Raw genomic sequence first — 288,358 nt, 5'->3', positions numbered from 1 at the left:
CGACCACCTAGCTAGTCTCTGCCACACCTCCTGATGTATTTCTCAAAGCCCTTGTGAAAGGAATGTCCACGTGGCCAGAGAGTGGGTTTAAATGGGTTATACATGATGAGTTAACTCCAACATTCTTGTTGCCCTAAACATCTGGAGACCAGCTATGTTCACTACGCTATCAACACCACTGGCATTTAGAGATTCCTCCCTCTACACTGCATATCTGGCATCTTAACCTCATGTAACACAGGCTACCGTTGAGTACAGCTTTCAGTCAGTCAATAGAACAAATCGTAGAAATGCTCCCAGCTGCTTCAGCTAACACAGTACATCCAGGATTGCTGGTAAGTGGGCACCCACATTGAAATGTTTGACCTTACCAACCAAAAAAACCCCCCAAAGGTAAAAGTCCAGGGCCAGAGGGCTTCACAGGCAGATTTTACCAAACATTTAAAGAAGAGTTAATACCTATTCTTCTCAAACTGTTCCAAAAAATAGAAGAGGAAAGAAAACTTCCAAATTCATTCTCTGAGGCCAGTATCACCCTGTTACCAAAACCAGATAAAGACACCACAAAAAAGAGAACCACAGACCAATATCTCTCATGAGTATAGTTGCAAAACTCCTCAACAAAATGGTAGCAAACTGAATCCAAAAATACATTTAAAAAAACCATACACCGCGATCAAATGGGGTTTATTCCCAGGAGGCAAGGATTGTTCAATACTCACAAATCAATCAACATGATACAACCACATTAATAAAAGAAAGGATAAGAATCATAGGATCATTTCAATAGATGCAGAAAAAGCATTTGACAAAGTACAACAGACTCTCATGAAGAAAACCCTCGGCAAAGGAGGTCTAGAGGGAACATATCTCAACATAATAAAGGCTTTATTTGAAAAATCCACAGCCAACATCATACTCAATGATGAAAAGCTAAGAGCTCTTCCCCTAAGGTCAGGAACAAGACAGGGATGTCCACTCTCACCACCTTTATTCAACATAGTACTGGAAGTCCTAACCACAGCCATTAGACAACATAAAAAAATAAAAGGCATCCAAATTCCTAAGGAAAAAGTAAAAGTTTCACTATTTGCAGATGACATGATACTATATAGAGAAAACCCTAAAAGACTCCACCAAAAAACTACTAGAACTGATAAATGAATTCACTAAAGTCGTGGGATGAAAAATCAATGTGCAGAAATCTATTGCATTTATATACACTAATAATGAAGCAGTGGAAAGTGAAATTAAGAAAATCCCACTTATAATTGCACCAAAATAATAAAATATCTAGGAATAAACTTAACCAAAGAGGTGAAAGACCTATACTCTGAAAACTATAAAACACTGATGAAAGAAATTCAAGACAATGCAAAGAAATGGAAAGACATCCCATGCTCATGAGTTGGAAGAACAAATATTGTTAAAATGTCTACACTACCCAAAGCAATCTACAGATTTAATGTGATCCCTATCAAAATACCTACAGCATTTTTCACAGAACTAGAACAATCTTAAAATTTGTATGGAACCACAAAAGACCTCGAGTAGGCAAAGCAATCTTGAAAAAGAAAAAGAAAAACCAAAAATGGAGGTATCAACAATTCCAGAGTTCAAGTTATATTACAAAGCAGTAGTAAAGAAAACAGTATGATACTGGCATAAAAATAGACACATAAATCAATGGAATAGGATAGGAAACCCAGAAATAAACCCACAATTATATGGTCAATTAATCTGCAACAAAGGAGGAATGAATATACAGTGGGAAAAAGTCTCTTCAACAAATGGTGTTGGGAAAACTAGACGGTTAGATATAAAAGAATGAAATCACTTTCTTAAACCATACACAAAAATAAACTCAAAATGGATTAAATAACATAATAAAATTTAAAAAATGCAAAAAAATGAATTAAAGACCTAAATGTGGGAAAGGAAACCATAAAATCCTAGAAGAGAGCACAGGGAGTAATTTCTGTAACATCAGTCGGAGCAATATTTTTCTAGGTATGTCTTCTAGGGCAAGGGAAATAATAGCAAAAATAAACTATTGAGACCATATAAAACTAAAATGCTTCTGCACAGCAAAGGAAACAATTGACAAAACTGAAAGGCAACCTACAGAATGGGAGAAGATATTTGCAAATGACATATTGGATAAAGGGTTAGTATCCAAAATATACAAAGAACTTTCACAATTCAACACCACCACCCCTGACATGACATGACATTGACAATGAACATGAACAGACATTTCTCCAAAGAAGACATCCAGATGGCCAACAGACACATGAAAAGATGCTCATCATCACTTATCATCAGGAAAATGCAAATCAAAACCACAATGAGATACTACCTCACACCTATTAAAAGGGCTAAAATCAAAAACACAAGAAACAAGTGTTGGCAAGGATGTCAAGAAAAAGGAACCCTCTTGCACTGTCAGTGGGGATGCAAACTGATGCAGCCACTGTGGAAAACAGTATGGAGGTTCCTCAGAAAGTTAAAAGTAGAACTACCCTATGATCCTGTGATCATACTACTGGATATTTACCCCCAAAATACAAAAACACTAATACAAAGGGATACATGCACCCCTATGTTTATTGCAGCATTATTTACAATAGCCAAATTATGGAAGCAGCCCAAGTGGTGTCCACCAACAGATGAATGGATGAGGAAGAAGTGAGAAGCACACACACACACACACACACACAGGAATATTATTCAGCCATAAAAAAGAATGAAATCTTGCCATTTGCAATAACGTGGATGGAGCCAGGGAGTATAACGCTAAGTGAAATAAGTCAGAGAAAAACAAATGCCATATGGTTTCACTCGTATGTGGAATTTAAGAAACAAAACAAGCAAAGGGAAAAAAAGGGAGAGAGAGAGAGAAGCAAACCAAGAAACAGACTCTTAACTATAGAGAACAAACTTATGGTTACCAGAGGGAGGTGAGTAGGGGAATGGAGAAAAAGAGAAGTTTGACCCTACCAAAACCGGATAAAGACATCACAAGAAATGAAAATTATAGACCAATTTCCCTTCTGAAGATAGACGCAAAACTGCTCCACAAAATATTAGCAAGCGCAACCCAACAGTGTATTAAAAATAGTATACTCTATTATCAGTGGGATTTATCCCAGGAAAGCAAGAGTGGGTCAACATCAGAAAATTGATTAAGGTTATACATTACATAATAGAACAAAGGGGAAAACCTACATGATCACTTCAATTGATGCAGAAAAGGCCAATAAATTCAGCAAAGTCGCAGGGTACAAGATCAACACATAAAAATCAGTTGTGCTTTTATACATTAGCAATGAACAATCCAAAAATGAAATTAAGAAAGCAGTTCCATATACAATAGCATCTAAAAGAAATACCTAAAAATAAATGTAACCAAGGAAGCCAAAGACTTGTATATTGAGAGGCGCCTGGGTGGCTCAGTTGGTTAAGCGACGGCCTTCAGCTCAGGTCATGATCCCAGGCTCCTGGGATCGAGTCCCACATCAGGCTCCCTGCTCAGTGGAGAGCCTGCTTCTCCCTCTCTCTCTGCCTGCCGCTCTGCCTACTTGTGCTCTCTCTCTGTGTCAAATAAATAAATAAATAAATAAATAAATAAATAAATAAATAAAATCTTAAAAAAAAAAAGACTTGTATATTGAAAATTAGAAAACATTGCTGGAAGAGCTTAAAGGAGACATTCTATGTTCACGGATTGGAAGACTGTATATTATTAAGATGTCAAGTAGAGTGCAGATTCAACACGATCTCTATCAAAATTCCAACAGCCTTTTTTGCAGAAACATGGAAATGCCAATCTTAAAATTCATATGGAATTCAAGGGGTCCTGAATAGCCAAAACAATCTTGAAAAAGAAGAGCAAAGTCAAATGGCCGAGTAGTTCTTTTTTTAAATTGAAATGTAATTAACATACAGTGTTGTATTAGCTTCAGGCATACAATACAATGATTCAGCAATTCTTTTTTATTTATTTATTATTTTTTAAATTTTATTTATTTGAGAGAGAGAGAGCATGAGCAGGGCAGGGCAGAGGAAGAGGGAGAAGCAGACTTCCTGTTGAGCAGGGAGCCCAACATGGGGCTTGATCCCAGGACCCTGGGATCATGACCTGAGCCAAAGGCAGACGCTTAACTGACTGAGCCACCAGGCACCCCTGATTCAGCAATTCTATACATTACTCAGTGCAAGAGTGTCAAATCCATTCAATGGGGCAAAGATAGTGTCTTCACTAGATGGTGCTGGTTCAGCTAGACTTCTACATGCAAAAGAATGAAGTTGGACCCATGCCTTATATTTTTTGTAGCTAATATTACCATTTTTCTGTGCTTGAGAGTAGGGGTAGGAGAAGATCCCACAGAGAAGGTGGTGATGAGCTATTTGGAAAGATGAGCAGACGTTTGCCAGATTAGGAGGACAGAGAGGAGAATCAACCTGAGGGTTGAGCAGTAGCTAAGGCCTGGAGACCAGACAGCAGGGTTCAGCTTGTCTTGCTGGGAATGACTAGAACACCAGAAGTAGGGTGGGAGGGACATGAGGTGGGAAACTTCAGGGCAATACTTTACAAGGCTATGGTCATTGAGGCAGGTGGAGAGAGCCCTGACTTGAGAGCCCCGCAGATGGTGAAGAGACTTCCCTCCACTCCATGTTCCAGCTCCATTCCCCTCCCCTTGGGCACCTGCCAGAAGGTCCCTCCTTTCTTTCCTGGGAAGGAAGGTAAATGGAAATGGGGAAGGAGACCTGGGCCCAGCAAAGTCACCTAGAGAACCTGTGATGAGATCTGAATTTCGTGGGATGCTGGGGCAGGGGATGGGGAAAGGGAAGTGGTTCAAATAAGGAGAGCGGAGGAAGGCAGCCATGATAAAGGCAGGAGTCTGTGTGTGAGAGAAAGATGGTAGGGAGACACCAAGAGCCTGCCTTTGAGCAGAAAAGCCTAATCTGAAAGAGTTTGGGAGCTGAGGCTTATGAGGGAGGCGCTGGACCCTGGAGGTACCCCCCAGGGCCGAGACCATCATTTTCCAAAAGCCACTTCGGGTCTTAATTACCCCTCTCCCTCCCTTGGCTGCACCCACTGCCTCCTTCCTAGTGGTTTCCTGACACTCAGGCCCCAGGCTCTTCTGAAGTTCTTCCATCATTCCCACACACCCCTCCCTCCTTGAGGAGAGGGTGTCCCATGTTTTATCCTCATGATCTGCTCTAGATAGGTAGACCAAGGACTTGAGAGGAGTGGAACATCCTGTATGCCCTGTTCTACTGATAGATTCTCCAGTACTTCCTTCCCTTGAAAGGACTCCACACAGCATCTTTTCAGGGGATTTTAGACAGTGGGGTGTCTCTGGGGTTTTCTGACAAAGGGTTAGCTCTGGGGAAGGAAAGAGAGCTTCTGGACACATACAGGGCTGAGTGGAGGTGTGTATAGGAGTTGCATTCTCAGAGTCAGTAGAGAGGTATGAATAATGACTTTACCATGGTCTTGATCCAAAGGGAGACTTTGAAAAGAAATAATATGGTTCTGAGGACCAGAGTCAGGGAAGCTAGTTCAAACAGGTCAAGAAATCAGAGTTTGGAAGGCATCTGCGAGTCCTTCACAGTATAGAATTATAGAAGCCCTGGTTGGGGTCCAGGCTTCCCACAGTACTGGGACCCCCAGTGTAGCCCTCACAGAAGGGAAACCTTCGGCGATACCTTCAGGTGCAAACAGGCCTACAAAGGCTACGACAAGGAAAGCAGGCCATAAGGCTAACAGGCACATGAAGAAATGCTCAAACTAAGTAGCCATCAGATAAATACAAATGTCAAAAAATCGATATTATTTTACGCCTTTTAGACTGGTGAAAAGAATTTTAAAGCAGAATAAGGCCAAGTGTTGGGGTGTGTGTGTGTGTGTGTCTATAGGAATCCTCGTGAACTGCTGATGGGAGTGAAGATGGAGCAGCCCTTTTGGAGAGCTTAGTCAAATTAAGATGGAGCTTAGTCAAATTAAGAAGATACTCTATGACCCAGCAATTCCACTCCTTGACATACATTCAAAAGAAATTCTCCCAAAGGTGCAGAAGGAGACATGTTGGAGGATGCAGATCACAGCAAAACTTGTAGAATGGCAAAGAATTAGAAGCAATCTGGGTGTCCATCCCCGGCGAGTAGACAGGAGAAATAAGGCGTTTGAACACCATGTAGTGCTATGAGGTAGTTGAGGTTGATAGTAAATCTACACACAGCCTCATGAATAAATCTTCCAATATATTGTTTCCATTTTTCATCATAGCCAAAAAAATGGAAACAACCCTAATGTCCATACCCGATGAATGGATAAATAAAATGGGGTTTATCCATACAATGGAATATTATTTGGCGATAAAAATGAGTGAAGTACTGACCCATGCTCTATGAAGGGATGAGCCTTGAAGACATTTTGTTAACTGAGAGAAGCCAGACACAAAAGATATATATTGCACGATTGCATCTCTATGAAATGTCCAGAAGAGGCAAATCGATAGAAACATAACAGAGATTAGTGGTTGCCTAGGGAGGCACTGGGGGAGGTTGGAGGGAAATGGGGAATGACTACTAATGGGTACAGGTTTTCTTTTTGAGGTGATGAAAATATTTTATACTTACATTGTGGTGATGATCAAACAACTCTGTGAATATGCTAAAAGACACTGAATCGTACACTTTAATGGGTGAATTGTATGATATGTGAATTACACTTCAGTAAGGTGCTATATAGATTATGTACATTTTAGAGGTAATTATATCTCATTAAAGCTGCTATATATAAACATATTGCTGATACATAAAATATCTATATCATCTATCATCTATTTATCTATCTAAACATATTACTTGCCCCTTAGGAGAAACTAAGAAGGGCTTAAAAAATGAAAGAAACATCAGAAGCACAAAGAAGCCAACTTGAAGGATCTCCTAATGTCCAAATCTGGGACAATTTGAGCAACAAAATAAATCATGGATGAATGAATTATAATCCATAAAATAAAATAAAACTTCATGAGTCTATATAGAAATAAACACATGGGGGCGCCTGGGTGGCCCAATTGGTTGAGCATCTGACTCTTGATTTCGGCTCAGGTCATGATCTCAGGGTTGTGAGATCCAGCTCTGTGTCAGGCTCTGTCCACGCTGGGGGCGGAGCCTGCTTACGATTCTCTCCCTCTCCTTCTTCCCCTTCCCCTCTCTAAAAAAAGAAACAAACAAATGACCAAATAAATGAGTGAATGAATAAATAAAGAGGGTAGAAGGCAGCATCTTCACCACAGTAAAAGTCTAATAAAGTCTTAATAAATGTAGAAGGAATGAGTGAAATAGGAAATCACTATTTGGTAAATGCCACAGTAACAATTGTATCAGGCACGAATCATGAAAAACAGGATATTTACATAAATACTTTGAATATCTCCTCACAAGTTAGTTACTAGTTACTACTTTACAGTGGCGAACACCACCTTAATCAAGTGATAAATGTTAACATCACCCCAAATAAGACATATGGATATATATACCTCCTGTTCTGATGGACTAAGAAGGGTGCATCACTTCCGTGGTATGCTTTTTCTTCCCCCAAGTTCTTATTTAAATTCCAGTTACTTAACATACAGTGTAATATTAGTTTCAGGTGTAGAATTTAGTGATTCAACACTTACATACAACACCCGGTGCTCATCACAACAAGTGCCCTCCTTAATCCCCATCACCTATTTGACCCATCCCCCTCCCACCTCCCCCCTGGGAGCCATCAGTTTGTTCTCTATAGTTAACAGTCTGTTTCTTGGTTTTCTTCTCCTTTTTCCCTGCTATGTTCATTTGTTTTGTTTCTTAAATTCTGCAGATGAGTAAAATCATATGGTATTTGTCTTTCTCTGACTTATTTTGCTTAGCATAATACTCTCTAGCTCCATCCATGTTGTTGCAAATGGCAAGATTTCATTCTTTTTGATGGCCAAGTAATACACACACACACACACACACACACACCCCACACCACATCTTCTTTATCCATTCATCAGTCGATGGACATTTAGGCTCTTTCCATAATGTGGCTATTGTTGACATCAGGGTGCATAAACATCAGGGTGCATGTATCCCTTCAAATTAGTATTTTTGTATCCTTTGAGCTAAATACCTAGTAGTGCAATTGCTGGATCTAGGGTAGCTCTATTTTTAACTTTTTGAGGAAGCTCCATACTGCTTTCCAGAGTGGCTGCACCAGTTTGCATTCCTACCAACAGTGTTCTCGAAAAAAAAAAAAAAAAGCATAACCTATATGTAATCATGAGAGAACATCAGAAAAACCTAATTGAGGGATAGCTACAAAATAACTGACCAATACTCTTCAAAAGTGTCCAGGTCATGAAAAACAAGGAAAGACTGAGGAACTGTCACAGACAGGAGGAGACTAAGGAGACATGATAAGTAATTGTAATGGAGGAATCCTAGAACAGAAAAAAGACGGGGGGTGGGAGGATGGGTTAGCCTGGTGGTGGGTGTTGAGGAGGGCACATTCTGCATGGAGCACTGGGTGTTGTGCACAAACAATGGATCATGAAACACTTCATCTAAAACTAATGATGTAATGTATGGGGATTAACATAAGAATAAAATTTAAAAAAAAAGAAAAAAGACAATTGGGGAAAAACTGGTAAACTCTGACTAAAGTTCAAGGTAAAATTTGAATAGATTAATTTAATAGTATTGTATCAATATTCATTTCCTGGTTTCAATAATTTTACTGTGATCGTGTAAAATGGTTACATTTGTGGAAGCTGGGTGAAAGATGAGAATTCTTTGTACTTGTTTTATAATTTTTTTAGAGAGAGGGAGTAGAGGCAGAGGGCAAGGAAGAGAGAGAATCTTAAGCAGGCTCCATGCTCAGTGCGGAGCCCAACGCGGGGCTCAATCTTACAATCCTGAGATCATGCATGACCTTAGCTGACTAAGGGCACCCAGGTGCCCCTAGTTTTGTAACTTTTTATTTTGGAAATTATTACAAAAGAAAAAGCTAAAAAATTAAAAGGTACATATCATTATGTAAATAAGTAGGAAACAGAATGAAATATGCAACTTAAGACCCTTAGATACTGTTAACTTAAAACAGCCAGTTTTTTTACCAGCAAGATGGGTTTATTCAGGAAGAGCAGAATTGCAATTTGGGACATGAAAGTTACAGCAAACCATAGGCAAGTCCAACAAACAAAGGAGAGGAGTTATTTTATGGCAAAGAAGGAGGAAGTTGGAAGGGGTTGTTTTTGTTTGTATGTTTGCTCTTGTTTTTTTTTTAATTCTAGTGGAAGGGGTGGTTTTGAATGGAAGTCCATTGGAGAAAAGCAGGAGTTCAAGGTGCTGACTGTTTCGCGTTGGCTGAGCTGTAGGGGTAGTCAGTTTCTTGCAGGAGATGCAATGTACATCTTTTCCTGTTGGGGCCTGTGACTGATGTTTCCTTTCTGTTGACTATTCTTCAGTTGGGGTCCAAAATTGACAGTTCTTCCTATGTATGATGTTGAGTAGAATGGCTCCCCCTTCTGGCTTCCCAATTCCACTTTAGTGAGGTTTCCCTTTATTAATTTTCACAATACATTACAAATACATGCAAACACAACAGTCTACTTTACCAGGACACATACAAACAAAAGGTTGTACATTAAAATATTAGCTTGATTCCCTGAGAATGGCGAATGGGAAAAGGGGGAATCAGTCATTCAGTTTATGAAGAGATGAAACTTAACTTAGACACCAGAAGGTTTTCTAGAGGGTGTGGGATTAGATCTGGACCTCACAGGATGTAGGGACTTGGGAGAGTTAAGGGGTGGTCCGAAGTCATGATAGTGGCAACATGTGGGAAATGGAGCTAGATGGGGCTTGGAGGTGAGGCCAAGAGTCTGCGCTGGCCCTGTCGTCTCCTCAACTACTGCCACGAGGTGCTGCTGGGATTGAACCTTTTCCTGCCCTTTACCTGGTATTCAGGCCTCATTCTCTTCTAAGGACCTCCCTTCTAGCACCTACCTGCACCACCACACACACACCCCCGCCCCCGGCCGGATAATGGGATCCATTGTGTTGTCCTTTGATCAGGTCCAGACAGGGGGATAGACAAAAGGCCAGACCTTTCCCCTAGACCAGGGATTAGGGTCAGGCTGGACTGGGGGCTGGTGTCTCCATTACTCCTTGCTTCCCTTAACTATAGACCTCAGTGTCCCCAGCTCGGCCTGTCCTGCTGTGTGGCTTATGTGGTCATCTGTTCAACCTGTAGCTTGGCCTGGGACAGCCCCAATATAGGCTCCTCTCACAACCAAGCATTGCAGAGGGAAAGCTGAGGCCCAAAGGGAGCATAAAGGGACCCAGAAAGGGCAGGCACAGAAAGTGGTACTCAGAGGAGGAGCCCCCCGACCCCCCAGGGGCTGCTGAACTGACTGACTGCAAATCTTGCCTCCATCGATTATTGGCTATGTAATTTTTTTTGCAAATGACTTAATCTCTTAGGGTCTCAGTTCCCACAGGTTATATTGAAGGGGAATAGTAGAATAATAGTACCTATCACAGAGGGTTATTGTGAGAAGTAAATGAGATTAGGTATTTAGTGTCTGGCATAAATTAAGTCCCCAATAAATGTTAGCTGCCATTATTATTATTATTTGATGTTCTTTCTCAGTCCTGGTCCTTGGGCTCTCATAGCTGGAGTGACACATCATCCTGGCTGTGGCTATGGCTCTACTTTAGAGGAGGTAGGGGGCACTGAGAAAGGGATGGGAAGTGGGCTTGATGAAAACATGTACTACTTTGTATTTATTTTATATAGTTATGACAAGGGGCACCTGGGTGGCGCACTTGGTTGAGCATCTGACTCTTGGTATTGGCTCAGGTCGTGATCTCAGGGTTGCTCAGATAGGAGTCTGCTAAAGTTTCTCTTTCCCTCTCCCTCTGCCCCTCCCTGCCGCATGTTCTCCCTCTCTGTCTCTCTCTCTCTCTGTCTCTCTCTCAAATAAATAAATGACTACAGCTTTGTAATGTAGCTTGAAGTCCGAAATTGTGATGCCACCAGCTTTGGTTTTCTTTTTCAACATTCCTCTGGCCTTTCGGGGTCTTTTCTGGTTCCATACAAATTTTAGGATTGTTTGTTCCAGCTTTGTGAAAAATGTTGGTGGTATTTTGATAGGGATTGCATTGAATGTATAGATTGCTCTGGCATAGACATTTTAACAATGTTTATTCTTCCAATCCATGAACATGGAGCGTTTTTCCATCTCTTTGTGTCTTCCTCAATTTCTTTCGTAAGTGTTCTTTAGTTTTCAGAGTACAGATCCTTTCCCTGTTCGGTTAGGTTTATTTCTAGGTATCTTATGGGTTTTGGTGCAATTGTAAATGGGATCGATTCCTTAATTTCTCTTTCTTCTGTCTCATCAAGACAGTATGGTACTGGCACAAAAACAGACACATAGATCAATGGAACAGAATAGAGCAACTCTATGGTCAACTAATCTTCGACAAAGCAGGAAAGAATGTCCAATGGAAAAAAGACAGTCTCTTCAACAAATGGTGCTGGGAAAATTGGACAGCCACATGCAGGAGAATGAAACTCGACCATTTCCTTACACCACGCACAAAAATAAATTCAAAATGGATGAAAGACCTAAATGTGAGACAGGAATCCATTAAAATCCTAGAGGAGAACACAGGCAGCAACCTCTTCGACATTGGTCACAGTAACTTCTTGCTAGACACGTCTCCAAAGGCAAGGGAAACAAAAGCAAAAATGAACTATTGGGACTTCATCAAGATAAAAAGCTTTTGCATAGCAAAAGGAAACAGTTGACAAAACCAAAAGACAACCTACGGAATGGGAGAAGATATTTGCAAATGTCTTACCAGATACAAGGCTAGTATCCAAAATCTCTAAAGAACTTATGAAACTCAACACCCAAAAAACAAATAATCCAGTCAAGAAATGTGTAGAAAACATGAACAGACATTTCTCCAAAGAAGACATCCAAATGGCCAACAGACACATGAAAAGGTGCTCAACATCGCTCGGCATCAGGGAAATCCAAATTAAAACCTCAATGAGATACCACCTCACAGCAGTCAGAATGGCTAAAATTAACAAGTCAGGAAAGGACAGATGTTGGTGAGGATGTGGAGAAAGGGGAACTCTCCTACACTGTTGGTGGGAATGCAAGCTGGTGCAGCCACTCTGGGAAACAGTATGGAGGTTCCTCAAAAAGTTGAAAATAGAGCTACCCTACGACCCAGCAATTGCACTACTCAGTATTTACCCAAAGGACAGAAACGTTGTGATCCGAAGGGGCACCCGCACCCCAATGTTTATAGCAGCAATGTCCACAATAGCCAAACTATGGAAAGAGCCCAGATGTCCATCGACAGATGAATGGATAAAGAAGAATTGGTGTGTGTGTGTGTGTATAAAATGGAATATTACTCAGCCACCAGAAAGGATGAAATCTTACCATTTACATCGACGTGGATGAAACTGGAGGGTATTATGCTAAGAGAAATAAGTCAATCAGAGAAAGACTATTATCATATGGTTTCACTCACATGTAGAATTTAAGAAACAAAACAGGATCATAGGTGAAGGAAGAGAAAAATAACATAAGATGAAATCAGAGAGGGAGACAAACAATAAGAGACTCTTGACTATAGGAAACAAACTGAGGGTTGCTGGAGGGGAGGTGGGTGGGGGGATGGGGTAACTGGGTGATGGGCATTAAGGAGGGCACGTGATATAATGAGAACTGAGTGTTATATGCAACGGATGAATAACTGAACTCTACCTCTGAAACTAATTATATACTATGTGTTAACTAATTGAATTTAAATAAAGTAAGTTTTAAAAAGGGGAAAAAATAAACCTTTATATATATATATATACACATATATATAAAGTTATGACAAAAAAGAAAATACACACTATTAGAGAAGATAGTAAATCTTTAACTTATACAAATTTCTAAGTATTTTCACATTTTTAATGATGTAATCTAGCCTCTTCTGTGAATATGCATTTCACATAAGGTTTTATGCTGGAATATGTACACAATTCCATATCATGACTTTTTACTAATGATCTCTTCAAAATCTTGATTGTTGCTATTAATGAGAAATGCTTTTTTTTTTTTCTCAAGTAGGTGCAGGTACTTGGAAATGAAAAAGAAGACTTTTCCTCTATTAGCCAGAATTTCTATTTCATTCATGAAATCATTTAAATTCAGTTGAACATTTTAATAGTTTTTAAATAATGGTTCTTTTCTTCAACTTATTCACAGATGTTACTCTACTTCTTTAAATATTTTTCTTTGTGATTTGAATTATAATAGCAACACTACCAGGGAATGATTTTTTTAACCTCACTTTTCCAAAGTTGAATTTTGCTTTGAACCCTCTAATCTTTGTCAGTACACATTAATGTATTTTCACATGGTCCTTCCAAATTTCTATAAAGTATATTCAGGGACCCAAAAAAGTCAGCTAATCTTTTTTTCCACAAATCTACCAGGTGAGAATGGTTCGTGGAAAAAAACTCAATTTCGGTTTTTTGCTTACAAACTTTGGAAAACAGTCTTCCTTTGGATCAGCTCACACATTTATGAAACAGCAAAAAGGGATGTTCTGATCCTTTGTCTTAAAACAAAGATGAAAACAGGTGGGATGTAAGTGCCTTGTATTTTAATTAGACTCATCATACCAATAATACCATTTCCCATGGAAATCAGATCAAAAGGCAAACTCTTACAACAGATGAGGGTTTGTATAAAACAATAAATCAAGCAATGTCTTACTAGAATCTCAGGACTTTCAGAACAAACTCTAGATGCAAAGCCTTTATATCTTCTTATCACTGTGGTCTCACTACACAAATCTCTTTGTTTCAAAATATTCATAAAAAATGCAATGCATGATCCTGGATTGGGTCCTTTTTCTATAAATTATAGGACATTATTAGGAAAATTGGTGAAATTTGAATGAAATATGAGGATTAGGTGGTAGTGAAAAGAAGTTCTCTATACTGTACTTGCAACTTCTCTTTAACTTTGTGACTGTCCCAAAATAAAAGCTAATTCATGAAATATTTGCTTGGATATTTTTAACTTGGAATCATCTGCTTGGCATTATTGCTTCTCTCAATAATTCTCCATAAAAATCAGACATTTAGGCTGAGGAATTAGGCTCTTGTTGGGCACCCAAATCCAAACGTGAGATGATCCTCACAACTAAAACATCATTCATGGACATGGAGTTGGTCTTGAAAATATGATGACACTGTAGCTTTATTCCAAAAGTTGTCCCTTATGATATTGTGCTGGTTAATTTTGTGTGTCAACCTTGCTGGGCCATGGGTTGCCCAGAGATTTGATCAAACATTATTCTTGGGGTCATTTTGCTGAGATTAACATTTAAACCTGTGGACTGAGGAAAGCAGATTGATCTGAATGTGTGTGGGCCTCAACCAGTCAGTTGAAGGCCTGAATAGAACAAAAAGGCTGACTTTCCCCAGAGTAAAGGAGAATTCTTTCTGCCTGGCTGCCTTTGAACTGAGATACCAGCTTTTTCCTGTCTTCAGACTCAAATGAAACAATGACTCTTCCTGGCTCTGTTGGCCTTTGGACTAGAACTACACCATCAACTCTCCTGGGTCTCCCACTTGCCAACTCACCCTGCAGGTCCTTGGGCTTGTCAGCCTTTATAATTGTATAAACCAATTCCTTATAATAAACCTCGTTATCTCTATATTTGCATCCTATTGGTTCTCTTTCCCTGGAGAACCCTGACTAATACAGATTTTGATACTGAAAATGGTTCTAGAGGAACAGAATTTTAAGGATGTGTTTTCTGAATTGGTTCTGGGGTTTCTGGAATTGGATCTCTAATCTGATTATATTTAAAGACACTAATGACTCTATTCCAGGAGTAAAGAGAGAATTGATAGCCCATGGCATGAACTTAAGGAGATACACAAAATATCACCATGTATTACTCCTAATTAACCACTTATAAGAAGCAAGGATCTGGGTGACCGTGTGTTTACTTTTGAACATTTTTTTTTTTGGTCAAATTAACAAATATAATGAGATTGGCTGGCTGCTCTTAACGTTGCTGGACAAAGTTGGGGGGAGGTGCAGAGGATGAGCTCAAGGATTTGAATTCCCAGTGCAAGAGCCATATAAACGACCTGAAAGCTTCTATGTGTGCCCTGGAGACCCTTATCTTCTGCAGCCACAGGGCCGAGATGGCTGAAAATCAAACACAGAACCTCATTCTACAACTGGTTGAATTATAACACAAGTTGAACTCGCAGCTCACAGGGTGTCTACTGTTAAAGTGAAAGCATTGAGGGGGGAAGTAGTATTATCCTAAAAGTTAGAATGGTGAGGCCAGGCCTCCTTGAGGAACACTGAGGAACACACGAATTTATACTGCTAATCTTTCTCTTAGGTTTCCCCCAAAGGGACCTTTCCCCAGGATAACTGCATCGGGTAAAAGGAAATGACCAGATCTTTGAGGGAACTCCTGGACACTAGCTCTGAACTGACACTGACTCCAGGAGATCCAAAACGTGATACTTACCCGGCAGGGGAGATACCATGATCACCACAACCTCACTGTGGCCCTCCAGGCTGAGTAGGGGCTTCTGGAAGTCAGGTGATCAATGGGGTTTTAGCTCAGTTCCATCTCACAATGCGCCTGGTGGGTCCCCAAATCCATCTCGTGGTTATTTCTTTAGTCTGGGATTCATAATTGGAATCTATATACTCAGCCGCTAAACACATAATTGGAATACACATACTCATATTGTTTCCCTGACCTGTGGAGTGAGAGCTATTATGGTGGGAAAGGCCAAATGGAAGCCACTAGAACTGCACCTACCAAGGAATCTAGTAAATAGTAAATCTAAAGCCGTACTGCATCCCTCGAGGGACGGCAGAGATCAAGGCCACCATCAAGGACTGGAAAGATGCAAGGGTGCTGATTCCCACCACGTCCCCGTTCAATTCTCCTATTTGGCTTATACAGAAGACAGATGGGTCTTGGAGAATGACCGTGGTTATAGTAAGCTTAACCAGATGGTGACTCCAAATGCAGCTGCGGTACTAGATGCAGACTCGTTACTTGAGCAAATTAACACATCGCCTGGCTTCCCCTGGTACCTGGTGTGCAACTGGTGATCTGCAAAATTCTTCCCCCCCCACCATACCTGATAATAAGGACCACCCAAAGTGGTTTGCTTTCAGCTCACAAGGCCAGCAACACATCTTCACTGTCCAACATTAGGGGTATATCAACTCTCCAGCCCTATGTCATAATTTAGTTCACATGTATCTTTATTACCTTTCCCTTCCATGAGATATCACACTGGTCCATTACATTGATGATGTTTTGCTGACTGCTCTAGTGAGCAAGAAGTAGCAACCCCTCTAGACTTATTGGTAAGACATATGGTGTCAGAAAGTGGGAAATAAATCTGACAAAAATTCAGGGACTTTCTACCTCAGTGAAATTTTGGGGGATCCGGTGGTATGGGGGTGTGTTGAGATATTCCTTCCAAGGTGAAGGGTGAAGGATAAGTTGTCGCATCCGGCCCCTCCCAGAACTAAAAATGCGGCACAATGCTTTGTGGGCCTCTTTGGATTTTGGAGGCAACATATTCTTTATTTGGGTGTGTTCCTCTGGCTCACTTGCCTAGTGCCCTTAAAAGCTGCTAGTTTGGAGTGGGGCTCAGAACAAGAGAAGGTTCTACAACGGAGCCAGGCTTCTGAGCAATCTGTTCTGTCCCCTGGGCCATATGATCCAGCAGGTCCAGTGGTGTTTGAAGTGTCAGAGGCAGACAGGGCTGCTGTTTGGAGCTTTCGGCAGGCTCCTCTAGATGAACAGCAGTGCGGGCCGTTAGGATTTTGGAACAAAGTCCCACCATCCTCTGTGGACAACTACTCTCCTTTGGAGAAACAGCCCTTGGCCTGCTACTGGGCCTCAGCAGAGACTGAAAGCTTAACCACGGGCCACCAAGTCACCGTGTGACGTGAACTGCCCATCACGAACTGGGTGTTATCTGACCCACTACCCCATAAAGTTGGTGGTGCACAGCATGGTTCCCTCATCACATGGAAATGGTATTTACATATACATGATGGGGCCTGGGCAGGCCCTGACGGCACAAGTAAGTTACATTGAGAAGTAGCCCAAATGGGGCGCCTGGGTGGCTCAGTTGGTTAAGCGACTGCCTTCGGCTCAGGTCATGATCCTGGAGTCCCAGGATCGAGTCCCGCATCGGGCTCCCTGCTCGGCGGGGAGTCTGCTTCTCCCTCTCCCACTCCCCGTTTGTGTTCCCTCTCTCGCTGTGTCTTTCTCTGTCAAATAAATAAATAAAATCTTAAAAAAAAAAAATAGAATAGCTCTTTAAAAAAAAAAAAGAAGAAGAAGAAGTAGCCCAAATGTCCACGGTCCCCATTCCTGCTACACTGCCTTCTCTGTCCCAGCCTGCACCTAGGACGTCAGGGGGAGTTCCCTCTGATCAGGTGGCAGAGGGAGAGAAGACTCGGGCCTGGTTTACAGATGGTTCTGCACAATAGGTTAGGGCAGTGCACCTCGTCATTCACTTTGACTGGAAGGAGAAATGCCCAGATGTGTGCCTAAGTATCAATTCATGGGCTGTGGTCAATCGTTTGGCTGGATGGTCAAGAGACTTTGAAGAAACATGAAAATTGGTGACAAGGATATTTTGGGAAGACATATGTGAATAGACCTCTCCGAATAGGCGAAACATGTGAAGATATTCATGTTTCATGTGAATGCTCACCAAAGGGTGACCTCAGCAGAGGAGAATTTTAATAATCAAGTGGATAAGAGGACCCCTTCTGCAGATATCAGTCTCCTTCACCAAGCGCCCCTGTCACCCAACGGGCTCATGAACAAAATGGCCATAGTGGCAAGGATGGAGGTTGTGCACAGGCTCTCGGGCATGGACTTCGACTCATCAAGGCCAGCCTGGCTCTGGCCACTGCTGAGTGCGCAACCTGCAAGCAGCAGAGACCAACACTGAGTCCCTGATATGGCACCATTCCCCAGCATGATCAGCCAGCAACCTGGCGGCAGGCTGATTACGTTGGCCCCCTTCCATTATGAAAGGGGCAAGATTAGGAGGGGAAGAATGAAGGGGGGAAAATCGGAGGGGGCGACGAACCATGAGAGACGATGGACTCTGAAAAACAAACTGAGGGTTCTGGAGGGGAGGGGGGTGGGGGGATGGGTTAGCCTGGGGACGGGTACTAAAGAGGGCACGTTCTGCATGGAGCACTGGGTGTTATGCACAAACAATGAATCATGGAACACTACATCTAAAACTAATGATGCAATGTATGGGGATAATATAAGAATAAAAAAATTAAAAAAAAAAAGAAAGGGGCAAGATTTTGTTGTTACTGAAAAAGACACTTATTCTGGATACAGGGTTGCCTTCCCTGTACTTAACGCTTCTGCCAAAACCACCATCTGTGGACTTACAGAATGCCTTATCCACTATCACCGTAGTCTACGCCAGCATTGGTTCCGATCAAAGAACTCACAAAAAGTGCAGCAACGGGCCCATGCTCGTGGAATTTACTGTTGGTACCATGCTCCCTGCCATCCGAAAGCAGCTGGCTTCATGGAATAATGGAATGGCCTTTTGAAGGCTCAGTTACAGGGCCAGTTAGGTGGCACTAGCTTGCAGGGCTGGAGCAAGGTTCTCCAGAAGGCTGTCTGTGCTCTGAATCAGCATCAGCCTGTGGTGCTATTTCTCTCATAGCCAAAATTCATGGGTCCAGGAATCAAGGGCTGGAAATAGAGTGGCACTCCTCACTATCACACCTAGTGACCCACTAGCAAAATGTTTGCTTCCTGTTCCCGCGACCTTATTCTCTGCTGAGCTAGAGGCCTTAGTTCCAAAGGCAGGAAAGCTTCCGCCAGGAGACACAACAATGAGTCCATTGGACCGGAAGTTGAGTCTGCCACCCAGACACTTTGGGCTGCCCATGCCTCTGAATCAACAAGTAAAGAAGGGAGGTACTGTGTGACTGATCCTGACAACCCAGGGGAAATTGGACTGCTACCCCACACTCGTAGTAAGGAATCGTCTGTCGGTATACGGATGATCACTTAGGGCATCTCTTAGTGTTACCGTGCCCTGTGACTAAGGTCAGTGGAAAACTGCAACTTGATCCAGGCAGGACTATTAATGGCCCAGACCCTTCAGGAATGAAGGTTTGAGTTACCCCACCAGTAAAGAACCACAACCAGCTGAGGTGCTTGCTAAAGGCAAAGGAAATATAGAGTGGGTAGTGGAAGAAGGGGATTATAAATATAACTATGACCACGTTACTATTTACAGAAAGGAGGACTATAATTGTCATGACTATTTTCTCCTTATTTTGATATGAATATGTGTGTGTGTGTACCGCTATCTATCTATCTATCTATCTATCTATCTATCTATCTATCTATCTATCATCTATCTATGTCTTTGCTTTTGCCCCCTTTTATCCCCTTACCATGTAACATAAGATGTATTGGCCTTATATCAAGGTATTTCAGTATGGTTAATTTTACATCACAACTTAAATAAGTTACAGAATATCAAAGAGAAAGGGTAACATCTCTCAAAGATTTTATCTTCCCTTCTGGGGAAGTGGTTAGTGCATTTTTGGTTGTATGCAAGATAACTGTATCATGTTAGGTGGAAGTTTAACTTCATTATTGTCTTCATTTGATGATCAAGTCTGGTTTCGGGAGATGTGTATGAGTGTCAAGTTGATGGGGGTTAACTTGTGATGGTTAATTCAATGTGTCAACTTTACTGGGCCACAGATTATCAGTTATTTGGCTAAACATTATTCTGAGTGTTTCCGGTAGGGTGCTTTAGGATGGTATGGACATATAAATTAGTAGTCTGAGTAAAGCTGGTTGCTCTCTCTAACGTGGGGGGGACTCATCCAAATCCATGAAGGCCTGAATGGAACAAAAAGGCAGACCTTCCTCAGGGTAAGGGAGGATTCTTTCTGCCTGACTACCTTTGAACTGGGACATCACCTTGTTCCTGCCTTTTGAATCATTTCCGGATTCAAAATGAAATAGCAGCTCTTTGTGGGTCTTGAGCCTACCAGCCTTTGGGCTAGAAATACCCCACCAGTTCTCCTGGGTCTTCTTGTTGACTCACTCCACAGATCTAGGGGCTTGTCAGCCTCCCTGAGTTGCCTGAGCCAGTTCCTTATAATAAATCTATCCGTCCCTTTTTTCTCCCTTTCTCTTTCTCCTTCCCTCTCCATATACATGGATATAGGTTCTGTTTCTTTGGGGAACTCTAATACAGATTTGGAAATAAATATTTGTATAAATTACGTCTATTTACATGTTAGGTTCTCAAAAATGGTTTTTAATATCAGGATGCATTTAGAATGCTTTAAAATGAGTTTCATTGCAAATTTTAAAAATCCACATGTGGTAAATGAAATATTAATTGTTGGTTAATTTCCTAATCGAAAACTCTAAAAATTCTAAATATTCAAAATAAAGGTTACTCATACTCCTGTGTGAACATATTTTGAGTAACAGATTTTTTTTCTGAAGCTACAAGGGCTTGTAACCAGCCCACTCTAATGAATTGACCTAATTAAATAATTCCACTATTAGGTTTTCATATTTTTTCTAAAAGGAAACAATAATTCAGAATGAAATTCCATCAAAAATCAGCATGCAGCTAACATCAAAATCCAATAATGCAGAAAGAAGGGGGAGAAAGAGAAATTGGAGAGAGAGTTACAGAGAGAAAGTAGAGAGAGAGAAAAAAGGATGAAGGCAGGCAGGCAGGCAGGCAGGCAGGCAAGAAGGGAGGGAGAGAAGGAGCAATGGAGGGCGGGAGGGAGGAAGGAAGCAGAAAGAAAATGGGGGAAATAAGAACTGAGAAAATAAACAAAATCAACTGTGTTCCTTTTAGCAGCACCTAACAGTAGATGCCCATGACTCTGATAACAAAGATGTAACTTACGTACCTTCTGGGTTACTAGGAAAAAACTGTAAAAAGAACAGAGGGACTCTAATACACTTTTAAATATCGTACATATGCACACAAGACAGGAGCAAAGTGAAAATCAGACCAAGGGCAACAATTCCCAGAGGTCAGAGGAGCACTACATTGTGTGAGCTGCATAGAGCTGCTGTCTCTCTCTGATGGCAGGAGCCGCACATTAAAGTCTTCCGTATCAGTGTAAGAACCCCTGGGTCTAGAGTTCACAGAGGGAACCACTGAATACTGTCCTGTTCAAATCTAGTTTCAAACTATTTTCTTTATTTATTGTTTTAAAGATTTTATTTATTTATTTGAGAGAGAGTGAGCGAGCGCGCGAGAGAGCACGAGAGAGCTTGTGAGCAGGGCAGGCAGAGGGAGAAGCAGACTCCCCACTGAGCAGGGAGCTCGATGTGGGACTCGATCCCAGGACCCCGGGATCATGACCTGAGCCGAAGGCAGACGCTTAACCGACGGAGCCACCCAGGCGCCTCAGTTTCCAACTATTTTAAAACGAGTAAAAAAAAAAGTTGTAAATGTTTGTTAGAGATATTTTTAAAAACATTTAGCATTATTTTAAAAATTACAGCTATCCGCAACTCCCACCCCCTGGAACCGATTTGCAGCACTGGAGGGTACCTGGGCACGTGGGTTGGAAAACTTCACTTTAATGAGTGAGGGCTTGTATTTTTGCCCTTGGAGCCTTAGTGTTTTGCCTTTTCTTTTTGGGTTTAATGCTGTGATGAACACCCTCACATATGTCCCCTTATGTCTCTGTGCATTTCCCTGGGACTGATTCTCCCCACGGGCAGAACTGCCTCGCCATATAGGACATGCATATTTCACTTGATAAGGTACTGCCAGGCAGCCCTTCAGCATGACTGCCCCAGTCTACACTCCCCCCAGCCACACGGGTGGGTGTGTAGGTCCTCATATCCCCACCATCACTTGTCATCATCCTGCTTTCTAATTTTGTCAGTCTCATAGATACCAAGTCATATCTCACTGTTATTTTAACTTTCCAGATTTTCAGTGATCTTGAATACCTCATCATATGCTGTTGGCTTTTCAAATTTCTTCATCTTCAAATTGCTTATTCTATACTTTGATCAATTTTATATTGGTGGTGGTGTTCTTGTTGATTCATGGGAGGTCTTTGTATATTCTGGATATTAAATCCCTTGTTGGTTTCTTTTTTTAAAAAGATTTTTATTAATTCATTTGAGAGAGAGAGAGAGAGCACAAGCAGGGAAGCAGCAGGCAGAAGGAGAGTGAGAAGCAGACTCCCTGCTGAGCAAGGAGCCCGATGTAGGGCTCGATCCTAGGACCTTGAGATCATGACCTGAGCCGAAGGCAGATGCTCAACAGACTGAGCCACCCAGGCGTCCCCCCTTGTTGGTTTCAACATTGCAAATATCCTCTTCCAATCTGTAGATGCTCTCTTGCCTTTGTCCATAATGTCTCTCATCAAGCATGAATCCTTAACTTTGATGCAATCAAATTAATCAACTTTAGATTAGTAATAATCTTTACTATATAGGTTATAGTCTTGAAGTTTCATCTCAGAAGTTATTCCAAGCCTTTAGGTCACAAAGATATCCTCCTACAATTTCTTCTATTAACATTAGAGTCTTAACTTTCACATTTAGGTTTTCTATCCAGAGTGCAGTTTTGTATGTGGCAGGAGGTAGGTATATGGTTTTATTTTTCTCCATGTCATGAGCCAGAGTTTTCAACATCATCAACTAAACAACTGTCCTTTCTCCATTGATCTGTCATCCACTAGGTTCCTTTATACACACAGGTCTGTATCTATGTTGTTCTATTGGTCTACTTTTCTGTTTTTGTGCCAATGCTACACGGCTTATATTACTAAATTCAAAGAAACAAGAAAGACATCATTATGATAAGGCAGAAACAAATGAAATAGAGAACAAAAGACAATAGCAAAAATTGGCCCAACCAACTCTGGTCTCTGAAAAGAGTAATAAAGGAGAACAGGGGCGCCTGGGTGGCTCAGTCGGTTAAGCGTCTGCCTTTGGCTCAGGTCATGATCCCAGGGTCCTGGGGTCGGGCTCCCTGCTCAGCAGGGAGCCTGCTTCTCCCTCTCCCGCTCCCCCTGCTTGTGCTTCTCTCTCTCTCTCTGTCAAATATATAAATAAAATCTTTAAAAAAAAAAAAAGGAGAACAGCCCTCTGCCTGCCGCTTCCCTGCCTGTGCTCTCTCTCAAAAAAAAAAAAAAGAGAAAATTTAAAAACTCAGATACAGAATAAAAAGGGGGCAGTAACTATGACAAAATAGATTTTTCCAAAAAGAAGTATGAATGACATGCCAATGAATTTTAAAACCTAGATGAAAAGGATACATTCTTAGAAAACTAGAACATGCTAAAATTGGCACAAAAAAAGAGGTCTTGAATAGTCCAGTGAGTATTCAAGAAACAGAAATGGTAGTCAAAGAATTCTCCTCCTTTAAAACCCTAGTTGGTTTTGTAGGTGAGTTGTAGCAAACTTTTGGGTTTCCAATCTTATGCATAACAAAAGAGCGAAACCTATCCATTTCACTTTTTGAGCCTACTGTAACCTAGATTGCAAAACCAGATAAGGAGAACCCAAGAAAAGAAAATCCTAGGGTCATTTCATTGATGAAACAAAAATCCCAAATAAAATGTTAGCTAACAGATATTAACAGTATATTCAAAAGCTGATGACCAGATACAGTTTACCTCAGAAATATAAAGATGTTATGGTTCAACATTGAAAGTCATCATATAAATGGTCTAAAGGATAAAAGTCATAAGATGAGCTCAACTGATGCAGAACTAGCCTTTGAGATATTCCTTTTTTTTTTTTAAGATTTATTTATTTATTTGAGAGAGCGAGAATGAGAGAGAGTACATGAGAAGGGGGAGGGTCAGAGGGAGAAGCAGGCTCCTCGCTGAGCAGGGAGCCCGATGCGGGACTCGATCCTGGGACTCCAGGATCATGACCTGAGCCGAAGGCAGTTGCTTAACCAACTGAGCCACCCAGGCGCCCCGAGATATTCCTTTTATGTTGAAGTTAGTGCATTTGCTTTATTTTTAAGAAGTAGGTGTGGAGGTGGGTTCCAGTACTATTGAATTCCATTTCAGGATAGTAAAAGGTACCCTGAGTCTTATGTGTTGAGACTTACTGCTCTCAGGTGATGCTGAGGTATACTGAGGACCAACAGAATACTGTCTAGTTAGTGGGGCCTGGAAAGGGACAGTCCAAGTTGTCTGTTGCTGATGGTGGGTGAAAGCAGAATTTGGGGGAATTGGGATGTCCTGAGACAGAGAAACAAAGTATCGATCAGATCAACCTCAAAGAAGTCTGAACTAGATTCATGGAGAGGTTGATGGTGGGTTCAGAACTCTGGCGTGAAAGGGGTGACATATTCATTGATATGGTGTGGGTCCTGATCATGGTGGCAGACCTGTCTGCTCTTAGAAATACATCTGCCCAGGGACACCTGGCTGGCTCAGTCGGTTAAGCGTCTGCCTTCCGCTCAGGTCATGATCCCAGAGTCCTGGGATCGAGTCCCACATTGGGCTTTTTTTTTTTTTTTTTAAGATTTTATTTATTTATTTGACAGAGAGAGACACAGCGAGAGAGGGAACACAAGCAGGGGGAGTGGGAGAGGGAGGAGCAGGCTCCCCGCTGAGCAGAGAGCCCGATGCGGGGCTCAATCCCAGGACCCTGGGATCATGACCTGAGCCCAAGGCAGACGCTTAACGACTGAGCCACCCAGGCGCCCCAAATAAAATCTTTTTTTTTTTTTTTTTTTGAGTGAGAGAGAATGAGAGATAGCACGAGAGGTAAGAGGGTCAGAAGGAGAAGCAGACTCCCTGCTGAGCAGGGAGCTTGATGTAGGACTCGATCCCAGGACTCCAGGATCATGACCTGAGCCGAAGGCAGTCGCTTAACCAACTGAGCCACCCAGGCGCCCCAAATAAAATCTTTTTTAAAAAAGGAAATACATCTGCCCAGGGGCGCCTGGCTGGTTTAGTCGGTTGAGTGTCTGCCTTCGGCTCAGGTCATGATCCCAGGGTCCTGGGATCGAGCCTGCTTCTCCCTCTGCCTCTGCCTCTCTCTCTGTCTCTCATGAATAAATAAATAAAATTTAAAAAAAATTTTAAAAGTACATCCGCCTGACTTTCTAGGGCTATTGCAGAGATTCTGAGTTGGCATTAAGATGTCCCGTTTGGGGAGGAGGACATTGATAACAGGATATCTTCCCTCTTCTGCCAGTTTTGAAAGTGGGCACTGGGACAGAAAGGTGGCAACAGGTGCTGGGTAAGTTCAACTTTAATGGGCGTGTCCTAAGCAGCTGCCGTCCCCTGTGAAGGCCAGCTGTCCGCCAGCTGACTGGGACCTCTGCAAGCGCCCACCCCAGAAAGTCAGCTATTGCAGGTCAGACCAAATTGTTACAGATGGCAGGGGGAAGTCCAGTTACCGTCCAACTTGCTTACAGCACAGTACTATGTTTAATTTGCAAGAAATATTTCTACCGGATATGTTAGTAGACCGGGGTTAGCCAGGAAGGCACATACCTCAGTGAGGATCCGTGGTAAGAGGAAGCCATTTCATCAGATAAGGGATAATCAACTTGATCTTTATTTCAATTGCAGCAAACAGGCCACGACAAGGCAGAATAGGTGACTTTAGTATCGAGGGGAAAACGTTCATTTGTCCATCAAAGGAGACAGGGACACTAAGACTGGGGGACAAAAGGAGGCATAGTGTGGCTAAAGGTGACCCGAATGGACTCATTGTAACCCTCATGATTCTTTTCCAGGCTGAGGATGGCTGAGGTTTACTCAAGCACTCATTTGTCCAACAGCCAGGTTTTAGTTTCTTGTTTATAAACTACAGAGGCAATTTCTGGGGCGCCTGGGTGGCTCAGTCCATTGAGCGACCACTGACTCTTGATTTCGGCTCAGGTCATGATCTCAGGGTTGTGAGATCGAGTCCTATGGCGGGCTCTGCACTCAGCATGGAGTCTGCTTGAGATTCTCTCTCTCCCTCTGCCCCTCCCCCTGTTCGCATGCACTCTCTAAATAATAAATAAATAAATGAATATCTTAAAAAAATAAACTACAGAGGCAATTTCCAAGACATGGTCCAACACGGGACTGTACTTCTAAGGTATGAGGGTATGGTCTTTTCCTCTTGTAGGGACAAGTGTCTAGTTCCCTGCTTTCTCTGCTGGTTTTTGAGTTTTACTGTAAAACGGGCTGATGAGCCAAGGGCTGCATTTGGACTTCTTCAGGAACACTGGGGGGCAGTTCCCAGATGAAACCTCAGAGAAATGACCACTCAGAGGGGACTTCAAAATCCTCCACCTTGAAAACTTTTCTGTAGCCACCACTTTCTTGATTATAATAATCTTTTGGATATTCATGTGATTTGACTTTGTACCTATTGGTTTTGGACCAGATTTTTTATTTTTTTATTTTTTTATTCTTATGTTAATCCCCATACATTACATCATTAGTTTTAGATGAAGTGTGGACCAGATTTTTAAAAAAAGATTTTATTTATTTATTTATTTGAGAGGGAGAGAGAGAGCATGAGTAGCGGGAGAGGCAGAGGGAGAGGGAGAAGTGATCTCCCAGCTGAGCAGAGAGCCTGACGTGGGGCTTGATCCCAGGACCCCGGGACAGAAGCTTAACCGACTGAGCCACCAGGCGCCCCTGGACCAGATTTAATAAGGCCCAGCTTTCATCACATTCCATATTGAGGTGCAGAAGGTAGAGAAAACTGCACTCCACTGGTCATATCACATTATTATCTTTGATCAGTAGAATGTATATCTTTTTCTTTCTTGATTCAAGCATTCCATTTTCTCTTCATTCTCCACTCCCATTTCCAACCCCTCCCTCCACAGAAAGACATTCTAACATGTTTATTGTGGTTTTCTTTGATTCTATGTGTTCCATCAGGTGTAAATGTTGCTAAGTTTGAAAACTGTGTTTCTTGGGGCGCCTGGGTGGCTCAGTCGTTAAGCATCTGCCTTTGGCTCAGGTCATGATCCCAGGGTCCTGGGATCGAGTCCTGTGTCGGGCTCCCTGCTCAGTAGAGAGTCTGCTTCTCCCTCTCCCTCTGCCCCTGCTTGTGTTCCCGCTCTTGCTGTCTGTCTGTCTCTCTCTGTCAAATAAATAAATAAAATATTTTTTTTTTAAGATTTTTTTTTTTTTTAATTTGAGAGAGAGAGAGCGAGCACGAGACAGGGGAGGGTCAGAGGGAGAAGCAAACTCCCCGCTGAGCAGGGAGCCTGATGTGGAACTCGATCCCGGGACTCCAGGATCATGACCTGAGCCGAAGGCAGTTGCTTAACCAACTGAGCCACCCAGGCACCCTAAATAAATAAAATCTTTAAAAAAACAAGAAAACTGTGTTTCTTTTAAAACTTTAAATGCATTCAACATACAGAAAATTTTCTGAAACTTATTTTTACAGTTTAAGGAAAAATAATAAAGCACTTACATATCTACCAACCAGGTTAAGAGCTAGAACATTAGAGCATTTTAGAAGCCTCCCATGTTTTCCTTCACATATCCCCTTCCTCTGCCCCAGAGGAAACCATTATCCTGAGCTTTACATTATCATTCTCTTGCTTTTCTTGAAAATTTTACCTCCCATGTATGTGTCCCTAAACAATGTATCATTTTGTTTTGAAAACTTGAGTGGCCAGCACACACCTAGCTGGTCACTGAAGTTACTATTAGGTGAAGATGCCCAGGAGTGCATAAGCTGGACAGTCTCTTGGTCATAGTCTGGCTTCAGCTTTACAAGAGTTTATGAAAGACACTTCTGGGGAAGTCAGTGGGTAAGGTCATGAATGAGTCCAGGGAAACAGACCCATAGCTCAACAGTTAGGGCACCAGTGGGCTGTTGTGTGAACCAGAAATTAGTTGTCTGGTAACAATATGGTTTGATGGGGAGTGGGCCCCTCTGAATTCTCTACCTTTTTTTTTTTTTTTAAGATCTATTTATTTATTTTAGAAAGAGAGGGAGAGAGAGTACGCTAGTGGGGGAAGAGGCAGAGGGAGAAGGAGAGGGGAAGCAGACTCCCCACTGAGTGCAGAGCCCAACGTGGTCATGGGGCTCTATCTCCGGACCCTGAAATCATGACCCGAGCTGAAACCAAGAGTCAGACGCTTAACTGACTGAGCCATCTAGGCTCCTCTGAATTCTCTACTTTAAAAAAATTTTTTTTAAAGATTTTATTTATTTATTTGAGAGAGAGAATGAGATAGAGAGAGCATGAGAGTGGGGAAGGTCAGGGAGAGAAGCAGACTCCCTGCTGAGCAGGGAGCCCGATGTGGGACTCAATCCCAGGACTCCAGGATCATGACCTGAGCCAAAGGCAGTCGCTTAACCAACTGAGCCACCCAGGCGCCCATCTCTACTTTTAAAATTAACATATAATTAACATACAGGGTTATGTTAGTTTCAGGTATACAACATAATGATTCAATAATTCTATATATTGCTCAGTGTTCACCATGATAAGTGTAGTCATCTGTCACCAAACAACATTTTCACAATCTTACTGACTATATTCCCCATGCTGTACTTTGATCATCCCTGTAACTTCTTTCTTTTGTAACCAGAAGTCTGTACTTCTTAATCCCCTTCACCCATTTTGCCCATCCCCCCCACTTACCTCCCCTCTGACAACCACCTGTTCTCTGAATTTAAGTCTGTTTTTTTGTTTGTTTCTTTTTTCTTTGTTGTTTTGTTTCTTAAATTCCATATATGAGGGGCGCCTGGGTGGCTCAGTCATTAAGCGTCTGCCTTCGGCTCAGGTCATGTTCCCGGGGTCCTGGGATCGAGCCCCGCGTCGGGCTCCCTGCTCTGCGGGAAGCCTGCTTCTCCCTCTCCCACTCCCCCTGCTTGTGTTCCCTCTCGCTGTGTCTCTCTCTGTCAAATAAATAAATAAAATCTTTTTTAAAAATTCCATATATGTGTGAAATCATATGATATTTGTCTTTCTGTCCAACTTATTTCACTTAATACTATATCCTCTGGGTCCATCTATGTTGTTACAAATGGCAAGATCTTATTCTTTTACATGGCTGAATAATATTCCATTATATATATATACTACTTCTTTTTTTTTTTTTAAAGATTTTATTTATTTATTTGAGACAGAGAGCATGAGAGGGAGGAGAGTCAGAGGGAGAAGGAGACTCCCCGCCGAGCAGGGAGCCCGATGCGGGACTCGATCCCGGGACTCCAGGATCATGACCTGAGCCGAAGGCAGTCGCTTAACCAACTGAGCCACCCAGGCGCCCCTATATACTACTTCTTCATCCACTCATCTATTAATGGACACTTTGGTCACTTCCATATCTTGACTATTGTAAATAGTGCTACAATAAATATAGAAATGCATATATCTTTTTAATTAGTGTTCTCATTTTCCTTAGGTAAATACCCAGTAGTGGAATTACTGGATCATATGGCACCTCTATTTTTAATTAAAAAAAAAAAGACTTATTTATTTATTTTGGAGAGAGAGAGAGTGAGTGAGTGCAAGAGGGAGAGGGCGAGAGAATCTCAAGCAGACTCCGAGCTGAGCATGGAGCTCACACGGGGCTCGATCTCGTGACCCTGGGATGATGACCTGAGCTGAAATCAAGAGTTGGATGCTCGACCAACTGAGGCACCCAAGCACCCCAATTTTTAATTTTTTGAGGAACCTCCATACTCTTTTCTACAGTGGCTGCAGCAATTTGCATTCCACCAACAGTGCATGGAGGTTCCTTTTTCTCCAAAACCTCATCAGCACTTCTTATTTCTTATCTAAAGAGATAGAATCAAAGGATTCTAGCCATTCCGACAGGTTTAAGGTGATATCTCACTGTTGTTTTGATTTGCATTTCCCTGATCATCAGTGATGTTGAGCATCCTTTCATGTGTCTGTTGGCCATCCATATGCCTTCTTTGGAAAAACATCTATTCAAGTCCTCTGCCCATTTTTTAATCAGATTTCTGTTTGTTTGTTTGCTGAGTTGTATAAGTTCTTCATATATTTTGGATAAAACCCGTTATCAGATATATCATTTGCAAATATCTTTTCCCATTTCGTAGGTTGCCCTGTCATTGTGTTGATGATTTCCTTTGCTGGGCAAAAGCTTTTTATTCTGGTGTAGTCCCAGTAGTTTATTTTTGCTTTTGTTTTCCTTGCCTGAGGAGACATATCTAGAAAAATGTTAAAATGGCTAATGTCAAACAGATTACTGCCTAGGTTATCTTCTAGAAGTTTTATGGTTTGGGGGCTCATTTAGGTCTTTAATCCATTTGAGTATATTTTTGTGTATGAGAAAGTGGTCCAATTTTATTCTTTTGCATGTAGCTGTCCAGTTTACCCTGCACCATTTATTGAAGAGACTGTCTTTTCCCTATTGTATATTCTATATTCTTGCCTCCTTTGTTGTAGATTGTTTTAAAAGATTTTATTTATTTGAGAGAGAGCGAGAGCACAAGCAGGGGGAGCGGCAAGCAGAGGGAGAGGGAGAAGCAGGCTCCCCGCCAAGCAAGGAGCCCGATGCGGGGCTCCATCCCAGGACCCCAGGATCATGACCTGAGCTGAAGGCAGACGCTTAACTGACTGAGCCACCCAGGCGCCACCTTTGTTTTAGATTAATTGGCCATATAAGTGTGGGTTTATTTCTGGGCTCTCCATTTTGTTCCATGAATTTCCTATTTCTAATCTCCCCATGACCTGCCCCCAGCAAGAGTTGGTGACAGCAGATAACTTCTGTGGGGTGGAATGTGGGTCCACACCTGATCAGGCTGATGCAGCGCTTGGAGGGAGGGTGTGTGAGAGCTTTGGCAGCATGTGATCAAATTAGCCAAGTACACATACTCTGAGCCAAGCTCACCTGGACATTCTGTCTTCAGGTTAATAGAGAACAGGTGGGGCTGTCTCCTCCTTACAGGAGGGCAGATACTAAAGGATAAAGGCTATGGGAGTGGGTGACTGAAGACAAAGGAATATACGCAGGAGGAATATACTTCCTCCATTTCAATCTGGGTACCTTTAATTTCTTTTGCTTGCCTCATTGCACTGGTGAGAAGCTGCAGTACAATGTTGGATGGAAGTAGTAAGAATGGACATCCCTGTCTTATTTCTGATCTTGGAGGAAAAACATGCAGCCTTTTCCTGCTACATACAATATTAGCTGTGGGGATTTTTAGATGCCATATATCAGGTGGAGGAAGTTCCTTTCTAGTCCTAGCTTGCCAAGTGGTTCTTTTCTTTTTTAATCAGAAATGGATATTGGATTTTGTCAAATGCTTTTCTGCATTTATTGCAATGATCATATGGGTTTTTCTTTTCTTGGTTTATCGACATGGTGAATTGCACTGATTGATTTTTCTAACGTTAAACCAACCCTGTTTGTTTATCCTGAGATAAACCCCACGTGGTCATGATATCTTATCTTTTTAATATATTGTTCAAATTGATTTGGTAAAATTTTGTTTAAAATTTTTGCATCTCTTGGGGCGCCTGGGTGGCTCAGTTGGTTGAGCATCCGACTCTTGATTTCGGCTCAGGTCATGACCTTGGGGTTGTGGGATCGGGCCCCATGTTGGGCTCTGCATGGGGCATAGGAGCCTTCAAGATTCTCTCTCTCCCTCTCCCTCAGCCCCTCCCCCTGCTCGCTCGCTCTCTCAAAAAAAAATTTTTTTTTTTTGCATCTCTTGAACTTTCACTTTTAACACGGTTTCCTCAAATTTGCCTCGCCACCAAGTTATGACCCCCTCCTCCTGTCCATACCGTCCAGATTGTGTCTGGGATGGTTACTAAGGCTGAGACTTTTCCCAAACTCTGAGAGGGCCCAAGAAACTTTAAAACAGAGATTGAAGGCAGTTGTGAAGCGGTAAGTCCTACCTCTGAGAGCATGAATCCACCCCTGGTAGCAGCATTGCCCCTCAACAGACGCAGGTTCCTGGCCTGAAGAGCTGTCACACCCTTTAAAGCCTCTCAGTACCTGACAGGTTCATTCTGAAGAGAAAAGCATTATTAAATGCTTAGGAAATCCCTTGCCCCGAATTAACCCCCCACTGTCACTGTTCCCCCCATTGGGTATTGCCCTGCACTGAGGAAATAGCCATCACAGGTCACCTCTCAAGAGAGGTCCACCCTTAAACATTACTTCCTGTGTTCCCATTGAAGAATCCTACCCCATTCCACCTAATGAACTGGATATCCCACACCCTAAGGTACCCAAATAACTCCTTCAAATTTCTGACTTTGTGTTTCTTGTGAATGACCTTTGTCTCCAAGATATTGTGAGAACACACACAGGAGGGGGTACACTCTGCTTTTCTCATTATACCACAGAAACTCTTCTCCCTTCAATTCCTCCAAGCACAAAAGTAATACTGGTAATAATAGCAAACACATATAGAGTGCTTACTATGTGCCAGACACTATTCTAAATTAACTCATTTAATGCCTTCAATCACCCTATGAAATAAGTACTGTTGTTATCCCCATTTTTACAGATGAGACAGAAAAATACAGAAGTTAAGTGACTTGCCCACCTATGAAATGACAAATCTGGAAGTGGAGTCTAGGCAGTCAGACTCCAGAATCCACTGCACCACTAATGCTCTCAAGGGACAGAACTGTGGCACTGTTCTGTAAAGGGGCCCCTTCCCGCCTTCCTACCCCCACTATTTTTTTTAAAGATTTTTTTTTTTATTTGCCAGAGAGAGCAAGAGCACAAGCAGGGGGAGTGGGAGGCAGAGGCAGAAGGAGAAGCAGGCTCCCTGCTGAGCAGGGAGCCCGATGCAGGACTTGATCCCAGGACCCTGGGATCATGACCTGAGCCAAAGGCAGATGCTTAACCGACTGAGCCACCCAGGGGTCCCAATCAGCCCCACTATTTATACAAACTCTAAGACTGCACAGTATGTCGTGTCTTTGGTATCTATGGTGCCTCTGGCCAAATCGGACATCAGTGAGAGCTTCCCACTGCTACTGACACCCAGATAGACATATTTGGAAACAAAAAACTAGGACTGAGGACTGAGGGTTTAATGTCTTCAGAGTGACATGAAAAAATAATGCATTCACAAAGCAAGACCAGGAAGCTATAAAAAGGAACATTCATCCCCTAGGTATTCTCAGGCCCTAGAACACGGCCTGACTCTCAGCAAATATTCAATGAATATTTGTCAGATGAGCAAAATCATCAGGAACAAAACAGAACTACCTGCTACTACCATAATACTCAATATTGTCTTGGAAATTATAAAAGAACGGTGGGACCAAAAAAATGAGGTAACTGGTACAACACTGGAAAAGCAGAGATAAAAAACCTATTTGTTACTGATATTATTTTATGCCCAGGAAGCCCAAAAGGTTCTGATGCATTAGAAAAATGCATTAGAAGGAATATATTCATAAGGTGGTTTTTAAGTTCAACGTACAGAAGTCAATAACCATTCTCTATTTTAATAATTTCCTACAAAAAGCAATAGGGGAATTTTTTCCATTCATAAAAAAAGGAACATACAGAGAACAGCAACAAAAAGCTCTTAGAATCAAGCAGTAATCAAAGAAGGATCTTCAAAGCAGCCAGGGAAAAAGGACACCTACCAAAAAAAAAAAAAAATTAGACAACAACGGACCTCTCAACAGCAGTAATGGAAACCAGAAGACAGTGCCATAATATCTTCTAAGTGTTTAGAGGGGGAAAAAAACATAATTTAGAGGGCGCCTGGGTGGCTCAGTCGGTTGAGCGACTGCCTTCGGCTCAGGTCATGATCCCAGGGGTCCTGGGATGGAGTCCCACATCAGGCTCCCTGCTCTGCGGGGAGCCTGCTTCTCCCTCTCCCACTCCCCCTGCTTGTGTTCCCTCTCTCGCTGTGTCTCTCTCTGTCAAATAAATAAATAAAATCTTTAAAAAAAACAACATAATTTAGAATTGAGTGCTCAGCAAATCTATCTTTCAAGAAGAATAAAGTAAAATAAAGGCATTTATACATTTACAGATAAATACAGTTTGAGACCGTCGCCTGTGAAGAGATTTGCACTAAAGGATCTTCTAAAGTATATATTCAAGAAGATGGAAAATCATCTTAAAAAAGGAGGACTGAGGTATAAGAAGGAAGCTGAGCAAATAAAATAGGAAACACGTATTTAAATGTAAACAAGCACTGTCTGCATAAAATAATATTATTAATGTCTATTCTTTGTGTATGTTAATGACTTCCTTAGAAAAGAAAGTACTAAGATAGTGAACAACAATGACATGTAAATTGGGAGACAGTGTTTTATGAAGTCCTTGTCTTGTTTGGGTGGGAGATTATGATAATGTTTAACTTTAGACTTTAAATATGTATGGTAAAATTTTAAGACAAAGCACTAAAAAATCTTTGGAGGGACCAATCAAGGAAAAAAGAGAAAAGGCACAAATAATTAATATGAGCAATGTAAAAGATATAGCAGGAATCAAAAAATAAGAGAATACAATTAATTTTATAACTTAGACGAATTGGACCAATTTTTAGAAAATTCATTTATTTATTGCATGAGCCCACTATAGCCCTAAGCAGACAAATACAGTAAGTGACCAAAGATGCAAAAATTCTAAACAATTGGGCGCCTGGTTGGCTCAGTTGGTTAAGCGACTGCCTTCGGCTCAGGTCATGATCCTGGATTCCCGGGATCGAGTCCCGCATCGGGCTCCCTGCTCAGCAGGGGGTCTGCTCTTCCCTCTGACCCTCTTCCCTCTCGTGCTCTCTGTCTCTCATTCTCTCTCTCTCAAATAAATAAATAAAATCTTTAAAAAAAAATCCTAAGCAATTTATTAGCAAACCAAATCCAGGGTGAGTAAGAAAAGACTTACTATGACATGAAAGGGTTAGGTCTAATTCCAGAAATGCAAGAGCAGTTTATCATTAGAAAGTCCCATAACAAAGTGTCCTTGTGACTCTGAAGGGGAAGCTCAGTCCTCTTTGTCAGCCCTAGAGAGTGGGGGGAACTGAGAAAAGGATATGTCTTCTGGGGATGGGGTCATTGAAGAGGGCAGGCTGGGGAGGGGCCTGGAGCCTGTGGGAGCATATTATACACTGCTATAATATGTACACACAACAACTCTGAAGTAGGTGCATTAACCTCATTTTTTTTTTTAAAGATTTTATTTATTTATTTGAGAGAGAATGAGAGAGAGCACATGAGAGGGGGGAGGGTCAGAGGACGAAGCAGACTCCCCGCCGAGCAGGAAGTCCGATGTGGGACTCGATCCCGGGACTCCAGGATCATGACCTGAGCCGAAGGCAGTCGCTCAACCAACTGAGCCACCCAGGCACCCCCTCATTTTTTTTTTTTTAAGATTTTATTTATTTGCGAGAGAGACGATGGGAGACAGAGAGCATGAGAGGGAGGAGGGTCAGAGGGAGAAGTAGACTCCCTGCTGAGCAGGGAGCCCGATGTGGGACTCGATCCCGGGACTCCAGGATCATGACCTGAGCTGAAGGCAGTCGCTTAACCAACTGAGCCACCCAGGCGCCCGTTAACCTCATTTTGAAAATGTAAAAACAAAGACTGGAGCGCCTGGGTGGCTCAGTCGGTTAGGCATCTGCCTTCGGCTCAGGTCACGATAATCCCAGGGTCCTGGGATCCAGCCCCTGGATCAGGCTCTCTGCTCAGCGGGGAGCCTGCTTCTCCCTCTCCCACTCCCCCTGCTTCTCTTCCCTCTCTTGCTGTGTCTCTCTCTGTCAAATAAATAAAATCTTAAAAAAAAAAAAATTAAAACAGACAAAAAACCGTAAGATTAAAAAATGTTAGAAAACTTGACCAAGGTCACAATGCTAGTAAGTAGTTGAGCAGCAATCCAAATCGAGGTTGGTCTGATCTACAGCTCATGTTCTTAACCACTATGCTGTTTTCCCTTTAATGTTGATTGTAGTAGATGTTCAGTAAATGGTGGCCAGGTGCCAGGTACTTGACATGTATTCTAACATCCACAAAAACTATCCTAGGTAGGGGCACCTGGGTGACTCAGTTGGTTAAGTGTCCGACTCTTGAGCTCAGCTCAGATCTTGATCTCAGGGTCATGAGTTCAAGCCCTGTGTTGGGCTCCACGCCCAGCACCCTACTGTCCAAGGTAGGCATTAGACCCATTTTACTGATGAGAAAACTGATGTTTAGAGAGGATAGGTTGTAAGGTCACACAATCAAGACGTGGGGGTTCCAGGCTTTGAAACTGGGCTTGCCAGACTCCACAGCCCACTTGTCCTAGATTATTACAGGTGTGAATGAAACCCAAGTAGAGATGAATCGCAATATCTAAGGACAAGATGGGGCAGGCCCTCTTTACTCCTTGAGAGAGGTGGTTAGTGTCAGGAGTTAGAAAAATTCCTCTCCACAAGGAGATCTCCTCACATAGGGCTGAGGGAGACTCTAATCTCCAGGAGAGTGAGAATGACCCCAACCCCAGGGAGGCCTAAAGGAAGCAAGTCACATGAACATCATGGTCTAGATAAGGAAACCAGGGACACTGGAAGCTAGTGTGGACAAGCTCATGGACAGTCATGTCTGACCAACTTTTCATGACTTTTCTGAAGAGTTTGAACACCTTAGCATGTCAGAGGGCCACAAACTCCTCATATCTGGGTTTTGGTGTTAAAGTGTCTTAGGATGATCTCATAGAAAGACGGGTGAACAGTAATCGTAGTTAGGCAGGTTAGTGCACATCATGCTGCTTCCTATCTTTGGGCCTTTGCCCATGCTGTTCCCTTTGCCTGGACTGCCCTCCTCTCCCCTTGTTAGTCATCCAGAAGATTCTTATCATCTTTTTAAAGCTCAGTTGATATGCCATCTCTTCTAAGAAATCTTCCCTGGTCCCCTGACCTGGCTTCTACGTTCCTCAGAGGCTCTCACAGTCTATTATTCTGTGTCTGGGGACACGCCTTGTTCATCTCTGGGTCCTCAGGGCAGAGCGGAGGCCTGACACATAGTAGGTGGTCAGTTGATTTTGCTCGACTGAACTTAGAACTAGTTGGATGGTTACACTGGTAATGATGAATGACTTCATGTTGGCCTGGAGAGGGAAATCTCTAGAGGCATGCTATAGGGCCCTGTGTATATTGATGACATTCTGATAAAATCAGTGGGTGACAAATAGCTGAGGGAGTAGGTTACACCTAAGACAAGAGAATTAGCATCCCAACAGTCATGGGCAAGTAGATACACTGGAGCCATGTTGGTCCCCAAGGAGTTTAAGGGGAAAGTCAGGACTAAAACCTCACGACCTACTGCAGTCTTGACAATGGAGAGCTGAAACTTAGCTCCTTGTGTTGTCCACCATTATAATAGTACTTACTACGTGCCAGGCTCTGTATCAGCTTCTGTACCACCATCACCTCCTAACCCAGTAAAAGAAAAAGTCTAAGGGGGGTGATTTGCTTGAGCTGGGACAAGAAACCGTTCTTCAGAGCAGGAGGAAGGGGGATCCTAGCTGGGATCAGAAGGCCCAGTGAGAACTGTGGCTTTGGTTTCACCAGGTACCAGGCAGGCGTGACAATACAGCAGTTTGAGGGCTGTCGGAGAAAGAGGCAGGTCCACCTTCAGGAGCCTCAGGGCATAGAGCCAGTCATAGAGAACGCGGGTCTTTGTCCCCACCCTACCAACCAGGAACTTACTTCTCGAAAGAACCCAGGAGCTATCCTTACTGCTTCATCACAACCCTCACCTTTCTGAACAATGATATCCACACTCCTTAGCATGGCATGAAAGGCCTTCATGACCAGGCTAGTTCTCAATGCATTTCTCTATCACCCACATTAATTAATTAACTTTTTTTTTTAAAAAGATTTTATTTATTTATCTGAGAGAGAGAGAATGAGAGAGAGCACATGAGAGGGGGGAGGGTCAGAGGGAGAAGAAAACTCCCCACCGAGCAGGGAGCCCGATGCGGGACTCGATCCAGGGACTCCAGGATCATGACCTGAGCCGAAGGCAGTCGCTTAACCAACTGAGCCACCCAGGCGCCCCGAATTAACTATTAATCATCCACATTAATGAACATTTCTCTATCATCCACATTATTTAATCAATTAGTAATACCGTTTATTCCATAAATATTTATTGAGTATCTACTAAATATTACTATGCACTGTTCTTCTTGGCACTGGGGATACAATAGTGAACAAAACAAAGTCCCTGCTTTGTGGAGCTTACAGTCTACTGGGAAAAGACAAACACTAATCACAATAAATAAATAGAACATATATCAGGTGGTGATCAGTGTTTGGTACAAAAACATGAGACGTCAAGTAGGATAAGGGGTTAGAAAACACTGGTGAATGGGACTAATTTGGTTAGGGAATGCTTCTCTAGAGAGGTGACATTTCAGCATACTAGAAGTGGGGGGGAAACTCATGAGATTATCTGGAAAGAAGAGTGTTCCAGGCAGTGAGAACAGCAGGCACAAAAGCTCTGAAGGGGGAGGGTTACCTGACATGTTTGAAGAACAGCCAGGGGGCTAGGGTGGCTGGAAATGAGTGAGTAATGGGAAGATTAACAGGATAGGAGGTCAGAAAGGGCATGGGAACCACACTGTGTGGACTTTTGGGCCATGGTGAGGGCTTTGACTTTTCTTCTGAGGGAGCTGGGAGCCATGGGAGAATTTTGAGCAGAGGAGAGACATGATATGATATGGATTTTAAAAGGAATTTCAAAGAATTAGTAATAGGTATGGTAACACTAGGCAAAAGAAACAAAGACGATTACTAGGAAAACAAAAAGGTATACAACAAAGGATATATGATCAGAGAGTACTATATGGTTTAGATGTGAACGATAATGAGTCACACTTATGCAAACAGTGATTACTGGTTGAACAAAAAGTGTATAAAATGTTCTTTTTAAATAAAAGATGCAACCACAAAGATGAGCAAGCAACAAGAGACTATTAGGGATGACTAGGCAGATTCGAAAGCGAAAAATACACAGCTTGTACACATGAAAAATATACTTATTGGAATAAAAAACTCAGTGGACAGATTAAACAGACAGAGCTGACAGAGCTGAAGAGAGTATCAGTAAACTGAAAGATATATCTGAAGAAATTGCCCAGAATGAAATGCAGGAAGACAAGGAAATAGAAAATATCAACAAGACATTATGAGATATGGAAGATGCAATGTGGTCTGAAATATGACTAACTGGATTCTGAGAAAGAAAATATGGAAAGGGTGGAAGAAAGACAATATTTGAAAAGATAATGGCTGAGAATTTTCTAGAAAGTATGAAAAACATGAATTAAAAAGCATGAAGCACATTTCCAAGGAAGAATAAAAAAGAAATACATGCCTAAACATGTTAGAATGAAACTGCATACCCCCCTGCAGATCTCCCTCTGAGAGAGAGAGAGAGAGAGAGAGAATTTCTTAAAAGTAGTTCAAGTATAAGAAAACAAAAATACCTACCCAAAATAGCAATTAGACCGACAGCAGACTTCTAAATACTTATAACAAATTATCTTTTAAGAATGAGGATAAAATAAAGACATTTGCATATAACAACAAAAACTGGGAGAATTTAACACCAAGAGACCTGTACTAAAAGAACATCTAAACATTGTATTTATGATAAAAGAAAATGATCCCAGAATGATGGTCTGAGATGCAAGAATGTATGCATGTAAATCCAAACAAATACTGTCTATGTAAAATAATACTAATGATGATATAGAATTTGTGAGGTTAGGAAAAAAAAGAAACTAACTAACATACTCAAGACAATAGCATGTGGCAAAGAGAGGAATGACCAGAGTTAAAGGTTCCTGTATTCTTCAAGAGGGAGGTTAAAATGCTATTTAACTTTAGACCTTATAAGTTACACATGCATGGTGAAAGTTCAAGGATAACCACAGAAAGAATAATAAAAAAAAAGAATGTGTAAATTTCAAACAGTACAGAGGAAAAAACTGAATAAGAAAGCAAATAAACAAATCTCAGAACTAAAAAACAGGCCAGAAAAGAGAAAAACGAAGCATAGAAAAGGTGGTGGTAGGAAATAGAAATAAAAAAGTACAATGGTAGAAACAAGTCCAAATATATCATAGAAAATGTAAACAGACTAAACTCGCCATTAAAAGAGATCATCAGATTAGATTTTTTTAAGGGTCCAGCTGTATGCCATTCTCAAGAGATATAATTAACGCATAAGGGCATGAAAATGTTGAACAATGAAAGGATGGAAAATTGTATACCACACAAATCCGAACAAGAAGAAAAGCTTGTGTTAAGGTAAGATAAGACAGACTTCAAAAAATGCATTATCGAGAATAGAGAGGGTCATTACATATTTACCAGGAATGTATAACAATTCTTCATTTGAATATTCCTAATAAAATATCCTCAAAATATATAAAATTTTTAAAAAGAACTGTAAGGAGAAACAGACAAATCCACCATCATAGTTGAAAATGAACACACCTCTTAAAATTACTGGCATAGCATGACCAAAATATCAGTGTAGATATAGAAAATTTGAACAATACAATTAACAAACTTGATAATAGACATATGTAGAACTCTGTGTTCAACAATTAGAGAACATACATCTTATAAAGCACATAGGAAACATTCAAAAATATTGATCATGTACTAAGCCATAAAACAAGTCTCAATTAATTTTAGAGTTGTTATTACACAGACCACATCCTCAGACCATAATGCAATTAAGATAGATTTCAATAACAAAGAGATACATTAAAAATTCCCCGCACATTTAGAAATTTATAAACACACTTCTATATCACTCACCAAAGAAGTAACCATGATGGAAATGTTGAAGTACTTGGAACTGAACAATAATGAAGTATGACATGTTTGAATGTGTAGAAAAGTAGTACTTGGAAGGAAATGTATATCTTTAAATGCACACATTATAAAACAAGAAAGGCTGAAAATTAATGAGCTCCATGTCTAACATACGAAATCAGAAAAAGAACAACAGAATAAATCCAAAAAATGTGGACGGAAGGAGATCAAAAAAGATAAGAGCGGAAATTAAAGAAATAGAAAACAAAGACACAATAGAGAGGAGCAACAGAGCCAAAAGTTGGTTCTTGGAAAAGACTAATAAAATAGACAAACCTCTGGTGAGATTGATCAAGAAAAAAAGTGAGAAGGCACAAATAACCAATATCAGCAATGAAAAAGGAGACATAGTTACAGGTTGTATACAGCAGAGGATTTTTTTAAAAAGGGAACTTTATGCCAATAAATTCAAGAATGCAGATAAAATGGACCGATTCCTAGAAATCGATAACTTACCAAATTGACTCAAGAAGCAAAAAGAAATCCCGAGTAGCCCTCTAGTTACTACAGGAATGGAAGAAGCAGTTAAAACTCTTTCTACCAAAAACAAAACAAAACAAAACAAAAAAACAAACAAAAGAACACAAACTCGGAGGCAGAACTTTGCAGCTGATAATGTGGATCACGGGTAGGTGAAAAGGTTTTGATCCCCTCAGCCCTGGAGGGTGTCCACGTAGGCCTTAAGGCAGTGGAGAACCCAGGCAGGCCCCTTCTCTCTATGGGCGGCCTCCTGTGGAGATCCTTACAGGGTGGCCCTTGGTGAAATGGGGCCTGACAAATCCCTCTACAGTCCCCGTGGGTAGTGAGCAGGAATGAGGAACATCCAGCACTCCTGTGTGGTAAGTGTGCTAAGCAGAGCCAAGGAGGAGCTCTATTGCTTGGACAGCCTCTTCAGGAGCCAGCTTCTGTGGTCTTCTGCTCACTGAGGACAAGGGGGCTGTGGAGCCGCTGGAGGAGTCTGCGTTCCAATTGCCAAGAAACACCACACACAGCCCGAGTTGTGGCTGCTTGGTGTGGGGTTGGGTGCAGGGAGGCCAAGCAGGGGCTTCTGGAGGGCGTAGCTCCAGGTGGCAGCCCCAAAACTCTGTCTTCACGAATACCAGATACTTCTATCCGTTTGCAGCTGATGAGCCCTTTTAATGGTGTCCAAGCTAGCTGCAGGGTGATGGTTCTAACAGTGATGCATGTTCTGCAAATAAGAGCTTCATCATTATTTCAAAATAATTAATATGAAAGAGTTCAGTCGGATTTGAAATCTAATCACACTGTCTCAAGAAATTCTAACAATATATTTGTCAGTAAAACAAAAAAGGCTGCTATCATTTCAATCATTAAACATTTCTGAACAAGTTAAAAATCGGTTCTAAATACTTTATCGCTTCCATTGTACAAAGAGAGATTTTTGGTGGCAGTGACTGTTAAGAATTTGAAGAAACATATCATTAAAAAGTCTCGATCAGGATTTGTGTGTAGCCACTTGAAGCATAAAACCTGATATAAAATAAACATGTTATGGGAGCAGATTTCAAGTTTCTCAAATAAATTTTTGAAAAGAATTTACTTAGAAGTTGAATATTAATTCAATGTTAAAAAAGCAAAACACCAGGGCAAGATGGTTTTACAGGAGAATTCTACCAAACAGATCGTTCCAAAGTCATATAGCATCTTCCAGAATATTTTAAAAAAGGGAACACTAACTCATTCTAGGATACCAGCAGAACTTGAGGCCAAAAGCAAATTATGATTGCATGAGAAAGGAAAATTAAAGACCAATTTTACTCATGGACACAGATACAAAAATCCTAAACAAATATTAACAAACTAAATCTAGTACCGTATAAAAAGGAAAAGATCATGACCAAGTAGTGTTTATACCAGAAATGCAAAGGTAGTCTACCATGAGGAAAATCCATACACATCATTTACCACATTATCACATTACTGAGAAAAAAAAAAAACCCATAATGATCCTAATAAACAGAAAAGGTATTTGACAAAAAAAAATTCAACACCCTTTTGTGATTTAAAAACAATAATAAAAACTTCTTAGCATAGTGACAGGTTGGCACTTGCTTTAATCTGGTAACACCTGGAGGAATCTACAGCAAATATCATTCTAAATAGGGAAAAAACTTAGTGGTGTTTCCTTTAAAATAAATACCCAACAAGACAAGGATGCCCACTACTGTCTTTTCTCTTGAACACTGTCCTGGAGGGCCTGTCCATCTCAGTAACACAAGAAGAATAAATGAAAGGCATAAAGATTGGAAAGGGAAAAACCAAGTTGTCATTATTTATAGCTGATATTGTTGTCAACATAGAAAACACAAAAGAATATACAGATAGTAATGATGTACTATACCTTGGCTAATTGAATTTAAATTAAAAAAAGAAAGAAAAAAAAAAGAATATACAGACAACCTAGAAGGAACAAGGGCTCCTTGAGAAATGGCCAATTCTAGGGATGGAGCAGGAAAATAACAATATGAGTAGATAAGGCAGTGCTAAAAAAACAAAAGATGGAGGCATTTGAAAAGGGACACAGGAGCCAACTTGAAAGAGCTCCCAGTGGCCAAAGCTGGAACAATTTGAGCAACAAGACAAATGACAAAGTATTGGATTTATAATTAAAATTATTAAATAAATACACACAAGTGCATACTGATACAAACAGGCAACTGAATAAATAAGTAAAGAGACAGGTAAATAAACAAATAAGAAGAAATTAGTAGTTTTTACAGAAGAATTCCAAATACTACATGCAAATACACCCCCTTCCAGAGGTGGAGCTTAAATCCCCTCCCTCTCCTTGAGGGTTGGCTGGATTCTTCTAAAGAACAGAAAATAAAAAGGGAAAAATAACAACTTTACCATGGAGACACTTGGCAAACACTACCTTAACCAGTGATTAAGGTCAACATCAATGATGTCATGGGGATATCACATACCTCTGATATAATGTGATGAAAAGGGCACTTCAACTCTATGGTATTCTTTCCAAAAACAACCCCAGTCTAATTATGAGGCAAACTTCAGACAAATCCAAACTGAGGGACAGTCTACAGTATGCCTCAAAACTGTTAAGGGCATGAAAAGCATGGAAAGACTAAGAAACTGTCATAGAGCAGAGGGCAATAGAGATGACAACTAAACGCAATGTGGTATTTTGAACTGGATCCTAGAACAGAAAAAAAGACATTAGTGGGAAAACTGATAAATCCATATAAAATCTGAAGTTTGCTTAATAATAATATACCAATATGGCTTTCTTAGTTTTAACAAATATATCACGGTGAGGAGTACACAGGAACACTCTGTACTATCTCTTTACTTACTTTTCCGTAACTGTAAAATTAGTCTAAAATAAAAAGTTTGCTTAAAAAAATAAAAGTTTAACAAGGTGAATGGCTGGAATATTGACACAAAAGTCAACTTCATTTCTCTACACCTGCAAATGAGATAAAACATGTTAAATGACAAGATCTCCCTTATAATAGCAGGAAAACCATAAATACCAAGGAATAAGTCTAACACAAGATATGCAAGACCCTATGCAGGAAATTAGTAAACCGTACCAAGAGACATTCAAGAATTTATTTAAAATGAAAGGGTATATCATGTTCGTAGCTAGGAAGACTCAGCATCATCAATATATCGATTCTCTTCAAACTGATCTATAGATGCATTGCAATTCCAATATTCCTGTAGGACATGACAAGACGATTCTGAAATGTGTTTGAAATAAGAAAGGGCCAGGAATATATCATATTCCTGAAGAAGAGTAAGATGGGAAGATGTTGCTGTACCAAATGTCAAGATTCTTTATGAAACCAAAGTAATTAAGGTAGTCAGGTAGTAAAGTAATTAAAGCCATGTGATACTGGCTCAGGGACAAAATACCGGCCAATAGCAGAGATCCCAGCAATGGACCAATACAGAAATGGAACTTTGGTGTATGACAGAGGTGGTGCTTCAGATCCCGAGGCTATCCGTGTGGAAAATAATGAAACTGGCTCCCTCCCTCATACCTTTATGCCACACAAAAATCAATTCCATTTGGATTAAGGACTTAAATAGGAAAAATAAAACTTTTAAACTTATATTCCAAGAAAATAAAGAATGTCTTTATGATCGTAGGTTAGGAAAAACAACACAAAAAACTGTGCTGGCTATACAGAAAAGATTGAATGGTTCGACTCACCGAAAATCAGGAATTCCTGCTCACGCAAAGACACCATAAAGGAAAAAAGAAGCCACATAATTGGCAAATGATGAGTATCCAAATAATTAAATAACTCCTACAAACCAATAAAAGTGAGAAAAATCCCAATTTTAAAAATGGGCAAAAGATATTAACAGTCATTTCACAGAAGAAGAAACATGAATGGCCAATAAACATGAAAAAAATGCTCAACCACATTAGTGGTTGGAAAATTGCTAATTAAGTCCACAATGAGATACCATTTTACACTCACTATAATGATAAAAATTAAAAAGTGGGACAATATCAAGTACTGATTAAGGTGTGGATCAATGGGATCTCATAAATTGTTGAAAGGTATGTAAATTGGCAACCTACATTTTGGCATAATACTGTCAAGCTGAATGTTTACACATCCTATTAACTAGCAATTCTATTCCTCAGAACATACCTTAGAAAGATGGGTGTATATGTGTACTAGGGGAAACGCACAAGAATATTCATAGTAGCACTGTTCCTAACAGCAAAAAGCTGGAAACAATCAACAGATAAATGGATGCATACTGTGTTTTATGGTCATGCAATGAACTATTATACAGCACTGAGAATGAACAAGCTACAGTTACATGCAAGAACCCAGGTGAATCTTTGAAACATAATAATGAGTGAAAAAAAGTAAGTCACAGAAGACCACATACAGTATGAGGCTATTTTTCACAAAGCTCAAGACCAAGCCAAATAAATAATGTATTGGTTAAACATTTCCACAAATATGCAAAAAATGTATCAAAAAGAGCAAGAGAATGTTAAACATAAGACTTAAGAGAATGGTAATTTCTGGCAGGGGGGATGGCGGGTAATAGGATAGAAAAGGACATAGGGATAGATGTTATCATTAATGTTGCTCTTGGGTGGAGTTGTGACTTCTTCAGTTTTCATTACATTAATTCTTGATAACTCATGTATATAATTTTTTATTGCATATCTAATATATTTTGTATGAACAAACAGAGAATAGAAGAGTAGGAGAAAGTGAGGAATGACAGCTCTTTTGGAGAGTTTTGCTGTTAGGGGAATAAAGAAAGTCACAGTTACATGGGGATGTGTGATAAATCGGGTTTTAAATGTTCTTTAAAGATGGGAGCCATAGGAGATAAATGGGATGACAGAATAAGGGCTTTGGTGAACTGGCTTTCCCTTTAAAACAATGAAAATATGGGCAAACCAACTACAATCAACCATTTCAAAACTTGCAATTAACCAAAGACACAGAATGAAGTGAAAATCATCTGTCTAAGAGAAACTACTGAATCTTGGTGAGACAATGGGTTCTGTGACATTTTAACTTGTAGCTAACTCCCATCCTCTTTCCCTCTCTAGCTCAGTAGTATAGTAGGCAAAGGCTGACGAAATTGCAGACAACAGAGAGGCCTGACTGCTTTGGCCAGGAATTTAAAAGGAAATCCTAGAGAATGAGACAACCATAGGAAACTCTGAAAAGCCCTGATATATTCCCAGGTATCTAAAGGGCTGCGCACATAGTCAAGGCTATGCACATGCACAAAAAAGAGGTGGAAAAGGAGAGGCCCCAAGTCACTCACTTCTGGCTGACCGTAAGCAGAATGTGAAAGCTAAGCCTGCCTTGTAAACTGGCTAAAGTTTGAAGACACGCCTTCTCACACCGATCCCCTTGGCGAAGGGTGGAAGACATATGGACAAGGCATTTAAGGAAATCCAACCAATCACTGGCTGACCACCAACATATACCTACACAGGTGTGATCTCCTAGGAATCCAGGTTTAAAAATAAAAACAAGAAGTTTTTTAAAAATAAGCTAGCAGAGAACTCAGGGGCCACATAGTACAAGGAATATAGAATCCACAGAATTAGTTGAGAAAAGTCACCAAACAAATAAACAGCAATGAGAAAAACAACAACAACTACATATACACACACATACAACAACCACACATACACACAAATACCACACATACACATACATATCCCAGAAAAACAAACCTTGAGGATAGAAGAGGTTGATACCAGAGTTGTTAGAACAGAGTATCTAAAATGCCCACTTTTGGGGGCGCCTGGCTGGCTCAGTCAGAAGAGCATGCGACTCTTGATCTTGGGGTCATGAATTCAAGCCCCATGTTGGGTGTAGAGATTACATAAACAAATAAAAACTTTAAAATAATGCCCAGTTTTTGACAAAAAATTATGAGATATGCAAAGAAATAGCAAAGTATGTTACATGTACAAAAAAAAGCAGCCAAAAAACCTTGTCCCTGAGGGAGTCCATGTTTGGAACTTAATAAACAAAGACTAAATTATTACTATAAATATTTTCAAAGAAATAAAAGAAAGTATATCTATAGAATTAAGGAAAAGTTTGAGAACAATGTCTCACCAAATAAAGAATATCAATGAAGACATAGAAATCATAAAAAGCATTATTAAATCTGGAGTTAAAAAGTATAATAACTGAAATGATAAATTCACTTAGTGGGGCTCAACAACAGATTTGAGCTGGCAGAAGAGAGAAAGGGTAAAGTTGATGATAGGGCAATAGAAATTATACATTCTGAAGAGCAGAAAGAAAAAAGAACCAAGAAAAAGAAATGGAGCTTCACAAACCTATAGGACACCACCAAAAGTACCAACATATGTGTAATGGGAGTACCAAAAGGGCAAGAGGAAGAGAAGGGGCCAAAATATTGCAAAGGTGATGAAAAATATTAATCTGTACACTTAAGAAGTAAATGCAAGTAGAATAAGCTCAAAGAGATCCACACCTAGACACATCATAGTGCAACTGGTGAAAGCAAAGACAAAAAGAAAATCTTGACTGCAGCAAGAGAAAAATGACTTATCACATATATGGGACCTTCAATAAGGTTAACAGCTGACTTCTCATCAGAAACCATGGAGGCTGGAAGATAGTGTGATGGCATCTTCAAAATATTTACAGAAAAAGACTGTCAACTCAGAATTCTGTATCTAGCTAAACTGGTTCTTCAAATATGAAAGAGAAGTTAAGATAAACAAAAACGGAAAGAATTTGTTGCCAGAAGACTTATCCTACAAGAAACACTACTTTCAGGCTTAAATTAAAGGACACTAAGTGGTAACTTGAAATAGGTATTATGAAAAAAAGTATTTTTATTTGTACCTCTTATTCTCCTATCTGTTTTAAAAGACAACTGTATAAAGCAATAATAATAAAACTGTGTTCATGGGCTTATAATGTAAGAAGTAATTCGTATAATAATAACACTACAAAGAAGGAAAGGGGAACAGAGGCATACTGGAACAAAGTTACTATTGAAATTAGAATTAATTTGAAGTAGATTGTTTCCAGTGAAGATGTTAATTGGAATTCCCAGGGCAACCATTAAAAATCTAACTAAAAATATATATAGTTAACAAGGAAATTAAAAAGTTAAAGTAGAAAATATCTACTTAACACAAAAGAAGAGAGGAACTGAAAAACAAAGGAACAGAAAAGACAGATGACATACAAAAAGCATATATTAATCCTTCACAAACACTTCCAAAAATAGAGGAGGAAACACTTCCCAGCTCATTCTATGCAGCCAGTACTACCCTGATACCAAAACCAGACAAAGACATCACAAGAAAACTGTAGACCAATATACTGTTATGAATATAGATGTAAAAATCCTCAACAAAATACTAGCAAACCAAGTCCAGCAACGTATAGAAAGTATTATATAACATGACCAAGAAGGATTTATTTCAGGAATGCAAAGTTGGTTTATCATCTGAAAATTAATCAATGTAATATACTATATTAATAGAATAAAGTACAAATGCCAGATGATCATCTCAATAGGTGCAGAAAAGTATTTGACAAAATCCAACATCCATTCATGGCAAAAAGACTCAGAGAACTAGGAGTAAGAGAGAACTTCCTCAACTTGATAAAGGGTACCTATATAAAACCAACAGCTAACATCACAGTTAATGGAGACTCAATACCTTCCCCTTAAGATCAGGAACAAGACAAGAATGTCTGCTCTCATCACTTCTAGGCAACACTGTACTAGAAGATCTAGTCAGGGCAATTAGTTAAGAAAAAGAAAGAAAAGGCATCCAGATTAGAAAAAGAAAAGTAAAACTACATCTGCAGATAACATAATCTTATATATAGAAAACTCTAAGGAATCCACTAAAAACCTATTTGAGCTAGTAAGCTCAGCAATGTGACAGGATAGAAGATCAAGAAATAAAAACGTATTTCTATGCACTAGCAATGAACACTCTGGAAGTGAAATTAGGAAAATAATTCCATTTATAATAGTAGCAAAAAGAATAAAATACCTAGGAATAAATTTAACAAAAGAAGTATAAGACTCGTACACTGAAAACTACAAAACACTTCTGAAAGAATTAAAGAAGATCTAGGGGCGCCTGGGTGGCTCAGTCGTTAAGCATCTGCCTTCGGCTCAGGTCATGATCTCAGGGTCCTGGGATCGAGCCTCACGTCGGGTTCCCTGCTCCACAGGGAGCCTGCTTCTCCCTCTCCCTTTGCCTCTCCCCCTGCTTGTGCTCTCTCTTGCTATCTCTGTCACTATCTGTCTCTATCAAATAAATGAAATCTTTTAAAAGAAAAAGAATTAAAGAAGATCTAAATGGAAAGACATCTCATGTTCATGGATTGGAAGTCTTAATATTGTTAAAGGCAATACTTCCTAAATGGATATATAGATCCAATATAATCCCTATAAAAGTCCCAGCTGTTTTTCTGCAGAAATTGACAAGCTGATCCTAAAATTCATATGGAAATGCAAGGGACTTAGAATAGTCCAAACAGTCTTGCAAAAGAAAAACAAAGTTGGAGAACTCCCATTTCCTGATGTCAAAACTTACGACATAGCTATAGTAATCAAGACAGTGTGGTCTGGCATAGTGACAGACCTACAGATCAATGAGGCAGAATTGAGAATCCAGAAAATTAACCTCTACATTTAGGATTTATGGTCAGTTGACCTTTGACAAGGGTTGCCAAGACAATTCAAAGGGGTAAAAATACTCTTTTCAACAAAAGGTACTGGAACAACTAGCCATCCACAGGCAGAAGAATGAAATTTGGATGCTTGCCTCACACCATACACAAAAATGAACTCAAAATGGATCAATGGATCACCGACCTAAAGGTAAGAGCTAAAATCCATACAATTCCTAGAAGAAAAAGCAGGAAGAAAGCTTTGAGACCTTGGGTTGGGGAATGTTTTCTTGGCTATGATGCAAAATGCTCGAGTGAGAAAAAAAAATCGATAAATTGGACTTTCCTCAAATTAAAAACTTTGGTGCATCAAAGGACATCATCAAGAAAGTAAAAAGACAACCCACAGAATGGGAGAAAATATATGCAACTCACATATCTGACAAGAGACTTGTGTCCCAAACATATAAAGGACACTTACAACTCAACAATAAGACAATCTAATTTTAAAAGGGCTAAGGATTTGAATAGACATTTCTCCAAAGAAGATACACAAATAGCCAATAAACACATGAAAAGATGCTCAACATTATTAGTTATTAGGGAAATGCAAATCAAAACCACAATGAGGTACCCCTTCATACTCACTAGGATGTCTATAATAAAAAGACAGGCAGTAAAAAGTGTTGGGGAGGATATGGAGAAATTGAAACCCTCATACATTGCTGATGGGAATTTAAAATGGTACAGCCACTTCTGTGAACAGTTCCTCAAAAAGTTAAACATGGATTTTCCACAGGGCCAAGCAATTCTCACTTCCTAGGTGTCTACCAATGGGAAAAGAAAACACACATCCACGCAAAAACTTGTGCACAAATGTTCAGAGCAGTATTATTCATAATATCAAATGTGAAAACAACTGAAATGTCCATCAACTGACAAATGGATAGGATACACAAAATGCTGCATAACCATATAATGGAATATTATTTGGCAGTAAAAAGGAACGCTACATCAACAACATGGATGAACCTCAAAACCATTATGCTAAATGAAAGAAGTCAGTCATAAAGACCAATGTATTATACGATCTTGTTTATATACAATGTCTAGACTAGAGAAATCAATAGATAGAGACAGAAAGTAGAATAGTGGTTACCTATGACTGAGGGGAGGGGAGGTGTGGGGAGGGACTGCTAATGAGTATGAAGCTTCTTTTCTTGGTGGGGATAAAAATGTTCTAAAATTGATTGCAGTGATGGTTGCACAACTCTGTGAATATACAAAAAAACACTGAATAGTACCCTTTAAAAGGCTGAATTTTATGATGTTAAATATACCTCAATAAAGCTGTAACAAAAAGATGGGAACAATAACAGAATGTCTGTGTGCTAATGGGAATGATCTTGTAGAGAGGGGGAAATTGCTGAAGCAATGTCTTCAAGTAGGCAAAAGAGGATGGGGTCTAGTTCCAAAGTAGAGGGACTGGATTTCGATGACAGCAGGGCCAGTTTATCCATAATAACAGAGAAGAAGGCAGAGTATGCGGATACAGATGCTGTTTGGTGGTTAGGTGTGTGGTGATGGGAATCTATGCAGGTTTTCTTCTTCTGGTTTTTTTTTTTTTTTAAAGATTTATTTATTTATTTGAGAGAGAGAGAGCATGAGAGGGGGAGAGTCAGAGGGAGAAGCCGACTCCCCGCCGAGCAGGGAGCCCGATGCGGCACTCCATCCCAGGACTCCAGGATCACGACCCGAGCCGAAGGCAGTCGCTTAACCAACTGAGCCACCCAGGCGCCCATCTTCTGATGGTTTTGATCCTTCAGTCAAGTAGGCAGCTTGAGCATAGGATGGAAGGAGTGGTATCAGGAGATTTGAGGAGAGAGAAGATACAAAACAGTTCAGCTAGGAACGTAGGAGAGTGAATGGCCTAGGGAAGTGCAGTGGGGTGGGCAGAGTTGAATTTAACCAGGGCTAGGGTTTTGCCCTATAAACATGCTCAAGTGTAGAGGGCCAAGGAAGTGAGGATGTATGCAAAGGAATGATTATCATGATGGACCATGGAATCTAAGATGATTAAAGGAAGGACATGGGAACACGGAGGAAGTAAAGGGTAGTGAAAACGTTCAGTCTTGGTGGTGTTGAGGGATTGTTGGGAGTTGGGGAGCTAGAGGGAGTAGACTAGAAGGATAAGAAGCACTGGCTGGATGGCAGGATGCCTGAAACAGAGTATGGAGGTGGTGCAGTCATAGGTACTGATAAGAAGAAGGGTAAGACTGTTGGAGAGGGTGGTTGAGGTGGGGTTGTAAGGCAAGAGCATTATAGGAAAGCAGATCACAGAACTGAGAGACAAGAACATTGGAAAGATCATCTATGAGGATATTAAAATCACCAAGAAGTGGGACTGGGGTAGTGTTAAAGAGTGACAGTGAGCTAGTAGCTAAATTCTAGGAAAGAAGTATGACGGGGGCAGGTATGTGTATACGTCTATACCTGACTATAACACAGATGGGTGGGTAATGGTCTAGTCTGATGGTTTGAAATTTAAAGCAAGGTGGTTGTGGGGCGCCTAGGTGGCTCAGTCGGTTGAGCGTCTGACGCTTGATTTCAGCTCAGGTCATGATCTCAGGGTTGTGAGATCGAGCCCTGTGTTGGGCTCCACTCTGGGCATGGAGCCTGCTTAGAGTTCTCTCTCCCTCTCTCTGCCCCTCCCCAACTCCCTCTCTAAAAAAAAAAAAAACAAAAAAACCCCCCAAAAACAAGGTGGTTGATATGTACATAATCTTAAAGTATCTCCCCACAAATCACTTACTAATTACAAAGGAAAAAAGAGTAACTATACTGGAGAAACCTGGCAGACACCACCTTAAACAAATAGTCAAAGTGAACAAAACCAGTATTGGACCAACTGACATCATGTGCCTTCTGATGTAAAGCACTGAAGACACATCTCTTCTGTGGTCTTCTTGCCAAAATTACATAATGTAACTATAATCACAAGGAAACATCAGACAAACCCAAATTCTATAAAATAGCTGGCCAGGACTCTTCAAAAGTATCAAAGTCATGAAAGACTAAAGAACTGTCCCAGATTGGAAGAGTCTAAGGAGATATGACCACTAAATGCAATATGGGATCCTGAATTAGATCCCAGAAGAGAAAATTTATATTAGTGGAAAAACTGATAAAATCTGAATAAGTTCTGTACTTTCATTAATAGTATTTTACCAATGTTAACTCCCTAATTTTGATAATTGAACTGTAGTTGCATAATTTATTAATACTTAAGGAATCTGAGTGAAGGATATATGAGAATTCTTTGTACTATTTCTAGAGGGTTTTAAATCTGAAATTATTTTAAAATAAAACTTTTTTTAATTCTAAAAAAAAAAGGTGGTTTGAGGAGGAGAGAGAGAAAGTGTCTGGGAAGGTCAATTAGAGTGAGGACACCTACCTTCATGTCTTGGCCTCCTGGCAAGAAGGGTTTGAGGGGGCTCCTGGGGAGCAGCGTGCTCAGGAGAAAGCCAATTTCTATTCAAGCAGTGGTTCTCAGCAGGGGGGTAGACAGTCAAGGGATGTTTTGGGGCATTTTTGATTATCACAATAATTGGAGATCACTAGTGACATTTAGTGGCCATGGACCAGAGGTGATCAGCATCCTGCAGTGCACAAGACAGCTCCACACAGCAAAGAATTGTACTGCATTCCATACAACTTTAGAACATCCCACCAGACAACAATGTAAGTGAAAAACCCGTTCGTTTCATTCACTCATTTCTTCATTCATTCATTCAACAAACATTTATTGAAAGAGCCTATTCTATCCTAAGCACTGTTTTAGGTAATAGGGATACATCAAGGTACAAAAAAGACAAAAATCTCTGCCCTTCTGGAGCTTACAATCCAGCAGGAGAGTCAAACAATAACAAACACAATAAAGGTGTAGATTATATACCATAGAAGAGGGTGAGGAGCACTATGGAAAAAATTGGGGTATATGCTAGGGGAGAGCTGCGATTTTAAACAGGATGGTCAGGGTAGGCCTCACTGAGAAAGTGACATCTGGGTAGAGGCCTGAAGGAAGTGAGGACATGAGCCTTGTATATATTGGGGGGAAACTCCTTCCAGGTCCAGGGGATGGCCCAATTCAAACCCCTGAGGTGGGAGTGTGCCTAATATGTTCAAGTAGCGTAAAGGAGGGCAGTGTGGGTAGAATAGAGGGAACAAGTGGGGAGAATGGTAGGAGAGAAGGTCAGAGAGGTTAAGAGGGCCAGATCATGGATTTTAGTATGTACTGACTTCCCAGAAATTCAAATTAACCATATAAATTGAGGGAGGATTGCACTTGGTTTTGTTTAAAACTTTATGAAGAATTATTCATGACTCGGAAAATCACATCACCCTACCCGTGGTTTCTGAGTCAGCAATCAACACACATGTAAGTGTCACATTCCCAGATACAAGGATCATTACGTGCAAGACCATTCATTATGTCTTCTAGTGAAATTATATCCCAGCCTTTACATATTGAAATACATATTGTTTTATTAGAAATTACTCTTCCTTTACTTCTCCCTTATATTACAATTAGGACATTACATTACATTGGTTTGGGAGGAATTATGTGTGGGGACAGATTCTATTATCTATACACTTCATTTCAGGATAGTGAAAGGGACGTTTCAAAATAGAAATTATAAAAATGGAGCGTTGGGTCCAAGAGGTATGAGAACCACTAAGGCATGGCAAGAAAACGAAGGAACTATTCAAAAGCCAAGGTGAGAATGGAGATTTTGCTGGTGACTGACAGTGAGTTCCAGAAGGCCTGGTTAAAGGATTTCAGGATGGGGACAGAAAAGAGGGCTGTGTGGAGATGTAACTAGGAGAATCCTGGTCTTCTTGCAGTAACCAGCATAATAAAGGATAAAGGGCCTGGTTCACTGTTTCATCTAAGTTGCCCCCCACCCTGGAGGTCTCTGCCTGTTTAACACAGTAGGGTGGGGAACAAATAGGGTTCTTTCCTCAGCCAAAGCCAGGCTCCATTTTGTTTGTTTGTTTGTTTGTTTTTGTTTTTTACCCACAGAACAGTCCAGAGCCCCACGCTAAGCTCACAGATGCTCTCAGGCCAGACTCATTGCTATAAACAATGCACGTCTAACCTGCTTAGAGAGATGGGAAAGAGACAGAAAGATGAAAAAAGTAACAGAAAAAGAAGCATTCAGAAAGAAGAATCAATGGGGGTAGGGTCAGAGACAGGCAGGGAGAAAACAAAGCCAAAGACCAAGAGAGATCATGTATTTTTTTTTCAGTCACGACAGTCATCATTTATTGAAAATTTTCTAGGGGCCAGGCACTGGGCAAAGTGATATACATGTATTGTCTCAGATGGAGATTATTAGACTCCCATTTGACAGATGAAGAAACTGAGGCATAGGTGATGTAGATGGCTCAAGGTCTCATGGCTAGTTTTAAGTGGTAGCGTCAGGGTTCAGCCTTCTGGGTCTGGGCTGTCTAGTATGTCTCAGAGAAGGAGACAGGCAGAAATATCGAGACACACAGAAAGATGGAGAAGGAGAGGGAGAAGAGCGGCAGAGAGATGGAGATTTACAGGCACGTAGACGATCACGTGAGCTGCAGACCTGCACAGAACCGTTTCCCAAAACACAAGGGTGGGCATGGGTGATGGGCTCCGCAGGGTACTCACCTGGTTGTTGCCTGCGGCTGCAGGGGCACTCGCCCTCCCTTTGCTACCCGCACGATCCTCCGCAACCCGCTGACCTAGGGTTAAGAGGCCGCCCAGGTAAAAGCTCGCCCAGGCCCCACCCCTCATGCGCTCCAGCCCGGCCTCTTTCCCTCACACCCCCCACCCCCGTCTTTACAGCGTCTCACCAGACACCTCCTGCCCTCCGCGCCGCCGCTGCCGAGCGCGAGCAGATTCGAGGGGGGCCGGCGGCTGGACGTAGTGAACGCACTGGACGCGTCCCTCCAGCCGGCTGGAGAGCTAGCGGGTTAGCAGGCCTCCGCAGCTACTGACCGCTCTTGGGCTCCCATTGGAGGAGTGCCCTCCTGCCTTTCCTGGGATTGGCTGGAGATGGAAACACTTTAGTTTTACCCCCCCACCCCCCAGGCCGGGATCCAGGCCGAAGAAAACTCCGCCCCCCTGGGGGTCTTTGATTGGTTTATGAGCCAAGCCCACCCTTCCATAAGATTGGCCAGGAGAGGAGGACTTGTCGTTGACATTTACCAGGCCGTTTGACAGGCCTTCGGTAATTAGTTGGCAACACGCAGACGCGAAGCCCAAAGTAGGCTGGGCGGGAGTCACTGAACAATCGTAAATGCCCGGCTTTCTTGACGTCTTACTCTCCGTAAGCCACCTTGCGTAAGCCCACGCTCTAAGAGACATGACTCTACCTCCCACCTGCAGGGATTTCTGAGCCAGGTTTCTTTCGCTCAAAATGAGCGTAGTTCCTAATTTCACCCATGGAGGATGAGGTGGTTATGGGAGTGTAGCCAGTCACCCACCAGCCCCTGCCGCTAAGACATTGGTCAAGTGACAACCTCGCTAGGAGCCTTAGTTTAACCATCTGTGAAATGGGAAGATAATTTTTAAAAATCCTTCCTAACAATGCCTTTGTGAGGATTGAGAGTACACAAACTAATTGCCTGGAGCATATATAGTCTAGGTCTCCCCTTTTAATTTCTTGCCTTTCTCATTGTTTCAGACTGAGGAAACTATGGCCCAGAGAAGCAAACTGATTGGCTTGAGGTCACACAGCAATAAGACCCTGAATAAAACCCAAGTTCTGTCCTCCAAAGGAAAGCTATTTAAGAAGGAAGGAGAGACGGGAAGGACATTTCTATTATCAGGGGTTCTTAATTGGGTCGATGGACCTCCAGTCTGGTCTGGGGACAGGGTTTGGAGGGGCCCCTGCATTTGGATGGGAAAAAGTATACATCTTTAATTGAAATTTAGCATTTTTTCAGTAAAGAATGTAACAGAGTAGTAGTATCTGTGGTTCTGTCACCAATAGAAATCACAGAGATTTTCGTATCACATTATAGATGTTGTAGATCTGTTGAAATATCATGTAATCTCATCTCTATTTTAATATGATAGTCATTAGACCCTCCACTAGATCTTATGATTTAAGGGATTAGTGAGGAACACATATACTACCATAGCACATATCTGCTTTTTCCATATTTTAATAACTATATTTCAATATAATCAGTTTCTTTTGTAACTCTAGGTACTTTATTTTATATATTTAAAAAATATTGTTTTCTGAGGAAGGGTCCATAGGCTTCACCAGATCACCAAACAGGTTTATGGCACAAATTGTCAAACTCTGGGAAGGAAGACAGACCTGGTTTATCATGTTTCTTTATTGTATCCTTATCACCCAGTTTAGTATAAGACACACATTGGTGTTCAATAAATTTTCCTGAATGAATAGGATTCCTCCTCAACCAAGGAAGCCAGTGCTGGCACTCTTGGTCACCTGAGAAGGAGGGATATTCCTGAATCTGGTTTTGTCCCTGACAATCTGCTTTTGTTCACAGAAGTGTGTGGAACTTTGAAAGTTTGGTCCCAGGAGAACCTGGTCCCTGAGAACCTCATCCCCATGTGCAGGGCCCTCTGCTGCAGAGGAGTGGGGTAAGCTGTGAAGGATGCAAAGACAAGTAGCTTCAGCATGGGAACAGACCCTGGGGCACAGCAGGCCCTTGATTCCTCATCCTCCACCTGGTTCTCCTTCTGGTTTCTGTTTAGGGCCCCAGCAAAGGGGGGGGGGGGGCTGTCTTCTTTGGTCTTCAGCAAAGACTATATTTTGTACTTGGTTGTGACCTTAAAGACCTTCAAGAACAGCCCTCGGTTTTGGAGGCCCAGACTGGGCAGGACCTGAAACCACACCACACACTGAGGAGTGAAGACACAGGAAAAAGATGTCACTCTAGGCAAAGAACACCTTCTCCTCCCATGCCTCAATCCAAAACATGAGCACCCTAGCCAAATATATTAGAATCCCAAAATTGGCTCCTAACAGTGTCCCTGAAGCCAGATGCCTTCTCTGACAAGGTGAGTGAAAAGGAGCCTCAAATGCCAGGATGAGGGGTTGGGGATTTGATTAGGGGAGCAGAGAAGAATCAGGGAAGACATGATGAGGGCCAGGCTTCAGAGGTCTGCTTCAAGGCTCATCTCCATCTTGGGATCCTAGGCAGGTTGCTTCTCCAGGGCTGATCCCCCAGGAAGATTAACCTAAGTTTGCAGATGGGAAAACTCAGGCCCTCTAGCGAGGGTGATGGAATCACATTGTGAGGCAGAGCACACTGAAGGAAGGATACCCAAGCTGTCTTTCTTTCAGACTGGCTGGGATCCTTTCGCTAGGCTGACCTCTTCCCCTGGCCCACTCCAGGCCCTTTGCCCCTGCTGTTTTCCCCTCTACTTCACCCGCTGGTCATTGGGACTAGCTCCTGATTGTGCATGTAGGTATCTCTTCCCTCCCCACAAGATGCCTTTGACTCAGGATCCTGAACTCTCAGCTCTGGCCAGGCTAGAGTCTCCTCTACCCACCTCTGACAGTGCAGTCCCAGGTCAGAACCAGAGGAATCAAAGCCTTCATGCTCCCCCCCCCGAAAACATTTATCAGAATCATGGAGTAGGTCAAAGATCTGGTGTTCCAACTATTTCAGAGTTGGCCCAGGGAGGGAAGGGGCCTTGCCAAAGGTCCCACAAGAACCTGGCAGTCATCCTCGACTCCTCTCAGTCCCCTCTTTTCCCATATCTAAAGCCCATTGATTCCAGCATGTAAAAAGCTCTCACAGAACAGACAGGTTTCTTGTGCAGGAGAATTCCAATTAATTTATGTAGATACTTCCCCCTCAAGGAGATGGAGCTGAACTCCCCACTCCCTAAGCATGGGCTACACTTAGTGGCTTCCTTCCAAAGAGTATGGTATGGAAAGGGGGCTGGGGCAGGGAGGCGGAGTAACTTTACTGTGGAGAAGCCTGACATACACTACTACCTCAGCCAGGTGAGCAGAGTTAACATCAACCGTGATAAGACATATTGATAGTATGTACCCTTGATATGATGAGGATGGCATTTTCCTTCTGTGATCTTCCTTCCTCAAACCCATAACCCTAATCTAATCATGAGAAAGCACATCAGACAAATCCCAATTGAGGGACATTCTACAAAATACCTGACCATTATTGCTCAAATGTTGATGACTCTAGGTTATCAAAAACCAGGAAAGTCTGAGAAACAGTCAGTCACAGCCAAGAGGAGCCTGTGAGGACATGACAACTAAATGTAATATGCTATTCTGGATGGCATCCTGTAACAGAAAAATTACCTTAAAAACTAAGGCAATCTGAATAAAGTATGGACTTTAGTTAATAGTATTGATATTGGTTCATTAATTGTGACAAATGTACCATGCTAATGCAAGATGTTAACAATGGAGGAAATTCGCTGTGGGGTATATGGGTACTCTCTGTATTATCTTCGCAATAATTCTATAAATCTTAAACTTTTAAAATAAAAAATGTACTTTAAAAACCTCCCATATCCGCCCATTACACCATTCTCACCTGAGGATAGCGTCAATTGCCTCACTGCTCTCCCTCCCTCCAATCCATTCTCCTGGCATCCAGCAGAGGGCATTCTCCGAAACGGAAATCTGACTGTATCTGACGCTTTCCATTAAAACATGGGCGTTGGATGGAAAATTCTGGAGGTATATTGCAGAAGACCAACCTGTATATTTGTATAAGTTATCATTATGAGCCACAAAGAATCTGGAGGTATTTCTGATGTCCGCCGAAATAAAGTTAATCTATCCAAAATCTAAAACAAGTAAGCCTTTCCAAGCTCTGCCTTTCAGACACCCAACTCCCGACCCCTCCCCCACCCCATCACACAGCTACCTAGTAATTTCCCTCTGCTTTCCCCTTCTCTCTATGCACTCTTTGGCTCGAGCCATCTTTTCTTGCCTTCTCTTCTAGGCCCAGTTCCAGGAATCCTGCACCCTCTAAAACGGGAGAGCATTCCTGCATTATTAGGATGTAATGTCTTGACAGATTATCATTTTTTAAAAACTACATGCAAATGAGAAAAATGGATTCCAATGGCTCCCCGTGCCCAGCTCACACTAGGCCTTAGGAAAGGTTTGACGCACGATAAATAAAAAGATGAATCACTGAACAAATGGATATTCTAGGGCGCAGGGCGTTTCTGTGCGCCTGCGCAAGAGGGGATGGCGTGGGAAGCTGTTTGCTACCTGCCGGGGTCCATTGCTGCCGCTGGTAGGGGGTGGGGCTTTCTCAGCCTCGCCCTGCCATTGGCCAGGATGGTCCGCATTGGTCTGACGCAACACCTCTGCGGCCTGCAGAGCTCTCCCCGAGAAAGCCAAACATCCCCACCCCCCACACACACCACCATCTTGCAGACCAATGCATAGAGGAGACAGCGATTTGAGGGTCTGTGGAAGAGAGAGTGGCTCCTGGGGATGGCTCGCCAAGCGGGACAAAAGACTAGAAGCAGCACTTTGAATTTGCTCAGAATTTTATTAGGATTACCAAGGTTCACAAGGAACAAGGAGGGGCTTCTGGGGGAGGGGGGGTAGGAACACCGCAATGACAAGCGGCCTTGCATAGACACCAAGGCGGGCTAGCGGGCACAGCGTGGGGCGGGGCGCGAGGGATGGAGGGAAAGAGAGGCTTGGGAGAACAGGGTGGCAGCAGAGCCCCCCAAGGCCACAGCGGCCCTCCCCGCTTCGGGATCAAGGGTGTCCACTCCACACAGCACGAGGAGGGGGATAGGGGGGCCCTGACCAAGGCATCACAATAAATACGTTTAGCAGCACACAGAAGCCTGCAGGGGAGGAGGGCCAAAAGGAAGGGGGAATCCCCCTTTCCCTCCCCCCAAAATAAGAACTCTGCAATTACTAAACCATAAAAATAAACTTTTAACCCGTGTACGAAGTCGGTCACCCCCCAGAAGTGCAATGTGGGGCCGCGCGGCCCTAGCTGAGGGGGAGGGCAAATGGGGCAGGGGGAGGGGGATACAGAGAGGCATCCCCTGCAAGGGTAAAATGTTTATCCAGTTTTGCCCCTCTTCCCCGGGTTGGCCCAAGCATTTTGGACCTGAAGCACCTCCTCCATGTCGGAATCTTCAGAGTCTTCTCCTCCTTCTGAGTCTTCTTCAATCCCTTCCTCGTCGCTTCCTTCCTCATTATCGCTTCCATCCTCATTATCGCTCTCCTCCCCTTCTTGTTCACTGTCTGCAAGGAGGGAGAGAGGCAAGGAGGGGAAAACCGGAGGGTGATTAGATGAACAGGTAGATGTCATTCTTTTTTTGTTGTTTGTTTAAACAACAGAAATTTATCTTCTCACAGTTCTGGAAGCTAGAGGATAGATAGCACTCTTAACAGGGAACAGAGCCCATAGCCAGGGTTTTGGGGGCCTGGAACACTTGCTAAGCACCTCTGCTTGGTGTGTGTGTGTGTGTGTGTGTGTCTGTCGTGTGTGTGTGTATGTGTGTACACTCAAGCAAGCCTGGAGTGAGGGAGGAGTGGAAGGGAAGCAGGAAAGCAGGGTGGGCTCCCTGTCTCTGGCCTATCAAAATTGATACATCTCTGAAAGTCGCTTTTTCTCCCCGTGTAATGTGTTACTGTGTGTGTCTTCCTGAGCTCTGACCTCAGCTGAATAAACGTTCTGTTCATTCCAAGGCAGCTCCCCCACTCTTTCTCCACAGTCTGATCCAAACAGGCCCAGTCTGTCTTCTTTAGCCCAATTCCCCACCCCCACTCCTACCCTAGGGCTGGGCAGATAGCGCTTCCTCCCCTTCTCTGAAAGAAGATGCCATCCGGTGGCAACTCCTTGTTTCCCTACTCTAACTGAATATATGTCTACATTGAATTTACTCACTCATTCAATGCCTTCTTCCTTGCCCCTGCCCTCAATGGAAATTTGCCAGAGACCCCATGGCCAAAACCCCCAGGAGTGGTTGGTCTTCCAGCCCCTTCTACCTCCCCCAGGGGCCCGCCTCTCCAAGGTCTGCCTGCCCACAGCCAGGCTCAAACATCTCCCTTGCCCACCCTCTACCAATACCTTCCTAGCTAAGGTTTGACTCTACTGCCTTGCCCCTTGCTCATTCCCTCCTATTTCACTGTGGGTCTGGCTCTGCCCCCACTAATATATTGAAACTACTCTTGCCAAGGTCATAGCCCTAAATCCAATGGACACATCCCAGTCCTCATTTTACCTGACCTTTCAGCAGCACTGGATACTGCTGACAATCCCCACCTTCTGAGAACGTTCCATGACTCAGTTCTCTTCCTAATTCTACCCTCTCAAGAGCCTCAGTTCCCTCATCCATAATAGCACCTACCTCTTAAGAGTTGCTGTAAGGATCAAATGAATTAATAAAATAAGTAAATCATTTAGAATAGTGCCTGGCACATAGTAAACACTTCATTAATGCTAACTGGTCCCAGAATCCAGGGCTAGGATTCTGCTCTGGCTTGTTACCCCCTTTACTTACATCTTCTGACTTCCCAGACATATAACCAATCACCTGCCTGGGCTACCTGTATCTTATGTCCGACAAGCCTTTCCAACCCGATGTTCCTCCCTGCATCTCATCAATCCTGCCACCATGTCATTCCCCATCCTAAGAAATGGCACCTCTGTTTGCCAGTCATCCAGGCCAGACCAAACCTGGAAGTCATCTTAAATACTGCCTTCTCCCTCAAACCCCCACATGCAAACCTTCCTCAGCATTTTCTAAAATGCATGCTTTGGTGAAGAGTAAACAATAGCTTCTGTGGTCAAGAAGTTTGGGAAATGCTGGGTTCCACAATGTTTAAATGGGTTTCTTACAGCAGGACTTTTCAGAGCCTTTAAGGTGCATGTACATGTGACTCTACCTGAGAATATTAATGTATGCAGTATGTCCCCAACATAACTGACTACTGGACGTTTTTGTGAGAAGCAGTTTTCAGGACTAGTGAAGGATCCTCCCAAAAGACAAACAAGCCTGAGAGTTCCCTGAAACCCTTGCCTGCGTACAGAGTATGCTGAATTATGTTTGTCACTTCCCCCCTCTTTCTGTGTGTGAGCCTGTCCTTCTCAGTTTTCTACCCACCTTCTCCTATCTCTTCACTCTTCCTGTGTCTTTTGCTCTGTTACAACCTATCTACCCACCACCTAGAAATGGAATCTATTTCTTTGGTTCTGCTACATTTGTAAGTTAAAGGTTCCCTGGCCTTGCTTTGTTTAAAAAGTTGCACAAAATGCTTGTTTTCTCCACAAGAGCAGACTGTATTCATGCCTTGATGCCTTGACCCTGGCCAGCTTTTCTGAGAAGAGGAGGGAAGACAAAAGGGGCTCTAGGCTCACCTTCCTCACTGCCCTCTTCTTCCTCCTCCACTGATGATTCTTCTTCAGAGATGTTCTCTACCTCATCCTCATAGTCATCCTGGTTGTTGCTGTTATCCTGATCCTTGTCAGGGTCATCAATGTCATTCTTGTAATCTTCGATGTCTCTGTCATCATCATCGCTGCCTTCATTGTCACCTTCATTGCCATCATCATCACTGCCTTCGTTGTCACCTTCATTGCCGTCATTATCTTCATCATCACTGCCCTCATTGTCTCCTTCATTGTCACTGTCGCTGCTGTCCTGGTTGTTGCCATTGCTGCCATGGTTGCCACCTTTGGGGTTCTCATCATCACCATCAGGGTTCTCGTCGCCATCAGGGTTCTCATCATCAGTATTCTCTTCATTGTCATCAGGGTTCTCTTCATTGTCATCAGTGTTGTCCTCAGGGTTCTCGCTGTTTTCATCAGGGTTCTCATTGTTGTCGTCAGGATTTTCGTTGTTGTCATCGGCACTCTCATTGTTGTCGGTGGTCTCGTTGTCATCAGAGCTCTCATTATTATCAGTGGTCTCGTTGTCATCGGGGCTCTCATTGTTGTCGGTGGTCTCATTGTCAGGGCTCTCATTGTGGTCAGGGCTCTCACTGTCACAGAGGCTCTCACTAATGTCAGTTATCTCATTGTCAGTGGTCTCAAAGCAGTCGGTGGTCTCCATGAAGTCAGAGATCTTGACGTCATGAATGGTCTCATTGTCGGTGATACCATCGCTGTCTGAGGTCTCGCTGATAATGTCTTCCATTACATGATAGTCATCAGAGTCTTCCAGGATCACCACCTCACACTTGTCCCTGTTTTTACTGTGGAGAAGGCTGAGGTTGAGTGTAGGGTTGGTGGAAGGCAAGGCAGACACTGAAAGGTAGTAACTGGGGAGCCAGCAGGCTACAAGGGATCCCAGGGATGAGGTTAGGGTGGGGAAAGTCCCATTTCTGCTCCTGACTACATGACCTCAGGCCAATCACACCCCATTTATGGGCACCATTCCCCACTTGTAAAACATATTGGACTGGGGGCGCCTGGGTGGCTCAGTCGTTAAGCGTCTGCCTTCAGCTCAGGTCATGATCTCCAGGTCCTGGGATCAAGCCCTGCATCAGGCTCCCTGCTCAGCGGGGAGTCTGCTTCTCCCTCTCCCCCTGCCTCTCCCCACTGCTCCTACTCTCTCTCTCTATCTGTCTCAAATGAATAAATAAAAAATTCTTTAAAAAAAAAAAAAACCAGGGCGCCTGGGTGGCTCAGTTGGTTAAGCGACTGCCTTCAGCTCAGGTCATGATCCTGGAGTCCCTGGATCGAGTCCCGCATCGGGCTTCCTGCTCGGCAGGGAGTCTGCTTCGTCCTCTGACCCTATCCCCTCTCAGGTGTTCTCTCTCTCTCATTCTCTCTCTCTCAAATAAAAAAAAATAAATCTTTAAAAAAAATAAAAAAATAAAATTTAAAAAAAAAACCATATTGGACTGGATTCTCTCAAAGGTCCCTTTGGCTCTATAAATCCTGTGTGACATTAGCCTAATCTTTGTCCCATCCCTAACAAACCACCTCTCAGCCACCAAACCCCCATCACCTTTCCTCCTTTTCTTGCTTCTTTTTGTTTGCCCTGTAGCCCCCTTCTCCCATCATGTAGTAGCGCAGAGGGTTAACCCACAGGTCGTTTTTGATAATCTGTTGAAAGAGAGGGTGGGTGGGGGGAAGGGGAACAGAGTTATGAGTACAAGCCCCAGAGCCTACTCCCAATTCCCCAAGCATCCAGAGGCAAGCCTAGCAAGGCTTTCTCTGGCAATGCCAGCAGGGGCCCCACCTCAGCAATCCTGTCAGCCTCTGGGAGGCTATGGTTTGAGAACCAGCTGAAGAAGCTGTGGTTGGTGTCCTGGTTCCTGTGCCTGCGGGCCTGGGGTTCCTGGCCCCGGTGCCAGCGGATTGGAGTGGAGTGAGACACCAGCCGGCCTGGGGGGAAAGGAGGCTATGGAGAGGGCAGTGGACAAGGACAGATGGGGTGGGGGTGTGGATTTTCCCTAGGACTGCCTCTTACCAGAGCGGTTGCGCTGGAACTCCTTGACAATCACCATGTTTGTGAAGTAGGGGTTTGTCTGGAAGTACAGCTTCATCTTGTAGCCCATGGAGATATGTCTGAGATCCTGTACCTGCTCAGGGTATAGGTAACGTTGGAATACCCACCACACCAAGGCCCCTCCCACCCCACCCCCCTCACCTCCAAGGGCCAGATCCTTTGCCCAATCCTAGTAAAAATGTATCTTTGGCCTGACCTGCAGATTGGTCAAGTAGCGGAAAATGTCTTCATCACGTCGGTTGATCAAGATTGAAATTTTGGGGTGGTTGAGGAACTGATGGAGGGAGCAGTTTAGGTCAAGGAGTGACTGTTCAATGAGAGAAGGAGGGAGGGAAGGCCAGGCAGGGCAGAGCAAAAGAGAGGCTGGAACAGAATTCCCTCTGTGTTGATGTGATGTGTGTGGAGCAAGTGGACTTTTCTTCCCATGATACTATGTGGTGAGCCTGTGTTTATGTGATGTCAAACCTCTGTATTAGGTTGCCTTGCCTTGGTTCATATTTGCTGTGTGTCTGGGTGCTAAGGGTCTACGTCTCTGTGATGTTGTGTCCCTGGGTGCTGAGAGTTTGTATTCAGAAGACATTGTGTGTCTGGGGGCTAAAGGCCCATGCCCTAGTGATGTTATATCTGGTTGCTGAGGGCCTGGAGTCACATGATGTTATTTGGGTGTTATAGGTCTGGGTCCACATGATATTGTGTATCTGGGTCTGAGGGTTTGTGTCCAAGTGATGCTGTGTGTCTGCAGGCTGAGGACCTGTGGCCACAAAATACTGTGTGTGCCTGAGTGCTGACAGCCTGTGATCATGTGATACTTTGTAGGAGAGTGCCAATGGTCTATATCCATGTAATTCCCCCAGGAAGTTAAGCCCGTGTTCCTAACATGTTGCATGTATGTATGTACGTGCCCCAGAGATAAGCTTTTCACCAATAGTGAATGAGATTCTTCTTACTCTCTTATTTCCTCCATTTAACTCCTTGATCTCCACTTCTAGGTACTCCTTTGCCTGACCCTTTAGGGGCTGGAGCCCCTTTCTACCCCCCATCTCTCCAGCCAGGACTGGGGTCTCCCTAGTACCTAAGACCTAACCTTGCAGAGCCAGGTGTGACTTAGGCACCCTTTCTGGGCAATTTTTCTGCTATGTGACCTTCCCCTCCCTCTTCACCATATCTGAGTCAGTTCATCTTCTGTGTGTCTCTCCCCTCCTCCTTTCACCATCTCTGGTCTAATTTTTCTGCTGTATGCCCTTCTGTTACCCTCCCCATTTCACTGCCTGTGATCCATTTTTTTTATATTATGTTCCTCCTCTCCCCTCTTCCCCATCTGTGGCCCAGGTTTTATGCTGTGTGCCCCTATCCCCCTTCACTATCTCTATCTAGTCCAGCTTCTCTGATGTTTTGCCCCTCTCCTTCCATTCCTCCTCCACCAAACCTAGTCATTTTTCCAATAAGGGTCCACCCCCACACCCTTCACCCCCCCCCCATTTTGTCATGGGCTCCTAGCCCATGAATATAGATGACAAGGATACTGCTTTGACCCAGAAGCCTGGGATATGCTGGATGATGAGGTCTCTGCGCTCCAGGAAGGGTCTTCGCATCTGGATGAACTTGCGCTTCAGACGGAGGAAGGCCTTGCCTGCCTTGATGTTCACCGCTTCCAGGTCCAGTTGAATGTTTTCCAGTGCCTGCAGGATGCACTCTATCTTCTCGGCATTCCTCTCCTTGCTTTCCTTCTTCATCTTCCTCTGCTTCCTCTTCCTCCTCCTCCTCCTCTTCCTCACACTCTCCTTTTCATCCTCGTCGTCATCTTCCACTATGATGATAGCCTCTTCCTTCCCCCTCGGACCGGCTAACCTCTGGTACCCCCACTCCCCTGCGCTACAGGTTTCTAGGGCCTTCTCTCCGGCAAAACTGCTGGGCTCTATAACCTGAAAGTCAATTTCCAGACTTCCCCCAGAAGCCTCCGAAGGAGAGAAGGTTTCTAGGCTCTCCGTGGGAGGGGGCGCCCCCCCATACCCTGACTCCATCGCAGGCTCCCAGCCGGGACTCCCAGCACCCAGGGTGAAGTACGCACGGATCCCTCCCTCCTCCAGAATGACATAGGGCGGCGGTGGGGGCAGAGCGGGGCCCAGGCCCACCCCCCTCATGTCAGCCAGCACCTGTGCCGCCTCGGTTTCCTCCCGGAGCCTCGGGCGCTGCTCGGGTGGAGGTAGGGGCAGTCGCAGGAGCGGCGGCGGAGGCGGCGGAGGCGGCGGCGGCAGCTGGTCGTGCTGAGACGGCTCTGAGCTACTCAGGCGGCGGGCCTTGGCCGGAGGCCCCTCATCCTGGCGGTCCATGGTGACCGCGCTCACAGGTCAGGGGCTCGCACTCGCCCCTTCGCTCTCAGCCAGGCCGCCGCTGCCCCTCACACCTGAAGCTCAGCCGCAGCACCTCACGCGAGCAGCTCTCCTCACAGCCTCGCTCTGGCGTTCCCTCCCACAGCGCCTGCCCTACTCCCTCCGCGCCAAGCGTCCAGGACCCGCCCCCTCCCTGACGCAAAGGGCCCGTTCTGCCTCTCCATTGGCTGCCAGCCTCCGCCGAGACGCTCGCACTCCCTCGACCTCTGCCCGCTCTCACGCAATCTGCTTGCCAACACCACACCTCATCGCTTTCCGATTGGCTCCTCTCGGGCCCGCCAATCATCGGGCTGACTCCCCCAGCGACGAGAGGGACACTGCAGGGCGATTGGCCGCAAGGAAAGCTGAGGGGAAGAAGCCCCTCTCCCTCACCCTTCCAGCGTTTTATCCAATGGGAAAAGTACCAGTGGCTCTGAAGACCAAAAAACAAAACAAAAATCAAACGCAGGCTCCGAGCAGGATGTGCTCAAATAAAATTGGGAGAGCCTCGGTGTCGTTTTCCCCCTTCTCTGCCCTCCCCTCAACAACTACGCACTTCTTAAATCTGCCCCTTCCCCTCTTCCCGGCGTTTGTCCCTGTGGCGAACCGTGATGTGGCCACCGGGGCTAGGGTTGCCCTAAAGGAGCCTGGAATTTAGAAACCTAGGACCTTTGATTTGGGGCCAGAGTTTGACGTGGCGTTCTGCATCTCTGCAAAATGGCTCTAGAAATAATCACACACACGAAAGTAACTTCCTCTGCGTCATTAAAATGATTGTGATTCCTTTCGTCCGCCAGATTTTTCTAGGGTTTTCTATCTCTTCGTCCACTCGATACTTGCCCTCCTTCCAATCCTTTCCTCAGTGTATGCCATTTTTAATTGCATTTTAGATTTTGGGGGGTCAGATTGATGGTCTTTCCTGACGCATGGTGGTGGGGTTCTGGCTTTGGTCTGGGATTCACATCACGGGTGTGCTCCTCACTTTGTAGCCCTAACCAAATCACTGCCTCTCTCTGAGTTTCGGTTTCCTCTCCTCTACATTGGGCATCCTTAAGACACGTAGGAAACTGCCCATTGCAGCCTTTCTGTGGTGGCAGGAAATTGGAGGCAACCTAGAGACCCATCACCAGGGGAATGGATAAGAAAAATGTGGTATATGTAGAAGATGGACCACTAGAATGAATTAGATCTACGTACAGCAACAAGGCTGAATCTCTCAAGAACAGAATGTTGAGTGAAAAAAGAAACAGAACAAGATTTATAGTACAACACTGTTTATGTAAATCAAAACACATAACAATACCATATATTTTTCACAGATACACATATATGTAAATAAACACATGAACGGTGAATTGGAAGGACATACATTAAATACACGAGAGTGGGTGCCTATGTGGGAGGGGGTATTGGATCAGGGATGGGTGATGAAGGGGAAGAAACAAAACAAAACAAAGAATAAAAGGGACTCGCATGGGCCAACGATGATGTAGTGTGCCAAGAACTGAGGAGTATGGTCAACTCAATTCTGTGCACCTGAGAGAATAAGTAAATAAATAGTAAATTGAGTGCCCAGGGAGCAGGCTAGCTGGGTAGACTCCCAGGCTTAGGTTTATCCCCCCTGTAACATCCCTCCTCTGAATTTAGTCAAAGCTTACCAAGGTCCCAGCGGTATACAGTGGACTCTTCAGAAGGGCTCCCATCCCCGACTGAGCAGTCCCTCCAGAAGCCATTACTTTGTAGGGGGCATTTTCGAACCCTGTTAGTTCCCCATTCAGGTTTGATCCCCAATTCCCAGTGCCTATTCTCCAAAGTGGTCCACTTTCAGGAACACCTTGTTTGCATTTTGGAGAGGAGACTGATACAGGAGTTGGAATGGTACCCGGGGGCTCCAGGCTTTGGGAAGAGATGGGGTTCTCAAGTATCCTGTCCCCCCATGTTCAGAGCCTGGGCCAAAGGAGGAAGATTTTATGGGATGGGAGTCTACCCTCTTGCTGCATACATACGTATGGTTTTAAAATTCTTTTCTCCAACCACTCTACTTCCTACTGCAGGCACATAACTCTAGTTTGTCTCCTTTCAATTAGGTGCATACATGTACGTGTGTGTGTGCGCCATATGTCTCCACATACAGGCATTTGCTCACATGTGTGCACCAGGCAGTGGTGCCTCCCCACACAAAGTCACACAGACACAGTCCCACTTGACCATACCTCCCCACATGTGGTCATGCAGACAGGACACACACACACACACACACACACACACACACACACAGAGTCAGAAAGAGAAAACATCCAATATAGCATTGTTCTTTTCAGTTTTCCATTTACAAAATCCAATGGTGAATCCAGGCAGTTAGAAAAAAGAAATGGAGGAAAACCCTCCAGAATGTACCCTACCTACTCCCACCCCTGTGGTTCCCCCCCACCCCATTCCCTGGGAAAGGCACCCCCATCACTATCACTGAGAGAACAGGTACCCTCCACCCCAGCCTCTCAGCCACTCTGGCCTGCCTTTCCAGGGCCACTCCACAGCCAGGCTCATTCATGTCTCTCCTGCCTAGAGTGCCCTCCCCATTCCTCTAGGGTCAAGGCTTCCCCAGTTCTGGGGCTGTCGTGGGGGTAGGGAGGGAGCTTAGGACAACGGTTTCTATCAGGAAGGGAAAGGGGGTAGATAAATACAGATCTCCCCCTCCCCCAGGAAACGAGAGGGGGACAAAAAATCCGGGCAAGGCCAGGCAAAGGAATGCCAGCTTGGCTCACCAGTCCATAAGAACTGGCAGTGATGTGAGCCCAGAGTGGACTCTGCCCTGGGAGGGAGGCTTGGGCTCTCCCACCTGGAGAATCTGGCTGCAGTCTGCTCCACTTTGGGTGGAGGGAGGAAGGGGGAGAAGGGCTGTTCGGGGGAAGGAAGTTGGGGGCTGAGGGCCCAGAAGGCCAAGGGCTACCAAGAGGGGCTTGAGGCCCCCGAGGCTTGAAGGGGACAAAAAGAGGTCAGATAGGAATGGACTCAAGTCCACAGTGCCTTGGAGCTTATATCACTGTGTGTTATACCAAGGCCACCCCCCAACTTTTCATCCTCAGGAGAATAGTGTGAACCCAGGAGACAATTCTGGGGTTGGTTCTGCTCTGACCCCAGGTGCTGGGATCCAGTTACTCTGGGGAGTTTGGCTCTCTCCCTACACTTCCCTGGGGGAATGCTCCTGCCTGTATGGCACCCACATCAGCCCTAGTGGGGCTGGAGTGGATTTCCATCCTCAGGAAGAAGAGTTGGGGGCTGGGGATCCAGGAGGCAGCTCGAAAGAATGCAGCCAAGTTCGGGTCTCTTCAGCTCGAGGCGTGCAGCTCACATCCCGTTCTTCACCTAGCCTGGGCCCATCCCAGGGGTCCTTCTCCCTCCCCTCCTGGCTTCTTGAACAGATGCTCAAGAAACACTTGGGAGGTCTGGACATGGTGGGGAGGGACAGGAAACCAGGCTTGGGACCAGGGTTAGCTTAAAACAACATTGCACACAACATAGCAATTAAACGTCTCTGCTCCCTGGGGACCCAGCACCCCCTTTGGTCCCGGTTGTCAGCAGATGAATTTCTCCTTAAACATCCAGCCCTTGCTAAAGGACTCGGAAGGGGAGGGTGCATGGGAGCAGAGGGGGCAATAAGAGCTCTGGAAGTCTATTTTACAGAACAAATTTCCCACTTCTGGACTATGTCAGAAGGAGAGACATTAAAGCAAGAAAGCCTGTCTCCTCAGCTGTTAGTAGAAAAACCTGCATTCTCAGTCTTAGTTTCTTTTTCTGAATTGTCACTTCTGAGAGAGAGAGGATGAAAGAGAGAGAAAGAAAAAGAGAGAGAGAGAGAGAGGAAAGGAGAGAGATTGTAGAAGTGGAGGAGGCAGCGGAGACAGGCCCCACAGCATTAGAAACGCCTCTTTCCCAGTCCCCCACCCCAGTCTCCAACCCTGGGGAGCTGCTGGCAAAGGTGCCTCGATTCCGGGTGGTTCGAGGGGCTAGGGCTGGAGCTCAGAAAGGCTCCTGTATGGGGCCCACCCTTCCCTTACTGCTGGCCCCATCACGGTAGCCATGACCTTCTCCCTGCCTGTCTGCCTACCAGCTTGCTTCACATGACACAGTAGGGTTCTCTGGGAGCCGGGGCACCTCCTGTGCCCCAGCAGGGGGCGTGAGTCCTCAGGCACTTCTTGAGGTCCTTGTTGAGCAGGAAGCAGACGATCGGGTTGACAGCAGCCTGGGCGAAGCTCATCCAAACAGCAGTGGCCAGGTAACGGTGGGGCACGGCACAGGCTTTCACAAACACTCGCCAGTAGCAGGCCACGATGTAGGGTGACCAGAGGAGCAAGAAGAGCAGTGTGATCGCGTAGAACATACGGCCCAGCTGCTTTTCACCCTTGACCTCGTCCATGCCCAGCAGCCGCCGGCTGGCTGCGTGCCCATTCTGCCTGATACCCAGCAGGGTTGGTGGCATGGGCCCACGGCCAAAGCCAGCGATCCAGTTGGCAGCAGCCTGGCCAGTGGCCCCAGGGCCATGGAATGTCCAGTTCTGGCTGATGGCGGGCACCATCTGCACTGGCTTCATCTTGCGGTGACGATACTCGAAGAGGAGCAGCTTGCCATAGACAGCATGTGTAGCTGCCATGAGCACAGCCAACATAAGCATGAAGCCCAGCGTGTCATTGGCCTTGAAGTAGCGATGCTCAAAGATGCACTGGTCCTCCTCGCGGATAAACTTGTAGGTGCCCACATCAAAGACGGGTGGGAAGGCCATGGCCACAGACAGGGTCCAGGCCATGCAGATGACAGCTGCGCATGTCCAGAGTGTCATGCGCTTGGCATAGAAGCGGTGGTGGGCGATGGCCATGTAGCGGGTGACGCTGATGCAGAACAGCATGAAGGCCGCATGGAAGCAAAAGAGCACGGCCATAAAGGCCACAATCTTGCAGCTGAGTGCACTGAAGGTCCATGAGGAGCCGTGGCGCACAGAAGCCAGCACAAAGGGGAAGCAGACGGCAGAGCGTATGCCATCGGCCAGGCACAGGTCCAGCAGAAAGTAATAAGGAGCCTTGTGCAGGGCACGCTCCTTGAGCACCAGCAGGGACAAGATGGCGTTGCCCGCCAGGCTTACGCACATGATCAGTCCCAGCAGCACCAGCTTCACGTAAGCTGATGCCGATGGTGGGGACAGTGCGCCGCTCACCTCTTCGGGCTCTCCGGTAGTGTTGGCCATACTGAGGGCGGGGGCTGCTCCCAGCCCTACGGGATCAGCCAGTCCGGTATTTGATGGGCCCTGGGGGACTCCATCAGTTGTCCTGTTGGGCTGCACCTGCAAATGGGGATAATGGGGGAGACGCAGACAGAGAGAGACAGAGAGATGCCGGCAGGAGAGAGCCAGAGAGAAAAACGTGGACAGAGGCACAGAGACAGAGTGAGAAAGGAGAGAACAAAACAAAAATGGTGACAAAGATATAAATGGATACAAATTGAGAGGGAAATGGGGGAATGAGAATGAGAAGAGATAAGAAGAAACAGAACCAGAGACAGGGAGAGAGGGAAAGGGAAGACAGAGATAGAGATGGAGAGAGAAAGAGAGGGAGAGAGAGAGAAACACAAGAAAAAGAGACAGCGAGAAACAGATGGAAAGAAAGGTGAGGAAGAAACAGAAAGGGCAGTGTTAGTGGGTCTACACGGTCTCCGCACTTACTCCCCGGCTGGTGTCAGGCCCTGCCCCTGGCCCACTACTCCTCCTACCCCCTCCCTGCTGGGGGAGGGGGCTGCTTCACCTCTCTGGATGTCCTCCATTACCTGTTTCCTCCCTTGGGGGGGTCTGTGGGGCGGGGGTGTTGGTGTGGCTCTTCTCCCCCTTTGCAAAGCCCTAAGGTTATGTTCTTCAAACTTTTTTGACTGCTACCCATAGTAAGCCAAACATTTTACATCACAACCTGGTACACATACACATACGTGCCCACATAACTGAACCAAAAGTTTCACAAAACAGTACTGATCCTATGTGTAATGTACCCCGTTAGTTCTATTCTATTTCACGATTTTTTGTTAATGCTGGTAGCCACCCATTAAATGAGCTTTTTTATTCATGATCAGGAATGCGCTTAGCATGCTCAAGAAAGAGTGGGAAGACCAGTGTGGTTGGAAAAGGGCGGGGAGGGCAGACAGTGGTAGAAAGTGAAGTCACAGAAGTGTCTGGAGCCAGACTGTTTAGGGCTGTGGGCCATGATAAGGACTTGGGTTTTTATTTTAAGTGGGGCAGGGAGTATTGTGAATATAAAGATATGAGTGTGCTTGTGTGCATTCATTCATTGAAAAGCGATTTATTGAGCATCTACTGTATGCCAGGCACTGGGGACACAGCTGTGAACCAGATAGAAAAGGATCCCTGCCCTTACGGAGCTGATATTCTAGATGATAAGGAAGATATATAGGTGAAGTATAGGAGGTCAGATGATGATATGTTCCTAAAAAGAAAAGTAAAGGAGGGAAAGGGGATAGGAAGTGCTAGGGGTGGGGGAGGTATACTTTTAGATGAAACGGACAGGGAAGGCTTCACGGAGGCGGTGTCATCTAAGCAAAGACTTAAAGGAGGTGAGAGTGAGCCATGTGGTTATTGGAGGGAAGAGAAATCCAGGCAGAGGGAACAGCTAGCGCAAAGGCCCTGAGGTGGGATCACACGTGGTGTATTTGGGAAGAGCAAGGGGGCTACTGTGCAGGGAACGGAGTGAGTGATCAGAAAGCAGTGGGACTTAAGGTCAGAAAGGCGGTGAGGCCAGATCATGTAGGCCATGGTGAGGACTGACTTTTACTCTGAGAGGGGAGCCATGGGAGCAGAGGTGAGATGTGATATGACTTGGGGTTGAAAAGGATCCCCCTCGCTGCTGTGGGGAGCACAGACCAGGTGGGGCAAAGGTGGAAGTAGGGAGACTACACAGGAGGCTCCTGCAGTAATTCAGGTGAGAACTAATAGCACTCTGTGTCCCTTGCCCTGCTTTATTTTTCTTTGTAGAACTATCTCTTCTCATGCACTATATAATTTACTTAAAATTCAGTTTATTGCCTGCCTCTCCCTATTAGAATGAAAGCTCCGCAAGGGCAGGGAGTAGAGACTCAGATACTCTCCTCTAGAAGAGCAGTGCATAGCACAGTAGGCCCTCAGTCAAAGGCTGTCATATCAATTGGCTGAGGGACTAAAGGGGCTGGTGGCTCAGGGAGGGCTGCCTGGAGGCATCCAGGTGGGATTTGCTGAAAGGCAGCCTGGGCAGTACAGGAGTGGGAGGGCACGGGCCAAGCTTGGGGGGAGGGGAACAGGAGGGTTCCTGGTGTGTGTGAGCTGGGGGCTAGCGGGGGAGGAGTGTGATAACGTAACATGATAGGTCCCAGAGGGAAGGAAGCAAGCTGGAGAAGCTCAGAACTACTGTTGGGGCTGGGATGGGCTTGAGGTTGAGGGACATGGGGCTGAGTGGAGCCTTTCTACCCTCTCCCTCCCAGGAAGTCACCCCTCGGTATTGTTTCCCAGCTTGCTCCAACCTGGCCTGCCACAGCCACCAGGGGCCAAGCTTTTTTGATGGTACCCCGAAGTCTCAGACACAGTGCCAATAGGCCATGAGAAGGTGCTAGGGCAGGGGCTTGGGAGAAGTGGGGTTGGTGGGCCCCCTTTCAGCCCCCTCAAGGCCTGATAGCTCCCACAGAACTGTGGACCAGCTGACCGCTGGGTGTGTGTAAATTTGTACACACATGCACACACATACTCCTTAGCCTTGAGGGGAAGCAGGGGGAAAGCATTAGAGACAGAGAGAGATTGAATATAAAAGAGAATCAGAGAGACACACAGAGAGTGACAGAGGAGAGAGGTTTGCGAGAGAGAGACAGACATAGGAGGGAAAGGGGGAGAAATAAACAGAGAAAGGGGAGCAGGCCTTCCACACAAACAGGAAGAGACAGAAATAGAGACCAAAAGGAGAAGAGTGAAAAAAAGAGAGACACACATAGAAACAGAATAGAAAGAGAAATAGAGACAGAAAAGTAGAGCCAGAGACAGAGACAGAGAAGGAGGGAGAGAGAGAGAAAAGTGACAGAGACAAAGGGAGAGAGGGAAGGAGGGAGGGAGAAAGAGAGAGACAAAGACAGAGATAGGAGAGGGATAATGCCAGGAAAGAAAGAGAGAACAATAGAGAGATAAAGAGACGGGCTGGGAGAGAGGCAGAGATAGAGACAGAGAGAAGCAGAAATAAAGATGGAGAGGGAGACACAGGGAAACACACTAAGATCCAGAAGGCAGATAATTTGTAGCCCAGAGTCTCAGTGAAAGCAAACCAAACCAAACCAAAAAAACACACACTAAAATGCAACAAAACAACACAAAACAATAGCAGCAAACGAACAAAACCCTGGTGTTGCCTGTAAAGCTGGGGCGACTCTACAAGTGAGGAGAGGGTTCTTCTGAGCAGACTGGCAGGCCCAGCTTGGGCCCGTCCCAGGCTAAAAGTGTGAGCACACGCACAGAACACATACACACCTGCGCGTGCCCAGACGCCCTCAGAAAGATACGCAGCTATACACAAGCTCACACAGACACATAGACTCCTGCTATGGAGACCTAGGGACAGCAACCGGCTCACACACAGGGACATGGACTCGCACGCATGCGCACACACGGCATAGGGTCTATGGGGCCTTCTTCCGCAGGCACAGTGTATACACCCTGTCTAAACCGGTGCATCGTCTTCAACAGAGACGTTACTGCCCCCTAGGGGACATTTTGGAAAACCGCAGGAGCATTTTTGGTTGCCACAACGCTGGGGTGTAGGTCGTCCTTCTAACATTTAGGGGTCCAGGGCAAGGATGCTGGCCATCCAGTGATGTGTGGGGCAGTCCCACACAGTCAGCATGTGTCCCGAATGCCCTAGGACTTTGGGTTTGTAATGAACCGAACCTTGAACCTAATAACTCTATTTCACATATAAATACAAATTTCCCTCTAGTTTAATATAACCTGAATTACTCAGGAATATAGCTGTCAAGTAAGTCCAGAGGAGACTGCACTTTGTTTGGGGGAGCACTTTCTTTGAGCTGTCAACTATTTCAGAAAATCTCACCCCTAGGCCTTTGCCTGTCATTTTCCTGCACTTTAAGCAAGGGGCAGTTTCTGATTTTTCCCCTTCCAAATCCACATTTATTCCTAAGATGTTACAAGCCTCTAACTACCTTTTTGAATTTCCTGGGGAGTGCCATGCCCAAACATTCACATATCAAAATACAAATTACTACCTTATAAATCACTTTCTTTTAATTAATTTGTATTAGAGTTAATACAATATGCATGTCGTATGAAATACTATATGGGTTTTCTTTTGAAATTATATGTGCAGAGAGATTATATTATCTAAGAACTTCATGTCTAGTAAAGGGGTGTTACAAAATATGTTACATAAAAGAGGGTGTTAGGTATGAGAGGGCTGACAACTGATCATATACACACACTCAGACACACACGCACGTGTAATGGCTCATAAACCCACAATTAAAACTCCCCTAACACACACACACATACACGCACACACACAGATGAACACTCAAATCCTGACAGATAGATACACATATGCAAACCTACTCATACAGAGACTCATACATACAATCTACCTGATTATTCAAATCCTCCCACATGATCAAACAAACTTCTGTGACACAGGCATGTACACGGTGGCATACCTATATCATCACATACAAATACTGTTACACATAATGACACTCAAAGTCACTTGCATATGCCACCATACTCACATGCACTTGAAACCTGCCACATGCATACACACACACGTATGTACACACAGACAGAACGCCCCTCAGATATCCACAGATATATTTGTATGGAGAAAAAAACAGACAAGCACAAACTGCTCACATATACACACATGTACATACTCTAACACACGAGGCTGACTGATCCAAACCCTTTCACATAAATTAGGCACACTCACCAAAACAGACATGTACATCCTGGCGCAGGTACACAGATACCCATTCATGTACGTACTCACTTATGCAGAGAAGTGTACCAGCTCCAACACACCCTCCCCTGCAATGTGCAAGCATAACCAATCACAAAGAGAAAAACTGCCCATGCATACGAACACTCCTGCACACACAGACAAGGGTACACACACAAGCTTGCTCACATTACTTGATATACACTCACCGCAACAGCTCTACACCCAGAGACAAACCCGCACACCTGCACATACCAGCCGGCTCCTTCAGGCACAGGTGGAAACATTAGCAGAGCTGTTTGGCTGGTGGGCACCTGCCACAGCAGGGAGCCAGACCAAGAGAGGCTCTAGGGGGTCAGAGAGAGGTTGTAAATGTTTGGATTGCTTCCTGTTGAAACATCCCAGATAGTCTGATTATTACTTTGATTGCCACTCCTGCCCATCAGTGAGGTTTTTTTGGTTTTGCCCATACATGTACAACACCTGTTTTTCTTTTTAATTTGACCTTATTTAAATTTTTCCACTTTTTTTCTACAAAAATAGTTGCATGACTGTTGCTATTATTATTATTATTATTATATGGTAGCAGGCATTCCTAAAGAGAGTATAACTATTTTGTTAATTGCCCTAATTGTTCCTTCTTTATAGAAAACCTTTTTTCCGGGTGCCTGGGTGGCTCAGTCGGTTGAGCGACTGCCTTCGGCTCAGGTCATGATCCCAGGGTCCTGGGATCGAGTCCCACATCGGGCTCCCTGCTCTGCGGGAAGCCTGCTCCTCCCTCTCCCACTCCCCCTGCTTGTGTTCCTGCTCTCGCTGTGTCTCTCTCTGTCAAATAAATAAATAAAATCTTTTTTTAAAAAAAGAAAACCTTTTTTCCTTCTAGAACATTTCAGATACAAAAAAGTAGAAAGAGGGACGCCTGGGTGGCTCAGTCGGTTAAGCATCTGCCTTCGGCTCAGGTCATGATCATGATTCCAGGTTCCTGGGATCGAGTACCACATTGGGCTCCTTGCTCAGTGGGGAGCCTGCTTCTCCCACTGCCTGCCGCTCCCCCTGCTTGTACTCTCTCTGACAAATAAATAAAATCTTCCAAAAAATAAAAAAATAAAAAAGTAAAAAAAGCCCTGTAATGAACGTCAGTGCATCCATTGCCCAGATTCATCAACGATCAACCCTTAGGGTCTTGTTTTGCCTATAACCTCACCCACTTCCCCCACTTCCAGAGTATTCTGAAGCATAGCTATTACACCATTCATCCATAAGTATTTCACAGTGTTTCTAAAAGGACTCTTTTAAAAACATTACAATATAATTTTTATTATTTCTTGGTTTATTTACTGATTTACTTGCAACTGGCTTTTAATATTAAAAATTAGCCAAATCTGATTCTTCGTGGGATTTCATAATTTATTTCAGAATAAATTATTACCTTTTGTTTTTAGGTAAAAATATTTGTCAATAAAAGAATAAAGCCTGACTGTGGTTGAATTGAATTGATTCATTAAAGGGAAAGTTAAGCCTTTAAGGCTTTGTTTCCAGAGTGCTGTTCTCTTAAGAATGCAAAAGACCTCAAATTTGCTTTTTTTAAAAGTCAGTTTTCAGAAGTCACTAAGATCTGCTGGCCGCTTCAATACTTCATATTCAAGTAGATTTAATTTTTAAGATATTTCTTTTCCCATCAAAATGGACTTTTTGATTAAAGCTGGAAAATCAGGAGACTCACAAGGCAAACACAATCTCCCTCCAAAAACTCCAGGATCTCCCTAATTTAAGCAGTTTAATAAGGATTGTCCCAAATTTGGATCCAGCTGCCAAGTAAGCCCTCTCATCCTCAACCTATATGTCCGATTTGTGTGGAAAAGTTATCAAAAGAAACTTCATACTGGGTGTTATACGCAACTGATAAACACTACATCTGAAACTAATGATGCACTATATGTTGGCTAACTGAATTTAAATTAAAAAGATTTAAAAAAAAGAAACTTCATTTCCCAGTAGGCTATGTTGGTCAACTGGCCATGAAACACTCTCACGAAGAGAAATATTTGGACTTTTAAAAGCATCTCAAAATGCAAATTAAGAAACCTGGCTCTTTTATGAGATGGGTTAGAACATTCTTTTTTCTTTTTAATTTGGGTTAGAAAATTCTTAGATGGAGTTCAACAAGCTAGTGACAGGATTGCATGATTAACAAGTAAAGCTAAGATGCCCCTCCCAGTAGTATCTCAGCGTTCTGCCAGGAATGTTCTAGCAGTCTGCCAGGAAATTGTCCACATCATATTTGGGACCAGTGAAGTAAAAAGAACAGGAAAGAGGTCACTTTCAATTATTGCTATTAGCAGACACAGTGATGATGGGTCAAAGGACCACTGAAATGACACTAACTCAGAAGACTGTTGAATCAAAAGGGTTTTCATTTTATATTGATGCATCTCTAGATGTTGATTAATTGTGCTCAGTTCAAAGTACTTGTCAGAGAGCCCGAAGAGAAATGCAAGAAGCACCAAAATAAACTAAGGTTGAAATATTCAAAGTGATACATGAATATTTTCTAATATCGTGGATACTCTGCATTAGTCTGTGGACTACTGAGATGGCATGAAGTTTACATCTGGAATTTGTTCTGAAAATGCCGAGATTCATGCACCAAGGAGCACTCACCTATAAAAGTTTACCTGTAGGTCTAATTTCCACAGTAAATGATGCTAGGTGAATTTAGTTAAATCCAAGGTACTACCCACCCGTGTGTTGGATTTCTGTGAAGCTTTGGGATCAGTACACTTTTCTCTATTGTTTTAAACCTAAGTGTGTAAGGATTCTGTAAAAGATTTATGAGCTAAAAGAAAATTTTCAGCATTTTTTTGTGAATGATTCTCATTTGCAGATTTGATGCTTACTCATTTCAACAAATGGCTCTTTGAGCACATGAAAAAAATTACATCAAAAAATTTTTAAGACACTCAAAAATATATGAAAGTATACTGTCAAGGTTTATGGATTCAAAGCCAAACTTCAACTTAGAAGTGAGGTCATGTATGGTTCCCTGGGTGATAATTAGTTGGTGTTATTAAGTTGACTACTAAAAAAGACTTATTAAGATGAGTAGAGCAATGTCTGTGTCTACTTAGGGCAAAAGTTTCATCAATTATTTTGAAATACTCAGAATGAAAATTTTTGGTTGGATTCAAAATGCATGTGCATTTGTTACAAGAAATTTCAACATCACATTTGATTGAAAGAAAAGAAGTGTTAGATTTTAAAAAGGATCCTATCGGGCGCCTGGGTGGCTCAGTTGGTTAAGCGACTGCCTTCGGCTCAGGTCATGATCCTGGAGTCCCTGGATCGAGTCCCGCATCGGGCTCCCTGCTCGGCAGGGAGCCTGCTTCTGCCTCTGACCCTCCCCCCTCTCATGTGCTCTCTCTCTCTCATTCTCTCTGTCTCAAATAAATAAATAAAATCTTTAAAAAAATAAAATAAAATAAAAAGGATCCTATCTTTGAAGCACAAAATTCAAAGACTATGAATTATCCAAGTTCTGATTATTGATAAGAAAGGAGTTTTAACCAGTAACCCTCTCCCCCCCACCAAAAAAAACCTCTTTGGCCATTTGCTGCCACCTAGTCATGCAAGCAGTTTCCTGTTGATGATGACCACCAAGAGACAGAAGAGATCATTAGCTATTTATTTCGAGCATAAAACCTGGGTCTCTGCTTGGCCATGGCAAAAACAAGTGAGTTATCAAAGGGAGGTGAAACAGGGATGAATAAGCAGTTAGTTGTTGCATTTCTTAAGAAAGGTTGGTATGGTGTGAAAGTGTCAGAGAAACCAAAATGGTACCTGATGACCCCAAAGCTAATGCTTTTAAGGTGAGCTTTGCTGACCTGCAGAATCATGCAGCTATGTGTCACACATTCAAGCTAATTACTGAGGACATTAAGGCAAATGGTGCCCGCACAACCTCCACAGACTCGGTCTTACCTTCATCAACAGGCTTTTCAAGATCAAGAAGTAGCAGGTCACAATAGAAGTTTATATCTGTGTCAAAAGTACTAATGGTTATTTGTTTCTTTTGTTTTCTTTGGGTTTTTACCAGGAAATACAATAACTTGATGTAGAACATTGATGCTCAGCACAAACTACTTTACCAAATCATGATGGAAATGTCCATAAGGGAGTCAAATTACCCTAAAATAAATAAAGGCAGTCACAGTCAAAGGCTCAGGAGTGGGCATGAATGCTGACCATTACAAATTTGCACGAGTCAATAAAAGTTATGTTTCCAGAAGTGAGTTCAGTGTGCTATGAAAAAATCCCGAAAATGTTTTACTTGAAAGTTGTATACAAAAAAGTTGTATACAAATTCAATATTTAATAACTCCCCTAAAACTTTGCATTTTTTGTTTTCCTCATCACAATTTGTATAATGTAAAGAAATGTAAGGAATTTCTTTTCGCCAAACCCCAGTACCCCTAAATCCTCTTCAGTTTACTTCAACGTGCCATATAGATATTTCACTTTTTCCATGTGCCAGATTGGGAATGCCCTAAGACCTTCACATCCAGTCACACCGCAAAGACACTCTAGCACACATGGAAAGATAAGTGCACACAGGAACACGTGTACATCAAGATTCAAATTTGCACTCACATCCAGACTTACACCAGCTGATAAGCACAATCAGGTGTATGTGCACTGGTACACACACACACACACACACACACACCTCTTCTACACAGAAAGTTAGGCATGTGTGTAGGTACCCACCTACCGGCAAATCATGCAAAGATATATGAAACACACACAAACATACACACATACAGATAACCACCCTTCATTAGAAATACAGGCCTAGGCAGAGAAAAACTCACCACACACATGGGCACATGCAGACACATACACATACAAACCAAATCATATGGACCTGGGGCGCCTGGGTGGCTCCGTCAGTTAAGCGACCAGCTCTTGATTTTGGCTCAGGTCATGATCTCAGGGTCATGGGATTGAGCCCCACTGGGGCTCTGAGCTGGGCGGGGAGCCTGCTTAAGATTCTCTCTCTCTCCCTCTGCCCCTCCTCCCCCCACTACTGCACTCTCTCTCTTAAAAAAAAAATAACAAAATCATATGGACCTACATGCTTTCAGACACAATCATGCATGCATAGACATAAGAACTGACATTCACACACAGGGTAAGTCCGATTCACATCCTATAGATCCTCCCCGACCCCAGGCTCTTACATTAAGAGATTATAATCCACTATTTTATGGAATACTACTCAGTCATCAAAAAAATGAAATCTTGCCATTTGCGACAACATGGATGGAACTAGAGGGTATTATGCTAAGTAAAATAAGTCAGTCAGAGAAAGACAATTATCATATGATCTCACTCATATGTGGAATTTAAGAAACAAAACAGAGGATCATAGGGGAAGAGAGGAAAAAATAAGACGAAAGCAGAGAGGGAGACAAACCATAAGAGACTCTTAATCATAGGAAACAAACTGAGGGTTGCTAGAGGGTTGCTGAGGGGATGGGGTAACTGGTGATGGACATTAAGGAGGGCACGGGATGTAATGAGCACTGGGTATTATATAAGAATGATGAACCACTGACCTCTACCTCTGAAACCAATAATACATTATATGTTAATTAATTGAATTTAAATAAAAAATAAATAAGATCCACTACCTTATACAAACCTTGCCTTGGTACACACACATTATACACACAGTACAGACATGCTCACACATACTGGCTTATCGCTCAGGTTCACTGCCATGCACACAGAGGCAGGCACGCATAGACAGAGCAACGCAGACTCACGCATACATAACCATATGGCCACCAAGGCTTATAAACACAGACACAAACCCTCAGATGCACACACCCATTCACACCTATGCATTCATTTCTACAACACAAATACAAAGATCCTAGTACAAGGCCATATGGACACAAATCCTTTATACACACACATCATCATCATATATAAACCTGGATATTAACCTTCCTACATGTATAGACTCAACAGGGATTGACGTGTACACATCTACATCCTGACTACTACAAACCTGTTTACATCTTCTGATAAAAACATACTGGTGTGTGTGCGTGCACACATGCACACACGCTCATATATGCAGCGTACCAGCAACACAGGTAACATCTGCAATCACGGGGACACACATCACCACAGATACAGATGTGTGCATTCATACACCCAGATGTACACTGGGAAATACACATGCGTGGCCAAACCCCTCCATTGACCTCCTAGACACATACTTCCTTTCTCATACACTCAGGGTTTTATATACACACTGGGACACATATAAGTATAAAGCTAGTTTTATGTACAAAAACACTCACATACACACAGAATCAGCTCACTTTCTTACACATACACACGGATACAGATAATGGGGCAAATATGCACATAGAAACGACTCTGTTGCATTTGCAGATGGACACATACTGTTACTTACACACCAGGCATGTCAATAATTGTTGTACTAGGTAACGTCTGATATGGCCCAGAGGACTTATTATGTGCCAGGCACTGTCCTAAGCACTTTCCAAATATTAACTCATCTGATCTTCACCCTATGAGATAGTCTTATTACCCTTACTTTACAAAGAAGAAACGGGGGCTTAACTGAGATTAGGTGACCTGCCCAAAGCCCCACAGCTAATAAATGGCAGAACTAGGATGCAAAGCCAGAGCCTGGCTCCGGAGACCTTGCCCGCTGAACTTACTCACATGGAGAAACACACTCATCTCACACACACATACAGATTCACACCACTCTAGCACAAACACATGCACACACAAGCCACGTACCGATAGCCACACCCATGTGTGGCTACACAAACATGGATTTGCTCAGCACATACACAAACATGGATGTGCTCACATTTACGGGCACTCTAGCAGAGGCATATATGCCCTAGGAAAGATATACACATTCCTACACACACCCACAATCACACACCCCACCCAGACACACCCACACTATCAAACACACAAAACACCCAGATACACCACCTGCGAACCGTCTGGATAAATCCACACTCACGTGCAGATACACCCACAATCTCAGATTCGTTCCCACACCCAAACACTCTCATACACACTATGTAGATATGCTCACATGCACACACCCTCACCCAGATACACTCACACACCCCACACAGATGGACCTATATACTCTCTTTCACACACCACCCAGATATACCCTATCTGTCTCTCACACACCAGCCAGAGAGATGCCCACAGTTCTTACTTAGATACACCCACACTCACACCCCAACCCAGATAGGTGCACATTCTCTTTCTTACACACACCATTCAGACACACCCACTTTCACACACATACCCAATACTGATACAGCTACACTCTCACACACATCCCATCCTCATACACACACACACACACACACTTCAAATACACCTACATTCACAGCCACTCCACCCAGCTACAGCCACACTTATGCGAACTCCCAACTCAGTACACCCACACTCTCATATGCAACATTCAGATATACTCAAACCCATAGACACCCCTAACCTAGAGCCCTCATATTTGACCCAGGCACACCTACAGTCTCTTTCACACATGGTATCAAGACACACACCCGCAATGACACACACACCATTCAAAGACACTACACTTACACACAGCCAACCCGGATACTCACACTCACAAATTCCCAACCAAGTACGTTCACACACACAGATACCTACACATTATCCAGAGACACCTGTTCACACACAAATCCCATCCATATACACCCATATTTTTCTCTCTCTCACACACACACCCCAAACACAGTCCCACTCACACAGCCCAACCCAGATACATCCACCCTCTGAAACATATACACCATCCAGATTCATCCCAAATGGACACACACACATCACCTAGATACACTCTACTACCATCTAAATACATCTGCATTCACACAAACACATCCCACCCAGATATATCCAAGTCTCACACATACCATCAATTTATCCTTCCCCAAACACTCCACTGCCCAGACACATCCATGCTCTCATCCCCTCCACACCACTCAGATGCACTCACACTCCAAACACACACTTTCCACCCAGATATGTCCCCCAAACTCTCTCACACACCCCATCCGGTTATAAACACCCTCACACACATATCCAAGTACATACACACCCAGATACACAACCAAAGCTCTTACAATACACCACCCAGATATACCTTACTACACATTCCACCACCCAAATACACCTGTGCTTTCACCCACCCACCATTTAGATACACTCATATCCAAACACACTCTACCCAAACTATACCCACACACTGTCTCACACCCAGCCCACATGTACCACTACACTCTGTCTCACACACCATCCAGATATATCCACACCTCACACACATGACATCCAGATATACCTGCTCACATCCCCCAACCCAGTTAAATCCAAACACTTACAACCATCCAGCTACACCTACACATTCCTCCCACCAGATAACATCTATGCTGTCACATGCCCACCACACTTAGAAACACCTGCACTCTCTTTTATACATACACACAATCCAGATCCCCCTCTCTTAAACACCATCATCCAGAATACCCACGCTCCACACACCTAATGCAGATACACCCACACTCTCTCACACATACTACACACACATCTCATCCACATACACTCCCACACACCATCCATAGATACCCCAATTATATGTACACTCACACACATCCCCATCATCACCCAGATGTGCCCAGATTCTCTCTTACACACACACCCCATCTAGATATATTCCATCACACATTTCCACTGCCTAATAGACTTATATGCTCACCCACCCAGACACCATTCAGATATACCCATACTTAAATGCTCCCACCCCATCACACCCATACTCCCTCATGTACACGCTCTACCCAGAAACACCCATGCTCTCTCCTAACACAACACAGATACATCTACACTATAAAACACATACATCATCCAGACCCCCACTCTCTCTTGCACCATCCAGATACACCCATACCCACATATTCCTCAAAAACACATAGTTTCACACATTCCCACCCAGCCATACCCAAACTCTCATACTATCCTCCACTCAAATAGGCTGATGTTCTCACAGCACCTCACAAATGCACCATTTACATGCACCCACACTCACACTCACCCCTCCCAAATATAGCCAAATGTCTCACATACATATCTTACCCAGACTCTCTTTTACATGCATACAACTCAGATCCCTTCCCTCTCTCTCTCCCCACCCTCATTCTCTTACCAAATATACCACCTTCTCCACACACACACACACACACACACACACACACACACCATACTCTACCCAGATACACCTTTACTTATACATATACATTGACATCTAGATTTCTGCCTGGATGGCATAGTTTGGGTGCTCTCCGTGAAAACCATTTGCCAACCTTAGACACATATAATGCCATTTTGTCCTGGGCCTTCAAGGGTGGGGGGATGGGAAGCGAGGTCTTTGGGTTTCAAGAAATCCATTTCTAAAAGGTCACAGGCCCCCTTCCCTAGGAAGACATCAGCCATGATTGGTTCCTACTTCTTGAGAGTGAGTGATGACAAGAATTATCCTGAGACACCCTCCCCCCACCGCCCCGCAAAAGCCCAGCACATGGTTGAGGCCAGGGAGGCCCCAGAAGAGGGTCATGGATTGCTCAAGTGTTAGAGCTCGCCATCCTGTAGGGTATCTACCCAGAGCCGGCTATGGTCTAGCAGGGTGCCACTGAGTCTTAGACATGCACATCAGTACATGCTGGGCTGTGCACACAGCATCACACAGACTCGTAAGTACCCTCCTTTATCACTCCCTCGGGGATTAGACCTATCTGCATAGGCCCAAGGCCAAATGTCTCTCCCTCTCACATACAGACCATCAGACCGGCACATGCACAAATACCTACACTCACCCGTACGCATAGGCAAACTCACAGCAGTGCACACTCACACTGCACTTGGTCCCACGCCTGCACATCCATTTACTCTCAAACATAGACGTACATGCATCGCACACATTCACGTGACATAACACCTACGAACGACCCACATTCACTCACAAACACAGGTGTACACACAGGCATACTTCCACATGTCCACGGACAGGCAGACTCAACATCACACCCCATGAGACAACGAACAAACAGGACATACAGAGGTGAGCTCCCAAATGTATACACACACATACCCAGATGTGACCACATAAGCATTTGCACACACACTCACGTGTGGGTGTACTCATGTACATAAACACCCATTGACCTGCTTGTCAACGAGATGATGTATTCATATACAGACGTTGTAATACACACAGACATATACATACAACTGGGAGTGGACACCCATGAGCACATTCACATGCACACAGCTGTGTATATCATTCATTCCTATATGCACACAACCAGACATGGAGACACAAATGTACTTACAAAACACACTCATACAATCATAATGCACACCATGTGTGTTCAACACATGTTCACACACCCATATGAGAAGCCATGCAAACAAATGAAGATTCATTTATATTTAAATTCTCAGATAGATTTGGACACAAAGTTATGTTCACACACATGCACACATGGAAGAACAGTCACATACTTATACATCTGCACAAGAAGTGATAACACTTAGCGCATACACATGCAAAGACATACACACACAAACATATGTATGGCATGCAAATTCAGCCACTTACACTGTTCTACGATGTATGTTCCAGAATAAATACAAACACACATATACAAATAATTAGAACTACACAGACTGGTACATTCACACACCTGTCCATTCAGACAGGCACACACAGGCATATTCTCACACACACACACACACTTAGATGTATATGAACACATGGGCAAATATAAAGACATGTTCACTCAAATGCACACAGAGCCAGATGTTCACACATACTAGCATATACACACACGTACAGTCATGATCACTCACAGGCTTATCCACACTCACACATTCACACTTGTACTCAGAAATTCAGACAAAATACATATTGAGGTATGTGCACCAGGTATTACGAAATCTAGTTATTCGTGCATACAACCAGACTTGCACTCACACGTAAGAGTGTACCCACAAACACAATCAGACATGTACCCAAATGCATTCTTTCACCTATGCACACAGCCTTTTGTGCATGTATACAGAGGCATAGACCCCCCCAGAGCCATAACCATACACAGAATCAAATGTGCACACAATGGCACACAAAATATGTTTTCATGCACAAAACATGTATTCACACACTCCCCCCCATACACAATTAGTTCTCTTTATATGAGGGTGATCATCTACACTAACACTTCCCTAACCAGAGTGAACCCATAGGTCTGTCTACAGACCTATGTACTCAAACACACACACAGACATACACACAACTGAAAATGCTGGAGAATCCACATGGACATCAACACACGGACCTACTCAGACACATACATGCCAGACATGCCCACACAGAAGCATACTGACACACACAGACCCTCCCATACATGCATGGACACACACACACACGCCCTCACACTCACAAACACACCATTTAGATATACCTACACTCATGTGCACATATAGACACACACAAATGTACACAGATAAGGCTAGACATTCATCTAATTGGGCATGCATACCCAGGCACTCTGAAACCCTCATACTCATATGCATACAACCAGACATGGACACTCAGAGACAAACTGATACCACACACATATACAACTAGACATTCAACAGGCCTGTTGGCTCACAGAAACAAAATCTGACCCAGCCTCAGAATCAAACATGCCCATTTGCTCACCCAGACAGACATGCAAAGTCATACCCACTCCCCTGTACACACACAAGCCTATCCAGACACTCACACACTTGCACACACCATCGTGTGGTCTGGTTCACACACAGACTCATATACATCCATAATTCCCACGGACAGACACATATGCTCAGACTGCACATGCTCACAGTTACACATATATACCCACTCTCAGGTCCAGGTGCCTCCAAACCACAGCCTGGGTCCTCTCCCTTCCACACCAAATGCTTCTTCAGAAAAGTCTACTCTATACCCCAAAGCCCTACCCCTTCCAACCCTCACCACGGGGTCTTCTGGGTCTCAGACTCTCCCCTCCTCCTCCTCCTCCCCTGGCCTTAAGGACCCTCCTCCAGCCCCCCACCCCTCACTCAATGTTCCACCACATCTCCACACCCAGAAACCAGCCAGCAGACCCCACTGTCCCCCCCAGTCCAGGCTCTAGGTTAGCAAATCCCTGGGACCCGTCCCCCCATGGGTCTGACTGCTGCATGGGCCACACCCCAGCTCTACCCGAAGCCCTGCGATCTCAGAAGCTTCAGCCTTGTCTCCAGGCACTGCCAACCACTGACCACAGGCCCAACTCTTGCCAAGTCTCCCCTCAACAGGGAGACGCCTACATCACCAGGGCCAGGAATGCTGCAGGCTGCAAGCCAGGCCTCTGCTAGCTCAAGGGAGCTCAAGCCTGTGTGTGTGTGTGTGTGTGTGTGAGCACACACACGCGCGTGTGCACAGGGGCAAGTACAGGGAAAGGAGACTGGAGTGGAGTGGGGGTGGGAGGTTCTGCCCATAGCCACCACTTATCACTCCCTACAAAGGGAGAGTGACAACACTGAGCTGTTCCTGCCTCCCCTCCACTCCCCAACCCCCATTTGCATACCCTGGAGAAGAGGGGCCAGTCCCTCCTCCAAATAATCAATAACAATATTAATCATGAATAATCAGCAATATCGACCATGAGCTTTGCTGATACTGTCTCAGGGCCACTACTATGCACATCCTTTACTTGCACGCACCAACTCATTTAGTCACCACACACGCCCATGATGGAAGGGTTACCGGTCTCTTCAGTCTCTTCGACCGATGGGAAAACTGAGGTTCAATAAGTGGCACACTCTCACTCAAGTTGCAGAGCTAGTAGTTGGGGGAAGCATCCCAGGAGAATCCACGTTCTCCATGTATCGGGCTTTCCTGCCCTTCCAGACATAGGGCTCACTGGCCACTGGGCACAAGGCCATAAGATCTGAGGGTCCCAGTCACAACATGGGCATGTGAAACAGATAGAGAGCCTTGGATGGAGGCTGGGGCCCACCCTGTGGCCCCTGCAGGTTGTGTGGCATGGTCCTGGCCCCCAGGTCCTGGTTCCAGCCCAGGGCCTGGAAATGCTTGCCACCTCCACCCCACTTTCCCTACAGCGGCTTCCTCCCCCCGGGGAATCACAGCAATATCCTCAGTGGGGAGGGAGCAAAAGTCTGTGCTACCTGTGGGGAGAGACAGGGGAAAGTAGAAAGGAAGGGAAGCAGAGAGGGAGGGAAGAAGGAAAGAAAGAGTGGGGGGTGGTCTGGGCTGGGATCCGCTTCTCCGTCATGTCTACCCACCTGCCTGCTCTCACACACAGACAGAGACACACATACCCTGCATGCAGGCCAAGGAACCTGGAGGAGAGTGGAGGAGGAGGGAGAGGGGGAGAAGCCAGCTGCAGGAGGCTGAGCCTGCCCAGGGTGCAGGCGCGAGAGCCACTGCCGGGCTCCCAGGCATGCCTTCCATTGCTAGCACACAAGGGAATATTAACACAGCCTCATGCCCCAACGCGACCATAATGATAAAAACAGACCCTGTGTGGGGAGTGGGGAAACAGGTGGTAGTTCCCTTTCTCATGGGACATTTGGGATTGAGGAAGATGGAGATGGCTAGAGGACTCTCCAGGCTTGGGTGCCCAAGTAGTCCTTGTGATGGAGTGGGGATGGGGGGTTGGGGACACACTAACCGAGTCAGAGAGAGACAGAGCATGGCAGTGATGGAGACTCTGAAATTTGTGTGGGGAGACAGAAGAGAAATCTCAGCCCCCCCATCCTGGGTGGAGGGATGCTGACTACTTACCTGGGCTCTCTTAGCAGGGCTGTCTTGGAATCCCGGGAGGGGGCTCAAGCTGTCTCACCCAGGATAAATCACAGCCCAGGCCACATTGTGGGACCCTCAGTGATCTGGCGGCCAGTGACACTCCTGCTTCTGTTGCCGTGGATACAGCAGTCGGGCTGGTCTAAAACGCAGACATCAGGGGAAGCAAGCACCGGAGGGGTGCACCGGGCAGGGCTGGGGGCGTTGGGGAACACCAAGTGGGCAGCACACAGCCTTGGGGTGCCCAGCTAGCTGGCAGTTGAGGGTCCAGGCAGGTGCTTCCCCCACTACACACTCCCACCCCCATCTTCATGCCACCGCCAAGCTGGGAGGGGGGCCAGCTCTGGCCCCTACTATCCGTCTGCCCGCCTGGCTGCCGGTCCCCCCTCCCCCCGCCCCGTCTGCCTGCTGGCCGCCGCCTTTTGTCCTCAGAAGACACGGTCCCCGCGGGGCCTCTGCCAAGCCTCTAGCAGATGCTCAGGGGCCACGGCTCCTCTCTGGGAGCACTCTGGCCATGGCCTGGGAGAGCCCCAGGTTGGGGGGCTCTCATCCAGGCTCACCCCGCTCCCCAGGCCTGGCGGGGATGGGGAAGAGGTGCAGGTCCACAGCCAGAGGCAGCAGCAGAGGTGGTGTTGGGGAGGGGATGGACGCCAGAAAGAGGGGGTGGGGTGGAGAGAGAGGCTGGCCTGATAGCTGTGTCCCGGGTTTTAGATCCGGGTTGAGGAGGGTGGCTCAGAGCATCCGAGGGGGGGGGGGGTCCTGATGCAAAACGGGGGCACAGTGGGCCTGCCGGAGGCACGCTCCTGGCCTGGGAACCACCCCAGCTCACACAAATCCAGGTCCCAAGATGTTGGGGATCCCCAGCCTGGACGGGGTATCAGTGGGGAGCCCAGGGCTTTAAGCTGGACCCCACCCGGCCTGTCTGTCCCCCCCTCTCCTCGATTTGCACGGTCCCTGCCTCAGGGGCGGGCGGGGGAGGAAGGCAGGCAGGGAGGGAGAAGGAGGGAAGGAGGGAGGCTGAGCAGGCTGGGAGACTCCCAGCCGCCAGCCGGGTCCTCCCTGGGGCGGGGCGGGGCGGGGCGGGGCGGGGTGGGGGCTGGCGGGGCTGGGGAGCCGCGGGCTCGCGGGCTGGTCGACTGGGTGGGGATGCTGGCGTGGCGGCCGTGCTGCCAGGACAATAGCTGGCTGGGGAAGTCAGACTCCGGCCTTTCTGAGATGCTTGAGGGAGGCACGCGGGGAGGTGGGGAGAGGTGGCCAAGGGGCTGCTGAGAGAGCAACTCACCTGGGCTTACAAGTGCGGAGGAGGCAAGGATAGGGGGCCGGGGTCGGGTCGGGGCGGAAAGGTCCTGCGGAAGTTTCTCAAAAGCTTTGGGATGGGAGGGATGCTTAGAGCTCCGCGAGGTAGGATAGATAACCTCTTTTAGAATGGGTTCTGCGGGCATTTTCCCACCAAGGCCTGTGGGCTGATGGCAGGAGAGGGGCAGGGAACGCTGCTCAGCCCTGAACAGCCCCTCTCAGGACACGTCCCGGGCCACCCCTACTTTCTCTGTGCCAGTAGACAGGCACATACTGATACCTAAGGCCATGTTCCAGGACAGCGGAATGGGACAGGTGAGGAGAAAGCTTAGTAGGCAGAGATTTGAAGACAAGGGAAAAACATATTTCTGTCCTGAATGTATTAAATTGGGACCAAATGATGCCGTAGTGGTTCGCTAATTCATAGCATTCGAAAACTCCAAGTCTCTCCATAGAAACAATTTTCTTTTTTTTGTTGTTTCCTTCTCTCACCCATTGGCTCACTCTTAAACATGGCTTCTTGCTAAGCCCAGTGGTGGGCACTGGAGATACTGGTGAATCAGACTTGCTTTCTGCCCTTAGGAAACTCTTGCTGTGCTACCAATCCGTGGTCCTGCAGCCCACCTGCATCCGAATCCCCTGCAGAGCTTGTGAAATGTGGATCCCCAGACCTACTTCCCAGAAATACCAATCTAGGAGGTTTGAGATGAGGCTCCAAAACCTGTATTTTGATAAGGCCCTCAGGTGGTTATTTTTATGCTTAGGGAAGTTTGGACACCATGCTTTGGAGAGGGAGAAAAAACCATGAGTCAAAGATAAATTCACAGTGGAAATTAGCAAATATTTTGAACTGACTGATAAAGACAATATTATATTTGAAATCCTGTGGGGAGCTGCTAAGGCCATGCTTAGAAATGTATAGCCTTAAATTATATATTATTTTTCAAAAGGTGGCAAATCCATCTCAAAAAGTTAGAAAAAGCAAATTAAACTTAAAGAAAGTAGAAGGAGAGAAATAACAGATAAGAGTAGAAATCGACATGGGAAGCCTGGGCGGCTCAGTTGCTTAGATGTCTGCCTTTGGCTCTGGTCATGGTCCCAGGGTCCTGGGATGGAGTCCCACGTGGTCAGGATCCTGGCATAGTGGGGGACCTGTTTCTCTCTCTGCCTGCTGCTCCCCCTGCTTGTCCTCTCTCTCTCTCTCTCTGACAAATAAATAAAATCTTAAAAAAAAAAAAGAAATCAACAAAATAGAAGAAGAACTATTACAGAGAGGATCAACAAAGCTAAAAGTTGGTTCCTTTTTTTTTAAGATTTTATTTATTTGACAGAGAGAGAACATGAGCGGGGGGGGGGGCGGCAGGGAGAGGGAGAAGCAGGCTCCCCACTGAGCAGGGAGCCCGATGTGGGGATTAATCCCAGGACCCCGGGATCATGACCTGAGCTGAAGGCAGATGTTTAACGGAGCTCGATCCCAGGACCCCGGGATCATGACCCGAGCTGAAAGCAGACGCTTAATGACTGAGCCACCCAGGCGCCCCTAAAAGTTGGTTCTTTTAAAAAACTAGAAAAATGATAAACCACTAAAACTGATCCAGAAAAAAGTATATAGAAGGCATATAACTAGTAACAGGAACAAAAGGAGGAAGTACGATATGGGTCATGGATACATTAAAATATAAGACAGTATTATGAAGAACTTTATATGAGCAAATTTGAATATTTTGCTAAGTGGGAAAATTCCTGGAAAAATACAATACACTAAAACTCACACAAGAAAACAATTTAAGTAAAAATAATCCCTAACTATTAAATAATTGAATTTATTTTATTTTTTAAAAGATTTTATTTATTTATTTGACAGAAAGAGGCACAGCGAGAGAGGGAACACAAGTAGGGTGAGTGGGAAAGGGAGAAGCAGGCTTCCTGCGGAGCAGGGAGTCTGATGCGGGGCTCGATCCCAGGACCCTGGGACCATGACCTGAGCCGAGGGCAGACACTTAACGACTGAGCCACACAGGCGCCCCAATAATTGAATTTATAATTCAAAAGCTTTCCATAGTCCTCCAGATTCAGAGACTGTCAATGGTGAATTCTACAAGATTCTTAAAGAAACTCACTAATTTTCTAATTTTGTACAAATTCTTCCAGGAAATTGAAGAAAAATTGTACGATCACTTCAATATATGCAAAAAAGCATCATGACAAAGTTTACTAAGAATGTAAGGGAAATTCCTTAATCTAATACATGTTATCTACAAAAAAGCCTATAGCAAATATCATACCTGATGAGAGATGCTGAATGCTTTCTGTAAAGAGGTCCACAATAACTACTTTTATTCAAATTGTATGGAGTCCTGGCTAGTGCACTAAAGCAAGAAAAATAAATAAAAGACATAAGGATTAGAAAGGAAGATATGAACATACAACTTCATTAGTTAAGAAAACATGAAATAAATCAACACACTAAAATGACTAAAAAGAAAAAGACAGTACTGAATGTTGCTGAGAATATGGAGTTGACCGAAATCCTCATAAAATGTTGATGAGAGTATAAATTGATATAATCACTTCGGAAACTCCTTAGCAATATCAACTAAAGGTGACCATATGCACACCCCATAACCCAGCAATCCTTCTAGGTATATGCCCAACAGAAATGCTTATATATGTTTACCAAAGACATATGCAATAATGCTCATAAAAGCACTATTTGTAATAGTCCAAACTGGAAACGACTCAAATGCCAACAACAGAAACATGAGAAATATACTGTGGTATATTCACACAAATACTACACATCGATGAGGAGAAATGCCCCACACATACATATAATATGGATGAATTCTACAAACATTAAGCTGAGCAGAATACACCACACACAGAAGAGCACCCACTGTATGATTTCACGTAAAGTTCTGAAACAGGTGAAACTAATCTATGGTGATAGAAGTCAGATTCGTGATTGCCTTTAAGGCCTGAGTAGGAGGCCTAAGGAGACTTCCGGAGTGCTAGGAACGTTGTGTTTCTTGACTTCCGTGCTGATTACATGGGTGGTTACTTAGTAACAGTTCATTGAGAGCTGTGCATTTATGCCTCCTTGTACCTTTCTTTATGTGTGTTATACTTCAATCAAGAAAGTTTTTTAAAATGAGGGAGTAAAATAAGCAGATTGTTTCATCCCAATGGGCGGTAAAGGTGGGAACTGGGAGCTGTGGGCGCTCAAGGATGTCAGGGCAGTGTGGGGAGAGGTGTTGATACCCAAGATGAGTGTGGAAGAAGTGAAAGTGAGTTGGAAGAAGTTTAAGAGGCAATATAGTGTAGTGGCTAAGAGCATTTACTCTGGCTCCAGGCTGCTTGGGTTTGAATCCATGCCCCTCACCCTCCTTGCACCTCAAGTTCCTTATCTGTTAAATGGGGTCATAATAGTGCTTACAGTATAGGGTTGTGAGGACAGATGAGGTAATATTTGTAAAGTGGTTATACTAGCGTCAAGACATATAATTAGTACCATGCACATCTTAATTAAATAAAAAAAAGGGGTGGCCTAGGTAAGTGGAACGTCCTGTGCAAAAGTTTGGGGGTCCCAGAAGGCAAGATGCGCTTGGAGCACGGTGAAAGCAATTTGCTGTGGCCTGGGTGAGGGATGTTACTCTGGCATGGGCCAGGCCCTGAATGCCAGGCTGAGGATCTCAGACTTTCTCTTGAAGACAGAGATCCTGACCTTGACTCTTGCCATCTTGGTTTTCCCTCGGTTAGCCTCTGACCCATGTCCTTCTAAAGCCCTCACAGAAAGGATTGTTCTGGTGAGGCCACTGGAGATGGTGAGGAACAACAATGAGGAAGGAAGGGCTTACAAAGGAGCATAGGAGAGACCAGCTGAATTCAAGCCCCCCACCCTATCCTTCACCCTGAAGCAGCCTTCTTCCCTTGGCAGGGGGAAGAAAGGGTTCTCCAAAAAGGCCTGTCTCTATGAGATAAGCACATAGGAACCAACAGGCAGGGCCACAGTGGGAATAGACAGGGGAAACTGAGTCATACACTTATAGCCACAGTCTCCCATCTTGAGTCCACTCCAACATTCTAGGAATGGGAGAACCTTGCTTTCCTTCTGCTTGTGCCCCTCTGTCTACCCCCTGAGCAGGTGGCGACAGAAGCACATTTTTAGAGGATTTTAAATGTTCTTTTTTTCCCTCTTGTTCCTTTCTCAGAAATGACAGTACTCCACCACCAGGTGGGCAAAAACATCTTAGTGGGGCTGCTGTGTTCTGCTTGATGGATCCAGTCTGTATTGAATTGGGAGAAAGAGTGCCATGTTTTACCACTCAGTTAATCTTTAAAAAGTTTAACAGTTTGAAGTGTGAGATGTAATATACAGATAGAAATGTACATAACATTTATGCATGCAGATTAACAAATAGAAAGTGAACACCCATGTAACCACGGCTCAGTTCAAGAAATAGAATAGTAATGGTATCGAGAAGCCCCTAGCATTAATGATTCTTTTATTTTAAAGAAGATAAAACACCTTCCTATCATAAGGAATGTTCTACTTGGTCTCTAAACAGCTGGGAATGGTTTGGTACATTTCTCACCCATGTTTAACTGTCCTAGTTACTGAATCTAAACAAGGCTTTTACCCCAGGCTTGAATAAAAATGCTTCTTTCCAATTTATTCTACAATTTTTCTTAGTCAGGGCTCTCATTCATTCTCTCAACAAACTTTAGTTTTTTATGAACATTTCAAACATACAAAGAAGAGAATAGCATGAACACACACACACACACACACACACCAGGAAGATTGGACAATAAGATTCTGTCATATTTGTTCCATCTTTTCCATTTTTTTCTTTCTTTTTTTTTTTGAAGTATTTCAAAGCAAATCCCAGGCATCACATCACATTCCTATATACTTCAGTATGCATTTCTAAAGAGGGACATAATTTTAAAACCCCTATGCCTTTATTACACTTAAGCATAGCAACAATTCCTTGTTAATGTCTAGTAATAAGCAAGTCCACAGTCACCAAATTGTCTTCATAATTAAATGTCTTTTTACAGTGGGCTTGTTCTAATCAGAATATACTGCACTGTCTGATGTGTCTCTTGAGGGTCCCTTAATCTAGAGCAGTCCTCTCTTCCTGCTTTTTTTGTGTCATGCTCTTGACTTGTTGCAGTTGTGCTATAGAAGGACTCATCTTCTGATTTTGTCTGTTTGTTTCCTGGGGGTGTCATTGACCATGTTCTTTACTCTCCATTTTTCCTGGAGATAGAAGTTAGCCCTGAGGGCTCTATTGCACTCAGGTTTTATATTATCATTATTATTCTTGCAAGAACACTTCATAGGTGATGCTGTGAGATTCCTATTTCATCACACCAGGAGGCATACAATATCTGGTGGTCCTACTTTTAATGATGTTAAGGTTCATCAGTGGGTTAAGGTGGTAATAGCCTGATCCCTCCATGGAAAATTTCCCCATCAACCATTTATCTAATGATCTCAGCTGTTGATGATTGTTGCCTGAATCAGTAATTTTTTGAAAACTTTTCTAAAATTCTATCAATTTTCTACATTCTTACATAAGTAAAAACTTTCCTTCATCAACTTGGGCTATTGTGTTACCCAGAATACAGTTAAGACAAGATAAAGGTGTAATTCTGTCATTACAAATGCCAATTTTAGAGTAACTGATGCTTTATGGTTCCAGTGGTTCAAATGAGGTTTTTGTTTGGACTATTTCTTTGTTTTTTGCTTCTTCTTGTTTTTAGTGTCACTCTGAACTTATGCGTTTTTAAAAATATATATTTAGTGTGTTTCCATCCCTTGTAATCATTCTGTTTGATGTTCAAATTATCCCTCATTTGGCTGGTGGGAACCCCTTCTAGTTTGCTTCTGTGCTTTTTTGATGTGACACTAGTAGTTTTTGATAGTTTTCTTGGTTTCTAGTATGAAAAGATGTCTGGAACTCATATTGGGCATTTCCTGCCCCAGATCTGGAATATATATATATAATACTTACACTTTGCATTCCCTGTGTTCTTACGCAAAGGTAGCAGACTGGATATACTGTTTTCACCTTCTACAAGCGTCTATTGAGTGGTTATTATATTTCCAGCACTGGGCTGAGCAACTCAGGCAGGAGCAATCCCACTTATCACCATGTTGTAGTGTATTTTTCAGTATTACAGTTCATTAAGGCTGCTGCTGTTATCTCTGTCTCACAGGACACGGTGCTCCTGGGTGCCCCTCAGTGTGACTTGTTTATCTCTTACTATCTTGCAGTAAGCACTGACAGTGACAAACTCTTGTCCCTCAGCATGTCAGAAGAATAAACATATTTTTAATTCCACAAGTTATGCATGAGAACATGCACATTGTGAGATGCTTGAACAATACAGAAGTGTATGGAATAACAAGCCATTGTTTGCCCTCACTCTCACCCAATCCCGCTACACTTGACTGAAATAATTATTCCGATGGTGGTTCCCAAATGGTGGTTTTCTTTTCTTTTTTTTTAATTGATTTTATTTATTTATTTGAGAGACACACACACACACACAGAGATAGCTAGGGAGAGCATGAGCAGGGAGGAGAGGGAGAAGCATGTTCACCGCTAAGCAGGGAGCCCGCTGCCATGCGAGGCTCCATCCCAGGACCCCAGGATCATGACCTGAGCTGAAGGCAGACGCTTAACCGACTAAGCCACCAGGTGCCCCCAAATGGTGATTTTCTAATTCCATTATTCCTTCTACATTTATTAGTTCACATTCTACAATAAGGAAGAGCTTTTTCTTCTCCTTTACTTATTTCTTTGTTCATTTATTTAGTTTTGTCATATGGATTTGTGGATTTTCATTTTTTTCAATGGGTTATAAATGGCAACATTCATTATTTATTTTGATGCCCAAATTGTCCCAGAATTTGACAAGGAGAGTCTTTTCATGCTTGCTTTTGTGTCCTTTTGATATGCCCATCATTCCTTGAACACTTCCTTATTTTCTGGAACAGCAAGATGTTCCAGGCTCATCTTGTACTTCTCCTGTACTAGCTCTGGAATCAGCCACTTCTCCAAGAATTCAGCCTTGGTTCCTTTTGTTAGAGATACCAAGATATGGGTATTAGGTGTACTCATTGCTTCTAGACCATTTCAGTGGACAGAGCTAGTATAGGAATTCATATATATATATGAATTATATATATATATTCATATATATATTAAAAATCTATCTATCTATCTATCTATCTATCTATCTATCCAATCTCTGTTATCATCTTAAAAATCATGAGTTCATCCTGGTACTCCAATTCCAATCTCAAACCTCAAGGTTCATTCTAGCCTTCTCCCTTTCTATATTTCTAACTCCCTTCTCTAACAGTGAGAAACCTGGTTCTCATTATCCACAATATACTTACTTGTACGGTTCTATTGTATACACATTCTAACGTATACACATTCAGTACTTTCAGAACTGCCAACCCACACCACTGTGAAAAATAAAGCTACTAACAAGGGCTTAATATTTGTTTACAGTTCTTTCTGTTTTTCCCCTTCAGTGTAGTTATGTTATTCATTTGAATTAGGCTCATTTGTTTCTGTTCGTATTCCATTTTGTTTTTCCCCCATCATTGTTGATTGGTTGATTGTGTAAAACATTAACATGATTTTAAAAGTCAAAACTATACAAAAAAATATAACCAAAGAAGTGGGAATAATTCCCATCCTCTGTACAACATTCCCATCCTCCAATCCTTTTCAACCCATTCCCACTCATCCCCTGTGGGTAATAAATCCCACTAGTTTCTGGTTTACCCTTACTGTGTTTCTTTTTGACAAACAAACAATATGTGTTTTTCATTTCTACTTCTTACACAAAATTTAGCATACTATAGATCCTGTCTTGCACTTTGCTTTTTTTTGCACTATTTGCTTTACAAATAAATCCTGAAAATGTATATACTTACAAAAACATTTTAGTGGTAAACTATAATGCAGAAAAGTACATAAAACATACATTCATTTTATTTATTTATTTTTATTTAAATGCAATTAGCCAACATATAGTACATACTTAGTTTCAGATGTAGTGTTCAATAATTTATCAGTTGCATATAACACCCAGTGTTCATCACATCACGTGCCCTCCTTAATGCCCATCACCCAATTACCCCACCCCCCCACCTCCCCTCCAGTAACCCTCAGTTTGTTTCTCATGGTTAAGAGTCTCTCATGGTTTTTCTCCCTCTCTGATGACTTCCCATTCAGTTTTCCCTCCCTTACTTGCACTGTTTCTTATATTTCACATACGAGTGAACATACATTCATTTTAAAAGAATAAATATATAACCACCACACAGGTTAAGAAATAGACATTGTCAGCACCCTAAAAGTCCTCTGGGTGACTTTTGTCAATCATGGCTCCCTCTCTCTCATCCTGAATGTTATGGTATTTACTTCCTTGCTTTTCTTTTTTCTTTCTTTTTTTACTGAACTATAACTGACATATAATTTCTTTGCTTTTCTTTATGGTCAACCACCTTAGTTTAGTTTTGCCTTTATTCAAGGATAACACACACACACAAAAGTGCACAAAAATTATTGACAACTTGATGAGTTTTCACAAAACCAGTATACACAAGTCAAGAAACAGATCATGACCAGCACCTTAGAAGCCCCACCTGTGTCCCCTCCCAGCCACTACTCTGACTTCTAAGACCATGGTTTACTTTTGCTCTTTATATAAGTGGAAAACTAATAGATAATGTGCTTCTTTTTTTAAAATTTTATTTTATTATGTTACGTTAATCACCATACATTACATCATTAGTTTTTGATGTAGTGTTCCATGATTCATTGTTGAGTACGTGTTTCTTTTACTTAATTATGTTTGTGAGATTTATCCACTCTGTTGTCTGAAGATAGTTAATTCTTATTGCTGAATAGCATCCCATTGTATAAATATACCACAATTTAAAAAGCGGCTTCACTGGCATTGCTGGGAACTTGAGTTGTATATACATGGCTTGTAAAAGAAAGAAAAAATAACCTGCAGATCACAGCACCATAGGTGAGACAGACAAATGAGGCAGAGTTGCAGAACAAGCTCTCCATGAGGGTTATATATGTGGAGTTATGGATAAATGGACTTTGAGATGTTGGAGGTAAGTTTTTTTTTTTTTAAAGATTTTATTTATTTGTTTGAGAGAGAGAGAGACTGAGAGAGAGAGAGCACATGAGAGGGGGGAGGGTCGGGAGGGTCAGAGGGAGAAGCAGACTCCCTGCCGAGCAGGGAGCCCGATGCGGGACTCGATCCAGGGACTCCAGGATCATGACCTGAGCCGAAGGCAGTCGCTTAACCAACTGAGCCACCCAGGCGCCCCTGGAGGTAAGTTTTGAAGGATGAGAAGATAGGATATCTCTAAGAAGATATATACAATGGAATATTATGCAGCCATCAAAAAACCCGAAGTCTTGCCATTTGCAATGACGTGGATGGAATTAGAGGTATTACGCTAAGCACAATAAGTCAATCAGAGAAAGACAAGTATCATATGATCTCACTGATATGAGGAATTTGAGAAACAAGACAGAGGACCATAGGGCAAGGGAGGGAAAAATGAAACAAGATGAAACCAGAGAGGGAGACAAACAATAAGAGACTCTTAATCTCAGGAAACAAACTGAGGGTTGCTGGAATGGAGGGGGTGGGAGGGATGGGATGTCTTGGTGATGGACATTGGGAAGGGTATGTGCTATGGTGAGTGCTGTGAATTGTGTAAGACTGATGAACATCAGACCTGTACCCCTGAAACAAATAATACATTATATGTTAAATAAATAAATAAATAAAAAGATACAGGGAGAGAGACAGAGAAAGAAAGAGACAGGGAGCTTCCAGGCAGAGGGAGAGCATGGTGAAGATCTGGGAACTGGTAGCATTTTGGGAAGGCTGAGTCAGAGGGAGCTGCATTTAGAGGTGGAGGGGAGAACTGAGGTTGCAGGGTAGGTTGGTAAGGCAAAGGATGTGTCACAAAAGTCCTAGGGTGCTAGGATAAAGATGAGACTCTATCCCTTAGGGGATTGGAACGCTATTGAAAGATTGTTTTCTCTCCTCTTTGTTCATTTTTTCCTTTATATTTATTTATTTTTATTTTTAAAAATATTTTATTTATTTATTTGAGAGAGAGAGAGTGAGCACGAGCAGGGGGGGAAGGGCAGAGGGAGAGGGAGAAGCAGACTCCGACCTGAGCAAGGATCCCCATGCGGGGCTACATCCCAAGACCCTGAGATCAGGACCCGAGCTGAAGGCAGACGCTTAACCGACTGAGCCACCCAGGCGCCCCCATTTTTTCCCTTAATTTTTAAAGCAGGGGCATCATATGGACTATTTTGCAGTTTAGAAGGGTACCCCCAGCCGTGGCAGGAATGATGGATTAGAGGCGGAAGAGCAGGAGGCTAGGAGACATATTGGTGGTTAAGAGTGAAAGTCCTGGAGTCAGGCTTCCAGAGTTTGTTCAGACCAGTTCTCTCTTGATCTCTAGACTCTCATATCCAACTTTCCACTCAACAACTCCACTTGAATGTTTAATAGGCATTCTCAAACTCAACACAACCAACAATGATCTCCTAACCTTACCCCTAAAACCAGCTCCTCTCGCAGACTTTCTTATCTTGTTGGCAATCCCAATCCTTCTGGTTGCTCAGGCCACATTCTTAGAGTTCTTCTTCACTCCTCTCTCTTTCACACCCCACATCCAATCCATCCTGAAGGCTACTAACCTATCCATTCTCATTTCCTAGATTCCATATAAACGGAATCATACAATATGTTTTCTTCTTTTTTGCCTGCCTTCTTTCACTCAGCATAATTAGTTTGAGATTCATCCTTGAGGTTGCATGTGTCAATAGTTCATTCCTTTTCGTGCTGAGTAGTATTTCATTGTATTTATATACCACAATTTCTTTAGCCATTCGCATGTTGATGGACATTTTGGTTGTTTCCAGTTTTTGTCTATTACAAATAAAGCTGTTATGAAGATTTGTGCACACAGCTTTGTATGGACATATGCTTTCATTTCTCCTGGGTAAATACATAAGAATGAGTAGGCTGGATTGTATAGTAGATGTGTGTTTCATTTTGTGAGAAACAGTTAAACTGTTTTCCAAAGTGGTTGTAGCATTTCATTCCCATCAGCAGTGTATGAGACTTCCAGTTCCTTCATTCCTTGCCAAAACTTGCTAACGTCAGCTTTCAAATTTTAGTCATTTTAATAAGTGTGTATTAGTACTTAATCATGGCTTTGATTTGCTGATTTGCATTTCCCTCATGACTAATGATGATGAACATTTTTTTTCACGTGCATGTTTGTCATCTGTATATTTTCTTTAGAGAAGTGTCTATTCAGATCTTTTGCCCATTTAAAAAATTAGGTTGTTTGATTTCTTATTATTGAGTTTTCAGAGTTCTTTACATATTCTGGATACAGGTACTTTATTACATATATACTTTGCAAAAATTTTTCTCCCAGTCTGTGCTTGCTTTTGAATTTCTTTTCTTTCTTTTTTTTTTATTTTGAATTTCTTAATTTCTTTTTGAAGAAAAAATTTCTAGTTTTGATGAAGTCCAAGTTATCAATGCTTATTTTATACCCATGCTTTTTGAGTCCTAGTTAGGAAATATTTGCCAAACCAAAGGTGACTAAGATTTCCTTCTATGTTTTCTTTAATAAATTTTTGTAGTTTTTGGTTTGACATTAAGTTATATGATCCATGTTGCATTAATTTTTGTATATGTTGTGAGATAACTGTCAAAGTTCATTTTTTTGCATATGGCTGCCCAATTGTTCCAGCACCATTTATTGAAAATATTATTCTTACCCTCATTGAATCACATACTTTTGTGGAAAATTAATTAACTATATATATATGGGCCTATTTCTTGACTTCTTTTTCACTGATCTTTACACCAATACCACATTGTCTTGGTTACTGTAGCTTGAAATCAGGTAGTGTAAGTCTTCTAACTTTGTTCCTTAAAGAATTTTTTTTGGCTATTCTAGATCCTTTCCATTTTCATTTGAATTTTAGAATTGGCTTGTCAATTTATGCCTCTTAGTAATATTGGGTCTCCCAGTCTGTGAACATAGGATATCTTTCCATTTATCTAGAACTTCTTTAATTGCTCTTAGTAATGTTTTGTAATTTTTGGTGCATAGGCCTTGCACATTTTTTTGTCAAATTTATCTCTAAGTATTTTATATATTGTAATGCTATCATAAATGGTATTTTTATTTCAAATTCCGATTGTTACTTGCTAGTATATAGACATGTAGTTTATTTTGAACATTGAGCTTTTATCCTGCAACCTTGCTAAACTCATTTGGTAGAGGTTTTTTGTTTTTGTTTTGTAGATTTTTTAGGATTTTCTATAGACAGTATGGTAATATGAAAAAAGGACAGCTTTACTTCTTTCTTTACAATCTGGATACTTTTTATTTCTTTTTCTTACCATACTGCAAGGGCTAGAACCTCCACTACAATGTTGAATAGAAGTGGGGTCAGACATTCTTGCCTTATTGCTGATCTTAAAGAGAAAGCATTCAGTCTTCCTCCATAGAGTATGATATTAGCTGTAGGTTTTTTGAAGATGCTCAACATCACTAATTATCAGGGAAATGCAAATCAAAATCACAATAAGATATCATCTCACACATCTTAGGATGTCTGTTATTAAAAAAGACAAGGGATGACACATGTTGGTGAGGATGTGGAGAAAGAGGAACCCTTGTGCACTCTTGGTGGGAATGTAAACTGGTGCAACCACTATGGAAAACAGTATGGAGGTTTCTCAAGAAATGAAAAATAGAAATACCATATGACCCAGCAATCCCACTTCTGGGTATATACCAAAAGGAAATGAAACCACTATCTCAAAAAGATATTTGTACTCCCATGTTCACTGCAGCATTATTCACAATAGACAAAGCATGGAAACAACCTGTGTCCATCAACAGATGAATGGATAAACGAAATGTAGTTTGTGTGTGTGTGTTATATATGTATATATATTATACATATACATATATACACATACAAATACATGAAAGTTATATATATGTGCATATGTATGCCTATATAACTTATATATACACACACACAAAAGAATATTATTCAGCCTTAAAAAAGAAAAAAATCGGGGCGCCTGGGTGGCTCAGTTGGTTAAGCAACTGCCTTCGGCTCGGGTCATGATCCTGGAGTCCCGGGATCGAGTCCCACGTCAGGCTCCCTGCTCAGCAGGGAGTCTGCTTCTCTCTCTGACCCTCCCCCCTCTCATGCTCTCTATCTCATTCTCTCTCTCAAATAAATAAATAAAATCTTTAAAAAAAAAAAAAAAAGAAAAAAATCTTGGGGCGCCTGGGTGGTGCAGTCGGTTGAGTGTCCCACCCTTGGTTTCTGCTCAGGTCGTGATCTGGGGCAGTGGGATCGAGCCCCACGTTGGGCTCTGTGCTCAACACGGAGTCTGCTTGAGATTTTCTCTCCCTCTGCCCCTCTTCCCCTCTCTAAAAATGGATGAATAAATATTTTTTTAAAAAAGAAAACTACTTTAAAAAAAAGAAGGAAATCTTGCCATTTGCAATAGCATGGATGACCTTGAAGGGCATTATGCATGATATCACTTATATGTGGAATCTATACAAAAAAGTTGAAGTTATGGAAATAGAAAGTAGATTGGTGGTTGCCAGGGGCTGAGGGGCAGGGGGAAAATAGGGAGAGGCTGGTAAAAGGGTAAAAACTTTCAGTTATAAGATGAATAAGGTCTGAGGATATAATATATAACAAAGTGACTACTATAGTTGATAATACTGTGTTATATAATTGAAATTTGCTAAGAGAGTGAAACTTAAGTGTTCTCACCAAAACAAAACAAAACAAAACAAAACAAAACAAAACAAAACAAAACAAAAAAACCCACAAAAAAAACCACAGGTTAATATGTGAGGCAATGGACATGATGGTGGGAATACCTTCACAATGCAAACTTACATCAAATCATCATGTTGTACACTTTATTTTTTTCTTTTCTTTTTCTTTTTAAAATTTTGTTTATTTTTTAATTCAAGTATAATTAACATACAGTGTTATAATAGTTTTGGGTGTACAATATAATGATTCCACCATTCTATACATGAGTTAGGGCTCATCACAATAAGTCTGCACTTAATCCCCACCACCCATTTCACCCATTCCCCCCACCCATCTGCCCACAATTCCATTTGTCAGTCATACCTCAATAAAGCTGAAGAATTTTTTCTATTGCCCCTTTTTATTTCTTCCTTGACACAATATTTAGAAGTGTTTTTTTGCTTCAAAATATTTGCATATTTCCCAAATACCTTTTAAAAATTTATCTCCAGTTAAATTCCATTGTGTTGAGAGAAAATACTTTGTATGATTTCAATCTTTTAAGTTTATGGAGATTTGTTTTATGGCCCACAATATGGTTGTATTAGTTTCCTAAGGCTGCCATAATAAATTACCACAAACTTGATAGCTTAAAACAATAGAAATTTATTTCACATTCTGGAGGGCAGAAGTCTGAAATCAAGGAATAGGCAGGGTTGGTTCCTTGTAGAGACTCTGAAGAATAATCTGTTCCATGCCTCTCTTCACCGGCTTCCGGTGGCTTCCAGCAATCCTTGGCATTCCATGGCTTATAGATGCATTACTCCAATCTCTGCCTCTGTCTTCACATTGCCTCCCTCTCCTTGTCTCAAATCTCCCTCCACCTTTCTTTTATAAGGACACCTGTCATTGGATTTAGGGCCCACCCTGACTGTCCTGGCTAAAGCCTCTAGTCAGTTTAGCTTGTTGCTCTCATAGAGATACCAGCCTTCTCTTAATTGCTTACCAGAGGATCGCCATTATTTTTGAGAGTATACTTAAGTTTGAACTTCTACAATTTCTGTTTCAAATAAAATCAGTTCCTTTGAGGACAACTTGGAGTTCTCCCTTATGAACTGCCTCTCTCCTTGGGCAAAATCTCTGAGCCACTGCTCCAGGCACTGGGGGAGGGTGGTAACTTCTGCTTTTCCCAACTGAAACCTCTTCTCATGAGTGAGCTGGGGCAAAGGCTCTAGAGGCTCTAGTATTTTTGGCCTGCTGTGCCTGGGGTAAGGTTTCCACCCTATGAGCGGGGGCTGGATGGAGGAAGGGAACACCAGACATGTCAGACACTTTCACTAGGAATTTGGCCTCTGCAATGGGAGTGAGAGTGGATGAGAAATGCCCCCTCCAGTGAGATACTGTATCCCTTGATTGGGAGCTGAATGGAGAGGGAGCTCCATTTTTTTGGCCACATCCTCCCAAAGTGGACCTTCTATCTAGCTAAGTTGGGGGCTGGAGGATGGAATGGGTCATGGCTCAAGTGCCACAGACTCTCACTGTGAGATTTAATAGATTTTCTTGAATAAATGTTTCCTTCTTTGTTGTATCCCCCTAGGGCAATTTCTGGAGACTATTAAATGTTTTGATTATAAAATGACATTTTTTACTAGTCCACAGGGCTCCTTGTGTTGCCATTCTGGGAGTGGAATCCCATGAGTGGCCTGTCCTTTTACTTTTAACCTATTAGTATCCTCACATCAAATTGGGTTTCTTTCAGGCAGTATATAATTGAGTCCTGCTCTTTTATTTAACCTCACAATCATTGTCTTTTAATGGAGTCATTTAGATCCTTTATATTTAATATGATTATTGGTCTGGGTTTACATATTCCATATTATTATTTGTTTTCTATTTGTCCCATCTGTTCTTCATTCCCAGTATCTTCTTTTTATGCTTTTAGATTAATGTAGTAGTTTTTATTCCATTTTATCTCCTTTGTTGATTTTTGGCTTATTTTCTATACTTTTACTTTTTGGTAGTCAATTCAGGGTTTATAGTATATACCTACAATTTATCATCATATACTCAAGTAATATATACCACTTTGAATAGAGTATAAGAATTTTACAACTGTATAATTCCATTTTATTTCTTCCAGCCTTTTCTTTTGCATTTGTTGGCATATATTTTGCTTTTACTTATGTTATAACCCTCCCAGTATAATATTATTTTTGCCTTAAACTGTCCATTTTTAAAGTTATTTTTAAAATTTAAAAGTAGGTGGTTTATATTTATACACATATTTATCATTTCTGATGCTGTTTCTGAAGGACTTTTAAAACCTTTTTTTTTTGGAGAGAGAGGGTGAGTGGGGGGAGCAGCAGAGGGAGAGGGAGAGAGAATCTTAAGCAGGCCCCATGCTTGGTGTGGAGCCTGACGTGGGGCTTGATCTACAACCCTGAGATCATGACCTGAGCCAAAATCAAGAGTCAGACACTTAACTGACTAAGCCACCCAGGTGCCCCTAAAACCTTTTTTTTTTAATCCTGCATATTTGCTGATGAATTCTTTGAGAATTTTTATCTCTAAAAAAAGGTCTTCATTATTGAAAATTATTTTGTCCGTTTTCAATTTTAGTTTGACAATTCTTTTCTTTCACTACATTAATGATGTTGCTCCACTGTTTTCTTGTTCCCATTGTTTCTGAAGAGAAATGTGCTGTTATATTTTATCTTTGTTCCATGTTACATAATGAGTCTCTTTTTTTCCCTCTGTCATCTTTTAAGATTTTCTCTTTTTTACAGCTTTTAAACATTTTGATTACAATGTAACTCAGTGTAGTTTTCTTTATGTTTCTTGTGCTTGGGATTCATTGAGATTCTTGGGTGTGGATTTATGGTTCTCATTAAATTTGGAAAATTTTCAGCTATTATTTCTAAAAATATTTTTTCTGTCCACCTCCCTTTGGCAACTACAATAATATGTATATTAAGCAACTAGATGTTGTCCTACAGCTCGTTATTGCTCCATTCATTTTTAACAAAGCTTCTTTTTTTCTTATGTGTGCTTCATAGGAAATTTTTTTTTTTTAAATCTCATTATGGTTTCAAGTTCACTAATCTTTTCTTCTGAAATGTCTAATCTGAGATGTCTAACCTGTTAATCTCTACAATGTAATTTTCATCTCAGACCATGTATTTTTGATCTCTAGCAGTTCAATTTGAGTCTCTTTAAAAAATAACTTTAGGGGCACCTGGGTGGCTCAGCCAGTTAAATGTCTGCCTTCAGCTCAGGTCATGACCCTAGGGTCCTGGGAACAATCCCCGCATCAGGCTCCCTGCTCGATGGGGAGTCTGCTTCTCCCCGTCCTCCCCACTCCTGCTCTCTCTCTCAAATAAATAAAGTCTTTAAAAAATAACTTTATGTCTCCTGTTAACATGCTCACTCTTTCCTCTATTTTTTTCAACACACAGAATACATGCTATTTTAATGTTCACATCTGTTTACTATATCACCTGTGTTATTTCTGGATCTGTTTCTATTGATCGATTTTTATCCTCATTATTGGTTGCATTTTTTGTTTCTGTGCATGCCTAATAGTTTTTTTTTAAGAATTATTTATTTATTTATTTTAGAGATGGGGAGGGACAGAGGGAGAGGGAGAGAGAGAATCTCAAGCAAACTCCTTGCTGAGCGTGGAGCCTGAAGGGGGGCTCATCATGAGATCATGACCTGAGCAGAAATCAAGAGTTGGATGCTTAAGCGACTGAGTCACCCAGGCACCCCTGCCTAATAGTTTTTTATTAGATGCCAGACATTGTGAATTTTACATGTTGGGTTCTGGTTTTTATAATAGTAATAATTCCTTTAAGCAATTTTGAGCTATGTGCTGGGATGCAGTTAATTTACTTGGAAACAGTTTTATCCTTTTGAGGCTTGCTTTCTAGCATTATTACATGTAACCAGAACAGTCTATAGTCCAGGGTAAAATTTCTTGATGACTGAGGTAATAACGAGCTGAGAGATCTACCCAATACCCTGTATATTTTGAGGTTTTTCTCACCTCTGGTAGGCGAGAAAATGAACTATTTCCATCCCTCTGTGAACTCTGGGGTTGTTCCACCCATTCTTTTCTGGTGGTACTTTTCCCTGGCTTGGGTAATTTCTTCACACATATGCGCTGATCAGAATTCAGCTGGAGACTCCCGGGGAACCCTATGCAGATCTCCAGAGCAAGTACACTCTCTCTTTTTGCGGTTCTCTGCCCTCCAAGCAGAAGCAGCTCTCTTTTCTCTGGTCTTCTACTCTAGGACTTTTGCTTGTCGTGGCCTTCCTGAAATCTCAACTGTTTCCTCACTCTGGGAGACCATGGGCCTCTGGGTTTCCTCTCCCTGCACTGATGCCTGAAAATCCTCTTCACGCAGTAGGATGGGGGAAATGATACTACTTCCCTCATATCCCCCTTCTCTCAGGTATCAGGGTCATGAACTGCCTGTTGTACCGTATCTAGGAATCGTCTGTTCCAATTTTTTAATTATTTAAAGTGGGAGGATAAATCCAAACCTGTTTCTCCATCATGGCCAGATCCAAATCCTGAGTCAGTCTTGAATTAATCCTCGGATGCTGTGTTAAGAGGATTGGCTATCTTTCTCATATGACACGTGTGGGTCCTGTGATGAAGAGGTTCAAGTAAACTCCCAAACTTCTGTCAGTGTAAGGGTGTAACGGTTGTTGCTATTCTAACAATGGCCACTATTTATGATAACGAGGATGTTACAGAATTGTGTGTAAAGCATGTGGCATGTGGGCATGAAAGTGCATCTGCTACTAGAGGCAGAAGGGAATACAATTTTAGGTCAGTACACCTAGAGTCACAAAGGGCAGTGTGTGAATCCAGGCTTTGCTGTGGACTAGCAGGGGGACCCTGGGCAAGTTGTCTAACCCCATGGTACATCAGTCTCCTCACCCACTGGTCTATTAAGAGAATCAGGGGTGAATGTGGGCTGTTGCACCCACTCAGAGGGGAGAATGCCAGGAAGTGGGTTGTGAAGGTTCACCTGGGTCCAGGAGTGGAGGGTCCCTAGAACATGGGACCTCAGCGTGTCCCACCCAGCATTGCAGGGAGAGGCGGGTGTTGCTTGTATCAACCTTGGACATGATCCTGCAAGTGGTTAAGAGGCCCCTGGCAAACAAGACCCACAGGATGAATTCTCCAGCCCATGGGACATGTACAGGGAGGAGTGACTGACTGAGATTGAGAGTACTATGGATATCTAGTCTTTCCACTTCATGTTATGAGGACCATATTTGTTTCAGGGTCTGCTCGGCTTTGGCTTCCTCTATGGTGTCAGCAGCTACTGCTGTCACTGACACTGCTATGGGAAAAGGCACAGCCAGGGGTTACGGGCAGGACCTCAGGGGTCAGACATGCCTTGGAGTGAGTGTTGACATCTCTCCTCCTGCCTCTGGTGGGCTTGAGTAAAATAGCTGATACATAGTACATCAGTTACTCATCTGTAAAACAGTGACTAATAATAATAACAACCACCTCCCAAGGAAGTTACGACTATTAACAGAGTTAACTGATGGTCAAAATAGGGCATCTGTGGAAACAGTAATAATGACAAGAACAATAATAATACTGGCTAGTGTTTACCTCATATTTATTCTCTGTCAGGCCCGGTGAAAACTCTTGCTCGGATCATCTCATTTGCTTTTCACTACAACCTACAAGGATTGACACTGTTTCACGGTGAAGAAGACTGGGGCACAGAGAGAGTGGGGGAAGATCCCCAGTCATACAGCTGATATGAAGAGAACAATCTGAGATCGGCACTCAGGAAAACACTGAAACCCAAGTTCCAGACCACCGCTAGGAATAGGGGTATGGCATGGAGGTCCATTCCAGAAGGGGCTCTCCTGGGGCTGAAAACTCAGAGAAGGAATCAGAGTGGGCTGCTGTGGGCAGTGACTACTGGGAAGACACACCAAGAGGATGAAGGAGTCAGAGGGCAAATGATGATGCCTTCCAGATGGTGGGGACCAGAGTACTGATCCAGGACCAAAGTACAGAGGAGAAAAAGACCCAAGATGCATTCATTCATATATTTATCATTTCAATAGCATTTCCTAACCTCTTGCTGTTTTCTGAAAGGGATCCAGAAGGGTTTCAGAAAGATCTGTCTTGGAACAGAGCCCTCAGACCCAATCTCACTCCCAGACATATTGTTCTATATGACTTATACAGAGCTAGACTGAACCACAATTTTTGTCAATTTAATTTGTTTCTATAATTTACAACAACAGGAGATGACAAGAACCCAGACTTCCGGCTTCACTGGGAAAATCACAGCCCCTGGCCATGCAGGGATCTCATTCTGGATGCACCCTCAGATGGGGACGTTATTAGTACCCACCCTGAAGGCTGATTGGCAGGGAACATATATCATACTCAAGAGCTGCTCTTCCACACCTTGAGATGAGCTGGGTTCTCTTATGCACATTAACTGCCTGGCCCTGGGGCAGGGAAGTTTGAGAAACCTGTTCCTGGACACCCTCCAAATGCTCTGTGGAGCAGATATTCTTTTCATCACATGACTTTGCTTTATACAGTTACTCAAATAATATATGAATATGGGCCAAGTGTAAAAGATTCCATTAGTACATCAGTGCCTTCCTGGGCCTACCCCTGGAGTCAGTTCTGGGTGTTTCCTTCAAATATATTTCTCTGTATTTAAAACACACACACACACACACACATACATTCACTGAAGGTCCCACTATGAGCATCTCCCACTTGTTCTCTGCTCCACCAATTATTGGCATATCTAAAAAAAAACCCTGATCTGTATAGACTGGTCCCTTCATTTGGTTCCATGGCCAGTGAGCACTCCATGGTAAAACATAAACACTTCATCTCTCAGTTACCATCCAATGATCACTGACTATTAATGGACATTTAGAGGTTTTTCCTGATTGATTGCTACTACTTTCCTATACACACAGCTCTGTTCATGTGGGTGTTGATTATACATTCTTTTAAGGGGAATTGCTGGGGCAAAGATCAGGCATTCACTGATCCAATCAGCACCCATTATGTGCTAGGCACTAGAGCGACTGAGGATATTGAACAAAAACAGTCCTTGTCCTCACTAGCCTAGTTTGCTAGGATTTTTCATGTCGGTAGATGCTGCCACGATGCTGTCCATCACTGGTCCAGGAGAAGAAAAGCTTGTTGACTGGTATCCTCACATCTTTCTTGGGGCAGGAGCTCTGATGTACTAGACACTTACAAATTTGACTTCATCAAGATCTTCAGGGTCTAGGGATAAGACTCTTCATCTGGGTGTGTTATGGGGTGAGGAGGGAGAGAGACAGGAAAGGACTGGTCCACTAGTAATGAGGTGGAGGGAGATAGGAGGGAGTCGTATGATAGGGAGGCTGAGCCTGGTTAGAAATGAAAATTCCTGGACCCCACCGTTGACATACTGAATCAGAAACTCTGGGGGTAGGGCCCAGCAGTCATGTTTGAACAAGACCAACAGGTGATCTTGAAGTTTCACCTTAGCATTAGAACCACGAGAATGATCCACAGGACTTGAGTGAGAAACAGCCCCTCTGAGGTCTCACCTCCTCGGGGTGTACCGGGGATGAGGTATGAGGATGAAACTGTCCCCTGCGAGACTTAGCACCGTGGGTACAGAGATGGACCACAACCACTACAAATACTGTGTATGCAGGGGCAGGAAAGTCCACCCCACCCCAGGGTGATTAGCCCCAGCTTCTGACAGAGGTGACGATGATGCTATCTTGTACCCCAGACTGCTAGCCCAGCTACGGGCAGACACCCATTCTAGGACATCGCCACAGGGCCACTCCAGTCCCATTTTGGCCATGCCACCTCCTACACGTCTGAATGACCTGGGAGGCGGCCAAGGGGAAGGTGGCTGGTGGTGGCATGAGGCAGACAGGTGTCCGCAGAGAGAGGGTATAGCCGCTGCCAGCAGAAGAGGGGGTTTGGGGAAAGGACGGGGCTGTTTAGAGGGACTTAAGGGGGGGGAGTGCCAGAGGCAGTGAGAAGGAAAGGCCTCTCCATTCTGCAGGATACAGTATCCTACGGTGTGTGCTAAGAGATGGCAGAGACGACAGGCTCCACAGGTCTCCTTTTATGGATCTAAGATCCCCCTAAGACCCCGAGGGGCAGGATGCAGAAGTCACTATGACCAGAGGTGAGCAGGGTGGGCCAGATAACAGGCATCCCCAGGATCCAGACCTGAGAGGTCACTCTCAGAACCCTTCGGTCCCAGAGAGCTCCCCAGCCCTAGGGTGAACCTGACTTCCAGATGACATGGTGTGACTGCAGACAGCGAGGACGGCAAGACACCAGGCCTCTCCCCCACAGGGTGGACGGAACAGAGACTCCCTGTCACTGCCCTCACAGCAGCCCTGAGCTCAAGATCTGTGGCACTGTGTCACAGGGTGCAGCCTGTAGGCTCTGGGAGTGGGTGTGCGAGGCCTCTGAGCGGAAGGGCAGCTGTTACTAGGACTAGGAAACCTCTCAGCCAGTTGGCACTATGTTGTCAGGTGTGACATCTTTGAGCTGTTTGTGGCTGGTGTCTAGCATGAGAGATGACTGAACGATTTGTGAGTCTCTATCCCAGGGTCTGAGGTCTCTGAACTATTGGGTGTGTGTGTGTGGGGGGGTGTCTTTGTCCAGAGGGCTGGGCCTCTGAGCTGTTCGCGTATCTGCATCTGAGAACGTGGTTGCGAGGAAGGCAGGATGGACCTCACCCTCACAGGGCTCAGCACTAGGCCTGGGAGCTCCCATTTGCCGTGCTGTCTCCCACGCCTGCCCCGCTAGCACAGGAATGAACGTTTAGTGTCCCCATCCTCGGGGGCGGGGGGCCTTTCCTCAGCCCCATGCAGCTCCTAGGAGCCCGTGGTAACAATACAGATAAAAGGAATATCTGCTAACGTTACCCCCACCCCTGCTAGGGGCCAACCACTGTCACAAACCTATGTACATGTATTAACTCAGTTAACTGACAAACCCCTAAGGAGAAGGTCATCATCTGCACGTAAGGGGGCTGAGGCCCAGGGAGGAAGGGCACTCTCAGCTCTTGAGGAGGGAGGAACTGGATGTGACTTAAGCTCTTTGAAGGAGGCAGGCAGAACTCAGCACAGCAAGGCCTGGTAGGGGGTGACCAGGAAGGGGGAAGGGCGAGGGCTGCCCAGGGCCACAAGGACCCTGTAGCCGACTCACTTTCAGGAAGTCTGTCTCCCTGTCTCTCACGCACACACCCTGTTCCCCGGCTCAGTACTTGAGGTATGAAATGCGGAGGTGGTGGTGGAAGGTAGAGAGGTGAGGGAAGCACCTCGGTGCATCAATTTGCACAAAGCCTCAAGCAAACCTAGAGATTCCTGCCCTCGCTTCCCTCCTTGCAGCATTTTTGGGCACTGAGATCAGCAGGAGGGCAGTCAAGGGCATGAGGGGTTGTGAGGAACCGTGTGTACAGCATATGCCTCCCCATAACTGAAACGTGTCCTTGTCCTGAGGGGCAGAGGGTCCCGATGTAGGACAAGGCGGTGTGACTGAGGCCCAGACCACAGGCAGCTGAATTATTACGTCAGGTGCCTCTTTCGCTCTGGAGAGACAGGCACATACATCATCCAGTAGCAGAGCTACTGAGTGGCCCATGGGTGGGTACTAATTCAGTGGGGACAGTGTGCGGCCAGAGAGTCTCTCTGTCCTGGTCTCTCTAATGCTCTTCTTTCTCTGACTTCTCTGTGCCTGTAACTTTGTCTCTGTTGCCCACCCACCTGGGTGGGACCTCACTCATGCCAGAGGGCCCTTGCTTGGCCTTTCCTGAGGCTATCATCCTTTGACAGGGATGTTCGGGGGAACCGTGGGGGGTTGCTCATGAGTCTATGGAACTGTCCAAGGAAGGTATGTTCAGCTGCAGAGGGGTAGAAGGGAAGTTCTCCCTCGGGGCAAGCAGAGAGCTGCTCCCCATACACTGGGTGGCCTGGGCCTCTGGCCTCTGAAAGAACCTGAGGGGCTTTTCTACTACAAACAACAACAAAACAAACAAAACAAAACCAACCACCACCACCAACAAAAACCCCAACCCAAAACCTCCGGGGCTCAAACAGAGTATATCAAAGTCCTCACCAAGGCCCTGAAGGTGCTACAGGGTCTGGCCCCTCCCACCTCATCTCCTACCTCTCTCCCTCAGCCTTGCTGAGCCAGCCACACTGGCCTCCTCACTGTACCTCATACACCCTGGACGAATTTCCACTCCCGCACTTTTCCATTGGCTCTACCTCTGTCTGGGATGCTTTTCTTGCAGATATTCATGTCCTCTAGGTGTCTGCTCAAGGATCACATGCTTTGAAAGACTTTCCTTGACCTGTTTAGAAATTGACCTCTCTATTTCGTTTTTCTGATTTAATTTTCATCGCAGCAATTGCCAAAACCTGACCATTTCCTTACATTTTTGTGCTGTATGATCCCAATAGAATGTAAGCTCTGTGAGAACAAGGTTTTCTTTTTTTTTCCCTAAGTCTGTACGATTGTATTCCTAACAGCCACAATACTGCCTGACACCTAATTTGGAGGGAATGAATGAATGAATGAATGAGAGAATGAGTAAATAAATGCAAGGCTGTGATGAGACACATAGCTACACAGGCTAAAGGATCCTCCTAGGGAACATGTTCAGGGGTGACAGGCTGGTGACGAAGTCGGCGGTCTTTATCTCACTTTCTCAGTGTCCTTGGGGCTCCTGGGAGATGGCCCCTTCCCTAACAGAACCAAAGATCCTGCCATCCCTCTGACCTATTACTCATAGTCAACCACAGAGGCCTGCCCCACACCAGGCCTCTAACACCAGTCCGGTGCTCTAGCTTTCCTGCCCCGGCTCCCCCACCAGACCCATTCTGCATTGCCCAGGGAGACACAAGCCAGCACAACGCCCAGCACATGAAAAACGCTTGCAACGCTCCCTGGTACAATGGTGGCCACTGGAGGGAGGTAAATTTCAGCTCAGGAAGATGTTTTTCCCCGAGTCCAAGACTGCAGCGAGCTGTCAGCTTTGCCTCCTGGCTTTGCCCTCCCTCCCTGCCTCTGGGGCCAGCCTGGAAGGCCCCTGGGCATCGGCTTCGACCAGCCATTCCAGGTTCGCACCACCAAGGGGCGCTCGAGATGGAACAGGAAGAGTCTCTGGAAGTACCCCTCAGGGGCACGGAGGTAGGACCGTCCTCGCCAGGAGGTACCCTTAGGGAGGGGGCGTCCGATCTTGGAACAATCCATTGTGTAGGTGACAACACCGAAGGTCTGCATCAGCCACGGTTCCCAGCGGAGGCGCTAATAGCGCCGCCGGGTCCCTCCCGCCCGCTGCGCTCCGTTCTCCTGGCCCATCTGAGCCCGAGCGGACACCCGGTGTGAGGCCTCAGCCTTCCCTTCACTTCGCCGATTCCACCCCTCCGTCTCTACATGGTCACGTCCAGCTGAGCAACAACCGGGCGAGGGATTGGCTCTCCACTGTGGGGGCGGGGCCAGAGACTTTCCACGCGGTGATTGGTTCCGGTGAGATGGCGGCGTTAACCCTTCCGGGGCGCACAGTGCCTCCTAGTCCCCGCCTCCGTCCTCGCCTACCCAGTTCCTATTGGTCGTCTGGCTGGGGTGGGCAGGACGCTGGCGGAGCTGGAACTCGGGGTGAGGGGTGTGTGTGGTGTTTGTGTGTGTGTCCGTGTGTGTGCGTGTGTGTGGCCTTTCAGAGCGTAGAATTTTTCTCCGAGTTGAACTGCTCACCGACCGACTGCCCCGGGGGGCTGAAGATGCTGCCCTAGTCGGTGGCGAGGTTCCGCGCAACAGCTGGCTGGTAGCCCGCGTCTGGCGGCGGACGCGCGCGGTGACTGTGCCGTCTTCACGTGAGCTCTTTCAGTCTTGTTCAGCCGGGCGCGTCTGGCGCGGTGCCGTCAGTCCTCCAGATGCAATCAATTAATGTCCAGGGCGAGGTCTGTGCGCTTGGTTGGCGTCCCTGCCTAGGAAGAAGTAGTGTGTCGGGCAGTTTGGGGATGTGTATCGCTACAGATAGGTCAGTACAGATGCAGTTTGGGTACATTTGATCTTTCTGAGGCTTTGGGGCGATTGTGAGTGAATGGGCTGTGCTGTCTGAGTGGATTGTGTACGCCATGGGATAAGGTGTTTTAGGCTGTGTGTGTCTGTATCTGGGGGTGCACTTTCTGAGCGTTTTGTGCATTGGTGTCCCTGGGTTTGAGAGCTCTGTGTTGGCAGCTGCACCCTAGGGTGTGAGGTCTCTGAGCTGTTTGTGATTCTGGGTTTCAAGTTGTGATGTCTCTGAGCTGCCTGGGGTGGGGGGCGCTGTCTTAAGGTGTAAAGGATCTGAGCTGTTGGGGAGTCTGTGTGCGAGGTACATGTAGGTTCTCTGATTTGTCTGGGGGCTTTCTCTGAAGGTTCCGTGATGTTTCCGAGTTATTTGAGCTTAAATGTCTTTCTGTTTTTGGAGGTCTTTGTATTAGCTTGGGAGGTGTCTGCGTGGTTTGGGAGCCTCTCTAGGATGTGACGTAGCTGAGCAGATTTAATTTGCGTCCTTAGAGTGAAGACGTTGGTCTCTTGGCGTGTGGGAGTTGTCTCAGTGTGTATGATCTCTGTTGCTTTGGGGACTCTGTGACTCGGGTTGTGAGCTCGTCGTGCAGAGATTTTGGGGATCTTTTTTAGGTTGTGTTCAGTGATCTGTTTTTGTTGTCTCTGGGTATCTGAGCTGTTTGGGCTCTGTGTCTCAGAAGTAAAATCTTTGACCTTTGTGGTTGTGAGGTCTCTGTCCAGGAACCGAGGGCTTTGGAACGTGGCAGATATGATTCCAAAGCCCAGAGCCCCAAATCCTGCTTGTGTCATTGGGCAAGTCACCTGTCTCCTGAAGCCTAAATGTGGATCACAATCAATAAAATGGGGCCAGTGCCTGTCTTGGAGGGTACCTGGGCAACTTAGAAGTGTGTGTCAGGGTCCTGACTCCCAGCCATCGTTCCCCAAGAATTTTCTGATCACCTGCTGTGTGCCTGAGTACTTTTCTAGGAGTTGGAATACAACACAGGACAAAACTGACAAAGTCTCGCATTTCATAGAGTTAGCCAGTGAATATATGTTGACTATCAGAGGGTGGCAAGTGCTCCATAGAAAGGTAAGGCGGTTAGAGGAAAGAGTATGTGGGGAGCATGTTGTTATTTATTCAGGGTGATGAGGGAAGGACTCCCTCAGACGGTAATGACTGAGCAGAGGCCTGAGGAAGTGAAGGAGCAGGCGGTGGAACCACCTGCATTGTTAGAACATTGGGGGCAGAAGGTACAGCAGGTGCAACAGTGCTGAGGGGAAATCCACTGGGTGTGTTCCTGGATATCAAGGAGTCCTGTGATGCTGGTCAAAGCCCTCGTCGCTGGGTTTGACACATAGAGCTCATCGAAAGGTGTCTGGTGTTGCTGTCTCTGTTTCTCCCACAACCTGTGAGGGAGGTGGTCTTCATCCCCATTTTACAGACAGAGCACCCAAGGCTCCGAGAAGTGCACGGAATCTGCTCTCCTGCTTACACCTGAAATTGCTAAAAGAGGGGGAAACCTTGTGCTCCGCCACGAGAGACAGAGGGCTTGAGTGTCAGAGCTGCAGGGTGGATGCCGTCCACACTGGGTGTCAGCCAGCTAGCTGATGTAAATGATCATACGGGAATCATGACCCTCATTACCTTTCGACATTTGATGGAGGTCAGCACTGAGAGAGAACGGGGGTAGAGAAGAGAGGCAGGAAGAGGAAGCTGGAGAGCAGTGAGGGGAAAAAAAGCACTGGCTTCATGATATCGCCCAGATTTGGCCCAGTTCACCTGAATTAACTGATTGTACTGAGGTATATTCACCTCTTCCCCTCCCCTTTCTTTCCCTTCTCTTCTGTGCCTGAGCAGTTCAGCACACTAAAGCCCTTCGGTGCTACGGAGCAAGGCAAGTGTATGTGTGGAGGGGCATCCCATACTTGAGGAGTCAGAGCCCAGGCACGGTGGGCAAGGGCATCCATACATAGGAGCAGGCTGCACTGGGGACGGAGCCCAAGGCGGTGAGGAGGATGTCCCTGGGGGTTGGATGGGGAGAAGGCCAACTGGCTCAAGGATTCTAACTCGAGTGGTGTATGGAGGTCAAGGTCAGGGAGTGGTTCAGCAGAGCATGTGAGGGTTGGCCTCTGTCGCGCAGGAGGGATGGCTTATATACAGTGGGATTCATCAACTCAGTAAATGTGTAAAAAGATACTGGGAGACATGACTCTCACTCTTGGAAAAGGGAGTTTCAAATACAGAAGGGAAGAAAACAAACAAATTCTGAGGTGTTACATTGCGATTGGAGGTCTCCATGTGAACTCACGCTTTTCGGTATGTACGTGTGCATATAGGCATAGATCGATAGATACAGATGTTCATACGCGTGTGCGTTGGGATGGCAGAGGGAAAGGAGAAATGAGCCTGGCTCAACTTGTGGTACCAGTAATAAGGGACAGGTCAAGGAAGGATTGGCTGCTGTCAGAAGGACACACAAAATTGCTTGAAGGGGCTCCCACTGGAACATACTGGGGATAACTTTGTTTTTTCAGCTTTACTGAGATACTATTGATACATAACATAAGTAAACGTAAGGTATACAAGGTGATGATGTGATACATGTATACACTGTGAAATATTTACTATGTAAAGTTAGCTAACACTCTGTTCTTTCACAAAATGACCATTTTTTGTGTGCTGATAACATGTAAGATCTACTCTCTTAACTTTCCATATCTAATACAGTATTGTGAGTGATAGTCACCATGCTGTCTATATGCATTAGATCCCCATAACTTATTCATCTTCTGGCTGGAATTTTGTACCGAAGACCAGCGTTTCCCCCCAACCTCTGGCAAACACCATTCTCATCTCTATTTCTATGAGTTTGCTTTTTAAACTTCCACATATGTGACAACATAAGGTATTTATCTTTGTCTGTCTGACTTACCTCAGTATAAAGCCTTCAGGGTCCATCCATGTAGTTGCAAAAGGCAGGATTTTCTTCTTTTTTGTGGCCAAATAATATTCCATCGTGTATCTATAGCACATTTTCACGATCCATTGATCCCTCCATGGACACTGATGTTGTTTCCATATCTTGGCTGTTGCTGCATAGTAAATCATAAAATTGGTGTTACTCCTCCAATTTCCTTTTTCTTTTTCAAAATTATTTGACTATTCTACTTCCTTTGCCTTTCCACCTAAACTTCGTCATCAGTGTATATTTCCAAAAAAGTCCTACTGGGATTTTTGATTGGAATTGTATTAATACGATGGATCCCTTTGGGACCTGTTGACATCTAAATTATACTGACTTTTATCAACCCATGAACACAGTATGTGTCTCCATTTGTTCAGGCCTTCTTATACTTCTTTCCTCCTCTTTTTGTAGTTTAGGGCATACGGATCCTGTGTAGGTTTCGCTAGGTTTGAGGGGGGAAGCTATTTTAAGTGGTATGTGCCAGTGATTTCTGCTTTTTGTTTTGTTAGGTAATTGTTCATTGCTAGCATGTAGAAATTTGCTTGACTTTTTGTGTTGAGCTTGTATGCTGCAAGAGCGTTGAATGCACTTACTAGTTCTGGGAGGTTTTTGTTTAATTTCATGGGATTATCTGTGTACATAATCATGTCATCTGTGAATTGGAACAGTTTTATTTCCTCCTTCCTGATCTTTCTTTTTTCTTTCCTTTCTGGAATGGCTAGGATTTCCAGCAAATATTGAACAACAGAGGGGAGAGTGGATATCCTAGCCTCATTCCTGGTCTTAGGGAGAAAACATGTAGTCTTTCTCCATTAAGTAGGATGGGAGGTGTAGGTATTTTTGTAAGATGTTTTAAATCCAGGTTAAGAAAACTCCCTTCTGTTCCTGGTTTGTGGACTTGTTCTATCATGAATGGCTGTTGAATTTTGTCAAATGCTTTCTCTGCATGAATTGATATGGTCATGTGGTTCTTTTTTTGATACGCTAATATAATTGATTTATTAATTGACTTTTTAAAAGATTTATTTACTTATTTTTAGAGAGAGTGAGAGTGCCTGGGAGTGGGGAGGGGGGGAGCAGGGGGAGAGGGACAAGCAGGCTCCCTGCTGAGCATGGAGCCCAAGGCAAGGCTTGACCCTAGGACCTTGAGATCATGACCTGAGCCAAAACCAACAGTGGGACACTTAACCAACTGAGCCACCCAGGCGCCCCTATTCATTGATTTTTGAATACTGCACTGCCTTTGCATTTCTAGGATAAACCCAACTGGGTCGTGTTGTATTATTATTTTTATATATTATTGAATTGGATTTGCTAGTACTGTCTTTGTCTGATTTTGGTATCAGGGTAATGGTGATCTGATAAAATGATTCAAGAAATGTTCCCTGTCTTCTATTTACTTGAAGGGGTTGTATAGAATTGCTGTTGTTTCTTCTTAAATGTGTGGTAGGATTTTCCAGAGAAACCGTCAGGGCCTGGAGATTTCTTTCCTGAAAGTTTCTAAAGGATAAAATTTTTAAAATAATATGTATGTTTTTCAGATAATCTGGGTGGTGTTTTGTTTTGTGTGTGTGTGTTTTTGTTTGTTTGTTTGTTTTTTGGTTGAGTTTTAATAGTCGGTGTCTTTCAAGCAATTGATTGTTTCATCTAAGTTGTCAAATGTAGGTACATAGTTATTTGTTAGAATCTTTTCGCTGTAGAGTCTGTAACCTATTTCTTTCCTCATAGTGTTAAGTATCTTTCCTTATCTTTCTTTCTGTGTCAGTCTGGATAGAAATTTATGAATTTTACTGACCTTTTCAAAGAACCAGCTTTTGGTTTCAACGACTCTTCTTTTCCTGATAACTGTTCTAATGTCTGTTTCCCTTATTTACTTGCTTTGAGTTTATTTTCTTTTTCTAGTTTCTTAAGGGGGAAGCTTTCATTATTGATTTGGGTCCTTGATTCTTTCTAATGCAAACATTTGATGCTGTACATTTACTGCCCAACGCTGCTGTAGCTGCATCCTGCAAATTTGGATATGTTGTATTTTCATTTCCATTCAGTTCATCTGATAAAGGGTTAGTATCCAGAATATTTTCTAATTTCCCTTGAGACTTGCCCTTTGCGCGCCCCATGGATTATTTAGAAGCGTATGGTGTAATTTCCTTATGTTTGGAGATTTTCCTCTTCACTTTTTCTTCCATACTCGTAGTTTTTCTCTTTTGCTCAGGCAACATTCTCCGTATGATTTCAACTATTTTATAACTTGTGATATTTGGCCTTCGGCTCAGGTCATGATCCCAGGGTCCTGGGATCGAGCCCCGCATCGCGCTGTTCGCTCAGCGGGAAGCGTGCTTCTCCCTCTCCCACTCCCCCTGCTTGTGTTCCCTCTCCCGCTGTGTTTCTCTCTGTCAAATAAATAAATAAATAAAACCTTTAAAAAAAAAACCCTTGTAATATTTGTTTTATGACCCAGGATGCAGGGTACCTTGGTAAAACTCCCATATGCCCTTGAAAAGAATGTATATTCTGCCACTGCTCTGGGAAGGGTTCTGTACTTGTCGCTTACATGCAGGTAGTTCACGGTGTTGTTCAGTTCATCCACATATTGCTGATTTTCTCCTGTTCCTTCTGCATATTACTGAGAGAGTGTTGAGCTCTACAGCTATCATTTGTAGATTTGTTCATTTATCCTTCCCTTCTGTCTGACTTGGTGATGCATCTCGAAGCATTGTTGTTGGGTGTTGTGCAGAGAAGAGTTAACATAGCAGGCCCGAAACCGCTATCCTTGCAGAGATCAGCATGCTGGCCCTTACCTTGCATCCGGGAACTTGAATTTCGGAAGGCTTCCCACCATTCCCTACCCGAGCAGGATGCTTTACTCTTCCTAAACTGTCCAAACAATATGTTTCATGCTAAACACCTGCTTTCCTTCTGGAAATCTGAGATCTCTGCACGTGCTAGGCAGAGAGTGTCTATGTGCCCAGCCCCCAAAACAAACCTCAGACACGGTGTTAGTCGTGAGCTTCCCTGGTAGGCAGCGTTTCGTGTGACTTACCATGATTTGTTGCTGGAGGTACAAATAGCATGACTCTACTGGGAAGGACTCTTGGAAGCTTGCACTGGTTTCCTCCAGATGTTACCCAAGGGCCCTTTTCCCCTGGGTAATTTTGCTTTGTATCCTTTTGCTGTAATAAATCTTAGCCCTGAGGATGACTGTGTGCTGAGTCCTTTGGGCCCTCCTGGGGATTCACCAAAAGCAAGGGTGGTCTTGGGACGTTGGAAACAGCGGTGGTAGCCGTGGGACTCACTAGCGAGAAGACCCTGCCTCACTAAAATGTGCTGAAAGACTTCTCTGAGTAAGGGAAGGCTGACGCAGTAGAGGGGATGAACCGTTTGTGCCCAGTGACTGTGGATATACCCATGGTATGAAGCAGCAGCTCAACTGTTGTAGCCACCTTATGACTTGGGGCTTGATTTTCTCAGGGCCAGGCAAGAGGATACAGACCTTCCCAAAGGTGAGCTTTGGGTCAGCCAAAAATGTTGAAAGTTTAACACGCTCTCTCCTCCCAAGTGGGAGGAAACAGATTTAATCAGTTCCCTGAGCCAGAAAAAGCTTTCCGTAAACCAGAGGCAAAGACGGGGTGGGGGGAAAAGCACGCCAGCCTTTTCCTCACCTTGCTTACTGCCGCTGTGGCTGGCCCTCCCCCCATTCCAACCAGGAAGCCCCCTGGCCCCTGTGTGGTCACCGGGAAGTGTCCGTTTACTGCTAGCAGTTTCCATAAACTTTCAGTGAGAGGGGAAAAGGGAGGATTTCAAAATGGCTTCGAACATTGTGGCTGTTGGCGTCCGGATGCATTGAGAAAATTGATTCAAGATGTGAGGCAGGGCCGCTGTTCAATGCAGCTGCGCCCAGCAAGGGAACGACCTTTTCTAGCCTGGTCGCTGCATGAATGAGAGAGACAAAAAGGGCAGGAGGTGATGTAAACCCATTTTGAAAATGTTGAAAATTCAGGATTTCATCCTGACAGTTCCTAATGATCACGAGTCTTTGTCGTTATGCAATAGGTTTTTCTATGCAAACGCTTTTGTCCCTTTTGAGAACAGCCCCTCCATACAAAAGGTTTAGAGGAGAGGAAGGGATAAGTAAAGAAATGTGAAAGTTCGATTTCAGAATTGTACACGCTGATTTTGTAACAGTGGAGAAAACGCAAACCTGGCACCTGGGGAGAGGCAGAGGGAGGAAGCAAAGACATTAATGACCTCTGTTTGTCCAAACTGTTCCTGGAAACTGTCCATTTTTTGTTAAGATTAAAATTTATTTATTTGACAGAGAGAGCACAAGCAGGGGGAGCGCAGAGGGAGAGGGAGATGCTCCATCCCTGGACCCTGGGATCACGCAGGACCTGAGCCAAAGGCAGACGCTTCACCCACTGAGCCACCCAGGCGCCCCCTGTCTGTTTTGTTTTGAAGAAATACTCGCAGTGCAGTCTTTCCCAGTGGCTGTGAGCACTTTGATGCAAACTGGCTGCTGAGCCTGCAGCCACGCCTGCCAGAGCTCTGACTGTGGGACAGCAGGCGTGGCCGCAGCTCTGGGGCTTTGCCTGCGCAGCACTTCCACATGACCTCCTCCCTCGGAAGGAGGTGAACTGGTGTGTGGACAGACCACACTTTTGGAACTGACTGCCTCCAGGCAGCCCTCTGAAAGCAAGGGCTCAGATGGGGAGTCCTGGAGGGGAAGGTCCCGTGGTGGGAGGCCACCCACAGCGAGGCCCTGGTGAACTGTATCGCCTGATTCGTGTGTGTCCAGCTCTGGGCTCCCTAACAGTTGTAAACTCTGTTCCAGGAGTGTCGCGTGTGCCCTCTGCGATTACACTTCGTGTGTGCGCGCTCTGCCTAGCCTGCCGCTGCCTCAGCCTGGAAGACTTTCAGGTCCGCTTCTGCTTCCCGACCAGAGTGTGCTGTGCCTGGATTTGTGCCTCAGGCCAGCTAAAAACAAGGTTCAGACAGACACTTAAGCAGTAAGTTATCTCTTTTACTACGTTAGACTTTTATGGTTGGTGAGAATTGTTTGAACTGGTCAAATCTGGGACCCCTGAGGGATGTATTGGGAGATGAGTACCGCAGGCTGCTGGGACCCTGCTGCAGGGGTCCTAAGACAGGCCTGTGGCACTCACGTCCCGCCCTCCGCAGCCTGACAGGCTTCAGTCTGGACATGGTTCTGTCGTGTGGTGCGTCATTATGACGCGGGGCCCAGCCATTCCCAGTTTCCTTCAGTTCCACAGGTGTGGACTGGCCTTCTGCTAAGTGTCGGGGCCTCCGGCCTGAGGACACCACGATGAACTGGGTGTGTGTCCAACCTTCCAAGAAGGAGGTAGGAGTCTGGTGAGGGAGACAGACATGGAAGCAAAGTGGCAGTGGTTAAGCTGGTTTTGTTCGGCCGCTCCTGGCAGATCACACGATGAACATCTCCCACTGAATTCTTCCCGTCCTTTCCCAGCATATCCTGCAGAAGCTGCATCTGGTCCGTACACTTGGGTTCCCCTCATCCTGTCTCCTCCATGCACAGCCACAGCTACCGAGCCATAACTGGCATGTGGTCGCAGACTCAAAGCCAAGAAGGGAATGGCTTTCGCTGATGTGTTTTCCAAAACGGTCAAGGGTTATTGGTACCTTTCCAGGTAAAACAACATGCCAGTTTCCCCCCGTTAACAGGGAAGTTACATTCATGGAGAATCCAGTGCATTGAAGTCTCTGCAAAAAAGGTTTGCATCCCTGCAACTTTCCCTTCCTAAATGCCGGGACCTCCCTTTCATCATTTCAACAATCAAAATTGCCCTCTGAACTTTTCAAAATGTGCCAGTATTTTGGTTTAAATTTTAAGTATTATTATGCAGGTACCCTCCCCGCAAAGCCTCATATTCACAACAGAAGGATAGGAATGTTGTGGTCCTTGCCTGCATTTGGTCAGAGGAAATAGTGCGGCAGCGTGGAGTAGGGCACAGTACCCCCCAGGAAGGATTCCGGGCACCTTCCTCTTCTGTCTGCTTTCTGTGATGAGAAAATGTTTCTGGGACAGCTAGGGTGTGAGGTAAAGCTTTGTTTCGGGGGTCACCACTGCCATGGGATGTCAGTGCCCAGGATGGTTTTGTGGTAGTCATGGCTCTTAGCTCCTGGACCTGGGCTTCTCCTCGTTGATGAGAAGCCTTTCCACGTGCAGACAGCAAGTGGAGGGGGCGCTGGGCTAGGGCTTGAAGCTACTGTCCTGTTTGGGCCAGCAGATGAGATCACAGATGGACAGCTGCAAGGAGAAGAGGGAGACGATCTTCTAAGGTCAGGGGCAGGTTTCTGACAGGGGAAGGGAAGACATTGGCCCCAAGTTCTGGTTGCTCCAGGCTGATGTGGAATGGAGTGTGGGTGCGAGAATGAACCGAAGGCTGGGAGGAGGTGGGGATAATAGATCGCATAACCTCACATCATATGGGATGCATGGTCCTCGAGAACAGCCCATGCCGTCGTGGGATCTAAATGTCGTCTCCTGTCACCATCCCCATCCACTGGCCTTGAAGAAAATGTGGTTTTGTTTTGTTTTTAAGATTTTATTTATTTATCTGACAGAGACACAGCGAGAGAGGGAACACAAGCAGGGGGAGTGGGAGAGGGAGAAGCAGGCCTCCCGCCGAGCAGGGAGCCCGATGCGGGGCTCGATCCCAGGACCCTGGGATCATGACCTGAGCTGAAGGCAGACCCCCAACGACTGAGCCACCCAGGCGCCCCAAAGAAAATGGTTTTGAGCTAGACAGACGGAAGCCTTCAGGAAGAAAGGCCAGCGGGGTCATGATGTCTTCTCAGAAAATGCACTGCCCTGCCCTTGCTTTGCCTCTCGCGCCGTGTTCATTATGTCCTTTCTTCTTGCCTGCTTTCAGGCTGGTCTTCTCATGTGCGTGTCTGTCCAGAAAGTCAGTACCTTGGACACAGGCTTGCTCCCAAAGGGGCCTAATAAAGTTCTTGAGTGTTTCCTAGGCAGAGTTAAAAATCCCAGATTCTAGGGCACCGTTGTAGCCACACTAAATGAGATTCACTGGGTGTGGAACAGAGTGTGTGCATTTTTTTTAAAGATTTTATTTATTCGTTTGAGACAGAGATACGGAGAGAGAGAGCATGAGCAGGGGGAGAGACAGAAGGAGAGGGAGAAGCAGACTCCCCGCTGAGCCAGGAGCCCGACGTGGGGCCCGATCCCAGGACCCTGGGATCATGACTTGAGCCGAAGGCAGACGCTTAACCATCTGCGCCACCCAGGCGCCCCAGCGTTTTTCAGAGTTCCTGGGTTCTGACTCATGTGGGCAGCTTGTCTGGGAACTACTGGAGCAGGAGAATGGTCCTCTGTTTTTCCTGCCGCCAGGCTTCTCTCTCCACTGTGAGGGTGCGGAAGCGACACCAGTTTGGTGCCTTCTCTGGTGCACAAACCCAACGCCTTTGGCTAGGAGACTGACGTCCTGTCTGCTGTTCTAAGGAGGCTCTGAGAGTACTGTTTCCAGAAAGTCTCCTGAATCCAGTCCTGTCGAGCTTCCATCTACATGATTGCTGTTGAAATCACATTTCTGTTTCCTGTGCGGTCCCATGCTATAAAACCAGTCTGGTCTGTGTTAGCCGTTATTCTAAATATTTTGCAGTGGCCATTGGAGCTTACCATTGATTGAAGAAATACACAGCAGGGTGAGTTTTCCACAACGCCTTCAGACCTGTGCCTCCACCACTTACAGCTGGGCGACACGGAGCACGTTCCGTAACATCCGTGAGCCTCGTTTCCTGTAGCAACATGGAAACACTAGTTAGTGGGGCAGTTTAGAGCACCTTCTGTGTTAAGACAAGGAAAGTTGTCAGGACAGCAGCGCCTGGCATGTGGAGAGCTGTCAGTCAGTTCTAGCTGCTGTTCCTTTTGTCCTTCCCACATCTCCCCGAAGCGTGTTGCGGACAGATGGTGTCGAGACTACTTCTGACTCACTGGAGGGACTTGGCGCCATCACGTCAGCTCCTCAGGGACTCCAGAACTGAGTCGGGGGCGGGGGCACAGGGGATGGCGTATGTTTCTTAGCATAGTGAGTATTCAGCTCTCCTTATGGGTGATGATGAAGTCCGAGTGGAAACTTCTCTAGGAAATTAGACCAAATGACCCGTTCATACATCTTGTACGGTGGTTGGAAAAGTAAGGGGTCACTGGATAAGGATAGAACACGAGTCTGTGAATTTGCATAATCATGTCAAAGAGTGAAATGTAAAGGCCAAAGAACCTCATCACGTGGCTTCTTTTCTTGCTGTTAGTGCTATTGAATCCACTTCTCCTGCATCAGATGGTCACAGGTGAATCCGGGAACGCTATGAAACTGTTACTAGGTCAAATTGTCATCGGTAAGACTTTATTTCTCATGGAGTTTTCACATGGCCAGTTTTATCGTGCGGATTTTTCTCTTCCACTAATACTCATTATTGATTGAACAAAAGGCCGATGTATTAATATGTTCTGAGCTCCAGCATGAGGAGATGGTAAACAGTGTTTTTGGAGAGTCTGAGGAAAGGGGCGGTGGGGAGGGAAAGGGAGAGGGCGAGGTGAAGGTATACTGGGGGCAGGAAGAGAGAAGTCGTGGCAAACAGGAGGGAAGGATGAGGGGCGCAAGCAGAAAGCAGAAGTAGAGAGACACAGGAATAGAAGCTCACACGTCAGGAGGCTTACTATAGGCCTGGCATTGTTTTTAGCTCTTTCCCTACAGATAGACTTTTTTTTAAAGTCATTGACTAGTCACTGCAACACTGGGAGGTAAGTATTTTTAAGGTTGACATGCCCTGTTTACAGACCAGGAAACTGAGACACGTGGAGGTTAAGAGGGGAAGTAACTTACCCAAAGCCACCTAGCCAGCAAGGGCAGAGTCAGGGTGGTACCCAGGTCAGAGAGAAGCATAAAGAGACGTGGGATTTGGCCCTAAACTGCAGTGCACCTCCGTGTCCAGTGTCCTCTGGCTCAAAAGACAGGTGAACGTGTGCAGCAGCTTAATCTGATTACACTGGATCTGGGTATGGATTGAACATGATGTCTCTTCAGTGCATGAGACACTGTGGGGTGACAAGTCACTCTAGGCACATCACTAAGTGGGTGTCTGGTTCATATCAAGGTCTGTACATGCGGACGTCAGCATCGGTATCCTCATCGTCATTATCATGATGGACAGTAGTTTATGGTATAATGTGAGGAAACAAAACAGCAGATGAAAGAGTGTAGATGACCTCCCCACTCCAATCTCATGATTTAAAAAATGCATAGCATGAAGCCTGGAAGAGAGTACACCACATTAAGTCATTTACCCTAAGTGTGAGACGCTAGATAATTTGCAAATAACATTTTGTTCACTGTTTGATTTGCTGTATCCTCATTCTTGTTGCACAGCCAGTGTCTCTGGTACGAGTTTCCAGTCGTTTTTATGAAGACTGCGGCTTTGATACCCTTGCCAGGTGAACACCCAGTCCGGGCATTTAACGCAGAGAGGAGCGATGTGGTACAGTAGAGAGAGGAGCAGCGGGGGAAGCAGAGAGCTTTGGATGGAAGGTTAGCTAAGTCTGCAAGTGCTATGAAATCGCCCCAGAGGATGCAGGCCGAAACCAAACCAGACCAGACAGCAGCTTGCATGTCCCTGAGAGGAGACGGTTGTGCCGTTGACATGAGGATCTGCACTGAGGTTTCTTAGGCTTTCATTCTCTTTTGGCCCCTGCGGTGCAGCGGGGCAGCGTGTGGTTCTTATGAGGCAGCACTGCTTCGCGCCCTGCGGTGCATGAGAGTGGCAGCCTCACCTGAAGCATTCTCCTCCTGTGGGCCAGCTGGAGTACTTTTCTTGACGTCTGGAAGCTTACAGATTCAGACGAGAAAGCAGAAAGAAAATACACCGCCCCGTAGTTAGATCCAGCTCTCCTCCAGTAGACGCCTACATCGCCAGTGAGTCGCATGCACAGGTGTTGTAGACACTGGTTGGGAATTAGCAGGTTGGGTTGGGAGACTCCAAGGAGAACCATGGAAGTGAATAAAAGGTGAGAAAACACGTCAAGAGGGGACGAACAGCAGAAAACCGATGTTCTGGCCTTGCTTTTCTGCTAAGAGAGTAGCGTGCTCCATTATTGTGGGGAGAGGGCGCCCTGGCCCGAGGTCTGGAAGGGAATCACTGCACGTGGTGATGAGCATTCTGAGGACCCACCATCGGCGGTAACAAGGGGACACCGAGTGTGTGCAGGCACAAAGGTCTCAGCCTTGACCTTAGACTCGGAAAGCTTCTTAGCCCCGCTGACAGTCATGCTGCTTCACCTTACAGAAGCTCAGAGCCACCATCTAGCAAAACTGCTGGTGCTCCTCCACCTCCTAATCCCCTCAGGGTGTCTGCCCAGGTACTGCTCACTGATCTGCATGGGTATGATGGTGATCGTGTGTGTGTGTGTGTGTGTGTGTGTAACAAACACAGGGAGAGAGACTCCATTCATTTAACTGTGATTCACCAAGTCCCCAGCCACTATCGAGACACTTGTGTTGGGTGCTGGGGGATAGAATGAATAAAGACACTTCCCTGTTTTCGTGGCGTTTGTGCCAAATCACAAGAGAATAGTTCATCTAACCATCATACACAGAAACTTAAAAATTGCGCCTGTGATTAGTGGTGCCAAAGAGGTGCATTTTATGGAGGTATGATTGATAGGTAGAGCTGCATGTATTTTGTGTGTACAACTTGATGAGTGTGTATGCAGATGTCTGCCATCACTGCCATCAAGGACGAAGATGTAGCCGTCACCTCCCACAGTTTCCTCCCACCCCCTTTGTTCTTGTGGGTGTGGTTGTTACTATATTACCGTCATTAGTGGTAAGAACACTTAACATAAGATCATCTCTTAGCGATTTTAAGTCTACAACACGGTATCATCAGCTAAAGGCCCTGCGCTGTAGAGTAGATCTCCAGAACCTATTTTTCTGGCATAATTAGAACTTTGGACCTTTGACCATCACGTCCCCACTTACCCCTGCCCCGACCCCTGGCAACCATCGTTCTACGCTGTGCTTCTAAGAGTCTATTTTAGATTGTGTGTATAAGTGAGATCACGCAGTGTTTGTCTTTCTGTGTCTGGTTTATTTTACTTAGCCATCATGCCCACCGGGTTCGGACGACATGCTCTTATCCGTAGAAAACCCTGAAGACTCTGACAAAGACCAGACCAAACCAAAACAACCGTTAGAACTAAGGAACAAATTCAGTAGTGTTGTTTTCATTTGTAAAAAGAGTTTACTGGATATGAGATTCTTGGTTGTTGAGCATTTTGAATGATTATCCCACTTCCTTCTGACCTCCATTGTTTCTGCTGAGAAGTCTGCTGTTAATCTGATTGGATTGCCCCCGTAAGTGAGGGGTCATTTTCTCTTGTTGTTTTCAAGAGTTTCTCCTTGCCTTTGGCTTTCAGCACTTTTCCTATGATATGTCTGAATCTCTTCTCGTTTCTCCTGTCTGGAGTTCCTTTAGTTTCTTTCAGGCAGTTTCCTTTTGAATATTTTTTCTGCTCCTTTCTGTCTGTGTTGTGGCATTCTCATGCTCTCTGTGGGCGTTCCTAAGAGTGTCCCACATTCCTGTGCAGCTCAGTTTATTTTCCTCATTTGTTTTCCTCTCTTTCTTCAGATTCAGTAATCTCTATACGTCTGTCTTCAAGATGGCTAAATCTTTCTCTGGTAGTCCAACAACTGCCGATCCCCTTGAGTGAATTTTTTACTTCAGTTATTGCACTTTTCAACTCCAGAACTTCTATTTGGTTCCTTTTGATAATTGTTCTCTCTTTATTGTTATTCTCTATTTGATGGGACATTTTCATCATACCTTCCTTTACTTCTTTGATTGCGGTTTCCTTTTGTTCTCTGGACCTATTTATAACAGCAACTTTGAATTCCTTGTCAAATCTGACATCTGGTTGCAACCACAGGCAGTTTCTGTTACTCGCTTATTCATACTTTCCTGTTTCTTTGCATGTATCCTAAGTGTTTTTTCTTGTCTGGAAACCTGACAATCTAAAATAGTCCGGTTGCTACACTATCTAAAATATTATAGCAATTCTGGGTACTGGACTGTCACACCCCTTCCTGGGTTTGTTATTGCTGTTAGCTTGTTTAGTTGTTTAGTGTCTGGCTGGTTTATTTAGAGTCTGTTTTCACTCCTTACTCTCCCCCTAGCCTCCCCCCCCATCCTAGCTGTGTTATGCTTCAGGTTTGACTCCTCAGGGAGAGCCGACATGGGTATGCCCACTGTCACCTTGGGATGACTGGTTTGGGCGGGGCTGTCTTTGATTGTCTCTTTCCCTGACCAAACCCAGCTGTCCAGGTCCACTAACTGGGGGCTGCTTCTACTGTTTTCAACAGTGCCCTGGCTGTCTTGCTTCATAATATGAACCTGTGAAATCCCTGCTCCTTTGAAGGGCCAGCTGTCAAGCTTAGTGTCTGTGATTTTGTTCTGACCCTAGGCAGGCTCCTTCCAGCTGTCTCTTCTCCCTGATTGTGTCAGGTAATCCAGCCAGCCTACAGTTGATCCTCTATGTCCAGGAATTCCACCAGTCTCCTCCGGGTTGCCTTTTACCACAGCCTCCACTGTTTTGAATGTGCACCTAGGCCTAACCTTCGAAACACTCCACTGCAAATGGAATTCATTCCTCTGAGAGGAGCTCTCTGCTTCAAAACCTCTGAGCCACAATTCTGTAGTTGGGGAGTGGGGACGATGGTGGCACACTTCCCTTTCCTGTTTTTTAGTAGTGTTGCTTTTTACAATGTCCGTTTTTTATTGTTTATGGCTGGTATATACAAACAATTGACTTTTGCATACTGATTTTGTATCTTGTTACTTTGCTAAACTGGCCTCTTAATGCAAGTAACTTTTCTGTGGATTCTTTTTATGCAGTCAGGTTTTGCCTGTGAATAATGACTGTGTTACTTCTTTCTTTCTTCTTGACTTTTTTATTGGCTAGAACAGCCAGTAAACTATCGACTAGAAGTGGCAAAAGTACACATACTTGCCGTGTTCGCTGTCTTAGAAGGGAAGCATTCAGACCTTGACGATTCACGATTACATTAGCTTTCGATCTTTTTGTAGGTGCCAATTATCCGTTTGAGGATGTTGCCATAGACCGAATGAATATTGCCGTCTCCCCAGCATTCATGGTGAAGCCTTTCTCCAGTATGATGGTAATTGGAGGTGGGGCCTTTGGGAGATGATCAGGTCATGAGCATGGAGCCCACACGAACGGCATTAGCACCCTTATAAAAGAGACCCCTGAGAGCTCCCTCAGCCCCCCTGCCGTGTGAGGAGAAGAAGTCAGCAGTCTGTGTGGCAGGACGCAGGGCCTCGCCTGATGCCGAATCTGCTGGCACCTTGATCTTGGGCTTCCCGGCATCCGAAAGTGTAAGAAATACATTTCTCTTGTTTCTGTAACTCATCCAGTCTATGGTAGCTTTGTTACATCCACCCTAAGAGACTAAGATGGAAACCCCTCTCTATTCCTGATTTGCTAGGAGTTTTTCTCAGGTACATTTTATCAAATGCTTTTTATGCATCTGTCGAGATGCTCATATATTTTTAGTCTGTTATTATGGTCGGTTAGAGTGATTGATTATCAAACACTCAACCCGTCTTGAAGCCGTAGAGCAAATGCCATTTCACTATGGTATTTTATCTTTTGTATATATCGTTGGTTTCAGACAGCTAATTTATTTTGGATTACTGCATCTGTGCTCATGAGTTACATTGCTCTTGTTAGCCTTCAAAGTAAAACAGCCAGTTATTTTACCAGCAAAAAACAATGCGTCTATTCAGGAATAGTGGAGAATTAGAAATTGGAACAAGCAACCTAAGGCAAAATCCTAGGCAAGTCCAACAAACAAAGGAGAGGAATGTTATTTTATGGAGAAGGAGGAAGTCGGAAGGGGTTGTTTTGAACAAAAGTCCATTGGAGAAAAAGCAAGAGTTCAGAATGATGACAGCTTCTCATTGGCCGCGTTGCAGGGGTAATTGCTATCTTGTAGGCGATGCTGTGTTGGGGCCTGGAATTGAGGTTCTTTCATGTTGATTAGTCTTCTGTTGGGTCTGTAATGGACAGCCCTTCCTGTAATTGATGTTGAGCAGTATGGCTCTCCCTTCTAGGCTCTGAACTCTATAGTGATATTTCCCTTTATGTTTTTTCACAGTCTGTAATTTATAAAAAACGTCATGTCTTGCTTTGATGTCAGGATGTTGCTGGCTCTATAACATGCTTTAGGACGTGTAACATCATCTTCAGTTACCTGGAAGATTTTGTACAAAACTGGCATTATTTCTTCATCTGTGTTTAACAGAATTTTTTTTTTTTATAGATTTTGTTTATTTGACAAGAGAGAGAGAACACAAGTAGGCAGAGGGGCAGGCAGATGGAGAGGGAGAAGCAGGCTCCCCGCTGAGCAGGGAGCCCATGTGGGACTCGATCCCAGGACCCTGGGATCACGACCCGAGCCGAAGGCAGCCGCCTAACTGACTGAGCCACCCAGGCGCCCCTGATAGAATTTAAACAATGAAGCCACTTAAGCCTTGAGTTTTTTGTGAGAGAATGTTTTTTTTGTGTTTGATTTATTGAATTCATTCTCTTTGACAGGTATAGGGCCGTTCGTGTTAACGATGTCTTTAAAAAAAAAAAAAAGATTTTATTTATTAATTTGAGAGAGAGCACAAGCAGGGAGAGAGGCAGAGGGAGAGGGAGAAGCAGACTCCCCGCTGAGCTGGGAGCCTGACGTGGGGCTCAGTCTCAGAACCCTGAGATCATGGCCTGAGCCAAAGGCAGACACTCAACCATCTGAGCCACCCAGGCGTCCCCGTGTTAACGACTTCTTGACTGAGGTTTGCTAGCTAGTGTCTTTCAAGGAGTTTTCCCATTTCATCTTTGTTTGGATAATATTTTTAATAGTATTTTCTTATCCAATTCATCTCTAAAGGATCTTTATTGATGTCCCCTCTGGCAAAACTGATATTAGTCATCTGTGTCACTCTGCCCTCATTCATTTTTTTAACGATTTTATCTGTTTCTTTGACAGAGCCACAAGCAGGGGGGGTGGCAGAGGGAGACAGAGAAGCAGGCTCCCCACTGAGCAGGGAACCCGACACAGGGCTCGATCCGGACCCTGGGATCATGACCTGAGCCAAAGGCAGACTCTTAATCGGGCCAAGCCACCCAGGCACCCCTGCCCTCGTTCATTTTTATCACTCTGGCTAAACCTATTAGATTTACTGATCTTGTCAAAGAACCCATTCTTAGTTTCACTGATTCCTTTGTATCGATTTTATGATTTCTACTAAGTTGATTTCTGTTCAGACGTCCCTTATACTTTTTCCACTTGCCTTAGGTTTAAATTGATTTTGCTTTTTTAATTTCTTAAGGTGACAGCTTAGATAATTGATTTGAGACAGTTCTTCTTTTCTAGTACAAGTATTTAATGATAGAAATGTCCCTCAGTGCATTGTTTTAGATTCACCTCACAAATTTTGATATACTGTGTTTTCCTTTTCAACTTCTTGCGGTTTCTTCTTTGATCCCCGCGTTATTTAGAAATGTCATTTAATTTCAAAATATTTTGTGGTTTTCCAGATACCTCGCTGCAACCCATTTCTATTTTAATTCTTTGTGGTCAGAGAACCTAGTTTATATGATTTCAGTCCTTTAGAAGTTGAGATTTGCTCTATGGCACAGCATATGGTCTATCTTGGTGAACTCTGTATGTGCACCTCGGAAGAATGTGTATTCCGCTGTCCTTCTGTAAGTATCAGTTAGGTCATGTCTGTGGATAGTGATGCTCCGGTGTTCCATAGGGGTCTGATTGTATTGTCCACTTGTACTGTCAGTTGTGGGCAGCAGAATGCTGAAGGCTCTCGCTATGACTGCTTTGTCTGTTTTTCTTCTTAGTTTTATTACTTTTCAGCTCTTGTGCTTTAAAAACTGCATGCGCGTTCGTGATTTTTATATCTTCTCGATGGCTAGGCCTCTCTTTTATTATGTAAATCTGTCTTTTCCCTTGTGGATAATCCTCGTTCTGCAGTGTATTTCTGCAATATTAATTTAGCCCCTCCAGCTACTCATTTGATTCACGTTTGCTGGGTGTGTCTTAGTGTGGTCGGGATGCAGGAACAAAATACCGCAGACGAGGTGGCTTATGCACAAACGTATTTCTCACGGTTATGGAGGTTGGAGAACCAAGATCAAGGGCCAGCTTGGTTGGACTCTAGTGAAGGCCCTGTTCTGGGTCACGGATTTGTGGTCGTGTGACCTGGATCTCTCTGGAGCCTCTTTTATAAGGGCCCTTGTCCCGTTCATGAGGGCTCTGCCCGAGGACCTACCCCTCCCAAAGGCCAGCCTCCTAATACTGTCATCTTTGAGGGTTATATTTACCATGAGAGTTTGGGAGGAGACACCTTCAGACCATAGCATTACCATCTTCCATTCACTTACTTTTAACTTATATAGGTATTTATACTTAAAGTGGGATTCTTTTGACACTATATAGTTGGGTCTTGCTATTTTTATCTAAAGTGTCAAATTGGGTCTTTTAATTGATGCGTAGGCAATGTACATTTAGCGTGTTAACACTTTACATGTACAGGTACCATCTGGCTGGCTGTATATTTCTATCATATGTATTTTTTGTTCAGATGTTCCTATTCCCTCCATAATTTTGGATCAGTTGAACATTTGCTGTTACTGCAGTTTATCTCCACTGTTGGCTTACTAGTTATACACTTAAAGGTTCTTTTCAAGTGGTTGCTCTAGGGTTTACAGTATATATTGGTGCTTGTCACAGCATGCATTCAAATGATATTCTACCACTTCATGTACACTGTAAGGATCATACGACTGTACCCCCACTTCCTTTCTCCCATCCTTGGTGCTGTGGTGGCCTTGCATTTTATTTCTACCAGTGTCTTAAACCCCATAATACATTGTTACTATTATTACTTTAGATACTTCTCTTTTAAGGAGATTAAATATAAGAGACAAAATTCCTATTCAGCCACAACTTTACCATGCCCAGCACTATTCAATTCTTTGTATAGATCCTGATTTTTCTTTTTTTTTTTTTTAAGATTTTATTTATTGATTTGACAGAGAGAGAGGGAGAGAGCACAAGCAGGGGGAGCGGCAGGCAGAGGGAGAGGGAGAAGCAGGCTTCCCCACCGAGCAGGGAGCCCGACGCGGGGCCCGATTCCAGGACCCCGGGACCATGACCCGAGCCGAAGGCAGACGCCTAATCGACTGAGCCACCCAGGTGCCCCAAGATCCCTGATTTTCTTTGGATATCATTTGCCTCTTCCCGAAGTACTTCCTTTAACATGTTTCGTAGGGCAGATCTGCTGGCTGTGCATTTCCTCAGCTTTTTTGTTTGTTTTGAAGTTTTTGTTTCACCTTCATTTTTCAGAAGCATTTGCATGAATCCGAAAATTCTGGGTCACATGGATTCTGAGGAGTAAGTAGCCTGCCATCCTGTTTGTTCCCTTGTATGTAATGTGTCCCTCTTGTCTGCTTTTTCATCAGAGGGTGTCGGTGTTTGAGTCGATCTTTTCGTTAGTCAAGTTGGACTTCAGTTCTGTTGTTGCTATAGTTAGTTTAACCCTAGCATAAACTAGATTGATACACAAAAATCAATTCTATTTCTATACAGTAGCAGTGAACAATCCAAATAAGTAAGAAAAGAAAGCAATTTCAGTTACAGTAGAGTCAAAAGAATGACAGATTTAGGAATTAATTTAACCAAACAGGTGTGAGAGTTATGCACCGAAAATTACAAAACACAGTTGAAAGAGATTAAAGCATACTTAAATGAATGGAAAGACCTCCTGTGTTCATGCATTGGGACACCTGATGTTAAGTTAGCAACATTCCCCAAATTGATCCAAGCATTCAGTATAATCCCTATCGATATTCTAACTGCAGTGTTTTAGAGATTGAGAGACTGATCCTGAAATTCATGTGGAAATTTCAGGGCCCCAGAACAGCTTAAACGGTCTCGCAGAAGACAACCAAAGGTGGAAGACTCATGCATTCTGATTTCAACCGTTATTTCAAACCTCCAGTAATCAATACGATGTAGTACTGATGTAAGGATGGACATAGAGATCAACGGAATAGAACTGAGAGGCCAGAAATAACCCATACAAGCACGGTGAGTTCATTGTGGGCAGCAGTGCCAAGACAATTACATGTCCCAAATGGTGCTGGGACAACTAGATACTCACATTTAAAGAATGAATTTGAATCCAAACTTCCTAGCATAGATAGAAATTCAGCCAAAAGGGACCAAAACTCAAAATCTGATTCTACCCTGTCCCCACCCTCAGTATGATTTCAGCTTCATGAAAAGAGGAGCACATGTGGGTCTTCTGTGATGTCTCCCCAGCATTTAGAACAGTATCAGGTACACAAGTAGGTACTCCAGAGATGTTTCTGTAGTAGCCAAAGGAACCTTGGATCCAGCAGTTTCCACTGCTGCCAATTTCCACTGCTACAACTATAAAATTTCTATAAGAGAGCATAGGAGTAAATCTTTGTGACATTGGGTTAGGTGATGGATTCTTAGCTATGACACCAAAGCACAGATAATAAATGCCAAATGGATAAAAATGACTTCCTCAAAATTAGAAAAAATATTTGCTTTAAAGGACACCATAAGAATGTGAAAAAAACGGGGTGCCTGGGTGGCTCAGTTGGTTAAGCGACTGCCTTCGGCTCAGGTCATGATCCTGGAGTCCTGGGATCGAGTCCCGCATCGGGCTCCCTGCTCGGCAGGGAGTCTGCTTCTCCCTCTGACCCTCCTCCCTCTCATGCTCTCTGTCTCTGATTCTCTCTCTCACAAATAAATAAAATCTTAAAAAAGAATGTGAAAAAAACAAAAAGAATGGAAGAAAATATATGTGTATTAATAAGGGTCCCGTATTCAGAATGTAAAAAGATTTCTTACACATTAACAGTAAAAAGACAACCCAATTAAAAATGGGCTAAGCATTTGAATAGACATTTCTATAAAAAAGATATACAAATATCCAATAAGGACATGAAAAGATGTTCAAAAATATCAGTCGTTAGGGAAACAAAACTTGAAAGCACAATGAATTACAACTTCCCATCCACTAGTATGGATAGAATTTCAAAAATGAAAATAAGAAGGGTTGGGGAGGATGTGCAAAAATTGAAGTCCTCATACATTGCTGGTGGGGATGCAAAATGGAACATCTGCTGTGGGAAACAGTTTGGCAGCTCCTCAAAAAGTTAAACAGAATTGCTGTGTGACCCAGTTACCCCACTCCTAGCTATCTATCGAAGACAAGTGAGGACATAAGCTCTCACAAAAATTTGCATACGAATGTTCCTAGCAACATTAATCACAACAGTCGAAGAGTGCAAACAACCCAAATGCCAACCGTGTCATGAATATATCACATGCGGTGACCTATACATACGGTAGAATAATATTCAGCCAAAAAAGAATGGAGTCGTGATACTTGCTACAACATGGATGAGTCCTGAACATATTATGCTAAGTGAAAGAAGCCAGACTCAAAGGCCACATAATGTATGATCCTGTTGAGTTGAAATATCCAGAATGGACAAATCTGTGGAGACATGAAGCCGACGAGCGAATATCCAGGGTTCCTGGGACAGGGGATTGGGGAGGGACTGCTAATGGTACAGGGTTTGTTCTGGAATTAGATCTTGGTGACGGTTTGCACAACCTTGTGCATATACGGCTAAAAAGGGTGAATTTGATGGTACACGACTTACAGCTCAATAAATTGAAAAAAAAAATTAAAGGATAGCATGGACCTTTGGATCGGTTTTTGGCCATTTTTAGAAATACAGTTGGCTACACCCGAAGACATAGTAAGCTGTCCAAATCTTGCCTTCATCAGTTTGGTCATCAGAGGTGACCATCGTAGCCGGATTAGGTGTTTCCCTCTTGTCCCTGTTACCCGTATTTACAAACTGCATGTCACATACATATACACATACAGACACTGGTTGACTTAGGGGTAGTTATTACATGCTACTCCCCGTTTAAAAATATATATAAAAATAAAATAAAATTCCTGGCCAGTACAGATGTGCTCCTCTCATTCTCTTTCAAGGCCAGTGGGTGGTCCATGGTATGATATGAACACTTCATCTCTCATTTCCCCTTCCAAAGGTTGTTGACTGCTAATGGCCATTTAGAGTTTCTTTCCCCCAGAAATTTGTCTTGTCATTGTACACAAAGCCTGTGCAAATATTTCTCGTTTTTTGTTAAGATTTTATTTATCCATTTGACACAGAGCACAAGCACGGGGAGTGGCAGAGGGAGAGGGAGAAGCAGGCTCCCCAGTGAGCAGGGAGCCCGATGCAGGGCTCGATCCCAGGACCCCGGGATCATGACCTGAGCCGAAGGCAGACGCTTAACTGACTGAGCCACCCACGTGCCCCTCAGCCTGTGTAAATATTTCTTTAAGACAAGTTGGCAGCAGTGGAAATTGCTGGATCCAAGGTTCCTTTGGCTACTACAGAAACATCTCTGGAGTACCTACTTGTGTACCTGATACTGTTCTAAATGCTGGGGAGACATCACAGAAGACCCACATGTGCTCCTCTTTTCATGAAGCTGAAATCATACTGAGGGTGGGGACAGGGTAGAATCAGATTTTGATAGATGCCGCCACAGAGCCCTGCAAAGTTGTTTTACCAATTCATGCTTCCCTCGGTGTGGCTGGGGTAACAAATGCCCCTTTGCTGGCCTCCTCAGCACCCCATTCATGAAGTAGGGGCTGTTGACAAGAGGCTGAGCTCTTTATCCCAGGCTGTCTACACGATCTTGGAGTCTGCAGCTGGAATGATCCCTGAGGGGATTTTAAGAGTAGTGAGACCGAGATGGAAAAATCCACTACCCATTTAAGTGTATTCCCAGGCAGGAGGGGAGCTGGAGGGTGTTGTGACCCTGTCTGGGCAAATTACCAGAGCGTGCAGTGACAGGAGAGGGTGAAAGGTTGGTAGAGGAGCAGTGGGAGGTACCTTCCCGTGCTAGGATGTACCACTGAGAGGCCCAGAAGCAGCAGTCCGCTCTGGGAGGTACAACCGGGAGTGAGGGAGGCTTGTGTTCCCAAACAAACCATTGTGTGCATGGTGCGGGGAGCTCACCACCATGCAAGGACCTCCACTTCCCCTGAGGTCAACGTCATCCCACCTTTTTTTTTTTTTTTTTTTAAAGATTTTAGTTTTTGACAGAGAGAGACAACGAGAGAGGGAACACAAGCAGGGAGAGTGGGAGAGGGAGAAGCAGGCTTCCCACCGAGCAGGGAGCCCGATGCGGGGCCTGATCCCAGGACCCCGGGACCATGACCTGAGCCGAAGGCAGACGCTTAACGACTGAGCCACCCAGGCGCCCCTCCATCATCCCACTTCTGACCCCACCCCGTCAGCTCTACAGATTCTAATCAAATGTGGACTAGGGAAGATGGCAGTGGAGCTCGTGGATGGTTCCCTGATAGGTGAGCAGGGCAGAGATGAAGGACACCACTGGATCTGACTGGTCTAGATGGGATTGCCTACCAGGATCTTCCAGGGGAGAGAGCTCCCGTTGGCTGGAAGTGGGGGTGTCCTCAGAGAGATTGTGGGTGCAGAGGTGGGGCTTTGAAGAGTGGAGGTAGATGTGTGTGTGTGGGGGGGGTTGCAATCCTTCTCTGGAACCTCAGGCTGCTAATCTGCAGAAGCGGCTGAAGATACTAGCCAGCTCAGTGGGATCACTGGCTTTTATTCTGTCCTCTAGTCTATTTTCCTGTTATGTTTTTTAACAGTGGGTACTGGATCCCACGATACGGACATCAGCGCCCAATAACCAATCACTAAATCTTACTCCAGTGTCCCGTTATGTGCCCACCAGACTACATGGAGGTCTTGGATGGGCAGAGAGCTTTCAGAGAGCTCATGACCTACTCCAGGCCAGGTTTCTCCAGGGAACCCGACGGTGACCTACTCAACCCAAAGAGGTGAATGCTTAAATGATGGGATTTTAAGCATTAGACAGGGGAGATGTTTGGCTGAGGGTAGGTAAGTAGGACATAGGTGGGTTCTCAAGTCAGTGAACTTCTCCCCAGTCAGGCATTAAGCCCTGACTGTGTTCACACCTGAGTCTGAAAGGCTGCAGATGCAAGACTGGGTTCCTGGGTTCGTGAAAATCCACCATGGCCTCAGAGGTGGGCCAGTGTGTGTGTCCCCTGAGGAGGACAAGGTGCACCCATCGGGCCCACATCAGCCTCTGTCCCCAAATTCCACACCTTACAGTAGATACTGCCCTTGGGCAAATGGCCCTGCTCTGGTGTTGGCCTCATGGTGTGAGAAGAGAGGGGAAATGCGCGTGCCTCCCTATTTGCACAAGGCATGGCAGGAACTGGAGACCCTCATGCCACCTTTCCTTTAAAGCAGAATTAGGCATTGAGAGGAGGGGACAGGCTTCCTCTTTGGGGAGAGGATAAGGTGGAGCGGTGGGTGGAACAGGGGTGCGCCTCGGTGGTCAGGCACGTGGTCTGTGGCATATCTACCTGGCAGGGCAATGCGAACCCCTTCCCCCGCTCATGTTCACTGGCTTGCAAAGGATCTGCTGGCTGAAGGTGTCCTTCTGGTTCGGGGCTCAGATGGACCCTGGGAAAACCAGGTGGCTGCAGTGCCTCCAAGGTTTAGGAGCTGAGAAGGCTGAAGGAAGCGCTGTGTTCAGGGTATGTGGGATGTGGGCCAGGCCTTCCACAAGGCTGGGCCGGGGGGCGGGGGGCCCTGGATCCACCCTGAGCAGCATGGGATGTGCTGCTCCACGTTCCACAGCTTCCACTCCTCAGCAGGAGGGCTCTGGGGCCTTAAGGACAGTGTGAGTCTCCTGAGGATGTTATGAACACTTCCAACCTAGAAGATATCCCTTTTGATGGGCAGAGGGCTCTACCGTGTGTCCAGCCTGGCGGAGGGCCGGCTGCCCTCCTGGGTGTGGCCTGGGCCTAGTGCAGCTGTGTCTTTGTCCGGAAAACAGGCAATGACGGCAACACCTGGGGGTCATCCTTCGCCTGGAAAAGGACGTTCCTCAGGTGCCTGGACGGGCACACTGGGATAGGGGCTAATGCCCTGGAGACAGCTGTGTTCCGGAAAGGCTCTCTGTAATTCTATCTTTCAGTCTCTGTGTCTCACTCATGGGGCTGGGTGAGACCTCATTGGCATGTGTCCTGTGTGGGGTGACTTTTGTGGTCAGAAGCAAGATGTCATTTCTCTGAGCTGGTTTGGGGTCTGTCCCAAGTTTTAAGGGGTCTGAGCTGTGTGAGGGTGTGTCCGGCGTGTGAGATCACTGAGCTGTGGAGTGTTGTGTGTCCCAAGGGAGAGTTCTCTGGTCTATTTAGGGCTCTCTCCCAGTGTGTGAGGTATCTGACCTGTTCTGGGTGCAGTGTGCACAACGTAAGGTGACTGGGGCTGTTGCCATGACGTATTTTGGGAATTAGGGTTTGGGCTGTCCTGAGCGACTCTGTCGAGGCTGACATGTTTGAGCTCCTGGGGGCCCATACTGTAGGTTGTGAGATCACAAAGGTTATTGGTCACAGGACAGGAGGTGTCCGAGCAAGCTCTGTGTTCACCGTACAGGTGCTCTGTGCCGTTTGTGTGTCTGCATGCAGGGTTGTGAGCTCTGTGATTGTGTGGCATCTACGTGCAGGGTGTGAGGTCTGTGAGCTGTTACGTCTCTGTGTTGCAGGTTGTCAGGTTCCTAAAGTGCATGTGGGTCTGTAGTTTAGAATTTATTGTCTCTGAGCTGTTTCGTGTCTCTCTCCTCATTTCTTGAGATCCCAGGAGTTTGAGTTCTGTGCGTTGTTTAATCTTGTATGTCCAGTGCATTGAGGTCTCCTAGCTGCCCTTTCCTGGGTCTGGAGCTCATCCACTCCAGCTCCCAACACCCGGGCTTCCTTGTCTAGGCCAGTGAGTCTGTGTGGTTGGCTTCCCTCAGTGTGTTATTGGGATACAAGTCTGTGTCCAGGGTGTGATGCTTCTGAGCTGGGGGCGATCCGGGTCCCAGGGTGAGGCCTCCTCTGTTTGTGGTGCTGTGTTGCAGGCATTGAAACTTCTGAGCCACATGGCTGTTTATATCGCCATTGAGAGACTTTGTCACATACCGAGTTCAGACATGAGGTGTTTGTGACCTCTACCCAATGTTTCAGTCTGACAACTGTCCAGAAAGACAGAGCTTGATCTGAGTTGCCCACCAGGACTCATGCATTCCAGCTCCCAATAACCTGGCTCCTCCACCACTGACTCTGTGGTGTGCTTCCCTCAGACCCTTCCCTAGGGTTGGGTTCTCCCAATCCAGAGCTGTAACTTACCTATTTCACGCAAATCTCAAGTACAGTTTGAAATGTAGTCAATATCCAACTAAAACACCAGACCCAGTGCTTCCCTAAAAAAAGTATTCACAAAACATTTTACTGAATCCCAAGAGGTTCCATCCAGGGAAGAGCCCCTGCCCTTTTGATAGGGAGTTGTTGCAAATCTCCTTAAAATATGGAATCTTTTTTAAAAATCCTCTCTCTGTGTGTTGCTGGTACCTTGAGAGGCTCAGACAGGAAAGGCCATTCAATTTTACGTTTTTGACAAAACAAGCAAAGCAACCCCCCCCCCCCCACACACACACCACCCAGTACACCCAGTAGTAGTCAACATAAGGAAATTGTATTGGAAAAGTAAATGGAATCCTGTGATTAATTACAAAACCAAATTTCTGATCACACTAGCCCTATGTCTACCGTCAGGATCGGCTGTATTCCGGCAGACTGGATAACCAAAGATGCCTTCTTTCTCCAAACCTCATACACTGCGGCTTGTAATCTGATTAGAACGATCCAAATAACTGTAACCAATGTAGGAATCACAGCCTGTTAAAAGCGTATCTTTTCCTATGTCACATTATGACCTCTCTCTCTCTCCCTCTCTCTCTCACCTCCTAGACAGAATTCTCAGGAAATACAGGAGGCACTGCCTAGGAAACAGACTCTTTCTGACCCCGTGGATCACTGACTGGAGCCCAGTGATGCCCCGGGGTCTAGCAGTGCCCACTAGAAGTCTCAATCTCGTGTCCGCTAAGAATGGCAGCCCTTTTAGAGAAAGAGAAATACGCCATACGCAGGTTCTCAAAATCGCAATCCTGATACTGCTGAGCTAGGGCTTGTGAGAGAAAGAGCTATTCTTTCGACAGCACCGGTCGCGCGTGGCCCAGGGAGAATGCTGGTCCTGCGACGCTAGTGCGCACACGGCCTGTTTAGGGAGATTCCCCTTCTCTCACTCTCAGACCCTCGCTTTCGCTCCTTCTTTCCCGGGATCAGGTTCGCGTCATCCCGCCGCCGGCGCACCCCCTCGGTTCCTCCGCGCAGCGCGGTGAAGCGCGCCTCCAAAAATAGAAGGGTTAAGACCACCGAGAGGAGAAGACCTCCCGGCTTCCTAGAGAGGCGGGGCTCCGTGACAGCCGTGACGTCCTAGGGATGGGACCCTGTGCCCAAGCCGGGTGCTTTTTAGCCTTCCTCGGGCTGGACGGGGCCGGGAGGCAGACGGGAACGTCCGTGGGCTTCGGCGTGGGAGCGTGGGACGCGCGACGTAGGCACCCGGCGAGTTGGGAAGGTTGAGCCCGCCCCCACGGCGGCGCAGCAGAGGGCACGGGACGAACGCTTCGTGAGGCCGCAGTGAGAGTTTCCGGGCGCTGCGGGTGACGTCACAGACGGTGCACCTGGTGCTGAGCCGGGTGGGGTGGGAAGGGAGGGGCTTCTCCGCGACGGCCTGGTTACGTCCCTCGCAGAGCGCACGCGTGAGAAGTACCTGTTAATAATTTTTGTTTTCTTACTAGGAGTTTTTGCATAGGCTCTACATACACGCTAGGAAAGGCAAAAGCAAAACTAGTAGAGAGCTTGTCTATTCAAGCTCTTGCAATCCGGAGAGCACCGGGATCTGAGGATCAGAGTGTCTCTCGACAGGGTGGTTTTGCCTTTTGTTCATAGGGATGCGTAGACACGTTATAGTGCGGAGATTTAAGGTAGGGGTGTTTCTGCATCCAGGATTAGTCTCAGTCAGCCGGACACGAAATGTTTCTCTCTGTGTCTAGCTAGTTTCAGGAGGACTGACTTTTAACCTCGGTGGCTGTTCCTGAGACAGCAGGGAGCTGGGGGGACTGTGTCTGGCCCTTCAGCCAAAGGAGGAAGGTCTGTGTTTGGCCTTGTCGCAGGTAAACCCAAGAGTCCCCCGAGAGGCTGATGGCAGGTATGACAAAGAGTGAACAGCAAGCCTTCCCAAAGTTATAAGGGGATGAGTGGTCCTTTGGGGTAAGCCATTTCTGGAGCGGGAAAGCCTGTAGAGATTACTTTCCTGTGGCTTTTTTCAGGGCTCAGGTGAAGTTCAGCGTTGTCTGCAGGGTAAAAATGTGCCTGGCCTCTTCTGTGCCTGTCCAAGCGGATATCCAGACAAGCAGAGATTCTCTTTTTAGCTGTGGAAGTAATTGATACTTGACGAGCACTTTATGGTTTTTAAAAGGTACTATTCTCCTGATCTAAATGGCAGGCGAGAATTCTACCACTGAACCACCAATGCTCTCCTGATCTAAATGAAGGAAGCAAAAGTGGGTCATTATCCCAGAGTAAGGTCATCGTCCTCATCTTACAAGTGGGGAAACTGACCACAGAGAGGTGAAGTCACCCGCCCAAAGGCACACAGGGAATAAGTGGTGGGGCCCTGATTTCAGATCTTGGTATGGATGGCTTCATCACCCGTCGGCTGTGCAGGAACACAGTGTTGGTTTCCAGATCCACACATCTGGCTCTGTCCTCCCCGAAGCTACACACCTCCTGAGACAACTGACAGGCCCACAGACACATTGCACTCAACAAGTGCTAGCCACTCTGTGAGACGCTGGAGATGACTTTCCAGGGAAGAGAAGTGTTGGAGAAAGTAGGTCCCAAAGGCTCACCACCATCCCTGAGGGATGAGGGAGTGAGGCTACAGGAGGAAGACTGGAGGGCCTGAAGGGGGGCTGTGTCTCTGAGAGACAGGCTGATGGGCTGACCTATGGCACACCTGTGTTAAACACATTGCTTTGAATTCATATTTTTTCTTTTGGCACTGCCAATGCGTGCTGCATGTTGAAAACACAAAAGGCAGTTAGGTAAAGCCAAGCACTATGTGGATAAGTAGAGAGACTCCCATTTTACCTAGGGAGTGCCTGACTGTCGAACAGCACTGTGCTGTGCAAAGGGAGAGCGTTATCCTAGACTAAGTGAAACAGAAATTAGGTATTTTTCCTCATTTTTAGTATCCTTCATTCCAGGTGAGGCATCTCAGGCACAGAGAGGCTGGGTCAGCTCCCTCGAGTCGCTGAGGTAACTAGGTGGTTGAGGCAGAGAATACTCGACGCGTCCCAAACTGACCACGCCCACCCCCCCACTCCCCATACATCACGACGCGTCCCAAACTGACCACGCCCACCCCCCACTCCCCATACATCTGCATCTGCTCCGGTGTTGCCTAACTCAGTGAGAAGCAACCTTCTATTCTACCCAGCTGCTTAGGCCAGCGATCCTTCCAGCCATCCTTCCTCGGGCGCCTGGGTGGCTCAGTCAGTTAAGCGCCGCCGTCGGCCCAGGTCATGATCCCAGGGTCCTGGGATGGAGTCCCGCGTCGGGCTCTCTGCTCAGCGGGGATTCTGCTTCTCCCTCTACCCTTCCCTCTGCTCGTGATCTCACTCTCGCGCGCGCGCTCTCTCTCTCAAATAAATAAATAAAATCTTTTAAAAAAAGAAGCCATCCTTCCTTGCTGCCTCGCTCACCACCCCCTCAGTCACCAAGGCCGGCCAGTCCAACCTCCTCCGTCCTTCTGAATAAGCTCTTGACACTTCGTCCATCACTAGGGTTAGTTCCCTAGGCCAGATGACCCTCGTCTCTGCTTGATAATCACCACCAATCTTGGCCCTTGGCCACAAATGTTTTCATCCCACTGCCTGACGGACTGTTCTTAAATCCTAACCTGGTCTCGTCTACCCTGCTCAAAACTCGGCAGGGGCTTTCTGCTGTCCTTAAAATAACGTCCAGCCTCTTGGACTAGGCACAGCAGGCCTCGCCTACCCGCAACTGCCTCATCTTCAGCACACCGCCTCCTGCCCTACGCCCACGCCACATTCCAGCCCCCTTCCACCTCTTTCTGTTCAGTAGATGGCCAGTGGACCCAGACACACTCTCTTCTCCCTGCCTCTCATTTCCCCAGCCCCACGCATTGCCATCCCCTGTAGGTCGAGGATTCACTTCATTTGCCTGATTCCTACCTATGTTCAGCTGTCAGGTTCAGTAGAGAGCAATTTCCATTTAACCTGAGGAGTACCTGGGTGAGAAGGCACTGTTCACAGAACTTTGTACTGAAAAGAAGTGATGGAGATTTCATTATAAATTCCGCCAAGTGGACAGATGTTTTACTCTGGTTCACAGTGAGCTAATTGGAAATGCAATCTGACCGCAGAGTTTTTCTGGAAAAGGCTTCCTTGCTTAGAATAGGATTACACTCGGCAAAGATCTCACCTCATTTTACATGGAGCCTTGGATCCATTTGAACTCGGGGTTTGGAATGTGGCACAAATTTTCCTAATGTGAAGGGGTCCTGCCTTCCACTGAGGAGGGATAAGCAGAAACATGGAAAGAATATGTTACTTTAGGGCACCTGTGACTCAGGAAATTAAGCAGGCCTTCAACCCCACCCCCCCCGCCCCCCCGGACTTTGTTTTAATGAGCTCACTTTTCACCGTAAGTTGCAGTCTGGGTTTTCCGTTAGGACAAGAGAAAGTATACTAAGTGGTGTTCCCTTTACAAGGGGTTTGACTAATTAGTCCCTGTGGCCCTCGAGGTGGCAAGGATCAGCTGCCTGCCCCTATGGGAACCCTCCAAGGGAATCTGACAGTGCCTCCGTATGACTCCCTAGGGGCCCCCACCAGGTGCCAGCAAGCCCTGGAGGAAACTATGTCGGTTCCTCCAGCATCCAGTGGAGAGTGTGAACCCACTGCTGGTTCTCCCTGCCCATAGGCTAGCCTCAACCGTGGGGGTTACCCTCATTCGCTACAACCCCTCTAGGAACAGCACAGCTCGGTGTGAAACGAAGTGTGTGCCTTGGACGAGGGAAAGGATGGAACCACCAGTCCAACCACCACCGCCCCAACCCCCAACCCTGGCCAGAGGGTGGGACCAGACTCCCAGGGGCCTGGCATACCGCGCTCCGTTGCTGACGTGTCCCTAACACAGGGCACAGTGTGATTGCCTTTTTCTGCAGCCTAGCTCTTGAGGAGCTAAGGTGTGCGTGGTATACACGGTTTGATTACCCAAAGGCTCAGGTGGGTCTCAAAGCCCAACGTCTGTAGACAGGGAAGCAAACGGAAAGGGGTTGTTAGGTGGCTGACACAGGAGAGGGAGGACCTGGGAATCCCGCCTCCCATTTTGCCCGACTCCAAAGCCAGTCTTTGCGCTCACAGTGACACACCTGGATTGTGTTTCAGTTGCTGAAATGCAGATACCGTTCGACGATTGCATGGTCATCATGGTCCCAACTCCATGTCCCACCTTGAAACGCAGGTACCCTGCAGGGTAAAGCAACCCCGAAAGGTCCTAAGACTCTGCATCTGCCCTCTGAGGAGCGGCCCCGAAGCAACAGCCCCGGAGTCCCTTGGCGTGGAAGGCTTGCCTCAGAGCCAGCCGCCAAGCAGGACTTCAGCTTCCAGGGTGCCCCGTCCAGAGGTCCCTTGCCATATTACAGAGACTTTCGCAGTCCACCCCACCCCCCAAACTAGGTCTGCACCAGGCTCACTCTATTCACCGGCGATTATGAATTGAGAGGCAAGCAGAGGCCGACCAAGTGCTTTTAGTGGCTGCGTCACAGCCGTGGGGCTGGCCAAACGGCAGTGGTGCTTGGAGCTCGGTGGACCGGGGACGGAAATCTGGCTCTCCCTGTGGGGATCTCTCGGTTCCTCAGCTTGCAGGTCTGTAAAATGTGGGTGATCAAGAGTGCCTACCTCATCAGGCTCCCCACCCCTGAGAAGTGTGTCCTGACCAAACACACACACGGACGCTTAGGTAGGGGTAAGATGCCCTCCTCTGTGTTCCTAAGGTCCCGTGACTTAAATTCCGCCATCGCTCTTCTCACGCGACATGTGGTCATCTGCTGGCCGACTGCAGCCTAAATCATCCCTGCATCCCCCAACCATGTCCAGGAAACTGACGCATGGTATTCAGGTGGTGCTGAGGACATGTTTCTTCAATGAAGGAAGGACCCTGACCCAAGGTGTCGTTATGACTTCATCACAAAGGGTAGCTAGTGTACCAGCTGTTTCTGGAATACAAATGGAGGAAACGGGACACCTCTGTGCTCAAGATTCTCTTTGGGAGGAGGAGGAAGGTTGCATCTTTTGTGCCATCTCCGATTGCAGATACTTAAAACAAACAAACAAACAAACAAAACGAGGCTGTAACGATATTTTAATTGCGTGGGACATTCTGTCGCCCCATCAGCCACAGTTCTGGTCTCGCGGTGGAACTTGGATCAAGATCTTTGGAGCACCAGTCAGCTCAGAGAATGTTTTCCAAGTACCAAGTGGCCGGTGCACATAGCAGGTGCCCACAGTGATCTGTCCAACAGGTGGACTGTTGCGTGAATTCGGGCTCTAATTAAGGTGTGATGCTATGGCTAGAGCACAAATGCCCTTGGGGACGGGGACGTGGGCACCCAGGTGGAGGGTGTGTTGGTCCAGGTGAGTGCTGTGAGCCTCCCAAGGAGGCGCTCCTCCTCACTGTCCTTCCAGCGCTTTGCCCAAACCTGCGTCTTCTCTGAATGGTTGCATGGTCTTCTCCGTGTCCCTCCTCTGCCTACCTTATGGCCTGATACAGGCTGTCACTCAGCATCTGTGATCCGTGGGTATCCTTCGTGGTCCAGCTGACTGAGTAGAAGCTTACTCGCCCAGCCAGATCCAGGGCCCGTCACCCTCTGCTGTCCCCGCTTGCTGTGAGGCTCTCACTCCCTGCCCCTTCCCCGGTGGCTCCAACCTCCCGGCAGGATCTGCACTGTGTCCAGCAGCCTCTGCTTCAGACACTTCTTCCCGAGGGTGCCCCCTTGTCTGGAAAGTCCTGACCCCAGATAGCTGCCTCTCAGACTCCTCTCCCTGTTCACGTCATTGGTGAAAGGGCACCTCCTCGAGAAGCCCGAACTCACTCCCTTGGGGTTACTTTTCTAGGCTAGGCTTTGGGGCTTACAGAGAATCCAGAGAGGCGTTGCCACCAAGGGTGCATACCTCCGGAGTCAGGACGCGCCTGGGCTGCAGTTCTGTCTCTTACTGGAGGTGAGCTTCTGTGATGTCACTTACCCTCCCCGCACAGGCATTTGCTCCTTTGGGACCCGAAAACAGGGATTGTGCAGGGCTGATACACCAAACGAGATGCTTAGAAAGGGCCTCACATTCTCCTTTATTCCATTCGGTAGATAGTTGTGAATGCCCACTGGGGTTGAGGCTCTGATGGGTGAACAAGTCAAAGTGCCCGGCCTCTGTCAGCTCCTGGGCTGGTTAGCGAGTGAGACAAATAGTCCGCCTCTGACAGCTGGTGGGGTTGGGGCTGGGCTAGGGGAAACGCAGGGTCTGTGGAAGTCCAGAGGAAGGGCCGCTGTCCAGGGTGAAGGAAAGAGGGCGAAGAAGGCTTGCTCTTAGAAACGCTGCCTGAGTCCCCAGAGGTGAGTAAGAGGCGAAGGGCTTCCTCAGAGCCGTTACATTCCCAAACCTTGCGTGCAGGACAGATGTGGCGTCACGTTCCAGGCCCTCCTGACTGACTGAGGGATGGGGGTGTGAGCCCGTGCTTTACGGCGAGAAAGCAAGAGACCGTTTGCTGGAAGGCTTCTGGGAAACTTCCTTGTTCATAGGAAAGATACAGGACTCGAAAGTCTCTTTCTGCCCCGGACATTGCCGTATCTGGCTGTTGGTCCTGGAACGTGTGTTCCAGAAAAGGCCAGATCAGAGCTAGAAAGAACCCACGTCCCTGACGGCATCACTGGATCCCCGAGTGTGTCCCCGCCTGCGCCCACCCTTCCTTCTGATTTCGTTTGTGTGATTGTGAGTTACCTTTGTGCCCAGGCCTGTTTGCGGAGGGGTCTCCTCCTTAACTCAGCACAAAGCTGACTTCCTGATCTGGTGGGTATCGTGGGGTCTGGTTCTCTGTTGCTTTGTGGGAGCCATGCCCTCTAATGGCTAAGGACACAGACTCTGATCCTAGACACCCTTCCCTCCAACGCAGTTCTGCCACTTGCTGTCATGTCCTCTGGAGAAATTGACTTGGCCCTGTGTGCCTCACTCTCCTCGCCTGTGAAATGGGTTTACTATTCTTCCTAATGACATCACCAAACAGAGAGGGTTGCGTTTCTGAGTGTATAATGAGGTAATGCAAGGATGGTTCGCAGAATTGTGCCTGGCACGTTCCCTGTCCTTGCAACCACTGAGGCTGCCCCCGGGTAGGTGGCAGGTCACACCTCACATTGATGAGCCACAGCCAAGACCATGAAGACGGCATCCGACGTGTCCGTTCAGCCCCAGAGACTCTCTTGCTGTGCCACTCTCTTCTCATCCTTTGCGTCACGCACGGATGACCCTCACCAGAAGGCTGGCTTCCCCGCTGTGGGTGTCCCACCTGGGGGAACACAAATACACGTCATCTTCCATCGTGTGCCTGAATTCCAGTCACTCCAGTTCTGTCCTCGGACAGCTAGGGGCTGCTTCTGGTGCGGGGGCTGGGGGGGGTTGCAGGGCAGGTAACGGAGCACGTGACAGTCCGTTACTGCCACATGGCATCGGAAGCTCTCTGTGTCCCGGTGCCTGCCTTTATCTCCAGACTCCCCTCCCTGCCACCCCAGCATTCGGTTGACACTCTCGCCGGATTCCAGGGCAGACCCTGCCATTCAGTCTCTCTCTCTCCTACAGCCTCAAATTCCTCCTGGTGAAAGGGCAGTCACTCTGCCTCCCCGAGGTTTGTTGGGAGACCTGCAGGAGACGACAGATGTGAAACACGGAGCTGACATTACCTGGCCCGTGGAAGGCACAGAGTGAGCAGTGGCATCATCTGTCCCCCTTCTTTAATCCACAGCAGCTGGCCTGCAAATGGCACGATCTCCTTCTCTCGTGTCCCATTGTGTACACGTGCCACACTTCCTTTATCCCCTCCTCTGTTGACTGACAGTTCGGTGGTTTCCATTATCCTGGCTCGGCGGGTGAAAGCTGCAGGAGAAATACGGGAGTGCGGACAGCTCTTTGAGATGCCGATTTCAGTTCTTTCGGACGTAGACCCAGGGGTGGGATTGCTGGGTCATATGGTAGGTTTTTTGGTTTTTAGTTTTTGTTGTTTTGGAGGGGGGCACCCCGATATGAGCAAGAACCTATGACAGTTGTAGTTTTAACTTTCTGAGGAACCTCCGTAGTGCTTTCCGTTGTGGCTGCGCCAGGTTGCGTCCCACCGCCAGGGCACGAGGGTTCCCGTGTTCCGCATGCCCAGCGACACTTGGGACCCGCTGTGTTTGGTAGTTGCTCTGACGAGAAGCTTCCTCACCGCGTGCGGCCCGATAGCTCATTGTGATGTTGACTGGCCTTTCCCTGCTGATTAGGGATGTGGAGCCACTTTCCATATGCCCTTTGGCCATTTGTATGGCTTCTTTGGAGAAATGTCTATTCGAATCCGTTGCCCATTTTTACATTGGGTTGTTTGTTTTCTTGCTATCGGGTTAGGAAAGTTTGTTATACGTAGTGAAAATCAACTCCTTGTCAGATACGTGGTTTGCAAATGTTTTTGCCCATTTTGCAGATTGCCTTTGCGCCTTGTTGGCGGTTTCCTTTTCTGTGCTGAAGCTTTTAAGTCTGATGTAGTCGCACTTGTCTATTTTTGCTTTCCTTGCCTGTGCCGTGGGTGTTGATGCCACGAGATCTTTGCCAAGACCAATGTCATGCAGCTTTACTCTACGTTTTCTTTCAGGAGTTTCACAGTATCGGGTCTTTTATTGAATCTTCAATCCCCTTTGGGTTGATTGTCGTGTGTGGTGTAACAGAGGGTCCGGTGTCATCCTTCTGCACGTGGGCATCCGGTTTTCCCAGCGCCATTTGTCAAAGAGAGTGTCCTTTCCCCGCCGGGTATTATTGGCATCCTCGTCAAGATCAGTTGACGGTACATGCCTTGGGTTTATTTCTGGGTTCTGTTCTGTTCCATTGGTCTGTGTCTGTCTTTCCGCCAGTACCATACTGATCTCCTTACTGTAGCCTTGGACTGTGTTTTGAAATGAAGGACTTGGGTACCTCCAGCTGTGTTCTTCCTCAAGGTGGCCTTGGCTGTTCTGGGTCCTGTGTTGTTCCAGATGCATTTTAGGATTGTTTTTCTGTTACTGAGAGGTGCCGTTGGGATTTTGATAGGCATAGCACTGAGTCTTTCATTTTTCTTTGTAATCAGATGACGTTGCTTAATCAGTTATATGCTAAATCTGAGGATTGCCTTAGTTGGTTTTCAGTTACTGAACCACCCTTGCTTTCCTGGACTAACCCACTTGATCATGGTGTGTTTTCTCTGAATGGATTGCTGGATTCCACTGCTGGTATTTTGGTGGGGAATTTTGTGCTTGTGCTAAGAAAGAACATTGGTCAGTGGTTTTCTTTTCTTAGTATCAGTGAAATGCTAGCCTCCTAAATCACTTGCAAGTGTTTCCTCCACTTAGTTTTCTGGAGGAAATTGTGTAGAATATCTGCGTGTGTCTGTTTCTCCTGTCGATATTTGGTAGAATTCACTGGCGATACCATCTGGGATTGTCGTCAGAGGTTTTAAACAACTGAGTCCGTTTCTGTAAATGATACTGAACTGTGCGTGTTATTTCGCCTTGGGTAAGTGTTGATGGTTGATGGGTTTCGGGTAGTCAATCCATTTCCTAGCTGTTGCATTTATATATGTAGATTTGAACGTAATATTGCCGCCTAGTTTCTTTCATATTTGCTGGGTCTCTAGCAAAATCTCCTCTTTCATCCCTGCTATTGGTAACTTATTTCTCCCTCCCTAAATCGCCACCTCTGATAACCACAAATCTGATTATCTTTTCACACCCGGAGCCGAAACCAAGAGTCAGACGCTCAACCAACTGCACCACCCGGGCGCCCCGCGACGTCTTTATTCTCCACATCCCAGCGAGCATTTTTATCTCTGGTCTTTTTGATGCTAGCCATTCTAACAGGTGTGAGGTGATGCCTCATTGTGGTTTCGATTCGCATTTCTCCGATGATTAGCGGTTTGGAGCTGCTTTGCATGTCCCTGTTGGCCATTTGTACGTCTCCTTTAGAAAACGCTCTAAGCACAGCCTTTATCCGTCTTTAAATTGGACGACTAGCCCTTTTGCTGTGGAGTTGTATGAGTTCTTTCTATATTTTGGATATGAACCCCTTGACGGATACACGGTTTGCACGTGCTTTTTCCCATCCTATAAGTTGTCTTGTCACCTCGGTGGTGGTTTCTTTGGTGTGCAGCAGCTGTTTAGTTACATGTAACCCCACTTGTTTCTTTTTGATTTTGTTGCCTGCGCTTCGGGGGTCATATCCAGGAATTTGCGGCCAAGACCCAGTGTCAAGGAGCTTTTCTGTCATGTAGCCTTCCAGCAGTTTTATGGTTTCCGGCCTTACACTGAAGTCTCTAATCGACTCCAAGTACATTTTTGTGTGTATAAGCCAGGCGTCCAGCTTTCTTCTTTGACGTGTGACTATCCCATTCTCCCAGCACCATTTATTGAAGACACTGTCTTTTCTCCGCTGCGTGTTCTTGATTCCTATGTCAAATATTGGTTGACGGTATATGCATGGGGTCATCTCTGGGCTCTCGATTCTGTCCCGTCGGTCTGTGTGTCGGTTTTTATGCCAGTGCCACACTGTTCTGATTTCCCTGGCTTTGTCGTATGGCTAGAAAGCAGGAAGTGGGATGTATCTTGCTCTGCTCTTCTGTTTTTCTTCTTTTCCTTCCTCAGTCCCGTGAGAGGTGTGTCGATTTTATGGGTCATTTCAGAGAAGCAACTCTTGATTTGAGTTCCTCTAATGTGTCTTGTTAGAAACGTCATTGATTTCTGTTCTTATGCGTTGGTAAATTCTTATTTATTCTTACGGGGAATTTTCAAATGATGTCCGTAGGCTTGAGTATCCTTTTTAAGGAGATGAAAGCCAGTGAAACTTGAAAAGAATGTGTCCCTCCCCATGGTGAAATGCTTAGATTTTAGCAAATGTCTGCTTTTCGAAAGTACATGAACACCTAGGAGGAGAGCGCAAGCCGGTCACGCATGGATTGTTCTTAAAGTGATGCTTGAGAACGGTTATAAAACGTCCGCAGGAATTACCGTGGTTGACTGCGGGACATCATTTTGCATGGCGGGTCACGTGGGTGGACGCGATAATGGCTGTCACTTCTGAGACCCTGGTTATATGCCGTCAGTGTTCTGAGCTCTTGGAACTGTATTATCTCATTGAGAGCACAGAACAGTCCCCGCGACTAGGGCTCATGGTCGTCCCCATCTCACAGATAGGAGACAGAGGCCCGGAAAGCTGAAGTCAGAGGAATAATAACGGGTTTTCTTTCTTCTTTTATCACCACGTGTTGCAGTCTGGGTTCTTCTGGCCGTGCCCGTCCCTCCGCCACCTTCCAGCTCTTTGAGAACCTTCATCTTCACCGTCCTGTCTAGACCCAAGGGCCGGGCGGAGCTGTGAGCACCGACGACGCCTCCATGGATCCAGTCCAGAAATGTAACTCAACACTGATTCCCGAATCTTCCCCGATGAGCTCTGAAGAGACCTCCCGGGAAGTCACAGCAGCCTCCCCTCCTTCCTTCTCAGAACTGCTTATGATGGGCCTCGGTGACCTCAAAACCAGTCCGGGCACCAGACACCCTGCCCCTCTGCCAGAGGGGCTGCTCCAGCAGCGGTACAGGGATGAGAAAACCCTCCAAGAGAGGCGGTGGGAAAGGGCAGCGTCCCCTCAGAGGAAGAGAACACTTCTGGGGCACGTGAGACGGCGACACCTCGATCACGTGGCACCTTACCGGGTCGAGAGGAAGGCCAGGGTCTCTTCCTCGGGGGATAGGGATCCGAACAGATTCCGATGTGAATGTCGATACTGCCAGAGCCATAGGCCCAGCGTGTCCGGGATGCCCACAGAGAGGAAAGGGGCCCCGCATCCTTCCTCCTGGGACACGCTGGTGCAGGGCCTCAGTGGCTTGACCCTCAGCCTGGGGACCAGCCGGCCCGGCCTTCTGCCCGAAGGGGTGCTCCAACAGCAGGAGAGAGAGGAGAAGCTCCAACTGGAGATGCAGCAGGAAAGCAAAAGAATGTTCCAGAGGCTCCTGAAGCAGTGGTTGAAAGAAAACTGAGGCTCTCGTCCTCACGTGACAGAGATCTGAACGGATTCAGACGTGGAGGCTGGTGTGGCCAGATCCTGAGCGTGGGGTCCTTTTGGGGACCGAACAGTAAGCAGTCAGAGAAGTCAGAGAAGGAGCAAAAGCAGCGTGAGGACTGGACACTCGGTCCGTGTGAGCGTGGAGCCAGTCCCGGGAAGGGCCTACCCTTTCCTGCCTGGAATTCCTGGGTCACCGTGGGGCTTTCTGTGGTTCACTGCGTACCAGAGGTCCTTAACTTCCGTGTTGCGGCTCCCATGATGCATGTTGTCACTTCCCCACCCCGGATGTCTGTCTCTCCTCCCCGCCTCGTCGTCGGTAAGATATAGGGTTTCTCTGTAGCATGAACGCCCTGGTGATGGCCATGTGCTTTCGTGCCGTGTCACTGACCGCCTCCCAGAAGCAGCACTAGGTCTGCTGGGATGCCCGTGCGCTCAACTGAGCCCCACTTCCGAGAACCTGACGCTAAATCGAGAATCTGGCGGAAAGGGACGTGGAACTGGAACGTGGGCGTTCACCGTGGTGTTCTCTGTGTAAGCCGTTATGAATACGCTGAGCTAAACGTAGGTCAACGCTTCCCTGCTTCGTGGCATTGATGGTATTCCCCTTGGCGGAATTGCTGGTGGGTTGCCTCGTCATGCGTACCAAATAAATCTGCGTATGAAAGGAAAATAGCTTTTGAGTTCTGGTTTCTTGATCCCTGTTGCTTTGTTCTTTGTTAGATCTGAGATGACGACATTTAAATCCTAGAGCAGCAGATCACGGTTTATCAGGCGGAGCTGTAAACTGTGCGGATTTGGGGCAGGGGACGGGGAGGGCACCAGGGAGCAGCATCACGTCACCGTCTGCGGCCCTGCAGCAGGCCCGGCCTTCACGTGATCCAGGAGCAAGGGGAGGAGAGTCTTCCTGCCCACAGAGAATTGGAAGCAGAGTCCGCTGCACACGGTAGGAGCTCCCGCGGGATGGTGCCGGTTCCCCTGGCCTTAGGATCTTCAGGGGCCATTCCTCGTTCGTTGCCTGGTGGCCCCGGGTTGGTGCATGGGAACGGCAGTTTCATGCCTGCTGCGGGACAACCAGAGCATCGTTGAATTATTGGAGGGTCGTCTGGGGATTTAGGCACGTGCCTTTTCATTTCAGGATTCATTGAATGAATCGGTCTCCCCCCCGCCCCGCACCTCCCCGCCTCCCCACACACAAACACAGGATCCAATGCTGTGTACCCACGAAATGCCCATGCGATTCCTCTAAACTGACAGTAAATTCTGCTTTCTGTCAGGCTCTATTTTTAGGTAGTCCCCAAGGCTGTGTTGCTGCCAAGATCTACGAGTCTCCCGCAGAGGGAAGTGGCTTGAGCACAGGTATGTTGATTATGTTCTCAACTTGTGATCTCATCTGAGAGCTGAGGAGCTCACCTGACCCCGCCAGGCTTGTCTCCCACTTGAAGGAGAGGGCCAATAAAGCAGGACTTTTCTTTTTTCTTTTTAGATTATTTATTTTCTTTTTAGATCATTTATTTATTTATGTGAGAGAGAAAGAACCTGAGCAGGGGGAGGGGCAGAGGGAGAGGGAGAAGCAGACTCCCCGCTGAGCAGGGAGCCCGACGTGGGGCTTGAACCCGGGACCCTGAGATCGTGACCTGAGCCGAAGGCAGACGCTTAACGGACCGAGCCACCCAGGCGCCCTAAAGCAGGACTTTTCTTTCTTGAAACTCCGAGGCCTCAATTCAAACTGGTCATTTGGGGTGTGGGGAGCAGGAGTAACATGGCATTTCAGTCTCTTGATTGTGTACTAGCTGTCAGACCCTATGCTGCATATTTGCAAGTATCAGCTTATGGAATCCGCTCCCAGAGACCCCTCGTGGAGCAAGACCTCAGTCTCAGTGGGTAGGTGGGGAAGCGGAGCACAGAGAGGTTAGGTGACTTGCTGAGTGTCGCGTAGGCACCGGAGCGGGACGTGGCACACAGACCTAGGCGGGCTGCATTCAGAGCGGGCATCTCAACCAGCTCACCACCTGTAACCTCCACGAAGGCTGTGGGTGAAGTGCGGAGAACCGGTGACTTTGGTGGACGTTTCCCAGCCGGAAGCGCCAAGTCTTATGAGCTACCTCCTTGAATCCTCTGCAGAATGCCCTGGGGCAGGGCCAGTCTTCCCCACCGGGCAGAGTTCACAGAGACGGGAAGGAGGTGGCCTCACCTCTGCAGCCACGCCAACCACCATCAAATGCATAGCCACTCGTGAAGGTTTCCTTGTCTCCCTTGCCTCCCCCACGCCGTGCTAGGCTGGCTGCCGGGGCGGGGCAGTTTGGAGTAATGGCGAGACGGTCCCGGGCCTCGGGACTTGAGCCTTCAATCAGGGAGAGCTGGGACACCCAGACGTGTGGCAGGGAGCCGTCACGGATCCCCTGTGAGGCTGTCTCGCCAGGAGACGAGAGGAGCAGGCAGGACCCGGGCGGGGCAGCGCGGGCCGGGGGCTTGCTGAGGGCGCTCCTAGCCACAGACTTACGGCCTACCTGGGGGCCATGGAGAATGGCTGGCTGGGTGTACCCGAGGGACTCACTGGTTCCAACCCATCCACCCCCCCCCCCCCGAAGGCATGGTCCCCTTGCCTACGTATGGAGCGCATGAGCATATCTGGGGGTCCCATCTGACACAGCACACGCTCCCAAGTTCCGGACTGGGAGCCAGAACCCAGTGAGGTCTAGAGATGTTCCGCATGCCGGGTTCCAGACCAGAGACCCGGAGGCAGAGCCACCAGGAGGCAAGAAATTACAGGGAGAGAATGGGGATAAAATGGAATATGCTCAAAGAGAAAACTCTGAATGGACCTATCGCAAGTAAAGACATTGAAGTTGGGAATTAAAAACCTTCCCACAGAGGAAGGGCCTGGGCCTGCTGGCCTCATTGGTGAATTCTGGTAAACTGTGGGAAGAGACAGTAGCCGTCCTTCATAGACTCTTCCAGAATAGACAGGAGGAGGGAAGACTTCCTTACTCAGCCTATGAGGACAATATTACCCGGCTACCGAAGCCACACAGGACAACACAAGACATCTATAAACCAATATCTATTACGACTATCCACCCGTAAACCCTCCCCAAAATGGCACACCAGATGCAACACCATTCACAAGGGAGTATGCAGCTAACCAAGTGAGACTTATCCCAGGGTTGCAATATTGCTTTAGCATTCAAAATGCAGTTAAGGTAAACACCATCATCATAGAGTGAGGACGGGAACCATGTAGTTGATCATCCCGATAGAGAGACAACAGACATTTGACAAAATTCAAGACCCATTCACGCTAAAAAAAACCTCTCAGCCGCCTGGGGCTAGAAGGGCACGTCCTCGTTCTGATAAAGGCTATCTAGAAGAAAAATGAGTCTCATGTCACATCCCATTGAGTAGTGCAAGAATGAATGCTTTCCTCCTGAGAGGTGGACCAAGGTGAGGATGCCGGGGCCCACCGTTTCCGTCCAACACTGACTGAAGGGTCCGGCCGGCGCAATCATGCAAGACAAAGAATGAGGACATGGAGAAGCCGGAAACGAAACCTATGTTCAAGCAAAGACTTGTACTCAGACGTTCACGGCAAAAAAGGGGAAGCCGTCTAAAAGTCTGTCAACGGGTAAAAGGATAATCAAACTGGGGCAGTGGATGCCACCGGTCTACGAAGACGGATGACCTTGTGGTGTCTGCAGCAACACGGATGAGCCCCCACAGTGTTACGCTAAGTGAAAGAACACGGACACACAAGTGCGCCTGAAGCATGAGTCTGTTCACAGGAAATGCCCAGAGAGGGCAAACCTACAAGAGATAGAAATTACCTTAGGTGTTGCCTCGGCCTGGAGGTAGGAGTGGGACTTGAGTGCTGCCGGGTACACAGGGTCCTTCTGGAGGGATGAAATGATGTACAGCTGAATCCTGCTGAAGGCTGCGCAACTCCGTAAATCTACTACAAGTCACTGCATTGCAGCCTTTAATTGGGTGAACTCTGTGAGAGGTAAATCATAGGCTTTATTTATTTATTTATTTATTTAAAGATTTTATTATTTGGAGAGAGGGCATGAGTGGGGAAGAGGGGTGGAGGGAGAAACACCCCCCCCCCCGCTACACAAGGAGCCCAACGCGGGGCTCCATCCCAGGACCCCAGGATCATGACCTGAGCTGAAGGCACATGCTTAACCGACTGAGCAACCCAGGTGCCCCAAATTACAGCCTTTAGAAAATGTAATGCAGATGTCTAAGTAAGTCCTGGAGGAAGAGGTATGCCATTGACTTTATAACACTAAGAAACTGCCCCATCTCTCGTTCCATGTTCTCTGGGTCCTGCCTGTGTGACCCATCATCACCTGCCTCCTCCATGTGAGCTAGCATCTCCCGCCAGCCCAAGCCCTGTGCACAACAGAACGAGCCCTGGGCACAACGGAACGGAGTGCTGGTGAGTGCAACGTCTGCGCGTGTCTGCGTGTCCGCGTGTCCGCGTGTGCGGGCAGCCACTGGGTGCACAGAGTACAGAGTGGTTGTCTCAGAAATCTGTGGCTGGGGCCAAGTTCCCATAGTCCCTGCTGCATCTGAAACCCACTTAGGACTTTTCCATTCTTCAGGAATCCCATGGCACTGGCTGCGGTGTCCCTGGTAACCAGCCTCACCCTTCGCTTCAACCTCTGGCCACAGGAAGACATGTGTAGACTGGGGAGGGATGTTGTCCCCCCGCCCCTCCCCAAACACAGGGGCCCCTGCCTCGCTCAGCGAGCCAGTGGGGATCCACGGCAGAGGGGTAACCAGGACGATGGAAATCCCGCTGCCTTTCCATCCTTGAGGCCCTTCTCCCTCCCCTCCGCCTGCCTGAGTGTCCTGTAGAGAAGGGGACAGTGGCGCATAAACACAGCCCTGAGTCCTTGAAATTATTCTCAATATGGCTGTAAAGTAAATGCGTCACCAATAGCTCCTGACCTATGAATACAGAAAGCAAACCGATGGCTGCCAGAGGGAAGGGGGTGGGTGGGTGGATGGGGAAGTTGAGTGAGCGGGGCGGGGGCGGGGGGGGTGGGAGATATAGGCTTCTGGTGAAGGAATGAAAAAGTCACGGGATGGAAGGCACAGCCCAGGGAATATCGTCAGTGATACTGTACTAGCATTGTCTGGGGCCCGGTGGTAGCTACGCTACTGGGGAGCAGAGCAGCTAGACATGTTGAATCACTGTGACATACGCCTGCAGCTGATGTAACATTGTGTGTCAACTAAACTCAAATAAAAAAAAAAAAAATAGCTCCTGCAAGAGAAGACACAGAAGGGATTTTTAAAAATTTCAGTATTAGTACACATGGCTGTAGATTCCAAGATCCTCTTTAAACCAGGACCGGGAAAGCTCAGCGATGCTTCTCAACCTCAGCTGCACATCGATTCTTTCCTGGAGCAGCTCAGAGAGGGCTCAACACCTGAAAAACAAATAATCCAGTTTAAAAATGGGCAGAAGACGTGAACAGACATTTCTCCAAAGAAGACATCCAGGCGGTCAACAGACACATGAAAGGATGCTCAGCATCACATACCATCAGGGAAATGCAAATCACAGCCACAGTGAGCTATCACCTCACACCAGTCAGAACGGCTAAAGTCAAAAGCACAAGAAACGACAGGTGTTGGCGAGGATGTGGAGAAAGGGGAACCCTCCTACACTGTTGGTGGGAAGGCAGACTGGTGCAGCCACTCTGGAAGAGAGTATGGAGTTTCCGCAAAGAGCTAAAAATAGAACTGCCTATAGTCCAGCAATCACACTGCTGGGTATTTAACCAAAAATACAAAAACACTAATTCGGGGGGGTACACGCACCCCTATGTTTATAGCAGCATTGTTTACAATAGCCAAAGCATGGAAGCAGCCCACGCGTCCATGGAGAGATGAATGGATAAAGAAGATGTGGTATATATACAATGGAATATTACTCAGCCATAAAAAAGAATGACATCTTCCCATTTGCAATAACACAGGTAGAGCTAGAGAGGATTATGCTAAGCCAAATATGTCAGAAGACAAGTGCCATATGATTTCACTCGTGGAATTTAACAGCCACAAAGGAGCAAAGGAAAAAGAGAGAGAGAGAGAGAGAGAGACAAACCAAGAAACAAACTCTTAGCTATAGAGAACAAACTGATGGTAAGCGGAGGGGAGGTGGGTGAGGGGATCAGCGAACTAGGTGATGGGGATTAATTAGTGCCCCCCTCCTGATGAGAACCGGGTGGTGTATGGAATTGTTGAGTCACGGTACTCTACACCTGAAACTTATATAACACTATCTTAACTATACTGAGAGTAACATAAAAAAATTATTAATAAAAAAAAAAAAAAAGAGGGACAGATGCAGGTGCTCCATCCCCAGGGAGTCTGAGGTAGGGAGTCTGGAATGTGGCCCCAGCAAGAGCATTGTTTGGAAACTTCTATGAAAACCTAGTTTGCAGCCGTGGAAACAGAACCATCCTTAAGGCGAAAACCTCAAGTCAGAAATTTAAAAATAGAGCTACCCTATGACCCAGCAATTGCACTCCTGGGTATTTACCCCAAAGACACAGATGTAGTGAAAAGAAGGGCCATCTGCACCCCAATGTCCTCAATAGCCAAACTGTGGAAAGAGCCGAGATGCCCTTCAACAGATGAATGGAGAAAGAAGATGTGGTCCATATATACAATGGACTATTACTCAGCCATCAGAAAGGATGAATACCCAACTTTTGCATCAACATGGATGGGACTGGAGGAGAGTATGCTAAGTGAAATAAGTCAAGCAGAGAAAGTCAATTATCATATGGTTTCACTTATTTGTGGAACCTAGGGAATAGCATGGAGGACATTAGGAGAAGGAAGGGAAAAATGAGGGGGGCGGGAATCGGAGGGAGAGATGAACCATGAGAGACTATGGACCTGAGAAACAAACAGGGTTTTGGAGGGGAGGGGGGAGGGGGGATTGGTTAGCCCGGTGATGGGTATTGAGGAGGGCACGTACTGCATGGAGCACTGGGTGTTATACGAAAACAATGGATCGTGGATCACCACATCAAAAACCAATGATGTATTGTATGGTGACTAACATAACATAATAAAATTAAAAAAAAGAAAAGAAAAGAAAAGAAAGAAATTTGAGACTCCCCTTACAAGGCCCGCAGGTTTTCACCATTACCTGCTGTGATTGGCCGATCTCATAGGCTGTGAGGAAAGGAAAAACAGGTCAGAGTAAACGCGGGCTTTAAAACTGCCATTGTACTGGCTGCTCTCAATGTTCCCGAAAACCAGAGTTTGAAGTTAAAACCCTGCATTTGCTCACGAAACGTAAGACTTTTTATTTCCTGTCCAGATCCCTTGTGCTTAGCTACTTTAAGATCGGAGAAAACACTGTATCGACCACTTCATCAGACAGATCCCAATAATTCTTTGAAAACGCGTTGGCTGAGATTCGTATCCGTTGATGGCGATGGGCTCGGCTGTCAGGCTTATCTGCCAAGTCTACTGAGTTGTGTTTTTTAACTTTCTCTTATACTTTCTGTTCTCAAACTCATTCCCATGCTCAGATAAGAGCCCAAACAGGTCGAGGTATTGATGATGAAAAGTAAAATTGAGCAGTCCCTTGTTTCATGCTCACCCAAGGACACGTGCCTCCCCAAACCTTCTCTTTGAGAGATTGGTTCCAGATACTCAACTCCATATTCCAAATCCCGGGCTTACTGCTGTGCCTCATTCATCGAGTTTACACGGGGGGTTCTTACAGAAGATGAGGATTTCAATCTCCCAGGTGTATTGCAGGGCCCGGGTGTCCTCAGGAATTCCTGTGGGGAACGCACCCGAACCAGGAGCTTTGTGAGGACGTGCTCAGAGTGTATCTGCGGAGAAGGAGCCCTCACAGGCGACTTTGCGAACACCTGTGGCAACGTGAGGATCATGGTGTAGCCTTGTCCTGAGCAGGTCCCAGAGAGTCGGGGTGGGGGGCGGGGCGCGGTGGAGAGCACACCTAGCAACCTCCCCAGGATATTGCCTTAAGGCATTGGGTGGATGGTGGTGTCCACCCGAGAGGAGGGAATGGAGGTCTGGGGTCGTCTGCAGATTGGCAAGGCTTGTGGGACCTCTGAGTGCAGATGCCCCATAGGTTCAGCCCGTGGGGGTCTGGGGCCCAGCAGGCATTTCTTAGGTAGACTCGTTGACGGGAGAAGCCACAGGGATACATGGGGATACAGATGGAAGCGAGTCAGGGGGGCAGAGCTCTGGGTGGCGATGTAGTCGCCCACGGATCGTGTATAGAATGAGAAGAGCGCAGAGCAGAGGTTGGAACCCTGGGAGGAAAAAAGAAAACAAGATTTAGGACGGGATCAAATGAAACGGGCCAACGGGGAGACTTAGAAGTGAAGATCTGAGAAGCAGGGGGAAAGCCAGGGTGGGCTGCGGTCCCAGCAGCTGAGGAACCACAGCATTGTGAAACCGAGGGCTGTTACTGTGGCCGAGACGGCGCTGGGTACTTTGGTTTGGCAACATGGAGCTCTTTGGAGAATTTAGCAAAGGGATGATCCGCGGGTGGGGGACATCGCGGAGGGACCCAGAGGTAGCCAAGTAAGTCCATTCTGCGGTCTACACGATCAAGAAACCTGGCTTGACACAGGGCGGTAGTAGAAGCAGGTGGCTGTGTGCTTTCAGAGGATGTTAGTTTCTGTCCCCAGGAGCAGGTCCGAAAAGCAACTGGATGCAGGCTCCAGAAACCCCTGCGGATGGCGCGGGCTGTTGACTCGATGACAGAGTCGAGAGCTGGGGTGAGCTTCACCGGTGTTTCTTTCCGTTGCGGGCAGAGCGGTGGGGTCCGTGCAGCGGTGGGGTTGGAGCAAGTCTTCCATCACCTCTCTCCCGCCCCATTCCTGCCTCCGTGACCCATGGAGAAGCGGCTTCATCTTCCGGGCAGACGCCTCAACGGCTGGTGTCCCGGCAGAGCCCCACACTGAGTTGTCAGACGGGAGTGAAACAGAGGGGGACCGAACGGGAAGTTGTGGCAGAGGTGGCATCTGAGGACAGGAGTCCTGCTGGGGACGCTCAGAGCAGCGCCGCCATTGAGGGCCCTGGGTGTCGGGGCCGGGGGTTGGGGCGATGGCAGGTCTGGGGACGTGGGCGCCTGGCCACGACATTCAGACCAAGTGTCTCCGGCAAACATGTTTCTTGGTTCGGGGCAACCTCGTCTGCGGCCGGGGCCTGGATAGACTAGAATGCTCTGTAAAACTAAGTCCTGGTCATGAGACTGGCCTCGGCATGTCCTCTCTGCTGGTGAGGAGCCTGGGCTTTCGGGTCCTTCCAATGAGGAACAGAGAGGCTGGGCCATGGAGCCGCAGGACAGAAGCGCCATGTGATTCTGCCCCTGCAAAGCTGGGGTCAGAGTGCCGTCCTCAGATCACCGTGAAGAGGATGCCGGGCGCAGGCTCCGGCGGGTGGCTGCAAGTCAGGGGGGGGCCCAGGTCCAGACTGTTCTAAGATCTCACACAGGGGCCACTGGGCAGACGCCGAGCGGTAACGCAGGCGAACGCTCTCAGGAGAAGGACCAAGGTCCGGTCCGAAAGCCACTTCAGCCATTGCTCTGTGGCCACAGAGTCCGCGCCTTTCTGAAGGAAACCCCGTCGTTCCAAAGCTCCTTATCCCTGCTGGATGAGGGAGGGAGGCAGGGATAGGTCATTATCCGACAGGAGGCCAGATGAGGAAGGGAGGCCCGGTGAACCACGACTGTAAGAAGAGACCAAGCCCTTGCTCCAGGTCGACCCCTTCCTTCCCCAGAGTGACACGAGAGCGTGGTGGCTTCTTCAGGACTAGACCCTGGTTTCCATCTGAGAGACTCCGGGGCCTCAGGGCACCACTGTCTGTTTCAGACGGAGGGGGGTAGAAAGCATGACCTTCTGAGCTTCAGGAACCAAGTGGGGCAGTGGGCATAAGCGAGTACGTTCTAAGTCCTCTAGCTTCCTATAAAGAAAGCCCGTCAAACACCGTTCGTGCTGCATGACTGTGTTGTGGCCAGAACCTAATGGGCTCTCACCACGGAGAACACACTCACGGGGCCAGTGACAGCAGCTGGAGACCTGAGACTTGTCCTTGACTGGGCGCCTGATTGCTGGTCTCTGCAAACAAAAGCCTGGGTCCCTACTTGCGGATGTGACAGCTCTAGGCGGACCTGGGGAGGCTCTCCCTCGAAGATCAGATGTTCTGAGCACCCAGCAGAGGGGGGAAAGGATCGTGGGGGGGGGGGGATAGTGCTGGCTCTGTCAGCAACTACTGAGGTCCTCACTTGGGCCCCTCAGCTCCATGGAGGAAACTCACATGCTTTACCTTCAAACGAATTAAGAAGGGAAAACCTCTCCTTCTTCTAATAAAAACCACTGGCTTTAGGTACGATCCTCCAGGCATCCTCCTCTGGCTCTGGACACATTTTCTGAGGCCCAGATCCAGAACTCAGGCCCTGAAGTGAGCGTCTGTGTTGTTCGAGGAGAAATTGCCTGGGGAGGGCAGGGGCAGGGTGGCCACGGGGAGGCCCAGCTCAGCTCTGTGACAACCCTTGTCAGCTACTCCAGTGTGTGTGTCTGTGTGGGCCTCTCTTCTCTCTGTCCTCTGTCCTGGGGTCCGTCTGTGGACGGTAAAAGCTTCCTGAGTTAAAGGAGAGGACAAGACAAGGACCCCCAATCTCCTTTAACATGACTGCTTGGACAGACCGCGGGCAGAGGAAAAGCCGGTGGGGATGGTGAGCTCGGATCACAGACTCACTCGTGCTCCTCACATCACCCAGGCGCTTTGGTTCCGTTAGTCTCCTGACTGAGTGAGGCCCCGCATCTGGACTGGAAGGCAAGGGGGGAGAGAAGCCATGCATTTACACCGAATGTGGTAGGTAAGCGTGGTCCGATGCAGTCGCTGAATGGTCCCTATCTACAAATGCTCAGTCTCACGTTTCCACCACCCCTCGCCCCTCACTCCTCCCCAACATGAGGAAGGGTATGTGTGGCTTACAGGTGTGTGTGATGATGTGGAAAGGGGGGTTCTATGACACACCTATGTGGCTCACAGTGCCCTCGGTGGTCTCTGAGGGAAGGATGACTCTTGTCTCCCCCAGGTCCAGCTGCTGATGCCATGCAGGGAGGCGGGTGTAACTTGCACTTCTGTCTCCCTCCTCTTGGTGGGGACCTGGTGCTCCCTGGCTGCCTCAGCCTCACCTCACTCAGCTGGCATCTGCAAATACCTCCGCATCTGGGTCTCATCCTCCATCCCACCCCTGGGCGGGACTGTGCCCTCCACAGGTGCAGCTGCAGAGTCATCTAAGCCTCTGCCTGGTTAAAGTTTCCATCATGAACCTCTGGTTATGAACCCAGCCACATTCTACATCCCCCATAGGGGAATCCAGCCCCCCCCCCCCCCCATCTCATCTACAACATAGCAGGAACTAAGATCAGCTCCAGAAAGCTATATATCTCAACTCCAGTTATCCCTTTACTCAAAGAGAGCGCTTGGGTCATTGTACGGAGTGTATCCTGTGAGTCCCACGTGTGCATGAGGGGAAACCCTCCTGTACCTGGAGCTCCCCCTCACTTCTCGAACACCTGTCCCTTGTCTGAGCTGTTTCACCTCTGCCGCCACTTCCTCTGGGGGCCTTTGCCCCCTCTGTGACTGAAAAGGATACTCCTTCTTTGGCTTGTCTTTCATATTGACCCGAATTCCCATATATCCAGGTCAAAGGGGGCATAATGTGAAATTCACACGTTGTCAAATACAATAGAAATTGAGTTTATATACACCTCCCAACTCAAATCTATATAAAAAAAGTAGGTGGAGAAATGAATGGTCACAGCGCCAAAGGCGCCTCAGAGGTTCCCTCGCATGTGCACAGAGTGTGAGTGGTGTCAGGCTATATGGATGTTAAGGGAGGCCTTGACGAGAACAGTCGCAGTGGAGAGATAGGGACGAAAGCTCTATCGAAGCGGGTGCAGGAGCTAACGGCCTCGGGAGAAGCTGAAGCAGTTTTGCTTTGAAAGGTACAGATTGGGGGCCAGTAGCTGCAGGATGACTTGGGGGAAGGCAGCGGGGTTCCCCCCCCCCCCCGCCTCTATTGTGGAATGCTCCCATGTAGAGAGAACAGGAGAGAGGAGACACTGCAGGAGCCAAGTCTCTGAGAAGCTGGGAGGCGCGGGATCCTGAGCAGAGCTGAGGGGCTGGTTGCCCTGTAGAGCATGTGTGCAGAGGGGCGGCAGAGAATGCCAGGACAGGGTTTGGGAAGCTGTGGCAAGTCCCACCTGATTGCTACTGTCCTCGCCATGAATCAGTAGGCAGTTGCAACAGACCGGAAGAGAGCTGTAATAGTGTGGGAAGGGTGAGTGGAAATGAAAGGCAATTCTCTGCTGGCCATGGAACTAACATAAAAGAATTCACTAAGACTTTAAAATTTCGTCATCAATGCTCTGGTGCTCACATACAAAAAGGGAGTGTTTGTTATTGGGGGTGAACCTTGAGGTGGCCCTGGGGTCTGGACTGGAGGCCCCCAAGAGGCTGTATACTGTGGATGTAGAGGCATTAGAGGGAGGGAGCTGGAGAACCAGGGCATCCGGTTCAGAGCGCTGAGCGAGAGGAAAGCTACTCGGGACGCCAGGGAGGGGCGCGGCGTTCCTGATGCCCAGGGCGTGTCCGTGGGCAAGGCGATACTCCGCTTGGGGAGCAGGAGAACATCCCTGGGGCGGAGAGGCCAGGGGGCGGCGGGTCATCTTCGTGAGGCTTGAGGGGGGCCCGGAGGCATCGGAGGAGTGAGGGCTGAGAGGGCGGACAGCGAGTGTGTTACGGGACTGGCGTGTTCGCTGGCTAGGGTGGGGAGGGGGACAATAAACAGAGGACCCGTACAGGTGCCGCCCGTGGGGCGTGGGGGAGCTCCTGGGAACCTGGTGACAGTACCGGGATACCCCCGTCTCCCCGGTACCTCTGACAGGTCCGCAGACCCCTAAGGAACCCGGGCCCAGAGCCTGGCGCCGACGTCATTCCACTCCGGTGCGCATGCCCAGAAAGCACCAATCGGGTCGCAGCGCTCACGATTCGCCCTCCCTGGTGCCGGGACTTCCGGGCGCGGGCTTCCGGCCGCTGTTGGCAAACTTCCGGGGCAGGACGACGAGAAGGTTTTTGTGCGGTGGCCGATTCCGCCGGGCCTCTCGGGCCGTTCCCTGGCTTCCTCTGCTCTTCGGCGGCATTCCACGTAGCTCCCACAGCCTTGAGCTGCACGTCGCCTCCCAGGGGAATGGTAGAAAAGATGGATTTTCTTCCGCAACGTGTGGCGCTCAGTTTCTATGGCCGCTAGGTGGCAGTAGTGCGCCGTGCAGGTTTTCTGCCGCTCTCCTCCCCCGCCCTTCGTGCTTGAAAAAAGCAGCAGCGGCTTGTTTCCTCTAAAATGGAGCCGCCTTTTTGCGCTTGCGCGGGCAGGCCGCCTGGCGCCGGCTCTGCCCGGTTCCCTGCGGGAGGCGGGGGGGGGGGGGGGGCTGCGAAAACGCACCGCCCACGGACGAAACCCTTCTGCTTCGCCGCTGGGGGCTCTCCTCAGTCGCTGCCTGCCGGTCCGCGTCTCCGAGTCGCCTGCTCGGTGGCTTTCCCTAAGCCCCAGCCGTTAGCGGGCGCGGAGGGGAACCTGCACTGGGGAGTGTTTAATTAAAGGCCACAAAGCTTGGGGCGCCTGGGTGGCTCAGCCGTTAAGCGTCTGCCTTCGGCTCAGGTCATGATCCCGGGGTCCTGGGATCGAGCCCCGCATCGCCCCACATCGGGCTCCCTGCTCGGCGGGGAGCCTGCTTCTCCCTTCCCACTCCCCCTGCTTGTGTTCCCTCTCTCGCTGTGTCTCTGTCTGTCAAATAAATAAATAAAATCTTTAAAAATAAAAATAAAGGCCACAAAGCTAGAGTTCGGGCTCAGGGAGAACTCTGCAGGTGGGGGACGCCGCTGAAGGTGGCGCAAGGGCGCGCGCGAACTTGCTGATGCGACTGTCCCTTCACGTAAACATGCTTGAAATGGTCACTTTTATGTTCTACCGATTTTCCCACCCCAAAGGTGAGAGAAAAGCTCTTCTGGTGAAGCTGACACCGCGTGGGAGTTGCTCCAACTAAGGCGGTGCACAAACGGGTCAAACTGAAATGGCAGGTGTCACATAAGCCTTGAGAGAACAGGGAGGTAACCTGCGGCAGGAGGTGCGTGCGGTCCGTCGGGCCTTCCTTGGTCTGGTTTCTGCCTCCATCCCCTCCTCATGGTCTCCGCCCCTGTGTCCCCCTGGGGTCCCTCACGCCGCAGGCGCTGCGCTGCGCTGCACGGGGTGCTGCCGAGCACACGACGCCCGGGACTCTTGTGACGGGCACGCTTACCGACAGTCCCAGTGCCTGTCTGCGTGGCCTCCCACGCAATCCATCCGGTGTCTGAGTTTCCGCTCCTTTGTCTTCTGGGGCGGGGGGGGGGGGGGCGGTTTCTCTTGAGTCAGATGGATGAAGCTTCAGTCGCCTAGTAACCAGTGTTGGTCTGGTTGTTGTTGTTGTTGTTTTAATTAATCTCAACATCTGTTCCCAGGAAGAGAGCGAGGTGGAGACAAGTGCTTTCTCATCAGTCCTGGACCTTTAGCTGGGCTGATGCCTGAGCTGAGTGACCCAGTGAGGAGGACCAGAAGGATGTTGCCATGACAGCAGACTCCCACACTCCCTTCCAGCGCACGGGCCCTTCTCCCTCCCTCTCCCTGCCTGCTAGGATCTCCCCTGAGAATGGGAATGTGCTTTGGCCAGCAGGGAAGGAATCCATGTATGGTCGAGGATGCAGGGGGAGAGGCGTAATCTTGGGATGTCTGCAGAAGGGACCAGAGCCCCAAAGAAAGCAGTCTGTACAACACTGAGGCCCCAGGAGACGACGAAGCCTGTGAAAGCATAGGGGCCTCTAAATGCGGTTCTGGGATTTTCTCCAGCAGTCCACGCTGCTACACCGTTTTCTGAAGCCAAGCTCCATGGCTCAGACCCTGGAAAATGGGGCCTGTGTTGTAAAGGAGAATGGAGCCTGGCATGGCTTGTGGAGGCCATGACAGCCTGGAGAAGGACCTGCTCCCCTCCGTGACAGCTCTCCTGACTGACGGTGGCACTCTGTGTGTCTGTCTGGTCTGCTCATCCTGCTGTGCTCCGCGTTGGGGTCCGCTTACACGGGATGCGAAACATGGGCCTAGTTCAAGGAGAGGACAAGGCGGAGATGCCCCCGTCTCCTCTAACGTGGACTGATTGGAGGGTGGACGGAGGACGAGCTGCCCGGGGTGGTGAGGTGAGATCACACATTCACTAGGGCTCCTCAGACCACAAGGCCACATTGGTTAATTTCTTCTCAGTGGCTGACGTGATCTTCGTGATTGTTCACTGTCTGGACCCGCTAGAAACGGAGCAAAAGACCCAGTGAAATCATTGCTGATCCGGTCAGGGGGGTGGGATGCAATCATGTGAATGATCTAGTTCAATAAATGCGCAGGCTCTCAAGATTTCCACCCCGGCTCCCTACTTTGCCCAAGCTGGGGAAGGAGAATGTGTGGTTTACACGTCTCCTGGGTGATGCTGGAAGGGGGGCATCTAGGAAATTCTTATGGTGCTCACCGAATGCTCCCTGGTCTCTGAGGGGAGGAGGACTCTTGTCTCCCGGGTCCAGCTGGTGAGGCTGACCTGCACCACCCATGCATGTGGCTGGTGAAACTTGCATTTTCCTCTCTCTCCTCTTGGTCGGGACCTGGTGCTGCCTGGCTGAGCCAGCCTCAGTTCACCTTTGCTGGCATCTGTAGACCCCTCTGAATCTTGGTCTCAGCCTCCATCCCCACTCTGGGCGGGGCTGTCGCCCCAAGGCTCAGCTGCAGGGTCACCTAGTCCCTCGCCTACTTAGGCTTCCTTCCCCAACCCCTGGCTGTGGACTCAGCCACTTTCCACATTTCCCCCTCAGGGAATGCAGCCTCTGGGGTCTGGCCCATAGCACAGCAGGAGCCAAGATCAGCTCCAGAAAGCTAAGTTCCTAACCTCAGCCATCCCTCTGCCCACGGAGGCTGCTGGGTCATCCCGCAAAGTGAACTGACTCCTCTGAGTCCCAAACGTGAATGGGGGCAGAATGCCGTCCTCCGCTTCTCTGCTGTAGCTCGCTTGTCCCCTCCCATAGAGGGGAGACTGAGCCTTGAGAGCCTTCCCTCCATCTGCCACCTCCTGTGTGTGTCTTCTACGCCTCTGAGGCGGGGACAGAACATTCTTCTTTTGCTTGACCTTCATGCTGACGAGGCTCCCCACAGTATGTCCAGATCCCAAAGGGAAAGCTGTAGGATTTGCTTGCTTTTTTTTTTTTTTTTTTTTTTTAAGAGATTGGCTAACTGATAAACATAAAATGGAAGGGATTACCAAACGTGACTGCTTGTGCCATCATCAGCAGGGCAAGATCTGTAAAAGTAAACTCAGAGCTCAAAGACAGACACCATGTTTTAAAAGGGCCCTAGGAGATGCCGTGTCACCAATTTTAATGTCAGTGCCCAGAGAGCTTCACTCCTCAGGCCTCTGCTCCCACCAGCGCCTGGCAACCATCCAGGAGAGTTGGGCAGCAGAGATGAACTTACCCAGAGCTTGTGAGGTCTCCCAGGGGTTACGGAGCAAGCCTGGGAGCGTGTGCACGTCTGTCTAGTCCAGGAATGTCCTGGAGGGCCGGCAAACTTTCTTCCGGTGTCCTGTTTACCGCATAATAAATTAGAAGGGCAGCACTGAGATAGGCTCAATAGTTTCACCTTTAAAAGAAATACTTTTCTGATTACCGGGAGGAGCCCGGTGGACATTACTGGAGAACACAATGAAACCACAACTGTCTAATTCTAAAAATCCCTGAAACGAAAACGTTTGCTTCACAGCTTCCCATTCTTCGGCGGCCCTCTTCCTGAAGTTTGAATACAGGTTCCTGGCTCAGTCCTAAACCAGGCATGTTTTCCCCAGGTGTTTATGGGTGTGGGTCCCCTCGAGACAGGACACGCGGGGGCGCTCCGGCCCCCAGCAGCTTTTCTCGGGCTCCTGAGTTCTCCAGCTGGCGGCTGCTCAGCAAGATCTATCAGATGCATTTTAAGAGCTCCAGGTGCCTGCCCCGTTCTGAGAACGGACAGTCTCGGTCGCCCTATGGGCTCACGCCCTGACTGCCTGCCCTCTGGGCACATGGAGAAACCAAGGCACAGGGAGACCGAGGAACGTGCCTGCCGCCATGCAGCCAGAGAGCTTACTAGATGGGAGTCCTGGCATCACTGCTGCCCACCCTGGGTGACCTTAGGATCATATGCTAACATCTTCTCTTTTCCCCTCTCACTCACTATGGGCATGTCATTTTAAGGAGCAGTGAACGAATTTAATCCCTTAGAAGGAAATGAAGGCAGGGCAAGGTATCCCTCGTGCCTTTAAACACAGACCCCCTCAAAACCTGCAGGGGCTAGTGGGGGGCACACGTGTGTTCCTGTGGATGTAAAGGGAGATTCTCCACTAACCCTCCCCCACCACCCACCACCCCTTCCATAACCTGCAAAAAACATAACAGGTCTCAGGGGGCCTTTTATTCAGCATCCAACAACACGAATGAGAGCCTCTCTTATTAGGTGTTTGCTACTCTTGTACAAGGTGGTCATCTAGCGCTTACCTGGGGAGCAAGAGAATACCAACCAACCAACCAACGAACCAATGCATGAAGAAGTTAGTGTGGTAAGCGTTAGGAAGAAAATAGCCCAGGTCCTAGGCCAGGAACAATCTACTTACACAGAGTGGTCAGGCAGAGCCTCTCTGAGAAGGCAATGATGGAGCAGAAACCCTACGGCTGAGAAGGAACCAACCATGTAAAGATCCGGGGCTGGACTCTGCCGGGCAAAGAGCACCGTGATGACCAATGTCCTGACCAGGGAATAAGCTTGGCATGTTCGAGGAACAGAGAAGTAGGCCAGAGTTATCGTCGTGGAGGCAAGAGCTGATGGGATTGTTTGGATATTAAAACAGTAGCAGTAGATAAGCACAGAAGGGGATGGATACAGGATATAGTCAGAAGGTCGGCTCTAGAGGACTTGTTGCTGGACTGCGGTGGAGACCAACAAGATGCAACACGCGAAGAGGCGTGCTTGGGGCACGTGAAGTGTATGCTTCCTCCTGGCCATCCAACAAAGACAGACAAATCTGGATCTCTGGGCACAGGTTGCTGCGTGAGGTAGGAGTGCAGGAGGTCACATTGGGTACATGCTCTGTTTTCTGCTGGCAAAAAGGATGAAACAACCCACGGAGAGAGTGTAGCATGAGCAGGGCCCTGTCAAAACTAAAAGCCAGTGGAAAGGGAGGAGTAAGCACTACATACTGACAAGGAGCAGAGTGGCCACTGGGGTTGGAGGAACAACACCCAGACAGTAAATTGTCAAATGTGCAAAAATGAAAATTCAAAGAAAGGGTGGGGGAGGGACAGTGTCAAAAACGAGGCAATTGGGAAATGAACCAAAGGCATCTGAGAGGTACAGTGAGTCGAGGAGAGGACATCCTCACAGGGGTTGGTGATACGTGAAGGCCACTGGCGCCCTTGACAAAATCGGTGCTTTTGGGGGGCAGGCTGATAGAAGCACGACTGAAGTGGGTTAGCAAGGAAAGGGGTTACAGAACAAGGGGAGACTTGCTGTCGGGAGCACCAGGGAAATGTGGCAGTATCGCAGAAATACAGGGGATAAGTGACGGCTTTATGTTTTACTTCATCTGGTGTCAGGGGCGAGAAATATGAGCAGGTTCGGAGTGAACAGAACGACGGGGATACAAATGGGACAGGCGACCATTCAGGAGCACTGCAAAGGCCTACTCACCCTGCAGGAGATGGGCATGGAAGCTGATTGCTGTGGATGCAATGCAGGGGCATTAGAGGGAGGGAGCTGGAGAACGAGGACAAAGTGTTCGTGTCCGGAGTACAATGCTAGACACCACACCACTGAGGCGCGCGGGGGTTCCTGAAGCCCAAGGCAAGTCCGTGGGCAGGGGGATGCTCCGCTTGGGGAGAAGGAGAACACCCCTGTGGACCGAGAGGCCCCGGAGCGGCCGGTCATCTTCTTGAGACTTGAGGTGGCTCCGGAGGCATCAGAGGAGCGAGATTGAGACGGGGAGAGAGAATGTCCCGCCGCATTGGCGTGTTCAAAGGCTGGGGTCGGCAGGACAATGACCAAGGCACGGTACAGGTGCGGTCGAGACGCCCCCGAAGTCAGGCGACAGGACCCACATTTTACCAGTACTGTGATTTAACAAGAACGGGAAATTCTAGTGGATTTGGGGAAGAAGGCTGGTTCCGACATCACGCACTTCCGGCGCGCTGGCCCAGACGCATTTCCGGCGCGCTGGACCAGACTCAACCAATCGCAACCTAGCCTCGCTCCAGCCCTGCCGGTTAGCGTCCTCCAGGGACAGGACTTCCTGCACCGGTTGCTCTGTTTCCGGGTGCGGGAATAGGGAAGGCTTCCGGGTTCGCGAGGGGTCGGTAGGGCCACTTTGATAGCATTTCCTCCTGTCCCTGGTCCTCAGCGTCATCCCTTTTGGGTTCCTCAAGTACTATATTTATGGTCTTTCGCGGAAAATACGGCGGAAATTTGTGTTTTTGTTTTGCGGGTTTGTTGTCTTCGGTTTCTATGGACTCTAGGTGGCAGTGGTGCGCCGTGTAGCCATTCTGAAGCCCTCCTACCCCGCCCTTTGTGCTTGGAAAAAAGGCATCATCCTGAAAAGAAGTGACTCTTTTATTGCGACTGCGCAGGGTTGGCTGCTTGGGCTGGATTTGTTCTTTTCAGTCAGGTCTTTTTTGAAAGCACCCCGCCCGCGGACAAAATAGTTTTGCTGTTTCAGTGTGCTGCTTTTCAGCTGGGCTGACAGGGTCGCTTAGCAACTGTTCTTTCTGCGTCTCTGGTCTGGTGTTTGTGTTTTTCCAAATTGTTTGCGTTTTATGGGCCTTTATTAATATATTCTTCAGTTATGCTGGTCACTCCATCCCACTGAGAAAAGTTGGAGCACAGATAAAATATAATAAAGTAATATATATTGCATTTCCATCACGCAGCGCTGACGATTAATAGTATTTTTGAAAAATTCCTAAGGGTTTTTCATTAAGAAGGTGCATTTTAAATATATTAAGCTTCATTTTTGCATCATAATTTCAATCTCCTTTTAAAATTCAATTGTATATATTTGATAATTTCACCTCCCACTTATTGTGTGCCCAATAAATACTGTGAAACTAGAAATTTTATTTTTCTTTCATTTTTCTTTATGTATATAAAATCATTATTTTCCTAGCATTGGATTATAGCAAGAGTTTTCTACATGATTTTTTTTTTCATTTGGCCGTTTGTTATCAGCATTAGTGTATGTAATTAACATTTGAGCAATCAATTATTTTTGTTTTTTCTTTTTTAAATCAATAAGAGTTGTTGCTTTGGAGCAAAGGAAATCTAAGCATGTAGTGACAAAAAATGGTATGTACATATTCACGGTTATGCAAGAAGTTGTATGAACTTCATCTGTAAATCTTTTTTTTTAATTAAAAAGATTTTAAGTAATCTCTACACCCACCATGGGGCTTGAACTCACAACCGGAGATAAAGAGCGGCATGCTCCACCAGCTGAGCCAGCCAGGCACCCCTAGAACTCTTTTTATCTTGCAAAGCTGAAACTCTACCAGTTAAACAGTAATTCCCCATTTCCTCCTACCTGCTTGCCCTGAAACCCACCATTCTACTTTCTGTCTCTATCAACTGGACTACTCTAGGCATCTGATGTAAGCAGGACCATACTATATTTGTCCATTTGTAACTGACTTATTTCACTTAGCATGACGTTTTGTTTTTTTAAGATTTTATTTATTTTTCAGAGAGAGAGAGAGAGTACAAGCAGGGGGAGCGGCAGGCAGAGGGAAAAACGGACTCCTCGCTGAGCAAGGAGCCCGATGTGAGACTGGATCCCAGAACACTGGGATCAAGACCTGAGCTGAAGGTAGTCATTTAACCAACTGAGCCACCCAGGCGTCCCAGGAAAACTATTTTAAAAATCAGAGATGTTGAACATAGGCACATACAAAAATATTTTTCTCATTTTATGATGGCATAATCGTTGAGGAAAATACCAATGTGTTCATCCTATGTATTTACTTGACTGAATTTCCCGAGAAATTACTAGTGTGAGTTTTCCACTGGAAAGCAGAAATGGGTAGTTGAAGAATAGATATGTGCTCTAAGTACATTTATTATTTTTTTTATTTTAAAGATTTTATTTATTTATTTGTCAGAGAGAGAGAGCACAAGCAGGGGGAGCGGCAGGCAGAGGGAGAGGCAGAAGCAGGCTTCCTTCTGAGCAGAGAGCCCCTATGTAGGACTCAATCCCAGGACCCTGGGATCATGACCTGAGCTGAAGGTAGACGCTTAACGACTGAGCCACCCAGGCGCCCCTGTAAGTAAATTTAAAGTACATTTTATCACACTTAGTCTTGTGGCTTGAAGATCTGTACCTTCTACACACATTATAGCGAATATTAGAGATAGCACCAACAATATTAACATGATCTCTAGGAGTGCAAGTTCAAGCAAAGAACCTGTTGGGTTATTTATGCTGGCCACCACCCCATACAGCAGATGCTGCCCTCATTTTAAACCTATGGAAAGTGTGGCACACAGAGGAAAAGTCAATTTTCAGGGGTTTCAGGGCTCCTCAAAGAGGGCCTCAACATTCAGGTCTGAGGTCTGTCAGGCCTTAGATTGCACACTGGTTTGCAGGATGTTCTCCTGCCCCTAATACAAGAATGAAATAAAAGACTCACTGGGAAGAGGGTAAAACAGCCACCAAAACTTTTAAAAAGTGTAATAACATAGTTATTGGCCACAGTAAAGTGCTAAATGGAAGAGGGGGAAAAAAGCAATATAGGTATCAGTATTATGAAAACGTAAATTATATTTACAAAAAAAACATCAGAAATACTTGTTCAATTATTCAACAAATATATATCGAGAATACACTGCTAAGCATCGTTTTGCTGGTGTGCTGAAAATACAGTGCTTAGCAAAACAAAGCAAAATGAACATAACCCCTACCTTAGGAAGGTTCCATTATGATAATGGCCTTTGAGATGGGGGTCACAGGTTATTCCTGCTTTCCATCTCAGATATTAATTTTTTCACTCTTAAATTGTGTATGGTTTTAGGAAGACAAATGAGTAAGAAATTTAAATGTCTTTTTGAAATGACTTTACGAATGGGGTAACAGGCTAAAAATGTGTTTAAAAAGTGAGATGTTCAAGTCATGATGCTACACAAACCGGTTTAAATGCACTTTTATGAATGAATTAATCTCTAGGGAAATTTATCACGAAGTGTTATTAATGGTCATCGCGTGGGTGATGGAACTGTGGATACTATTAGCTTAATTACACTTTACCTGTCCTCCAAATAATCTCTACTGACGCTGGCTGACTTCTATGAGAAAATATATTTTATCATATGTAGAACCCAGGTCCACAAAATCCAGGATACGGTGGGGAAACACCACGAAAAGAAACCGCAAAACCCGGGGCGCCTGGGTGGCTCAGACGGTTAAGCGTCTGCCTTCAGCTCAGGTCATGATCCCAGGGTCCTGGGATCGAGCCCCGCATCGAGCCCCGCATCGAGCTCCCTGCTTGGCGGGGAGCCTGCTTCTCCCTCTCCCTCTACTGTTCCCCCTACTTGTGCTCTCTCACTCTCTGTATCAAATAAATAAATAGAATCTTTAAAAAAAAAAAAAAAAACCCTCAAAACCCAAAATGAAAGTTGCTAAGAAACCTTGCAGCTCCATAAAGAATCCAACATTAAAAGCTAAAGGTTTTTTTCCTTAAGCTTAGTTTTCACTAAAGGAAGCGGGTCCGGTTCCAACCAGCCTTTCCCGCCCTTGGGCAGTAGAAGCCGCCACTCCACTCGCAAAAGGCTGGGGCCGTTTTTTTCAAGGACAAAGGGCGGGGTAGGAGGGCTTCAGAATGGCTACACGGCGCACCACTGCCACCTAGAGTCCATAGAAACCGAAGACAACAAACCCGCAAAACAAAAACACAAATTTCCGCCGTATTTTCCGCGAAAGACCATAAATATAGTACTTGAGGAACCCAAAAGGGATGACGCTGAGGACCAGGGACAGGAGGAAATGCTATCAAAGTGGCCCTACCGACCCCTCGCGAACCCGGAAGCCTTCCCTATTCCCGCACCCGGAAACAGAGCAACCGGTGCAGGAAGTCCTGTCCCTGGAGGACGCTAACCGGCAGGGCTGGAGCGAGGCTAGGTTGCGATTGGTTGAGTCTGGTCCAGCGCGCCGGAAATGCGTCTGGGCCAGCGCGCCGGAAGTGCGTGATGTCGGAACCAGCCTTCTTCCCCAAATCCACTAGAATTTCCCGTTCTTGTTAAATCACAGTACTGGTAAAATGTGGGTCCTGTCGCCTGACTTCGGGGGCGTCTCGACCGCACCTGTACCGTGCCTTGGTCATTGTCCTGCCGACCCCAGCCTTTGAACACGCCAATGCGGCGGGACATTCTCTCTCCCCGTCTCAATCTCGCTCCTCTGATGCCTCCGGAGCCACCTCAAGTCTCAAGAAGATGACCGGCCGCTCCGGGGCCTCTCGGTCCACAGGGGTGTTCTCCTTCTCCCCAAGCGGAGCATCCCCCTGCCCACGGACTTGCCTTGGGCTTCAGGAACCCCCGCGCGCCTCAGTGGTGTGGTGTCTAGCATTGTACTCCGGACACGAACACTTTGTCCTCGTTCTCCAGCTCCCTCCCTCTAATGCCCCTGCATTGCATCCACAGCAATCAGCTTCCATGCCCATCTCCTGCAGGGTGAGTAGGCCTTTGCAGTGCTCCTGAATGGTCGCCTGTCCCATTTGTATCCCCGTCGTTCTGTTCACTCCGAACCTGCTCATATTTCTCGCCCCTGACACCAGATGAAGTAAAACATAAAGCCGTCACTTATCCCCTGTATTTCTGCGATACTGCCACATTTCCCTGGTGCTCCCGACAGCAAGTCTCCCCTTGTTCTGTAACCCCTTTCCTTGCTAACCCACTTCAGTCGTGCTTCTATCAGCCTGCCCCCCAAAAGCACCGATTTTGTCAAGGGCGCCAGTGGCCTTCACGTATCACCAACCCCTGTGAGGATGTCCTCTCCTCGACTCACTGTACCTCTCAGATGCCTTTGGTTCATTTCCCAATTGCCTCGTTTTTGACACTGTCCCTCCCCCACCCTTTCTTTGAATTTTCATTTTTGCACATTTGACAATTTACTGTCTGGGTGTTGTTCCTCCAACCCCAGTGGCCACTCTGCTCCTTGTCAGTATGTAGTGCTTACTCCTCCCTTTCCACTGGCTTTTAGTTTTGACAGGGCCCTGCTCATGCTACACTCTCTCCGTGGGTTGTTTCATCCTTTTTGCCAGCAGAAAACAGAGCATGTACCCAATGTGACCTCCTGCACTCCTACCTCACGCAGCAACCTGTGCCCAGAGATCCAGATTTGTCTGTCTTTGTTGGATGGCCAGGAGGAAGCATACACTTCACGTGCCCCAAGCACGCCTCTTCGCGTGTTGCATCTTGTTGGTCTCCACCGCAGTCCAGCAACAAGTCCTCTAGAGCCGACCTTCTGACTATATCCTGTATCCATCCCCTTCTGTGCTTATCTACTGCTACTGTTTTAATATCCAAACAATCCCATCAGCTCTTGCCTCCACGACGATAACTCTGGCCTACTTCTCTGTTCCTCGAACATGCCAAGCTTATTCCCTGGTCAGGACATTGGTCATCACGGTGCTCTTTGCCCGGCAGAGTCCAGCCCCGGATCTTTACATGGTTGGTTCCTTCTCAGCCGTAGGGTTTCTGCTCCATCATTGCCTTCTCAGAGAGGCTCTGCCTGACCACTCTGTGTAAGTAGATTGTTCCTGGCCTAGGACCTGGGCTATTTTCTTCCTAACGCTTACCACACTAACTTCTTCATGCATTGGTTCGTTGGTTGGTTGGTTGGTATTCTCTTGCTCCCCAGGTAAGCGCTAGATGACCACCTTGTACAAGAGTAGCAAACACCTAATAAGAGAGGCTCTCATTCGTGTTGTTGGATGCTGAATAAAAGGCCCCCTGAGACCTGTTATGTTTTTTGCAGGTTATGGAAGGGGTGGTGGGTGGTGGGGGAGGGTTAGTGGAGAATCTCCCTTTACATCCACAGGAACACACGTGTGCCCCCCACTAGCCCCTGCAGGTTTTGAGGGGGTCTGTGTTTAAAGGCACGAGGGATACCTTGCCCTGCCTTCATTTCCTTCTAAGGGATTAAATTCGTTCACTGCTCCTTAAAATGACATGCCCATAGTGAGTGAGAGGGGAAAAGAGAAGATGTTAGCATATGATCCTAAGGTCACCCAGGGTGGGCAGCAGTGATGCCAGGACTCCCATCTAGTAAGCTCTCTGGCTGCATGGCGGCAGGCACGTTCCTCGGTCTCCCTGTGCCTTGGTTTCTCCATGTGCCCAGAGGGCAGGCAGTCAGGGCGTGAGCCCATAGGGCGACCGAGACTGTCCGTTCTCAGAACGGGGCAGGCACCTGGAGCTCTTAAAATGCATCTGATAGATCTTGCTGAGCAGCCGCCAGCTGGAGAACTCAGGAGCCCGAGAAAAGCTGCTGGGGGCCGGAGCGCCCCCGCGTGTCCTGTCTCGAGGGGACCCACACCCATAAACACCTGGGGAAAACATGCCTGGTTTAGGACTGAGCCAGGAACCTGTATTCAAACTTCAGGAAGAGGGCCGCCGAAGAATGGGAAGCTGTGAAGCAAACGTTTTCGTTTCAGGGATTTTTAGAATTAGACAGTTGTGGTTTCATTGTGTTCTCCAGTAATGTCCACCGGGCTCCTCCCGGTAATCAGAAAAGTATTTCTTTTAAAGGTGAAACTATTGAGCCTATCTCAGTGCTGCCCTTCTAATTTATTATGCGGTAAACAGGACACCGGAAGAAAGTTTGCCGGCCCTCCAGGACATTCCTGGACTAGACAGACGTGCACACGCTCCCAGGCTTGCTCCGTAACCCCTGGGAGACCTCACAAGCTCTGGGTAAGTTCATCTCTGCTGCCCAACTCTCCTGGATGGTTGCCAGGCGCTGGTGGGAGCAGAGGCCTGAGGAGTGAAGCTCTCTGGGCACTGACATTAAAATTGGTGACACGGCATCTCCTAGGGCCCTTTTAAAACATGGTGTCTGTCTTTGAGCTCTGAGTTTACTTTTACAGATCTTGCCCTGCTGATGATGGCACAAGCAGTCACGTTTGGTAATCCCTTCCATTTTATGTTTATCAGTTAGCCAATCTCTTAAAAAAAAAAAAAAAAAAAAAAAGCAAGCAAATCCTACAGCTTTCCCTTTGGGATCTGGACATACTGTGGGGAGCCTCGTCAGCATGAAGGTCAAGCAAAAGAAGAATGTTCTGTCCCCGCCTCAGAGGCGTAGAAGACACACACAGGAGGTGGCAGATGGAGGGAAGGCTCTCAAGGCTCAGTCTCCCCTCTATGGGAGGGGACAAGCGAGCTACAGCAGAGAAGCGGAGGACGGCATTCTGCCCCCATTCACGTTTGGGACTCAGAGGAGTCAGTTCACTTTGCGGGATGACCCAGCAGCCTCCGTGGGCAGAGGGATGGCTGAGGTTAGGAACTTAGCTTTCTGGAGCTGATCTTGGCTCCTGCTGTGCTATGGGCCAGACCCCAGAGGCTGCATTCCCTGAGGGGGAAATGTGGAAAGTGGCTGAGTCCACAGCCAGGGGTTGGGGAAGGAAGCCTAAGTAGGCGAGGGACTAGGTGACCCTGCAGCTGAGCCTTGGGGCGACAGCCCCGCCCAGAGTGGGGATGGAGGCTGAGACCAAGATTCAGAGGGGTCTACAGATGCCAGCAAAGGTGAACTGAGGCTGGCTCAGCCAGGCAGCACCAGGTCCCGACCAAGAGGAGAGAGAGGAAAATGCAAGTTTCACCAGCCACATGCATGGGTGGTGCAGGTCAGCCTCACCAGCTGGACCCGGGAGACAAGAGTCCTCCTCCCCTCAGAGACCAGGGAGCATTCGGTGAGCACCATAAGAATTTCCTAGATGCCCCCCTTCCAGCATCACCCAGGAGACGTGTAAACCACACATTCTCCTTCCCCAGCTTGGGCAAAGTAGGGAGCCGGGGTGGAAATCTTGAGAGCCTGCGCATTTATTGAACTAGATCATTCACATGATTGCATCCCACCCCCCTGACCGGATCAGCAATGATTTCACTGGGTCTTTTGCTCCGTTTCTAGCGGGTCCAGACAGTGAACAATCACGAAGATCACGTCAGCCACTGAGAAGAAATTAACCAATGTGGCCTTGTGGTCTGAGGAGCCCTAGTGAATGTGTGATCTCACCTCACCACCCCGGGCAGCTCGTCCTCCGTCCACCCTCCAATCAGTCCACGTTAGAGGAGACGGGGGCATCTCCGCCTTGTCCTCTCCTTGAACTAGGCCCATGTTTCGCATCCCGTGTAAGCGGACCCCAACGCGGAGCACAGCAGGATGAGCAGACCAGACAGACACACAGAGTGCCACCGTCAGTCAGGAGAGCTGTCACGGAGGGGAGCAGGTCCTTCTCCAGGCTGTCATGGCCTCCACAAGCCATGCCAGGCTCCATTCTCCTTTACAACACAGGCCCCATTTTCCAGGGTCTGAGCCATGGAGCTTGGCTTCAGAAAACGGTGTAGCAGCGTGGACTGCTGGAGAAAATCCCAGAACCGCATTTAGAGGCCCCTATGCTTTCACAGGCTTCGTCGTCTCCTGGGGCCTCAGTGTTGTACAGACTGCTTTCTTTGGGGCTCTGGTCCCTTCTGCAGACATCCCAAGATTACGCCTCTCCCCCTGCATCCTCGACCATACATGGATTCCTTCCCTGCTGGCCAAAGCACATTCCCATTCTCAGGGGAGATCCTAGCAGGCAGGGAGAGGGAGGGAGAAGGGCCCGTGCGCTGGAAGGGAGTGTGGGAGTCTGCTGTCATGGCAACATCCTTCTGGTCCTCCTCACTGGGTCACTCAGCTCAGGCATCAGCCCAGCTAAAGGTCCAGGACTGATGAGAAAGCACTTGTCTCCACCTCGCTCTCTTCCTGGGAACAGATGTTGAGATTAATTAAAACAACAACAACAACAACCAGACCAACACTGGTTACTAGGCGACTGAAGCTTCATCCATCTGACTCAAGAGAAACCGCCCCCCCCCCCCCCGCCCCAGAAGACAAAGGAGCGGAAACTCAGACACCGGATGGATTGCGTGGGAGGCCACGCAGACAGGCACTGGGACTGTCGGTAAGCGTGCCCGTCACAAGAGTCCCGGGCGTCGTGTGCTCGGCAGCACCCCGTGCAGCGCAGCGCAGCGCCTGCGGCGTGAGGGACCCCAGGGGGACACAGGGGCGGAGACCATGAGGAGGGGATGGAGGCAGAAACCAGACCAAGGAAGGCCCGACGGACCGCACGCACCTCCTGCCGCAGGTTACCTCCCTGTTCTCTCAAGGCTTATGTGACACCTGCCATTTCAGTTTGACCCGTTTGTGCACCGCCTTAGTTGGAGCAACTCCCACGCGGTGTCAGCTTCACCAGAAGAGCTTTTCTCTCACCTTTGGGGTGGGAAAATCGGTAGAACATAAAAGTGACCATTTCAAGCATGTTTACGTGAAGGGACAGTCGCATCAGCAAGTTCGCGCGCGCCCTTGCGCCACCTTCAGCGGCGTCCCCCACCTGCAGAGTTCTCCCTGAGCCCGAACTCTAGCTTTGTGGCCTTTATTTTTATTTTTAAAGATTTTATTTATTTATTTGACAGACAGAGACACAGCGAGAGAGGGAACACAAGCAGGGGGAGTGGGAAGGGAGAAGCAGGCTCCCCGCCGAGCAGGGAGCCCGATGTGGGGCGATGCGGGGCTCGATCCCAGGACCCCGGGATCATGACCTGAGCCGAAGGCAGACGCTTAACGGCTGAGCCACCCAGGCGCCCCAAGCTTTGTGGCCTTTAATTAAACACTCCCCAGTGCAGGTTCCCCTCCGCGCCCGCTAACGGCTGGGGCTTAGGGAAAGCCACCGAGCAGGCGACTCGGAGACGCGGACCGGCAGGCAGCGACTGAGGAGAGCCCCCAGCGGCGAAGCAGAAGGGTTTCGTCCGTGGGCGGTGCGTTTTCGCAGCCCCCCCCCCCCCCCCGCCTCCCGCAGGGAACCGGGCAGAGCCGGCGCCAGGCGGCCTGCCCGCGCAAGCGCAAAAAGGCGGCTCCATTTTAGAGGAAACAAGCCGCTGCTGCTTTTTTCAAGCACGAAGGGCGGGGGAGGAGAGCGGCAGAAAACCTGCACGGCGCACTACTGCCACCTAGCGGCCATAGAAACTGAGCGCCACACGTTGCGGAAGAAAATCCATCTTTTCTACCATTCCCCTGGGAGGCGACGTGCAGCTCAAGGCTGTGGGAGCTACGTGGAATGCCGCCGAAGAGCAGAGGAAGCCAGGGAACGGCCCGAGAGGCCCGGCGGAATCGGCCACCGCACAAAAACCTTCTCGTCGTCCTGCCCCGGAAGTTTGCCAACAGCGGCCGGAAGCCCGCGCCCGGAAGTCCCGGCACCAGGGAGGGCGAATCGTGAGCGCTGCGACCCGATTGGTGCTTTCTGGGCATGCGCACCGGAGTGGAATGACGTCGGCGCCAGGCTCTGGGCCCGGGTTCCTTAGGGGTCTGCGGACCTGTCAGAGGTACCGGGGAGACGGGGGTATCCCGGTACTGTCACCAGGTTCCCAGGAGCTCCCCCACGCCCCACGGGCGGCACCTGTACGGGTCCTCTGTTTATTGTCCCCCTCCCCACCCTAGCCAGCGAACACGCCAGTCCCGTAACACACTCGCTGTCCGCCCTCTCAGCCCTCACTCCTCCGATGCCTCCGGGCCCCCCTCAAGCCTCACGAAGATGACCCGCCGCCCCCTGGCCTCTCCGCCCCAGGGATGTTCTCCTGCTCCCCAAGCGGAGTATCGCCTTGCCCACGGACACGCCCTGGGCATCAGGAACGCCGCGCCCCTCCCTGGCGTCCCGAGTAGCTTTCCTCTCGCTCAGCGCTCTGAACCGGATGCCCTGGTTCTCCAGCTCCCTCCCTCTAATGCCTCTACATCCACAGTATACAGCCTCTTGGGGGCCTCCAGTCCAGACCCCAGGGCCACCTCAAGGTTCACCCCCAATAACAAACACTCCCTTTTTGTATGTGAGCACCAGAGCATTGATGACGAAATTTTAAAGTCTTAGTGAATTCTTTTATGTTAGTTCCATGGCCAGCAGAGAATTGCCTTTCATTTCCACTCACCCTTCCCACACTATTACAGCTCTCTTCCGGTCTGTTGCAACTGCCTACTGATTCATGGCGAGGACAGTAGCAATCAGGTGGGACTTGCCACAGCTTCCCAAACCCTGTCCTGGCATTCTCTGCCGCCCCTCTGCACACATGCTCTACAGGGCAACCAGCCCCTCAGCTCTGCTCAGGATCCCGCGCCTCCCAGCTTCTCAGAGACTTGGCTCCTGCAGTGTCTCCTCTCTCCTGTTCTCTCTACATGGGAGCATTCCACAATAGAGGCGGGGGGGGGGGGGAACCCCGCTGCCTTCCCCCAAGTCATCCTGCAGCTACTGGCCCCCAATCTGTACCTTTCAAAGCAAAACTGCTTCAGCTTCTCCCGAGGCCGTTAGCTCCTGCACCCGCTTCGATAGAGCTTTCGTCCCTATCTCTCCACTGCGACTGTTCTCGTCAAGGCCTCCCTTAACATCCATATAGCCTGACACCACTCACACTCTGTGCACATGCGAGGGAACCTCTGAGGCGCCTTTGGCGCTGTGACCATTCATTTCTCCACCTACTTTTTTTATATAGATTTGAGTTGGGAGGTGTATATAAACTCAATTTCTATTGTATTTGACAACGTGTGAATTTCACATTATGCCCCCTTTGACCTGGATATATGGGAATTCGGGTCAATATGAAAGACAAGCCAAAGAAGGAGTATCCTTTTCAGTCACAGAGGGGGCAAAGGCCCCCAGAGGAAGTGGCGGCAGAGGTGAAACAGCTCAGACAAGGGACAGGTGTTCGAGAAGTGAGGGGGAGCTCCAGGTACAGGAGGGTTTCCCCTCATGCACACGTGGGACTCACAGGATACACTCCGTACAATGACCCAAGCGCTCTCTTTGAGTAAAGGGATAACTGGAGTTGAGATATATAGCTTTCTGGAGCTGATCTTAGTTCCTGCTATGTTGTAGATGAGATGGGGGGGGGGGGGGGCTGGATTCCCCTATGGGGGATGTAGAATGTGGCTGGGTTCATAACCAGAGGTTCATGATGGAAACTTTAACCAGGCAGAGGCTTAGATGACTCTGCAGCTGCACCTGTGGAGGGCACAGTCCCGCCCAGGGGTGGGATGGAGGATGAGACCCAGATGCGGAGGTATTTGCAGATGCCAGCTGAGTGAGGTGAGGCTGAGGCAGCCAGGGAGCACCAGGTCCCCACCAAGAGGAGGGAGACAGAAGTGCAAGTTACACCCGCCTCCCTGCATGGCATCAGCAGCTGGACCTGGGGGAGACAAGAGTCATCCTTCCCTCAGAGACCACCGAGGGCACTGTGAGCCACATAGGTGTGTCATAGAACCCCCCTTTCCACATCATCACACACACCTGTAAGCCACACATACCCTTCCTCATGTTGGGGAGGAGTGAGGGGCGAGGGGTGGTGGAAACGTGAGACTGAGCATTTGTAGATAGGGACCATTCAGCGACTGCATCGGACCACGCTTACCTACCACATTCGGTGTAAATGCATGGCTTCTCTCCCCCCTTGCCTTCCAGTCCAGATGCGGGGCCTCACTCAGTCAGGAGACTAACGGAACCAAAGCGCCTGGGTGATGTGAGGAGCACGAGTGAGTCTGTGATCCGAGCTCACCATCCCCACCGGCTTTTCCTCTGCCCGCGGTCTGTCCAAGCAGTCATGTTAAAGGAGATTGGGGGTCCTTGTCTTGTCCTCTCCTTTAACTCAGGAAGCTTTTACCGTCCACAGACGGACCCCAGGACAGAGGACAGAGAGAAGAGAGGCCCACACAGACACACACACTGGAGTAGCTGACAAGGGTTGTCACAGAGCTGAGCTGGGCCTCCCCGTGGCCACCCTGCCCCTGCCCTCCCCAGGCAATTTCTCCTCGAACAACACAGACGCTCACTTCAGGGCCTGAGTTCTGGATCTGGGCCTCAGAAAATGTGTCCAGAGCCAGAGGAGGATGCCTGGAGGATCGTACCTAAAGCCAGTGGTTTTTATTAGAAGAAGGAGAGGTTTTCCCTTCTTAATTCGTTTGAAGGTAAAGCATGTGAGTTTCCTCCATGGAGCTGAGGGGCCCAAGTGAGGACCTCAGTAGTTGCTGACAGAGCCAGCACTATCCCCCCCCCCCCACGATCCTTTCCCCCCTCTGCTGGGTGCTCAGAACATCTGATCTTCGAGGGAGAGCCTCCCCAGGTCCGCCTAGAGCTGTCACATCCGCAAGTAGGGACCCAGGCTTTTGTTTGCAGAGACCAGCAATCAGGCGCCCAGTCAAGGACAAGTCTCAGGTCTCCAGCTGCTGTCACTGGCCCCGTGAGTGTGTTCTCCGTGGTGAGAGCCCATTAGGTTCTGGCCACAACACAGTCATGCAGCACGAACGGTGTTTGACGGGCTTTCTTTATAGGAAGCTAGAGGACTTAGAACGTACTCGCTTATGCCCACTGCCCCACTTGGTTCCTGAAGCTCAGAAGGTCATGCTTTCTACCCCCCTCCGTCTGAAACAGACAGTGGTGCCCTGAGGCCCCGGAGTCTCTCAGATGGAAACCAGGGTCTAGTCCTGAAGAAGCCACCACGCTCTCGTGTCACTCTGGGGAAGGAAGGGGTCGACCTGGAGCAAGGGCTTGGTCTCTTCTTACAGTCGTGGTTCACCGGGCCTCCCTTCCTCATCTGGCCTCCTGTCGGATAATGACCTATCCCTGCCTCCCTCCCTCATCCAGCAGGGATAAGGAGCTTTGGAACGACGGGGTTTCCTTCAGAAAGGCGCGGACTCTGTGGCCACAGAGCAATGGCTGAAGTGGCTTTCGGACCGGACCTTGGTCCTTCTCCTGAGAGCGTTCGCCTGCGTTACCGCTCGGCGTCTGCCCAGTGGCCCCTGTGTGAGATCTTAGAACAGTCTGGACCTGGGCCCCCCCCTGACTTGCAGCCACCCGCCGGAGCCTGCGCCCGGCATCCTCTTCACGGTGATCTGAGGACGGCACTCTGACCCCAGCTTTGCAGGGGCAGAATCACATGGCGCTTCTGTCCTGCGGCTCCATGGCCCAGCCTCTCTGTTCCTCATTGGAAGGACCCGAAAGCCCAGGCTCCTCACCAGCAGAGAGGACATGCCGAGGCCAGTCTCATGACCAGGACTTAGTTTTACAGAGCATTCTAGTCTATCCAGGCCCCGGCCGCAGACGAGGTTGCCCCGAACCAAGAAACATGTTTGCCGGAGACACTTGGTCTGAATGTCGTGGCCAGGCGCCCACGTCCCCAGACCTGCCATCGCCCCAACCCCCGGCCCCGACACCCAGGGCCCTCAATGGCGGCGCTGCTCTGAGCGTCCCCAGCAGGACTCCTGTCCTCAGATGCCACCTCTGCCACAACTTCCCGTTCGGTCCCCCTCTGTTTCACTCCCGTCTGACAACTCAGTGTGGGGCTCTGCCGGGACACCAGCCGTTGAGGCGTCTGCCCGGAAGATGAAGCCGCTTCTCCATGGGTCACGGAGGCAGGAATGGGGCGGGAGAGAGGTGATGGAAGACTTGCTCCAACCCCACCGCTGCACGGACCCCACCGCTCTGCCCGCAACGGAAAGAAACACCGGTGAAGCTCACCCCAGCTCTCGACTCTGTCATCGAGTCAACAGCCCGCGCCATCCGCAGGGGTTTCTGGAGCCTGCATCCAGTTGCTTTTCGGACCTGCTCCTGGGGACAGAAACTAACATCCTCTGAAAGCACACAGCCACCTGCTTCTACTACCGCCCTGTGTCAAGCCAGGTTTCTTGATCGTGTAGACCGCAGAATGGACTTACTTGGCTACCTCTGGGTCCCTCCGCGATGTCCCCCACCCGCGGATCATCCCTTTGCTAAATTCTCCAAAGAGCTCCATGTTGCCAAACCAAAGTACCCAGCGCCGTCTCGGCCACAGTAACAGCCCTCGGTTTCACAATGCTGTGGTTCCTCAGCTGCTGGGACCGCAGCCCACCCTGGCTTTCCCCCTGCTTCTCAGATCTTCACTTCTAAGTCTCCCCGTTGGCCCGTTTCATTTGATCCCGTCCTAAATCTTGTTTTCTTTTTTCCTCCCAGGGTTCCAACCTCTGCTCTGCGCTCTTCTCATTCTATACACGATCCGTGGGCGACTACATCGCCACCCAGAGCTCTGCCCCCCTGACTCGCTTCCATCTGTATCCCCATGTATCCCTGTGGCTTCTCCCGTCAACGAGTCTACCTAAGAAATGCCTGCTGGGCCCCAGACCCCCACGGGCTGAACCTATGGGGCATCTGCACTCAGAGGTCCCACAAGCCTTGCCAATCTGCAGACGACCCCAGACCTCCATTCCCTCCTCTCGGGTGGACACCACCATCCACCCAATGCCTTAAGGCAATATCCTGGGGAGGTTGCTAGGTGTGCTCTCCACCGCGCCCCGCCCCCCACCCCGACTCTCTGGGACCTGCTCAGGACAAGGCTACACCATGATCCTCACGTTGCCACAGGTGTTCGCAAAGTCGCCTGTGAGGGCTCCTTCTCCGCAGATACACTCTGAGCACGTCCTCACAAAGCTCCTGGTTCGGGTGCGTTCCCCACAGGAATTCCTGAGGACACCCGGGCCCTGCAATACACCTGGGAGATTGAAATCCTCATCTTCTGTAAGAACCCCCCGTGTAAACTCGATGAATGAGGCACAGCAGTAAGCCCGGGATTTGGAATATGGAGTTGAGTATCTGGAACCAATCTCTCAAAGAGAAGGTTTGGGGAGGCACGTGTCCTTGGGTGAGCATGAAACAAGGGACTGCTCAATTTTACTTTTCATCATCAATACCTCGACCTGTTTGGGCTCTTATCTGAGCATGGGAATGAGTTTGAGAACAGAAAGTATAAGAGAAAGTTAAAAAACACAACTCAGTAGACTTGGCAGATAAGCCTGACAGCCGAGCCCATCGCCATCAACGGATACGAATCTCAGCCAACGCGTTTTCAAAGAATTATTGGGATCTGTCTGATGAAGTGGTCGATACAGTGTTTTCTCCGATCTTAAAGTAGCTAAGCACAAGGGATCTGGACAGGAAATAAAAAGTCTTACGTTTCGTGAGCAAATGCAGGGTTTTAACTTCAAACTCTGGTTTTCGGGAACATTGAGAGCAGCCAGTACAATGGCAGTTTTAAAGCCCGCGTTTACTCTGACCTGTTTTTCCTTTCCTCACAGCCTATGAGATCGGCCAATCACAGCAGGTAATGGTGAAAACCTGCGGGCCTTGTAAGGGGAGTCTCAAATTTCTTTCTTTTCTTTTCTTTTCTTTTTTTTAATTTTATTATGTTATGTTAGTCACCATACAATACATCATTGGTTTTTGATGTGGTGATCCACGATCCATTGTTTTCGTATAACACCCAGTGCTCCATGCAGTACGTGCCCTCCTCAATACCCATCACCGGGCTAACCAATCCCCCCTCCCCCCTCCCCTCCAAAACCCTGTTTGTTTCTCAGGTCCATAGTCTCTCATGGTTCATCTCTCCCTCCGATTCCCGCCCCCCTCATTTTTCCCTTCCTTCTCCTAATGTCCTCCATGCTATTCCCTAGGTTCCACAAATAAGTGAAACCATATGATAATTGACTTTCTCTGCTTGACTTATTTCACTTAGCATACTCTCCTCCAGTCCCATCCATGTTGATGCAAAAGTTGGGTATTCATCCTTTCTGATGGCTGAGTAATAGTCCATTGTATATATGGACCACATCTTCTTTCTCCATTCATCTGTTGAAGGGCATCTCGGCTCTTTCCACAGTTTGGCTATTGAGGACATTGGGGTGCAGATGGCCCTTCTTTTCACTACATCTGTGTCTTTGGGGTAAATACCCAGGAGTGCAATTGCTGGGTCATAGGGTAGCTCTATTTTTAAATTTCTGACTTGAGGTTTTCGCCTTAAGGATGGTTCTGTTTCCACGGCTGCAAACTAGGTTTTCATAGAAGTTTCCAAACAATGCTCTTGCTGGGGCCACATTCCAGACTCCCTACCTCAGACTCCCTGGGGATGGAGCACCTGCATCTGTCCCTCTTTTTTTTTTTTTTTATTAATAATTTTTTTATGTTACTCTCAGTATAGTTAAGATAGTGTTATATAAGTTTCAGGTGTAGAGTACCGTGACTCAACAATTCCATACACCACCCGGTTCTCATCAGGAGGGGGGCACTAATTAATCCCCATCACCTAGTTCGCTGATCCCCTCACCCACCTCCCCTCCGCTTACCATCAGTTTGTTCTCTATAGCTAAGAGTTTGTTTCTTGGTTTGTCTCTCTCTCTCTCTCTCTCTCTTTTTCCTTTGCTCCTTTGTGGCTGTTAAATTCCACGAGTGAAATCATATGGCACTTGTCTTCTGACATATTTGGCTTAGCATAATCCTCTCTAGCTCTACCTGTGTTATTGCAAATGGGAAGATGTCATTCTTTTTTATGGCTGAGTAATATTCCATTGTATATATACCACATCTTCTTTATCCATTCATCTCTCCATGGACGCGTGGGCTGCTTCCATGCTTTGGCTATTGTAAACAATGCTGCTATAAACATAGGGGTGCGTGTACCCCCCCGAATTAGTGTTTTTGTATTTTTGGTTAAATACCCAGCAGTGTGATTGCTGGACTATAGGCAGTTCTATTTTTAGCTCTTTGCGGAAACTCCATACTCTCTTCCAGAGTGGCTGCACCAGTCTGCCTTCCCACCAACAGTGTAGGAGGGTTCCCCTTTCTCCACATCCTCGCCAACACCTGTCGTTTCTTGTGCTTTTGACTTTAGCCGTTCTGACTGGTGTGAGGTGATAGCTCACTGTGGCTGTGATTTGCATTTCCCTGATGGTATGTGATGCTGAGCATCCTTTCATGTGTCTGTTGACCGCCTGGATGTCTTCTTTGGAGAAATGTCTGTTCACGTCTTCTGCCCATTTTTAAACTGGATTATTTGTTTTTCAGGTGTTGAGCCCTCTCTGAGCTGCTCCAGGAAAGAATCGATGTGCAGCTGAGGTTGAGAAGCATCGCTGAGCTTTCCCGGTCCTGGTTTAAAGAGGATCTTGGAATCTACAGCCATGTGTACTAATACTGAAATTTTTAAAAATCCCTTCTGTGTCTTCTCTTGCAGGAGCTATTTTTTTTTTTTTTATTTGAGTTTAGTTGACACACAATGTTACATCAGCTGCAGGCGTATGTCACAGTGATTCAACATGTCTAGCTGCTCTGCTCCCCAGTAGCGTAGCTACCACCGGGCCCCAGACAATGCTAGTACAGTATCACTGACGATATTCCCTGGGCTGTGCCTTCCATCCCGTGACTTTTTCATTCCTTCACCAGAAGCCTATATCTCCCACCCCCCCCGCCCCCGCCCCGCTCACTCAACTTCCCCATCCACCCACCCACCCCCTTCCCTCTGGCAGCCATCGGTTTGCTTTCTGTATTCATAGGTCAGGAGCTATTGGTGACGCATTTACTTTACAGCCATATTGAGAATAATTTCAAGGACTCAGGGCTGTGTTTATGCGCCACTGTCCCCTTCTCTACAGGACACTCAGGCAGGCGGAGGGGAGGGAGAAGGGCCTCAAGGATGGAAAGGCAGCGGGATTTCCATCGTCCTGGTTACCCCTCTGCCGTGGATCCCCACTGGCTCGCTGAGCGAGGCAGGGGCCCCTGTGTTTGGGGAGGGGCGGGGGGACAACATCCCTCCCCAGTCTACACATGTCTTCCTGTGGCCAGAGGTTGAAGCGAAGGGTGAGGCTGGTTACCAGGGACACCGCAGCCAGTGCCATGGGATTCCTGAAGAATGGAAAAGTCCTAAGTGGGTTTCAGATGCAGCAGGGACTATGGGAACTTGGCCCCAGCCACAGATTTCTGAGACAACCACTCTGTACTCTGTGCACCCAGTGGCTGCCCGCACACGCGGACACGCGGACACGCAGACACGCGCAGACGTTGCACTCACCAGCACTCCGTTCCGTTGTGCCCAGGGCTCGTTCTGTTGTGCACAGGGCTTGGGCTGGCGGGAGATGCTAGCTCACATGGAGGAGGCAGGTGATGATGGGTCACACAGGCAGGACCCAGAGAACATGGAACGAGAGATGGGGCAGTTTCTTAGTGTTATAAAGTCAATGGCATACCTCTTCCTCCAGGACTTACTTAGACATCTGCATTACATTTTCTAAAGGCTGTAATTTGGGGCACCTGGGTTGCTCAGTCGGTTAAGCATGTGCCTTCAGCTCAGGTCATGATCCTGGGGTCCTGGGATGGAGCCCCGCGTTGGGCTCCTTGTGTAGCGGGGGGGGGGGTGTTTCTCCCTCCACCCCTCTTCCCCACTCATGCCCTCTCTCCAAATAATAAAATCTTTAAATAAATAAATAAATAAATAAAGCCTATGATTTACCTCTCACAGAGTTCACCCAATTAAAGGCTGCAATGCAGTGACTTGTAGTAGATTTACGGAGTTGCGCAGCCTTCAGCAGGATTCAGCTGTACATCATTTCATCCCTCCAGAAGGACCCTGTGTACCCGGCAGCACTCAAGTCCCACTCCTACCTCCAGGCCGAGGCAACACCTAAGGTAATTTCTATCTCTTGTAGGTTTGCCCTCTCTGGGCATTTCCTGTGAACAGACTCATGCTTCAGGCGCACTTGTGTGTCCGTGTTCTTTCACTTAGCGTAACACTGTGGGGGCTCATCCGTGTTGCTGCAGACACCACAAGGTCATCCGTCTTCGTAGACCGGTGGCATCCACTGCCCCAGTTTGATTATCCTTTTACCCGTTGACAGACTTTTAGACGGCTTCCCCTTTTTTGCCGTGAACGTCTGAGTACAAGTCTTTGCTTGAACATAGGTTTCGTTTCCGGCTTCTCCATGTCCTCATTCTTTGTCTTGCATGATTGCGCCGGCCGGACCCTTCAGTCAGTGTTGGACGGAAACGGTGGGCCCCGGCATCCTCACCTTGGTCCACCTCTCAGGAGGAAAGCATTCATTCTTGCACTACTCAATGGGATGTGACATGAGACTCATTTTTCTTCTAGATAGCCTTTATCAGAACGAGGACGTGCCCTTCTAGCCCCAGGCGGCTGAGAGGTTTTTTTTAGCGTGAATGGGTCTTGAATTTTGTCAAATGTCTGTTGTCTCTCTATCGGGATGATCAACTACATGGTTCCCGTCCTCACTCTATGATGATGGTGTTTACCTTAACTGCATTTTGAATGCTAAAGCAATATTGCAACCCTGGGATAAGTCTCACTTGGTTAGCTGCATACTCCCTTGTGAATGGTGTTGCATCTGGTGTGCCATTTTGGGGAGGGTTTACGGGTGGATAGTCGTAATAGATATTGGTTTATAGATGTCTTGTGTTGTCCTGTGTGGCTTCGGTAGCCGGGTAATATTGTCCTCATAGGCTGAGTAAGGAAGTCTTCCCTCCTCCTGTCTATTCTGGAAGAGTCTATGAAGGACGGCTACTGTCTCTTCCCACAGTTTACCAGAATTCACCAATGAGGCCAGCAGGCCCAGGCCCTTCCTCTGTGGGAAGGTTTTTAATTCCCAACTTCAATGTCTTTACTTGCGATAGGTCCATTCAGAGTTTTCTCTTTGAGCATATTCCATTTTATCCCCATTCTCTCCCTGTAATTTCTTGCCTCCTGGTGGCTCTGCCTCCGGGTCTCTGGTCTGGAACCCGGCATGCGGAACATCTCTAGACCTCACTGGGTTCTGGCTCCCAGTCCGGAACTTGGGAGCGTGTGCTGTGTCAGATGGGACCCCCAGATATGCTCATGCGCTCCATACGTAGGCAAGGGGACCATGCCTTCGGGGGGGGGGGGTGGATGGGTTGGAACCAGTGAGTCCCTCGGGTACACCCAGCCAGCCATTCTCCATGGCCCCCAGGTAGGCCGTAAGTCTGTGGCTAGGAGCGCCCTCAGCAAGCCCCCGGCCCGCGCTGCCCCGCCCGGGTCCTGCCTGCTCCTCTCGTCTCCTGGCGAGACAGCCTCACAGGGGATCCGTGACGGCTCCCTGCCACACGTCTGGGTGTCCCAGCTCTCCCTGATTGAAGGCTCAAGTCCCGAGGCCCGGGACCGTCTCGCCATTACTCCAAACTGCCCCGCCCCGGCAGCCAGCCTAGCACGGCGTGGGGGAGGCAAGGGAGACAAGGAAACCTTCACGAGTGGCTATGCATTTGATGGTGGTTGGCGTGGCTGCAGAGGTGAGGCCACCTCCTTCCCGTCTCTGTGAACTCTGCCCGGTGGGGAAGACTGGCCCTGCCCCAGGGCATTCTGCAGAGGATTCAAGGAGGTAGCTCATAAGACTTGGCGCTTCCGGCTGGGAAACGTCCACCAAAGTCACCGGTTCTCCGCACTTCACCCACAGCCTTCGTGGAGGTTACAGGTGGTGAGCTGGTTGAGATGCCCGCTCTGAATGCAGCCCGCCTAGGTCTGTGTGCCACGTCCCGCTCCGGTGCCTACGCGACACTCAGCAAGTCACCTAACCTCTCTGTGCTCCGCTTCCCCACCTACCCACTGAGACTGAGGTCTTGCTCCACGAGGGGTCTCTGGGAGCGGATTCCATAAGCTGATACTTGCAAATATGCAGCATAGGGTCTGACAGCTAGTACACAATCAAGAGACTGAAATGCCATGTTACTCCTGCTCCCCACACCCCAAATGACCAGTTTGAATTGAGGCCTCGGAGTTTCAAGAAAGAAAAGTCCTGCTTTAGGGCGCCTGGGTGGCTCGGTCCGTTAAGCGTCTGCCTTCGGCTCAGGTCACGATCTCAGGGTCCCGGGTTCAAGCCCCACGTCGGGCTCCCTGCTCAGCGGGGAGTCTGCTTCTCCCTCTCCCTCTGCCCCTCCCCCTGCTCAGGTTCTTTCTCTCTCACATAAATAAATAAATGATCTAAAAAGAAAATAAATAATCTAAAAAGAAAAAAGAAAAGTCCTGCTTTATTGGCCCTCTCCTTCAAGTGGGAGACAAGCCTGGCGGGGTCAGGTGAGCTCCTCAGCTCTCAGATGAGATCACAAGTTGAGAACATAATCAACATACCTGTGCTCAAGCCACTTCCCTCTGCGGGAGACTCGTAGATCTTGGCAGCAACACAGCCTTGGGGACTACCTAAAAATAGAGCCTGACAGAAAGCAGAATTTACTGTCAGTTTAGAGGAATCGCATGGGCATTTCGTGGGTACACAGCATTGGATCCTGTGTTTGTGTGTGGGGAGGCGGGGAGGTGCGGGGCGGGGGGGAGACCGATTCATTCAATGAATCCTGAAATGAAAAGGCACGTGCCTAAATCCCCAGACGACCCTCCAATAATTCAACGATGCTCTGGTTGTCCCGCAGCAGGCATGAAACTGCCGTTCCCATGCACCAACCCGGGGCCACCAGGCAACGAACGAGGAATGGCCCCTGAAGATCCTAAGGCCAGGGGAACCGGCACCATCCCGCGGGAGCTCCTACCGTGTGCAGCGGACTCTGCTTCCAATTCTCTGTGGGCAGGAAGACTCTCCTCCCCTTGCTCCTGGATCACGTGAAGGCCGGGCCTGCTGCAGGGCCGCAGACGGTGACGTGATGCTGCTCCCTGGTGCCCTCCCCGTCCCCTGCCCCAAATCCGCACAGTTTACAGCTCCGCCTGATAAACCGTGATCTGCTGCTCTAGGATTTAAATGTCGTCATCTCAGATCTAACAAAGAACAAAGCAACAGGGATCAAGAAACCAGAACTCAAAAGCTATTTTCCTTTCATACGCAGATTTATTTGGTACGCATGACGAGGCAACCCACCAGCAATTCCGCCAAGGGGAATACCATCAATGCCACGAAGCAGGGAAGCGTTGACCTACGTTTAGCTCAGCGTATTCATAACGGCTTACACAGAGAACACCACGGTGAACGCCCACGTTCCAGTTCCACGTCCCTTTCCGCCAGATTCTCGATTTAGCGTCAGGTTCTCGGAAGTGGGGCTCAGTTGAGCGCACGGGCATCCCAGCAGACCTAGTGCTGCTTCTGGGAGGCGGTCAGTGACACGGCACGAAAGCACATGGCCATCACCAGGGCGTTCATGCTACAGAGAAACCCTATATCTTACCGACGACGAGGCGGGGAGGAGAGACAGACATCCGGGGTGGGGAAGTGACAACATGCATCATGGGAGCCGCAACACGGAAGTTAAGGACCTCTGGTACGCAGTGAACCACAGAAAGCCCCACGGTGACCCAGGAATTCCAGGCAGGAAAGGGTAGGCCCTTCCCGGGACTGGCTCCACGCTCACACGGACCGAGTGTCCAGTCCTCACGCTGCTTTTGCTCCTTCTCTGACTTCTCTGACTGCTTACTGTTCGGTCCCCAAAAGGACCCCACGCTCAGGATCTGGCCACACCAGCCTCCACGTCTGAATCCGTTCAGATCTCTGTCACGTGAGGACGAGAGCCTCAGTTTTCTTTCAACCACTGCTTCAGGAGCCTCTGGAACATTCTTTTGCTTTCCTGCTGCATCTCCAGTTGGAGCTTCTCCTCTCTCTCCTGCTGTTGGAGCACCCCTTCGGGCAGAAGGCCGGGCCGGCTGGTCCCCAGGCTGAGGGTCAAGCCACTGAGGCCCTGCACCAGCGTGTCCCAGGAGGAAGGATGCGGGGCCCCTTTCCTCTCTGTGGGCATCCCGGACACGCTGGGCCTATGGCTCTGGCAGTATCGACATTCACATCGGAATCTGTTCGGATCCCTATCCCCCGAGGAAGAGACCCTGGCCTTCCTCTCGACCCGGTAAGGTGCCACGTGATCGAGGTGTCGCCGTCTCACGTGCCCCAGAAGTGTTCTCTTCCTCTGAGGGGACGCTGCCCTTTCCCACCGCCTCTCTTGGAGGGTTTTCTCATCCCTGTACCGCTGCTGGAGCAGCCCCTCTGGCAGAGGGGCAGGGTGTCTGGTGCCCGGACTGGTTTTGAGGTCACCGAGGCCCATCATTAGCAGTTCTGAGAAGGAAGGAGGGGAGGCTGCTGTGACTTCCCGGGAGGTCTCTTCAGAGCTCATCGGGGAAGATTCGGGAATCAGTGTTGAGTTACATTTCTGGACTGGATCCATGGAGGCGTCGTCGGTGCTCACAGCTCCGCCCGGCCCTTGGGTCTAGACAGGACGGTGAAGATGAAGGTTCTCAAAGAGCTGGAAGGTGGCGGAGGGACGGGCACGGCCAGAAGAACCCAGACTGCAACACGTGGTGATAAAAGAAGAAAGAAAACCCGTTATTATTCCTCTGACTTCAGCTTTCCGGGCCTCTGTCTCCTATCTGTGAGATGGGGACGACCATGAGCCCTAGTCGCGGGGACTGTTCTGTGCTCTCAATGAGATAATACAGTTCCAAGAGCTCAGAACACTGACGGCATATAACCAGGGTCTCAGAAGTGACAGCCATTATCGCGTCCACCCACGTGACCCGCCATGCAAAATGATGTCCCGCAGTCAACCACGGTAATTCCTGCGGACGTTTTATAACCGTTCTCAAGCATCACTTTAAGAACAATCCATGCGTGACCGGCTTGCGCTCTCCTCCTAGGTGTTCATGTACTTTCGAAAAGCAGACATTTGCTAAAATCTAAGCATTTCACCATGGGGAGGGACACATTCTTTTCAAGTTTCACTGGCTTTCATCTCCTTAAAAAGGATACTCAAGCCTACGGACATCATTTGAAAATTCCCCGTAAGAATAAATAAGAATTTACCAACGCATAAGAACAGAAATCAATGACGTTTCTAACAAGACACATTAGAGGAACTCAAATCAAGAGTTGCTTCTCTGAAATGACCCATAAAATCGACACACCTCTCACGGGACTGAGGAAGGAAAAGAAGAAAAACAGAAGAGCAGAGCAAGATACATCCCACTTCCTGCTTTCTAGCCATACGACAAAGCCAGGGAAATCAGAACAGTGTGGCACTGGCATAAAAACCGACACACAGACCGACGGGACAGAATCGAGAGCCCAGAGATGACCCCATGCATATACCGTCAACCAATATTTGACATAGGAATCAAGAACACGCAGCGGAGAAAAGACAGTGTCTTCAATAAATGGTGCTGGGAGAATGGGATAGTCACACGTCAAAGAAGAAAGCTGGACGCCTGGCTTATACACACAAAAATGTACTTGGAGTCGATTAGAGACTTCAGTGTAAGGCCGGAAACCATAAAACTGCTGGAAGGCTACATGACAGAAAAGCTCCTTGACACTGGGTCTTGGCCGCAAATTCCTGGATATGACCCCCGAAGCGCAGGCAACAAAATCAAAAAGAAACAAGTGGGGTTACATGTAACTAAACAGCTGCTGCACACCAAAGAAACCACCACCGAGGTGACAAGACAACTTATAGGATGGGAAAAAGCACGTGCAAACCGTGTATCCGTCAAGGGGTTCATATCCAAAATATAGAAAGAACTCATACAACTCCACAGCAAAAGGGCTAGTCGTCCAATTTAAAGACGGATAAAGGCTGTGCTTAGAGCGTTTTCTAAAGGAGACGTACAAATGGCCAACAGGGACATGCAAAGCAGCTCCAAACCGCTAATCATCGGAGAAATGCGAATCGAAACCACAATGAGGCATCACCTCACACCTGTTAGAATGGCTAGCATCAAAAAGACCAGAGATAAAAATGCTCGCTGGGATGTGGAGAATAAAGACGTCGCGGGGCGCCCGGGTGGTGCAGTTGGTTGAGCGTCTGACTCTTGGTTTCGGCTCCGGGTGTGAAAAGATAATCAGATTTGTGGTTATCAGAGGTGGCGATTTAGGGAGGGAGAAATAAGTTACCAATAGCAGGGATGAAAGAGGAGATTTTGCTAGAGACCCAGCAAATATGAAAGAAACTAGGCGGCAATATTACGTTCAAATCTACATATATAAATGCAACAGCTAGGAAATGGATTGACTACCCGAAACCCATCAACCATCAACACTTACCCAAGGCGAAATAACACGCACAGTTCAGTATCATTTACAGAAACGGACTCAGTTGTTTAAAACCTCTGACGACAATCCCAGATGGTATCGCCAGTGAATTCTACCAAATATCGACAGGAGAAACAGACACACGCAGATATTCTACACAATTTCCTCCAGAAAACTAAGTGGAGGAAACACTTGCAAGTGATTTAGGAGGCTAGCATTTCACTGATACTAAGAAAAGAAAACCACTGACCAATGTTCTTTCTTAGCACAAGCACAAAATTCCCCACCAAAATACCAGCAGTGGAATCCAGCAATCCATTCAGAGAAAACACACCATGATCAAGTGGGTTAGTCCAGGAAAGCAAGGGTGGTTCAGTAACTGAAAACCAACTAAGGCAATCCTCAGATTTAGCATATAACTGATTAAGCAACGTCATCTGATTACAAAGAAAAATGAAAGACTCAGTGCTATGCCTATCAAAATCCCAACGGCACCTCTCAGTAACAGAAAAACAATCCTAAAATGCATCTGGAACAACACAGGACCCAGAACAGCCAAGGCCACCTTGAGGAAGAACACAGCTGGAGGTACCCAAGTCCTTCATTTCAAAACACAGTCCAAGGCTACAGTAAGGAGATCAGTATGGTACTGGCGGAAAGACAGACACAGACCAATGGAACAGAACAGAACCCAGAAATAAACCCAAGGCATGTACCGTCAACTGATCTTGACGAGGATGCCAATAATACCCGGCGGGGAAAGGACACTCTCTTTGACAAATGGCGCTGGGAAAACCGGATGCCCACGTGCAGAAGGATGACACCGGACCCTCTGTTACACCACACACGACAATCAACCCAAAGGGGATTGAAGATTCAATAAAAGACCCGATACTGTGAAACTCCTGAAAGAAAACGTAGAGTAAAGCTGCATGACATTGGTCTTGGCAAAGATCTCGTGGCATCAACACCCACGGCACAGGCAAGGAAAGCAAAAATAGACAAGTGCGACTACATCAGACTTAAAAGCTTCAGCACAGAAAAGGAAACCGCCAACAAGGCGCAAAGGCAATCTGCAAAATGGGCAAAAACATTTGCAAACCACGTATCTGACAAGGAGTTGATTTTCACTACGTATAACAAACTTTCCTAACCCGATAGCAAGAAAACAAACAACCCAATGTAAAAATGGGCAACGGATTCGAATAGACATTTCTCCAAAGAAGCCATACAAATGGCCAAAGGGCATATGGAAAGTGGCTCCACATCCCTAATCAGCAGGGAAAGGCCAGTCAACATCACAATGAGCTATCGGGCCGCACGCGGTGAGGAAGCTTCTCGTCAGAGCAACTACCAAACACAGCGGGTCCCAAGTGTCGCTGGGCATGCGGAACACGGGAACCCTCGTGCCCTGGCGGTGGGACGCAACCTGGCGCAGCCACAACGGAAAGCACTACGGAGGTTCCTCAGAAAGTTAAAACTACAACTGTCATAGGTTCTTGCTCATATCGGGGTGCCCCCCTCCAAAACAACAAAAACTAAAAACCAAAAAACCTACCATATGACCCAGCAATCCCACCCCTGGGTCTACGTCCGAAAGAACTGAAATCGGCATCTCAAAGAGCTGTCCGCACTCCCGTATTTCTCCTGCAGCTTTCACCCGCCGAGCCAGGATAATGGAAACCACCGAACTGTCAGTCAACAGAGGAGGGGATAAAGGAAGTGTGGCACGTGTACACAATGGGACACGAGAGAAGGAGATCGTGCCATTTGCAGGCCAGCTGCTGTGGATTAAAGAAGGGGGACAGATGATGCCACTGCTCACTCTGTGCCTTCCACGGGCCAGGTAATGTCAGCTCCGTGTTTCACATCTGTCGTCTCCTGCAGGTCTCCCAACAAACCTCGGGGAGGCAGAGTGACTGCCCTTTCACCAGGAGGAATTTGAGGCTGTAGGAGAGAGAGAGACTGAATGGCAGGGTCTGCCCTGGAATCCGGCGAGAGTGTCAACCGAATGCTGGGGTGGCAGGGAGGGGAGTCTGAAGATAAAGGCAGGCACCGGGACACAGAGAGCTTCCGATGCCATGTGGCAGTAACGGACTGTCACGTGCTCCGTTACCTGCCCTGCAACCCCCCCCAGCCCCCGCACCAGAAGCAGCCCCTAGCTGTCCGAGGACAGAACTGGAGTGACTGGAATTCAGGCACACGATGGAAGATGACGTGTATTTGTGTTCCCCCAGGTGGGACACCCACAGCGGGGAAGCCAGCCTTCTGGTGAGGGTCATCCGTGCGTGACGCAAAGGATGAGAAGAGAGTGGCACAGCAAGAGAGTCTCTGGGGCTGAACGGACACGTCGGATGCCGTCTTCATGGTCTTGGCTGTGGCTCATCAATGTGAGGTGTGACCTGCCACCTACCCGGGGGCAGCCTCAGTGGTTGCAAGGACAGGGAACGTGCCAGGCACAATTCTGCGAACCATCCTTGCATTACCTCATTATACACTCAGAAACGCAACCCTCTCTGTTTGGTGATGTCATTAGGAAGAATAGTAAACCCATTTCACAGGCGAGGAGAGTGAGGCACACAGGGCCAAGTCAATTTCTCCAGAGGACATGACAGCAAGTGGCAGAACTGCGTTGGAGGGAAGGGTGTCTAGGATCAGAGTCTGTGTCCTTAGCCATTAGAGGGCATGGCTCCCACAAAGCAACAGAGAACCAGACCCCACGATACCCACCAGATCAGGAAGTCAGCTTTGTGCTGAGTTAAGGAGGAGACCCCTCCGCAAACAGGCCTGGGCACAAAGGTAACTCACAATCACACAAACGAAATCAGAAGGAAGGGTGGGCGCAGGCGGGGACACACTCGGGGATCCAGTGATGCCGTCAGGGACGTGGGTTCTTTCTAGCTCTGATCTGGCCTTTTCTGGAACACACGTTCCAGGACCAACAGCCAGATACGGCAATGTCCGGGGCAGAAAGAGACTTTCGAGTCCTGTATCTTTCCTATGAACAAGGAAGTTTCCCAGAAGCCTTCCAGCAAACGGTCTCTTGCTTTCTCGCCGTAAAGCACGGGCTCACACCCCCATCCCTCAGTCAGTCAGGAGGGCCTGGAACGTGACGCCACATCTGTCCTGCACGCAAGGTTTGGGAATGTAACGGCTCTGAGGAAGCCCTTCGCCTCTTACTCACCTCTGGGGACTCAGGCAGCGTTTCTAAGAGCAAGCCTTCTTCGCCCTCTTTCCTTCACCCTGGACAGCGGCCCTTCCTCTGGACTTCCACAGACCCTGCGTTTCCCCTAGCCCAGCCCCAACCCCACCAGCTGTCAGAGGCGGACTATTTGTCTCACTCGCTAACCAGCCCAGGAGCTGACAGAGGCCGGGCACTTTGACTTGTTCACCCATCAGAGCCTCAACCCCAGTGGGCATTCACAACTATCTACCGAATGGAATAAAGGAGAATGTGAGGCCCTTTCTAAGCATCTCGTTTGGTGTATCAGCCCTGCACAATCCCTGTTTTCGGGTCCCAAAGGAGCAAATGCCTGTGCGGGGAGGGTAAGTGACATCACAGAAGCTCACCTCCAGTAAGAGACAGAACTGCAGCCCAGGCGCGTCCTGACTCCGGAGGTATGCACCCTTGGTGGCAACGCCTCTCTGGATTCTCTGTAAGCCCCAAAGCCTAGCCTAGAAAAGTAACCCCAAGGGAGTGAGTTCGGGCTTCTCGAGGAGGTGCCCTTTCACCAATGACGTGAACAGGGAGAGGAGTCTGAGAGGCAGCTATCTGGGGTCAGGACTTTCCAGACAAGGGGGCACCCTCGGGAAGAAGTGTCTGAAGCAGAGGCTGCTGGACACAGTGCAGATCCTGCCGGGAGGTTGGAGCCACCGGGGAAGGGGCAGGGAGTGAGAGCCTCACAGCAAGCGGGGACAGCAGAGGGTGACGGGCCCTGGATCTGGCTGGGCGAGTAAGCTTCTACTCAGTCAGCTGGACCACGAAGGATACCCACGGATCACAGATGCTGAGTGACAGCCTGTATCAGGCCGTAAGGTAGGCAGAGGAGGGACACGGAGAAGACCATGCAACCATTCAGAGAAGACGCAGGTTTGGGCAAAGCGCTGGAAGGACAGTGAGGAGGAGCGCCTCCTTGGGAGGCTCACAGCACTCACCTGGACCAACACACCCTCCACCTGGGTGCCCACGTCCCCGTCCCCAAGGGCATTTGTGCTCTAGCCATAGCATCACACCTTAATTAGAGCCCGAATTCACGCAACAGTCCACCTGTTGGACAGATCACTGTGGGCACCTGCTATGTGCACCGGCCACTTGGTACTTGGAAAACATTCTCTGAGCTGACTGGTGCTCCAAAGATCTTGATCCAAGTTCCACCGCGAGACCAGAACTGTGGCTGATGGGGCGACAGAATGTCCCACGCAATTAAAATATCGTTACAGCCTCGTTTTGTTTGTTTGTTTGTTTGTTTTAAGTATCTGCAATCGGAGATGGCACAAAAGATGCAACCTTCCTCCTCCTCCCAAAGAGAATCTTGAGCACAGAGGTGTCCCGTTTCCTCCATTTGTATTCCAGAAACAGCTGGTACACTAGCTACCCTTTGTGATGAAGTCATAACGACACCTTGGGTCAGGGTCCTTCCTTCATTGAAGAAACATGTCCTCAGCACCACCTGAATACCATGCGTCAGTTTCCTGGACATGGTTGGGGGATGCAGGGATGATTTAGGCTGCAGTCGGCCAGCAGATGACCACATGTCGCGTGAGAAGAGCGATGGCGGAATTTAAGTCACGGGACCTTAGGAACACAGAGGAGGGCATCTTACCCCTACCTAAGCGTCCGTGTGTGTGTTTGGTCAGGACACACTTCTCAGGGGTGGGGAGCCTGATGAGGTAGGCACTCTTGATCACCCACATTTTACAGACCTGCAAGCTGAGGAACCGAGAGATCCCCACAGGGAGAGCCAGATTTCCGTCCCCGGTCCACCGAGCTCCAAGCACCACTGCCGTTTGGCCAGCCCCACGGCTGTGACGCAGCCACTAAAAGCACTTGGTCGGCCTCTGCTTGCCTCTCAATTCATAATCGCCGGTGAATAGAGTGAGCCTGGTGCAGACCTAGTTTGGGGGGTGGGGTGGACTGCGAAAGTCTCTGTAATATGGCAAGGGACCTCTGGACGGGGCACCCTGGAAGCTGAAGTCCTGCTTGGCGGCTGGCTCTGAGGCAAGCCTTCCACGCCAAGGGACTCCGGGGCTGTTGCTTCGGGGCCGCTCCTCAGAGGGCAGATGCAGAGTCTTAGGACCTTTCGGGGTTGCTTTACCCTGCAGGGTACCTGCGTTTCAAGGTGGGACATGGAGTTGGGACCATGATGACCATGCAATCGTCGAACGGTATCTGCATTTCAGCAACTGAAACACAATCCAGGTGTGTCACTGTGAGCGCAAAGACTGGCTTTGGAGTCGGGCAAAATGGGAGGCGGGATTCCCAGGTCCTCCCTCTCCTGTGTCAGCCACCTAACAACCCCTTTCCGTTTGCTTCCCTGTCTACAGACGTTGGGCTTTGAGACCCACCTGAGCCTTTGGGTAATCAAACCGTGTATACCACGCACACCTTAGCTCCTCAAGAGCTAGGCTGCAGAAAAAGGCAATCACACTGTGCCCTGTGTTAGGGACACGTCAGCAACGGAGCGCGGTATGCCAGGCCCCTGGGAGTCTGGTCCCACCCTCTGGCCAGGGTTGGGGGTTGGGGCGGTGGTGGTTGGACTGGTGGTTCCATCCTTTCCCTCGTCCAAGGCACACACTTCGTTTCACACCGAGCTGTGCTGTTCCTAGAGGGGTTGTAGCGAATGAGGGTAACCCCCACGGTTGAGGCTAGCCTATGGGCAGGGAGAACCAGCAGTGGGTTCACACTCTCCACTGGATGCTGGAGGAACCGACATAGTTTCCTCCAGGGCTTGCTGGCACCTGGTGGGGGCCCCTAGGGAGTCATACGGAGGCACTGTCAGATTCCCTTGGAGGGTTCCCATAGGGGCAGGCAGCTGATCCTTGCCACCTCGAGGGCCACAGGGACTAATTAGTCAAACCCCTTGTAAAGGGAACACCACTTAGTATACTTTCTCTTGTCCTAACGGAAAACCCAGACTGCAACTTACGGTGAAAAGTGAGCTCATTAAAACAAAGTCCGGGGGGGCGGGGGGGGTGGGGTTGAAGGCCTGCTTAATTTCCTGAGTCACAGGTGCCCTAAAGTAACATATTCTTTCCATGTTTCTGCTTATCCCTCCTCAGTGGAAGGCAGGACCCCTTCACATTAGGAAAATTTGTGCCACATTCCAAACCCCGAGTTCAAATGGATCCAAGGCTCCACGTAAAATGAGGTGAGATCTTTGCCGAGTGTAATCCTATTCTAAGCAAGGAAGCCTTTTCCAGAAAAACTCTGCGGTCAGATTGCATTTCCAATTAGCTCACTGTGAACCAGAGTAAAACATCTGTCCACTTGGTGGAATTTATAATGAAATCTCCATCACTTCTTTTCAGTACAAAGTTCTGTGAACAGTGCCTTCTCACCCAGGTACTCCTCAGGTTAAATGGAAATTGCTCTCTACTGAACCTGACAGCTGAACATAGGTAGGAATCAGGCAAATGAAGTGAATCCTCGACCTACAGGGGATGGCAATGCGTGGGGCTGGGGAAATGAGAGGCAGGGAGAAGAGAGTGTGTCTGGGTCCACTGGCCATCTACTGAACAGAAAGAGGTGGAAGGGGGCTGGAATGTGGCGTGGGCGTAGGGCAGGAGGCGGTGTGCTGAAGATGAGGCAGTTGCGGGTAGGCGAGGCCTGCTGTGCCTAGTCCAAGAGGCTGGACGTTATTTTAAGGACAGCAGAAAGCCCCTGCCGAGTTTTGAGCAGGGTAGACGAGACCAGGTTAGGATTTAAGAACAGTCCGTCAGGCAGTGGGATGAAAACATTTGTGGCCAAGGGCCAAGATTGGTGGTGATTATCAAGCAGAGACGAGGGTCATCTGGCCTAGGGAACTAACCCTAGTGATGGACGAAGTGTCAAGAGCTTATTCAGAAGGACGGAGGAGGTTGGACTGGCCGGCCTTGGTGACTGAGGGGGTGGTGAGCGAGGCAGCAAGGAAGGATGGCTTCTTTTTTTAAAAGATTTTATTTATTTATTTGAGAGAGAGAGCGCGCGCGCGAGAGTGAGATCACGAGCAGAGGGAAGGGTAGAGGGAGAAGCAGAATCCCCGCTGAGCAGAGAGCCCGACGCGGGACTCCATCCCAGGACCCTGGGATCATGACCTGGGCCGACGGCGGCGCTTAACTGACTGAGCCACCCAGGCGCCCGAGGAAGGATGGCTGGAAGGATCGCTGGCCTAAGCAGCTGGGTAGAATAGAAGGTTGCTTCTCACTGAGTTAGGCAACACCGGAGCAGATGCAGATGTATGGGGAGTGGGGGGTGGGCGTGGTCAGTTTGGGACGCGTCGTGATGTATGGGGAGTGGGGGGGTGGGCGTGGTCAGTTTGGGATGCGTCGAGTATTCTCTGCCTCAACCACCTAGTTACCTCAGCGACTCGAGGGAGCTGACCCAGCCTCTCTGTGCCTGAGATGCCTCACCTGGAATGAAGGATACTAAAAATGAGGAAAAATACCTAATTTCTGTTTCACTTAGTCTAGGATAACGCTCTCCCTTTGCACAGCACAGTGCTGTTCGACAGTCAGGCACTCCCTAGGTAAAATGGGAGTCTCTCTACTTATCCACATAGTGCTTGGCTTTACCTAACTGCCTTTTGTGTTTTCAACATGCAGCACGCATTGGCAGTGCCAAAAGAAAAAATATGAATTCAAAGCAATGTGTTTAACACAGGTGTGCCATAGGTCAGCCCATCAGCCTGTCTCTCAGAGACACAGCCCCCCTTCAGGCCCTCCAGTCTTCCTCCTGTAGCCTCACTCCCTCATCCCTCAGGGATGGTGGTGAGCCTTTGGGACCTACTTTCTCCAACACTTCTCTTCCCTGGAAAGTCATCTCCAGCGTCTCACAGAGTGGCTAGCACTTGTTGAGTGCAATGTGTCTGTGGGCCTGTCAGTTGTCTCAGGAGGTGTGTAGCTTCGGGGAGGACAGAGCCAGATGTGTGGATCTGGAAACCAACACTGTGTTCCTGCACAGCCGACGGGTGATGAAGCCATCCATACCAAGATCTGAAATCAGGGCCCCACCACTTATTCCCTGTGTGCCTTTGGGCGGGTGACTTCACCTCTCTGTGGTCAGTTTCCCCACTTGTAAGATGAGGACGATGACCTTACTCTGGGATAATGACCCACTTTTGCTTCCTTCATTTAGATCAGGAGAGCATTGGTGGTTCAGTGGTAGAATTCTCGCCTGCCATTTAGATCAGGAGAATAGTACCTTTTAAAAACCATAAAGTGCTCGTCAAGTATCAATTACTTCCACAGCTAAAAAGAGAATCTCTGCTTGTCTGGATATCCGCTTGGACAGGCACAGAAGAGGCCAGGCACATTTTTACCCTGCAGACAACGCTGAACTTCACCTGAGCCCTGAAAAAAGCCACAGGAAAGTAATCTCTACAGGCTTTCCCGCTCCAGAAATGGCTTACCCCAAAGGACCACTCATCCCCTTATAACTTTGGGAAGGCTTGCTGTTCACTCTTTGTCATACCTGCCATCAGCCTCTCGGGGGACTCTTGGGTTTACCTGCGACAAGGCCAAACACAGACCTTCCTCCTTTGGCTGAAGGGCCAGACACAGTCCCCCCAGCTCCCTGCTGTCTCAGGAACAGCCACCGAGGTTAAAAGTCAGTCCTCCTGAAACTAGCTAGACACAGAGAGAAACATTTCGTGTCCGGCTGACTGAGACTAATCCTGGATGCAGAAACACCCCTACCTTAAATCTCCGCACTATAACGTGTCTACGCATCCCTATGAACAAAAGGCAAAACCACCCTGTCGAGAGACACTCTGATCCTCAGATCCCGGTGCTCTCCGGATTGCAAGAGCTTGAATAGACAAGCTCTCTACTAGTTTTGCTTTTGCCTTTCCTAGCGTGTATGTAGAGCCTATGCAAAAACTCCTAGTAAGAAAACAAAAATTATTAACAGGTACTTCTCACGCGTGCGCTCTGCGAGGGACGTAACCAGGCCGTCGCGGAGAAGCCCCTCCCTTCCCACCCCACCCGGCTCAGCACCAGGTGCACCGTCTGTGACGTCACCCGCAGCGCCCGGAAACTCTCACTGCGGCCTCACGAAGCGTTCGTCCCGTGCCCTCTGCTGCGCCGCCGTGGGGGCGGGCTCAACCTTCCCAACTCGCCGGGTGCCTACGTCGCGCGTCCCACGCTCCCACGCCGAAGCCCACGGACGTTCCCGTCTGCCTCCCGGCCCCGTCCAGCCCGAGGAAGGCTAAAAAGCACCCGGCTTGGGCACAGGGTCCCATCCCTAGGACGTCACGGCTGTCACGGAGCCCCGCCTCTCTAGGAAGCCGGGAGGTCTTCTCCTCTCGGTGGTCTTAACCCTTCTATTTTTGGAGGCGCGCTTCACCGCGCTGCGCGGAGGAACCGAGGGGGTGCGCCGGCGGCGGGATGACGCGAACCTGATCCCGGGAAAGAAGGAGCGAAAGCGAGGGTCTGAGAGTGAGAGAAGGGGAATCTCCCTAAACAGGCCGTGTGCGCACTAGCGTCGCAGGACCAGCATTCTCCCTGGGCCACGCGCGACCGGTGCTGTCGAAAGAATAGCTCTTTCTCTCACAAGCCCTAGCTCAGCAGTATCAGGATTGCGATTTTGAGAACCTGCGTATGGCGTATTTCTCTTTCTCTAAAAGGGCTGCCATTCTTAGCGGACACGAGATTGAGACTTCTAGTGGGCACTGCTAGACCCCGGGGCATCACTGGGCTCCAGTCAGTGATCCACGGGGTCAGAAAGAGTCTGTTTCCTAGGCAGTGCCTCCTGTATTTCCTGAGAATTCTGTCTAGGAGGTGAGAGAGAGAGGGAGAGAGAGAGAGGTCATAATGTGACATAGGAAAAGATACGCTTTTAACAGGCTGTGATTCCTACATTGGTTACAGTTATTTGGATCGTTCTAATCAGATTACAAGCCGCAGTGTATGAGGTTTGGAGAAAGAAGGCATCTTTGGTTATCCAGTCTGCCGGAATACAGCCGATCCTGACGGTAGACATAGGGCTAGTGTGATCAGAAATTTGGTTTTGTAATTAATCACAGGATTCCATTTACTTTTCCAATACAATTTCCTTATGTTGACTACTACTGGGTGTACTGGGTGGTGTGTGGGGGGGGGGGGGTTGCTTTGCTTGTTTTGTCAAAAACGTAAAATTGAATGGCCTTTCCTGTCTGAGCCTCTCAAGGTACCAGCAACACACAGAGAGAGGATTTTTAAAAAAGATTCCATATTTTAAGGAGATTTGCAACAACTCCCTATCAAAAGGGCAGGGGCTCTTCCCTGGATGGAACCTCTTGGGATTCAGTAAAATGTTTTGTGAATACTTTTTTTAGGGAAGCACTGGGTCTGGTGTTTTAGTTGGATATTGACTACATTTCAAACTGTACTTGAGATTTGCGTGAAATAGGTAAGTTACAGCTCTGGATTGGGAGAACCCAACCCTAGGGAAGGGTCTGAGGGAAGCACACCACAGAGTCAGTGGTGGAGGAGCCAGGTTATTGGGAGCTGGAATGCATGAGTCCTGGTGGGCAACTCAGATCAAGCTCTGTCTTTCTGGACAGTTGTCAGACTGAAACATTGGGTAGAGGTCACAAACACCTCATGTCTGAACTCGGTATGTGACAAAGTCTCTCAATGGCGATATAAACAGCCATGTGGCTCAGAAGTTTCAATGCCTGCAACACAGCACCACAAACAGAGGAGGCCTCACCCTGGGACCCGGATCGCCCCCAGCTCAGAAGCATCACACCCTGGACACAGACTTGTATCCCAATAACACACTGAGGGAAGCCAACCACACAGACTCACTGGCCTAGACAAGGAAGCCCGGGTGTTGGGAGCTGGAGTGGATGAGCTCCAGACCCAGGAAAGGGCAGCTAGGAGACCTCAATGCACTGGACATACAAGATTAAACAACGCACAGAACTCAAACTCCTGGGATCTCAAGAAATGAGGAGAGAGACACGAAACAGCTCAGAGACAATAAATTCTAAACTACAGACCCACATGCACTTTAGGAACCTGACAACCTGCAACACAGAGACGTAACAGCTCACAGACCTCACACCCTGCACGTAGATGCCACACAATCACAGAGCTCACAACCCTGCATGCAGACACACAAACGGCACAGAGCACCTGTACGGTGAACACAGAGCTTGCTCGGACACCTCCTGTCCTGTGACCAATAACCTTTGTGATCTCACAACCTACAGTATGGGCCCCCAGGAGCTCAAACATGTCAGCCTCGACAGAGTCGCTCAGGACAGCCCAAACCCTAATTCCCAAAATACGTCATGGCAACAGCCCCAGTCACCTTACGTTGTGCACACTGCACCCAGAACAGGTCAGATACCTCACACACTGGGAGAGAGCCCTAAATAGACCAGAGAACTCTCCCTTGGGACACACAACACTCCACAGCTCAGTGATCTCACACGCCGGACACACCCTCACACAGCTCAGACCCCTTAAAACTTGGGACAGACCCCAAACCAGCTCAGAGAAATGACATCTTGCTTCTGACCACAAAAGTCACCCCACACAGGACACATGCCAATGAGGTCTCACCCAGCCCCATGAGTGAGACACAGAGACTGAAAGATAGAATTACAGAGAGCCTTTCCGGAACACAGCTGTCTCCAGGGCATTAGCCCCTATCCCAGTGTGCCCGTCCAGGCACCTGAGGAACGTCCTTTTCCAGGCGAAGGATGACCCCCAGGTGTTGCCGTCATTGCCTGTTTTCCGGACAAAGACACAGCTGCACTAGGCCCAGGCCACACCCAGGAGGGCAGCCGGCCCTCCGCCAGGCTGGACACACGGTAGAGCCCTCTGCCCATCAAAAGGGATATCTTCTAGGTTGGAAGTGTTCATAACATCCTCAGGAGACTCACACTGTCCTTAAGGCCCCAGAGCCCTCCTGCTGAGGAGTGGAAGCTGTGGAACGTGGAGCAGCACATCCCATGCTGCTCAGGGTGGATCCAGGGCCCCCCGCCCCCCGGCCCAGCCTTGTGGAAGGCCTGGCCCACATCCCACATACCCTGAACACAGCGCTTCCTTCAGCCTTCTCAGCTCCTAAACCTTGGAGGCACTGCAGCCACCTGGTTTTCCCAGGGTCCATCTGAGCCCCGAACCAGAAGGACACCTTCAGCCAGCAGATCCTTTGCAAGCCAGTGAACATGAGCGGGGGAAGGAGATGGGGAAGGGGTTCGCATTGCCCTGCCAGGTAGATATGCCACAGACCACGTGCCTGACCACCGAGGCGCACCCCTGTTCCACCCACCGCTCCACCTTATCCTCTCCCCAAAGAGGAAGCCTGTCCCCTCCTCTCAATGCCTAATTCTGCTTTAAAGGAAAGGTGGCATGAGGGTCTCCAGTTCCTGCCATGCCTTGTGCAAATAGGGAGGCACGCGCATTTCCCCTCTCTTCTCACACCATGAGGCCAACACCAGAGCAGGGCCATTTGCCCAAGGGCAGTATCTACTGTAAGGTGTGGAATTTGGGGACAGAGGCTGATGTGGGCCCGATGGGTGCACCTTGTCCTCCTCAGGGGACACACACACTGGCCCACCTCTGAGGCCATGGTGGATTTTCACGAACCCAGGAACCCAGTCTTGCATCTGCAGCCTTTCAGACTCAGGTGTGAACACAGTCAGGGCTTAATGCCTGACTGGGGAGAAGTTCACTGACTTGAGAACCCACCTATGTCCTACTTACCTACCCTCAGCCAAACATCTCCCCTGTCTAATGCTTAAAATCCCATCATTTAAGCATTCACCTCTTTGGGTTGAGTAGGTCACCGTCGGGTTCCCTGGAGAAACCTGGCCTGGAGTAGGTCATGAGCTCTCTGAAAGCTCTCTGCCCATCCAAGACCTCCATGTAGTCTGGTGGGCACATAACGGGACACTGGAGTAAGATTTAGTGATTGGTTATTGGGCGCTGATGTCCGTATCGTGGGATCCAGTACCCACTGTTAAAAAACATAACAGGAAAATAGACTAGAGGACAGAATAAAAGCCAGTGATCCCACTGAGCTGGCTAGTATCTTCAGCCTCTTCTGCAGATTAGCAGCCTGAGGTTCCAGAGAAGGATTGCAACCCCCCCCCCACACACACATCTACCTCCACTCTTCAAAGCCCCACCTCTGCACCCACAATCTCTCTGAGGACACCCCCACTTCCAGCCAACGGGAGCTCTCTCCCCTGGAAGATCCTGGTAGGCAATCCCATCTAGACCAGTCAGATCCAGTGGTGTCCTTCATCTCTGCCCTGCTCACCTATCAGGGAACCATCCACGAGCTCCACTGCCATCTTCCCTAGTCCACATTTGATTAGAATCTGTAGAGCTGACGGGGTGGGGTCAGAAGTGGGATGATGGAGGGGCGCCTGGGTGGCTCAGTCGTTAAGCGTCTGCCTTCGGCTCAGGTCATGGTCCCGGGGTCCTGGGATCAGGCCCCGCATCGGGCTCCCTGCTCGGTGGGAAGCCTGCTTCTCCCTCTCCCACTCTCCCTGCTTGTGTTCCCTCTCTCGTTGTCTCTCTCTCTGTCAAAAACTAAAATCTTTAAAAAAAAAAAAAAAAAAAGGTGGGATGACGTTGACCTCAGGGGAAGTGGAGGTCCTTGCATGGTGGTGAGCTCCCCGCACCATGCACACAATGGTTTGTTTGGGAACACAAGCCTCCCTCACTCCCGGTTGTACCTCCCAGAGCGGACTGCTGCTTCTGGGCCTCTCAGTGGTACATCCTAGCACGGGAAGGTACCTCCCACTGCTCCTCTACCAACCTTTCACCCTCTCCTGTCACTGCACGCTCTGGTAATTTGCCCAGACAGGGTCACAACACCCTCCAGCTCCCCTCCTGCCTGGGAATACACTTAAATGGGTAGTGGATTTTTCCATCTCGGTCTCACTACTCTTAAAATCCCCTCAGGGATCATTCCAGCTGCAGACTCCAAGATCGTGTAGACAGCCTGGGATAAAGAGCTCAGCCTCTTGTCAACAGCCCCTACTTCATGAATGGGGTGCTGAGGAGGCCAGCAAAGGGGCATTTGTTACCCCAGCCACACCGAGGGAAGCATGAATTGGTAAAACAACTTTGCAGGGCTCTGTGGCGGCATCTATCAAAATCTGATTCTACCCTGTCCCCACCCTCAGTATGATTTCAGCTTCATGAAAAGAGGAGCACATGTGGGTCTTCTGTGATGTCTCCCCAGCATTTAGAACAGTATCAGGTACACAAGTAGGTACTCCAGAGATGTTTCTGTAGTAGCCAAAGGAACCTTGGATCCAGCAATTTCCACTGCTGCCAACTTGTCTTAAAGAAATATTTACACAGGCTGAGGGGCACGTGGGTGGCTCAGTCAGTTAAGCGTCTGCCTTCGGCTCAGGTCATGATCCCGGGGTCCTGGGATCGAGCCCTGCATCGGGCTCCCTGCTCACTGGGGAGCCTGCTTCTCCCTCTCCCTCTGCCACTCCCCGTGCTTGTGCTCTGTGTCAAATGGATAAATAAAATCTTAACAAAAAACGAGAAATATTTGCACAGGCTTTGTGTACAATGACAAGACAAATTTCTGGGGGAAAGAAACTCTAAATGGCCATTAGCAGTCAACAACCTTTGGAAGGGGAAATGAGAGATGAAGTGTTCATATCATACCATGGACCACCCACTGGCCTTGAAAGAGAATGAGAGGAGCACATCTGTACTGGCCAGGAATTTTATTTTATTTTTATATATATTTTTAAACGGGGAGTAGCATGTAATAACTACCCCTAAGTCAACCAGTGTCTGTATGTGTATATGTATGTGACATGCAGTTTGTAAATACGGGTAACAGGGACAAGAGGGAAACACCTAATCCGGCTACGATGGTCACCTCTGATGACCAAACTGATGAAGGCAAGATTTGGACAGCTTACTATGTCTTCGGGTGTAGCCAACTGTATTTCTAAAAATGGCCAAAAACCGATCCAAAGGTCCATGCTATCCTTTAATTTTTTTTTTCAATTTATTGAGCTGTAAGTCGTGTACCATCAAATTCACCCTTTTTAGCCGTATATGCACAAGGTTGTGCAAACCGTCACCAAGATCTAATTCCAGAACAAACCCTGTACCATTAGCAGTCCCTCCCCAATCCCCTGTCCCAGGAACCCTGGATATTCGCTCGTCGGCTTCATGTCTCCACAGATTTGTCCATTCTGGATATTTCAACTCAACAGGATCATACATTATGTGGCCTTTGAGTCTGGCTTCTTTCACTTAGCATAATATGTTCAGGACTCATCCATGTTGTAGCAAGTATCACGACTCCATTCTTTTTTGGCTGAATATTATTCTACCGTATGTATAGGTCACCGCATGTGATATATTCATGACACGGTTGGCATTTGGGTTGTTTGCACTCTTCGACTGTTGTGATTAATGTTGCTAGGAACATTCGTATGCAAATTTTTGTGAGAGCTTATGTCCTCACTTGTCTTCGATAGATAGCTAGGAGTGGGGTAACTGGGTCACACAGCAATTCTGTTTAACTTTTTGAGGAGCTGCCAAACTGTTTCCCACAGCAGATGTTCCATTTTGCATCCCCACCAGCAATGTATGAGGACTTCAATTTTTGCACATCCTCCCCAACCCTTCTTATTTTCATTTTTGAAATTCTATCCATACTAGTGGATGGGAAGTTGTAATTCATTGTGCTTTCAAGTTTTGTTTCCCTAACGACTGATATTTTTGAACATCTTTTCATGTCCTTATTGGATATTTGTATATCTTTTTTATAGAAATGTCTATTCAAATGCTTAGCCCATTTTTAATTGGGTTGTCTTTTTACTGTTAATGTGTAAGAAATCTTTTTACATTCTGAATACGGGACCCTTATTAATACACATATATTTTCTTCCATTCTTTTTGTTTTTTTCACATTCTTTTTTAAGATTTTATTTATTTGTGAGAGAGAGAATCAGAGACAGAGAGCATGAGAGGGAGGAGGGTCAGAGGGAGAAGCAGACTCCCTGCCGAGCAGGGAGCCCGATGCGGGACTCGATCCCAGGACTCCAGGATCATGACCTGAGCCGAAGGCAGTCGCTTAACCAACTGAGCCACCCAGGCACCCCGTTTTTTTCACATTCTTATGGTGTCCTTTAAAGCAAATATTTTTTCTAATTTTGAGGAAGTCATTTTTATCCATTTGGCATTTATTATCTGTGCTTTGGTGTCATAGCTAAGAATCCATCACCTAACCCAATGTCACAAAGATTTACTCCTATGCTCTCTTATAGAAATTTTATAGTTGTAGCAGTGGAAATTGGCAGCAGTGGAAACTGCTGGATCCAAGGTTCCTTTGGCTACTACAGAAACATCTCTGGAGTACCTACTTGTGTACCTGATACTGTTCTAAATGCTGGGGAGACATCACAGAAGACCCACATGTGCTCCTCTTTTCATGAAGCTGAAATCATACTGAGGGTGGGGACAGGGTAGAATCAGATTTTGAGTTTTGGTCCCTTTTGGCTGAATTTCTATCTATGCTAGGAAGTTTGGATTCAAATTCATTCTTTAAATGTGAGTATCTAGTTGTCCCAGCACCATTTGGGACATGTAATTGTCTTGGCACTGCTGCCCACAATGAACTCACCGTGCTTGTATGGGTTATTTCTGGCCTCTCAGTTCTATTCCGTTGATCTCTATGTCCATCCTTACATCAGTACTACATCGTATTGATTACTGGAGGTTTGAAATAACGGTTGAAATCAGAATGCATGAGTCTTCCACCTTTGGTTGTCTTCTGCGAGACCGTTTAAGCTGTTCTGGGGCCCTGAAATTTCCACATGAATTTCAGGATCAGTCTCTCAATCTCTAAAACACTGCAGTTAGAATATCGATAGGGATTATACTGAATGCTTGGATCAATTTGGGGAATGTTGCTAACTTAACATCAGGTGTCCCAATGCATGAACACAGGAGGTCTTTCCATTCATTTAAGTATGCTTTAATCTCTTTCAACTGTGTTTTGTAATTTTCGGTGCATAACTCTCACACCTGTTTGGTTAAATTAATTCCTAAATCTGTCATTCTTTTGACTCTACTGTAACTGAAATTGCTTTCTTTTCTTACTTATTTGGATTGTTCACTGCTACTGTATAGAAATAGAATTGATTTTTGTGTATCAATCTAGTTTATGCTAGGGTTAAACTAACTATAGCAACAACAGAACTGAAGTCCAACTTGACTAACGAAAAGATCGACTCAAACACCGACACCCTCTGATGAAAAAGCAGACAAGAGGGACACATTACATACAAGGGAACAAACAGGATGGCAGGCTACTTACTCCTCAGAATCCATGTGACCCAGAATTTTCGGATTCATGCAAATGCTTCTGAAAAATGAAGGTGAAACAAAAACTTCAAAACAAACAAAAAAGCTGAGGAAATGCACAGCCAGCAGATCTGCCCTACGAAACATGTTAAAGGAAGTACTTCGGGAAGAGGCAAATGATATCCAAAGAAAATCAGGGATCTTGGGGCACCTGGGTGGCTCAGTCGATTAGGCGTCTGCCTTCGGCTCGGGTCATGGTCCCGGGGTCCTGGAATCGGGCCCCGCGTCGGGCTCCCTGCTCGGTGGGGAAGCCTGCTTCTCCCTCTCCCTCTGCCTGCCGCTCCCCCTGCTTGTGCTCTCTCCCTCTCTCTCTGTCAAATCAATAAATAAAATCTTAAAAAAAAAAAAAAGAAAAATCAGGATCTATACAAAGAATTGAATAGTGCTGGGCATGGTAAAGTTGTGGCTGAATAGGAATTTTGTCTCTTATATTTAATCTCCTTAAAAGAGAAGTATCTAAAGTAATAATAGTTAACAATGTATTATGGGGTTTAAGACACTGGTAGAAATAAAATGCAAGGCCACCACAGCACCAAGGATGGGAGAAAGGAAGTGGGGGTACAGTCGTATGATCCTTACAGTGTACATGAAGTGGTAGAATATCATTTGAATGCATGCTGTGACAAGCACCAATATATACTGTAAACCCTAGAGCAACCACTTGAAAAGAACCTTTAAGTGTATAACTAGTAAGCCAACAGTGGAGATAAACTGCAGTAACAGCAAATGTTCAACTGATCCAAAATTATGGAGGGAATAGGAACATCTGAACAAAAAATACATATGATAGAAATATACAGCCAGCCAGATGGTACCTGTACATGTAAAGTGTTAACACGCTAAATGTACATTGCCTACGCATCAATTAAAAGACCCAATTTGACACTTTAGATAAAAATAGCAAGACCCAACTATATAGTGTCAAAAGAATCCCACTTTAAGTATAAATACCTATATAAGTTAAAAGTAAGTGAATGGAAGATGGTAATGCTATGGTCTGAAGGTGTCTCCTCCCAAACTCTCATGGTAAATATAACCCTCAAAGATGACAGTATTAGGAGGCTGGCCTTTGGGAGGGGTAGGTCCTCGGGCAGAGCCCTCATGAACGGGACAAGGGCCCTTATAAAAGAGGCTCCAGAGAGATCCAGGTCACACGACCACAAATCCGTGACCCAGAACAGGGCCTTCACTAGAGTCCAACCAAGCTGGCCCTTGATCTTGGTTCTCCAACCTCCATAACCGTGAGAAATACGTTTGTGCATAAGCCACCTCGTCTGCGGTATTTTGTTCCTGCATCCCGACCACACTAAGACACACCCAGCAAACGTGAATCAAATGAGTAGCTGGAGGGGCTAAATTAATATTGCAGAAATACACTGCAGAACGAGGATTATCCACAAGGGAAAAGACAGATTTACATAATAAAAGAGAGGCCTAGCCATCGAGAAGATATAAAAATCACGAACGCGCATGCAGTTTTTAAAGCACAAGAGCTGAAAAGTAATAAAACTAAGAAGAAAAACAGACAAAGCAGTCATAGCGAGAGCCTTCAGCATTCTGCTGCCCACAACTGACAGTACAAGTGGACAATACAATCAGACCCCTATGGAACACCGGAGCATCACTATCCACAGACATGACCTAACTGATACTTACAGAAGGACAGCGGAATACACATTCTTCCGAGGTGCACATACAGAGTTCACCAAGATAGACCATATGCTGTGCCATAGAGCAAATCTCAACTTCTAAAGGACTGAAATCATATAAACTAGGTTCTCTGACCACAAAGAATTAAAATAGAAATGGGTTGCAGCGAGGTATCTGGAAAACCACAAAATATTTTGAAATTAAATGACATTTCTAAATAACGCGGGGATCAAAGAAGAAACCGCAAGAAGTTGAAAAGGAAAACACAGTATATCAAAATTTGTGAGGTGAATCTAAAACAATGCACTGAGGGACATTTCTATCATTAAATACTTGTACTAGAAAAGAAGAACTGTCTCAAATCAATTATCTAAGCTGTCACCTTAAGAAATTAAAAAAGCAAAATCAATTTAAACCTAAGGCAAGTGGAAAAAGTATAAGGGACGTCTGAACAGAAATCAACTTAGTAGAAATCATAAAATCGATACAAAGGAATCAGTGAAACTAAGAATGGGTTCTTTGACAAGATCAGTAAATCTAATAGGTTTAGCCAGAGTGATAAAAATGAACGAGGGCAGGGGTGCCTGGGTGGCTTGGCCCGATTAAGAGTCTGCCTTTGGCTCAGGTCATGATCCCAGGGTCCGGATCGAGCCCTGTGTCGGGTTCCCTGCTCAGTGGGGAGCCTGCTTCTCTGTCTCCCTCTGCCACCCCCCCTGCTTATGGCTCTGTCAAAGAAACAGATAAAATCGTTAAAAAAATGAATGAGGGCAGAGTGACACAGATGACTAATATCAGTTTTGCCAGAGGGGACATCAATAAAGATCCTTTAGAGATGAATTGGATAAGAAAATACTATTAAAAATATTATCCAAACAAAGATGAAATGGGAAAACTCCTTGAAAGACACTAGCTAGCAAACCTCAGTCAAGAAGTCGTTAACACGGGGACGCCTGGGTGGCTCAGATGGTTGAGTGTCTGCCTTTGGCTCAGGCCATGATCTCAGGGTTCTGAGACTGAGCCCCACGTCAGGCTCCCAGCTCAGCGGGGAGTCTGCTTCTCCCTCTCCCTCTGCCTCTCTCCCTGCTTGTGCTCTCTCTCAAATTAATAAATAAAATCTTTTTTTTTTTTTTAAAGACATCGTTAACACGAACGGCCCTATACCTGTCAAAGAGAATGAATTCAATAAATCAAACACAAAAAAAACATTCTCTCACAAAAAACTCAAGGCTTAAGTGGCTTCATTGTTTAAATTCTATCAGGGGCGCCTGGGTGGCTCAGTCAGTTAGGCGGCTGCCTTCGGCTCGGGTCGTGATCCCAGGGTCCTGGGATCGAGTCCCACATGGGCTCCCTGCTCAGCGGGGAGCCTGCTTCTCCCTCTCCATCTGCCTGCCCCTCTGCCTACTTGTGTTCTCTCTCTCTTGTCAAATAAACAAAATCTATAAAAAAAAAAAATTCTGTTAAACACAGATGAAGAAATAATGCCAGTTTTGTACAAAATCTTCCAGGTAACTGAAGATGATGTTACACGTCCTAAAGCATGTTATAGAGCCAGCAACATCCTGACATCAAAGCAAGACATGACGTTTTTTATAAATTACAGACTGTGAAAAAACATAAAGGGAAATATCACTATAGAGTTCAGAGCCTAGAAGGGAGAGCCATACTGCTCAACATCAATTACAGGAAGGGCTGTCCATTACAGACCCAACAGAAGACTAATCAACATGAAAGAACCTCAATTCCAGGCCCCAACACAGCATCGCCTACAAGATAGCAATTACCCCTGCAACGCGGCCAATGAGAAGCTGTCATCATTCTGAACTCTTGCTTTTTCTCCAATGGACTTTTGTTCAAAACAACCCCTTCCGACTTCCTCCTTCTCCATAAAATAACATTCCTCTCCTTTGTTTGTTGGACTTGCCTAGGATTTTGCCTTAGGTTGCTTGTTCCAATTTCTAATTCTCCACTATTTCTGAATAGACGCATTGTTTTTTGCTGGTAAAATAACTGGCTGTTTTACTTTGAAAGCTAACAAGAGCAATGTAACTCATGAGCACAGATGCAGTAATCCAAAATAAATTAGCTGTCTGAAACCAACGATATATACAAAAGATAAAATACCATAGTGAAATGGCATTTGCTCTACGGCTTCAAGACGGGTTGAGTGTTTGATAATCAATCACTCTAACCGACCATAATAACAGACTAAAAATATATGAGCATCTCGACAGATGCATAAAAAGCATTTGATAAAATGTACCTGAGAAAAACTCCTAGCAAATCAGGAATAGAGAGGGGTTTCCATCTTAGTCTCTTAGGGTGGATGTAACAAAGCTACCATAGACTGGATGAGTTACAGAAACAAGAGAAATGTATTTCTTACACTTTCGGATGCCGGGAAGCCCAAGATCAAGGTGCCAGCAGATTCGGCATCAGGCGAGGCCCTGCGTCCTGCCACACAGACTGCTGACTTCTTCTCCTCACACGGCAGGGGGGCTGAGGGAGCTCTCAGGGGTCTCTTTTATAAGGGTGCTAATGCCGTTCGTGTGGGCTCCATGCTCATGACCTGATCATCTCCCAAAGGCCCCACCTCCAATTACCATCATACTGGAGAAAGGCTTCACCATGAATGCTGGGGAGACGGCAATATTCATTCGGTCTATGGCAACATCCTCAAACGGATAATTGGCACCTACAAAAAGATCGAAAGCTAATGTAATCGTGAATCGTCAAGGTCTGAATGCTTCCCTTCTAAGACAGCGAACACGGCAAGTATGTGTACTTTTGCCACTTCTAGTCGATAGTTTACTGGCTGTTCTAGCCAATAAAAAAGTCAAGAAGAAAGAAAGAAGTAACACAGTCATTATTCACAGGCAAAACCTGACTGCATAAAAAGAATCCACAGAAAAGTTACTTGCATTAAGAGGCCAGTTTAGCAAAGTAACAAGATACAAAATCAGTATGCAAAAGTCAATTGTTTGTATATACCAGCCATAAACAATAAAAAACGGACATTGTAAAAAGCAACACTACTAAAAAACAGGAAAGGGAAGTGTGCCACCATCGTCCCCACTCCCCAACTACAGAATTGTGGCTCAGAGGTTTTGAAGCAGAGAGCTCCTCTCAGAGGAATGAATTCCATTTGCAATGGAGTGTTTCGAAGGTTAGGCCTAGGTGCACATTCAAAACAGTGGAGGCTGTGGTAAAAGGCAACCCGGAGGAGACTGGTGGAATTCCTGGACATAGAGGATCAACTGTAGGCTGGCTGGATTACCTGACACAATCAGGGAGAAGAGACAGCTGGAAGGAGCCTGCCTAGGGTCAGAACAAAATCACAGACACTAAGCTTGACAGCTGGCCCTTCAAAGGAGCAGGGATTTCACAGGTTCATATTATGAAGCAAGACAGCCAGGGCACTGTTGAAAACAGTAGAAGCAGCCCCCAGTTAGTGGACCTGGACAGCTGGGTTTGGTCAGGGAAAGAGACAATCAAAGACAGCCCCACCCAAACCAGTCATCCCAAGGTGACAGTGGGCATACCCATGTCGGCTCTCCCTGAGGAGTCAAACCTGAAGCATAACACAGCTAGGATGGGGGGCGAGGCTAGGGGGAGAGTAAGGAGTGAAAACAGACTCTAAATAAACCAGCCAGACACTAAACAACTAAACAAGCTAACAGCAATAACAAACCCAGGAAGGGGTGTGACAGTCCAGTACCCAGAATTGCTATAATATTTTAGATAGTGTAGCAACCGGACTATTTTAGATTGTCAGGTTCCAGACAAGAAAAAACACTTAGGATACATGCAAAGAAACAGGAAAGTATGAATAAGCGAGCAACAGAAACTGCCTGTGGTTGCAACCAGATGTCAGATTTGACAAGGAATTCAAAGTTGCTGTTATAAATAGGTCCAGAGAACAAAAGGAAACCGCAATCAAAGAAGTAAAGGAAGGTATGATGAAAATGTCCCATCAAATAGAGAATAACAATAAAGAGAGAACAATTATCAAAAGGAACCAAATAGAAGTTCTGGAGTTGAAAAGTGCAATAACTGAAGTAAAAAATTCACTCAAGGGGATCGGCAGTTGTTGGACTACCAGAGAAAGATTTAGCCATCTTGAAGACAGACGTATAGAGATTACTGAATCTGAAGAAAGAGAGGAAAACAAATGAGGAAAATAAACTGAGCTGCACAGGAATGTGGGACACTCTTAGGAACGCCCACAGAGAGCATGAGAATGCCACAACACAGACAGAAAGGAGCAGAAAAAATATTCAAAAGGAAACTGCCTGAAAGAAACTAAAGGAACTCCAGACAGGAGAAACGAGAAGAGATTCAGACATATCATAGGAAAAGTGCTGAAAGCCAAAGGCAAGGAGAAACTCTTGAAAACAACAAGAGAAAATGACCCCTCACTTACGGGGGCAATCCAATCAGATTAACAGCAGACTTCTCAGCAGAAACAATGGAGGTCAGAAGGAAGTGGGATAATCATTCAAAATGCTCAACAACCAAGAATCTCATATCCAGTAAACTCTTTTTACAAATGAAAACAACACTACTGAATTTGTTCCTTAGTTCTAACGGTTGTTTTGGTTTGGTCTGGTCTTTGTCAGAGTCTTCAGGGTTTTCTACGGATAAGAGCATGTCGTCCGAACCCGGTGGGCATGATGGCTAAGTAAAATAAACCAGACACAGAAAGACAAACACTGCGTGATCTCACTTATACACACAATCTAAAATAGACTCTTAGAAGCACAGCGTAGAACGATGGTTGCCAGGGGTCGGGGCAGGGGTAAGTGGGGACGTGATGGTCAAAGGTCCAAAGTTCTAATTATGCCAGAAAAATAGGTTCTGGAGATCTACTCTACAGCGCAGGGCCTTTAGCTGATGATACCGTGTTGTAGACTTAAAATCGCTAAGAGATGATCTTATGTTAAGTGTTCTTACCACTAATGACGGTAATATAGTAACAACCACACCCACAAGAACAAAGGGGGTGGGAGGAAACTGTGGGAGGTGACGGCTACATCTTCGTCCTTGATGGCAGTGATGGCAGACATCTGCATACACACTCATCAAGTTGTACACACAAAATACATGCAGCTCTACCTATCAATCATACCTCCATAAAATGCACCTCTTTGGCACCACTAATCACAGGCGCAATTTTTAAGTTTCTGTGTATGATGGTTAGATGAACTATTCTCTTGTGATTTGGCACAAACGCCACGAAAACAGGGAAGTGTCTTTATTCATTCTATCCCCCAGCACCCAACACAAGTGTCTCGATAGTGGCTGGGGACTTGGTGAATCACAGTTAAATGAATGGAGTCTCTCTCCCTGTGTTTGTTACACACACACACACACACACACACACACGATCACCATCATACCCATGCAGATCAGTGAGCAGTACCTGGGCAGACACCCTGAGGGGATTAGGAGGTGGAGGAGCACCAGCAGTTTTGCTAGATGGTGGCTCTGAGCTTCTGTAAGGTGAAGCAGCATGACTGTCAGCGGGGCTAAGAAGCTTTCCGAGTCTAAGGTCAAGGCTGAGACCTTTGTGCCTGCACACACTCGGTGTCCCCTTGTTACCGCCGATGGTGGGTCCTCAGAATGCTCATCACCACGTGCAGTGATTCCCTTCCAGACCTCGGGCCAGGGCGCCCTCTCCCCACAATAATGGAGCACGCTACTCTCTTAGCAGAAAAGCAAGGCCAGAACATCGGTTTTCTGCTGTTCGTCCCCTCTTGACGTGTTTTCTCACCTTTTATTCACTTCCATGGTTCTCCTTGGAGTCTCCCAACCCAACCTGCTAATTCCCAACCAGTGTCTACAACACCTGTGCATGCGACTCACTGGCGATGTAGGCGTCTACTGGAGGAGAGCTGGATCTAACTACGGGGCGGTGTATTTTCTTTCTGCTTTCTCGTCTGAATCTGTAAGCTTCCAGACGTCAAGAAAAGTACTCCAGCTGGCCCACAGGAGGAGAATGCTTCAGGTGAGGCTGCCACTCTCATGCACCGCAGGGCGCGAAGCAGTGCTGCCTCATAAGAACCACACGCTGCCCCGCTGCACCGCAGGGGCCAAAAGAGAATGAAAGCCTAAGAAACCTCAGTGCAGATCCTCATGTCAACGGCACAACCGTCTCCTCTCAGGGACATGCAAGCTGCTGTCTGGTCTGGTTTGGTTTCGGCCTGCATCCTCTGGGGCGATTTCATAGCACTTGCAGACTTAGCTAACCTTCCATCCAAAGCTCTCTGCTTCCCCCGCTGCTCCTCTCTCTACTGTACCACATCGCTCCTCTCTGCGTTAAATGCCCGGACTGGGTGTTCACCTGGCAAGGGTATCAAAGCCGCAGTCTTCATAAAAACGACTGGAAACTCGTACCAGAGACACTGGCTGTGCAACAAGAATGAGGATACAGCAAATCAAACAGTGAACAAAATGTTATTTGCAAATTATCTAGCGTCTCACACTTAGGGTAAATGACTTAATGTGGTGTACTCTCTTCCAGGCTTCATGCTATGCATTTTTTAAATCATGAGATTGGAGTGGGGAGGTCATCTACACTCTTTCATCTGCTGTTTTGTTTCCTCACATTATACCATAAACTACTGTCCATCATGATAATGACGATGAGGATACCGATGCTGACGTCCGCATGTACAGACCTTGATATGAACCAGACACCCACTTAGTGATGTGCCTAGAGTGACTTGTCACCCCACAGTGTCTCATGCACTGAAGAGACATCATGTTCAATCCATACCCAGATCCAGTGTAATCAGATTAAGCTGCTGCACACGTTCACCTGTCTTTTGAGCCAGAGGACACTGGACACGGAGGTGCACTGCAGTTTAGGGCCAAATCCCACGTCTCTTTATGCTTCTCTCTGACCTGGGTACCACCCTGACTCTGCCCTTGCTGGCTAGGTGGCTTTGGGTAAGTTACTTCCCCTCTTAACCTCCACGTGTCTCAGTTTCCTGGTCTGTAAACAGGGCATGTCAACCTTAAAAATACTTACCTCCCAGTGTTGCAGTGACTAGTCAATGACTTTAAAAAAAAGTCTATCTGTAGGGAAAGAGCTAAAAACAATGCCAGGCCTATAGTAAGCCTCCTGACGTGTGAGCTTCTATTCCTGTGTCTCTCTACTTCTGCTTTCTGCTTGCGCCCCTCATCCTTCCCTCCTGTTTGCCACGACTTCTCTCTTCCTGCCCCCAGTATACCTTCACCTCGCCCTCTCCCTTTCCCTCCCCACCGCCCCTTTCCTCAGACTCTCCAAAAACACTGTTTACCATCTCCTCATGCTGGAGCTCAGAACATATTAATACATCGGCCTTTTGTTCAATCAATAATGAGTATTAGTGGAAGAGAAAAATCCGCACGATAAAACTGGCCATGTGAAAACTCCATGAGAAATAAAGTCTTACCGATGACAATTTGACCTAGTAACAGTTTCATAGCGTTCCCGGATTCACCTGTGACCATCTGATGCAGGAGAAGTGGATTCAATAGCACTAACAGCAAGAAAAGAAGCCACGTGATGAGGTTCTTTGGCCTTTACATTTCACTCTTTGACATGATTATGCAAATTCACAGACTCGTGTTCTATCCTTATCCAGTGACCCCTTACTTTTCCAACCACCGTACAAGATGTATGAACGGGTCATTTGGTCTAATTTCCTAGAGAAGTTTCCACTCGGACTTCATCATCACCCATAAGGAGAGCTGAATACTCACTATGCTAAGAAACATACGCCATCCCCTGTGCCCCCGCCCCCGACTCAGTTCTGGAGTCCCTGAGGAGCTGACGTGATGGCGCCAAGTCCCTCCAGTGAGTCAGAAGTAGTCTCGACACCATCTGTCCGCAACACGCTTCGGGGAGATGTGGGAAGGACAAAAGGAACAGCAGCTAGAACTGACTGACAGCTCTCCACATGCCAGGCGCTGCTGTCCTGACAACTTTCCTTGTCTTAACACAGAAGGTGCTCTAAACTGCCCCACTAACTAGTGTTTCCATGTTGCTACAGGAAACGAGGCTCACGGATGTTACGGAACGTGCTCCGTGTCGCCCAGCTGTAAGTGGTGGAGGCACAGGTCTGAAGGCGTTGTGGAAAACTCACCCTGCTGTGTATTTCTTCAATCAATGGTAAGCTCCAATGGCCACTGCAAAATATTTAGAATAACGGCTAACACAGACCAGACTGGTTTTATAGCATGGGACCGCACAGGAAACAGAAATGTGATTTCAACAGCAATCATGTAGATGGAAGCTCGACAGGACTGGATTCAGGAGACTTTCTGGAAACAGTACTCTCAGAGCCTCCTTAGAACAGCAGACAGGACGTCAGTCTCCTAGCCAAAGGCGTTGGGTTTGTGCACCAGAGAAGGCACCAAACTGGTGTCGCTTCCGCACCCTCACAGTGGAGAGAGAAGCCTGGCGGCAGGAAAAACAGAGGACCATTCTCCTGCTCCAGTAGTTCCCAGACAAGCTGCCCACATGAGTCAGAACCCAGGAACTCTGAAAAACGCTGGGGCGCCTGGGTGGCGCAGATGGTTAAGCGTCTGCCTTCGGCTCAAGTCATGATCCCAGGGTCCTGGGATCGGGCCCCACGTCGGGCTCCTGGCTCAGCGGGGAGTCTGCTTCTCCCTCTCCTTCTGTCTCTCCCCCTGCTCATGCTCTCTCTCTCCGTATCTCTGTCTCAAACGAATAAATAAAATCTTTAAAAAAAATGCACACACTCTGTTCCACACCCAGTGAATCTCATTTAGTGTGGCTACAACGGTGCCCTAGAATCTGGGATTTTTAACTCTGCCTAGGAAACACTCAAGAACTTTATTAGGCCCCTTTGGGAGCAAGCCTGTGTCCAAGGTACTGACTTTCTGGACAGACACGCACATGAGAAGACCAGCCTGAAAGCAGGCAAGAAGAAAGGACATAATGAACACGGCGCGAGAGGCAAAGCAAGGGCAGGGCAGTGCATTTTCTGAGAAGACATCATGACCCCGCTGGCCTTTCTTCCTGAAGGCTTCCGTCTGTCTAGCTCAAAACCATTTTCTTTGGGGCGCCTGGGTGGCTCAGTCGTTGGGGGTCTGCCTTCAGCTCAGGTCATGATCCCAGGGTCCTGGGATCGAGCCCCGCATCGGGCTCCCTGCTCGGCGGGAGGCCTGCTTCTCCCTCTCCCACTCCCCCTGCTTGTGTTCCCTCTCTCGCTGTGTCTCTGTCAGATAAATAAATAAAATCTTAAAAACAAAACAAAACCACATTTTCTTCAAGGCCAGTGGATGGGGATGGTGACAGGAGACGACATTTAGATCCCACGACGGCATGGGCTGTTCTCGAGGACCATGCATCCCATATGATGTGAGGTTATGCGATCTATTATCCCCACCTCCTCCCAGCCTTCGGTTCATTCTCGCACCCACACTCCATTCCACATCAGCCTGGAGCAACCAGAACTTGGGGCCAATGTCTTCCCTTCCCCTGTCAGAAACCTGCCCCTGACCTTAGAAGATCGTCTCCCTCTTCTCCTTGCAGCTGTCCATCTGTGATCTCATCTGCTGGCCCAAACAGGACAGTAGCTTCAAGCCCTAGCCCAGCGCCCCCTCCACTTGCTGTCTGCACGTGGAAAGGCTTCTCATCAACGAGGAGAAGCCCAGGTCCAGGAGCTAAGAGCCATGACTACCACAAAACCATCCTGGGCACTGACATCCCATGGCAGTGGTGACCCCCGAAACAAAGCTTTACCTCACACCCTAGCTGTCCCAGAAACATTTTCTCATCACAGAAAGCAGACAGAAGAGGAAGGTGCCCGGAATCCTTCCTGGGGGGTACTGTGCCCTACTCCACGCTGCCGCACTATTTCCTCTGACCAAATGCAGGCAAGGACCACAACATTCCTATCCTTCTGTTGTGAATATGAGGCTTTGCGGGGAGGGTACCTGCATAATAATACTTAAAATTTAAACCAAAATACTGGCACATTTTGAAAAGTTCAGAGGGCAATTTTGATTGTTGAAATGATGAAAGGGAGGTCCCGGCATTTAGGAAGGGAAAGTTGCAGGGATGCAAACCTTTTTTGCAGAGACTTCAATGCACTGGATTCTCCATGAATGTAACTTCCCTGTTAACGGGGGGAAACTGGCATGTTGTTTTACCTGGAAAGGTACCAATAACCCTTGACCGTTTTGGAAAACACATCAGCGAAAGCCATTCCCTTCTTGGCTTTGAGTCTGCGACCACATGCCAGTTATGGCTCGGTAGCTGTGGCTGTGCATGGAGGAGACAGGATGAGGGGAACCCAAGTGTACGGACCAGATGCAGCTTCTGCAGGATATGCTGGGAAAGGACGGGAAGAATTCAGTGGGAGATGTTCATCGTGTGATCTGCCAGGAGCGGCCGAACAAAACCAGCTTAACCACTGCCACTTTGCTTCCATGTCTGTCTCCCTCACCAGACTCCTACCTCCTTCTTGGAAGGTTGGACACACACCCAGTTCATCGTGGTGTCCTCAGGCCGGAGGCCCCGACACTTAGCAGAAGGCCAGTCCACACCTGTGGAACTGAAGGAAACTGGGAATGGCTGGGCCCCGCGTCATAATGACGCACCACACGACAGAACCATGTCCAGACTGAAGCCTGTCAGGCTGCGGAGGGCGGGACGTGAGTGCCACAGGCCTGTCTTAGGACCCCTGCAGCAGGGTCCCAGCAGCCTGCGGTACTCATCTCCCAATACATCCCTCAGGGGTCCCAGATTTGACCAGTTCAAACAATTCTCACCAACCATAAAAGTCTAACGTAGTAAAAGAGATAACTTACTGCTTAAGTGTCTGTCTGAACCTTGTTTTTAGCTGGCCTGAGGCACAAATCCAGGCACAGCACACTCTGGTCGGGAAGCAGAAGCGGACCTGAAAGTCTTCCAGGCTGAGGCAGCGGCAGGCTAGGCAGAGCGCGCACACACGAAGTGTAATCGCAGAGGGCACACGCGACACTCCTGGAACAGAGTTTACAACTGTTAGGGAGCCCAGAGCTGGACACACACGAATCAGGCGATACAGTTCACCAGGGCCTCGCTGTGGGTGGCCTCCCACCACGGGACCTTCCCCTCCAGGACTCCCCATCTGAGCCCTTGCTTTCAGAGGGCTGCCTGGAGGCAGTCAGTTCCAAAAGTGTGGTCTGTCCACACACCAGTTCACCTCCTTCCGAGGGAGGAGGTCATGTGGAAGTGCTGCGCAGGCAAAGCCCCAGAGCTGCGGCCACGCCTGCTGTCCCACAGTCAGAGCTCTGGCAGGCGTGGCTGCAGGCTCAGCAGCCAGTTTGCATCAAAGTGCTCACAGCCACTGGGAAAGACTGCACTGCGAGTATTTCTTCAAAACAAAACAGACAGGGGGCGCCTGGGTGGCTCAGTGGGTGAAGCGTCTGCCTTTGGCTCAGGTCCTGCGTGATCCCAGGGTCCAGGGATGGAGCATCTCCCTCTCCCTCTGCGCTCCCCCTGCTTGTGCTCTCTCTGTCAAATAAATAAATTTTAATCTTAACAAAAAATGGACAGTTTCCAGGAACAGTTTGGACAAACAGAGGTCATTAATGTCTTTGCTTCCTCCCTCTGCCTCTCCCCAGGTGCCAGGTTTGCGTTTTCTCCACTGTTACAAAATCAGCATGTACAATTCTGAAATCGAACTTTCACATTTCTTTACTTATCCCTTCCTCTCCTCTAAACCTTTTGTATGGAGGGGCTGTTCTCAAAAGGGACAAAAGCGTTTGCATAGAAAAACCTATTGCATAACGACAAAGACTCGTGATCATTAGGAACTGTCAGGATGAAATCCTGAATTTTCAACATTTTCAAAATGGGTTTACATCACCTCCTGCCCTTTTTGTCTCTCTCATTCATGCAGCGACCAGGCTAGAAAAGGTCGTTCCCTTGCTGGGCGCAGCTGCATTGAACAGCGGCCCTGCCTCACATCTTGAATCAATTTTCTCAATGCATCCGGACGCCAACAGCCACAATGTTCGAAGCCATTTTGAAATCCTCCCTTTTCCCCTCTCACTGAAAGTTTATGGAAACTGCTAGCAGTAAACGGACACTTCCCGGTGACCACACAGGGGCCAGGGGGCTTCCTGGTTGGAATGGGGGGAGGGCCAGCCACAGCGGCAGTAAGCAAGGTGAGGAAAAGGCTGGCGTGCTTTTCCCCCCACCCCGTCTTTGCCTCTGGTTTACGGAAAGCTTTTTCTGGCTCAGGGAACTGATTAAATCTGTTTCCTCCCACTTGGGAGGAGAGAGCGTGTTAAACTTTCAACATTTTTGGCTGACCCAAAGCTCACCTTTGGGAAGGTCTGTATCCTCTTGCCTGGCCCTGAGAAAATCAAGCCCCAAGTCATAAGGTGGCTACAACAGTTGAGCTGCTGCTTCATACCATGGGTATATCCACAGTCACTGGGCACAAACGGTTCATCCCCTCTACTGCGTCAGCCTTCCCTTACTCAGAGAAGTCTTTCAGCACATTTTAGTGAGGCAGGGTCTTCTCGCTAGTGAGTCCCACGGCTACCACCGCTGTTTCCAACGTCCCAAGACCACCCTTGCTTTTGGTGAATCCCCAGGAGGGCCCAAAGGACTCAGCACACAGTCATCCTCAGGGCTAAGATTTATTACAGCAAAAGGATACAAAGCAAAATTACCCAGGGGAAAAGGGCCCTTGGGTAACATCTGGAGGAAACCAGTGCAAGCTTCCAAGAGTCCTTCCCAGTAGAGTCATGCTATTTGTACCTCCAGCAACAAATCATGGTAAGTCACACGAAACGCTGCCTACCAGGGAAGCTCACGACTAACACCGTGTCTGAGGTTTGTTTTGGGGGCTGGGCACATAGACACTCTCTGCCTAGCACGTGCAGAGATCTCAGATTTCCAGAAGGAAAGCAGGTGTTTAGCATGAAACATATTGTTTGGACAGTTTAGGAAGAGTAAAGCATCCTGCTCGGGTAGGGAATGGTGGGAAGCCTTCCGAAATTCAAGTTCCCGGATGCAAGGTAAGGGCCAGCATGCTGATCTCTGCAAGGATAGCGGTTTCGGGCCTGCTATGTTAACTCTTCTCTGCACAACACCCAACAACAATGCTTCGAGATGCATCACCAAGTCAGACAGAAGGGAAGGATAAATGAACAAATCTACAAATGATAGCTGTAGAGCTCAACACTCTCTCAGTAATATGCAGAAGGAACAGGAGAAAATCAGCAATATGTGGATGAACTGAACAACACCGTGAACTACCTGCATGTAAGCGACAAGTACAGAACCCTTCCCAGAGCAGTGGCAGAATATACATTCTTTTCAAGGGCATATGGGAGTTTTACCAAGGTACCCTGCATCCTGGGTCATAAAACAAATATTACAAGGGTTTTTTTTTTAAAGGTTTTATTTATTTATTTATTTGACAGAGAGAAACACAGCGGGAGAGGGAACACAAGCAGGGGGAGTGGGAGAGGGAGAAGCACGCTTCCCGCTGAGCGAACAGCGCGATGCGGGGCTCGATCCCAGGACCCTGGGATCATGACCTGAGCCGAAGGCCAAATATCACAAGTTATAAAATAGTTGAAATCATACGGAGAATGTTGCCTGAGCAAAAGAGAAAAACTACGAGTATGGAAGAAAAAGTGAAGAGGAAAATCTCCAAACATAAGGAAATTACACCATACGCTTCTAAATAATCCATGGGGCGCGCAAAGGGCAAGTCTCAAGGGAAATTAGAAAATATTCTGGATACTAACCCTTTATCAGATGAACTGAATGGAAATGAAAATACAACATATCCAAATTTGCAGGATGCAGCTACAGCAGCGTTGGGCAGTAAATGTACAGCATCAAATGTTTGCATTAGAAAGAATCAAGGACCCAAATCAATAATGAAAGCTTCCCCCTTAAGAAACTAGAAAAAGAAAATAAACTCAAAGCAAGTAAATAAGGGAAACAGACATTAGAACAGTTATCAGGAAAAGAAGAGTCGTTGAAACCAAAAGCTGGTTCTTTGAAAAGGTCAGTAAAATTCATAAATTTCTATCCAGACTGACACAGAAAGAAAGATAAGGAAAGATACTTAACACTATGAGGAAAGAAATAGGTTACAGACTCTACAGCGAAAAGATTCTAACAAATAACTATGTACCTACATTTGACAACTTAGATGAAACAATCAATTGCTTGAAAGACACCGACTATTAAAACTCAACCAAAAAACAAACAAACAAACAAAAACACACACACACAAAACAAAACACCACCCAGATTATCTGAAAAACATACATATTATTTTAAAAATTTTATCCTTTAGAAACTTTCAGGAAAGAAATCTCCAGGCCCTGACGGTTTCTCTGGAAAATCCTACCACACATTTAAGAAGAAACAACAGCAATTCTATACAACCCCTTCAAGTAAATAGAAGACAGGGAACATTTCTTGAATCATTTTATCAGATCACCATTACCCTGATACCAAAATCAGACAAAGACAGTACTAGCAAATCCAATTCAATAATATATAAAAATAATAATACAACACGACCCAGTTGGGTTTATCCTAGAAATGCAAAGGCAGTGCAGTATTCAAAAATCAATGAATAGGGGCGCCTGGGTGGCTCAGTTGGTTAAGTGTCCCACTGTTGGTTTTGGCTCAGGTCATGATCTCAAGGTCCTAGGGTCAAGCCTTGCCTTGGGCTCCATGCTCAGCAGGGAGCCTGCTTGTCCCTCTCCCCCTGCTCCCTCCCTCCCCACTCCCAGGCACTCTCACTCTCTCTAAAAATAAGTAAATAAATCTTTTAAAAAGTCAATTAATAAATCAATTATATTAGCGTATCAAAAAAAGAACCACATGACCATATCAATTCATGCAGAGAAAGCATTTGACAAAATTCAACAGCCATTCATGATAGAACAAGTCCACAAACCAGGAACAGAAGGGAGTTTTCTTAACCTGGATTTAAAACATCTTACAAAAATACCTACACCTCCCATCCTACTTAATGGAGAAAGACTACATGTTTTCTCCCTAAGACCAGGAATGAGGCTAGGATATCCACTCTCCCCTCTGTTGTTCAATATTTGCTGGAAATCCTAGCCATTCCAGAAAGGAAAGAAAAAAGAAAGATCAGGAAGGAGGAAATAAAACTGTTCCAATTCACAGATGACATGATTATGTACACAGATAATCCCATGAAATTAAACAAAAACCTCCCAGAACTAGTAAGTGCATTCAACGCTCTTGCAGCATACAAGCTCAACACAAAAAGTCAAGCAAATTTCTACATGCTAGCAATGAACAATTACCTAACAAAACAAAAAGCAGAAATCACTGGCACATACCACTTAAAATAGCTTCCCCCCTCAAACCTAGCGAAACCTACACAGGATCCGTATGCCCTAAACTACAAAAAGAGGAGGAAAGAAGTATAAGAAGGCCTGAACAAATGGAGACACATACTGTGTTCATGGGTTGATAAAAGTCAGTATAATTTAGATGTCAACAGGTCCCAAAGGGATCCATCGTATTAATACAATTCCAATCAAAAATCCCAGTAGGACTTTTTTGGAAATATACACTGATGACGAAGTTTAGGTGGAAAGGCAAAGGAAGTAGAATAGTCAAATAATTTTGAAAAAGAAAAAGGAAATTGGAGGAGTAACACCAATTTTATGATTTACTATGCAGCAACAGCCAAGATATGGAAACAACATCAGTGTCCATGGAGGGATCAATGGATCGTGAAAATGTGCTATAGATACACGATGGAATATTATTTGGCCACAAAAAAGAAGAAAATCCTGCCTTTTGCAACTACATGGATGGACCCTGAAGGCTTTATACTGAGGTAAGTCAGACAGACAAAGATAAATACCTTATGTTGTCACATATGTGGAAGTTTAAAAAGCAAACTCATAGAAATAGAGATGAGAATGGTGTTTGCCAGAGGTTGGGGGGAAACGCTGGTCTTCGGTACAAAATTCCAGCCAGAAGATGAATAAGTTATGGGGATCTAATGCATATAGACAGCATGGTGACTATCACTCACAATACTGTATTAGATATGGAAAGTTAAGAGAGTAGATCTTACATGTTATCAGCACACAAAAAATGGTCATTTTGTGAAAGAACAGAGTGTTAGCTAACTTTACATAGTAAATATTTCACAGTGTATACATGTATCACATCATCACCTTGTATACCTTACGTTTACTTATGTTATGTATCAATAGTATCTCAGTAAAGCTGAAAAAACAAAGTTATCCCCAGTATGTTCCAGTGGGAGCCCCTTCAAGCAATTTTGTGTGTCCTTCTGACAGCAGCCAATCCTTCCTTGACCTGTCCCTTATTACTGGTACCACAAGTTGAGCCAGGCTCATTTCTCCTTTCCCTCTGCCATCCCAACGCACACGCGTATGAACATCTGTATCTATCGATCTATGCCTATATGCACACGTACATACCGAAAAGCGTGAGTTCACATGGAGACCTCCAATCGCAATGTAACACCTCAGAATTTGTTTGTTTTCTTCCCTTCTGTATTTGAAACTCCCTTTTCCAAGAGTGAGAGTCATGTCTCCCAGTATCTTTTTACACATTTACTGAGTTGATGAATCCCACTGTATATAAGCCATCCCTCCTGCGCGACAGAGGCCAACCCTCACATGCTCTGCTGAACCACTCCCTGACCTTGACCTCCATACACCACTCGAGTTAGAATCCTTGAGCCAGTTGGCCTTCTCCCCATCCAACCCCCAGGGACATCCTCCTCACCGCCTTGGGCTCCGTCCCCAGTGCAGCCTGCTCCTATGTATGGATGCCCTTGCCCACCGTGCCTGGGCTCTGACTCCTCAAGTATGGGATGCCCCTCCACACATACACTTGCCTTGCTCCGTAGCACCGAAGGGCTTTAGTGTGCTGAACTGCTCAGGCACAGAAGAGAAGGGAAAGAAAGGGGAGGGGAAGAGGTGAATATACCTCAGTACAATCAGTTAATTCAGGTGAACTGGGCCAAATCTGGGCGATATCATGAAGCCAGTGCTTTTTTTCCCCTCACTGCTCTCCAGCTTCCTCTTCCTGCCTCTCTTCTCTACCCCCGTTCTCTCTCAGTGCTGACCTCCATCAAATGTCGAAAGGTAATGAGGGTCATGATTCCCGTATGATCATTTACATCAGCTAGCTGGCTGACACCCAGTGTGGACGGCATCCACCCTGCAGCTCTGACACTCAAGCCCTCTGTCTCTCGTGGCGGAGCACAAGGTTTCCCCCTCTTTTAGCAATTTCAGGTGTAAGCAGGAGAGCAGATTCCGTGCACTTCTCGGAGCCTTGGGTGCTCTGTCTGTAAAATGGGGATGAAGACCACCTCCCTCACAGGTTGTGGGAGAAACAGAGACAGCAACACCAGACACCTTTCGATGAGCTCTATGTGTCAAACCCAGCGACGAGGGCTTTGACCAGCATCACAGGACTCCTTGATATCCAGGAACACACCCAGTGGATTTCCCCTCAGCACTGTTGCACCTGCTGTACCTTCTGCCCCCAATGTTCTAACAATGCAGGTGGTTCCACCGCCTGCTCCTTCACTTCCTCAGGCCTCTGCTCAGTCATTACCGTCTGAGGGAGTCCTTCCCTCATCACCCTGAATAAATAACAACATGCTCCCCACATACTCTTTCCTCTAACCGCCTTACCTTTCTATGGAGCACTTGCCACCCTCTGATAGTCAACATATATTCACTGGCTAACTCTATGAAATGCGAGACTTTGTCAGTTTTGTCCTGTGTTGTATTCCAACTCCTAGAAAAGTACTCAGGCACACAGCAGGTGATCAGAAAATTCTTGGGGAACGATGGCTGGGAGTCAGGACCCTGACACACACTTCTAAGTTGCCCAGGTACCCTCCAAGACAGGCACTGGCCCCATTTTATTGATTGTGATCCACATTTAGGCTTCAGGAGACAGGTGACTTGCCCAATGACACAAGCAGGATTTGGGGCTCTGGGCTTTGGAATCATATCTGCCACGTTCCAAAGCCCTCGGTTCCTGGACAGAGACCTCACAACCACAAAGGTCAAAGATTTTACTTCTGAGACACAGAGCCCAAACAGCTCAGATACCCAGAGACAACAAAAACAGATCACTGAACACAACCTAAAAAAGATCCCCAAAATCTCTGCACGACGAGCTCACAACCCGAGTCACAGAGTCCCCAAAGCAACAGAGATCATACACACTGAGACAACTCCCACACGCCAAGAGACCAACGTCTTCACTCTAAGGACGCAAATTAAATCTGCTCAGCTACGTCACATCCTAGAGAGGCTCCCAAACCACGCAGACACCTCCCAAGCTAATACAAAGACCTCCAAAAACAGAAAGACATTTAAGCTCAAATAACTCGGAAACATCACGGAACCTTCAGAGAAAGCCCCCAGACAAATCAGAGAACCTACATGTACCTCGCACACAGACTCCCCAACAGCTCAGATCCTTTACACCTTAAGACAGCGCCCCCCACCCCAGGCAGCTCAGAGACATCACAACTTGAAACCCAGAATCACAAACAGCTCAGAGACCTCACACCCTAGGGTGCAGCTGCCAACACAGAGCTCTCAAACCCAGGGACACCAATGCACAAAACGCTCAGAAAGTGCACCCCCAGATACAGACACACACAGCCTAAAACACCTTATCCCATGGCGTACACAATCCACTCAGACAGCACAGCCCATTCACTCACAATCGCCCCAAAGCCTCAGAAAGATCAAATGTACCCAAACTGCATCTGTACTGACCTATCTGTAGCGATACACATCCCCAAACTGCCCGACACACTACTTCTTCCTAGGCAGGGACGCCAACCAAGCGCACAGACCTCGCCCTGGACATTAATTGATTGCATCTGGAGGACTGACGGCACCGCGCCAGACGCGCCCGGCTGAACAAGACTGAAAGAGCTCACGTGAAGACGGCACAGTCACCGCGCGCGTCCGCCGCCAGACGCGGGCTACCAGCCAGCTGTTGCGCGGAACCTCGCCACCGACTAGGGCAGCATCTTCAGCCCCCCGGGGCAGTCGGTCGGTGAGCAGTTCAACTCGGAGAAAAATTCTACGCTCTGAAAGGCCACACACACGCACACACACGGACACACACACAAACACCACACACACCCCTCACCCCGAGTTCCAGCTCCGCCAGCGTCCTGCCCACCCCAGCCAGACGACCAATAGGAACTGGGTAGGCGAGGACGGAGGCGGGGACTAGGAGGCACTGTGCGCCCCGGAAGGGTTAACGCCGCCATCTCACCGGAACCAATCACCGCGTGGAAAGTCTCTGGCCCCGCCCCCACAGTGGAGAGCCAATCCCTCGCCCGGTTGTTGCTCAGCTGGACGTGACCATGTAGAGACGGAGGGGTGGAATCGGCGAAGTGAAGGGAAGGCTGAGGCCTCACACCGGGTGTCCGCTCGGGCTCAGATGGGCCAGGAGAACGGAGCGCAGCGGGCGGGAGGGACCCGGCGGCGCTATTAGCGCCTCCGCTGGGAACCGTGGCTGATGCAGACCTTCGGTGTTGTCACCTACACAATGGATTGTTCCAAGATCGGACGCCCCCTCCCTAAGGGTACCTCCTGGCGAGGACGGTCCTACCTCCGTGCCCCTGAGGGGTACTTCCAGAGACTCTTCCTGTTCCATCTCGAGCGCCCCTTGGTGGTGCGAACCTGGAATGGCTGGTCGAAGCCGATGCCCAGGGGCCTTCCAGGCTGGCCCCAGAGGCAGGGAGGGAGGGCAAAGCCAGGAGGCAAAGCTGACAGCTCGCTGCAGTCTTGGACTCGGGGAAAAACATCTTCCTGAGCTGAAATTTACCTCCCTCCAGTGGCCACCATTGTACCAGGGAGCGTTGCAAGCGTTTTTCATGTGCTGGGCGTTGTGCTGGCTTGTGTCTCCCTGGGCAATGCAGAATGGGTCTGGTGGGGGAGCCGGGGCAGGAAAGCTAGAGCACCGGACTGGTGTTAGAGGCCTGGTGTGGGGCAGGCCTCTGTGGTTGACTATGAGTAATAGGTCAGAGGGATGGCAGGATCTTTGGTTCTGTTAGGGAAGGGGCCATCTCCCAGGAGCCCCAAGGACACTGAGAAAGTGAGATAAAGACCGCCGACTTCGTCACCAGCCTGTCACCCCTGAACATGTTCCCTAGGAGGATCCTTTAGCCTGTGTAGCTATGTGTCTCATCACAGCCTTGCATTTATTTACTCATTCTCTCATTCATTCATTCATTCATTCCCTCCAAATTAGGTGTCAGGCAGTATTGTGGCTGTTAGGAATACAATCGTACAGACTTAGGGAAAAAAAAAGAAAACCTTGTTCTCACAGAGCTTACATTCTATTGGGATCATACAGCACAAAAATGTAAGGAAATGGTCAGGTTTTGGCAATTGCTGCGATGAAAATTAAATCAGAAAAACGAAATAGAGAGGTCAATTTCTAAACAGGTCAAGGAAAGTCTTTCAAAGCATGTGATCCTTGAGCAGACACCTAGAGGACATGAATATCTGCAAGAAAAGCATCCCAGACAGAGGTAGAGCCAATGGAAAAGTGCGGGAGTGGAAATTCGTCCAGGGTGTATGAGGTACAGTGAGGAGGCCAGTGTGGCTGGCTCAGCAAGGCTGAGGGAGAGAGGTAGGAGATGAGGTGGGAGGGGCCAGACCCTGTAGCACCTTCAGGGCCTTGGTGAGGACTTTGATATACTCTGTTTGAGCCCCGGAGGTTTTGGGTTGGGGTTTTTGTTGGTGGTGGTGGTTGGTTTTGTTTTGTTTGTTTTGTTGTTGTTTGTAGTAGAAAAGCCCCTCGGGTTCTTTCAGAGGCCAGAGGCCCAGGCCACCCAGTGTATGGGGAGCAGCTCTCTGCTTGCCCCGAGGGAGAACTTCCCTTCTACCCCTCTGCAGCTGAACATACCTTCCTTGGACAGTTCCATAGACTCATGAGCAACCCCCCACGGTTCCCCCGAACATCCCTGTCAAAGGATGATAGCCTCAGGAAAGGCCAAGCAAGGGCCCTCTGGCATGAGTGAGGTCCCACCCAGGTGGGTGGGCAACAGAGACAAAGTTACAGGCACAGAGAAGTCAGAGAAAGAAGAGCATTAGAGAGACCAGGACAGAGAGACTCTCTGGCCGCACACTGTCCCCACTGAATTAGTACCCACCCATGGGCCACTCAGTAGCTCTGCTACTGGATGATGTATGTGCCTGTCTCTCCAGAGCGAAAGAGGCACCTGACGTAATAATTCAGCTGCCTGTGGTCTGGGCCTCAGTCACACCGCCTTGTCCTACATCGGGACCCTCTGCCCCTCAGGACAAGGACACGTTTCAGTTATGGGGAGGCATATGCTGTACACACGGTTCCTCACAACCCCTCATGCCCTTGACTGCCCTCCTGCTGATCTCAGTGCCCAAAAATGCTGCAAGGAGGGAAGCGAGGGCAGGAATCTCTAGGTTTGCTTGAGGCTTTGTGCAAATTGATGCACCGAGGTGCTTCCCTCACCTCTCTACCTTCCACCACCACCTCCGCATTTCATACCTCAAGTACTGAGCCGGGGAACAGGGTGTGTGCGTGAGAGACAGGGAGACAGACTTCCTGAAAGTGAGTCGGCTACAGGGTCCTTGTGGCCCTGGGCAGCCCTCGCCCTTCCCCCTTCCTGGTCACCCCCTACCAGGCCTTGCTGTGCTGAGTTCTGCCTGCCTCCTTCAAAGAGCTTAAGTCACATCCAGTTCCTCCCTCCTCAAGAGCTGAGAGTGCCCTTCCTCCCTGGGCCTCAGCCCCCTTACGTGCAGATGATGACCTTCTCCTTAGGGGTTTGTCAGTTAACTGAGTTAATACATGTACATAGGTTTGTGACAGTGGTTGGCCCCTAGCAGGGGTGGGGGTAACGTTAGCAGATATTCCTTTTATCTGTATTGTTACCACGGGCTCCTAGGAGCTGCATGGGGCTGAGGAAAGGCCCCCCGCCCCCGAGGATGGGGACACTAAACGTTCATTCCTGTGCTAGCGGGGCAGGCGTGGGAGACAGCACGGCAAATGGGAGCTCCCAGGCCTAGTGCTGAGCCCTGTGAGGGTGAGGTCCATCCTGCCTTCCTCGCAACCACGTTCTCAGATGCAGATACGCGAACAGCTCAGAGGCCCAGCCCTCTGGACAAAGACACCCCCCCCCACACACACCCAATAGTTCAGAGACCTCAGACCCTGGGATAGAGACTCACAAATCGTTCAGTCATCTCTCATGCTAGACACCAGCCACAAACAGCTCAAAGATGTCACACCTGACAACATAGTGCCAACTGGCTGAGAGGTTTCCTAGTCCTAGTAACAGCTGCCCTTCCGCTCAGAGGCCTCGCACACCCACTCCCAGAGCCTACAGGCTGCACCCTGTGACACAGTGCCACAGATCTTGAGCTCAGGGCTGCTGTGAGGGCAGTGACAGGGAGTCTCTGTTCCATCCACCCTGTGGGGGAGAGGCCTGGTGTCTTGCCGTCCTCGCTGTCTGCAGTCACACCATGTCATCTGGAAGTCAGGTTCACCCTAGGGCTGGGGAGTTCTCTGGGACCGAAGGGTTCTGAGAGTGACCTCTCGGGTCTGGATCCTGGGGATGCCTGTTATCTGGCCCACCCTGCTCACCTCTGATCATAGTGACTTCTGCATCCTGCCCCTCGGGGTCTTAGGGGGATCTTAGATCCATAAAAGGAGACCTGTGGAGCCTGTCGTCTCTGCCATCTCTTAGCACACACCGTAGGATACTGTATCCTGCAGAATGGAGAGGCCTTTCCTTCTCACTGCCTCTGGCACTCCCCCCCCTTAAGTCCCTCTAAACAGCCCCGTCCTTTCCCCAAACCCCCTCTTCTGCTGGCAGCGGCTATACCCTCTCTCTGCGGACACCTGTCTGCCTCATGCCACCACCAGCCACCTTCCCCTTGGCCGCCTCCCAGGTCATTCAGACGTGTAGGAGGTGGCATGGCCAAAATGGGACTGGAGTGGCCCTGTGGCGATGTCCTAGAATGGGTGTCTGCCCGTAGCTGGGCTAGCAGTCTGGGGTACAAGATAGCATCATCGTCACCTCTGTCAGAAGCTGGGGCTAATCACCCTGGGGTGGGGTGGACTTTCCTGCCCCTGCATACACAGTATTTGTAGTGGTTGTGGTCCATCTCTGTACCCACGGTGCTAAGTCTCGCAGGGGACAGTTTCATCCTCATACCTCATCCCCGGTACACCCCGAGGAGGTGAGACCTCAGAGGGGCTGTTTCTCACTCAAGTCCTGTGGATCATTCTCGTGGTTCTAATGCTAAGGTGAAACTTCAAGATCACCTGTTGGTCTTGTTCAAACATGACTGCTGGGCCCTACCCCCAGAGTTTCTGATTCAGTATGTCAACGGTGGGGTCCAGGAATTTTCATTTCTAACCAGGCTCAGCCTTCCTCTCATACGACTGAGTGGACTTGGATTCCCATCTCCCTCCACCTCGTTACTAGTGGACCAGTCCTTTCCTGTCTCTCTCCCTCCTCACCCCATAACACACCCAGATGAAGAGTCTTATCCCTAGACCCTGAAGATCTTGATGAAGTCAAATTTGTAAGTGTCTAGAACATCAGAGCTCCTGCCCCAAGAAAGATGTGAGGATACCAGTCAATAAGCTTTTCTTCTCCTGGACCAGTGATGAACAGTATCATGGCACTATCTATCAACCTGAAAAAACCTTGGAAAGCTAGGCTTGTGAGGACAAGGACTGTTTTTGTTCAACATCCCTAGTCTCTGTATTGCCTAGCACATAATGGGCGCTGACTGAATGCTCACTGAATTACTGATCTTTGACCCAGTAATTCCTCTTAAAAGAATGTATAATCAACCCCCACATGAACAGAGCTGTATATTCAAGGAAGGTCGTAGAATTCAATCGGAACAACCTCTAACTGTCCATTAATAGTGATCATTGGATGGTAACTGAAAGATGATGGGTTCATCTTTTACCATGGAGGACCCACTGCGTTTGGAACCAAATGACGGGACTAGTCTATACTGATCACAAGGTTCTTCTTCAGGACATGCTGTTAGTGGTGGAGAGGGCACAATGAACAAATGGGAGATGGTCATAGTAGGACCTGGGGTGAATTGTGTGTGTGTGTGTGTGTGTGATGGCTTTAGTCATTTTGGTTCGTTTAACTATATAAAATCTTCCAGTCCATGAATTCGGGGTGTAGATGAAAGATCTCAAATAAACAATGTAACTTTACATCTGAAGGAATTAGAAAAAGAAGAATAAACAAAGGCCAAAGTTAACTTAAGGAAGGAAATAAATGACATAAATGAGGAGAAATATACAGCATCAAGTCTTGGTAGAAACCCTCAAAAAGTATGTATAGATGGAAAATTCCTCAATATCACAAAAGCCTTATACAAACGTCCCACAGCTAATATCATCCTCAATGGGGAATAACTGAGAGCTATTCCTCTACTGTCAGGAAAAAGACAGTGATATCCATTCTCACCATTACTATTTAATACAGTACTAGAAATCTTAGCCTTAGCAATGAGACAACAAAAAGAAATAAAAGGCATCCAATTTGCCAAGGAAGAAGCTGAACTTCCACTATCTGTAGATGACATGATACTCTATGCAGAAAACCTAAGGGGCTCCTGGATGACTTAGTTGGTTAAGCATCTGCCTTCAGCTCAGGTCATGATCCCAGGGTCCTGGGATCAAGCCCCACAATGGGCTCCTTGCTTAGCAGGGAGCCTGTTTCTCCCTCTGCCTCTGCCTGCCGCTCCCCTGCTTGTGCTCTCTCTTTCTCTCTGTCAAATGAATAAATAAAATCTTAAAAAAAAAAAACCTGAAAGACTCCATCAAAAAATTGCTAGAACTGATAAATGAATTCAGCAAGTTGCAGGATATAAAATCAATGTACAGAAATCTCTTGCAATAGCTGGTGCAGCCACGCTGGAAAACAGTATGGAGTTTCCTCAAAAAGTTGAAAATAGAGCTACCCTACAACCCAGCAATTGCACTACTAGGTATTTACCCCAAAGATAGAAATGTAGTGATCCGAAGGGGCACATGCACCCCAATGTTTATAGCAGCAATGTCCACAATAGCCAAACTACGGAAAGAGCCAAGATGTCCATCGACAGATGAATGGATAAAGATGTGGTATATATATATAATGGATGGAACTAGAGGATATTATGCTAAGCGAAATAAGTCAATCAGAGAAAGAAAATTATCATATGATCTCACTCATACGTGGAATTTACGAAACAAAACAGATGATCATTGGGGAAGAGGAGAAAAAGTAAAACAATGAAATCAAAGATGGAGACAAACCATAAGAGACTCTTAATCATAGGAAACAAACTGAAGGTTCCTGGAGGGGAAGGGGGTGAGGGGATGGGGTAACTGGGTGATGAACATTAAGGAGGGCATGTAATGTAATCAGCCCTGGATATTATATAAGACTGATGAATCACTGAACTCTACCTCTGAAACTAATAATACACTATATGTTACTTAATTTAATTTAAAAAAAAGAAAAAAGATATCTGTAGCATTTCTATATACTAATAATGAAGTAGCAGAAATCAAGGAATTGACCCATTTACAATTGCACCAAAAAAAAAAAAAAAAAAAAAAAGGATACCTAGGAATAAACCTAATCAAAGAGGTAAAATATCTGTACTCTGAAAACTACAGAACACTTATGAATGAAATTGAAGAGGACACAAAGAAATGGAAAAAATTCTGTGTGCATGGATTCAAAAAGCACACATTGTTAAAATGTCTGTACTACCGAAAGCATCTACACACTTAATGCAATCCCTATAGAAACACCACCAGCATTTTTCAGAGAGCAAGTACAAAAAATCCTAAAATTTGTATGGAACCACAAAAGACCCTGAAGAGCCAAAGTCATCCTGAAAAAGAAGAGCAAAGCTGGAGGCATCATGATTCTGGACTTCAAGCTATATTTCAAAACTGTAGTCATCAAGACGGTATGGTAGTGGCACAGAAACAGACCCATAGATCAATGGATCAGAATAGAAAACCCAGAAATGGACCTACAGCTAAATGGTCAACTAATCTTTGACAAAGCAGGGAAGAACATCCAGTGAGAAAAAGACAGTCTCTTCAACAAATGGTGTTGGGAAAACTGGACCACTTTATTACGCCATACACAAAAATAGACTCAAAATGGATGAAAGAACTAAATGTGAGACAGGAATCCATCAAAATCTTTGAGGAGAACACAGGCAGCAAACTCTTGGCATCGGCTGTAGCAACTTTTTCTACACATCTCTCTGGAGGCAAGGGAAACAAAAGCAAAAATGAACTATTGGGAATTCATCAAGATAAAAACTTCTGCACAGCAAAGGAAACAATGAACAAAATGAAAAGTAAGCCTACAGAATGGGAGAAGATATTTGCAAATGACATATCTGAGAAAGGGTTAGTATCCAAAATTTATAAAGAACTTATGAAACTCAACACCCCAAAAATAAATAATCCAGTTAAGAAATGGGCAGAAGACATGAATTGACATTTTTTTTTCCAACGAAGACATCCAGATGGCTAACAGACACATGAAAAAATGCTTATCATCACTCATCATCAGGGAAATACAAATCAAAACCATGATGAGATACCACCTCACACATCTCAGAATGGGTAGAAATTTTTTTTAAAGATTTTATTTATTTGACAGAGAGAGACACAGCGAGAGAGGGAACACAAGCAAGGGGAGTGGGAGAGGGAGAAGCAGGCTTCCCGCTGAGCAGGGAGCCTGATGCGGGGCTTGATCCCAGGACTCTGGGATCATGACCTGAGCCGAAGGCAGACACTTAACGACTGAGCCACCCAGGCGCCCCCAGAATGGGTAAAATTAACAACACAAGAAACAACAAGTGTTGGTGAGGATGTGGAGAAAGGGGAGCCCTCTTGCACTGTTGATGGGAATGCAAACTGGTATAGCCATTCTGGAGAACAGTATGGAGGTTCCACAAAAAGTTAAAAAGTTGGGATGCAGCAATTGCACTATTAGGTACTTACTGAAAGGATATAAAAATACAGACTTGAAGAGGTACTTGCACTCTGATGTTTATAGCAGCATTATCAATAACCAAACTATGGAAAGAGCCCAAATGTCCATCAAGAGATGAATGGATAAAGAAGACGTGGCATATATAAATACAATGGAATATTACTCAACTATCAAAAGGAACAAAATCTTGCCATGTGCAACGATGTGGATGGAGCTAGAGCATTTGATGTTAAGTGAAATAAGTCAGTTGGAAAAAGACAAATACCATATGATTTTGCTCATACGTGGAATTTAAGAAACAATACAGATGAACATATGGGAAGGGGAAAAATAGAGAGGGAAACCATAAGAGACTACTACTGAGAACAAAGAACAAACAGGGTTAATGGAAGGAGGTGGGTGAGGGATGGGCCAAATAGGTGATGGGTATTAAGGAGGGTAGTTGTTATGATGTGCACTGGGTATTATACGTACGTGATGAATCACTAAACTCTACTCCTAAAACCAATATTACACTATATGCTAACTAGAATTCAAATAAACATTTGGAAAAAAGCATACTCCATCAAACTTTCACAGCAAAAATAAATAAAAAAATTAAAATAACAAAAAAAATTAACCAGAGAGGCAAAAGACTTTCAGTGAAAATCATAACACTGATTAAGGAAATTATAAAGACTAATGTGTTGACCTTGAATAAGATACTATCTTCTTTTATTCTGTTATTTCCTTAATAAAATGGAAATAACTGAATGGATAGATTATTTTTTTAAGGAAAAGGGGCTATTCTGATTACAGCTGACCTGTGAACAACATGTGTTTGAACTATGTGGGTCCACTTATATAGCAGATTTTTAAAAAGATTTATTTATTTGAGAGAGAGAGAGAGAGCACAAGCCGGGGGTGGGGGGAGAGCAGAGGGAGAAGCAGACTTCCTGCTGAACAGGGAGCCCAACGTGGGGCTTGATCCCAGGACCCTGGGATCATGACCTGAGCTGAAGGCAGACGCTTAACTGACTGAGCCACCCAGGCACCCCGATTTTTTTGATAATACAGTAAATACATTTCCTCTTCCTTATGATTTCCTTTTTTTTTTAATTTTTAAAAGATTTTCTTTCTTTTTTAAAATTTTTATTATGTTATGTTAGTCACCATACAATACATCATTAGTTTTTGATGTAGTGATCCATGATTCATTGTTTTCATATAACACTCAGGGCTCCGTGCAGTACGTGCCCTCCTTAATAACCATTGCTGGGCTAACCCATCCCCTCACCTTCCTCCCCTCTAAAACCCTCAGTTTGTTTCTCAGAGTCCATAGTCTCTCATGGTTCATCTCTCCCTCCAATTTCCCCCCCCTTCATTTTTCCCTTCCTTCTCCTAATGTCCTCCATGCTATTCCTTTTGTTCCACAAATAAGTGAAACCATCTGATAATTGAATTTCTCCGCTTGACTTATTTCACTTAGCATAATCTCCTCCAGTCCCATCCATGTTGATGTAAAAGTTGGGTATTCATCCTTTCTGATGGTTGAGTAATATTCCATTGTATATCTGGACCACATCTTCTTTATCCATTCATCTGTTGAAGGGCATCTCAGCTCTTTCCACAGTTTAGCTATTGCAGACACTGCTGCTATGAACATTGGGGTGCATATGGCCCTTCTTTTCACTACATCTGTGTCTTTGGGGTCAATACCCAGGAGTGCAATTGCTGGTTCATAGGGTAGCTCTATTTTTAAATTTTGAGGAACCTCCACACTGTTTTCCAAAGTGGCTGTACCAACTTGCATTCCCACCAACAGTGTAAGAGGGTTCCCCTTTCTCCACAAGCTATATTACAAAGCAGTGATCACCAAGACAACATGATACTGGCACAAAAACAGACATATAAACCAATGGAACGGAATAGAGGACCCAGATATGGACCCACAACTCTATGGTCAAATAATCTTTGACAAAGCAGGAAAAAATATGCAATGGAAAAAGACAGTCTCTTCAATAAAAGGTGCTGGGAAAATTGGACAGCTCTATACAAAAGAATGAAATTCGACCATTCTCTAACACCATACACAAAGATAAACTCAAAATGGATGAAATACCTCAATGTGAGACAGGAATCCATCAAAATCCTACAGGAGAACATAGGCAGTAACCTCTTTGACATCGGCCACAGCAACTTCTTTCAAGATACATCTCCAAAGGCTAGTGAAACAAAAGCAAAAATGAACTTTGGGTACTTCATCAAGATAAAAAGCTTCTGCACAGCAAAGGAAACAGTCAACAAAACAAAGAGGCACCCCACAGAATGGGAGAAGGTATTTGCAAATGACACTACAGATAAAGGGCTGGTATCCGAGATCAATAAAGAACTTCTAAACTCAACACCCAAAAAACAAATAATCAAGTCAAAAAATGGGCAGAAGATATGAACAGACACTTCTCCAAAGAAGACATACAAATGGCTCCCAGACACATGAAAAAATGTTCATCATCATTAGCCATCAGGGAAATTCAAATCCTTATGATTTCCTTAATAACATTTTCTTTTCTCTAGATTACTTTATTCTAAGAATACAGTATATAATATGTAAGAATAAAAAGTATGTGTTAACTGTTTTACTGGTTAGGATTCTGGTCAGAAGTAGTTTATTAATAGCTTAATTTTTGAAATAAAAAACAATCTAGATATAAACTTGTGGAATTAAGTCATATTTAGCAAGGTTTCTGGAAAGAAACAGATACATTTGTGTTTACTAGTTCAATCAGAATATAAAATTTTAAAAAGTTATATAATTTTCAATAGCACCAAATATTTATAATAAGTTTAATAAAATATTTACAAGATTTTTTGATGATAGTTTAAAACTTTATTAAGAGAATTTTATCGTCAAATATCTAACAAAGAACAGCTTGCATGGTTTCAGCTTGTCTTTATTTAAACGTGTGGTTGCCCTTCACCTGTAAGACAAAATAAGATTTGGGAACTTTACTTAGTGGAATTTTATTTAGATGACATTAATGTTATACAAAGGACACCACAGTTTTTGTTTTATAAGATAGACTTCCAAACATATTTTACTAATGTATTTTAAACACACCACTCTTTCTATTGGTATAAGGAAACAAAAAGGTTGTTCATGTTCAGAACATATTAAATGAAATGAACCTATTAAAAGGTAGTTATAAATGAAGGCAAAAATTGTGTGTACTTTTACTAAAAATCCAAGTAACACACAAATCAACTTGAAATAAAAGAAATTTACAAATCAGTATTATTTAAGTAAAACAACTTGAAAAATATTCTGAATATAAGATATTAAAACAGTAATGCCACATTTGTTACTGCTTGAGTAAATAGGAATTCCAGTACTACAATTGTTTTTTCTTTATTATGCAGAAGTGCAAAAATGTTTCTTTGGTTTACTTTAGTGCTAATGTGAATGGCTAAGTAGGATAACCATTTTGTCCCCATTTCTACCTGTAGTCCTACTGTGATTATGAATAATGTCTTTTTTCACACTTGACAGTGTTGAGTTTGTATAATAAATTACATAATCACACTAGTTTTGAGTCATTGCCTTCATTTCTGATATGAAAATGTGAAGCTCATATATACTTTGTCTTAGAGCATGGTAAAAAAAAAGAAAGGAAGAAATGAATGGAGACAGGGAGGGAGAAGAAAAGGGAGAGAGAGGTGGATAAAAAGATACCTAGAAAAGTCAGACATTTGTTTCTAAAACTAAGTACTTTTGGGGCGCCTGGGTGGCTCAGTCAGTTAAGCGTCTGCCTTCGGCTCCGGTCATGATCCCGGGGTCCTGGGATCGGACTCCCGCTCGGTGGGGAGCCTGCTTCTCCCTCTCCCTCTGCCTGCTACTCCCCTACTCGTGCTCTCTCTCTGTCAAATAAATAAACAAAATCTTTAAAAAAAAATAAAACTAAGTACTTTTTAAAAAACCTTTATTAAGGAATAATTCACAAATAGAATTGTATATATTCAAAGTGTACAACATGATGATTTGTTCCACATTTACATTATGGAGTGACTACCAGATAAACATAAGTAATTAACACACCTATCACCTCATGTAGTTAACTTTTTTTTTTTTTTTTTTTTGTGGTGAGAATGCTTAAGATGTATTCTCATCACCTTTCAAGTATACAATACCATCTTATCTACTAAAAGTAAATACTTGTGAGGGACAACTCTGACAAATTTCATAAGCTTTCCTATGGTCTCTGTGATGTTTAAATAATTAGGTGCTGCTGGGATTTATTAAATAATATGTTTTCCTAGTATACCAACCATTTCATCCATATTTTGAAAACATTAGAGTTCAAAAATGTATTCACTTTCAATTACATAAAATACTCAATGTCAGTGTCTTGTTCATTTTCAATATTACATACACTTGGGTGTATATATTTGGGCTTTTTCCATTTTCCTCAAGATTATGTACTCTAGTGGATACTCTTCAGTATTTTTAAAAAGAGCAACCTTTTCAATTTATTAGTTGTATTTTCTTTTTACTAATGATTCATACCTTTTATTAAGTACCTCTTTCTTTTTCCATTAGGATTATTCTGTTGCTTTTTTTTTTTTTTATATTGGATGGTCATGCAATGTATTATCTATTTAAAAACATGCATTTAAAGCCTGTGATCCTCCTATGAGTATATTCTAGCCATGTAAAATAGGCTCCTGGAAGCAGTCTGAAAACTGTCTCTTAATGTAAATAGTCTAAAGGAATGGTTCAACAATTTGGAGCAAAAAGTTTAAGTACACTAATACATGGTAATTTATTCCCTAAACATCAATTGCTTCCTTTAAACTCAGAAGCTCTTATAATTAATGGTCAGCAATTTGGAAGATACATGTAAAACATACTTAAGTTGGTTTGTCAGGAATTATTAAGATATTGGTCTTTGGACTTCAAATCTTATTAATTTATGCCTCAAGGCAAAAATTTAATAATATGCCATGTTTGAGATGGTTAGAGGTGATTATATCATACCATCCATAGCTCATGAAGGCTGACAGTGGGGACAAGGAGTGTGCTTAGCATAGGTATCTTACAGCTGCCTTGAGCATTAGTGACTACAGGCACTCTCTCTACTTGATCAGACACAGAAACTAGAAACTTGACTATCTCTTCCCATTTTATTATTCAGTCATTTGAGCCTTCTTTGGGGACAGGATTTGAAATGCAATAGGTTTTTTTTGAATAGGCAGAATAATCCAGAATTTGACAGAATCTAAGAATGGGTATCCAGGTCTCCATACACAAAAACATCAAGCAAGATGATAAAATTTGACTCAATATGTTATTTGTAACAAATAAGTCATGTAAAATGGAGTATTTTGTTATTCTTTGAACAGAACCACAGAATGCAACAATCAGCATTAAAAAGGATTGTAATATATCTGATTTGAATTCACTAATTATTGTAAGATTAAGGGTGGGATTTAGAATTAAGTGGTTCTCCAAGAATCACACAATTTATGTTAGAGCTGCTACTTTATACAAACTGATATTTATTCCAAATACATTTTGTATTTGTTAAAAGGCAGAAATTATTAAAAAACTCCGAAAATTATTAGCTAGTTAAAATACTGATACTCAAAAAAAGAAAATATTCTTTTTTTAAAAAAAGATTTTATTTATTATTTGTTTGAGAGAGAGACAGAGATAGTGAGAAAAAGCATGAGCAGGGAGGAGAGGGAGAAGCAGGCTCCCGCTGAGCAGGGAGCCCGATGCGGGGCTCGATCTCAGGACCCTGGGATCATGACCTGAGCCGAAGGCAGACACTCAACCGACTGAGCCACCCAGGTGCCCCAAATGTTTTCATTTTTTTTTAAAAAAAGATTTTATTTATTTATTTTTAAAGAAAGAGTGCAAGCGTGCTAGCGGGCTTCGGGGAGGGTGGGCAGAGGGAGACAGAGAATCCCAAGCCAACTCCACACTGAACACAAGAGTCTGACACAAGGCTTATTCTCATGACTGTGAGATCATAAACCGAGCAAAAATCAAGAGTTGGATACTTAACAGACTGAGCCACTCAGGTGCCCCTGTCTTCATCAACATGGCTTTGACCCAATTTGTTTCTATATCTGATCATCTAGAAGTCAGGCAGTCAGGCATTTAGGGTTTAAACTACCTGTCAAAGTATCTTTATATGTGAATTCTGTTACTAAAGTAACAGTATAACATCTATATTATTAAAGATATAATAGTCAAGAAAACAGAAAAGCACATACTTTACATTCTTAGTGGATCACATACCTGCTTCTGGCATTTTAATGAACTCTAGACTTGGTAAACTTGCCCCCTTCATATTAGGAGCATCTTTGCTTTTAACCCCAGTCTTTGACTGAACCAGTTTCCGGAGATCAGCTTTCATTTCAGGCCCTTAGAAAAGAAAGGTTATCAATTTAAGCAGTAAACATAAACATAAAGAAGTGATAATATTCATTCTTTCAGTTATATGAAATAGAAGCGTGTAGGCTAGTGCGAAAAAAAATGCGAGGTAAGATGGACTTCACATCTTTTCTTTTCTGTATTATGATACTTTATTTCAAACGACATTCTAAAGATAAACCATACTAAATCTACATTTCCTTCATATTACCATAGTGTACTAAGAGTAGAGAGCATCAGCTATCTAAGAAATCTGAAGTCTACACTATAGATATGATTATAATGAAAACATAATATCCTGGGGTGCCTGGGTGGTTCAGTTGGTTAAGCCTCTGCCTTTGGCTCAGGTCATGAACCCAGGGTCTTGGGATTGAGCCCCAGTTTGGTTTCTGCTTGTGCTCCCTCTCTTGCTGTCTCTCTCTCTGTCAAATAAATAAATAAAATCTTAAAAAAAGTCCCTTTTAAAAAAAATTGTAATTTACTGAACGATTAGCTGATTGTATTTGTGGGACCATGACAAATCCTATACTAGTGAGATCCATCCCCTACTGGGGCAACCTTTAAGTTTTTTGACAAAATTAACTAGTTAGATTTCAGTGCAAAATCCCTCTATGTAACTTACAATAAATGAGTCATGTATAGAACAAAAAATAAAAAATAATAGCAAAACATTAGTGACTAATAGTCAAACTTTTGTATTACAGTGAGAATAAAGGAAGTAGGGTGGAAAGAAATTAATGAATTTTGTTGCCAGTCATATTGTGGAAACCTCTTAACAGCGAATTCTGAAAATAATCCATGGTCTGAATGATGTCAATTAAACACTACAAGTATTTGATGAAAATATTATATTTAGAAGACATTCATTTCTTGTTTCATGATCATATATTTTTTAAAGATTTTATTTATTTACTTGACAGAGAGAGACACAGCCAGAGAGGGAACACAAGCAGGGGGAGTGGGAGAGGGAGAAGCAGACTTCCCGCTGAGCAGGGAGCCAATGCGGGGCTCGATCCCAGGACCCCGGGATCGTGATCGGAGCCGAAGGCAGACGCCTAATGACTGAGCCACCCAGGCGTCCCGTTTCATGATCATATTAACATACTTTCGATTTTCCTAATCATAAAGGTATTTAAACACCTTTTAAAGCAGCTTAAAAATCATACTAATATAGTGACCCTAATGCCAGTTTCCCAAATTATCCAGTTCTTACAAAACATACCATATCAAATGATTAATCAGACAGTGGCTATCATTCATTGAGCTCTTTTCTGGAGTCCCTCTCCTGCTCCATTCGATTGATTCCTGGGCCAGTATTTTTTTTAAGATTATTTATTTATTTGACAGAGATGGAGAGAGAGAGCACAAGCAGGGGGAGAGGCAGAGGGAGAGGGAGAGGGAGAAGCAGACTCCCCATTGAGCTGGGAGCCCGACCTGGGGCTGGATCCCAGGACCTGGAGATCCTGACCTGAGCGGAAGGCAGACGCTTAACCATCTGAGCCACTCAGGTGCCCCACAAGGCAAGAATTTTAAGACCAAAAGTTCAAAGTTTCTTGTGGTTGAAAAATGTCCTTTCATACTTTTTACTGATGAGTTAATGGGTGTTTCAAGTAGTTCTCAGAACGAAGAAGGTTATTTGCGACTCTTGTGTTCTTAGGTGAGGCCTTGCTGGATTAGTAAATTTATGTTGATGTAGAAAGCAAAGTGGAGTCTGTCAGAGTCAAGCAGGGGCCTGTGTCAAGCAATGACCCAAGTAGGTAACGGTACTGCTGCTAGGAGGGATGGCCGGGACCAGCATCAGCCGACACCCCAGAACTGATAACAAGCAGAACCAGAGGAGGTCTGCAGGGGCAGACCTTTAAGTCCCGACTAAATCCCTTTAGAAAGGGGAAGAATTTTGCAGCAAACTGCCAGACTCTTCAGACATGACCCCTCTATGACTGACCGCTTAGAAAAGGCAACTGCCTCCGACAGCTGTGCCCGACGGATCTCTGAACAGAACTGAGATCCTTCACCACTTGAACGTAATAAGCGGTAATGCCCAGAGCTGCCCTGGACCAGACGGACCGGACCGAGGCCTTGTTTCAACTGCATGCCCACAGACGGACTTCCCCTTTGGTTCACTAACTTCCTGCACCCTTGTGTTATCTCGCTTGTTGTGTGGTTTGTCTTACGTCCCGCTCTGTGTGCTGTTTGAGAAGCCAAGTTTAATCACGGCGGGGGGGGGGGGGGGGAATTGTCATTGAGTTTGGGATCCTGAACCTGCTTTATAATGGTGATTTACTTTGTTCTATGATTGCATAAAGCTGACACTGGGGAAAGACACAACCCCTCTGTGTGCTTTCATAGAGGGGTCATGACAGTTGATGAAACCAGGGGAATATGAACCCTTGCTAATGTAGACAGTCAGCTGTGTGCAGGTGTCCACTTTGATTACTTTTAGATAACTTAGTTTTGTGTGGGAGGTGCACATGGAAGAAAGGACAAGAGGGGGGCCCTGGTCAGAAAGTATCTTTTTCTAAATAAGTTAGGATATGCTGCTGAACTTAAGTGACTCTGATGTGTTCCATCTAGCTGGGCTTCTTCGAAGGAAGTCGCTTCAGTATAGCAAGGGAGGTCTCTCAGTCTCTCTGCCTCTTTCTCCCTAAGAAGCAGACTGAATAGGAAATGTGATTCTTCAAAAATAATTTTTAAGAGTGAGAGTAGTCACAGTCCTCAGAGTTTTATTTATCTCTTAAAATCATTGTCAGCAAGGAGACTATCATTACCGAATTTTTCTGACTCTTTCTCTTTTAGCCCCCGTTTTTGGGTGTGCGTAGCACTCAAGAAGGGCTCAAAGGTTGGGACACGGTGATTTCTGAATTTACACTTTCTGTGAGCACCTAAATTGCAAACATTCAAATTCCTGCCATCAGATGCCTGGACAGTTAGTTGTGGGTTCTGAGGACCTGATGATGCCCGAACTGCTCCAGTCCACTTCACAGGGCTGACTTCAACCTGGTACAAACATTTGGCTTTCTCTCACCATTCCTGTTGGAGATAAGTGTTGGGCAGCTCGTTATAGGGCCATAATTGGATTCAGGTGAAAGCCAGTTGTGAAGATGCTCCGGGGACCCCCAGGAAGCAGCGGCAAGTATCAAGGACACTGTAGAGGCAGGAAGAATTGCCTGATTCTTGTCTCCAGGAGCTGTATCTGGGCTGCTAAGCAAGGAGCTAGGGCTGAGAGTGCCAGAAACTCCTCTACCTGGGTGGGGGAGGGCTTCAGTTTTCTGCAGGACCAGAGCTTCTCTTCTTGCAAGCAGGAGAATCTAGGAAGCAACTGAAATTCCCACAGAACCGAGGATGAGTGGGCATGGGGCAAGTTCTACAGATTTGGGGCGGCTGCCATTTTCCAGTGTACTGTAGGCGGCTAGTAACTAAGCTCACACTGTTTGCTAGTTGAGATTTTGCTTACAGAGTTCCCAGCAGCCTCACCAGGTGAGTAAAAAATGTCACTTCTGGCAGGTAATGGAACCTCAAGATACTTTGGGGACCTCGTGGAGAGGAATCCACCTATATCTACAGGTATTGCAGGCATGTCTGATGGCAAGTACTTGGCTTGGCTTCTGGCCTGGAGACGCTTCTAAAAGTTCAACCTAAAGATTCCTTATAAATGTTCCAGCAAAGTGAATTCTAAAAGATCTATATGATCAATCATTATTTTTGCTGAGTTTATATAATGATTGGGTCAGGTTTGTTTAAACTGGACTTGTTTTTCAAATAAATCAGTCCTGATTTGGCTGTCTCTGATTGAAATGAGGGTTATTTTAGAGAAAAAATTGTGTTTCAATAACGCACCTTTCTGGATGTTGAATCCTAGTTCTGATTGTCTTTTAATGATGTTTACCTAAGCTAGACAACTTGAAATAAACTTCAGAGAAAATTGCACAATAGCTCATATAGACAATCTTTGTGCTTTTTATTCTGTAGTGATAATAACAGGGCCCCATTGGCATATGATTATTTAAAAAACTGGAAAGTGGGATTGATTCCCCAACAATTATATAACTCAACTAGTACCTTGCCAATTCTATGTGGCTGGGACAGTGAAATCACTCCTTAAAAGCCAGAGAATACCCCACTCCATAGGGTTAACTATGGGCATGTGAAGATAATGGATGACCCACTTTCTTTATGATTGGATTGGATGATGCACTAGGGGATGCCCTTATCTCTTGACAAGTCTTCTCCCACTTGCCAGTGATTCCTTATAATTAGGATATTGTTAAGTCTAAACCTCAAACAAAAAAGGCTTCTTGATGGATTTCATCCCTCATAGTCATATTTATCCTATTGAGGTACAATTGTAAACAAAGGCTTTAGCCAAGCACGTAACAGCGCTCCTGGTAAAAAGAGCCTCAAAGCTCACTATGGGAGTGTCCCTGACTGGAACGACTTCACATCAGGTCCAGAGTGTCTTAGAGGCCAAAGGCCACCAACAGATGATGGGAGGCAGACTTATTAAATACCAGTCAATGCTTAAGATATTCCTGAAATAATAGTTAAAACCTTTTGACTTTAAACCCAGCTACCCTTATGCCTGGACCTGACTACTGTACTTCTATAGAGCATAACTGTTCAGAGGTTATTGATCTTGTTTATGCTAGTCAACTAGATTTAAAAGATTCCCCTATCAAAAATACAGATGACAGCTGGTTTACTGATGGCAATAGTTTTATTGAAAAGGGAATAAGATATACAATGGAATATTACTCAGCCATCAGAAAAGATGAATACCCAACTTTTACATCAACATGGATGGGACTGGAGGAGAGTATGCTAAGTGAAATAAGTCAAGCAGAGAAAGTCAATTATCATATGGTTTCACTTATTTGTGGAACATAAGGAATAACATGGAGGACATTAAGAGAAGGAAGGGAAAAATGGGCGGGGGGAATTGGAGGGCGAGATGAACCATGAGAGACTATGGACCTGAGAAACAAACAGGGTTTTAGAGGGGAGGGGGGAGGGGAGGTTGGTTAGCCCGGTGATGGGTATTAAGGAGGGCACATACTGCATGGAGCACTGGGTGTTATAGGAAAACAATGGATCGTGGATCACTACATCAAAAACTAATGATGTATTGTATGGTGACTAACATAATAAAATTAAAAAAAAAAAAGAAGAAAAGGGAATAAGAAAAGCTGGGTATGCTATAGTGTTCACTCATGCTTGGCAATTGCCAAAGCCTTAAAAATTAATATTTATACTGACTCCAAATATGCTTTCCTAGTCCAACATGCTTACAGAGCAATTTGGAAATTATTACTTTTCTTAAGGATGTACACCTACCTGGCTATAATTCACCTCAAAGGTTTTATGACAGGCCACCCCTCATAATAAGCAGGCTTGGAGGAGACCTCAAACAGATTGGAGACCTAGAAATGTCCCAACACCTCCAAGCCCTGGGGAGAAAAAAAAAACTATGCCACATCTTCCAAGAAGTTTTAGAAAGGACCCCTATCCCCATGGGTAATTGGGCCCATCCCCACTAACCAGGGGACATATGAGTAAAAGGTTGGAAGAAGGAGCTGCTCCAACCCACTTGGATGGGCCCCCATCTAGCAACTCCCACTGCAGTTAAAGTTGCAGGTAACACTCCCTGGATCCATCATTCCCGAGTAAAGAAGGCAGCAGCCCCCACAGACCCAGATGATTGGCAGACAACCTGGGACCCGACAGACCTCCTCAAGGTTAAGATCCGGAAGACAACCCAGCAGCCCATAACCGCCAAGAGGGCCTCCGGCTCGACTTGACGCCCCGAGGAAACCCGCAGATCCCCCACTTGAGGAGTCCACAACCTTGCTCCAGTCACAAACCTGAAGGCTGACTGGTCAACGCATGATGGAAGCTTGAGGAGCTCAAGGGGGGACATTTGGACACTAAAGTCTCAGTGCCACCCTATACCAGTAATGATAGTGGTACTTGTGACCCTAGTGTTCTCTGTGGGTTTAGCTCAGTCAGCCCCAGGCAACTGAAATTGGACACAGAAAATCGCTCTAGCCATAGTCTATATAGGTAGAGTGCATCTGGTGGAATCTACTGCTGGTAACTCAATACAGACCTCTAGACCAACAAGAAACCCAATGGTAATGGTCAATACCCATTCTAAGTTAGAAAAGATGTCAAAAGTGGGGAATGAAGATAAAAATTAACCAGAGCAGGCCCAGGCGAGCAAGCCCCAGAAGATGGAAAGTTACTAGCTCAGTGGTAGAGCAAGAGATAACCAGAAGGGGCACCTGGGTGGCTCAGGCGTTAAGCGTCTGCCTTTGGCTCAGGTCATGATCCCAGGGTCCTGGAATCAAGCCCCGCATCGGGCTCCCTGCTCAGCGGGAAGCCTGCTTCTCCCTCTCCCACGCCCCCTGCTTGTGTTCCCTCTCTTGCTGTGTCTCTCTCTGTCAAATAAATAAATAAATAAATAAATAAATAAATAAATAAATAAATAAATAAATAAATAAAATCTTAAAAAAAAAAAAAGATAACCAGAAGCCCCGCTGGCAGCAAGAGATAACCAGCCATTTCTGCTTCTGTGAACAGGCTTCCCGCCACAGCCTTCCTGCACTGCTGTTCCTGCTAAAGCAGTCCCCCACCCCCCCAGTTTAAACCCACCTACCAGCAGTCAGCATAGCCCTTGGAACCTGACCCCCTGCGCTCCCCTTTAAAAGCTCTATAACCCTGCTGTCCCGGAGTGCGAGCTCGTCTGGGTCCAGCAGCGTAAAATAAACCTGAGTGCTCTTACTTCTCTGAGCGTTGCTTGGTCTCACACAGGTCTGACTTTTATTTTTCCACAACAATAGTGATTTGCAAAAATGGACTGATCAGCCTGACTCTACTTTCCTCAGCTTTTTCTTGCTGCATACACCTTAGTAAGGAAGTTTGTTTATTCAATGCAGATGCCTCCAGCAATGGATTAACCTTTTACAGCCTAATCACTAAATAATTGCTAGAGACAAGAGAGACATGAAGTTATGTAACTCATTCAAATTGGCTTTCAAATTAGGATTTTTATCTTTATCAATCCCTAAATATGATGAGTCTTTCTGGTTGAGTTACAGAAAAAAATTTTATAAGAATGCTCTTGCCCCTCTTTCATACAACCCTTTCCTACAAAACATAGGAGATAATTAAAGAGATGTCGAATATTGATTTCAGGGTAAGCCACAGTGATTTTCTAACAATAAAGCAAACATAAAATATGGCAGCTGGGGAGAAGCAAAGGCAGAAAGCAAGGACATTAATGACCTCTGTTTTTCCAAAGTGATTCTTGGAAACCTCTCTTCCTGAACAAATATTCCCCGTGCAGCCTTTCCAATCTGCTGTGAGCACTTTGAGTGCCAACAGACTGCTGAGTCTCCAGCCACACCTGCCAGAGCTCTGACTATGGGACAAGAGGCATGACCCCAGCTCCCAGACTTGCACACAAAGCACCTTCACATGCCTTCCACCCTCACAAAGTGGATGGACAGATGTCATGGACAGATGAAACTGCTGGGAAGTGACTGCTTCCCACAGTCCCTCTGAAACCAAGGGCTCAAATGAATATTCCAACTGGGCAGGGAGTCCTAGAGGGGAAGGTCCCATTGCTGGAGGTCACACGAGGACCCCGGCAACCTGTATCACCTGATTCATGTATGTCCGGCTCTTGGCTCCCTATCAATTGTAAACACTGCTTCAGGAGTACCACCTGTGTCCTGTGAGACTACACTTCCTGTGTGTGTGCCCTGACTAGCCCAACACTGCCCCATCCTGGAAGCCTTTCTTGTCAGTATCCATTTCCTCACCAGAGTAGGCTCTGCCTGAATTGGTGATGGGTCAGCTTAAAAAGGTTCACTCAGAGGGGCGCCTGGGTGGCTCAGTTGGTTGAGCAACTGCCTTCGGCTCAGGTCATGATCCTGGAGTCCCGGGATCGAGTCCCGGGATCGAGTCCCGCATCGAGTCCCGCATCGAGTCCCGCATCGAGTCCCGCATCGGGCTCCCTGCTCAGCGGGGAGTCTGCTTCTCCCTCTGACCCTCCCCCCTCTCATGTGCTCTCTCTCTCCTCTCATCCTCTCTCTCAAATAAATAAAATCTTTAAAAAAAAAAAAAAGGTTCACTCAAACTTACAGACACGTGTACCTGCATTTCTAAAATAGTCTTTCACAATTAACGGGATTTGTTTAGCTGGCTGGGATGGTCACTTCTATGTGCTTATTTGGTTAGGCCACACTACACAGATAACTGTTCAAACTGTATTCTGATGTTGACACGAAACTACTTTTCAGATGAAATTCATGTTCTTACATCTGAAATTGAAATTTCTCTTTTAAATCTAAATTTTAAATATATATATACACACACACACATACACACATATATGCATGGATACACACACACACACACATATATTCATGGCAATATACACCTCCTCGTGGTACCCTTTCTCTGGAGAATCCTGACTAGTATACCGGCTCAGTCCAGGACTCTTAAAGGGCATCACTGAGATCAATATCACAGTGTGGGCTGGTCTCAGCCTGTTGCATGGGTTCTAAGACAGAGCTACCAGTGGCATTTCCCTCTCACCCTCTGCAGACTGTCGACCATTTGGCTCACTATTATGACACAGGGTGTGGCCATCTTACTTTTTAGAGTTTAATTCCACAAATGTGGACTGGCCTCTTGTCGTGTGTCAGGTCCTCTACTCTGTCCTGAGGACACCAGGTTGAGCTGCGTGTTTCTAACCTTCCAGGAAGGAGTTAAGAGTCTGGTGAGGGAAATAAACATGAAAACAAAACTTCAGTGCAGTAAGGCAATGAGCATGGCTGGTTTTCCTACCTCACTGATGACAGATGGTACTATGAATATCTACATCCCAAAGGGGACCTTCTGCAGACCACCAGCTATGGGACAATATTCAGCCTGCTTCTCCTCTTCATGCAGTGTAAGCTGAGCAAGCCACTGGCCACTATGGAGAGAAAGGTGTCCTCATTTGCTGCCCATATACTCCACTAAAAGTACCAAGGAACAATCCTGGACCTGTTCCTGACACCCAGGAGGTAGAACTAATCACCCCCAGACCAGTAACACCATTTGGGTGATACCCAAGGGACAATCAGATCTCCTAGTGCTGCTCACAGACAACCTCCGAATTTCACTCCTACTCTCCTTCTGTGCCCCTTTCTTACCTGAGAAGTTCCTACACTTGTCAGTGTTGAATACACACCTGTTGATGGATCACCCTACCCTGGCAATCTATACCCTACTGCTGACAAGTTCTGTCTTGAAACAACATGCCACATGCACAGCACAGGGTGACACACGATATGGGTCAGGATGAGGACCACAGGAACCACACTGTTGGCTATTCAGGTTGGTCAGTCCTACTAATATTACCACAGACACCAATGCTGAAGCTAGCACTTCTCCTATCTCTACTACCAGCAAATACCCATTCGGGTTAAGCCAGACACTAAAATATGGCTTGTGACTTAAGGTACCTTCTAACCTCATGGGCCAACTTTTACTTCAAATCAGATGAAAGTGGTTATTACCAACTAGGGCCATCAAACAAATAGAGCAATGGGCCACTACCTATGAGATTCATTTAAGGCATCCCCAGAGATGGTATGCACCCAGTAATACAACCAGGATGCTAGTGATTGGTGCAATCAGATTGAAAACACTCTAATCTAGAGTCAATACCAACAAACCCTATGGGATTACAGAGATAAAATTATAGTTCTCACTAATTCCCAGATGATGATTAAATGTAAAACTCTGCCAACAATGTATGCCCTTACAACCACTGGCCTCTTTTCCTGTTGATGATAATGATCTCTCTCTCTAGCACACATCCCATTTATTAAGGCAGAAAGAAATTGCATTAACCAAGTGGCCAGGGCACCTTACCACAGACCTCCTTCCTGGATGCTAATCAATATGTACAAGAAAGGCAATATGTATTATATAATATTATCTGGGCCAAGTCATGTCTAAAAAACCAGGGACTACAACTGCTTTGGGAATTCTCCCCTAACCTAATCTTATCACAGTACCAACTGCAAGTTCTACATAACACTCCATGGGAACAGACCGTACAACAATTGTAATGCTGGCTGCCCACAGTGAATGATCATAGCTCTTGGGTGTTTCAGTAAAGATGATTCTTCTGAAGAATATATTTGATCCTATGGAGAAATCTAACTACTCTCTACATGGGACTTTCTCCAGTCCAATTGACAACTACTTGCTTACAGCTGTTACAAAATATGCTGTGTTTACCAAGGCCACCATTAATAAAGACATGGGAAATATTTGAGGGTGATTGCCACCCAGTGTTACTCTTCTGGGGGATACTAAAAAATACATACCCACACTTTACAAGAGATAGAAACAATAATGAGAAGTCTAATAGCAAAGCTAACCTGGTGGAAACTTATTGGTGTAGTCACATCAGCATCTCCCAAGGGGCCACCCATGAGGCTATCAAAGCTATATAAATGGATGCCCCAGAAAAGTCTCCCCTAGAACTGAAGTGATGGAGCAGGTGGTCCCCCACTGAAATACAACAAAGTCACGATAAACACAGACAGAAATGGGCAAACATGTTTTGATGTCTGTATTTTAAAAATAACTTGGCCCATCTGTGAGGATCCCTTACATGAATACCCCATAGTTCAAGATCTAATTTGGTGCACAGCTAAATAAACAACTTTTTTCGAACCACCAAGAGCACCTGTGAAGTTTGTCCTATGCCCATTGAAACACACAGATGTATTTACTATTAGCAAACATCAGGAAACTAAGGCACAAATACACATCCTTTGGAACAGGAAGGGACATACAAATACCCACCAAACCAAACCTACATGTAGCCTTAGCCACAACAATATATCAGATGACAAATTTAACTGCATACTGGGCTTGCTTTCACCAACCTGATTTTAGTATACATAGCATAATACCTCTCCCCTGGCCAAGCTCCCACATAAACCTTATTTATGAAGTTAAGCCTATTCTCCTGGATATTGACATCCAACAACAATATCCAGAAGCTAATCTCACACTAATGTGTGGGATATGGTAGGCTGAGCCCATAACCAATTTAGCTGACTGAGGTGCTGAATGCAAGGTGAATAACATGAAAGCTTGTTTAACTATAACATGGCATGCTTTTATTAACACCCCCGAGAATTGTACTAAGCCACACAAACTTATATTCACAAGAAGGCAGAGAATAGGGATGCCTGGGTGGCTCCATCGCTTAAGCATCTGCCTTCAGCCCAGGTCATGATCCCAGGGTCCTGGGATCCAGTCCTGCTCAGCGGGGAGCCTGCTTCTCCCTCCGCCTGCCACTCCCCCTGCTTGTGCACGCTCTTTCTCTCTTGCTCTCGCTCTCTCTCTGACAAATAAATAAATCTTAAAAAAAAAAAAAAAGAAAGAAAGAAAGAACACAGAGAATACAGGCAGCAGAAGGAGCCTGGTAAATCTGTAAGGGAGTCAACCTTCTAAGTGAATCTCACAAGGTTTTTCTCATTTGACCCTGAATAATATTTCCTTCACTTGAATTTTCCTCAAAATTCCAGTAGGTTTTAACTCAAGAGTAGAATCCCCAAGGACTTTCCCTCACAAACCACACTAGCCACAACTCTCCAATGCCACAAACAAGCTTTCCAAATAGTCTCCCTAGTACTAAATACCTTAGGATCACTAATTTTGTAAGCAGTAGAAACAGCATATGTGTGGGACACCATACAACAATTAAACATAGATAGTCATGTCTAAGGACTTATCCACACAAATTAAATGAACAGTCTAAGGACTAGAACTCTTGGTCAAATTTTGCCATACTTTGGGGACCTTGATATTAGATAACCCCGTAGTCATAAATTATTTATTGGCTGCTGAGTGAGGGATCTATGGACTTCTTAACACATCTTGTTGCATGCGGGCAGATAATTTGCACCAAATTTTACAGATAACTAGAGAGATTCACCAAAGTGACCATATTACTCTACGAACTGATCAATTGAACAAATAAAAAACTTCTTTTGTGATCTATTCTCCAGGCTTTCCCCCCTAAATGGAAAGACTGGCTGTGAAGGGGCTTTGAAATCCTGGTTTTTGCCCTTATAGGATTCTGGGTCTTCAAAATGCTTTATCTCTGGCTCCAAACTCAGGCATTAGAAGATAACATACAACTTAGATTATAAAAGAACATACAAACAGGGAATGGATTGTTATACAAACAGGTTAAAGATGACTCCTGTATACTGGCCTCTAGGTTGTTTGTTTATTTGCCCATGTTAACTCAAAAGCCACTGGCTCTAAACTCAAATGCCTATACATCCAGTTGTTTTAAACATAGCCCAAATAAGCAGATTTTTAGCCATTCAGAGCCTACCTCTTTTGCATACCCCACAAAACTGCCTAACATCTGTTAGCCATAGATTAGATAAGCCCTGTAGCTATAAAAGACCCTAAGTGACCACTGCTCTTCAGAACTCTCTGATCCAGAGTCTCCTTGTCAGGTTGCTAATTTATATGACTTAGACAAGTAAGCTCCCTCTCTGATTTCTCTCTCCCCTGAGAGTTTCCTTGCTGTCAGGGAATCCCTTCCATGCAAACATGTGTCTTGCCCAATTAAAGTTTACTGCACGCTACTGCCACCTCGTGGTTATGTCTATTTCCTGGCTCAGTCCCCAAATCCCTAAAATTCATACAAAATAATAACACTTGAAGTAGATAGTAATAAAGATGTACTTCATAAAAACTAAAGCAACCACTGAAAAACAAAACAAACCCAAAACTTCTGGCTAATAAGCCAAGACTAAAGGAAATAAAACACAACCATAAAAAAAGAACTCAATTTATGAAAAAGTCCTTAGAAAAAGAGGGAAAAGGAACAAAGTAACTATGAGCCAAATAGAAATTAAATAGCAAATTAATAGACTCAAACATACCTTCAGCAATAATCTAATTAATGTTTTTAGTTTCAAACAGTTAAGTATATTGTACTTTCCATATGCTTTCACACATTAATTTGGAAACAGTTTTATCTTTTTTTTTTTTTTTTAATGTTTCAAGCTTTTATTTAAATTTAAGTTAGTGGGCCACCTCAGTGGCTCAGTCAGTTAAGTGTCAGGCTCTTGATTTCAGCTCAGGTCATGATCTCAGGGTTGTGAGATCAAGCCCTACATTGGGCTCCATGCTGGGTATGGAGCCTGCTCAAAATTTTGTCTCCCTCTCCCTTTTCCCCCTTCCTGGCTCCCTCCCTCCCTCTCTAAAAAAAAGAAAAAGAAAATGGTCCAGTTTCAATCTTCTGCATGTTGCTGTCCAGCTTTCCCAAAACGATTTGTTGAAGAGACTGTCTTTTTTCCATTGGATATTCTTCCCTGCTTTGTCAAAGATTAGTCAACCATATAGTTGTGGGTCCATTTCTGGGTTCTCTATTCTGTTCCATTGATCATTAAGTCTGTTTTGGTGCCAGTACCATACTGTCCTGATGGCTACAGCTGTGTAATATAGCTTGAAGTTCAGAACTGTGATGTCTCCAGCTTTGCTTTCTTTTTCAAGATCGTTCTGGCTATTCACGGTCTTTGTGGTTCCATACAAATTGTAGGATTGTTTGTTCTAGCTCCGTGAAAAATTCTGGTGTTATTTTGAAAGAGATTGCCTTAAATGTATAGATATCTTTGGGTAGTATAGGTATTTTAATAATATTTGTTATTCCAATCCATGAGCATGGAATGTTTTTCCATTTCTTTGTGTCATCTTCAATCTCTTTCATAAGAATTTTATAGTTTTCAAAGTACAGATCTTTTACCTCTTCGGTTAGTTTTATTCCTAGGTATCTTATGGTTTTGGGTTTTTGTTTTGTTTTGTTTTCAGAGAGAGAGAGAGAGAGAGTGAGCAGGGGGAAGGGGCAGAGGGAGAGGAAGAGAGAATCTTAAGCAGGCTCCATGCTCAACACAGAACCCAACATGGGGCTCAATCTCATAACCCTGAGATCATGACCTGAGCTGAAATCAAGAGTCTGACACTTAATCAACTGAGCCACCAAGGCTCCCAGGGATTTCTTTTCCCTTGCTGCTCTCAGGATTTTTTACTTCTCTCTGTATTTTGCAAGTGTTACTATGATATGTCTTGGTGTTCGCCTGCTTTTGTTGATTTTCATGGGAGTTCTCTGTGCCTCCTGCATTTGGATGTCTGTTTCCTATCCCTGAGGATCTCTGTTTCTACGAGCTTGATTTTCTTTGATTCCCATATAAGTGAGATTATACAGCATTTATTCTTCTCTGACTTATTTCACTTAGCGTAATGCCCTCAAGGTCCATCCATGGTGTTGCAAATGGCAGGATTTTTTCATTTTTTATGACAGAATAGTAATATTAAATATATATATATATATATACACACACACACATATGTATATATACATATACATATGTATATATAATTTTCTTTATACATTCATCCATTAATGAACACTTAAGTTGTTTCCATATCTTGGCTATTATGAGTAATGCTGCAATGAACATGGGGTACAGATATGTCTTCAGGACAGTGGTTTCATTTCCTTTGAATATATACCCAGAAGTGGAATTGCTGGATCACATGGTAGTTTTATTTTTAATTTTTTCAGGTCCCTCCATACTGCTTTCCACAGTAGCTGTACCAATTTACATTCCCACCAACGGTGCACAAGGGTTCCCTTTTCTCCACATCCTTGCCAGCATTTGTTACCTTTTGGGATTTTTTTTTTTTTATAATAGTCATCCTAACAGGTGTGAGGTGACATCTCATTGTGGTTTTGATTTGCATTCTCCTAATGATTCGTGATATTAAGCATCCTTTCATGTACATGTCAGTCATTTGAATATCTTTTTGAAAAAATGTCTATCCAGGTCCCTTGCCCATATTTTTAAACTGGATTATTTGTATTTTTGCTATTGAGTTGTCAGATGTGTGGCTTGCAAATATTTTCTCTGATCCTATAGGTTGCCTTTTCATTTTATTGATTGTTTCCTTTGTCATGCAGAAGCTTTTTAGCTTGATGTAGCTCTACCTGTTGATTTTTGCTTTTGTTGTTTGTGCTTTAAGTGTCCTACCCCCAAAATTATTTCTAAGACCCATGTCCAGAAGCTATTTCCCTATGCCTTTTATTAGGAGTTTTATAGTTTCAGGTCTTACATGTTGAAAGGTATAAGATAGGGGTCCAATTTTATTATTTAGCATGTGAATGTCCAATTTTCCAGCACCATTTATTGAAGAGACTGTCTTTTCTCCATTGAGTATTCTTGGTTCCCTTGTCAAATATTAGTTGAACATATATGCATGATTTTATTTCTGACTCCTGATTTTGTTCCATTGGTCTGTGTGTTTATATTTATGCCACTACCATATTGTTTTGATTACTATAGTTTATTAATATAGTTTGAAATCAAGAAGTGTGGTGTCTCTTGCCTAGTTTTTCTTTGTCAGAATCACTTTGGCTGTTAGGGTCTTTTGGAATTTTGGACTGTTTTTACTATTTCTGTAAAAGAATGCCATTGGAATTTTGGTAAGAACTGCATTAAAAAGTTCTCATAGCAATAACTAAATATTTCCACCTTAAACTAGGATAAGAAAAGCAAATTAAATCCAAAGTAAATAAAAGAAAAAAATAAAGATAAAAGCAGAAATCAATGAACTACAAAATGAAAACAATAAAAAAAAATCAGTGAAACCAAAAGCAGATGTGTTCAACTCAATAAACTCATAAATCTCTAGATAGACTGATCAGGAAAGGAGACCGAATATACAAATTTCAATATCAGGAATAAGAGAGGGATATCACTAATGTGTGTACAGATACCAGAAGGATAATACAGAAATATTATTACCAAACTAATGTTGATAGTTTTGACCATTTAGATTACGGGGTTTTTTAAAGATTTTATTTATTCATTTGACAGAGAGATAGAGAGAGAGCACAAGTAGGCAGAACGGCAGGCAGAGGCAGAGGGAGAAGCAGGCTTTCCGCTGAGCAGGGAGCCTGATGTGGGGCTCGATCCCAGGACGCTGAGATCATGACCTGGGCTAAAGGCAGACGCTTAACCGACTGAGCCACCCAGGTGCCCCTATGATTCAATTTTAACAAAAGAGATAGTCTGAGAATACATTTCTAAAATACTTTCTAAACTCTATTTTATAAAATTTTAAATAATCTCAGGACAATTAAATGATAAAAAGATACCTTCTGTGGGTACCTAGATATAAATATGGTGAATAGAATTTTTTAAATGTCATGTACCAATAGCATCAAAGAATGTGAACATCTCAAGAATGTATCTGGCAAAAGAAGTGCACTACCTACATACTGAAAACAACAAAACATCAGTGAGAGGAATTAAAGCAGACCTAAATAAAACGTAAAGCCATACTGTGTTCATGAGTCAGAAGACTCAATCTTTTAAAGAGATCAACTCTTCCCAAATTCATCTATTCAGTGAAATCTCTATCAAAATCCCTATAAATGTTTTATAGAAATTTACATGCTGATTAAAAAATTCATATGCAATGCAAAGGACCTAGAACACTCAAAACAATTTCAGAAATGTAGAATAATGTTGGAGGACTAATCCTACCTGATTTCAAAACAACAATAATCAAGACATTGCTGTGCTAGCACCGTGATAGACAGATAGATCAATGGAACATAACAGAGACCAGAATAGGCCCAAAGATATATGGAAAACTGATTTGTGACAACAGTGCAAAAGCAATGCAGTGGAGAAAGTAGTTTTCTGAACAAATGGCTATAGAATGGTTGGATAGCCATAAACGAAAAAAAAAAAAAAAAGCTTTGATTTATACCTTGCACCATATCTATATATATCTATATCTATATAGATATACAGAACTCAAAGTGGATCATAAATCTAAGTGTAGGACACAGAACCATAAAAAGAAAAGGAAACATAGGAGAAAATCTTTGCGATCTGTGCTACTGGTAACATAACATAAATGAAAAGTTGCTATTGTTTAAATCACCTAATTCAATAACTTTCTTTTTTTAAACCAGGTTACTGGATTTCTTTTCTTTCCTTTTTGGGCAAGATAAGTAGTGTTTTATGCCATAAATGAGCCTGGTTTCACAAAATATATTTTACATGAACTGAAAAAGAAACAGACTGACTCCTTTACAAAGTCATTTCTTGTGGCACATTGCTTTGGCAATTGTAATTAACAGTTAAATCCCCTACTGTGGCTCTTATCACTTGATTTCCTATCCCTTATTGACCCACCCATAGCCTTCACATATGGTATTATCCACAGATTGACATTTTGAAAAAAGATGCAAATATATATATAAAAACATTAATAATGTTCAACAAATAAAAGTGAAACAAGGCAGGGGAAAGGTTTTAATTGCTTCCCTACCTGTTTGTAATATATTTCACAAGTTCTATTTTGTCTCAGTTAAGAGATCATGGCTAAAAATTCTCAATTCCCCTTCAAGGACAGTTTGCTAAGTCCAACCCCTTCCTTTATCTGGCTCTAACACTCCTGAATTACAACACTTACTGTCAGATGCCAAATATCCAGAGACATCCCCTTCTTCCGTGGGCCCACAGAATTATTTAAAATACCCAATCCACAGGAAACCCGTGAAACTTAACTAACCCCACTCTCCTTGCCATATATAAGCTGCTTTCTACAGTTCCAGCTTGCTCTTACCTTTTTTTCTGGGAGCAATCCCCTGTGTAGCAGCCTTTTCTCTTTCGGAGCTTAATGTAATAAAGAGTTCTTTCATCTATCTAGGTATCATTGTATTGTGCATTGCCATCACCACAGCCTGATGAATAGTGGAACACTGTTGGAAAGGGGATAACAATAATTTTAAATAAAATGTGTAGAAAAGAAAACAAAAATTAAACTTGACTTTAAAGATTAAAATGGGGGCGCCTGGGTGGCTCAGTCATTTAAGCATCCAACTCTCGGTTTCAACTCAGGTCATGATCTCATGGGTTGTGAGACTGAGCCCTGCATTGGGCTCCTTGCTCAGCAGGGAGTCGGCTTGAAGATTCTCTCCTCTGCCCCTTCTCTCTCTCTCTCTCAAATAGATAAATAAATCTTTTTTAAAAAAGGAATAAAATGAAGCAGATATCTTTAAAATTGATCCCCGGTTGTAGATGATAACTTCTCAATGATCTCATCCCTGGCACTACTCCAGTAAGGCAAAAGGTGAAGTAAAAACTCTTGCCAATTTATTCTATTTCAAATGGCTCTCCAATGAAGAGGTTGTAGAAGCTGACAAGGCTGCCACAGCATGGATTTTTCCTCTCTGCTCTGTGGGGGCTAATGAGCCCTAGCAGTCAAGGGATATTTGGAGACATTACTCTCTTGGGCTTTGGCTTCCCAACAACTGTGATCCAACAAACCCTTCCCCCAGGTGGTAACATTCTTAACATTCTTCAGTCCTTCCTCCAGGAAGCCTGGGCTAGGTATAGGCACACGCACAGTGGATTCCACATTCTCGCCATTTTATTTTATTTTTTTTAAAGATTTTATTTACTTATTTGAGAGAGAGAGGGGGGGAGAGAACGAGCAGGGGGGAGGGGCAGAGGGAGAAGGAGAAGCAGACTCCCCGCTGAGCAGGGAGCCCAATGTGGGACTCCATCCCAGGGCCCTGGGATCATGTCCTGAGCCGAAGGCGGATGATTAACCGACAGAGCCACCCAGGCGCCCATCATTCCCACCATCTTAGAAGACTCCAACCATGCTCTAGGCTTGACAGTTCTTACCACCTTCTGAATTCTTCTTCAAAGGAAAGCCAATTTTGGAGTGGAGGGATAAGGGGCTCCTTTCTGGGCAAGAAATTTGCCCTATTTTGACCTTCCATGAGGAAAAGGATGGGGAAGCTAAGGCAGCCTTTCCCTCCAAATTTGTGGGGGACAGAGACTTGGGATTTATGCTCTTGCCTTCCCTCACCTGAGGGCCCCTGGTCCAAGCTGGCTCCTCAGATTCCTTCTCTGTGTCTTTGCGGGCAAAGCCTTCCAGCTCTATGCCACCGAGGAGGCTCCCTGATAGAGGACTCCAGTGTTCTGCTGTTGGTCTTTTGCTCCCCCTTTGCATACAGCTAAGCACTAAATTCCAAAGTATCACCACTGACACCTACAAATCCATTCTTGTGATCATTTGACTTGGAAGGCAATGCAGCCACACTTGCTTCTCAGAGTTTCTCTAAGTCAGTTCTCCTTTTGCAAGAGTATTAGAGAACTATGCACCCCGTACTGGCACAGTCAACAACAAAACTGAACAGATCTAAAAGGGGCGAAGCAAAGATCCCTGGGTTGGTGTAAACACTAGGCAACCAACAACAGCAGCACATCATATGGGACTGGGGTGAGGTGGAAGGAGGGTGAAAGAGAAAATAGCCCAAAGAATCAGAGGGGAGCAGCATAGGCGACTAAGAACAGAGACTGAACCATGGAGCCTAACAATGGAGCCTAAACAACACAAAAATAACTATAGTTCTGTAACTATATTCCATGCAAGAGGGAGAAAACCCTCGGTTGCTAATAAGATGCTACCACTGGGACTTTGGTAAATTATTCCAATATTCTAGAAAGTCAGCTGCTTTTGGATAATAAGGTATATGGTAAAACCAGATCAGTAATTCCATGTGGTCTATAAAACAATTTTCTTGCTCAGAACTAATATCAAACAAGATACTATTACATTATATAAAACATTCGGTAAGGTCACAGTTGATGGTGTGTTGAGGAGTATGACAGGCAATGAAAGAAAAACCAAGTGCAGACCAGGCAGGATATATTCCAAACTCTATGAGGATGTAAGGAGTCCAATATAATCAGCTGGGTGACATACTATATTGAATTTAGAACCTCTTTTAATCAGTGAGTGAGAACACTCATATTGATAATATTCTCCTGATCTAAATCACGTTTTTCCTCTTTGGGAAAGACTCTTCAGAATCCTTTCCCAAGTAGGTTATCCAGACAATGAGATACAAATTAGCAAATACCTTTAGTTCTTTTTTTATGTAACACTCTACTACAGGATATAACCTTATAACCATATTTCCTCTGAGTGGGATCCACTATAGTTATATGTTTGGAAATAATAGGAAATGTCAAGACATGAGGAGAATTGAGATTTCCTTGCAAGGGGGATGCATCAGCATCCTCAACCGATACGAAAATAACCTCATGAGACAAGGGAAGAGAGGCTGTTCAGTCTGCCAGGGAAGGTTCCTTTGGGTTTGGGGTTGGAGGGACTTGAATCTTCTAAAGCCTCCAATAATACAACCCTGATAATTTAAATGAGACATTGATTCACAAACGTGGTTTAAATAAGCACTTCAACAAACTCATGGGCTGTTTTTGTTTTGTTTTGTTTTGTTTACCTCCAAGCAGGTAAGCACGAGAGTCAATGTTCCTCTTATGGTTGAAGGAGAAAACTCCCAAGTGTGCACCTTAAAGAAAAGAGAGGTATTGACTTAAGCGGAACTAACAGAGCACAAAATTATTATGAAGGGCAGCCAATCAGAATTACAGATCTTTTTTGAGTAAAAAGTGAATTTCTCAGGTTCTGCCTACTATCTCTGAAGTCCAGGTGTCTTTCAGAATCCTTTGTTTAAAATTGCCAGTACATGGACAGTTTATGAATTAAACTAGTTTCTGTCCTTCTGCAGCTACTTTCTTATCATAATGAGATTTCTCCTAGTAAGAGTTAGGAAGTTTTGGGGGCACCTGGGTGGCTCAGTTGTTAAGCGTCTGACCTCGGCTCAGGTCATGATCCCGGGGTCCTGGGATCAAGCCCCGCGTTGGGCCCTGCTCTGTGGGAAGCCTGCTTCTCCCACTCCCCCTGCTTGTGTTCCCTCTCTGGCTGTCTCTCTCTCTCTCTCTGTCAAATAAATAAAATATTTTAAAAATAAGAGTTAGGAAGTTTCAAAAACCAAGTTTTGGAATTAAATTGGTTATCAACACAAGAAACAAACCCAATCATGAGAAGCTTTAAACTTATGTGATGGAAAGGAAAATGATAAGATTATTAGCAAATGTAAGATTTGCAATAAAAATGGTCTCTACAGCCAGATGTGAATTCACTGCTTACCTTAACATCAACATAAAAAAGCTAGTGACGTTATGAATTCAACTCACCATTGTAAGTTGGGAACCTACAAGTGCCAAACTTGCAACTTGTTCAATTACCTCAGCCCTGCAGCTGAAAGAGAAACTTGGAGCATGATTATGGAGGTTTCCAGGTGGATCCTGAGCTGATCGCTTAAAGATTTACAATGGTTATTTTTCATTAAACTGTCTATACTTCAGTCCTTCAAATTTTCAGGCCCTTCCTACTACTCTTATCCAGCAGCAACGACTTAGTCCCCCTCTCCCTGCCTTCAAAAGGAACCTCATTCCATGGACTACTGACTTTTCTTCTACAATTAGCTAACGTCTTGTCATTTTTGCTTAGAGTCTTTTTATAAGAAATGGCTCTTTTAGTTTAAAAGTCCCTATTAACAACATCCCCAGGTGAATTACTTACCTCATCCCTTCTCTCCCCAGAGGTAATAGGACTGTCATGAGTTTGGTATATTAGGAGATTATTTAATAAACTATTTAAACACTGCTCTCACTGGCTGAAAAATTCTCATCCCTAAATACTGACTGGATTTTTACTGCTTTCAATCCCAGTTAGGCCACATAATCAAGCCCAGACTCCCCACTGCACCCACACCATGTCTATAAATGTCAGTTACCTACTTCTCACGCATTGTACTAAAGTCTGAAGCAGTTCAGGTCCTTGGCTGCAGCCAACATTAGCTTTGCAGAAAACAAATTTATTGGAAGAAAAATTGAGTAGCTCACAGAATCCGCAGAAAATATAGAGAACCAGAATCAGAAAATGGGTAGGCACCAAGGGAATTCAGTCAATCAGAACCCCATCTGGAGTCACACCCCAGGGACAGTCTTGGGTGGGTGCTTTTGCTGGTGTCTCTACTCAACACTGAACAACATAAATGACACCATCACTGGATGTCCAATGAAGTACATTATAGTGTAACAAAGAGGCAGGGAAAAAAGAGAATGGATCAAGGCAGCATCAGACAAGAGCAGAAGCACACCCATGAACACACCCCACTGCTGTAGAAAGAGACAACAGAAAATTGGGCAATGACAGAGATAATGAATCAGAAACCCTCACCACTCATCACTCTTTCTTCTCATAACCTCAGGATTCCACAAGAGAGTTTGCTTAGGGTCAAATGCCTATAGTAAATCTGAACCAACTTAAACTACACTGGCAATTTCCAGCATTATATAGAAAGCTACTGAAAACAGTTAATTTATTCTGAGCAGGTCTTAACCCATCATCCTCATGTATGTCTGAAGAAAGGGCCTCTAGGCATTTGTCTGATATCCTCTAAAGTAGAGACCTTCAAACTTTTGTATCCCAGTGCATGAACAATATGCATATCGATATAATTCAGTAGGCACAGAAATGTGTGTGTGTATGTGTGGTCTACGGGTATATTGCATATATATATATATATATATATATATATATATATATATATATGCAGGCCACTCTGGTATTTTCTGTTTTATTTTACCTCATTTCTTTAAATGCTGCTTATGACTGACAACATTAATCTCATGACCCACTATCAATTACAAATCACAGTGTGGAAAACACTAGCCCGTTTACTGGAAAATTCCCAATGACCAATAAATGCTGTTATAGAAGTACATGCAAATACATGTGAGAACCTCCATTTTGTCCTCATGGAATTCAGTGTTGTCAGACACAAGGGACATCTTTGATATGAGCCACAGGGCTACACAAATGTATAGTTGCTGATGGAATATAAGCTCCATCTGCAAAGTTTCACATTAGAATTCAGATACGGGGTTTAAGGAGTGCACTTGTCATGATGAACAGCGGGTGATGTATGAAATGGTTGAATCACTATATTGTACACCTGAAACTAATAAAACACTGTAAGTTAACTAACTGGGATTAAAATAAAACTTTAAAACAATTCAGATAACAGTGTTTTGCAAATGTAAGTGTCAGTTGGTAAAGATGGGCACTCACAAGCAAAAGAGTCAGCAGGTGCATATGACTTCTTATACTGCTGGCATCCTGCGGAGAGCTGGGCTTGGGCTGGGGTGCAGCTGAATGCCATACATTGTTGGGTTGTAGCTAAGGGACCCCATTTCCCTACTGTGCTCCCATTTTATGAGGCAAGTGTGTGGTTTGCATTGCACATAGTGGGGAATAAATTTGACCTTAAGCACCAAGCAGGTTAAACTTAGATGTCAGCACTTTAGGGGCCTCTGGGAAATGCCACTGCCCAGAGTCTGTGAACACTGCCCCTCAGTCCTGTAGGATTTTAAGCTCGTTCTTAGATTCTCTTGGTTGGATGAAAGGAAGCCTCTGCTCTTGTGGGAAGTTGCAGCTGTCCTGCAGAAAGAGGGCCTGCTGTCAGTCTCGGCGTTAGCTCCTTGCTTAGCAGCCAGAGAAAGTTCCTGGGTCACCTATCAGGCAATTTTTCTTATCTCCACAATGTCTTCTATACTTTCTGTGGCATCCAGTGTATCACAAGAGCTACCTCACAACTTCCTTTCATCCAAATTCAAATATGGACATATAAATTCATTGAGTTGGCCAGGGCTTAAAGTCCACAGGAGCAATACAGGAAGTTAAATATTGGCATCAGGTTGAAGTCTGCCCCTTGAAGTTGGAAGGGAACAATTTAGAAATCAACAAAGCCCAGGTTCTCATGACCCATAAGCCATCCAGGCATTGGATGAAATGAATTTTGCCATATGCTAGTTAGGTGTGAGGAGAAAAAGTAACTATCTCCCAGTATTTTTTGTTACTTCCTGAGTACACTGCACTAGGAATAGTGATTAGGATGGTAAGAAAGTAAAATTTGGTAGTAATGATAGTGTCTTTGCTGGGGGGGAAAAAAAAAAAAATATATATATATATATATATATATATATATATATATATATATATATATGATAGACTAAATGAAAGACTGGGAATTGTGACTGCTCTCCTTTAAAAAAGAAGAACCACAACTCCTTTCCAAACTGTTTTTACAAACATACACACACACACACCCCTCCCTTTCAGAATTCAAGGTATTTCTTTAAGTTAGGCCTAGTTGAATGGAATATATGAGTCAGCTTAAAAATATATTCTAATTTAATTACAAAAACTACTTGCTCATCAGGGTATTCTTCCTTTCCTTCATTTCCATATACTACCTGAAACACTCAACTGATAAGTTACGTAGAAACAAATAATAAGAGAAATCACACACACAACTTACTAGCTACATCAATGAGAGTTTATGATTCTGTGGGCTTCATCAACATAACTTTGCTATCACAAGAATCTGTTGCCTAGGAAGATAAAAGTTGAAAAATAACTTTATTGTCCATTGCAGGAACTACCTGAAAATCCATCAACGCTTCAATAAAAAGTGCAAAATGACATTTTTCAACCACAAGAAGCTTTGAAACTTTGTCTTAATGTTCTTGCCTTGCTGTATCCACCAAACCTAAACCGTTCTAACACTCTTTCCACCCAATCTTAATCACACCCTCCCCCAACATTGAATGACCTGTTCTACACCAACTTCGAAATCTGAATAAATATCTCTCCTGCTCTGCCACCTCCAATAATCTGCTAAGGCTCTGTCCAGGTAGTACTTTCCCCGACAGCATTGTTCAATAAAGTCAACTTTGCTTATCAAGTTGTTTGCATGATATTTGGGAAGTATAATATATGAGCAGCATAGTCACCATTACTGAACACCAACGTGACAGTGGACTGGGCTTAAATCTCAAGACCAATATCTACAGAACTTTCTGAACCAAACACTGACTGAATGATTGCAGATACATACAAAAAATTAGTAACCAATCCAGTGATTTAAATGTGCAGTTACACAGCAAAAAAGCAAAAAGTTATTAATGTGTTTTCAAGGGGAGCAAATACATTCAAGTATGACAGAAAATCCAGAGCATAAAAGGAAATGAATAATCAAAACGTATAAAATAGGTATTAAAAAATAATTAATATCTATTTTTGTCACAGTTATCTTTCTGATAAACATTGGGCCCTAATGGTGATTTGCGGCTCTCTGTCCAAAGTACCTGGCTCCATAGGAGAGATTGGGTGGGGTGGACAACAGACTGTTCAAGCCCCTTTTCTTCTCCTCGGCTGATCGGCGTGGCTGCGAGTCTCTGCAGCAGCACAGGCGGGAAAACCTCAACCCACCCTGCACGCACCCAACGCTGTGCGCATGCTCATTGCTGTGAGCCAACAGTGCGCATGCTCCTTGCTGTGAGCCACTGCTGCTGGGCATGCGCATTGCTGCGCGTGTTCTGGGAGCCGAGCTGAGCTTCATCCAGGCGGCGTGTTCTCTCTGCCGTGAGCTTTCTCGCTAGCTGAATTCAACTGGTAGGTCCCCAGATCAGTCCTTCCAGGAGTTTAAGTGTGAGCGAGGATGGGGAGGGAGGCAGTGGGCCGCGGGCAGGTGGGGACAGTAGATCTGTGGCGTCCTAGGTGGAAGTGCCGAGGAGCTAGCGCCCTTCTCCTCGCAGGCGTCGCGGCCGCCGTGGCGCTCGTCCTCGTGGTGGGGCCCGGGCAAGTGAGGATGGTGGGTCGAGGAGGGGAGGTGAAGACGGGCCGAGGCCTGGCGGGGCCGGGGCGGCTAGTTGAGATATCGGAGTCCTGGAGCACCTGCAACTGCCAGCAGAGCGCGGAGGCCAGGATCCTCTGTGGGACCCGGGGCAGGGAGCAGACCAGGCGGTACAGAAAAGGCCAGGTAGCGGGGAACGCTGGGGGCTTGTGACTGGGTCCGCGAGATTTGTCGTGCACTGTGCAGTGTCGAGGCAGGAGCCGGCCCGTGGGTCTGGTTCGCGACTACACGCCTGAGCCCTTGGAGTGCCAACGCAGCCGGAGGCCGTATGCAGAGGATAGTTTCTTTCTCTGCGTTCCAGCCAAACGTTATTGAAGGCGGTAAAATGAGCCTAGTGGATGGGAATGTGACCCAAAGCAGTAGTGACTCAGGTTTAAATGTCCAGCACTGTTTTCTCAAATGCCTTTGTAGTGGGGAATCCAGCTGTGAGACTAAGCCTCGTGTTTTAGCCTGCCCGTAAGGCGATTTCACGGCCAGCCTGGCTGATGTAAATGATCTTGCAGCCCGTGTATTTGGTGTGACCACAGCTTGTACACTCTACTGATGCTAGGTTGGCTCTCAAAGTGTTTTCAAAGTAAAAAAAAAAAAGTCAAACCTTTGGCCTTGGACGTGGGATACCTCTCCATTAGAGTACATTTTCCAAATACCAATATTCTACTTTCAGGATGAACTATGAGTGGCCGAGTCAGATCCAGATCCAGATCCAAACAAAGAAAAGATGATCCAGGGTCTAACCAGCACGTGGGTGTGAGTACTTCCATATTGGATGTTTTCGATGACCGTCCATTTATTGCTCTGAAAATTTTGTTGAGCTGCAGACATAGAGATACAGTGATAAAAGCTTCTCTGCTGATAAAGGGAGGGAAACATTGAACCAGAAGGATTCCATATCAACTTCCATTCCAACTTTCTGTTGCCTGTGGAAATACACCCTATGGCTTCTTTGTCATGCTTATTAACGACAGATTGTGCATATCCATCCCAGCATAGTTTACAGTAGACTCCAAAGTGCTTGTGGCTACCTTTTGTTGGAGTAGCTGCTCTGTGGGGAGAGTCACTTTTAAGAATAAGCGCATAGAATCCTGATGTGGGAGTGTCTTTATGCTTATTCATTATTTGATCTCAAAATGTATAATGTATATTTGTACTGTTAGCATGTATTAACAACACAACTTTTTATTTGCCCCCCCCCCCACACACACCCTTAGGAGCAGCAGCCCGGTGGTGAGCAACTGAAACAAAAGGACGCACCCCCTGAGAGTCAAGATACTCTACCTGATCAAGGGAAGGAAGTTGAAGGAGGACCTGTGGCTCAAGGTGAAGGGAAAGGGAAGGAGAATGACTATGGGGGCAGGGGGTGTATGTGTGCATCATGCATAGTTAGGACAAACCGTTACAGGAGGAAAGAAAACATTGGAAGAGACTTTCAGTCATTTCCCAAAAATGGGTTGAAAATGTGAAGAGTGTATGGTGTGCAGCTTCATGTAGTCCTTCACCGTAATGAATTTCCCCTTTTTCCTCGAGAATGAATTGGTGTGCTTGAAAATGCTGTCTTTTCTAAATAAGAGGAGAATGTTTAACTACAAAACTATACATCGTTTCACTAGTTTAATTTGTTCTTAGAACATTTTTGTGTGGCCTTTTCACTCATTTCAAAATATCAAAAGCGTAAGCACTATTCAACAGCATAGGCAGAGTGCCGAGTCAGCATATCCTATAACATGAGGAATAAAGCCGATTTGCATAGGGATGGGAGCCCCATTTTATAAATGAGAAAACTAAGGCTCAGGGATTGTGGCTTGCCAAAGACTGCTTGACACATGGAGATACACTTCACATCTCAGTACAAAGTTTGCATTCTTGGGGAAGCTGGCTGGCTCAGTCGGTAGAGCATGTGACTCTCGGCGTCGGGGTCGAGAGTTCAAGGCCCATACTGAGTGTAGAGATTACTTAAAGTAAGAGTTTTTAAAGAGGTTTGTGTTGTTGTACAAACAAGTGAATGGTTTTGTATGGAATGCTTAGTAGTCAAATGTGTCTGTACTGTAGAGTAGCTTATTACTGGCACAGGAGTCAGTCCAGTTCAGTGGAGCAGGAGAGAGACTCCAGAAAAGAGCTCAGTGAATGATAGCCACTGTCTGATTAATCATTTGATACGGTACGTTTCGGAAGAGCTGCATAATTCGGGAAACTGGCATTAGGGTCACTATGTTAATATGATTTTTAAGCGGCTTTAAAAGATGTTTAAGTACTTTTACGATTAGGAAAATCTAAAGTATCTTAAAACGATCATGAAACAAGAAAGGAATGTCTTCCAAATTTAGCATTTTCATCAAGTACTTGTAGTGAATTATTGACACCGTTCAGGCCATGGAGTGTGTTAGGAATTCGCTGTTAAGAGGTTTCCACAATACGACTGACGACAAAGTCCATTAATTTCTTTCCACCCTACTTGTCCCTACTGTCTCCCTGCAAGACAGATGTTGGACTGTTAATCACTAATGTTTTGCTGTTACTTTTGGAACTTTGCTCTATACGTGACTCCTTTATCCTAAGTTATACATAGAGGGACTTTGCACTTAAATCTAACTAGTAAAATTTGACAAAATACCCTGCAGGTTGCCCTAATAGGGAATGGGTGTCAACTAGCATAGGGTTTGTTAGAGGCCCACGAATACACTCAGCTTATCCTTCAGAAAACTACATTGTACTTTTCAATAAAATCTTCTGCGTGGTGTAGACTTGATTTTGCAGGTCTAGTTGATGCTCTCTATTGTAAGAACACTATGGTAATACAAAGGAAATGAAGTGCAGTGGGCTTTATCTTTAGAATGTCACTTGAAATAAAGCAAATCGTACTACAGGAAAACAAGGGTGTGAAATGCATTTTTCCATCCCATTTTTTTTTTTATCACCCTAGCCTATAGGCTTTTATTGACTTATATTTCATATTACTGCTTAAATCGATTACCTTTGTGTTTTAAGGATTAGACCTGGAAGCTGATCTCCAGGAGCTGCCTCAGGCAAAGGCCGGGGGTATAACTGAAGATGACCCTGATGTCAAGGGGCCAAGTATGCCCTTTTTAGAGCCCTTTAAAATGCCGGAAGCAGGTATGTTATCCATTGACAGTGCAAAGTATGAGGGTCTTTTCCCAAATATTATATTTTTACTTATGCAGATACAACTTTAATGATACATTTCTAACAGAGTTTACATATGAAGATACTTTCCCCAAGTAGTTCAAACCGGAACATCCTGACGGCCTGACTTATACACTAGTAGAGATAGGAACAAATTGGGTCAAAGCCTTATTAAATCATAAAATCTGAAACCATTTTATTTTTTTTGAGTATAAATACTTCCATGAACAGCTAATAATATTCACATCCTTCTGTAAGTTCTGCTTTTATCAAACACAAAATTCATTTGGATTGAATATCAGTTTGTATGAAATATGCTGAGGCACTGAGGTAGGTTCTACCAGCAGCTCTAATATAACGTGTGCGATTTTCCGACAATCCCTTAACTTCTGAACCCATCTTTACTCATCTGTATATTGAATTGAATTCTGATATATTACAATCATTTTTAAAGCTGCTATTTGTATTCTGTGGTTCTGTTGGATACATAGAATACAGAGATGTTCCATTTTGCATGCTTTTTTTGATCAGATAACATCTTTGGTCAAATTTTAACATGTGAATTGAGATGTGACTGCCACCGAGAACAACAGAACACAATGGTTGCTGTTTGTGTTTCTCTATGGAGATCTGGACCCCTATTCCTGTTTTTGGTTTCAAATGTTTATTTAACTTCTATGTAGTTAACACATAGTATAATACTGGTTTCAGGAGTAGAATTTAGGGATTCATCACTTACATATAATACCCAGTGCTCATCACAACCGGTGCCCTCCTTAACACCCATCACCCATTTAGCCCATCCCCGACCCATCTTCCTCCATCAACACTCAGTTTGTTCTCTATAGTGAAGAGTCTCACGGTCTGCTTCCCTCTCTCTTTTTTTCTGTCCCACATGTTCATCTGTTTTGTTTCTTAACTTCTACGTATGAGTGAAATCATGTTATTTGTTTTTCTCTGACTGACTTATTTCCGTTAGCATAATATACTCTGGGTCCTTCCACATCATTGCAAATGGCAAGATTTCATTCATTTTGATGGCTGAGTCCTATTCCACTGCATACACACACACACACGCGCGCGCGCGCGCGCACACGCCCCACCTCTTCTTTATCCGTTCATCAGTCGGTGGACATTTGGGCTCTTTGCATAGTTTGGCTATTGTTGAAAATGCTGCTATAAACATTGGGGTGTTTGTACCCCTTCCAGTCTGTAATTTTGTGTCCCTTGGGTAAAAACCTCCTAGTGTAACTGCTGGGTCACAAGGTCGTTCTATTTTTAACTTTTTTAGGAACCTCTATACTGTTTTCCACAGTGACTGTCCCAGTTTGCATTCCCACCAACAGCGTAAGAGGGTTCCCCTTTCTCCACATCCTCACCTACATCTCTTGCTTCCTGCTTTGCTCATTTTACCCATTTGACAGGTGTGAAGTGTGTGACCATATAATCTATTCGACAGACTGGAACGCCGTTAAGGCAAACACCATTAAGGCAAACGGTTACCCTACTTAATCAATGACGTAAGGGACAAACTAGCTGACAAAAACAGGTTTCCACTTAACCATAACAAAGAATAAATTACATGTGGTACTCGTTTCTCTACTACCATCACCTCAGCAGTAACCAACTCGGCATTATTCCTTCAGCATCATATATTCACAATCCTATTTCAAGTTGAGGCCTTTAAATGATACTTACATGTAAATTTTTGTGTTT

At 46.1% G+C, this 288,358-nt stretch overlaps 4 protein-coding genes and 5 long non-coding RNA genes across 22 annotated transcripts; 3 read left to right on the top strand and 6 right to left on the bottom strand.

The window, feature by feature from the left end:
- Positions 1-38,191: 38,191 nt before the first annotated feature.
- Positions 38,192-56,143, bottom strand: LOC135361931 (uncharacterized). Its single transcript, XR_010406129.1, has 3 exons — positions 56,031-56,143; positions 55,846-55,919; positions 38,192-42,160 (listed from the first exon to the last, which is right to left on the bottom strand). It is a non-coding gene; the product is annotated as an uncharacterized LOC135361931 (long non-coding RNA).
- A 4,547-nt stretch (positions 56,144-60,690) lies between these two features.
- TSPYL2 (TSPY like 2) lies at positions 60,691-68,135 on the bottom strand. The gene is made up of 7 exons (XM_045878192.2): positions 67,167-68,135; positions 65,840-65,917; positions 65,605-65,716; positions 65,374-65,519; positions 65,140-65,237; positions 63,546-64,381; positions 60,691-61,426 (listed from the first exon to the last, which is right to left on the bottom strand). Exons 1-7 carry the CDS (start codon positions 67,971-67,973, stop codon positions 61,242-61,244), a joined length of 2,262 nt encoding a protein of 753 aa, XP_045734148.1. The 5' UTR covers positions 67,974-68,135; the 3' UTR covers positions 60,691-61,241.
- Positions 68,136-69,269: 1,134 nt separating this feature from the next.
- GPR173 (G protein-coupled receptor 173) lies at positions 69,270-92,974 on the bottom strand. The gene is made up of 2 exons (XM_045878179.3): positions 91,980-92,974; positions 69,270-73,347 (listed from the first exon to the last, which is right to left on the bottom strand). Exon 2 carries the CDS (start codon positions 73,249-73,251, stop codon positions 72,130-72,132), a length of 1,122 nt encoding a protein of 373 aa, XP_045734135.1. The 5' UTR covers positions 73,252-73,347; positions 91,980-92,974; the 3' UTR covers positions 69,270-72,129.
- Positions 92,975-118,901: 25,927 nt separating this feature from the next.
- LOC135361930 (uncharacterized) lies at positions 118,902-144,320 on the top strand. 2 transcript variants are annotated; one of them, XR_010406121.1, is made up of 8 exons: positions 118,902-119,110; positions 127,086-127,260; positions 127,955-130,648; positions 131,680-131,838; positions 135,392-135,483; positions 139,732-139,779; positions 140,296-140,475; positions 144,131-144,320. It is a non-coding gene; the product is annotated as an uncharacterized LOC135361930 (long non-coding RNA). The 2 variants fall into 2 exon arrangements; XR_010406122.1 differs by lacking the exon at positions 144,131-144,320 and adding an exon at positions 140,651-143,534.
- Positions 144,321-159,128: 14,808 nt separating this feature from the next.
- Positions 159,129-160,466, top strand: LOC135361929 (protein FAM156A/FAM156B-like). Its single transcript, XM_064574075.1, has one exon. The coding sequence runs from the start codon at positions 159,129-159,131 to the stop codon at positions 159,768-159,770; it is 642 nt and encodes a 213-aa protein (XP_064430145.1). The 3' UTR covers positions 159,771-160,466.
- Positions 160,467-160,612: 146 nt separating this feature from the next.
- LOC123846575 (uncharacterized) lies at positions 160,613-179,857 on the bottom strand. 6 transcript variants are annotated; one of them, XR_010406127.1, is made up of 6 exons: positions 178,656-179,857; positions 176,415-176,522; positions 166,968-175,204; positions 165,115-165,231; positions 163,618-163,784; positions 160,613-160,856 (listed from the first exon to the last, which is right to left on the bottom strand). It is a non-coding gene; the product is annotated as an uncharacterized LOC123846575 (long non-coding RNA). The 6 variants fall into 6 exon arrangements; XR_010406125.1 differs by having other exon boundaries at positions 165,115-175,204; XR_010406126.1 differs by having other exon boundaries at positions 163,618-165,231.
- Positions 179,858-182,916: 3,059 nt separating this feature from the next.
- LOC135361928 (uncharacterized) lies at positions 182,917-201,715 on the top strand. Of its 7 annotated transcripts, none has more exons than XR_010406120.1 (6): positions 182,917-183,671; positions 185,805-185,912; positions 187,123-194,842; positions 197,096-197,212; positions 198,543-198,709; positions 201,470-201,715. It is a non-coding gene; the product is annotated as an uncharacterized LOC135361928 (long non-coding RNA). The 7 variants fall into 7 exon arrangements; XR_010406118.1 differs by having other exon boundaries at positions 187,123-195,359; XR_010406119.1 differs by having other exon boundaries at positions 197,096-198,709.
- A 144-nt stretch (positions 201,716-201,859) lies between these two features.
- LOC135361438 (protein FAM156A/FAM156B-like) lies at positions 201,860-203,197 on the bottom strand. The gene has a single exon (XM_064574074.1). The coding sequence runs from the start codon at positions 203,195-203,197 to the stop codon at positions 202,556-202,558; it is 642 nt and encodes a 213-aa protein (XP_064430144.1). The 3' UTR covers positions 201,860-202,555.
- Positions 203,198-218,014: 14,817 nt separating this feature from the next.
- On the bottom strand, positions 218,015-243,436 carry LOC123840809 (uncharacterized). Of its 2 annotated transcripts, none has more exons than XR_010406112.1 (8): positions 243,228-243,436; positions 235,078-235,252; positions 231,690-234,383; positions 230,500-230,658; positions 226,854-226,945; positions 222,557-222,604; positions 221,861-222,040; positions 218,015-218,203 (listed from the first exon to the last, which is right to left on the bottom strand). It is a non-coding gene; the product is annotated as an uncharacterized LOC123840809 (long non-coding RNA). The 2 variants fall into 2 exon arrangements; XR_010406113.1 differs by lacking the exon at positions 218,015-218,203 and adding an exon at positions 218,802-221,685.
- Positions 243,437-288,358: the final 44,922 nt, after the last annotated feature.

This window comes from Mirounga angustirostris, unplaced genomic scaffold (assembly GCF_029215605.1).
Source record: "Mirounga angustirostris isolate CCGP_5_RB_7025 unplaced genomic scaffold, mMirAng1.0.hap1 SCAF_11, whole genome shotgun sequence".
In the NCBI taxonomy this organism is placed as follows: domain Eukaryota; kingdom Metazoa; phylum Chordata; class Mammalia; order Carnivora; family Phocidae; genus Mirounga; species Mirounga angustirostris.
Note: the sequence above shows the minus strand (reverse complement) of the source record. Positions and strands in the feature narration are given on the sequence as shown.

Coding starts and splice junctions, on each gene's coding strand:
- TSPYL2 (XM_045878192.2), bottom strand. CDS start 67,973: ATGGACCGCCAGGATGAGGGGCCTCCGGCCAAGGCCCGCCGCCTGAGT. Junction 65,717..65,839: donor GCTACTTGACCAATCTGCAG/GTCAGGCCAAAG, acceptor TACCCTGAGCAG/GTACAGGATCTCAGACATAT. Junction 65,520..65,604: donor GTTCCAGCGCAACCGCTCTG/GTAAGAGGCAGT, acceptor CTTTCCCCCCAG/GCCGGCTGGTGTCTCACTCC.
- GPR173 (XM_045878179.3), bottom strand. CDS start 73,251: ATGGCCAACACTACCGGAGAGCCCGAAGAGGTGAGCGGCGCACTGTCC.
- LOC135361929 (XM_064574075.1), top strand. CDS start 159,129: ATGGATCCAGTCCAGAAATGTAACTCAACACTGATTCCCGAATCTTCC.
- LOC135361438 (XM_064574074.1), bottom strand. CDS start 203,197: ATGGATCCAGTCCAGAAATGTAACTCAACACTGATTCCCGAATCTTCC.